Source organism: Cricetulus griseus, chromosome 6 (assembly GCF_003668045.3).
Source record: "Cricetulus griseus strain 17A/GY chromosome 6, alternate assembly CriGri-PICRH-1.0, whole genome shotgun sequence".
NCBI classification, from domain to species: Eukaryota; Metazoa; Chordata; class Mammalia; order Rodentia; family Cricetidae; genus Cricetulus; species Cricetulus griseus.
In genome coordinates, this window is record NC_048599.1 from 5,275,708 (window position 1) to 5,511,144 (window position 235,437).

The 235,437-nt window shown below is 46.6% G+C and overlaps 4 protein-coding genes and 1 pseudogene across 12 annotated transcripts; 3 read left to right on the forward strand and 2 right to left on the reverse strand.

The window, feature by feature from the left end:
* Window positions 1-34,483: 34,483 nt before the first annotated feature.
* LOC118239036 lies at window positions 34,484-41,064 on the reverse strand. The gene is made up of 2 exons (XM_035446012.1): window positions 40,929-41,064; window positions 34,484-38,157 (listed from the first exon to the last, which is right to left on the reverse strand). The coding sequence occupies exon 2, from the start codon at window positions 36,779-36,781 to the stop codon at window positions 35,825-35,827; it is 957 nt and encodes a 318-aa protein (XP_035301903.1). The 5' UTR covers window positions 36,782-38,157; window positions 40,929-41,064; the 3' UTR covers window positions 34,484-35,824.
* A 964-nt stretch (window positions 41,065-42,028) lies between these two features.
* On the reverse strand, window positions 42,029-97,879 carry Rab22a (RAB22A, member RAS oncogene family). 4 transcript variants are annotated; one of them, XM_035446015.1, is made up of 8 exons: window positions 97,791-97,878; window positions 96,166-96,245; window positions 95,321-95,487; window positions 57,319-57,400; window positions 49,556-49,651; window positions 49,372-49,478; window positions 48,700-48,809; window positions 42,029-44,222 (listed from the first exon to the last, which is right to left on the reverse strand). In XM_035446015.1, the coding sequence occupies exons 4-8, from the start codon at window positions 57,388-57,390 to the stop codon at window positions 44,125-44,127; spliced, it is 483 nt and encodes a 160-aa protein (XP_035301906.1). In that variant the 5' UTR covers window positions 57,391-57,400; window positions 95,321-95,487; window positions 96,166-96,245; window positions 97,791-97,878; the 3' UTR covers window positions 42,029-44,124. The 4 variants fall into 4 exon arrangements, with proteins under 4 accessions (XP_035301906.1, XP_035301907.1, XP_027275635.1 ...); XM_035446016.1 differs by lacking the exon at window positions 95,321-95,487 and having other exon boundaries at window positions 57,319-57,414; window positions 97,791-97,879; XM_027419834.2 differs by lacking the exons at window positions 95,321-95,487; window positions 97,791-97,878 and adding an exon at window positions 97,575-97,681 and having other exon boundaries at window positions 49,556-49,627; window positions 96,166-96,246.
* Window positions 64,034-64,714, forward strand: LOC100768483 (annotated as a pseudogene).
* A 133-nt stretch (window positions 97,880-98,012) lies between the features above and the next one.
* On the forward strand, window positions 98,013-183,166 carry LOC100773668 (serine/threonine-protein phosphatase 4 regulatory subunit 1). 6 transcript variants are annotated; one of them, XM_027419826.2, is made up of 21 exons: window positions 98,025-98,099; window positions 98,244-98,288; window positions 129,673-129,805; window positions 145,479-145,585; window positions 146,859-147,001; window positions 155,984-156,130; window positions 156,745-156,852; window positions 164,240-164,347; window positions 165,001-165,066; window positions 166,826-166,984; window positions 167,480-167,658; window positions 168,629-169,074; window positions 170,153-170,346; window positions 172,755-172,913; window positions 173,615-173,800; window positions 173,997-174,158; window positions 174,950-175,050; window positions 178,333-178,453; window positions 179,229-179,363; window positions 181,033-181,174; window positions 181,751-183,166. In XM_027419826.2, the coding sequence occupies exons 1-21, from the start codon at window positions 98,093-98,095 to the stop codon at window positions 181,900-181,902; spliced, it is 3,000 nt and encodes a 999-aa protein (XP_027275627.1). In that variant the 5' UTR covers window positions 98,025-98,092; the 3' UTR covers window positions 181,903-183,166. The 6 variants fall into 6 exon arrangements, with proteins under 6 accessions (XP_027275630.1, XP_027275627.1, XP_027275628.1 ...); XM_027419829.2 differs by lacking the exon at window positions 129,673-129,805 and having other exon boundaries at window positions 98,013-98,099; XM_027419827.2 differs by lacking the exon at window positions 156,745-156,852.
* A 1,696-nt stretch (window positions 183,167-184,862) lies between these two features.
* Window positions 184,863-190,197, forward strand: Ankrd60 (ankyrin repeat domain 60). Its single transcript, XM_027419821.2, has 2 exons — window positions 184,863-185,005; window positions 190,040-190,197. The coding sequence occupies exons 1-2, from the start codon at window positions 184,921-184,923 to the stop codon at window positions 190,195-190,197; spliced, it is 243 nt and encodes an 80-aa protein (XP_027275622.2). The 5' UTR covers window positions 184,863-184,920.
* The last annotated feature ends 45,240 nt before the right edge of the window (window positions 190,198-235,437 follow it).

Here is a 235,437-nt window from a genome sequence, read left to right on the forward strand (position 1 = left end):
CAGCCATCCCTTGTCCAGCTCTGTGTCGGAACTAACATTGCATGGCAAAGAGATAAAAAGCTTTTGGAACCTAGGAAGTTAGCAGACTGCTAGCTTCCACCAATCCAAAAGCTAAGAATGTCGTCAGATGGCATCCTGGGCCTTCCCCCATTTCACTGGACTGGCCTCTCTAATGGACCCGCCAATGTATTTTAAACTTACTGTGATATATGACTTTCTTTGTTTGGTAAAACTTTAAAAACTTCATGAAACTGCTTTGACACTGAGAGATGGAATTTGTGGGGAACCTAAATCTGTTCCTGGGATGCAGCTGGTCAAAATGGCTCCAAAATAAATACCTTCTTATTTTCTTCTAGATGGGAGCTGCGTTTTTTTATATTGATACTTGTTTTCTCCTTCTTATTTAGTCCAGGGCCCCAGCCCATGCAACAGGACCCACACAAGAGTGGGTCCTACCCCCAGTTACCCAGTCTAGAAGTTCACTCAGAGATGTGTCTCCTAGGTGACCCTAGAGCCTGTCAAGTTGACAATATTAACCACCATAGACTCCAACTGCAAGTTTGGTGGTTGTTTTGTTATTGTTGCTAATTTTTAAATTGATTCTTATTTTTAGGTAGGTGTGTGTGTGTGTGTGTGTGTGTGTGTGTGTGTGTGTGTGTGTATCAGACCCTCTGGAGTTCAGGTGACATGGGTGCTGGGAATTGAACTTGGGTCCTCTGCAAGAAAAGTACGTGTTTTAACTGCTGAGCTGTCTTCCCAGCCCCTGGTGTTTTCCTAAAGATACCGATAGGCTTAAGAATTCTTTAGACTGAGTGAATGGAATGTTTTGTTTTGTTTTTTTTTTTAATCATAGTTACCATTTAGAATATGGAAAAATGTTTGACATTAGCCACTGGGCCAGGAAACTCGAGTAGGGCTCTGAAATGGGAAAAAGAGATACTTTGCAGGGAATTGAGAGGGTAGCGTGCTTCTGACATGGCAATAGAAGAGGGAGCTGGGTGTGATGGCACACGCCTTTAATCCCAGCACTCAGGAGGCAGAGGTAAGCAGACCTCTGTGTGTTTAAGGCCAGCCTGGCTTACATGGAGATTTTTAAGCTCAGACAGACTACATAGTGAGATTCTGTCTTAAATACATACACACACACAGTTGCATACATACATACATACATACATACACAAATGGGGAAAAAAGCAGGAGAAAAAACTGGAGGTTGAAAAGTTTAATTGGAAATGGGGGAGAGGAAGATCTCAGAGAGGACAATATTCTTGTGACATTTTGACAAAGAGTGTGGCTGCTTTCTGTCATTGTCCTTAAAATTTGCCTGAGGTTAAATTGAAAAGTAATGGAATAATTTCCTTGACAGAGGAGATTTCAAGACAGCCTAATATTGACTCTGTCTTGTCATTGTCGGTGATCAGTCTTAGGGCGGTCGGTCTACAGTGGAAAAGAGCAAGTGGGGGCAAAAGGAAATACAAAATGTGCAGATTGGGGGGCACCAGGAAATTTAAAGGCTTGTGCTGACTGAGATAAGAGGAGGGGAGCCTGAGGGTAGGACCCTGCCCACCCCACCCACACACACAGCTGAGCTCAGAAGACCTGGACTCTTAACTGTGTGAGTCTGTGGAAGACTGTGAGAACTTTTGAAGTGGCCTCATTACCAAAAGGCCAGGAGCCCGGGGGGGCCGGGGATTGGAATGTGGGGGTTTGGATGAGAACAATCTCCATAGACTCATATGGTTGAATATTTGGTCCACAGTTGGTAGAACTGTTTGGGAAGGATTAGGAGGTGTGGTCTTGTTGAACGAGATGTGTCACTGGGGTAGGCTTTGAGGTTTCAAAATACTTTAGCCTCTCTCTCTCTCTCTCTCTCTCTCTCTCTCTCTCTCTCTCTCTCTCTCTCTGTGTGTGTGTGTGTGTGTATACCTCATAGTTGTTGAACAAGATATGAACTCTCAACTATTCGTCATGCCACCATCATGGACTCTAGACCTCCGAAACTAAAAGACAAATTGAACACTTTCTCTAAGCCAGATTAAACACTCCATTTATAAATTTCCCTGGCCACGTTGTTTTATTGCAGCAACAGAAAGGTAACTAAGGCAGTGTTCATGGTAAAAAAAATCTTTTCTTGCTCTTAAGCTTCTGTTCTATGTTCCTTACACCTTTCCATCACAAAGACAGCTGAGGCTCTTGAGGAAAAGTGAGTGACTCATGGTCCAGGGGGAGGAATACAGAAGTCAAACCTGAGGTAGCATACAGAACCAGGGAGCTAGGAGGCTCTTGAAAGCTAAAACAATGGGAGTGCAGCCTAGTTGTTGAGAACCCCAATGGCCAAAGCTTAGAGGACCTGAGTAACAAAATCACATGACGTAGCAATGCCACTTACCAGAAACAACCTTTCGTGAGCATGAGGCCAGCCTGGACTACAAGGCAGACCCTGTCTCAGAAAAAAACAATACATGACTCAGAGATGGTGACACATAAATGCAGTCTGTACCAGGACTGATGAGCTGAGTTGGACCCTGTGTGATGGAGGGAGACAGGAGGCTCTGGTAAGCTGTCCTCTAACCCCTGCCCAACACTAAATAAACAAATGTTTCAAAAGCAAGGCAAAAAGTTAAAAAGGAAATAAATATATTTGCACCTCCTACTACACAAATAAAAGGTTGGACAATGCCTGGCTTCTTATATTCTAGGTTGTGACCTCATATAGGGCCATGTAGTTGAAGGTGGGGGTTATGAAAATTTTGGAATCAAATGCAAAATGAATCCGAGGTGTTTCTGGCATGCTGGCTTGTGTCCTGTCTTGTCCCGAGGACTCGCTAGATCTTTGGGTCTGAGGCATTCACAGCTTGCTTTGCTCTTTGTATATTGTTTCACCACTCGGGACTGCTCACGGAACCTGAAACACAGTGCCTCACATTCACAACTGTGAAAGGTTATGAGTTTCAGCGTTTCTCCTGCATGCACGAAATTATCTGTTCTTGAAGAAACAGAATGGTTTTAATTAGGAAGAAACAATATTTAATATTATCTAATGTCACTCCTCAGCCTGTGAGTGCCAAATTAGCATACGTTTGGATTGTATCAAACTAGAATGTTTGATTTTAAAAATTGCTATCATGCTGGATGGTGGTAGTGCACACCTTTAATCCTAGCACTTGGGAGATAGAGACAGGGGGATCTCTGTGAGTTTGAGGTCAGCTTGGTCTACAGAGTGAGTTCCAGGTCATCTAGAGCTACATAGTAAGACTTTGTATTAGAAAAAAAATATTAAATGTTCTGTGAGTTCGAGACCAGCCTGGTCTACAAGAGCTAGTTCCAGTACAGTCTCCAAAGCCACAGAGAAACCCTGTCTTGAAAAAACAAAAGAAAAAAATATTAGATGAAGCCAGGTAAAACTGCTCATGTCCATAGTACCAGCATGAGGGAAGTGAAGCAGGGGTTTTGCTATGAGTTTAAGTGAGACTGGCATGCTAGTCAGGGCTCCAGAATGAGATCTTGTCTCCAAGCAGAGCCACAAACATTGCTAACTGAATTCTTACCTGAGATCAGGACAGATTCCAACTGCTTCTGAAATGGGCTTAGACACACTTCCACCATTGATACTCTGTATCTGTGGACCAAGAATTCTCAGCCTTGACAATTATAAAATCAAAATATCAATCTACACTGGAAAAAAAACATCCTACCGGAACAAGTACTCATCCCTCATTCTTAAAAAAACAATCAGTGTGTGTGTGTGTGTGTGTGTGTGTGTGTGTGTGTGTGTGTGTGTGAGTGTGTGCGTGAGTGTGTGTGTGTGAGAGTGTGTATGTGTGTGAGTGTGTGTGTGTGAGTGTGTGTGTGAGTGTGAGAGTGTGTGTGAGTGTGTGTGTGTGAGAGTGTGTGAGTGTGTGTGAGAGTGTGTGTGTGTGAGTGTGTGTGTGAGTGTGTGTGTGTGTGTGAGAGTGTGTGTGTGCGTGTGAGTGTGTGTGTGAGTGTGTGAGTGTGTGTGTGAGAGTGTGTGAGTGTGTGTGTGAGAGTGTGTGTGAGTGTGTGTGTGAGTGTGTGTGTGTGTGAGAGTGTGTGTGTGTGTGTTAGTGTGTGTGTGTGTGTGTGAGTGTGTGAGTGTGTGTGTGTGTGCGCGCACACATGAGTGCCGTGCATGGCTCATGTATGGAGGTTACAGGACAATGCCTAGGAGTGTTCTCTTCCCTCACTTGGGTTCTGGGTCACCAGGCTTGGAGGCAAACACCTACATAAGCTGAGCCAGCTCTCCAGCTCCACAATTTAATTCTTTTTGGAGGGGAGGCATCATATTTTTTTCATTTTTCCTCTTTTTATTAATTTATTTTTTACATTCCAATCCCAGTTCCCCCTCCCTGCTTTCCTCCCATTCCTCCACTCCCCCCTCCTCCCATCTGCTCCACGGAGAGGGTGAGGCCTCCCCTAGGAAGTCTACTCAGTCTGTCCATCATCTAGCTGAGGCAGGACCAAGGCCCCTCTCCACCCCCACACCCCTGTGTCTAGGCTGGGCAAGGCATCTCTCCACATAGAATGGGCTCCACTAAGTCAGTTTGTGCATTAGAGTGAGATCTTGGACCCACTGCCAGTGGCCTCATATATTGTCCCAGTCACACCATTGTCACCTATATTAAGGGTGTCTAGTTAGGTCCCCATTTGTCAGACCTGAGTCAGTGATCTCTCAGTAGCTCGGGTCAGCTGATTCTGTGGTTTCCCCATCACGATCTTGACTCCTTTGTTCATATTTTTGCTCCTCCCTCACTTCAATTGAACTCCAGGAGCTTGGCCCTTTGGTTAGTTGTGGATTTCTGCATCTGCTTCCATCTGTTTCTGGAACAGGGTTCTAGCTTCTCTGGGATTGTGGATTGAAGGCTGAGTATCTTTTGCTTTGTGTCTGGTATACACTTATGAGTGAGTACACACTACATTTGTATTTCTGGTTTTGGGTTACCTCACTTAAGATGGTTTTTTCTAGTTCTGCCCATTTGCCTGCAAATTTTAGGATGTCATTGTTTCTTACCACTGAGTAGTACTCCATTGTGTAAATGTACCACATTTTCTTTATCCGTTCTTCAGTTGAGGGGCATCTAGGTTGTTTCCAAGATCTGGCTATTACAAATAATGTTGCTATGAACATAGCTGAGCAAATGTGCTTGTAGTGTGAATGTGCCTCCTTTGTGTATATGCCCAACAGTGGTATTTCAGGGTCTTGGGTTAAATTGATCCCTAGTTTTCTGAGAAATCCACATACTGATTTCCACAGTGACTGTACACTTTGCACTCCCACCAGCAATGGAGGAGTGTTCCCCTTTCTCCACATCCTCTCCAGCATAAGCTGTCATTGGTGTTTTTGATCTCAGCCATTCTGATCAGTGTAATATGGCATCTCAGAGTGGTTTTGATTTACATTTCCCTGATGACTAAGGATGTTAAGGATTTCCTTAAGTGTCTTTCTGCCATTTGAGATTATTCTCTGGAGAATTCTTTATTTATATCTGTACCCCATTTTTAAGTGGATTATTTGGTAGTTTGATTTCTAGTTTCCTGAGTTCTTTGTATATTTTGGAGACAAGCCTTATGTCAGATGTAGGGTTGGTGAAGATCTTTTCCCATTCTGTAGGAAGCCGTTTTGCCTTGTTGACTGTGTACTTTGCTTTACAGAAGCTTCTCAGTTTCAGAAGGTCCCATTTATTAATTTTTGCTCTCAGAATCTGCGCTACTGGTGTTAAATTTAGGAAGTGGTCTCCTGTGCCTGTGTGTTCACATGTATCTCCCACTTTCTCTTCTATGAGCTTCCGTGTGGATGGATTTATATTGAGGTCTTTGATCCATTTGGACTTGAGTTTTACTCATGACAATAGATATGGATCTATTTGCATTCTTCTACATGTTGACACCCAGTTATACCATAACCATTGGTTGAATATATTTTTTTCCATTTTATATTTTTAGTTTCTTTGTCAAAAACTAGGTGTTCATAGGTGTGTGGATTGATATCGGGGTCCTCAATTTGATTCCATTGGTCCACTTGTCTGTTTTTATGTCAATATCAAGCTGTTTTCATTACTATAGCTCTATAATAGAGTTTGAAGTCAGGGATGGTGATGCCCTCAGATGATCCTTTATTGTATGGGGTTATTTTGGCTATCCTGGGTTTTTTGTTTTTCCATATGAAGTTGAGTATTGCTCTTTCAACGTCTGTGAAGAATTGTACTGGGATTTTGATGGGAATTGAATTTAATCTGTAGATTACTTTTGGTAGGATTGCCATTTTTACTGTGTTCATCCTACCTATTCAAGAGCATGGGGGATTTTTCCATTTTCTGATATCTTCCTTAATTTCTTTCTTTAAAGACTTGAAGTTCTTGTCATACAGGTGTTTCATTTGTGTGACTAAAGTTACCCCCAGATATTTTATGTTATTTGTGGCTGTTGTAAAGGGTGATGTTGTTCTGATTTCATTCTCAGCTTGTTTGTCAAATGCACATAAGAGGGCTACTGATTTTTTTAGTTAATCTTGTATCCTGCTATATTACTAAAGGTGTTTATCAGTTGTAGGTGTTCTCTAGAAGAATTTTTGGGGATCACTTATATAAACTATCATATCATCAGCAATAGTGACAATTTGACTTCTTTTTCAATTTGTGTCCCTTTGATTTCTTTTTGTTGTCTTATTGTTCTGGCTACAACTTCAAGTACCATGTTGAATAGATATGGAGAGAGTGGACAGCCTTGTCTTGTTCCTGATTTTAGTGGGATCGCTTTGAGTTTCTCTCCATTTAGTTTGATGTTAGCTGTTGGGTTACTATATATTGCTTTTATTCCTGTTATCCCTGATCTCTCTAAGACCTTTATCATGAAGGGGAACTGAATTTTATCAAAATCTTTTTCAGCATCTGGTGAGATGATCATGTGGGTTTTTTTTTTCTTTCAGTTTGTTTTTATAGTGGATTACCACAATTTAATTATTAATGTAAAAATAAAAGAACACAGTTACCTCAGAATCTATGTTCATTTTCATCTTTAATAAATGGTAAAAAAAAGTTGATGTTTAACAAAGAGGCTTTTATCCTTTTTATTTTATTTAACTTGTATGTGCTGGTGTGTAGGTGTGAGATCCCCTGGAACTGGAGTTACAGTCAGTTGTGAGCTGCCATGTGGGTGTTGGGAATTGAATCTGGGTCCTCTGGAAGAGTTTAACCACTGAGCCATCTCTCCAGGCCCCTAGAGAGGTTTATAAGTTCGTCTCCTTGCAGCTTACTTTCAGTCAAAGCTTGGTTTGTTTGCCAGTCTCACATACCTGTCCACCTAGGATCACATAGGTCCCAGGTCTCAAGGGACTGTGAGAGAACACTTCAGGGGCGCCTACACAGAAGAATTCCAAATGTGTTAAACCAGGGGCTTCTCCTTGGAGGAGGTGAGCAGAATCTTCCTGTGGCTTCAGCAAGGGTTGAATGAAACTAGCTACAGAGTAGCTTTACAGGAGAGAAGCCTGGGTCAAGGTGAAGATCAAACTCCACTAGTCCTGTTGGTGGGTTATGCCCTCCATGACAGGGTGTGGCCAAAAGCGTTTGCCCCTGAAATCACTGCTCTGACATTATCACAAGAGTGGAGCCAGGAATCTGCATCCCCAGCTACTTGGAAGGCTGAGGCAAGAGCATCCTTTCTGTCTAGGAGTTCAAGGCTAGCTTGGCAATGAGACCTCTGTCTCAAGAGAAAATACCAAAATAAATGGTAAGAAAAACCTCTGAGAATTCGAGGACAGTCTGGTCCACATAAGGAAGTTCTGGGACAGCCAGAACTACATGAGACCCTGTCTTTGGAGAAAAAAAAGGGGGGGCTTAAACTGAAGAACATCCTAATAGCACCTGGGCAGACCTCCTGAGACTGCCAAGGTCACCAAAGAGAAGCCTGAGAGGCTGGCAGCCCAGGGAGTGGAAGGAGATAACTGATGTCTGTGTGAGGAAAGGACATCCGGGGACAGTGGAGGAAATGGGTGTAAAATCTGGAGCTCAGAGAACAATAACATATTACTCGTGTTAATAATGGCTCATTAATTGTGATAAATGAGCTGCACTAACGTAAGCTCTAACAATAGGGGAAATGGAGTGTTGGGTAACAGACTCTCTGTTATCTGTAACTTTGCTGTAGCTCCAAACTCTCAAATTGTAAAGGTCTCATTTATTTTCTCACTTTGGGGACCAGCTCATGCCAAGGCAGGACTGTACTGCTGAGCCATATTCCCTCCCCAACCCCGAGGGAGGAATAAAGGCTTTTGAGACAAAGCCTTATTATGAAGCCAGACTGGCCTTAAGCCTGCAATCTTCCTACCACAGCCCCTGAGGTGATGGGATTGCAAACCAGCACCACCATATACAGCCCCCCGAGTTTCTTACTGATTTATCTATATGCACACCTGGAGGCCAGAGGACAATTTCAGGTGCTATTCCTCAAGAGCTGTCTACCTTCTCATGGGTCATTGGCTCAAAACTCACCAGGTCGGCTAGGCTCTAGTCAGTGATCCACCTCTCTCTGCCTACCCAGTGCTGGGGTTATAAGCACGCCCCAATGCACTTCACTTAAAAAAAAAAGAAGACTATTTTAATTTTTTGCACAATATCATAAATACACACACACACACACACACACACACACACACACACACACACTATATATATATATATATATATATATATATATACTGATCGTATTTCCCCTATGAGATTCTTATTCCCTTCTCCCTAAATCTCCTTCTTTCTTTCAAGTCTCTCGTTGCTGCTGCTGTTGCTGCTGCTGCTGTGACCCTCTGCATTTAACTATGGCTGCTTCCATGAGCATAGTGCGGAGTCATTTACTTAAGCAAGGGAAATCAACCAGTGGTGGTAACACTAAGAACTATGACAACAGCTCCTTGGGGAGAAGTGGCGCTCTGTGAGCCCCTCCCTGCCCACGATGGAAGGGCCTAGTCTTATGGAAGTGGCCTTTGCACAGGTGAGTTCATGGCTACAACAGTCTTGTCAGCTATGTCCAGAAACTAGCATTTCCCAGCCACACCCCCCACCCCCAGCTCTTACATTCTTTCTGTCTCCTTTTCTCCTGTTCCCTGAACCCTCATCGGGTGATGTCAATGTCCCATTTATGGTTGAACTCTCTCTCAGTCATCGCTTACTCTCAGCATTTGGCCAGCTGTGACTCTTTGCGTTGCCACTCACTACAAACAGAGGCTTCTCTGGCTAACCATGAACAGGAGTCATCTATGGGGATGGACATAAATATTTAGAAGGCCGTTGGACATCATGCCCACTTAGCAGAGCAGCCACAGTAGGAACCCTGCTAGGGTTTATGACCCTTCCAGCCCTGGGTTGTTTGATGGGGTTTTACATTACCAGGCACAGATTCCCTCTTTCTCAAATTGAATCAGAAAGTGATCCCTCTTTCTCAAATCAGAATCAGACTATCAAACACCACTATTGCAATCAGGGTACATCCTACCTAGCAGGTTGGTGTTGTTTCTCTCAGAGCTCACAGGTGTAAGACCATTGGCTTCCCTTCTGGCCCTCACCAATAGCAACTCCCTAGCTTCCTGGCCTCTGCAGGCACTCCAAGTTAAACATGGATCTAAAAATTCAAAGCTAGGCTCCTCACACAAAAGAGAACGTGGAGTGTCTGTCTTTCCAGGCCTCACTTAGCACAGTTTTCCCAGTTCCATCCATTTTCCTGTGGATCTCTTTTTCCCTTACATTGGAGTAAAATTCATTGTATGTACTGAGGTTTCGTTTTCATGTATGGGCTGATAAGACACGTAGGCTATCGTGAACGGAGCAGCAATGAACATGGGTGTTCAAGAGTCTCTGTGATGGGATATGAGTCCTTCAGATCATATGCCCAGGAGTGGTGAGGCTCGGCTCTTCGGCAGTTCTGTTTATTTCCTGAGAAAGTTCCACATCGGTTTCCATAGTGACCGCACCAGTCTGTACGCCTACCAACAGCAAATAAGAGTTGCCTTTTCCTGCGTCTTCACCAACATTTCTGTCAGTGTTTTCTTGACAATAGCCAATCTGGCTGAGGGGAGACAGAACCTCAAAGTAGTTTTAATTTTTATTTCCTTGACTACCTGGGCCCTTTGACCTGCTTCCTGGGGACCAGGCTTATGTAACAAACACTTCACTGACTTAGCCATCTCCCCAGCCCCCTCAAAACGTTTTTAATTGCATTTCCATTCTCCTACAAGGTATTCTCTGCAGGTCAATTTGTGACCATTGCCCTGTGTCAACTGGACTTCCCATGCCCTTGAGCAACTGGGCTGAATCCTGTCAAGGAGTCAGGTTATAGTTGAGCTGGTATCGTTGTTTTCAACCCATTTCCTCATTTGAATAAGCCACTCCCACCATTCACAGCCTCAGTCGGTTAGGACTCTTTCCATCATTCACCTACCCATTTACTTGTCCAAGATTTTTATTTGTTTGATGTCTTGAGACAGGGTCTCACTCTGTAGCCTAAGCTGGCCTGGTCAATGCCATGTAGACCAGGCTGGCCTCACAGTCAGGGTAACCCTCCTACCCTCTGCCTTTTGAGTGCTGGAATTGCAGGTGCATGCCACTGTGTTTGCTTGCCTTCATCTAAGTTTTAAGTCAGATCTTAAACAGAATTACATGTGCGGTGTGTAATTGGTGTGTGTGTGTGTGTGTGTGTGTGTGTGTGTGTGTGTGTGTGTCAGGGGCCCGTCAGAGGATAACCTTGGGTGTTATTCTTTACCTTCCACCTTGTTCACTGCTCCTTATGACAGACTATCTGGCTCACGTTGCTCCCAGCAATTCTCCTGTCTCTGCCTGTGATCCTGAGGTGGAGGCCCATTGTATACTGTTGCACCTGCCTTTGCTTAGGTTTTGGGGGACTTGCACTGAAATCATCAGGCATGCACAGTGAGCATCTTACCAGCAGAGCCCTTAAATAGAATGTTTCCACCGCTGCTCCTGTGGCATGTTTATTTATCTGGCTTGTTATTTATTGTTTGCATTGCTCCAGAATCCACTGTTTGAAGATCCTGCAGTGCACACATTTATTGTGTTTATTTTATTCTATTTTTTTTTTTTTTTGCAGAGCTGGGAATTGAATCTAAGGTCTTGTGCCTGTAGACAAATGCTCTTCTACTGAGCTACACCCCCAGCAACAGTAGATGTGTTTAGGCTTTGCTACCAGTGAGAGTTTCCGTGAAGGAAAAACACCAACATGATTACAATCTGTGATGAATGACAAAACAGATGAAAAGAAAACTAAAAAGAATAAATACACTTCACCTTGGAGTCTGGGAAAACTACATGCTCAGAGGACATTGTTTAAAAAGGCTTAAAAATTGCAAGAAAGGGCTAGAATGATGGCTTAGCAGGTAGGATTCTAGCTGTGCACGAACCACACGCACACACGCACACACACACACACACACACACACACACACGCATGCATATACATATACATGCACACACACACGCAGATATATGTTCTGTATGGTGCAAAAAATGATTGATGCTACCTGTGTTGTTGGTTTTGAGTGAGTTTATTAAGTATATAGCAAGGAGCAGACAGAGATGCAGCAGAGGGACAGAAACACTATCGAGTCAGGAGTTACGGCATTCACGTGGACAACTGGAGTAGCCTGATTGAGAGAGCAAACAAAAGGTACCATCATCCACTGGGACTCACAGCACCCAGCAGAAACTACTGGGGAAGCCTGCTGAGGCAGGAGCTGAGTTTGGATTGAGTCTGGGAAGAGCAGAGTTCTCTCTCCATGGGAGAGCTCCCCATGGTTTCTACTGCAGTATTTTTATATTGTGGGGTAGATAAATACAATTTCAAAAATATTACAAGAGAAACCATTCATGATGGCACAGGCCTTTATACCCAGAGGGTGGAAGCAGAGCTAGGAGGATCTCTGTGAGTTCTAGGCCAGCCTGGTCTACACAGAGAGTTCTAGGCCAGCCAGGTCTATACAGTTAGAGCCTGTCTCAGAAAGGTCTTGGTAGACAGAAAAGACAGGGAAGGGCCCTCCAAGCAGAGGCATGATCCATGCAAAAGGCTCTGGTTCAGGAGCTTCCAGGGACCTGTTTGAAGACAGACAATAGGCAACGATAACTGTCACATTGATTTAGTCCTGATATGTATCAAGTATTATATTAGCTTAGCCGGGTGTTGGTGGCGAACGCCTTTAATCCCAGTACTTGGGAGGCAGAGGCAGGCAGATCTCTGTGAGTTCAAAGCCAGCCTGGTCTACAGAGTTCCAGGACAGGCACCAAAGCTACAGAGAAACCCTGCCTTGAAAAACAAAACCAAAGTATTATATTAGCATGTGTACTGACTTAGGATGGCTTCTTGAATGCAACAAACCATCCACATGGCTTGAGATCACTGCTTATCTTAATACTGTGGAGTCCTGAAGTCCAAGACTGTGTTTGATGAGGCTGAAACCAAGGTGCTGGCAGGCTGGAGCCTGTTTGAGTCTCTAGGACACATCTGTCACCACCTTCTTGGTTCACAACCACTTCTTCCATGTGAAAGACCAGGCACATGCTACTCTGACTTTTCTATTGCCTGCATCAGACGACTCTACCCCCTACTCATACCCCTTGTCTTGACCTTCCTTTGCCCCTCCCCACTGTGTGTGTGTGGCTGTGTACTGGAGGTCAGAGGTTGATACTGAGTGCCTTTCTCTGTGACTTTCCACATTGTGTTTTGAGGCAGGGTCTCTCACTGAACCTAGAGCTCACCAATTCAAGTAGAAATAGTCTGGCCAGTGAGCTCTAAGCATCCTGTCTTTGTCTCCATAGTGCTGGATGACAGGTGTGTGCTGCGGGACTGTGAAGTTCAGGATGGGAATGACATACTGCAGAGCCAGCCCCTGGTCTATGCACATGGCCTTGCTTTGGCTGCTATGTGTCCCATAATTGCTTCAGTGTCTGTTCTGCAGCCTAGAACATGAGGAGCCTGCCCAGTATTGATGTTAGCTTCTGCTTTGATATATTGGTACCTGCTCCTCAGATGAGAGAGTGTGTGTGTGTGTGTGTGTGTGTGTGTGTGTGTGTGTGTGTGTGACATACATGCATGTTCGTGTGTGCTCACAGTACACATATATACAGGATACATGTTTGGCTATGTGTGTGTAGGCTTAAGGACAACCTTGAGTTTTATTCTGTAGGCATCACAGCCCATTTTTGGAGACAGGCTTTCTCAGTCGCCTGGCACTTACAGAAGTAGACAGGGCTGGCTGGTCTGGGAGCCCCAGGGAAACAAGGCCAGTGTTTTTATTCTCCTAGTGCTGAAACCTCAAGTTTATACCAGAGCCTGGGGAATTACTGTGATAACCCTGCCCATGCTTTTGTTTGAAGAAATATGAATCTTGGGAAGGGGGATTAGAGAAGCAATTGAATGCTCTAAGTGCTGCTTAATGGGCCAAACTAGTAGGGACGTGGGAGACAGTGGCACTGAGGGACTTTGAACTGTGGGGGCCCGGCTCAAGAGGTTTCAGAGAAGAAGGCCAATATGTTACCTAGAGATAGTTCTTGTGATATTTTGGTGAGGTGCTTTTTGCCCTTGTCCAAAAAGTCTACCAGAGGCCAAAGTGAAGAGTTTTGGGTTAATTCCATTGGCAGAAGAAATCTCAAAACAGTCTAATATAGACTCTGTTGTGTAGTTATTAGTGTTAACACTAATAAAGATGTATAATGAAAGGGAGCAAACTGAGCAAGGAAAAATATAAAATGTGCAGATTGAGGAGAAAAGGGGCACCAGGAAGTGGAATGGAGCTAAGTCCTGTGTTCAAGGAGATAAACAGATTAAGAAACAGAATAAAGGGAGGGGTGACTTCTGAGCAAGATCCCACCCAGCTAAGTTTCCAATTTGTGAAAAGGGATTAAAGAAAAGCTTAGAACTGAGTGCGGTGGCTCACGCCTTTAATCCCAGCACTTGGGAGGAAAAGGCTGGCAGATCCCTGAGCCTGAGGACAGCCTGGTCTACAGAGCAAGTTCCAGAACAGCCACGTTTAAGTGATGAAGGCACACAAAGGGATTTGTGTTCTCATTATATTCTTGCAGCATAGCGGATGAGAAGTCTGGGATGCTGAGAAAGGCCCCCCGCTAGGGCTGGGAGTGAAGGCTCATTCTACACTATAAGGTGCAGTGCATTTTAATCGCCAAGATTCGAACATTGTCTCCCTCCTGCTCACTTTGCCCTTCCTGTGCTTTCTCTTCCCCTCTCTCTTTTGGCATGTGATGGTGAAGATGATCAAACTCGGGGCCTCTGGCATGCTAAGCATACACTCCACCATGGAGCTGCTTCCTGGTCTTGTCCAGTGTTTTTGTGCAGATGAGCAACACATAGGTAGACAGACAGACAGACAGACAGACAGACAGACAGACAGATACAGCTGGGGAGGAAGCAGCTCAGTCAATAAAGTGCTTTCCGTGCAAACAAGGGGACCTGGGTTTGTTCCTCAGAACCTATGTGAAGAAGCCTGGCATGATGATGTGTGCTTGTAACCTCAGAGCTGGGGGGATAGAAACAGTTGACAGTCTAGCCTAAAAGATGAGCCCCGCCAGGCTGTGGTGGCACACGCCTTTAATCCCAGCACTCAGGAGGCAGAGGCAGGCGGATCTCTGTGAGTTCGAGGCCAGCCTGGTCTAAAGAGCGAGTGCCAGGATAGGCTCCAAAGCTACACAGAGAAACCCTGTCTCGAAAAACAAAAACAAAAACAAAAACAAAAATAAAACAAAACAAAAAAAGTGAGCCCCAGGTGCCAGTGAAAATGCCATGTCTAAAATCAAGGTAGATGGCCCATGAAGAATGACACCCACGGTTGTTCTTGGGTCTCCACATCCACACACCCCGACACATCTGCAAACAGATGCCTTTTTCAAGTAATAACTTGTCCCAACCCTGCTTAGCTTTCAAGGTCAGTTGAGAATGGGCACCTGTGAGGTGTCAGAACCACAGAGTCATCCCAGGGTTTTCTCTTATGTCACGCACCTTGGCCTGAACGAACAGCACAGGCTCCTTCCTCCTGCTTCTCAGTTTGCTTCTCTGGGCAGAAGGCTGGAGCTTCATGTGACCCCAGGCACCCTTCTTTCTCTTTGACTCCCTTCTCTTTCAGATCAGTTTATGTAATGAGTCTAGAAGGCCCTATGTGTTCCCGGCATGTTCCGTGTGTTAACAGGCATGCGGGTTTTCTCGGCAAGAATCTAGTTGTTAACTCGCTACTTTACAGTCGTGTGAACTCTAGAGGCTGGGCAATGCTGCAGAAGCTTCCAGTTCTGAGCCTGTGTGATGGTTAAAATGTCAGCTTGACAGGACCTAGAGCTACCTAGGGGACAACCTGTGGACAAGCCCATGGGGGATATCTGGTTGCATTAGCCAAGAATGGGAGACCCGTCCTGAATATGGACAGAAAGAAGAAAGTGAGCTGAGCATCAGAAACCCATCTCTCTCTGTTTCCTGCCTATGGATGCCACATGACCAGGATTGCTCTGCCTTGATGGATTGGCACCTCCAAACTGTGAGCCCAAATTAGCCCTCCCTGCTGTGAGACACGTGTGTGAGACATCTGGTCACAGCAACAAGACGAGTTATTAGCATACCCTTGGGGACATGTGTGGAGGAACCCTTCTCGACATCGACAGTCACCTCAGTGCTGAGAGGCCCGGAACCATGTGGTTGTCCCTCCCTCTTTCCCCCCATGCCCATCATTTGAAATAAGCTTCTATTCTGTGGTATTTTTACATCTACAAAAAATTTGAGAAGACAGCGATGTGGCTGGGCCTCCCCCCTCCCCCCACCCCCCGTGCCTCCGCCCTGCAGTGTCTACTCAGGCACTGAATTCACACCAGCCTCTTGCAGGTGTGCACAAGAAGCTTCCACTGCCCTGGTATTGTCGGCTGCCCACCAGACTTTGGATGCCAGAGGTTTGCCCACCGACTTTGCTGTTCTGTTACAGCATTCAGGCACAGGGGCTTTACCAGTGTCTCTCTTGGGAAGATGCCCTGGGAGCTGACTGCTGGGTAAGGCCATCATAGCAACCACAGGTGCCCACCACACCCGATGGGCTGTGGCTGCCCTGAGAGCCTCCGTCCAGCATACACACATCTCAGCAGAGCAGCATGGTGTTCCTCTGGGCTGCACAGATAGGAAAAAGGCACAAGAGGTGCCATACCCCAGCCTAGGGGAATGAGAACCTAAACACAGAGGCTGAGGACTGGCTATGATGGGCTGAGGGGCGAGAGGGTACATTTCTCAGCGCTTGTACTGGTGTGTTATCTATGTCTTCCAGGAAATGGGCTCCTGGGGAGGGCATTATTTGCTTTTAGCTTTATGGGGCAGAATCTCATGACTACAGGCCAAGCTGGTCTTGAACTCACTATGTAGACAAGGTTAGACTTCAATACCTGAGCTTCCTGATTCACCCGAGCACTAGGATTACAGGGGATTACAGGGTCTGTCTCCATGTCTGGCTTTTCTGTCCTTTATTTCACCCTCCACCTGCAGCACAGAGTGAGGCTTGTACCTCACGGGACATGCTGGATGGAGGAGTAGGGAAGGAATGAAGGAACGGGGCTGGGGGGAATGGCCAAGCCAGTAAGAGCACTTGAAACACAATCAGGAGGACTTGAGTTCAGGTCTTGGTGCCCACATGAAAGGCTGAGTGTGGCCTACAGAGCCCAAATGTAACTCATTGGGGCTTGCGGCTGCTGAACTCGCTGGCTCCAGGTTCAGTGACAGACTCTGTCTCAAGGGAATGAGGAAAAGGACACCCGACATCACCCCCTGACATGTGTGAGCACATGTGTGAGCATGTAACACACACACACACATACACACACACACACACACACACACACACACACACACACACACACACCCCAATAATCAAAAATCTTAAGAAGAAAGGTTCCGGGGCCCGGGGTTGAAGTGTCATGACAAACTTCGTGTACAGTATTTGCTAGAATCTTAAAGACCTAACAATGCAGAACAAACCTAGATGGGCTTTGGGGTGACCACAGCCAGATGCTTCATAGATTCTCAAAAGCAAGGTGCAGGCACATGAACCACTCTTGCTATAGGGGAGGAGGCCCCTCCAGACCTCCTCAGAAGAGGGTCTTGGTGGCCTAGGCAGCTGCCCAGAAGTTCAGCTCTCGGTCTCTGGAAGGACGCTCTTCCCTAGGTCCATCTTTCTTGGATCCTTACTCCTGACCGAACGAAAGCAGAGACGGGTTTCTGGGCCCCACCTTCCTGCCATGCAAGTAAAAGGTGTTCAATAAATGTTTGATGAATGAACGAAATAATGTAATTAAGAATCAGAGAGGGCGGGGCGTGAGGAGGGAATCTTTCAATCTTTAGAATTTGTCCCAAGTACCCAGAAGGCCACATTTGCATACAAACAACTGATATTCTAATTACAAATCATTCCTATTGATTTATTAAGCAGATCCCCAAAGAATCTCCAGATGATAATTAGATTCTCTCTCCTTAGGGGTGAAGGTGGTATGTTTAGCTCTGTCGTCCCCCTCCCCCTTCAGCTGAGCTGCTCTCAGCATCAGGGAGTGAGCGTGGGCATCCTTGTGGAGAGAGGTCTCAGGGCTCCACAGATTGCTATTGTGTTGGGGAGCAGCGGATGTGCCCACGCGTGCTCTCATGTCTCTGAGAGCAAGCCCTGGTGACCTTTTGCATAGAACTGGTGCTTGAGGGGGCATGTGTTCTCACAGTATAGGAGACACCTGAGTGGCCCCTCCCAATGGCCGGGAGCGGGACCAAGACCTGTCCCCATTGTCTGTGTGTCCCTCCCTGTGCCACACTAAAGACATGACAAGAATGCATAAAGACTTGAAATAAAGATTACATCATCAGAGAGAGAATGAGCTGTAGGAAAGCCTCCTTGGCATGCAGATGAGGGAACTGAGGTACAAGGAGACCTGGGAACTCGCCTGAGGAGAGTCACTGATCCTATTGAAAACTGTTACTCATGTCTCTACTGACAGGTGTTTTTGCACTCCTCACCTCCTCTATTCTGACTGGATGGCCAACACCCCCATGACCTCTAATACCAGCTGTGGTGGCCTCTGACCCTCAGTCTTTGTAGGGTAGCTGAACCTACCCTGGAACCCCAGACAAATACACAGACATAGAGACAGGAAGGAGAGACCGTGACAGACACAGGTTATGTGATTTGGTGAGTCATGCCAGTCTTGATGCCCCTAGGTAAGCTTAGATGGCTGCCCAGTGGCTACTACCACTCTACCTTCTCTCCAGGGGAAATCCAGGAGTCCAAAGAAGACATAATTAATACCAATGCCAGACTGAGGTAGCAGGAGGCCCTGTCACATATGCCCTGGAAGAGCAAGAGTAAATGCTAGCTGCCTTAGGTCACATGTGTCCTCATGACTAATACTAGCTACCCCTAGACAGGCTGCTTAGGCCACTGCAATGCTTTGCAGACAGGGAGCCCACTGACACACGTGTAGGTGTGTGAGCTGGTGTGTGACTCTGGATACCCATTGGGAAGATAGCCGTGAGAGAAAACTAGAAACGGACTGCAAAAAGACTGGGAATGCAGAACTTTATTCAGGTGTAGACCCTGTGGGGTGTGGACCAGCACTCTGCTTGGGCCACAGAGGGCAGGTAAGAGGGAGGTGGTGCAAATTTGAATCCCAGCACTTGGAGGTAGAGAAAGGTGGATCTCTGTGAGTTTGAGGCCAACCTGGTCCACATGCTGAATTCAAGGCAAGCCCAGGATACACAGAGAGACCTTGCCTGAAAAACCAAATAGAGTGAGCTGATGGCAAGAACTAAGATGGTGGCACCCTCCTGATGGGTAGCACTAAGATGGAGACACTCATCTGACGGCCAGCATTATGACGGTGGCATCTATCTGAAGGCTCACACTAAGATGCTGTCAGTCATCTATCTGAAGGCTCACACTAAGATGCTGTCAGTCATCTATCTGAAGGCTAGCACTAAGACAGTGGCACCCTGCTGTTGAGCTGTGTGGTTGTGTTAGTAAGACCATGCTTCTTCTGGGCTTAGGGTGATCACTGAGGGGGTCTTGTGTTTATTTTGAGCATCGATCTGTTAAGCAGAGTGTCTTTCTGTGATGCCCTTCTGTGTATGTCCTGTAGGTCGCCTGGGGTCACTAGGGGATTTTTGTCTCTTGGTTTCACCACTTGTGTGGATGGGAACAAAGGAATTCCTGTGTGTGAGAGGCAGGGCCACTCAAGGAACAGAGGCCACGGTGTTGGCTGACATCACAAGGACAGTCCACACTGGAGTTTCACCTTGGGCATGTCACATGTCCTGTCAGCATGGGGTAGCAGGTAGAGTGGGGTGGGGAGGCGGAGCTTCAAAGTGTAAGCCTTGGGCCTGTTGTCCTCCTCGGGACTGGAGGTGTTGCATGGCCAGTGTGTCCATCATCGTCATTTATTAACACGTGAAGGACATGGCTTCACCAATTCTGGTGGGTACCTCCCTGGATCCCAATTACACCGTCAGTATCCAGGTACCAGGGCATCAAAGGGTGGGGTCACCGTTACTCTGACCTTCTTCCTCCTCAACCTTTAAATGCTGTTAAGCAGAAGCAGATGCTCCTTAACTCGTAGCAGCAGGAACCATAGAGTAGTAAATATCTTGTTGTATTTTTCTAGGGGGAAAAGGCCCACAAAAGAGCTGTCTCCCTTTTCTTTATTTCTCAGAAGTCTAATTCCCTAGGGGGGTGCTGATTTGTTTGTGCTCTGATAATGCATGGTGTCTGTCTGGACTCATGAGGCTCTGTCCTGATTTCTCATTTATTTATTCCTCTGAGCCCGAGATGTTGGACTTTGCAGTGACAGGGACGTTCTAACGCTTGACAAACCAAATAATAAACGATGATGGATCAGCGCAGGAGAGATGGTACCAGGGAGGGGAGGGAAGCGACCTTCGGCTCCCAGCGGCAGTCAGCTGCTGTGCCAGCTGCACTGTTCACAGGGCTCCCCGCCTCTTCAGCTGTTGTGTCCCCGCTCTGAGCCCCAGGTCTCCTGATGACACCCTTCCCCTGATCCTGTTACTCTCTTAACAAAAAAAAAAAAAAAAAAAAAAAAAAAACTTTTGTCTTTTTTGTCATTTTTCTCTGCAATTTAAACATTTATCTTTTTTTCATTTTGTGTTTGTGTGTACACACAGGTCTATGTGGGTGTATCTTAAAAAAGAAGACAGTATTATGAAAAATGAGGACAAGCTTTTATATTGTCTAAGCTCATATAGAACCAATAAAAATAGTCCCCCATGGACCCACAGTGGAAGAGGCAGGTGCCCACTGTACATGGTTCAGTTACAAGCAATTGTATATTAGGGCTGAGAACAGAATTTCTATGTGTGTGTATGTGTGTGTGTGTATGTCTGTGTGTCTATGTGTGTATGTGTGTATATATGTCTGTGTATGTGTGTATGTGTATGTATGTGTGTGTATGTGTGCATGTATGTCTGTGTGTATGTGTGTATGTGTATGTATGTGTGTGTGTGTGTATGTATGTCTGTGTGTCTGTGTGTCTGTATTTCTATGTGTATGTGTGTATGTGTATGTATGTATGTGTGTATGTGTGTATGTGTGTGTGTGTATGTGTGTGTATGTGTGTATGTATGTCTGTATGTCTATGTGTGTATGTGTGTATGTATGTCTGTGTGTATGTGTGTATGTGTATGTATATGTGTATGTGTGTATGTATGTCTGTGTGTATGTGTATGTATGTGTGCGTGTGTGTATGTATGTCTGTGTGTCTGTGTGTATGTGTATGTATGTGTGTGTATGTGTGTGTGTATGTGTGTATGTATGTCTGTGTGTCTATGTGTGTATGTGTGTATGTATGTCTGTGTGTATGTGTATGTATGTGTGCGTGTGTGTATGTATGTCTGTGTGTCTGTGTGTATGTGTATGTATGTGTGTGTATGTGTGTGTGTATGTGTGTATGTATGTCTGTGTGTCTATGTGTGTATGTGTGTATGTATGTCTGTGTATGTGTGTATGTGTATGTATGTGTGTGTATGTGTGTGTGTATGTGTGTATGTATGTCTGTGTGTCTATGTGTGTATGTGTGTATGTGTGTGTGTATGTCTGTGTGTCTATGTGTCTATGTGTGTATGTAAGTCTGTGTATGTGTGTATGTGTGTGTGTGTATGTGTGTATGTATGTCTGTATGTGTATGTGTGTATGTGTGTATGTGTGTATGTATGTCTGTGTATGTGTGTGTGTATGTGTGTATGTATGTCTGTATGTGTATGTGTGTATGTGTGTATGTGTGTATGTATGTCTGTGTATGTGTGTATGTGTATGTATGTGTATGTGTGTATGTGTGTATGTGTGTATGTATGTCTGTATGTGTATGTGTGTATGTGTGTATGTATGTCTGTGTATGTGTGTATGTGTGTATGTGTGTATGTATGTCTGTATGTGTATGTGTGTATGTGTGTATGTATGTCTGTGTATGTGTGTATGTGTATGTATGTGTATGTGTGTGTGTATGTGTGTATGTATGTCTGTGTGTCTATGTGTGTATGTGTGTGTGTATGTGTATATGTATGTCTGTGTGTCTATGTGTCTATGTGTGTATGTGTGTATGTATGTCTGTGTATGTGTGTATGTGTGTGTGTGTATGTGTGTGTATGTGTGTATGTATCTCTGTGTATGTGTATGTGTGTGTATGTATGTCTGTGTATGTGTGTATGTGTGTATGTATGTGTGTATGTCTATGTGTCTATGTGTGTATGTGTGTATGTATGTGTGTGTATGTGTGTATGTGTGTGTGTATGTCTATGTGTCTATGTGTGTATGTGTGTATGTATGTGTGTGTATGTGTGTATGTGTGTGTATGTGTGTGTGTATGTGTGTGTGTATGTCTATGTGTCTATGTGTGTATGTATCTCTGTGTATGTGTGTATGTGTGTGTATGTGTGTGTGTATGTGTGTATGTGTGTGTATGTGTGTGTAGGTGCACAGGCGATGACACTGATTGACAGAAGCTTGATTCTTTTCATAAAGTTTTCATCCTTCTTATTTAGCAAATAAAACCATCCACCAAAATTAGATGTGGTGGCTTATACCTGTAACCCTTAGCACTTGGAAGGCTAAGGCAGGAGGATTGCCATAAGTTTAAAGCCAGTCTGAGTGACACAGAGAGTTCCAGAAGAGCTTGAGCTACTGTGTGAAGTCCTGTCCCAAAAAATCCAAAAGGAAAGAAAACAAAAGCAAAAACAAAAACAACCCACAAACTAAGTCACAGAAGATGAAGACAAAAGGCTGGGTGTGGTGGTACAGCCCTAATTCCAACACTCAGGAAGCCAGAGCAGAAGGAACAGGACTTCAGGGTCATCATAAACCCTACCTCAAAAAAAAAAAAAAAATGGGACCTGTATGTATTTACTGCTCCAAAATGGTGTGCATGCTTTGGTGATTCCCAGCCTGGCTGCCAATGGGAAAGGCCATTTGTGCTTGGGGTAGTCTCTGAGATGAGTGAAGGGATTTCCCATGGAGACTTTGCAGCTGGCTTGCTGAAGAGAGGGCAGGGCTTGTGTTGAGTTGGGTCTCTGATGTACTTGGTTTTTAAGACAGGGTTTCATTATGGTGTGCAGGTTGGCCTGGAATTCACTCTGAAGCTTAGATTGCTGGCCTTGAACTCTTGGTAATCCTCCTGCCTTAGCCTCCCAATGCTGGGCTTACAGGCATGTACCCCATACCTACCTAACCCTTAGGAGGACACTCTGTTGGCTCTGGTAGGTTCTTCCTTGCTTCCAGGTGGTTGTCTTTTGGGGGAGAAGCAAACGGACTTCATGCCATCCTCATAGAGACATCCAGCCACCAGGTCACTGCCGGGTCATTTATAAACACTGGCTCTCAGCCGCTCACATCCTCCATTGCCTGTTACTTTCAGGAGGAATTCAAAACGAGGAAAGAGAGCCCATTTGGATCCCGATTCCCCTACTTGTGGTTTACTAGAGTGGCAATAACATGTATGAAAATCAACTCAGGTGAAACACTCTGGGTGTGCTATTTTACCACTGGGCAGTCTGGCTATCAAGGGCTGCTTCCAAGAGCCACCCAGCCTTTTGATAGCATTCTGGCTGTCCCTACCACTGGGCTACTATACAGGCTCAAGGCAAATAAAAACAAAACCAAACAAAAAAAACCTCTGAAGTTAAGATGTGTTCTCATTTGTATGCAAACAAACCGCGGCCTGACCCCCTCATCTGGGCGGGCTGGGGTCTCCAATGTGGATGATGGTATACCGCGAGGCCACGCTGTCCCACCAAGGTGAACTAACCTCAAATTAACATTCTCAACTCCTCAATTTTCTCCTTAAAAAACAAATGCCCCTGGTAATGGAGTGGAGCCCTGTTAGCTTTTCCATTTCCTTTTTCATATACTTGATTTCACAGAGGCCTGAAGCTCTGTTCTACACTAAATATTAATAAAGAGAAAATGACCCCCTGCCCTGCTTCCTACCCCATTAGCAGTGGTATTAGGGATTGCTGCACCTCCGAGCACACTTCGCAAAAGGTGGTCTCCGAGTTCCTACCTTGTTTCCTAGGAGACGCTGAAAATAAATCTGAAGTGACTGGAGGTCTGATTAAAATCATAATTAACCAAGTGATTCATCTTGACAAGGTGGTGGCTGTAAAGCCTCCGCACCCCCATTCACCCCCCTTCTTCCAGGCTCAGCCAGCACCATAAAGAAAAGTGGTAACTTAATACTCCCTGAGAGTCCATTCTAGAAGCCTGAAGATGCCTGGCTTCCCAGACGACTATAGTTATTTTCAGTGGGGAATTATGACGTCGCTGACCGTTATTATTAAAAGGGCATCTCCCCACACTTAAAAAGATGCCTGTTTTGTAATTTATCAGCTCACAGGAAATGCACTTAGGGTTCCAATGTAAGAAAAGATCTATCTGGAAGCTACTCTGTGGTTGCCAAGAGACCTGGCAGGGCAACCCAGCTGCTGTGTGTGTGTGTGCTTTGAGGCCAGCTGCTTGTGAAGACACAGGAGCCATTGTTCTGTGCATTTAAAACATCCGGCTTGTTTGGGGTGGTGCTAATGTGTTCCTTCCTTTTTGGCCTGGGCTCCTCCTATTTCTCTTGGCATCTTGCATAGTGCAACTCTGATGGGCCAGAGACTAATTTGCCCTCTTAGTATATTTACAATTCCCTACCCCCTTTATTCCATGAGGGTTTAAGGTAGCTTGGAAAGATCTATGGCAAATATAGAAATGGAAACAAGGTGCCCTGTAAAGTTTTACACACTGGTTCCAAAGCCAGCTCTAAGCTTGAGAAACAAAACACTTTCGGTGTGTTCTAGCAGCTGTGTGTGTGTGTGTGTGTGTGTGTGTGTGTGTGTGTGTGTGTGTGTGTGCATTTGTGGGTACATGCGTGGAGGTCCAAGGATGACCTTGGTGTCTGGTTTTGTTTTTTTTTTTGGACAGGTTTTCTCACTGGCCTAGACTGTAGGCTAAGCTGGCAGGGATTTGTCTGCCTTGGCCTCCCTAAAGCTGAGTTACACATAAAACACCACACCTGACTTTGTAAAATGGGTTCTAGGGATTAAACTCAGGGGCTTGTATTTAACTGAGCTGTCTTTCTGGCTCCAATGGTTTTGTCTGTTTGTATTTTGAGATAGGGCCTTTTTGTGTAGCCCTGGCTGGCCTGCAATTCTCTATGTAGACTGGGCTGGCCCCAAGTTCAGAGATCTGCCTGCTTCTGCCTTCCAGCTTCTGGGATGAAAGGTGTGCGCCAGCAGCCAAGTAGCTGTGGATGGTCCCAAACTTCACATCTTTCTCATTCCAACTCCTGAGTGATGAGGTTCAAGGTGTGGGGCCCATGTCTAGTTTACTCCACGCTGTGTGTGTAGCCCAGGGCTTCGACTATACTTTCTGTGTAGCTGTGGATTTTCATCAGAGTTCTGAAGGAAGGAGAGAAGTGCAGGAGTTTCTTTATTTTTATTGCTCTTTGAAGCTTGCAAAGTGCCGTGAGGATTTGGTCAGCAGATGAGAGCATTGGGCCTTTAGATGAGAGGAGAAAGAAAGCAAGTTTGTTCAGACACTGCACAGAGGGCAGTGGGCATGGCCTTGACTCAAAGGGCAGCCCTGGTTTCTTAAAAACTCATTGTTATGTGTAAAAGGTAAATGTGGGCATATCTGCAGGGGTCAGAGGTCAACTTCTAGGAATGGGTTCTCTCCTTCCATTGGCTCTGTTTGGAAATACGGAAGATGAATGCACACAGTAGGAGCTTGGACAAGGATAGAATTATCTACAAAGTAGCAGATGCCTATCACCGACTTCTCTCCTCAGAAATGACTGCTGCTCCAGCAGGGCATGGACTTGCAAACTGTAACCAGAGAGACTGAGTAGTGGGAACATCTCATGTGCCGCTCCCTAGTGGGCTCTACGGAGGGGCCACCTCAGAAAAGTGCATCTAATAAAATGAAGAGCAGAAACTGTACAAATACCGCGTGCCTTCTAGGGGACAGGAATGGTACTCCCAGGGCGTGCCCAAGAGAAATGTTATGTGCACACACAATGCTCATCACAGCTGGGTCGGGGCTCTCATTCCTCATACCAGCATGCAGGGGTAGAAGGCTCTCTGTGAGCTCCAGGCCAGTCAGAACTAGAGTGACTGTAAGGATTCAGGCACATGCTGGCCTGCCCCTGTCACCTGGCAGAATGCACTCAGGCAGTATCCTGGTCAGCCCATGGCTCCGTAGTTGGGAAGTCTCCACGCAAGGGCAAAGGACCCCTTTAAAAGACAGACAGACCCCGTCCACTTACACTCTCCTTACACTCTCTACTCTTTCCTGCTCCTCTCCTTCCTTCTCTCTTCCCGCTGTTCCCCTGGGGCAGACAGGACTTTTCCTGTCTCTCTCTCCTCTTCTGTCCTCTCTCTGTCTCTGTCTCTGTCTCTGTGTCTGTCTCTGTCCCTGTCTCTGTGTCTGTCTCTGTCTCTGTGTCTGTCTGTGTCTGTGTCTGTCTCTCTGTCTCTGTCTCTGTGTCTGTCTCTGTGTCTGTCTCTGTCTCTGTCTATCTGTCTCTGTCTCTGTCCTCTCTCTGTCTCTGTCTCTGTCTCTGTCTCTGTGTCTGTCTCTGTGTCTGTCTTTGTGTCTGTCTCTGTGTCTGTGTCTGTCTCTCTGTCTCTGTCCTTTCTCTGTCTCTGTGTCTGTGTCTGTCTCTGTGTCTGTCTCTGTCTCTGTCTCTGTCTCTGTCTTTCCTGCCCCTCCCTCTCTTTTCTAAGAAAACTTCTCACTAAGCTCTGTCTATCTGGCAAGTTTATCCCTTTGCCTCAGTCACCCTTGCCTGCCATGGAATCCACCAAGGTTCCTTATGCTTTATCATAACAGTGAGTTCCAGGACACTCATGGTTAGATGGACAGTCTGTCTTGAATCAAAAACAAAACAAGTACCAAACAAACCAACCAAACCACCAAGAATGTTTGTCAAGGTATATTCATAATAGCAAAAATCTGGGAGCAACCCACACCTACGGATACAGAATAAACACATGACAGGAATCAGTTTGCAGGTCAAGTACTCTACAGGGATGGAGGCAGGATGGAGGCAGGATGGAGGCAGGATGGAGGCAGGTGTAAACCAAGGCGTTTCACGCTATTCTGACTTAAGGCCAGATCCGACAGTACACCCATACGGCTTCACGGAGTCCACACCAAACACGTGAAAACAGGCAAAACAGTTCCTTTCCAGAAACCAAGGGCTGGGGAGGTGCTCAGTCAGTGAGGGGTTTGTTCTGCAGGCTTGGGGATGTAAGTTTGATCCCTGGCATCCATGTAAAGGACAGGGGTGACAGAATGTGTCTGCAATCTCAGTGCTGGAGAGGTAGAAGCTACAGCACTGTGGGTGTGATTTGCTGACCAGCTACTCTCACCAATTGATGAGCTGCAGTTTTACCAAGAAACCCAGTCTCAGAAAAGGAATCATAGAGCAATGTAGGAAAACATTCAATGCAAACCTCTGGCCTCCATGTGTATGTACCTGTGCAAGCAAACGCAGACAAGCAGACACACATGGAGAAACAGACAAAAACACACAAAAAACACACAATTGTCTTCTGAGGGTTGTAACACAATAAATAAAAGACTCAGAGACAGATACTGGGGTTCAAGCTGAAGATCAGAGAAGCAAAGCAGCCAGCCACTAGTTTTTACTTCTACCTCAGGCTGAAAGGGCTGATCCTGTCTCCACAAGCTCTCACCAAGCCTCAGACTGATGCCTCTCCTCAACATGGCTGGAGACTAATCTCAGAATGCAACCTGAGACACTGGGCTCCTGTCTTTTACATACCTCTCTAGGGCTGGGATTAAAGGTGTGAGCTCTGTTAATCTTTTAGTCTGATTCACTCTCATGCAGCCCTGTGTGGTCTTGAACTCACAGAACCATCCTGAGTCCTGGGATTAAAGGGGTGTGCCACCATTGCCTTGTTTCTGTAGCTAACTAGTATGGCTGGCTTTGCACTCTGATACTTCAGGCAATCTATATTAAATCATAAATAATTTCATATCACCACAGAAGGTGTTTATATTTTACAAATGAAAACAAAGCCAGTCACCCAACCTGAATTAAAGTCATTTCGCTTGAGTCATACGGGACTCTCAACACAATGGCTTATGAGGATAGATATATTTCTGTGTGTTTACTTCTGGTTAATACATCAACCTAACACCTGGGAACACAGAAACCCCAACCTTCCATCAGACACCACACAGCTATGCCAACATACCACCAGACATCAAAGATACAACAAGGATCCACAAGACAACAGAGACAGCCAACCATTTACGAGACACCAACAGATATATCAACCTACTATCAGACAAAACAGATACACCAACTGTACACCACAAGCCACACAGACCAAATGTCCACCAGATACCACAGAGACATACCAACCTTCCACCAGACACCACAGATACACCAACACACTACCAGGCAGCACAAATACACCAATCTTCTAAAACAAACCCCAGATACACCAACTTTCCATCAGCTACCACACGGTTATATCTATCCACCTTCTACCAGAGATCCACCAACATTCTAGCATACAAAACAGACATACCGACCTTCCACCAGAAAACAGATAAACACACCTTCCATTAAACATCAAAGATATACCAACATTCTACCAGAAATACACCATTCTATAGAGATATACCATCATACTACCAGAGACCACACAGACACACTGGCCTTCAATCAGAGACTATATATACAACCTTTTCAGCAGAAAACACAGATGTATCAGCTTTTTACCAGATACCACCAAAGACACACCAGTACACTACCATACACCACAGATACACCAATGTACTTACAGAAATGACACAGATATATTACCATTTCGCCAGACACCACCACAGATACACCAATCTTCCAGTAGACATCCATCTACCTTGTACAAGACATCATACGACAGCCCAATATACTGCCAGACACCACACAGATGATATATCAACCTTCCACCAGAAACCAGATTAAGCCCACCTTTCATTAGATACCAAAGATACACCAACTTTGCACCAGGCACCACACAGGTACACCAATATACTATCAGACAGCACAGATACACCAACCTTCCCCCAGAAAGCAGACAGACCAATGTTTTACCTTCCACCAGACACTACAAATACACCAAATTTCCACCAGAAAACAGATACAACAACACACTACCATAAGCCACAGATGAATCAACCAACACACTACCAGATACCACAGATAGGACAACCATATGCCAGACACCAGACAGATATACCAAAAACTACCATGTGCCACAGATAAACTAACCTACACCAGAAAGCACAGATAAACTACTTTCGCAAGATACCATCCTTTTACCACAAACCACAGATACACCAACCTTTCACCAGATACCACAACAGACACCAACACACTACCAGACACCACAGGTACACAAACCTTCCACAAGATACCACAGATATACCAAAGATCCAGCAGATACCACACAGATACACCAACACACTACCAGACACCACAGATACAATCTTTCACAACACACCAAAATACACCAACCTTCCACCAACACCACACAGGTATACCAACCAACTGCCATGCACCACACAGAGACACGAAACTTCCACCACACACTACCACAAGAACACCAACCTTCAACCAGATACCTAATAAATAGTCTTCCACAAGACACCACAGATATACCAACCCCAGCCATCCACCAGACACCACACAGATACACCAACATAGTGCCAGACACCAAAGATATACCAACCTTCCACTCAACACAACAGATACACCAACCTTTCACCACAAACTACACAGATACAACAATACATTACCACATACCATACATACACAGCATTCTACCAGACACCACCAAAGACACACCAACCTTCCATAAAACACCAAAGATACACAGTATTACACCCAACACCACACAGATACACCAACATACAACCAGACACCTCACAGATAAACCAGTCTTCTACCAGAAACCACAGATACACTAACCTTCCATTAGATACCATAGATACACCAACCTTGCACCGGACACCACACCAACATACTACCAGACCACACAGATATAACACACTTGCCCCAGAAATCACAGATACACCAACTTTCTACCCCATACCACAGATACACTAACCTCCCACCATACATCACAAATACACCAAACTTCCACGTGAAAGCACAGACACACCAACATACTACCATAAACTACAGATGTATCAACATGGTACAAGACACCACAAATACACCAACCTTATACCAGACACGGGACAGATACAGTAACTCACTACCAGACACCACAGATAAGTTAAACTTCCACCAGTCACCACACAGATACACCAACGTATTACCTGACACCAAAGGTACATCAACCATCCACCACATAACACAAATACACCAAAGTTTCAACAGATACCACACAGATACACCAAGACAGTACCAGACACTACACAGATTCAACAAGCTTCTACAAGACACCGTTATACATATACCAACATACTACCAGACACCCAGACAAACCAGCCTTCTACCAGAAGACAGATATGCTCAAAATCCATTAATACCACAGATACACCAGCCATTCACAAGCCCTTACAGAGATATACCAAACACCACCACAGAGACACCAGTCTTCCATCACACACCACACAGATGTACCAACCTTTTACTAGAAGCCACTGATAGACCAGCCTTCAGCCAACACCACACAGATACATCAACCATCTACCAGACACCATGGTAGATACACAAAGCTTCCATCAGTCATCACATACATACCAACCTTCTACCAGAAACCACAGAGGTCCCTTATCATACTATCAGACACCGAAGATGTTCAAACCTTCAACCAGGCACCACACAGATACACCAATATACTACCAGATACAACATAGATACACCAACATACTACCAGATACCACAGATACACTACCCTTCTGCCAGACACTACCATAAACCACAGATAAACCAACACGGTGGGAGTTGAAAGAGAATGGCCCCCAAAGGGAGTGGCACTATTAGGAGGTGTGGCCTTGTTGGAGGAAGTGTGTCACTGTGGGGGCGGGCTTTGAGGTCTCTTTTGCTCAAGCTTCCCTCAGTGTGACTTTCAGTTGGCTTCCTGTTGCCTGTCTATTAAGATGTAAGGACTCCCAGCTCCAGCACCATGTCTGTCTAAACACCACCATTCTCCCTGCCATGATAATGGACTGAACCTCTGAAACTGTAAGCAAGCTCCCTTAATTAATTGCTTTCTTTATAATAGTTGCTGTTGTCACAGTTTCTCTTCACAGCAATAAGAAACCCTAACTAAGACAGAATTTGGTACTAGGGACTGGGATATTGCTGAGACAGGCCTCCCCATGTGCTTGTTGGGAGGAATTTGGTACTTTGGGTTTGAAAAGCAGTGGATGCCTTAAGCACTGCTTAATGGGGCATACTAGTAGGAGCATGGAGGGCAGTCGTGATAAAAATTATCTGAACTATAGGACCCTCACTCAAGAGGTTTCAGAGATGAATTTTAGCATGCTGCCTAGATATTTCTTATGATATTTTGATGATGAAAATGGCTGCACTTTGTCCTTGTTCAAAGAGTCTGCCTGAGGCTAAAGTGAAGAGTTTTGGATTAATTCCATTGGTAGGAATCTCAAAATAGTCTATTATTTTTGGGTAGTTATTAATGGTAACTCCAATGAAGATTTATAATGAAAAGGAGCAACCTGAGCAGGGTAAATTACAAAATGTAAATTCTGAGGAGAAAGGAGCACCAGGAAGTGGAAGGGAGCGGAAGGCCTGTGTTCAAGGAGATGAACAGATTAAGAAATAGAATAAAGGGAGTGGTGACCCCAGGACAAGATCCCACCCAGCTAAATTTCCAACCTTTGGAAAGAAGCTAAAGAAAAGCTTAGAGCCGGGTGTGGTGGCACACACCTTTAATCCCAGCACCCAGGAGGCAGAGGCTGTCAGATCTCTGAGTTTGAGGTCAGTCTGGTCTACAGAGCAAGTTTCAGGACAGGCAAGTTTAGGCAGTGAAAGGCAGAAAGCTGGTGAACAAGGGGCTATGTTTCAGCCCCACTAAGCAGCAGAAATTGGCAGCTTTGGCCACCTGGTTCTGGCTTTAGAGTTAAGGATAGAAGAAATGGTTTATGGAATTTGCCTCCATGCCAAGACAAGATAGAAGGAGTCCTTCAAACATTTCCTGTTTCACAAAAAAGTCTTGTCAGATATTCTAGGTCTGTAGGCCAAAGATAGATACCACAATGTTGCAGAGGAACCTTGGGTGACTCTGTAGGCAGCCAGCTATTTCTGTCATTTCTATAGTTTTGGAAGTTGTTTGCTCTACACTTCTTGTTTATTCAGGTAATATTTTTTCCTTCTTGGGTCTCTGCTGGGGTTGAAGATTAGATAGTTATAGTTTTCTGTAGTTAGGATAGAAAGTAAATTAGCTGCAAAACTTTTGACTCACCAAGATAGGATAGATAATGGAGTATTTTCTCTCAATTTGCCAAATACAGATAGAATGGACATTGTGAATGTAATTCTTACCTGATAATTGTCTTTTTTTGTTTGTTTGTTTTTGTTTTTTGTTTTTCAAGATAGGGGGTTTCTCTGTTTAGCTTTGTAGACCAAGCTGGCCTCGAATGCACAGAGATCCACCTGCCTCTGCCTTCCGAGTGCTGGGATGAAAGGTGTATGCCACCACTGCCATGCTCTGATAATTGTTTATTGTATATAATTTTACTGTACTAGAGTTAAAACTATTATTAGAGGTATAAGTGTGTGAAGTAAAATGACCCTGAGGCCGGGCGTTGGTGGCGTACGCCTTTAATCCCAGCACTTGGGAGGCAGAGGCAGGTGGATTTCTGTGAGTTCGAGACCAGCCTGGTCTACAAGAGCTAGTTCCAGGACAGCCTCCAAAGCCACAGAGAAACCCTGTCTCGAAAAACCAAAAAAAAAAAAAAAAAAAAAAAAAAAAGACCCCGAAAGGGCATGGCACTATTAGGAGGTGTGGCTTTGTTGGAGGAAGTGTGTCACTGTGGGGGTGGGCTCTGAGGTCTCTTTTGCTCAAGCTTTCCTCAGTGTGACTTTCAGTTGGCTTCCTGTTGTCTGCCTATCAAGATATAAGGACTCTCAGCCCAGTACCATGTCTCCCTGCATGCTACCATGCTCTCTGCCATGATGATAATGGAGTAAATCTCTTAAAATATAAGTGAGCCTTCTCCATTAGATGTTTTCCTTATAAGGGTTTGCATGCTCATGGTGTTCCATCACAGCAATAGAATCCCTACCTAAAACAAACTTATTACCAGATATCACACAAACACCAACCTTACACCAGATCTCATAATGCACAGAAACATACGCCAACCTTCAACCAACACCAGACAGATACACCAACATACTACCACAAACAACAGAAGAGCATCAACATAGGACCAGAAACCACAGACACAACAACCTTACACCAGACACCAGATATACCAACCTTCTATCAGACACCACACAGACACACCAACCTTCAACCAATACCACACAGATACATCAACCTTCCAGCAGACACCATGGTAGATATACAAAGCTTCTGCCAGATACCAGATACAGCAACCTTCTAACCAGAAACCACAGAGATTCATTATCTCAGTACCAGACACCACACAGATACATCAACTTTCAACAAAACACCACACAGATACAGCAACATACTACCAGACACCACAGACACACTAACTTTCCACCAGATACAAGAACTACACCATCTTTACATGAGACATCACAGATAGACCAACCTTTCACCAGACAGCAGATATACCAATATACTACCAGACACCACAGATCACCAATATAGAACCAAACACAACACAGATTCAACTTCTACAAGAGACCACTGCAGATACAACAACATACTACCAGACACTGCAGATACACCAACCATCCAACAGTTAGAAGAGATACATCAAAATTCCAATAGACACCACACAGAAACACCAATATAGTACCAAATGCAACACAGATTCAACAAACTTCTACTAGGCACCACAGACACACCAACCTTCCACCAGAAAACACAGACCCACAAAATTCCATTAAACCACAGATGCACAACCCTTCCAGTCCACACCACACAGATATAACAACTTCCAAGCACTACAACAGACACAACCTTCCACCAGAAACCACTGATACAACAACCTTCAACCAACACCACATAGATAACATCAAACTTCCACCAGACACCAGATACCACAATGTTCCACCAGGTACCATAGAAACACCAAGTGTCCATCAAAAACTACAGATATACACCATAGATTGACTATCCTTCAACCAGACACTACAGAAACACCGACCTTCCATTAGATACCATAGATAGGCCAATGTTCCAAAAGACACCACACAGACACACTAAACTTCTACCAAACACCACCACAGATACACAAACATACAACCAGACACAACTTGTACACCGACATACTACCAGACACTACAGATAGATACATCATCCTTCTACCAGACACAACAGTCACACCAACCTTCCAACAGACCAAACATACAAGAAACTTCCACCAGAAAGCACAGATAAACCAACCTTCCATTCCACACCACAGATACACCAGCATACTATCAGAAGTCACCAGAAACCACAGAGATACACAGTCCTACTACCCGACACCAGTATACCAACATACTACCAGACACAACAGACATACTAACTTTCCGCCAGACACTACAGAAGCACCAACCTTCCCCAAACCACCACCACACACACACAAGCCTTCTACCAGGTTATCACAGATACATCAAAGAAACACCACCTTCCCACTAGACACCACATTGATACAATAGACACCACACAGACCCACCAACTTGTTAGATATCAGACAGATCAGTCTTCCACCAGACATTACACAGGTACAACAAACGATCAGACACCATATAATCATCAACATACTACCAGACACCACAGATACACTTGTCTTCCATCAGACACCACACAGACGGTGGGGGAGAGATGCCCTCCTCCCAACATAAACACCCAAGGCAGGTGGGAGAGCAGGCCCTGCACCTTACCTGAGCAGCACGGTAGAGCTGATCCTTTTGGTGGAGGGGTGGGTACGCCAGCCCCAATGCTGTGAGCATGGGAGAGCTGTCCCCACAACTCATTTGTCTTGTAGTGGCATGGCAGGGGAGAAATCTCCCTTCCCTGCCCACCAACATCCAAGGCAAGTGGGAGAGCTGGCCCTGAGGTCATAAGAGCAGGAGAGCTGCCCTCCCCCACCAGCTGCAGCACTCGGGAGAGTGGTCCTACACCACGCCTGGGCAACGCAGTAGAGCTGGCTCTGAAGGAGTAGGTGTGAGAGAGCTGCCCCTGAAGATGAGAAAACCGGAGAAATGGACCCGTCCCCTGCTTATCCATGCAAGGGGTGAATTAGCCAGAGCAATGCTGGAGAGCCCACCCTGGTGGGGAAGACAGGGGAGAGCTGGCAGGCTGACAGACCCTGCAACAACTCAGGCCCAGAACCAGGATTATGTTTGCCCACCCCAACACGCACTCCATCTGTGATCTGCTGGAGCACAGGGAGTAGGGGGCTTCAGTCCTGTGGACACAGGACTGCAGGATCTCCACGATGCAGGACAGCAACAGGATGTCCACAAGAGTCCCAGTGAGGGCCCAGAATTTATGGTATGGCAGAGATCGGGGCCTTGAACCACCAACGATTTCTTTTCCACAAACACCTGCCTGTAGAGATGATGGATGAAGGGGTTTACTGTGTGACCCACTGCATCACACTGCAGCTTCCATGAGGAGATTTCCCCTTCTTCCTTTTTTCCTTCTTTCTCTTAAATTTTGTTTTAGTTTGAGGTGGGAAGGGAGATGCGTGGGACTGGGAGGCACAAAGAATAAATAAAGACACAAAGAATAAATCAAAATGTAAAAAAGGAAACCATGCAGATACAGCAATGTACTACCAGACAACACAGACCTACCTACTACCAGACACCGCAGATAGACACATCTATCTTCTACAACACACCAGACACACCAACCTTGCACAAGAAACCACACAGATATACCAATATACTAGCAGACAAAACAGATACACCAACTTTCTACCAGATGCCACAGATATACCAGCCTTCCACCAAACACCACCACAGACATACTAACCTTCTACCAGACAGACAAAGCAACCTTCTACATCAGACACACCAACCTTCTACCAGACATCACACACACACACCAACATCCTAGCAGTTAAACCAACCTTCCACTAGAAACCAGATACACCAGCCTTCAACAAACACTGATACATCAACTTGGTTACACCAAACGTCCATGAGACAACACCAATACACCAACGTTTCACCAGACACCACAGATACACCATCATACTAGCAGACACCACACAGGTACACAAGCCTTCAACCAGACACCACAGATACACCATCATACTAGCAGACACCACACAGGTGCACAAGCCTTCAACCAGACACCACAGATACACCATCATACTAGCAGACACCACACAGGTGCACAAGCCTTCAACCAGACACCACAGATACACCATCATACTAGCAGACACCACACAGGTACACAAGCCTTCAACCAGACACCACAGATTCACCATCATACTAGCAGACACCACACAGGTACACAAGCCTTCAACCAGACACCACAGATACACCATCATACTAGCAGACACCACACAGGTGCACAAGCCTTCAACCAGACACCACAGATACACCATCATACTAGCAGACACCACACAGGTGCACAAGCCTTCAACCAGACACCACAGATACACCATCATACTAGCAGACACCACACAGGTGCACAAGCCTTCAACCAGACACCACAGATACACCATCATACTAGCAGACACCACACAGGTGCACAAGCCTTCAACCAGACACCACAGATACACCATCATACTAGCAGACACCACACAGGTGCACAAGCCTTCAACCAGACACCACAGATACACCATCATACTAGCAGACACCACACAGGTGCACAAGCCTTCAACCAGACACCACAGATACACCATCATACTAGCAGACACCACACAGGTGCACAAGCCTTCAACCAGACACCACAGATACACCATCATACTAGCAGACACCACACAGGTGCACAAGCCTTCAACCAGACACCACAGATACACCATCATACTAGCAGACACCACACAGGTACACAAGCCTTCAACCAGACACCACAGATTCACCATCCTTTATAGCAGACATCAAACAGTTACACCCACCTTCTACCGGAGACACACCAACATACCACCGGACACACAGATACACCATCAACCTTCCACCAGTCACCACAGGGATAAAATAACCTTACACCAGACTTATACCCCAACTTTCCACCAGAAACCACACAGTTACACCAACATACTATCAGACACTACGAAGATACACAAACCTTCCACTTGATATTAAATAGATACACTATCACACTACCAGACACCATAGATACACAAATCTTCCACAACACACCGCATATACCCCAACCTCCCACCAGACCCCACAGATACACCAAACTTGTACCTGACAGCACATAAAGCAACCAGATACACCAATCTTCCACAACACACCACAGGTACACGAACACTGCACCTGACAACACATAGGTACACCAACTTTCTAACAGACACCATAGATAGATACACTAGCTTTCAACCAGACACTTCACAGATACCAACTTTCTACCAAATACCACCACAGATATACCTACAACAACAATCCAGGTACACCAACCTGTCACGTGACACTGCACAGACACACCAACACACAACCTCATATCACAGACACACCAATATAGTACAAGACATCACAGATATAGCAATCTTCACAAGTCACCACCGACAGACCAACACACTATGAGGCACGACAGATACCCCAACTTTCACCCAAACCTACACAGATACACCCACCCTCCACCACCACAGAAACACCAACCTTCAATCAACACCATAGAAAAACCTTCTACCTGATATCACAGATACACCATCCTTTCCACCAGACACCACACAGACACATCAACATACTACTAGACACCACAGACACACCAACCTTCCATTTGACAACACAGGTACTCCAAACTTCCAACAGATATCACATGATACACCAACATAATACCAGACACCACAGCTACACCAGCATACCACCAGACACTAGATCTACCAACCTTCAGCAGACACCACACAGGTACACCAACCTCTCATGAGACACGACCTAGTTACCCCGATGTTTTGGAATTCTCCACACCCACCCTGTTTGAAACATCTTTGGAATACATGGCTAGAATGATGTGAAGGGCCATCATGGGTGTGGTGTAACCGGAGATCACAGAACTTGGCAGAGCTGAATACATGATGTTTGGGCTAAACTTGAAGAGTACATCTTGACCAAAATAAAAGAATTGTGATGAATACTGCTGAGTCTGAATCATGCATCTGTAAACATAGCATTTTATTGACAAAATGTTTACACCTCTCTTGACACCAATAGTGATGGAGCATGCCATACTCTATAAAAGCATACAACAGAAGTTGAGCTGAAGAGACACCATCCCAAAGCGTGCCAGATTTACCACCTGCAAACAGAAGCACACCAAAGAAAAATCTTACAACAAAAAGCAAAACATGTTTTCTTTTTCCAGCATTTACAAACAAAATCAGACTCCATACAGTTTACATAGACTTAGGTCCAGCCCAAGGTCAGACTGCAAAAATGGTCATCAAACACCCATACAGGCCTGGCAAACCCTCATCCCAGTATTGTGTACCAGGTAACCAGGCAGTACAGCATGGTAAAGCCACGGCTTTCAGTTCAGGCTGTTGAGAGTGTTACCAGGCTTGGGAAAGCAGGAACAACTCGTTTTTTTCATACAGACGCTACTAAAACAAGGCACAGGGTGCTTACTCCTTGTGCTGGGTCTTGACAAGGGATGGCACTCTCAGAAACAAAAAGGATTGCTGGTACAAGGGCTTAGGTTTTCTTTTCTGTCTAGGGTTTGGACTTCTAAACTCTTCAACTAGTGCTCTCCTCCAAACTTCGTGGAGGTCTGATACTTCAGCCCACCATCCTATCGGCTGTGACAGGTCACATTATGTCACTCAGTTGTGTTAGCCTTGTGGGTTCATGCTCCCTGATGCCCTTCTGGAAGTCCTGGGGGCTCTTTACTCCACAGGGAAGGGCATGTCATGTATGCTGAGGTGGCTGGGGCAGGGTGACTGAGGGAGAGCCCACAGAAAATGAGAGTAAGGCAAGAATTTGTTGTCAATCATATAGAAGGCAGGCCGTAATTTCTGAAGGTCAGAGCTGTGATTGATGACGGTGTGAGTGACTCATGATGTAAAATGATGGAAAGACTGAGTGGGATATTAAAAAAAAAAAAAAAAGATCCTTCCCAGGGCAATAAAGCTCTGTCTACAGAACACAACAAATGGTTTAAAAATAGAGCCACGATAAGCTGCTCTGATACCCCACCAAGTTGACTGGTCCCTCTGACATCATGGGTGTGGTCCAAACAGAAAGTTTCAGGCTCCATGTAGTAACTTCACACAGGGATGGGAGGGGAAAAGTTCCAGCCTCACTTCATAGCTTCCTCAAGGGGTAAAATGGGCAATTCAAGTACAAATGCCAAGTGTTGATGATGGCCAAACAATGTAAAGTTTAGTTCTCAATACAAACAGGATTTTGGGTTGGGTCTGGCAGTGGTCTGGAGCCGGAGAGCATGGGGTAGACTCCAGCCTGGCTCAACAAGTGACTGAGCCCCTGCTCCATGGAATGGTTGGTGAAGCACACACCTGGGCTTTAGATGCCGTGGGGCCTCCAGGACAGTGTAAGCTCTGTTAAAGATGGTTCCTCCAATGGACTGCAGCAAACAACCTGTCTCTCAACTCTGAAAAGCTCCTGAATCAAGAAGTGGCACGAGGAGCCCAGCAGGCTGTTTGTACTGTGCAATTAAGGAGGACATTAAACCCCATGCTAGAAAACTGTCAATTAAAGAAGGCTCTTAAAAAAGCCATTGCTGTCTTAGGACTCCCTGTTAAGTGGCAGACAGAGCCTGGCACTCAAGTCCTACTCAGGGTTTACTTGTTGTAATTATGCAACATTCTGATGAGGCACTGGGCACCAGAAAACGAACTCACAGCAAATTAAAACATTTTTTTCTGCCAAGTTTTTTTAGACATTATGGTTTTAATCTCACCATCTACTATTTATATATTCCAATCTTGCCATCTAAAATGTTCAACATAATGAAAGATATCGATGGAAGGTCTGAGATTTTTTTTTTTTATTAAACTTCTGAATCCTTTTGTTTTGAAGCCAAAAATATTCTAGCACATCTCTAATTGATTACCCTCTGAGAGGAAAGAACACAGATATTAGTTATTTCTGATGGTACAGACCATCAAATTAAACTTGATCTATGCTGGTGGAAGTCCTAGCTCCAGAGAGTAAATCACTCCTTCGTGCTCTGAGCTCCCTGAAGGACGAGCTGAGAAATACGGCGATTCCAAGCTCTGTTCATTTGCCCTTCTCAGCATGCCTAATGAACTTCATCTGTGTGGGTCCCTCACTCATCACCTTCTGAGATGTCGAAGGAAGGCTCCTGAGAAGGGCAATACCCTTCTAATATTTTTTAGAGTTTCATTTGCACATAAAACAGGACAAATGCCCTGGAATTCCATTAACATTTCTCGCAAATCAGATAATCGAATTGCCTGGTTTTCTATTCCTGGAAGTCGAGACAAGCCTCTCTGCCGTCACAGGAAATTCACTGAGGTCATTCTTCTGAGTCTCAGGCTAAATCCTACCTGACTCTCCTTTTCTGAAACTTCAGTGTTCTGCTTATCTCCTAGATAATTGGCTGCTCAGGGTATTTTAAATGATGACATTTATTGGTGTGTGTGTGTGTGTGTGTGTGTGTGTGTGTGTGTGTGTGTATGTGGTGTGTGTGATCTCTGTGTGTATGTGTGTGTGTTTGTGAGTGTGTGTATGTGTGTGAGTTTGTGTGTGTGTGAGTGTGTGTATGTGTGTTTGTGAGTTGTGTGTGTGAGTGTGTGTATGTGGTGTGCGTGGTCTGTGTGTCTGTGTGTGTGTGTGAGTGTGTCTGTGGTGTGTGTATATGTGTGTGTGTGAGTGTGAGTGTGTGTGTCTGTGAGTGTGTGTCTGTGTGTGTGTGTGTGGTGGGACGACAAGTGGAGATCAGAGGACAACTTGTGGAATTCTCTTCCCACTATGTGAGTCCCATTGATTGAACTTGTGTCGGCAGCCTTGGCAGCGAGTGTCTCTACAAAGAGATCTCACCAACCCAATTAAAAAAAAAATCATTCATGGGCTATCTTAAACCATCACCTTTTATCATTGAAGCTCCGCCCTCTCCCAACGGAAGGCACAGTTAACAGGTTGAATCTTGTAGATCCCATTTCTTCCTTAAAAATGGATGAAATCAAATAATTAACCAGAGTTGTGCTGCTTGTCCCTTCAAAACAAATTTAAATAAGGACTTGCAAGGGATTCCATGAGCTAACTCCCCACTGTCATTCTGCACTCATCAGAACCAGCCTGAAGAGCTGAGGCTGAAGAGCCAGGTACAAACCGTCTGTCTGGCTGCCATGTTCTGAGGCAGGATTGGAGGTGAGGGCAGAGCTCAGGGCTCCCAGCTACCTCTCCTCGGGAAGACTGTCTCCTGACCCCTGTAGGGTCTTGCAGACACATGGGTGTCCAAGGGCCAGTTACAGAGATCACAGTGTGAGGGCTTACGTGGCACAAAGTCTCTGTGGGTCCCGAAACAGTGAGTGAGGAATACAGAGCTGGACCCCATCAGCCTTCTTTGCAATAGAAAAGGCAGTGAGCCATTGCCTTTTGGGATGTGGAGGCTGCTGTGCTGGTATGCAGGGTACTCCAAATGACTGCCCCCCATTCAAATATGATACCTTTCAATTACAGCACCAGGCCCTTTGGTTTGGTAGGCTCTTGGGTGCCAGGTGCCAGGACACCCTCAGCTGTGTCTCTTAAAACATTTAGAAAGCCCCCAAACCCACTCTCTGACAAGGAACTTACAGACATGTTCTAAAATTAAATGTGGGTCACTGCCACCCCCCGCCTCTCATATGTCATGCAATTAAAAATCCAGAGAGACTCAACAAGGACACTGGCCTCTTGAAGTAGCCTTGTCCCTCAGAAGAAGATCTTGATCCTCTGACCTGGGTAGGCGTCCAAGAACAGGAGCACAGTGACAAGAGGCGGGCACTTCAAATATCACCATGAATGGGGAACAAGGGCCCAGGTTATTTTTAAAGGAATAAATCTCCCCGCTGCCATGTACAGCGTGTGTCTTGGCTGCAGCTGACAAGCAGGCAATGGCATTTCACTGGGAACCAGAAGGGCTTGCGGTAGGTATTTCTCTCCAATCACTTCTCACAGAGTTTACAGTGAAGGACACTTAATCAGACTCTCACTTTATGTTCTTTTAATCACCAAATGATAGTTAATTAGTTACCACAGAATCAGAAAAACACTTATGCAAAAGAAGAGATCGAGAGACCAGTGGTTCCTAGGATTGGACACCTGCAAGGAGCTTATTTCAATTTCTCTGAAAGAAATCAATACACACTGGCAGTTAATTAAAGATCTTTTCCTTCTCTTCAGTCTTCAAAGGTTTTTAAAATGGCCCTGCATCATAGGGAACCACAGATTTTTATGGAGGGGCTGGGTCTTAATGCCTTTGGAGTCTGGCTATTTCTCTTAAGAAACAACCAGGAGAGGAGGAAATGTGTGTTAGACTTCTATTTAATCTAAAATGTGGTCAAAATAAAGCGCTACGTCTGAGTATATTTTAATATGCATTTTATGAGAAGAGATGCTCACTGAGCATCAAGTGTGGGCCCACCTGAGTCTGTCGTCATGAAGTAGTACATGACACCCCAACCTGGGGAGCCCCGGGATTCCATGGACAGACTGGTGACAGGGAGGGCATGAAAGACAGGAACACAGGGCTCACGCTGTTCATCCTATTGGTAACACTGATGTCAGAGAGAGTGAGCCTCGCTTTAGGCTGTGCCATCTCGGCTGCCCCTCCCTCAAAACTCTCCATTCTAAGTATGCAGAGGAGGGGCACAAAGTGGTAACAATTGTTTTTGAAAAGTTTTGACTGTTCAGTTAAGGACAGCTCTGAAAACACAATTTGGTTTGAAATTCAAGCTGTTTCATTTCCTATTTAATCTTGTAAATTTCCTTCCGTTACAATACTCGGGCTGGAAGGGTGCCAAATTAGGCCAGAAACAAATCTCCAGCAGTTTCACTTGGGGGCTTTATTTTTAGATTATATTAAGAACCTCATTAGGTTCCTTAGGGAAAAGAGTGCAAAGCACTAGCGGAGGCAGGAGGAAACAAAGGAGGGCGAGGTGAGCCGGCTGTCAGCAAGCAAAGCACCCAACACAGTTGCTCTGAGCTCGCCACTGCAAGGCCAGGTAGTGACTGATGGGCGGTGTAGGGCTCTCTCTCTCTCACTCACTCACTGGCCCCAGGCTAGGAAGGACTGACCAGGCTTGTTAGGGAGGCACAAGTCTTTGTTACCATCTCCAGGTGGGAGGCAGAGGGGCAAGGGAGGAAGACGGAAGCTGTGAGCTAAGTGCTCCATGCCTTTGCACAAGGTGAATGCACTTCCACACCTCCTGTGACCAACTGGAAAGTCGGCGGGCACACATGAAGACGGGGCACAGGGCTAAATGGAGTACTAAACAGAACTCAGAAGTTATTAATGTATTTACATAATTTATAATTTTTAAGCAATGGTCTCATAAATATAGACTACAAATTTACATATGCTAGGCAGAGCACATTTTTCCCCCCACCAAAATACCTGGGCCAAAAAACCAAAATAACATTTTCTTTGTTCTTTCCCTCTTCTTTTTAAACCACTGCTCCTCATCAGTTTAGACACACCATCACCTGGACCTCGAGAGCTTATTTAGAAAGGTAATGATAAAACTAAGGTGTGGGTGACACATACAGGGTCATCAGAAGTATGCGAACAAGGGGAACCAGGTGGCTGCCACCTCGGTGTTCATTTACTGTGCATCAAAGTGCTTTAGAGATGGTGGGGACTGTCCCGGGGACACCCATTCCTCCGCTAGTGATCACTTTCCACATCTTAAAGGATTCGACGCTGACACCAGGGACAAGGGTCAAGGAGATGACCATCTCCACAGCCTTTTCCCTTCCGATCCACAAAAGTGCTCATTTCCCTTTACAGATGATACATGGCATCCTGATTACAAAAGTACCAGCAACTCCATCCTACCATCCACACATCAGATGCTAGGTCAACAGCCAGTGATGTGGTCCCTCTCCACGCCAGAGTCTGCACCAGAGGTCTGCAGAGGAGACGCCTGCTGCAGTCTTCTCAGAGAGCCCAGCAGCCAGCTCCTCTGAGTCCTTTTTGCATGAAGAAGACTCCAGGGCATGATGCAGCTGCCAGAGGCAAGGACTGGCCCTCCTGCAACACCCAGGACCACCTGCTTCTTCATCAGTGTGGGGCCCTGGGTCGTCAGCAGCAGCTTCGCTTTGGCTCCGATGGCTGTCTTCGGAGTTTGAAGCCCTTGCCGCCAGACGGCGGGTTGGCATCCGTGGATGGAATTCTTCGGCCTGCACCAAAGGGAGAGGAGAGGAAGCATAGCTTTGATTTCCTAATCTGTTCCTTCTCAGACACAATTTTGGCAATGCCACATAACAGTTTCATTGAGGTAAGACAAGGGAGATGACTAAGATGACAGGGACAAGGTGTGTCTGTTCACTCTGACCCAGCATCACCTAATGCTGACCCCAAAGCACACCTGCCACAGTGAAGACCACAACACTGCCATGGTACCACAAGTCACCAGTCTTTCAGACGTCACCAGTTCTTGAACTAACACACTCCTATTCTAGGACCCAAAGGATGCCAAACAACATTTAGTAAACCTTTAAATACAAAAATTAGACTAAAAATGTTTTCTCTTGAGCCAGTAAACACATGCACATTTAGGGGAAAAAAAAACCCCCAAAAAACAAAACAACCAACATGCTTGGTTCCATGTCCCATGGCAGGGGCCATCACAGGCATGGGGATACTCCCAGATTGTTCCTAGCTCTTTTGCCCTTCAGGGTGGTTCCTCACAGTACACAGTGGGCTGCTGCTGCTCTCAATAGCTGAACATGTGCACTGTCTCCTCGACTAACCATTCCTCTACGGGTGGGCATCAATCCTCAGTACTTGAGTGTTGTGAGCAACTGTGTGTGGGGGAGTAAAGCACTGGAGGAGAGGAGCCAGGGCCCTGTTCTACTCCTGGGCATTCATCTGATACAAGCACCAAATTCCCAGTGACTACTTATTGCAATTTAACTTTTGACAGATGCTGCCAAGTTGCTCTCTGAAGAGGCTGTGGCATTTTATCTCCAATGACAACGTAGGGGAGGGACAGGCTTCACTTTACTGCTCTTCAGTCACCGTCCACCCACCCGGCTGATATGGCTTAAGGCAGTATGCTGCTTGTACAAAGGCTTTCCTGCCTTCTCCTTCTGTGCTATCGCAACCCTCACATGCCACAAAGCACCGGGACACCAGCAACATGCTGGCCTTCTTTTCTGTGTGACTGGCACCCTCGTATACTGGACTGAGCCCTCCAGTCTTGCCTGTTTCCCTCTGTGGCACTCCCAGATCTCTGTGGCACAGCACCTGGCTTTAGAGAAAGGCTTTCAGTCTGTCTGTTTAAAGAGGGAAGGAATTACTGCACAGGGAAATGTGACATTAGCAAGACTGAGAGAAAATCCCACAACCCTTTGGGTGTGGCTGCAAAGTCTTGAGGGATCCCCACTGTGGGTGGTAACCTGTGTAGACAGTGCACAGTATGACTTCTACAGGGACAGAAAGTGCTCTACAACTTTCCAAATGTGTTGCGACACTGCTGTGAATAAATCACAAATGTAGTTAAGCCTCTCGAAGGTTCTTGTCATTATGGTTTTCTCAACAGAGGGAAACTGAAATACAGCTGGTACCACAGAGGCAACTGTGAAATGTGACAAAAGACTTTCAAATGTGACAAAAGTGTTTTAGAAGAAAGCAGGAGACAGTTTGATGGTCTGGGCATGGTCAATGGTGTCTTAAGCAGGAACTCTGCTGACCATAAAGGAGAGTAAGGACAAAGTGAATTCAGATAAGGCTAGGAAGCTCAGTCCATTGAGGGACTGATTCAGAAATCAAAGTCAAAGCAAAAGGGAAGGTATTTCTAACACACATCAAGCTGGGACTGAAGTCCAGAGTAAAGTACAAGTCGTTAGAAGGGGGAGGGTGACTCCGCAGAAGGTAGGCAAGGAAGGGATTAAGGACTGAAGAAGAGGACGCCAGCTACTGTCCAGGTGGAAACCTATATGCGGCAGGCGCTCAGCTTCAAGGCAGACATGGAGATGCAGGTCCTGCCTCTCCCACAGGCTGACAGGGAAGACATCTTGCACAGCGCTGCTTCGGGCAGCAGCTGGCACAACTGCCACTTTGCAAACTGGCAGTGAAGTCACAGTGAACACATGCAAACCTAATGATCCAGCAATTTTTCTCTTGGGCACAAAGATACTGAGCAAAAATGCATCCAGATGTTCCCCAGAGGACATAGGATGTTCAACAGAGCAGCCTGCAATTGCCCTAAGTTAGAAACAACTGCCCAATGTCTGTCAACAACAGAAGGTACAATTACACTGTAAACAGTCCCTATTTCTTCCTTTCCCAACTCTGAGTTCTGACACTAGCACACACTAGCCACAGGAATGCATCTTTTGCAGGTGTCTGTCATGTGCAGACAATTTAAACATGCAGTTAGTATAGAACAGAAGCTAGAAAACGAAGGGTAAACAGGGATGGCAATGTGGCCGGAAGAGTGACTGCCTAGCATATGTGAAGCACTGGGTCAATGCTGAGCACTCAACAGCAGGCATGGTGGTGCGGGTGTACTCTAGGAGTCAGGAGGGAGAGTCAGGAGGCCGTCAAAGTCACCCTCATCCTCAATCACAGTGAGGCCAGGTTGGGCTATAGAAGATGGGGACGGTGGGCAGCAATGGAGGAAATGTGCTGGCATAGCCTTTAATCCTAGCATGTGGGACACAGAAGCAGGCCATCTCTTTGAGTTCAAGGCCAGCCTGGTCTACAAATGGAGTTCCAGGACAGCCTGGGCTACGTGGTGAGATCCTGACTCAAAAACATAAACCAAAAACTAAAATAAAACATGGGAAACAAAACCAACTGGATTGGGTCTTAGGCTGGGTCACCCTTAGGGTGGGAGCAGCTGTGCTTCTCTGGGTGTCAAGCCAAGGGTTTGCTCTTTCTGAGACAACACTCACTGAGAAAAAGCTAAAGATGATCTCTCTGTCTGGTTTCCATCTCTGTGGCCATGTTCAATTCTTCTCAGTTGCGAGTGTGTACTATGTCTTTGCCTCTTTCTCTTTGCAGTTCTGGCAACTCAACTGAGCATGTCAGGGAAGACAGCACCACAGGGTTACACCCTGCTTGTGTAAGCTTTGGTGTAAGGATTTGTGGGTCACAAAGCCTACTACTTTTCATTTTTAAAATTGCTATAGGACATAAAAAGAACCCACAACAAAAACAAGAATCATTCCAGCATGTGACACACTATGAACCTGGCTACCTGTTAGTTATGAGTACCATGTCTCTACTCTTGAAATGAAGAAAGATGCCTGAATGTGCCACTGGCTGTGATGTTGCCAACAGCTCTGAAAAGGTTTAAATTAGTGTTCAAATTAGAACAATGGAACACGTACATAAAAATCCAGATCTCTGAGCCATCTAAGCTATGGCAGACTAGATGTGTGGACTCATACGTGTAAAGTGTAGCACTTTGGAGGCTGAGGCAGGGGACTGCTGTGAGTTCAAGCCTGAGCTATGGAATGAGACTCTGAGACCCTGACTCGAAAAGGAAACACAAAGAACAAAGCATGCCGATTCTCTAGAACCCAGAGTGACCCCAACTGCTGCTATGGGCCACCCTCAGGGGACTGCACGTGTGCTCCCTTGGGGCAGTCCCTGTCTGGCTCTGGAGGGTCCTGCCATGCAAGATTCTCACCTTCACTAAGGCCAAGAGCTCTTCTAGCTTGCAGCTACTGTGGATTTCAATCTGAGGGCAGTTAGTGGGCAAATGCACTGTGCTTGGGTAGCTGCTCCCTCCATTTGGGAGCCGGCTGTGCTCTGTAAAAGAAAGTCGGCCCACTGCCTCAGAGAGACCTTTACCAGGTCTCAGCTTCCAACTGTCTTCCCCAAAGGGGCTTTCTTGGACGCTCTGCACACATGCTTACATCCATCTCATTGCTTTCTTCCTATCTCTTATTATTGTGTGAAATGATCCTATTTATCTGGAGTTCACTACCTGACTAACTCAACGGAACATAATACTCCAGGGGAGCAAGGGCTGTGTCTATCTTCTTTAGGCTGGTTCCCTTGAGTCTGGAACAGTTCCCAATAAATATTTTGATGAAACTGAATGAAATGAATAAACACAGAAGCAATCTGCAAAGAATCCCAAAGGCATGAAGCAGCTCCTCTCACCTACCATCAACATTCTAACCCTCCGAAGGAAGAGAAGGGGGAGAGGTCTGATCTTCCTTGCCAAGGACGATGTTCTGGGTTTTCTTACAGACAGAGCACACCCACATTTCATTTCCCTTGAGTTGTTGTGTTCTTTTTTCTTCTAGAAATCTTGAGTATTTTTAACCCTGTATATGCTGTCTGTGTAAAGGTGTGCGCACCCGAGTGCAGTTGCATTCAGAGGCCAGAAGCATTGGGTCTCCCTGGAGCTGGAGTCTCTCCATCTTTCTAGGCTCATGTGCTCATCACTCACTGATGGCCTTGGAGGAATGACTGAGTCACAATCAGCAGAGCAGATGGTAGCTTCGACACTGAGAGGCATTTTTTCTGGAAAGGTGGCTCACTACTAAGCAACACCTCTCTAGAAACCCCACTCTGACAGAGACACTGGCTGTCCTCAACAGCTCAAATCTCCTTTTGTGGGTGGACACAGTCTCAGAAAGAAAACTGTTTGTGTTTGCCCTTAATGGAGGAAACCCCAGAGATGCAGATACTTACTAATTTCTATAAACAGTTCATTTATGTTTATCGCATTTTTTGCGCTGGTCTCTACAAAGATGGCATGAATGGAATCGGCGTAGTCCTTAGCATCTCTCTCCATGACTTCTCTGGAAGGCAACAATTGCTAATCAGAGGTTCTGCCCCTTGAAACCTTCCCCTCACCCCACCCTACACAGCAGAACAGTATCTGGATCAGCTGTGGCATGAGTCCAGACAGTCTTTCTCATTACACGACCTTCACAACAAGATTTTCTCCAATCCCTATATTAAACAAACAACCCCCTTCCAAAACAAAACAAAACAAAACAAAACAAAACAAAACAAGGTCTTTGCTCTGAGAATCAGATGTGGTACACTGAAACTGTCAATAAGATGCACTTTTTGTATTCAGTTACTCTGTGTCATAGCAGCCTGAGAGGCACTGATCTCAGATAATGTCATATGTGACACCACCAACGTTTGAGTAAATTACACGCCTGTCTACAAGTAATATAATTAACTCCAAATGCTTTTAGTCTTCATTTTAGCTTGAAACTTTAGGGCCAACCACATAACACAAGGAATTTTTCAATGTCAGAGATAAAATAAAAGCTAGACTCTTACCATGGGTATGGTTCATTAGAAAAAGAACCTGTAATCGGCATGGGAATCTCTTGTCTAATAACTCACCTGACATCAGTGAGATCGCATTTGTTCCCTGCAATGGCAACAACAATGCTAGGGGGGCCATGCTGTCGGAGTTCTCTCACCCAGTTCTTCAATGTTGAAAATGTCTCCTGCAACACAGAAGGAGAGCAGCTGCAGGCCTGAGCAACAGACAATGGTGTCAAAGAAGAAATGAATAAAGTCTTACTTCTTTTGTGATGTCATAAACGATGATGGCCGCTGCTGACCCTCGATAGTACATCGGTGCCAATGCACGGAACTGCAGAGGGAAGAAGCAATGAAGCTGGGACAGCCAGTTAAGGATGTCCTCTTAGCAGACTTGGAAGTCCATTATCCCTGCACAAAAGGTAATCTTTCTCTGAAGCCACAGAAGATGACATAATGGTCTACAGCAAATGAACCTGTGACTACTAACGGCAGAGGTAGTACTGGAATGTCCTGGAAGACAGTCTAGAAAACAGCTTTACAGGAATGGAATATGGGGCTACAAACAATTGTTTCAGCTAAGAACTCAAGATTCTGATTCCCAAATTCATTAGTTCAATTGTCCTTTAAACTTTGGCTTCCCAAACTAAGGAGACAAAAACACTGCTAACTGTAGCCAGAGGGGTCAAGGACACTATGGGAAGGCTCACCCAATCAACTAATCTAGGATCACAGGGGCTCACAGAGACTGACTGGACAACCAGGGAGCCCGCATGGGACTGACTCAGGCCCTCTGCATATACGTTATAGCTGTGTAGCTTGGTCCTCTTGTGGGGCTCCTAACAGTGGGAACAGGGGCTGATTCTGACTCTTTTGCTGGCTTTTGGAACCCTACTCCTCAAACTGGGTCACTTGCCCAGCCTTAAAACATGGGAGGTGTTTAGTCTTACTGCAACTTGATATTGATACTCATGGGACACCTGCCCTTTCCTGGATGGAGACGGAAGAGGAGTGGATTGGGGGTGGGTAGGAGTGGGGTAGGAGGTAAGGGCTGGGAGGGGATTGTGAGGATTGGGGGGGGGAGTCTGCAGCTGGGATGTAAAATAGGTGAATTAAAACAAACAAAAGCCACTGCTGTAAACAGTTCTCGACATGAATGCACACTTCACTACCCAAATGAGTCTGCAACTTGCTTTTCTGACATCTGCATGATAGTCTCACTGTAAGCACAGTTTCTGCCTCCTCCCACCACATACAAGACAGGGACTTATGGAGAGGACTATCCGATCAACATTTCTTTGGAGGAGTGTGGGATAGAAAATGTGGCGCTCTTTCCTCACTCAAATCTGGGTCTTGGGCAAATGTTCCAGTGTGGCTTTCCCCTATCAAGTATCATGCCTTCATCTTATACCTGGACTCTGAAGCCTGGTCCCCAAGAGTGATGCAACATTCCTGTACTGTATCCTGCTCACTTTGTGGTGGTTGGTTGGCAGGCATTATTCTCAGAGGGCACTGGGTATACTTGCAGAACACATACAATATGCCTGTGTCTCCTGAATGTCTCTGAGTTCATGGTCATCGTTCTGGTAAGGTAGTGACGTTAGAACTGTGACCCCCACGAGGGAAGATATCATGACTGCTAGAGCCTGGCATGGACCTCATGCACTAGAGGGTAACCCAGAGCTACAAGCTGGCAGGCTTCAGTCCTTTCTGCACCACACCCCACCATTTAAAATGTAGGACTGACTTGAACAGTATAAGAGATTGAGACAGTGGGATGCAGGTGGAACGAAGACCATGACCCCAGCTGCCTCCATTACTATGGATGTGTTTGTGATGGCAACACCTTTTAGAGGGTCATTTCTTTCTCTACAGTTTTGTAATGGGAAAGTCCCACCAAGAAAAGCAGATTGCAAGTCTACAATGTGAAAGCCAACAAATGTAAATCCTCATGTAAATGCTCAGCACAAAGACAAAGCATTTCTGTCAACACAGATAATCCCTGAGGCCTCTAACCTTGGTAACACTTGCCCTCAAGTCCATCTGCAGATGGACTATAACCACAGTGTTGTTTTACCTTTTGCTTATAATCTGCACAGAATATACTTTTCCAGCCTCTCATTTCCTCTCCTCTGGGCATAGGTGTGCATACTTTTTTAAGCACCACAGCTGAGGTCTGTCACCTGGCAGTTCTGCCTACCACCTCTGCCTGCTCAGTGGGGTGCTTGGTCCTTTTACATCTAAGAACATGCTGTGTTTGGACACAGGTCTAGGGCTTTGTTGCAAATTCGTTCAAATTTTTAAAAATACCCACTCCTCCTTCCTTACTCTCTCCACAGTGACTAAGTTTTAGTATCCTTTAGTGGTCTCGAATTCATGATGTAGCCAAGGACGACCTTAACTGCTGATACTTCCCTCAGGGATTATAGGGGGTGAGCCATCGCTCCTGGCTTATGTAGTGCTGGGGACCAAACTCTAGGCTTAGTGTGCCCAGCCCCCGCCCCCACCTCTTAGTCTTTTAGGTGTACCTTTCCGCATTACTTATTAGATGGTTGTTCTTGCAACTATAAGTTTTTTTTCTAATCACTTCTAATGTAAATGTATGCTTCCTATAAAACATCTAACCTTCCTATTAGAACCTTGTATGAATCTAACCCCGTTTCTTTCACCATTCTTTGGCTGCTGCTGCTCAATGCTTTTAGCGCACACACTAATTGTTGAATACAGTAACTAGTTGCCTGCAAGTTGAGAAGAAGAAAAATGATGCTCTTCGCCCTCTATCACCTGCAGTGCTCATTATTTCTTTCTGTTGGCTCTGAGGGGCTACTCTGTGGCTGCTACTGCTGAACTCTCTGCTCTCACTTTCTCTAAGACTACTTTGATTTTGCGTCTGGAAGATGCTCTTGGCAGACTGACTTGTTTGTATGCCCACAGCATGCTAAAGGTTTTGTCTTATCAGCTTGCCTGCACTGCTTCTGTGAGAAGTAGACCCCCACCCATATTGTTCTCTGGTATACAACATATCTCTGGCCATTTGAGTGTTTTCTCTTTATCGTCACTTTTGGCAGTTTGACTAGGGTCCTTGTTGTACTTAAAGGTTTGCTGAAGCCCTTAGATTTGAGAGTTGGTACCTCACTAAACACTGTAAGAGTTCAGCCATCAATTTCAGAAACACTGTCTTTAACCTGCACCCCATCCCCTCCCCGTTCTCCTGGGTACCAGGCTCTACCTGGCTCAGCTGACCACGTCTCTATGCTGTTGAGACTCTCAGACTTTGCTGGCCTCGCATCCCTTGGTCCCCAAGGGATGTGTTCTACCGTCCAGCCACCCTTTCTTCTCAGCACTGTGGCATTCCCATCACATTCCTCATCAGCTTCCTCTCCCACCTGCAGTCAGTCTGCCACTTTCTGAGCTTTTAGACACACTTAAGGGCACACCTCAAACTCTGGCTGTAGATTCCTGTCACAGGGCAGGCCCCCTCCTCGTTTCTCCACACGTGACAATTAGGATGGTACACTGGCCATGTCTTCTGCACTGCACTGCCGTTCTGAAATCATCTTCACACTGATTTTGTGAACTGTTAGGTTGGCTCTATGTGGGCTGGATCTGAAACCCTGGACACTGTCTCTCTTCTGAGTGAGTTTCTCTCTGATGAGCCTTTCCCTCCTGTTGACTGCTATTGGGTTTTGCGACGGCCCCTCTGCACATTCACTTAAGCTCGAGGGGGGCTTCTAAACAGACTTTCGGGTCCTCCTTTCTGGGGCATCCCAGGGCTCTTTCCAGGGCTCACTGCTCTTGCCCAGTGTTCTAGAACTCTCAGACACTTTTTGCTATCATAATCTTAAAACGGCATTTTCTGCGTGACTCCTGGCTACTCTGCGCCACACTCTTAGGAGTTAACTGGGCATGGCTGTGAGGCCTGGACCACGCCCGTGCCATGCTGCTTCAACTGCGGTCACTGGTTTAGCCGCACTTTCAAAAAGCTACTTTGAAAAGTCTTATCCACCATTTAGGAGCCAGGCTGGCCACTCTGAAGTTCCCCATACTGCTTTGGTGAAGAAAGAAGATGGACACAGATAAGGAAGGAGAGTCCAAAGGTGTCATCACACCTTTACCCCACATCTGGCTCTGGGTCAGGGGACAGCAAAGGTCCCCTGCTGAGGACCAGACAAGAAACAGCTTTAGCTCTGTGACCCTCTGATTTGTCTCACAATTTTCCACCAGGGTTACTCTATTTTTCCACCAGGGTTACTGTAGAGTAAACGCACAGACAAAATGAACAGATAAGCACGCCTGTGTTCCAATAAAACTGAATTTACAGGAGTAGGTGGCTGGTTCAACATGGCCCATGGTTTCCAATTCCCAGTTCTGGATGCTCCTAAGCTATCCTTGTCCCAAATGAAGCGCTGACAACAACGGCTTCTGTGAATACTGTGAGAACTGTGCTGCATGCTGTCTGACCACCGAGGAACAGGAGGCCAGAACAAGCTCAGGAAACAAGGGTTGCAAACATGGCTGTTAAGAGATGTGGCCGGGAAGCTGTCTAGACTGTCACATATTTGGACAGCACTGGGGACGCTGCCCTGCACTTACAGTGTACTTAGAATATACACTCATGGGAGCCATCTGTGTACACGCTGGGCCATCTTGGCTCATCCCAGAAGTCTTTGTGAAGGGTTAAGTGGGACAAATGGTGACAAAATGAGCTCACTCAAATTGTAAACAGTGGACAAAGGACTCACAAATGCTCAGTCTTAAAACAAATATAATCATGAAAACAATTTTCATTTAATCTGGCATTTGAGAAACCTCAGACTTATGATTATAGCCAAGCACTGATTTTTAGAGAAGTCTGAGTCAGTGAGGAGACAGCCTGGCGAACTGCTTCTGCTAGCAATGTACGAGAGCACAACATGGGACCTTTCATTTCACAGTGGACTCTCATGGGCTCACAGAAACACTCGCTTTGAAGAAACATCTGAGGGCTGCAGTTGGCTTCCCTAGGTGCTTCTTAACCCTTTGATGCACACACAAACCACTGTCTTCTCAGCACTTCTTTCTTTTCAGGGTTAACAAGCTCCCCCAGTCAAGGGCTCACACACCATTCAATTTTTAGGTGCTTTCATCAACTTAGTGAAATCACTCTGCCATTGTTGGAAACTTGTCAGAACTACATGAGGCAACAGATGTGAGGGTCAAACAGAGAGGACGTTTGTTCAGTTCATCAAAAAGCCTCTTCATTCTGCAAAGGTCTTGGGTCTCCACCAGGAATCTCAATCCTACAGGAAGCTAAGCAACACACACGCTAACATCAGAAACCTCTCCGTGGAGTCATGCACTGCCCACAGCAGGCACAGAGATCTGTCCTCATCTGTCAGAAGGTGGCTACCAACCAGCTGATGTATGTACTAACACAATGCCAGATGCCAAGGGCTGGAGCACACACCAAGGCAGTCCCTGCTTCTCAAAGAGGTCACAGTCTAAATGGAAGACAGAAAAGTAAGAAAATAGGTGACAATTCCATGGCTGAGGGCAAGCAAAGACTGTTCGGGATAGAGTTCATTTGCTGCCACCCAAATAACCCCTGGGCATTAGTTTGCCTTTGGGTATTGTGCCAGCACTGGGACTACAGCAGTAAGCAAGACACTGCAGGCCGAGCTCCCGACATTTACATCTTGGTGGAAGAGGCTGTCAATAAAGGCAGACAGACGAGCAGACATTACAACTTGCAACGAGTGTCTTGAAGATGAATACTGACAATGACGGAGAATGAACCACAGACCCTGCTCAGGTACAGAGAGAAAGGGGAACTCTGAGGAATGGCATGTAGCCTGAGGCCAAAAGCTGGTAATATGCCTCTGAGTGACTGAGCAGACATGTACTAGTGAGAAGTGCCAGTATCTGTGAAAGCCTAATGGAGGTATGTGTGAGGACCTGCTTGGAGGCCTGCACACAGGGAGAGGAGGGGAACAGGACACAGGACAGAGGCAGAGGTGAGTGAGGGTCGGCATGAAGACAGCAGTGTCTGATCAATGTTCCCCACAGCGTCTGAGTTCCCTGAGTGGTGATGGCTCAGGACTGAAGGGAGGGAAACACAGAGAGCAGTCAAAAGGCTGCACAATGCTTGAATGACAGTGAAGGCAGCTGAAGCCAGCAGAGTGGAGGGCTGAAGAACTGAATGGCCAACAGCTGTCAGAAGAGTACAAGAAGAATCCCCATCTGAATATAAGAAGCACTGCTCGCTGTAAGGCAACAGGGGTGGTTAGGTCAGCTCCTTTCAGGCAGCAGAGGTAGGCTCCAAAGGCTGGGCAGTTGTTGGGCCAAAGATGGGAAGACAGAAAAGAGAATCTAGAGTAATTTCCTGCTCCAGAGCAGACTGGTAGGAAGAGGTGGAGCACAGTGCAGCTATGGCGACCAACAGGACTGCGAAGATCTAGCCTGGGATGAATGGGCATATCCTTGAATGAACCCTGAAATCTGGAGCCTGGGTATGTCCTTCTGCACAATGACTGGCCACACCCAGAATTCCCTTCCTGATTCTGTTCCTGCTGCAGGATCTCCTGTTCAAGTGCTCTGTCCCTGGCCCATCCTTTCAGCATATCCTGCCCAGCTCTGGGCTGCAAGATGGTGCTTGAGACAATGAAGGTCAGACTGAACCACAGAGCAGCACTATCTGCCAAAGAACCAATGGGAAGTGAGCAAGTAAAAGGCAGGCAAAGCAGAGAGTCACAGTCCTCAGGCTCCCGTGGCCACCTGAGTAGAGGGGAGGTTCATGCCTAGGCATTCATTGCACTTTGATGGCGTAAAAGTCACCATGACAATGGAGCCTGCATAGCAGCATGTGAACATCACACAAGTCTGAGTGGGTAATGAGACATGGGATCCAAGAGAAGGGCACATCTTCCTCTACTAGGGAAAGTCCATGTGCTCGGCTAACATAACAGCACAGCCCCAGGGCAGTGTCTAGATACATCTAGTAGGACTCAGGGAAGCAGCGCTACTGCAGGTGGGAAGGTTACAAAGGGTACCACTGTCCTAACTCCCCATTCTAGATGCACACAGCCCACCAACACAGAAGGGTGGTAGCTCTTGTAAGTGATGCACAGCATTAAAAACTGAAGGCAGCAAAGGGCCAGGCTGAGGCATGACCTCTGCTAAAATGTACGGTGCCTCCAACTGGGACCCTAGTTAGTGTTCTTTCATCTGCCTGGCACAATTCCTGTCAGGTTCTATGCCACACACAGTACCTATGTGGTTTTAGATAAGAGTGTGATGACAAGCCCTTTTTCCTGATTACTTCTGCAATACCTTGAAGAGCTTAGGACAGTGTCACGCATCTGTCAGGTGCTCTGTTTGGATAGACTCATTTGAAGACAAAATTAAACTGCAGCTGAATAATGGTGTGACTGTTGCAGGCACCTCACCAGGGAAATTGGACTTAGTGCCCAGAATGGAATGAGACCGAGGGTGCGCTTCTGTTTCTGCTCCCCGTCCCTTGTCTATTCCTGCCCTGCCCCCACCCTCAGTCCCCACCTTACTGTGCTGTGGACAGGCTCCCTGAAAGGCATTTAAGAGCCTGTCGCCAGGCACTGCATTAGCTAATCTGTCCACTTAAACCTAAAGTTTATATGCTGTAAAGTTCCTTCTGTAGCTTTTAAAAGGCAGCTATAAATGAGCTGTGCTTAATTCTCCCTTTCTACCACTAATTCTTTCACAGCTTTACTAGAGGACAGAGCCCCAAATCACAGCCTCTGCTCAAAGAACTTTACCAGGCCTGTTAGTCAGCATTTACTTTAAGACACTCAAAAGTCTAAAAACGCCCTCTGTGCCCATTAGCGCTTTCCCCATCAGTGGGCTTTGTGGCTCTAATTGAAAAGAAAAAGGCTGGCCCACGCAAATGCAAGGGAATGTGTCTCTGGTGCAAGGAAGTGAGGAACGGCAGGCAGCAGGGACACTGACAGTTTAGTTGGGGCTGTAATTTGGTTTGGGCCTCAGAAAAACATAGTAAATTAAAGAGTGACTTACTCGTTCTTGTCCAGCTGTATCCCAGATTAGGAATTTATGGAGCTCATTTTGGTACTGGACAGTCTTGGTCATAAAAGATGCCCTATAAAGAGAGACCTAAATGATCAGAACACAGTTATTTAACACCCGTGTCCAGCCCCAGTTGGAATCATCACTTAGATTTGCACGCAGGCTCCCAGCTCCCCACTACATCCTCACCATGTCCCTCTGGAGTATTCAGGGATGGCCAGACGCTGGCTGCAGTCTCTGTCAAATAAAGCATTAGGCACACGTGCCTGGCAGAGGAGGAAGTCTGAGTTCCACACCAAAGAACCCAGAAATGCTAAGCCTCCCTTGTAAAACTCAAGGTGCCATCACTCAAACAGGTGGGTGTGACAAGGAAACTTCCTTTAAAATAGGCTTATCTTATTATCGTGAGGCTGTTTGGTGTGTGCTCACTCTTGTGTGTATGTGCACTCTTGTGTGTATGTGCACTTGTGTGTGCACTTTTGTGAGTGTGTGCACTTTTGTGTGTGCATTTTGTGTGTGTGTGTGTGTGTGTGTGTGTGTGTGTGTGTGTGTGTGTGTACCAGTGCACTCACAGGAGAAGCACTTTTACCTGCTGAACCATTCGCTGGCCCCACAAGACAGCTGTCTAAGGAATAATGTGCTCAGGGGCCTGGGCACAAGTCAAAACACCTCAGACCATTTTGAGTTTTTCTCCCAGTTCTCAAACCATGTGCCACATAAACAGCCAAGTAAGAGCCAGGGCAACATTGGAGCTCATAGAATTATGATGTCAAACAAAAGAGGGCAAGGATGGCTTCTGGGACAGTCGAATCAAGACAGTGACCTCTGTCCTGGATGAGCACTGCTTCAGGAACACAACAAGCTTCTCAGAGAGGCTCAACATCAGCCATGGAACACTTCCAGCCCATGGTCACACTAGGTTTCTGTTATTTGGGGGCCCTAGACAACTGTGAAAACTACCAAGTGCCTGTGCGTTTCTTAGGAGCCCGGAGGCCATAGCACAAGCCTGCCACAAAGTCGTGCCTGGGGTGCAGGTCTAGCTCCAATGATGTTTTCTGTTCTCTGTGGAGCTTTTTTTTTGGGGGGGGGTGTCTTCCCACTCTGGTTCAAATATGGTAGAAATGGCCAAGTTGCATATTTTTTTAAAGACAAGGTTCCCTTTGTAGCCCAGGCTAGCCCTGAATTCACAATCCTGCCTTAAGTGTCTGAGTGCTGAGATTTAGGTGTGAGTCAGCACACCAGGCCTGAGCTGCACTCTTAGAACTCTACCCAATCACTGAAATCTAGACAATGCTTAGACATTCTCACACATGGGAGAGCCTTTAATTACAGGTAATCTTCCCGAGACTGCATTAGAAGGACTTCTGGAAGAATAGAATTCTTAGAAACCCTTATGCAAATTCATGGCCCAGCAGGCAGCCTCCCAAACTGGCTGCTAAGGATGGAAAGTGAGCAGAGAAGTGACCTGGCTACTGGAATTGCTGCCTGCCCAGGGGGCCCCAAGGAGAGCTTGGTGGTTAAGGTTCTCCATGAAGTTCAAGCATTCCTCACTTCAGAAAGGTCTGGCAGTCAGAGGCCTCAGCACTGGAGAAGGCCAAGAGGGAAGACTTGTCTACACAGGTGTTACTGTTCAAAGGCAGCTCAGGAATGCTCAGCTGAAACTCTCCAACAAGTACTCAAAGACAGCCACTCAGCTCTAAGCAAGTGTACCGTGTGCTAATGAACACAATGGCAAGTGGGACACATGGACACACACACACACACACACACCACACACACACACACACACACACACACACACACACACACACACACACGAGGACTGTAGGACACACAGGCCAGGCTGCTGCATCCCTGGTGGACAGGGAGCTGAGGAAGGAAGACGCAGGATCAAGGGTTGTTTCCTTAAGCTCAGAACTCAACACCAAGTCCAATGTGCCTTCAACCAGTTCCTTTAATGAAAACAGATGTCTGTCCCTGAGTCAGAGGACACAGACACAGCACTGAGGTCTGCAGTGTCTGATGAGAACAAGCCCCAGCACCCATTCAGCTCTCACTGCACATCTCCCCGGCTACCCACAGCTCTTCCTCTGTAGCAGGGCACTGTCTGCAGCTTCTCTTTACTATCCTGGAACTTAAGTCAACAATTACTGTGGATGCCCACAGGCTACTTGGCAGTTCATCACATATCCACTCACCACAGCATAAAGAACCAAGTGTCATTCAAATGTAGAGGTCACAGAAGGCCCTGATCCAGCTTGGCCTACCTGCCTTCTGCTCAGGCACCAGCTTCAACTCCTGTACTAGTAGCCACAGGGGTCAAGCAAAAGCTGGGATTGGGGCAGATTCACTGTGCTCCCCACTACAGGGGCCTTTGCAGTTCGCTACGGAAGAAGTCACAGTAGTAGGGGGTCTCTGTTGCTCACTCATGGGTTGAACCATGAGCTTCTTCCAACCCCCAGTCTGGTTCCAGTCTCTCTTTCACCTCTCCTCCTTTCAGCCCTATTATGTCTCTTGATAGCACCAAACACCCCTGTTCATTGTAAGAGAGTGAAATTCTGATCTTCCTCAAATCACTTTATCCTTGACACACAGACTTGGTTTCTTTCTGTAGTAGTAATACTCCGGGGCTACCCTGCTGCTCTTTTCAGGGGTCCCTGATGGGCTCTAGGCTAGCACCAGGACAGAGGCTGCTTACCAGACTCAACCATGATTTCTTGCTAAAGCTATAGTGCTGTCTGTTGAGGACAGCACTTTCCAAAATTGAACTAACTAGACAACGGAGACACGTTATCACATAACACACTGTCTAACCTCACATTGTTCCCAACTTCTGAGTTGTCAGTCACAGACACCAAGCCTACCTTTAACACCATGTGATTACACCTGTCTTTTATTAACTTGCATCCAATTTTGTAGTAGAGTTGTTTGGCTCTTCATTTTATATCTAATCTACACCCAAACCTCGGCCCCTGAAATAAATCCATAAATTGGACCCTAATCTTCAGGTGGCTTTACTCCAATTTCCTGCCATCATCCCTTCAACTCTAGGATCACTCCTCTAACATTCAAGTTAAATGACGCAGAGGGTACGATAACTTCACTGTCTTGCGTTTTGAAAAACAGGCATTGGCTCCCTGCCATTCAAAGGATACATTTCTATTTCCCAGCCTGCCATTTACTTGTCTGAGAAGCTTATTTTTCACTACTAAACTGTCTCTCTGCAGTCTGCCTAGGCAGATCTTATTACCTCTTTAATCTAAAATCCCTACTAGCATTATTTCCTAAAGCTAGAACGCCTTTCATATGCCTCTCCATTTTTCATGACATTCTAAAAATATGACTTTCACGCACATCAAGTAGTCACGATCTTTGGGCAGAGTACGTGTTCCCAATGAAAATACTTGCTACAAGGTGTTTTAAAAATTTCTTTTCTTTAACTTCAGCAACTTATTTAGCTCTCCTGGAATGCTGATGTGCAATGGCGTCACTGCAGACTCCCTGCCTGGAGCCCTTCCTGGGCTGATGAGGTGTAGTCACCCCACAACTCAGCCGGTCTTCAAATAAACAAAAGGCCATAAAACACCCCTGCTCTCAAGGTTACATGTGCCGATGACACACCAAAATGGACATGAAGAGACTGAATGAATGCAGATGACCTTCACAGTTCCTCTAACAGGGACACCAAAGGTCTTGGGAAGGTGTAGGACAGTGCAAAGAGCGTTTGGGGCTCAGAGGGAACATCTACCTAGGGCAGAGGCTTTCAGGTCTACATGCTGTTGCTTGTGCATGGTGATGCATGCTTGTAATCTCAGCATTTGGGAGACTAAGGTAGGAAGATGTTCAGTTGTAACAGAAGTCGTAAGAGTACCCACAAATTCCGTGATGTTGTATATACTCTACAGTGATAGATCGCTCACAATTTTCCGACCTCATCATCTGAGTCTAGCCATGCATAAAGACTAACCAGTCACATTGTAGCTGCCACCCACTCACAGCAGTAGGTGCACAAAAGGTTGTTCTCTAGGGTCATGTTTGTTTGGCCCATACAAATTCTTCATTTTCTTCACTTTGGTCATATATTCTTGCCCATAATTTGTAAGGACTTATAACCCTTTCACAACATAAGCAATAAAATCAACAGCAATAACAAAACTAGCTGTTTTGGCTAAGTGTTGCCTGCTCTCGTGTCCTCTCCATTTGCTCATGTGTGAACCTTTTAGCTGCACTGTGAGCTTCTGCAACCATCTCTGCTCAGGGGACAAGGCCATGAATAGGACTGCTGGGATCCAAGGCCAGCCAATAGGATCCCAGCTGTCTTGTCTTCTACTAACACTGGTAGGCAAAAGGAGTAAGACTGCATCACTGCCTCTGAGAAACTCAACGGGAGAGCTGGTAGCCGCTCTGGGGATAATTACAAGGCTCTTCACAAAAGCAACTATGAGCAGCCAGGGCCAGAGAAGGTGATTTGAAGATGGAAGGAGAGAGGACAGTGACAGGGCCTTCAAGATGGCAGCCAAGGCAGTCACCAGAAGCTGCAATAGGCAAGGAAACAGGTTTCCTCTCTAGGAGGAAGCAGCTTGGGCAACACCTGAGTTTAGAGTTAGGGAAAGCTGATTTGGGACCTCTGATCTCTAGGACTAGAGGAGAAAACACCTGTGTTCTTCAAGGTGCTGCAGTGATTGGTCACGGCAGCTGGAGGAAATGAACACGTGATAAAGGGAGTTGTTCCTGCAAGTTAGGAGGTGACTGGTTGAGGATGGCATACAGAGCAAGCTCATACAGAGCAAGCAAGCTGGAGCCAAGGCAGAGAACTAGGAACACAGTAGCAGCAGCCCTGCCTGAGGTGCGTTAGCCAGGGTTGGTAGGTATAGTGTTAGGAGGCCACAGAGAAGGCTTTGGGCAGGGAGGAGACCCCTGGGTAAGAGAGCACTCCACGGAGATGTCTTTCAGTCCTCTGTACTACCGTTGAATGGCACAAACCACTCCCGCTTTTTAAACTGAGCCATGTCAAGCATGATGCTGATAAAATCAAATACTTACGGGTTTCATGAACTAACTTCACTTACTGCTTATCTGTGTACCATCTGAACTCAACCATACGTGCTGCTTTAGAAAATGAGAGGTAGGATTGGCCACACTGACCAAAGGAAGAAGCAAAGCTAGCTAGTGTCCTTAGTGGACTGTGGTGTGGGCGATGGACCCCAGAGGGTGGAGACACAAGTGGGCAGGCAGTGGGGAGTACTAAGCACTTCAGACAAAGCTAGGGCTGGGGAGATGTACTGACTACTCTTCCAGAGGACCTGGGTTTAGCTCCCAGCCACTCTGTGGCAGCTCCCAACCATCTCTAAGTGTAGTTTCTGGGGATTTTCTCAACTCCACTAGGTTTGCACACATGATACACATAAACTCAGGTAAGCACAAACATGTGCACATATTTATTTTCTAAGGAACAGATATAGGACAGGGGGAATAGGACAGAAGAGGAACAAGGGAAGGAAGGTTAAGAGGCCCCTGCAATGACCCTGAACAAAGATGGGCAGGCTTGATGGGAAGAGGTAGACAGAAGGGGCAGTTGGAGTTGACATCCAAAAGCCACAGGGCTTTGACTGGGATGAGGAAGGGAGCAGTCTCAGCAAGTCTGAGGCAGGTTTTCAGGTGCTTAGGTACATGTGAGATGAACTATTTCAGCTTTTTCCAAGTTGTAATTGTGGTCCTCAGGTAATAAAATACTGGTATGATTCAGCACCTCATATGTACAAATACGGATGTACCGAGGTCCTTCTCCTGCTCCTTCTCCAGCCAGCTGCATCCTCTCCTGGAAACTCAATTTCATCTGTTTTGTCAGAAGACTACAGGGTTCTATGAGCACAAGTACACTCTCCTGAACCCTCATTTTTTGAGACACTGATGCTAACACTCCTTGCGGGTTGTTTCCCTTCTACACTGAACCTATCTCACCCAACAGATTATGAATACGAATTTTCAAGTTGCTTTACTGTACTTCATATAATCAAAACAGACCTAATTAACAGTGTCACAGGTGTTAACTGTAGTTTGGAATTTACAGGTGCTCTCTGCAGAATGGAGTCCTAGAAGTGGAGCTGCGGGGCAAGGCTGAAGAGACAACCAATACACACTGGGTGAGAAGCAGACCTTCAAGGGAGTCCTCCAGCATGGTTGATTAGTTTTGATATGTGCCACGAGATGAGTCAACTTTCTTTACCTCAACTATCTCAGATGAAAACAAGGAATAACTTCACAGGGGTTTCCCTAACGTACATGTATTTAAGGCTTTGATACCCAGTGTGGCCTAACAGAGATGTTCAATGAACCTCTGACAGGTGGGGCCTAATAAGGTCCTTAGGTCTTGGGGGTTATGCTCTCAGAAGAGACTGAGAACTCCAGACTCCTCTTGCTTTGCTTCTCAGCCATGAGGTCATAGAGCCTACTCTGCTATACTTTCCCACCCTACTGTGCTACCTCAACATAGCATTGAGCCAACACACATTGGGTCAACTGACCAGCCAGTGCAGCCTCCAAAACTGTAAGCCAAAACAAGTGCTCTTTCTTTTTATAATTACCTCAGCTACTTTGTTATACTGACAGAAAGATGACTAATACAATGGAGCTTTACAAAAATTGCAATTTGCGAGAAACCGGACAGTGAAGTTTTGCGTTTTCTCTTTGCAGCCAGTGCCGAGCGATGGGCATCTCTCGGGACAACTGGCATAAGCACCGCAAGACGGGGGGGGGGGGGGGATGGGTGGTAAGAGAAAGCCCTACCACAAGAAGTGGAAGTATGAGCTGGGACAGCCTGCTGCCAACACTAAGATTGGCCCTCATCATATACATACAGTCCAAGTTCGAGAAGGCAACAAGAAGTACTGTGCCCTAAGGTTGGGCGTGGGAAACTTTTCCTGGGGCTCTGAGTGCTGTACTCGAAAAACAAGGATCACTGACATTGTCTACAGCACATCCAATAACGAGCTGGTCGGCACCAAGACCCTGGTGAAGAACTGCACTGTGCTCATCGACAGCACACCGTATCGACAGTGGTACGAGTCCCACTACGCACTGCCCCTGGGCCAAAGAAGGGGGCCCAGCTGACTCCCGAGGAGGAAGAAATATTAAACAAAAAGCAATCAAAGAAAATTCAAAAGAAATACGATGAGAGGAAAAGAACGCCAAAATCAGCAGCCTTCTGGAGGAGCAGTTCCAGCAGGGCAAGCTTCTTGCCTGTATTGCCTCAAGACCAGGCCAGTGCGGCAGAGCAGATGGCTATGTGCTACAAGGCAAGGAGCTGGAGTTCTACCTGAGGAAGATCAAAGCCCGGAAAGGCAAATAAACTGTCCTTCATAGCTCATGTAATAAAGGTGTTTATTGTTCTGTTAAAAAAATTTGCAATTTATTGAGGTATTGTTCAGGTTAGCCTAAATAATAAACTTGACACAGCCCAGAGTAATTCAAAGAGGGTGAGTCTGTGAGAGGCTGTCTTGACTGACGACTGATGTGGGAGGGCCCATGCCACTGTGGGTAGCTTCATTCCTAGGCAGGCAGAGTGGGCTGCTACAGAAACGAGCAGGGTGGATGGAGAAATGCTCAGCTGCTAAAACATTTCTTGCCCGTTCAGTTCCCAACACCCCCAACAAGTGGCTCACAGTCACCTGAACCTTTACTTTCAGGGGGTCAGACACCTTTTCCCAGCCTCTACAGACACTCCCACATATGTGGCATATACTTACTCAGAGAGCTGGAAAGACAAGAAGAGAGTCCTAGATAGTGACTGAATCCCAACTGTAGGCATTTCATGGCATAAACCAGTGCTGCTGGCAATGGAGGGAAGGCTCAGTTGGAAAGTGTTTGCCAAATGAGCCCGAGAACCTAAATTTGAATGCACAGCACCCATGGAAAGAGCTGTGTGTGGTATGTGTATCTATAACTCAGTACTCAGGGGAGGCAGTCAGGGTATCCCCAAGGCTCACGGGCCAGCCTGGCTAACCAAACTGGTGAGTGTCGGTTGAAGAGAGACTTTGTGTCAAAAGATAAGGGAAGAAGAAATTGAAGAGCTTTTCTGTGTTCACCTCTAGGCTCCACCTGCAGAAGCACACAGGCCATGTTTCTGGTGCTCTTCTTCTGCTCGGATGCTGGGGGATAATCTTCTTGTACACTGTAAAGATTCTAACTGGTTTAATAAAATGATGACTGGTCAGTACCAGGCAGGAAGTAAAGGCGGGGCAACCAAACTAAAGAATTCTGGGAAGAGGAAGGGCGGAGTTAGAGAGTGGTCAGCACACACAGAGAAGCAAGATGAGAATGCTGTACTGAGAAAAGGCACCAGGCCACCTGGCTACATATAGAGTTCTGGGTTGATTTCAGTGCAAGCATTAGCTAGTAACAAGCCTGAGATACTGGCTGAACATTTATAAGCAAGATAAGCCTCTGTGTTACTGATAATTTGGGAGGTAGGGGCTCTGGGACAGGAAATGTCCATTCACAAGCAGGCTTAGTGGTGCTTATGTATGTGGTTGATATCCCAATAGTAACTCTCCTTCTGATGCCAGTCGAATGATGACCCCCCAGGCTCCAAGCTTGGACACTTCATCCCCATTAGATCAGACAGGTTGAATTTCCACACCTGGAGAACAGGTCTCCAACGGGAAGAAGCTTCAGAAAATGCAACTTTGGCCAACATCAACCTTTAAGAATAAGGGAGTGGAAAGTGGGTGTGGTGGCTCACAACTATAATCACAGTTCCTGGGAAACTGAGGCAAGATGATCCCTGGAAGTTTGAGGCCATCCTGAGATACATAGTGAGTTGCAAGCCAACCTAGGCTACAAAGTCAGACTGTCTCAAAAACTAAGAACAATAACAAACCTTCAAAGAGATGATCTAAGTCTCAAAAGGAGCAATGGAGGCTAAGGAGAAAGATAGGGAGAAGTTAAGGGGACATGGGGAGGACAGGGAGCCCCCCACTCTGTGGCTGAGAAGGTCTTTTCAGCAGGATTAACAAAGCTTCCTTTGACCCATGTTTTTGTCTCGTGGCTGTGAACCTGTACCATGTACTCTGTAAACCACTTTAAAGTGTTACAGCCAACAGTAGGAATAAGTAAATATTTCTACCCAATCCATAGAAAGAGTGGCTAAGACATGGACACATGGCTCTGCAGAGGAGCTGCTGGCTGCTCTGGAGTGCGCACTGCTGCTCTTCGGCATGAGTAACATCCACTGTTAATGCTCTGTGCTCCCATCTGTATCAAAGCCTTTCCCTAATAAACTCCAAATCTGCTTCGAAGGAAAACCAGGTAAGGGCTGGGGAGATGGCTCAGTGGGTAAAGGTGCCTGTTGCAAAGCCTACAAACCTTGGTCCCACCGCAGGCCAACACAGGGACTGTGCCTCTATCTCCACATAGGTGCAGTGTCACAGGCACTCCCGACACACAAGTCAGTGTGGTGGTTTGCATAGGAAGGAATGGCCCCTATAGACTCATGTGTTTGGATGCTTGGTCAATAGGGAGTGACTATTAGGAGGTGTGGCCCTGTTGGAGTAGGTATGACTTTGCTGGAGGAAGTGTGTCACTAGGGAGTGGGCTGTGAGCTCCCAGAAGCTCAAGCCAGTTCACTTCCTGCTGACTGTGCATCCAGATGTCTAACTCTCAGCTCCTCTCCAGCATCATGTCTTGTGCATGCTGCCATGACGATAATGGACTAAGCCTCTGAACTGTAAGCCAGCCCCAATTAAATGTTTTTCTTTATAAGAGTTGCTATGGTCATGGTGTCTCTCTTCACAGCAACAGAAACCCTAACTAAGACAATAAGTAAAAACATTACAACATTTTAAAAGGTATGAGATACGGCACACACAGAACTTCCATACCATACAAGAAAATGGGGCAGAAAAAAACAAAACAAAACCCCCAAAACTTAAATCACTTTTACAAATGTCCCAAATTTTGTAAAAGTCAAATTTTATGTCCAAGACTTGGTGAACCCAGGGGATATTATATACTTTGCATATCACAATAAGCTGGCTAGATAAGAGATACATTGTGGGCCCCCAAAGCAGCTAGGGACTAAAGACACGAATTACATACAAAAAAATCATAGGCAGGGGTGGGCTGTTCAACAGAAACACAGGTATGAGGGTCCAACTGAACATACAAAGTGTTAGAAGAAGCAGACAAGGCACTCCCTAAGCCAGAGTACACATGTGGGACAGATGCCCCTCCACAGTGAGGACGGGATAGCTGCAGAACATGAGGACGGAGTCCACAGGAGCTTAAACACTATTTACAAGGGGGATGCTATGACTGTTACAGCATAAAGGAAACTCTGAAGGGAATGCAGAGCGTGAAACTGGAAGGTGCACTTAGCGAAGTACCTCTCGAGATTTGTAAGGGAACAATCAGCACACTAACCAACCCTCCACAGGATGGAGGGAAATACTCCAGGGCCGTGGGAGCTCATCAGTGCTGGCTAAAGTCACATCGGATTCAACACTGTGCTTGAGGAGCTAATGGGCCCAAATAAAACAAGGCACTTTAAAGACAAACCTACAATTGATTTTAGTAGATCTTAAAGTTGTCTTAAATCAACACCCTCCTACTCATATTAATGTCTTGATTAAATAACAAAATGCCATTAAATGAAACAACTGTAGCTGGCAACATGACCTGGCCATGAACATATTTAATATCTGCTTAATGTCCCTTACATAGCACAGCTTTCTCTTGCTAAGGCACTTGCCATTTAAACACAAGCCCAGAAGCACGATGGCACAGGCCTGTGACCACAGCACTCAAGGCTGAGGCAAAGTTTTAAAGACAGCCTGATGTAATGTAAACAGTTTCAGAACAGTGGGTGCCACATGGCAGGACTCATTGCCAAAAACAACAACATAAAAGCACCCCCCCCCCCCCCAATTAAAACATCATACATCAGAAGTACCTAGACGAGAATTTAGGCTGAGAAGATGAGAGACAGCCAGAGGTATCCCAGTGTGGAGGAAATGGGTGCTCTGCAAAGCCAAGCCACTCAGCAGGGGAAACAGAAACGGCATGTCTTTCCTGACCTGCCCAGTGAAGAAGCCGAAGACGGAGTATCTTCACAATCATTGTTAACTTTGAAAGGAGTGTGGCTTTGGATTGTAAGCACCAAGAATTCTCAGGCCTGGGGCCAGCAGGACAGTTCAGTGAGTAAAGGTGACTGCCCTGTGAGCTTGCCATCTGAGTTCAACCCCCAGGACACAGGTGAAGGTGGAAAGCTTGGAAGGAGAGAACCAGTTCCACCAAGCTGTCCTCTGACGTTCAGCATGGGTCAGGACTGGGACTGCTATTCAGTATGTCAGGGTTAGACACAGGTACAAACCCTGCCCTGCCCAAACCACACCCTATAAGAAGGCCAGTGTGGTGGTGTGAGCTCAGCATTTACCCCTGTATCTGACTCTGGGCTTTTATTACTAAGACCCATTAGAACTTGCGCTACATGGCGCCCAGCTTTAAGGAGAGAAACAGCCGCTTGTCTGTGGCTTTGCAGTCACTGGCACAGGCTGGGTCTGAACAGGGGATCATGCCAGAGTCACTACTCAACCGGCTAAATTCTCTCTTTTTTCCCTAAGCCTAGATCTAGCGCCAGTGTTGCAGCCTCTCTGCAATGAACTCCATAGGCCCTGAACTCCAGCGGCACCTGGGCTCCAAACCCACCAGCGGGACTTACCAGCCCTAGACTAGCTGACTCTGCCTTCAGGCAGCTCCTGACATACAAGCTTCTTCCACACAATTCCACGTGCGTCTTTCAGACAGCCGGCTCCCTCTCCCCATAGGTTGCTGGCTTTCCCTGGACAGGCTGCAACTCTCAGTTCACGGCTATACTAGCAGCTGCAGCTGTATTCAGTCAGGCTGTTCACTACCTACGTGTCATGATCAGACATGCTAGGCAGCCTTAAGCTCTACCATCTTCATCGGCAGATTTGGTGAAACAATTGGGAATTCTAAAAGGGGGAGGGGAGGGGGAGGGAGAGAGAGAGAGAGAGAGAGAGAGAGAGAGAGAGAGAGAGAGAGAGAGAGAGAGAGAGAGAAAGAGAGAGTTTTTGAGTTTTTTCCCATACTAAAATATGGGAAACACTACTATAATTTAGCTCTTTGTATGATAATATGCTAGATGGTTTGAAAATGGAAGTTAAATAAGAGGATAACTAATTTAGATGGAAATTATGTAATGTCAATTATAAGCATCATTTTTGTTTCATCACTAAGAAAGTTGGTTAATAGGAGTGCTAACACACAAATTTTAGGAAAATTTGATAAAACATACCATAGAGACATTTATACCCAGACAGAGGGATTTAATGAGGGTCAATGCCAGTGCTGCATTATAAGGTCAGGGAGCAACAGGCTAAGGTTTTCAGACAAGCAACATTTATTTACCCAGTCACCTTACAACCGCCAAATGCCAGACATCCCCAGGCTGTGCCAGAGCTAAATGAACCCCGGTGGAAATGCTAGGTTTAAGGAGATCTAGGAAGCGAGGGTCTCATAGCATTCACCTTTTGTGCAGCAGATGTTAAACTCGTGGACAACTTGAAATAGAATTATCCCTAAGGACTGGAAAGACTTGGTTACGACAGTCTTGGACCTGGTGGATACAACAGGCTAAGACTGAGCAATGAAGCAGGGCTAGAGGTATGGAAATTTCCCAAGACCAACTTCTTGGAGAGGGAGATTATGCTACTATAGACAAACTCTGTATGATGACCACACCCTGGCTCTATGCTGTGCAGCAGCTTTGCATGCTTGGGACAGAACCGGAGAAAGGAAAGAAAATGGAGTCATGTACTAAAGTTATACAGGGTTCAAAGGAATGCTTCACAGATATTTTTTTCTTTTTTACAAATTTATTAAATTTATTTTTTACATGCCAGTCCCAGGTCCCCCTCCCTCTTCTCCTCCTGTTACCCCTCCCCCCAACACACACAGCATAATGCTCCTTGGAGAATGTAAGGCCTCCCCTAGGAAGTCTACTAAGTCTGTCCCATCATCTCTTGGAGGCAGGACCAAGGCACCTCTCCACCCCCACACCCGTGTCTAGGCTGAGCAAGGCATCTCTCCACATAGAATGGGCTCCACTAAGTCAGTTTGTACATCAGAGTTATTAGATCTTGGGCCCACTGCCAGTGGCCTTATATATTGTCCCAGTCACACCATTGTCACCTATATTAAGGGAGTCTACTACATCTTATGCAGGTTCCCCATTTGTCAGACCCCAGTCAGTGATCTCTCAGTAGCTCGGGTCAGCTGATTCTGTGGTTTCCCCATCACGGTCTTGACTCCTTTGTTCATATTTTTGCTCCTCCCTCACTTCAATTGTACTCCAGGAGCTTGGCCCTTTGGTTAGTTGTGGATTTCTGCATCTGCTTCCATCTGTTTCTGGAAGAGGGCTCTAGCTTCTCTGGGGTCATGGATTGTAGGCTAGGTATCTTTTGTTTTATATATGGTTTCACTTAAGAGTGAGTACATACTATATTTGTCTTTCTGGGTCTGGGTTATCTCACTCAGGATGTTTTTTTCTAATAATGTCCATTTGCCTGCAAATTTTAGGATGTCATTGTTTCTTACCGCTATGTAGTACTCTATTGTGCAAATATACCACATTTTCTTTATCCATTCTTTGGTTGAGGGGCATTTAGGTTGTTTGCAAGATCTGGCTATTACAAATAATGTTGTTATGAACATAGTTGAGCAAATGTCCTTGTCCTGTGAGTGTACTTCCTTTGGGTATATGCCCAAAAGTGGTACTGCAGGTCCTGAGGTAGGTTGATTCCAAATTTTCTGAGAGATCACCAAACTGATTTCCACAGAGACTGTACAAGTTTGCATTCCTACCGGCAGTAGAGGAGTGTTCCCCTTTCTCCACATCCTCTCCAGCATAAGCTGTCTTCAGTTTTTGATCTCAGCCATTCTGATATGGTGTCTCAGAGTGCTTTGATTATTTCCCTGATGACTAAGGATGTTGAGCATTTCCTTAAGTAGCTTTCTGCCATGTGAAGTTGTTCTGTGATCTGTACCCCATTTTTAATTGGATTATTTGGTAGTTTGGTGTCTAGTTTCTTGAGTTCTTTGTATATTTTGGAGATCAGCCCTCTGTCAGATGTGGGATTGGTGAAGATCTTTTCCCATTTGGTTTTGCTTACCATGTTCTTTGCTTTACAGAAGCTTCTCAGTTTCAGGAGGTCCCATTTATTAGTTGTTGCTCTCAGTGTTTATGCTATGGCTGTTCTATTTAGGAAGTGGTCTCCTGTGCCTATGCATTCAAGTGTATTTCCCACTTTCTCTTCTATGAGGTTCAGTGTGGGTGGATTTATATTGACGTCTTTGGTCTATTTGGACTTGAGTTTTGTACATGAGGAGAGACATGGATCTATTTGCATTGTTCTACATGTCGACAGCCAGTTATACCAGCACTATTTGTTGAATATGTTTTCTTTTTTCCATTTTGATGGGGAATGTCCTTCTGTACATGTGTTTCTCTTATTGGTTAGTGAATTAAAATACTGTTTAGCAGATAGAGGTAGGAAGATAGGTGGGACTAGGAGATGAGGGGAATTCTGGGAAAGGCAGGCAGGAGAGCCCGCCAGAGACAGATGAGTAAAAGGTCCGGACATTCTCTGGTAAGTCAAGACCACATGGAAATACATAATTTATAAAATGGGTTAATAATTAAGACAGAGCTAGTCAATAAGAAGCCTTAGACATCAGCCAACAGCTTTATAATTAATATAGCATCCATGTGTTAATTTGGGGCTGAAAAGAGGATGGCGGGACCTGGTGGGACAAGAAAATACAGCAACACCATTTTATATTTTTAACTTCTTTGTAAAAAAAATTGAGTGTTCATGGGTGTGTGGGTTGACATCAGGGTTTCTGATTCAATTCCCTTGGTCCACCAGTCTGTTTTTATGCTAATGCCAAGCTGTTTTCATTACTATAGCTTTATAACAGAGCTTGAAGTCAGGGATGGTAATGCTCCCAGATGATCTTTATTGTTTTGGTTATCCTGGGTTTTTTGTTTTTTCCATATGAAGTTGAGTATTGTTCTTTCAAGGTCTGTGAAGAATCATGCTGGGATTTTAATGGGGATTGCACTGAATCTGCAGTTTATTTTTGATAGGATTGCCATTTTTACTATGTTGATCCTACCTATCCAAGAGCATAAGGGATCTTTCCATTTTCTGATATCTTCTTTAATTTCTTTCTTTAAAGACTTAAAAGTTCTTGTCACACAGGTCTTTAACTTGTATGGTTACAGTTACTCTAAGATATTTTAAGTTATTTGTAGCTATTGTAAAGGGTGATGTTTCTGATTTCTTTCTCAGCCCGTTTATCATCTGTATATATGAGAGCTACTGAGTGTGTGTGTGTGTGTGTGTGTGTGTGTGTGTGTGTGTGTGTGTGTGTGTTAATATTGTATCCTGCTACATTACTGAAGGTATTTATCAGTTGTAGGAGTTCCCTGGTAGACTTTTGGGGGTCACTTATGTAAACTATCATATCCTCTGCAAATAGTGAGAGTTTGACTTCTTTTCCAATTTGTATCCACTTGATCTCCGTTTGTTGTCTTATTGCTCTAGCTAGAACTTCAATATTGAATAGATATGGAGAGAGTGGACAACCTTGTCTTATTCCTGATTTCAGTGGGATTGCTTTGAGTTTCTCTCCATTAGTTTGATGTTGGCTATTGGGTTACTGTGTACTCCCTTTATTATGTTTAGGTGTGTTCCTTGTATCCCTATTTTCTTCAAGGTCATTATCATGAAGTGATGTTATATTTTGTCAAAGGCTTTTTCAGCATCTAATGAGATGATCATGTGGTTTTATTTTTTTTTTCTTTCAGTTTGTTTATATGGTGGATTGCATTGACAGATTTCCCTATGTTGAACCATCCTTGCATCTCTGGGATGAATCCTACTTGGTCATGTGTTCTTGGATTCATTTTGCCAGTATTTTACTGAATATTTTTGCATCTATGTTCATGAGAGAACTTTGGTTTGTAATCCTCTTTCTTAGTTGTGTCTTTTTGTGATTTGGTTATCAGGGTAACTGTAGCCTTGTAAAAAGAGCTTGGCAATGTTCCTTCTGTTTCTATTGTGTGGAATAATTTGAGGAGTATTCATGTTAGTTCTTCTTTGAACATCTGATAGAATTCTGTACTGAAACCAATTGGGCCTGGGTTTTCTTTTCTTTTCTTTTTTGGTTGGGAAACTATTGATAACTGTTTCTATTTCCTTAGGGGTTATAGGTGTATTTAAGCTACTTATCTATTCTTGATTTAATTTTGGTATGTGGTACTTATCTAGAAAATCATCCATCTCCTTAGAGTTTTCCAACTTTGTGGAGTACAGGTTTTTGAAGTATAACCTAAGGATTCTCTGGATTTCCTCGAAGTCTGTTGTTTTGTCCCCCCTTTCATTTCTGATTTTGTTAATTTGGACATTCTCTCCTTGTCTTTTGGTTAGTTTGCATAAAGGTTTGTCTATTTTGCTGAATTTCCCAAAGAACCAACTCTTTGTCTCAGTGATTCTTTGCATTGTTTTCTGTGTTTCTATTTTATTGATTTCATCCCTCAATTTGATTGTTTTTTGCCATCTACTCCTTCTGGGTGAGTTTGTTTCTTTTTGTTCTAGCACTTTCAGTTGTTCTATTAACTCATTCGTGTGGGATTTTTTCCCTGCTTCTTTTACTGCTGTGAACTTTCCTCTTAGCACTGCTTTCATTGTGTTCCATAAGTTTAGGTATGCTGTGTGGTCATTTTCATTAAATTTTAGGAAGTCTTTTATTTCTTTATTTCTTCCTTCACCCAGTGGTGGTTCAGTTTATCACTGTTTAGTTTCCATGTGGCAAAGACAGGCATTGAACTAATGAATGAAGACGAACAAGGGATAGTCAGGGTAATCCTTTGCTGTTGGGAAATGCCTTGAGGGACCTCTTTTAGTCCCCCATGCCAAATTTGGTTTGGTCATCTTCTGTAATCGTGCAGAAAACTCCTTCACAGAGCAATTAAAGACCCTAATGCCTAGTATAAGAAGCCATACTGTTCTGGATGATAGAAAAGCTATAGAAGAGAGAACAAAAAATTCATGAGAAACTGTAAAAGCTTTTTATAAATAAACAAAGACCAAAATTAAAAATACAAATACATGACATCGTCATTGAAGGTCTTCTACAAACAGGTGTAGATGTCACAACTGCATCAGAATCTTGGCATACAAACTGGCCCTTTCAGGAGGTAAATGTTCCGCTTTTAGGAATTAGAACTTTATCTCAGACAAAACAGAGTGCAAGATGAGCCAAATGTGTAGAGTCAGAAGGACAGAGAGGAAAATTAAAGCCATATGTGGCTAACACAGCAATGAATTTATGGGGATACTCAGATTAACATTCCTCCAATCTCAGAAACAAACCATAAATTAACTAATGTTTCTGAGAAAAATACTAGAAGGTGTAACATGAATAAATAAATGACCTAGAGTCTGATATTGTGGTTCAAGCTTCAGACTGAATATCATCTGCCCATTGGCTTCTTAACTCTTCTTCAGGCTGAATGGGCTGATCCTGTCTCCAAGAGCTCTCACCAAGCCTCAGATTGTAACCTCTCCTCAGCGTGACTGGAGAATGAATCTCTCTACTTCAGTGTGGCTGGAGAGTAAATGCCTTTCTGAGACCTATGTCTGTCTTACATACTTTCTAATGTTGGGATTAAAGGTGTGAGCTATAATTCTCTTTTAGACTGATTCACTCTTGTGTAGATCTGGGTGGCCTTGGACTCACAGAGATCTATCTGTCTCTTAATCCTGAGTCCTAGGATTAAAGGTGTGCACCACCACCTCCTTGCTTCTGGCTGCTGGAATTAAAGGTCTGTACCTGGCTTCTAAGGCTTGTGGCTGACTTTGCTTTTTTGAATCTTCAGTCAAGGTTTAATAAATCATAATTATCACTACAAGAAGGTATTATAAAGAACAGTCACCGACCATTCAGGTTGTACATGAACAGGGCACAGCAGCTGCTGAACTTTCAAAGGCACCAACAGCCCTAGTTTAAAATGGCTGACGGACAAACCTGTATGGGTTAAGCAATGGCCTTGAACAACAGAGAAACTGCAGGACTTACAGTTGGTACAGGAGCAGCTAAATGCTCAGCATATTGAAAAATCAATGAGCCTCTGCAATTCTCCTGTATTTGTTATTAAAAAAAATCTGGAAAATGGAGAATGGTAACAGATCTAAGAACTGTTAATAAGGTGATTCAACCAATGGGCTCTCTACATTCTGGAATTCCTTTGCCTTCTCTATTGCCTAGAAGGATGGCCTCTCATAGTTATTGATTTAAAAGATTGTTTCTTCACTATATCTTTACAAGAAAAAGACACAGAAAAGTTTGTCTTCATGGCGCCTAATTGTTAGGAGATAATCAATAGAAGGTTTTCTTGCAGGGAATGTCAAATAGACCACCCTGCACCAATATTTTGTACGACAGCTGCTGGAAATGACACTTAAGCAATTTCTTTAATCTATGGTTTACTATTACATGGATGACATCTTATTAGCTGATTCAAATGTAGATAATTTAGAAAGACTATTTGAAGAAGTAAATAAAATTTTGGTTTGTTGGGGATTACAAATTGTTCCTGAAAAAAAATACAATGAGGACATTTTATTAATTACTTAAGATATAAAATAGGTCTATAGATAATTAGACCCCCAAAAGGTGAAAATCAGGAGAGTCAGTAAAGACTGCTAAGAGACATTCCTATCTATGGCCCATTATTGGGTTACACAGAAATGAACAGAGTAATTTGTTCAAAACCTTAGACAGTGACAAGGACGTAAACAGTCCAAGAGAATTATCTGCTGAAGCTGAGAGAGAATTGGTTTTGGTGGAAAAGAAATTACAGGAGGCACATGTGGATTGTTTAGATCCAAAGCTTAATTGAATTTTGCTTATTTTACCCTCTAAGCATTTTCCTACAGGAACGTTAATGCAGAGGGAAGATACTAACTTAGAATGGGTCTTTTTACCACATAAACAGTAAAAGAATGAAAAACTTATGTAGAAAAGGTGTCTGAGTTGATTCTAAAAGGAAAATTGAGACTTTGTCAATTAGCAGGAATAGACTCAGCAGAAATTGCAGTACCTTTTACAGATGATGAAACTGACAAATTATGGGAAGAAAGTGAAACTTGGCAAAGAACTTGCAACAATTTTTTTGGGAGAAATAAATAACAAATACCTCAAAAGCAAGAGAATTCAATTCATAAAGAGAACTAACTGGATCCTTCCTCACATTGTATGGAGAACACAAATATCTGGAGGTCCTACAATGTATACTGATGCAAATAAATCAGAAAAGGCAGGTTACAAATTAGGAAATTTAAGTGACTCAAAGTCCTTATGATTTCGTCCAAAAGTCAGAATTATATGCTATTCTCATGGCATTAATGGATTTTCCGGAACCTTTCAACATAAGTTACTGATTCACAACGTGCAGGAAGAGTTGTTCTGTATATTAAAACTGCTGAATTTATAACAGATGATTACAGAACGGACTTTATTATTAATTCAGTTACAAGAAATAGTCAGGAATAGGAATCATATGTGTGTGTATATGAGACTCGTAAGTATGTATGTATGTAAGTATGGGTATGACTGAGACTCACATCCAATCCCATACCAGACTGCCAGGCCCTCTAACACAAGGTAAAGATGAAATTGATCAACTATTGATAGGAAATGTGCTGGAGGCCTCAGAATTTCATTGAAAACATCATGTCAACAGCAAAGTTTGGAAAAAAAGACCTTTCTATCACTTAGCAACAAGCAAATAAATTGTAAGGAAATGTCCTACTAGTTCTTTATACAATCCATCTCCACTACCAGCAGGAAGTAACCCAAAGGGTACTCAAAGGAATGAAATCTGGCAGATTGATAATATTTCATTTTATAGAATTTGGAAAATTAAAATATGTATACCATACCATAGATACATATCCAGAATTTCAATGGGCAACTGCTTTGAGCTTGGAAAAGTCTGCTTCTATAACCACACATTAGTTAGAAGTTACGGCCATCATGGGTATACCTGTACGATTAAGACTGAGAATGTTCCTGAGTATGTCTCTGGTAAAATGAAACAGTTTTTTGCTTATTACAATATAAAGCATTTTGCAGGTATACTACACAATCCTATAGGGCAGGCAGTTATAGAAAGATGAAATCAAACTCTAAAGGATATGCTAAACAACAGAAAGGGGTACTAAAGACCCCCAGAAATAGATTGCATAATGCTTTATTAACTTTTAATTTTCTGAACGTTAACGAGAAAGGAACATCTCCAGAGAGACGCTGGATAATAGGAAAAACTATGGAATTCAATCAGCCTGTATATTTCAAAGACGTGTTGACCTCAGAATGGAAACCAGGATATGGGTGACATTTGGAAGGGGTTTTGCTTTTGTTTCCACAGGAGAAGAAAAGCTATCGTTACCATCAAAATTGATAAATGTTAGATTTGAACAAGAGACACCTCTTGATTAAAAGAGGTGATAGCTAATCAAACAGCATGGCCGTTCAATCTAAACTAACTTATAAGATTAACAACTGCTTTTCATTTGATCAGATATAACCTGTCATAGGAAACCTCCCCAAAATTAGGGTTTGGGAAGGGTTTTGCTTTTGTGGTTTTAGGAGAATAAAGGCATCCAGCTAAGGAATCTGAAGACCACTGAACAAATGAGACATAAGAAGAAAAAGGACAAATAAACCAGAAAAAAAATGTGTCCCCCCAAAAGAGTGAATTGGCATATTGTTATATCTCATCTTTGACAGGATAAAATTTCATACATTTTCCCAAATAATGGTTTCTGCTTTCCTCTATAGACACATAATGAAAATGGTCTTTTTGTAGTCTCAGGACAATTAAAAATTAAAGCAGCCTTTTGAGTTGGAGTGTGGCTCTCTCCTTCTCTAAACCCAAGCATGCTTATTAAAGTAAAATCTAAAAATCTCTGTCTCATGTCAGAAAAGCCACCTGATATGGGATAGAAAAGAAATAAAAAATAAGGGACTTCTGTACTGCCACCAATCTCGGAATCCATTGGTTTGACTATTTAGCAGCTTTTGTTAAGGTATAACTATTATCAGCTTGTAAGACTAGTATGTATATATTACAGTTTTTGTCATATTAGTGGTTAGTCATGTAGAGTACTAATTCTAGAAAAAGGTTTCATCTGGCTTCCTGTACATGACTTTGGGTTTCAGCCTCTACCAGGTAACTAGGAATTAAGTTTTTGTACTCTGGATGTACATAACAAACACTGATCCTTTAACCTCTTTGAGGTCTGCTGCATATGCCATTTAAAATGTTTAAGTTTTCTGCAGTGAACCATGACCACACCTAACAGTGACCTCTGAAGTCTCCAAAAGGAAGATGGGTCCCCACAGTGACAATTCCACCAGGACTATGATAACACCACTTAGCTGAAAAACACCACCTAAAGATCAGCTTTGGACTACAAACTGCTTAGAACAATTTCAAGGTGGCTACTTGAGATGATCCAGCCTCACAGACTACTCTAGCCAGGACCTGAGATTAGCCTTGCACTTTCCCATTATGCAGAGACTGAACAACAAATGATACAGCTACCTTTCCCAGACTTGCAATTAACCCAAAATTTCCTTTTCATGATCCTCTAAAGACGCCATCACTCCCAGACAGCAGGAAGTAAATTTAAGAATATGACGCCCACAGTCCAAGAGATGGGGTGGGGCGGTTTGTGGTTGTTTAATGGGTTAGGGATATTTGTGGTTGTTTAGGGGTTAGTTACAAGTTGTTATTGGTAATGGTCAGGAAAAAAGTTGAACAAAGGAGAGTAGATTCACCGTTATTGTTTTGAACAAAGGGGGATATAGATATGACAGTATATAAGAGTAGATTATTGAATCAACTTTGGAAAGAAAAAGGGGATATAGAAATTGGATAAAAAGGTAGATTACTGAGTTTACTTTTAAGTCCCCCCCCCAAAAAAAAGCAACTACTAGTTTTGTTTGTCTTTGTTTTTTCAAGACAGGGTTTCTCTGTGTAGTTTTGGAGCCTCTCCTGGCACTTGCTCTGTAGATCAGGCTGTCCTCATACTCATGGAGATCTGCCTGTCCCCACCTCCCAAGTGCTGAGATTAAAGGCATACAACACCACTGCCTGGCTGCAACTACTAGTTTCAAATATTTTACACTGGCTTGGAATTTTTGTATATTGATCCAAAGTTGAGATTGTTTTTGCTAGAACATGCTGTACATACATTTCTAGTCTTGTTCCTATGCAACTCTTTTAACAATGTAATGTAAATGTTTAGCTCCTGAAAGTTATTATTATCTAAGATAACAAGGAAATGCAGGTTAGCAAGTAGTCACCTATTACAATTGAACTTCTAGTCATATTAGGTATGTTTTTAAGGTCAAACAGAGATATATTTTTAGACAGATCATCTTCAAACACTTCCAAGATCTGCAGAATATGGAATTTAAGATGTTTTAATAACATAAGTTCTCTCTCTCTCTCTCTTTTTTAATCACAATGCTCCTGGCAGCACCAATCTACTTCAGAGAAGAAAATGGGAATCAAAAAACTCCACATGGAGTTTACTTTGTGGCAAAAGTGAGCCACTGAGCAAGAACGTGTTCTTGTCTTGACCACTGACAGTATGCTATCCAAACTGGACAAGCAGGACACAAAAGAGAGGACTGCTGCACTTCACCAAGACAAGTTAGAAAAGCCCTTCAGAATTTCTTGCTTCACAGAAAAGTGTCAGATATGCTAGGCCTGTAGTCTGAAGACAGATGCTCCAACATTGCAGAGGAAACCTGAGTAACTGTCAGGCAGCCAGATGGAAGTCGCTTGTTTGCACTTACTGCTTACTCAGTTAACATTGTTTCCTTCTCGGGTCTCTGATGGAGTTGAAGACTTTATAGTTATGGTTTTCCTTGTTACCAGATTCAGAAAAGAAATCCATTAGAGAGGTGTAAAATGTGTATGATTGAGACATAAAAAGATAATTTTTGGGTTGGTAATGAATGTAAGGATAGAAAGTTAGGTACAGCCTTTTTGATTCACCAAGATAGCACAGATATGGAGTATTTTCTCTGAATTTGTCAACTGATAATAGATTAGACATTGCTGATGTATTTATTGCCTGCATATGTTGTATACAGTTACTGTACCTATTGTATATAGTTTTTCTTATATTAGTTTTAACACCCTTTTAAAATTTTAGACAAAAAAGGGAAATGTGGTGATATTTTTGTTTGTGCTCTAACAAATAAAAGTGTGCCTGAAGGTCAGAGGGCAGAGCTAACCACTAGCTAACCATAGAGGTCTAGAGGTCTGTACAGATAGACAGGAAGTGATAGGGATGAGCAGAGAGAGGAATATAAGACAGGAGGAGACAGGAGCTTGGTCTCCTTTTGGGTGGGAAGTTGGTGAGGCAAGGTGTGGATAGGATTTTCTCCTTTGTCTCTCTGACCTTTCAGCATTTACCCTATATCCGACTCTGAGCTTTAATTATTAAGACCTTTCAGAATCCGTGCTACAGTGCTGGGGAGGATCTCTGGTGTACACAGGAGCCTGCTTTGTCTATTATTACTGAGCCCCAAATGCCAATGAGAGATACTGTCTCAAAAGCAAAAACAAAGATGTTTGTGATTGTTTGACAGCTGTATTTACAATAAAACATTGGGGCAGGGTGATGAATTTTGGTTAAAGAGTATTCCTGTATGTTTCACAGGATGTGTTATGTATTTATTTAGTCTTTGGTTAATAAACCACACATTTAAGTTTAATTGAAGTCAACAAAAAAGGGAACAGATGTTTGGATATGTGATTCATAGACGCATGCGCTCATGCGTGCGTGTGCGTGCCCATGCAAGTGTACAGACACAAGCCTTAGATATTCTAGAAAAGTATTTTATTACTGAGCTATAACCCTAACCCTAAAAGTAGTCTTATATGTAAATAAAGGTGGGAGTAGCAGCTCATGCCTGCAGTCAATGGTAGTTGATGATGAAGCTAGACCAAGGCTCGTCATGAATTTGACACTAGGATGGACTACATATACAGTTCTAGGCTGGCCTTGGCTGCAATATGAGAAACTGCCTTTCAAAAAACAAAACAAAACAAAAAAACCTAGGTCTGTGTAATAGTTTGAATGAGTCTGGCCCCATAGGCTCACATGTTTGAATGCTTGGTCCACAGTTGGCAAAGCTATTTGGGAAGGGTTAGGAGGTGTGGCCTTGTTGAAGAAGATGTGGTCCTGGGGAGTGGGCTAGGAGGGCTCAAAAGCCGGCACCAGGCTCCACTAGTGCCCGAGCACTGTGCCTGTCTGCGTCTCACCATGACCATCATGGATTAACCCTATGAAACTCTAAGGAAGGACCTATTAAATGCTTTCTTTTTTTATAGAGTAGCCTTGGTTACGGTGTCTCGTCACAATAATGGGGCAGTGAGGAAGACAGCCCGGCAGCAAAGGATTTCATATACTCTTGGGAGTTACTTGGGAGAATCACATGTTAAAAGCCAGCCCGAGCTTCAGAGTCAGTTTAAGGACAGTCTGGGCAACCTGTGAAACCCTGTCTCAAAATAAAAAATATAGGACTCTGGGGATAAGGGATGTAGCTTAGTGTGCAATACTTAGAATAGGTGAGGTCCTGGGTTTAATACCCAGTCTCAGGCTAAAAGGTAAATGAAGCATGTCCTGGGGGGGGGGAAGGGGGGCTAAGGGGAGTGAGAATGAGATGCCATCTACAGCAGATAATCACCGAGGAGTCCGTGCACAACAGACCTGCACCAAATGCTCGCTGCGCTACAGCATAAAGGGCAATGATAAAGGAAAACTCCATTTTACAAGAAGGTATGTGAAAGTCACTTCTTTTCTCCCTGACCTGAATAAGGCTCCTATGAGGTATTTAAGTAGTAGCTACTCACAGAGCAGGTGAGTAAAGCCACGGTGGCCAGAGCAAGTGTCAATGAGCAGGTTGATGAACTCCTCAGATGGAGTCAGGGGCTGGTCTGTGCTGAACATGTGAGAACAGGGTAACAAGCCAACTGGCTTTTCTTACAGTAAAGGATCACCACTGTATGCAGCAAAGCCCTCACCACTGCCCCCACCACTGTACTCCACCGTGGTCTCCTCAACTTCCTCCCCACTGTTCTTCACACTGCACTACACCCACTGCGCTCATTTTGTAGATCAAGCAGTTAGATGTCTTTTAATGACACTGGTACTGTGTTCTCAACAGAAGCCACTGCAGGTGACTCTCAGGAGGCCATGTGACTCTCAGGATGACAGCCATGTCATCCTTTAGCCTTGGCTAATGTGCTACTGAACGAGAACAGACTCTGAGCCTAGCCACAAGAGCTAGGCTACTTGATTCCTAATCCATAGAAAACATGATGTACCAAAAGCTTGTTGTTTGATGCTGCCAAGTATTGGGATAACTGTTAAATACAATATATAATACAGTAGTGCACCACAGAAAGGAGAAAAAAACACACTGTCATCTAAGAACATAAAGTATCAAGACAAAACTCAAGAGCTGTTCTTGACAAATGCTTGCTCCATGAGAAATACAGAGACTTCCGCCTCTTCATAACTGGCAACTTCAGTGTCCAAAATCACCCTGCACCCTACAGAGAGCATTCAACAGTGCAGTACCAAGACTGAGGGAGGCAAAGATGCCAGCTCTCACCACTGCTTCAAGCTAAAAGTCCTGGGGAACAAGGCACAGAGGAACAACACTTAAAAACACCAAACCAAATCATCAAACTGAACCACCACCAAAACCAACCAGAGAGCAAAACGGCACCCACTCTGCCAGGTCATGACCATGTGCTCCAGGGATCCCAAAAGCCCACAGCATACCTTTGAGAATAAATGGAGCTACAGACCTAAACAACAACAAGGCCAATCCATAACAATCAACATTCTACACAAAGGAAAAAATATTCACTCACAACAGCTAAAAGACCTTTCAAGTATTCAGAAAATAATTAAAATGATTTTCAACATTTCTCACATTAATAACTATAAAACAGGGCTGGAGATATGGCTCAGTGGTGAAGTGCCCATACTGTTCTTGCAGAAGAGCCAACTTGAGTTCTCAGCACTCTATATCAGGCAGCTTACAACTACCTGTAACTCCAGCTCCATGGCCGCTAGTCTCATTTGCATGTGTTGGGTGTGTTTATTTATTAAAAATAAACTAAAAAAAAAAAAACTCTATAAGACAGTGCAGAGAAAATGCTTAAGGTATGGGGAGAGGTGCCTGCTCAGGGACAAAAGACTCATTATGAACAACATGGACTCAAGTGCTATTAAATGGGAAATGATAAAAACTCACAGAATGTGAAAAAAATCGATAAATTCACAGTAACAAGGTTTTCTTTTTAACCCATTTCTCTCAGTCAAAATGCCTAGAAGGATAACAGAGAAGATGAAAGAGAAAGAAAAAGCAAACTAACTAATTCTAACCATAGGCCACACCCCAGTGACTAAGAGCACAGCAGCTTTGCAAACAAATCCAGGATGCTTGCTGAGATGGGCTACAAGCCGGAAGACAGCAATCACATCGGATCCAAAGGATCCAAATTATGTTCAACATTTTGTTAGTAATCCAATAAAAATTAGTTATTCTGATGTCTGAGATTCAGAACCATATATTTAAATGACACTTGATCAAAAACAAAGCCAATGATAAACCAGAAAATACTTAGAACTGAATGATAATAAGATAACAAAACACAAAACTTTGCTGAGCTGGAGAGATGGTGTGCTCTTGAAAAAGACCAGAGTTCAATTCTCAGTACCCACATCAGGCAGCTCCAGGGATCGGACAACTCTGGCCTCTGCAGAACCTGCAATCATATGTACATACCCGCACAGACATAGTAATAAAAAGCAATTAAAAAAAAACCCTCACTAGTTAAGGTTTAACTTATAATGTGTGTGTCTTAGGGTTGCCATTGTGAGGAAACACCTGACCAAAAACAAATTGGAGGAAAGGGTTTATTTGGCTTATACTTCCACATCTTAGTTCATCACAAAAGACAGACAAGACAGAAATCTTAAACAGAGCAGGAACTGGAAGGCAGGAACTGATGCAGAGCCCACGGAAGAGTGGCATGCTCAACCTACAGAACCCAGGACCACCAGCCCAGGGATGACCCCACCCACAATGGGCTGGGCTCTTCCCCATCAATCACTAATTAAGAAAGTGCCCCCACAGACTTGCCTACAGCCCAGCCTCATGGAAACATTTTCTCAACTGGGGTTCTCTCTCAGATGACTCTAGCCTGTGTCAAGTCGACATAAAATTAGGCAGCATAGTGTGCAACAAAAGGTTGAATGTCAGGGACAAAAACACTGGTCTCAACAGTAGGAGCTTCTACATATTGATCAAAACAGACAAAGATAACAGATAACACTACAGTAGACCAAAGGCAAGACCTGTCCAAAGTAAAGCAGGAGTCAGTAGGAAGCCTGGCAAACTTGGGCTGATAAACTAACAAGGTGGAAAAGGTCCATGAAAGAGTTAAAGCCATTAAAGAACGCAATGTATCAAAATCAAAGCCAGAAGTAACAGATAATTTGCATATGAACAATCTTACAACTATGAATGGAATTCACTCCTTAATTAACTCTACTTCACAAGGAGTGCTTGAAGACCAGATGGAAACACTGACAAATTTTACTAATAAATTAAGGAATAAAAAGGAGTGTTTCATACAAGCAGGGTTACTGAATAATCACAATTTTGATACAAATCTGACATGTGTTCAAAAAGATGACATTATAGTCTCACTTGTATACACACAAATGCTAGCAAGTGAAAGGCAACTAAACCCAACTGTGATGCTTAATAGCATCAGCTTGATGGGATCTGGAACCTCTGGGCAAGTCTGGGAAGAGTTTCCAGACAGGGCTGACTGAAGTAGGTGGCCCCACCTATGGGACAAACACAAAGGAGAAGTGCCCCAGCAGCAGCACTTCCCCACCGTGGACTACAACTCAAATTACAGCTGAGGTAAACTCTTTCTCACTTACCTGGTTTCTTGTCAGGAATGGTGTAACATGAACAAAGAGAGTAATAAAAACAGTGTTTCTGAGAAATGGGTGTGTTGTGACAAATTTGACCATGTGATCTGTAGGCTATGGAGGGGTCTGCAGCTGTATGATACCAAAGCTACAAACAGAGCCCCCTGGGTGTCTAGAACACCAGGGTACTGGGAGACCTGCAAACTCACAAGTTTCAGAGGGCTAGAGGCCACTGAAATTAAATTCTGCTTAGGTCCTGAGAACCTGACTGAGACTGAATTTGAAAATAATGGACTAATTTCAAGACATGAGAACATTCAGGATGTGTCATGACTACTTTTTGGTGCTCTTGTTCAGACACCCAGGGTAGGGTGAGGGGGTGGGGAGGTGGGGGAGGGGTGGAGATTTCGAACAAAGACATGGAAAATGCAAAGTTCAGCAAGGGCAAGCTTGTGGGTAACTTTAAAGTTGCTGACAAGGAGGTACTGAGCCAGCTAAGGATGAGACTAGCTTTGGCCACAGACAGACAGACAGACAGACAGACAGACAGACACACACACACACACACACACACACACAGAGAGAGAGAGAGAGAGAGAGAGAGAGAGAGAGAGACAAGCCCAAAGTAAGGATGTCTGAAGGGCCTTCCTGCTAGAAAACAAGACTGCATCCCTCAGGGTCAGTACACAAGAGATGGAAGCAACTGTAGCTCAAAGAAGCAAGAATATTATTTGGTGTCCATGCTTTATAGTGGGATCATTGAGTCCCGTATCAAGGTGCCAAAAAAGTAAAGTAATAAGACAACTTGAGTATCAAGTTGTCAAGGGTGGGCTTGTGATGGTTAGTAGTGTCAATTTGACAGGGTCTAGAATCACCCAGGAAACAAGCCTATGATAGGCGTGGCTATGAGGAGAGTCTATATTGGATTAACTGAGGATGGCAGACCATCAAGGGATCCCAGACTCAAGAAAAGGGGAAAAAGACAAAGTGAGGTCATCAGCTCTCTCCTTCCTGATGACATGTGCCCGGCCACCTATTCTCTCCACTGCTGCCATGACTTCTCCATCATCATGGACTACACATGCCTTAAACTGCTGGCTGAAATGAACTCTCCCTCCTTTAAGATGTTTCTTGCCAGGTATTCAGTTAGAGTGGTGGTTCTTAGCCTCCTAACAGAGGATCTCTCTCACACAGTTCCTCATGCTGTGGGGAACTCAACCATGAAATTAATTTTGTTGCTAATACTGTTATGAATCCTAATATAAGTATTTTTTGAGACAGATGTTTGTCAAAGGGGCCGTGACCCACAGGTTGACAACCACTGTGCTAGAGCAAGGACCTCAGTGACATATAAAAATTGTGTGGACGGATCCCATAAAAATCCAACAAAGAGCCAGGCAGTAATGGCACATGCCTTTAATCCTGGCATTCTGGAGGTAGAAGTGGGAGGATCTTTGTGAGTTCGAGGCCAGCCTGGTCTACAAAACGAATTCAAAGACAGCCTGTTACACAGAGAAACCCTGTCTCAAAAAACAAATAAACACCCCCAAAATCCAACAAAGACATCAACATAGCATGTGGTCAGCCTAGTACAGACAAAAAAAAATGTTCACATTTTTAGTAAACAAAAGAACATCATCTTTGAACAATATGGCAAGGTATGTGCACAGAAAAATTCTGTAGTGAAGGTGTTTCGTGGCACTGCAGTGATCACAGCACTTACCACCCATTCTCATCATCATTGTTAGGAAATCCTCTGGAACCACAAAAATAGAAATAAAAAGCCAAAAGCTTAGGAGTGACTATAACAAAGCCCCATTCCCAGATGACAAAAAAGTGTGTCTAGAAAAAGACAAAAAGTTGCCCACCTGGGAAGAGTTTGTAAGCGAATTCAGGAAGGTCATTGGAACTAAGCTTCAAACCCAAGATGCAGCTATGTGTGGTGGCACATGTTTTTCTCACAGCACTTTGAAGGCTAAGGTAAGATGTTCCCAAGTTCAAGGTCACACACCACACCAAACAGGACAACAACAACAAAACCCCATAAACTTTGAGTCAGTTACCATTTTCACAGCAAAATAGTGCATTAAAAACATCAACCCCATTGGAATAACTCTAATGACAGATGTGCAAATCCACTACAGAGAACACAGAAGCCTAGGAAATGGAAAGAACAATCCATATTCATAAACCAGAGCATTTAGTATTACCCTGTCATTTCTCTCTAAATGGATCTGTAAATTCAATGGAAGGCCAGTCAAAACCACAGTTAAGGGTCAGCATGTTGGTGTGTGCAAAAACAGACAATATGATTGCTAACATTTATATGGAAATGTAACAGACCTAAAGCAGCCAAGACATTCCTGAATAACAGAATATTCAACCAGCACTGGACATTGCAACTTATTTCAAAGATTAAAGAAAAAATGAGAGATTGTACTATTGGCACAAGAATGGAGACTAGAAAAGACTAATGGCATCCATCTATAAAAGACCACTGCCGCACATCAAGCTCACCGCAGCTCCCTTGAAAACAATCACAAAAGCTACAGAAGGGGCTTATAGGCGTCTACAAAGCACACGAAGCCACGCTATTGTCTGAACACAAACTGCAGAGACCGTAACCCTAGGCAACAACCATTTTTATCTTCATCATCATAAAGGAGGTAGTCAGACAAGATGGCAGTGGAAATAAAATGGAACCGTAGACATAGGAAAAGGCAGCAAGATGGCAGATTGAAACCAAACCACACTGACAGCTATTACAGTGCCACAGCGTTCGTTCCTGACAGGACGGAAACGCAGGCAGTATGACTAAAGGCCCTAATTTTACATATGGCTAATAGCAACTCCATTAGGTAGCATAGGTCTACACACTCCAAGGAAAAGGGGGCACTCTATGAAGCCATAAAGGCAAAGTTCAAGTTGGCAGAGTGTATATAAAAGCAAAACTACTTGAATGAAATTTGTAAGAAGCTCGCTTGAAATACATACCTATCAACAAGTTAATTTTAAGATACGCAAACAGAATGCAGGAAGCCTAAATTATACCAAAGCACACCCAGAACTAGCACTCTTACTGGGGGTGGGGGTGAGGCTGGGAGGGGACATCAAGAAAACACGGCACATATACTCAAGAACAAAGACTTCACAGCATTCTAAGCAAAAATAAAGATTAACATCATTCAGAGTTCAAATACGCCTTTTAGTGCAGCAACAGAAGAAAGGGCCACACAAACACCCTATTAATAAGCACGTCTTGGCTACCATTCACCCATCCAACACCTCGAACAGTAGTAAACACACAACCTTCTCAAGGACGGAGCATGTTCTAGACCAAGGAGAGGATATACATATGTATAGCCTAATAAAATCAAAACCAATTTCTTATTAATTCTGGGCAGAGAGGGCATCCTTAGCCTGCAGCAGGAGCAGCCATTGCGTTTACCTATAAAAAGGCCAGATAGGTCCCTTTTGCCACAAGGTCAGGATGACAAAGGTGCTGGCTGTCTACACTTCCACAGTGGGCCCTAACCTTATTACACCTATCTCCTGGGTCTAATAAGGAAGCAGAAGACATCAAATGTGTGTAAACCAGAAAGGCAGAAGTGCCTGACCACAGTGACTGTGCAGCCAAGAGAAGCCCAAGGAATTCTCAGAAAAATGGCCTTAGCTAACTCAATGTAGTGAAGCCATAGCAATTTGGGTCTATACATTATTAGCATGCAATTAAAATGAAGAAAGACTATCTACAGCACCAGACTGAGGCTGGAGGATTATGACTTTTAAGATAGCTTAGGCTACACATCAAGAACCTATTCCCAAACAGCCTTCTCCAAAAGGAAAGCCCCAAACCAAACCAAAACCATGAAGTATTTTGAGACAAACTTAATAAAACATATACAAGGCATGTACAGTAACAAAGATGCTGGTAGGAAGAAAAGAATCTAGTGAGACAGAGACAAGGTGTGTGAGAGTGTGTGTGTGTGTGTGAGAGAGAGAGAGAGTGTGTGTGTGTGTGTGTGTGTGTGTGTGTGTGTGTGTGTGTGCGCGCGCGCCTGTGTGCCTGTATGCCTAAAGAACAGAGGAGTCCATCCCGTTCATGCTCAGAGCCAGGCAAACACCATTAGGTTATCAGTTTCCCCCAAACTAACCTGAGGGTTCCCAGTTAAGATTTTTCAGGTGATGCTCAAAGAACTAGGTATTGCGTCCCTAAAAATCTACACAGATCCAAAGAGCCTACAAGAACAAAACAAATTTCAAAAGTACTACAATTCGGTGGCTGCCAGATTTCCAAGGTCAGAACCAAACGTCTCCCACTCAGCAGCCCATTCCTGACAAAGGTGCAAAGGCAAGAACAGGTGCTGAGCTCCTCCATACTAGCCAATGCCCAGAGTGACCACCGGAAAAGTGTCACCTCACACAGCTAGCACACTAGGATAAATAGACCACAAGCCAATCTTAGGACAAAGTTACTGAAATTCTAAATCAAGGGCTGGGCCTGGTGGCACATATTTTAATCCTAGTACTTGGGTGGCGGAGGCAGGGGATCTCTGTAAGTTCTAGACCAGCCAGGGATACCCAGTGAGACAGTCTTAAAACACAGAAGTAAAACAAAAAAACAAAATGTAGAGCATAGAAGAAAACCCTTCATGGACATATGGAACACAACAAGCCAATGCCATGAATAGAATACAAATTGTCCCTTAAAAGACACTGGTAAAAACATAAAAAGCTACTGACTGGTAGAAATGAAACAACACACTCGGAACTAGACAAATGTAAATGCAGGAAAAGATGAGCACACCTTTGAGCAGTGGGGAGATGCAAGTCAGAACCAGTGTGGCACATCACACACCCAATAGGGTGGCTGGCATTTCGAAGAGGACTCACAGATTTAGAAAGATGTAGAATTACCCTAACTTACACACTGTCCTGGATGGGACATAAAATGAATAGTTTTGTTTGTTTTCAGACAGGGTCTCACTATGTAGCCCTGGCTGGCCTTGAACTTGCTATATAGAACAGGCTGGCCTCCAATTCACCCTGCTCCTCCTGCCTCGCCCCGAGTACTAGGATTAAAGGTGTATTCATGTTTAGCTGATATGAATATTTTGGAAAAATCTGAAAGTTTCTTAATGAAAATTAAATAAATATTTAGTACATGACCCAGAAATGGTACTTCTAGATAATATAATTCCAGATTTATCTGAAAGAAAATTTATGTTCACATAGATATGTTTTATTAATAATAGCAAAAAACTGTAAACTCATAATGTTTTTACCAATCTGCCAATGAATACATCTTGGTATATCCCATGCAATGGAAAACTACTTAGTAATATAAAGGTACATACCAGTAGTACATCTCAAACAACAACAACAACAACAACAAAACCCACAAAAAACCTTCAAGATAAAACATTATCAGAAGTATATAACCAGGAGTTGACTTTGTCTGAAAATCTATTAAAAAGGCTGGTAGAAGCTTCTTAGTAGCAGCCTCAGGTAGTGGCAAGGGTGGAACTCATGAGGTCAAGCAATGGGGGGTAGGCAGGATCAACGTGAATCAAAGTGAAAAAGAACTCTGTTCACTAGAAGACTGTTGAGAGACAGCAAAGGCTTGTCACACAATGGGACACATAACTACAAGACACAGGTCCAAAGAGTGTCTAGTACACGGACGACAAGGTGACACGCACAAGGCAGTGAAAACAACCAGCACACAGCCCATGGTTTGAACACAACACTTTCAATGCAGAGAAACTGGAGCAGGTCTAGTCTCTTCAGTCATCGGAAACAAACTAGAACAAGACATCCCTTGGGCCTGAGAAGAGCAACAAGGCGACTAGTAAGAATGGCATCACACCTGACGTGGAGGGTCAGGGCATCCAAACCCCCAAGAGCTGCTATGGACGAGGATACAGACTGCTATCCCAGCCCTGTGACAGTGATGTCATGGCAAGGGCTATACATGCTTGAGCATGTGCCCCTGGAAATTCACAAGGACACACAAGGTACATTAAAGGATGTTCACAGCAGAGTTCTAAGTGAGAGCCCTCAGTGAGAACTCAGCATCTGGCACAGACACAGGAACTCCAGTGCACGTACTGTTACACTATTCTCACAACACTCAAAAGCAGTGGGCAGAGGGGTTCTAGCCTGCTCCCCCTCACCTGAGTCTGACTGAGCCTTATACGGTTACTGTGAAATCACTACTAAGATGTTTACTGCTCACCACGTGCCATTCTATACCATGGCTATGTGCTTTGGCCCAATTTTCACAACCACTTCCATAAAACATCACAGAGTACTCCCCAAATGCAAATACAGACACAAAGCGCTTAAATAATTTAACCAAGCCCACAACAACTAAGTACGATGAGAGCTGGGAAACACACAGCCATCCTAGTGTGAGGGTGTCTATTTAAACATTCGCCATGCTGTGACTCAATGGCAGAACTGTAATAGCAAAATGGAGGGAAGACGAATGTACAGGAGGTGGGAGGGCAGCTAGGTCCCCATTCTAAAGAGAAATCAGCAGATAATGCCTCAAACTGGTGGTGGCAGTGGGAGGAGGGGGCACAGTGTGTGAGCCTGTGAGGAGAATTGGAAGAAAAAAATCAGAAAATAGCTACACGCCATGGCAACAGTGGTTGTCTCTAAGAAATGGGTCAGAGTAGACAGGGCTATTAGATTAACTTAAAAGCCCCATGACACCATTCTTTTCTGTAAAGCTACTGTTCTTCTCCACAAACCCCCATCCAAGAAGATCTTGTTCTGTAGTCCAGGCTGTCCCCCTGCCCTTACTTTCCTAGAGACCAAGCATACTGAGGAAGGACACAACTCACAGAATTCCCGCCTAACAGTGATCCCTCAGTTCAACCCTCAGTCCCACACAGACCAACATGGTGAATTAAAATTCCAAGCTATAATAATAGTAGCTATCATTTACTAAACCCCAGCACCTTCAGCCCTTCGCTCAACACTTTCACCCGCGTCACCTTGAATCCTCCAAATGAGGAGGCGGTCCCATCAGCCCTTACTTTGTTGATGAAAAAGATTATGAATTTAACTGCCATGGGCTAACTGGCAGGGAGGAGGGGGCTTGACTTTGGTATCTGAGGACATGCTAGTCCTGCTCCCTCCCAGGGAGAGAAGAACAGAGGCCCAAGCCTCTCAAGGTTGTTTATAAGTATAGTCACAAACATGTATAGCTTCCAGGTGTCTGTGGGTCACCTATGGGCACAGGCTACCTGGTGAGTAGAATAGTCCAGGTTGGCTCTTAGGAGAGAATTTGGTGTTAATGGTGTGGGACCCGCCCACATGCCCACAGTGACTGCAATCTCTTTATTCTGGTGCACCCAAGGGACACAATGAGCCCCCAAGGATCACTAGCATGCATCACAGTGGGGATCCTAACAGGGCCTTTCCTCCTCCACATGTGCTCCCTGAGGATGGGATCCCAGCATGAGGTTCATGACTCACCAGCCACGCCAACATTTACCCAATATTTCTATGCTAAACCCAAGAATCTTCAATGGATTCTCATCAACCCCCCACCCTCCCCACAGTAGCTATAAACTAGACAAATCCAACAGAAGCCTGGCCAGTGACAATGGAAATTCTCCCAGCCAGTGCTCAATGAGGCCCCTCACTGAGGTCCCAAGTCAGGTCCACAAACAAGAAGGCTCCTCTCTACTCCATGAGCCACCTGGGCCATCAAGGAGGAGGACACTGGGGAACAGAGAAGGGACAAACACCTACTTGTTTAGGGAGCCAAGTCTAAACCATAGATGTTGGCCAGTGGCCAAGGAAAAGGTTGGAGAAGCTGACTCTGGGTGACCCAGGTGAAAGGGTATTTTGGGAACAAACAAAAATTTGAAGAAGCCCACCACCTACTTCAGTAGTAGGAGAGGACACACAGTACCAGTAACAGAAACAGTCACGGGTGGAGGAAAGGAACCAGAGAAGACAACAGTGCCTCACTCCACCATATTTGGGTCACACCTGCCAGGGTAGCTCCCTCCCCATCTTTAAGGCTCCCTGCCTGACCCTTGTTGTTTCAACAGCCTCCCTGGCCACTCTTCCCTGTCTTCCTCTCTGTCCTTGCTCCATTCAGATCCCTCCTCTACTTGGCTGGTCCTTCAGTCTCCCAGGGATGTTCAGATTACTTCTTACCATCTCTCACTACCACCAGCTGACACACTCTTCAAATACATACTTTCCTAACTTCCTACGAAGCATAATGCACTCATCTTTCAGTGTTTGAATGTCAGTGTTTCTAAGTGCTTCCCATTTTCCATGGGACCTGTAGGAATCAGGCACTCCCAGGAGGTCAGTGCCTGCTGTGCTCTGACATCACAGAGACAGGCTGAAGAGTCATTTTCTGCACAATATAGAACATGCCTCTCTCTTAACCCACAGGGAAGCTACATAATGATATGAACAGTGTGTGTCCAAACCAGGGTTCAGTAAATGTATTCTGGAAAGTGCCAGGTAGACATATGATGGCTCATCCCAGTGCTCGGGGGACCGAGTTAGCCTAGGATGCACAGTTAGTTAGTCCTGTCTGAGAGTAAATATTTTTGCCTGCCGCAAAAAATAAATAAATAAAAGTACCAAGAGTGCCAGGTAGCAAATCCTGGCTTTGCAAGCCACAGGAGTCCCGCCTTTGGGCAGGACAGCCTGGACAGAGCAAAGATAGGATGGCTGCTTCAGCTATGCTTCATTTACAAACAAAGAAGGCAGACCACAAGGCCACAGTTTGCTGATGCCAGATTGAAATTACAAGCACCCAGAACACCTGACACGTGGTGAGTACCCAATAAATGAATAAGACTTTGTGGAAAATACCCACTGGGTTTGCAGTGGCTCCCACTGTGACTAATAGCCAGAGGTGGATTTAGTGACACAGGGTGGGGTGGAACTGTGTTGACAGTGGACTACACAGAGTAACAGCTAACAAAGTGGTCGGTTCTCTTCTAGCTTAAAGCAGCGAGACTGGGAGTGGGGGTGGGGGTGATGCTGCCGGAAGACAGCAGAATAGATGGGAGGCAGAGCTGCAGGACAGGGAAGAAAGTGATGAAAAGCTGGGGCCCCTCCAGAACTTCAGAGAGGGACATGAACCCCTGGGGTGTCAGCCATGAGGAAGAGGAAGTCAGAGGCAGACACAAGGGAGCAAGGATAAAGGAGGAGAGGGCTTTGCAGTCTTTCCTGTAAAATAGGAGCCAAGGCCATAGACTGTGACACAGTGGGGGCCTGACTGAGCCAAGGCAGGGAATGCATTTACCTCTCTCTACTCATCTGAGAGTATTTGAGGTGGTGTCTAGTGTTTGTGGGTTTTGGGTTTTCAGCTGTGACTCAGTGTGAATGAAGTATGTCACTCACTGACTCATCAGCACTTCTTGTCACTTTGCAACACGGGTACCAACAGGCCCCGAGGAGCGGGAAGGGGGTATACCTCACACCTGTGGACACACCCAATTCTTCTGGAAGGTTACAGTCTCATCTGCATGCCCTCAAAAGTGTAAGAAACCCAGAGATTTAACAAATTCTCAAGGGGCAATCAATCTCATGGCCAGTTCCCTCCCTCACAGCAGTAAAGTATTTCCCCATGAGGGAGAGAATGGTCTTTATGGGAGCACAAAGCCCTATCATATCCCGATGATAGACCACACGCAACTTTAAGGACAAGAAGCCAGTTGACTGGCAGGAGTTTCAGAATAAGCAGTGTATAATCATCATTTAGTTGTACAAGCTTATTGTAGTAGTAGAGTCTACCCAGTTCAAGTTCTCACATGGAAAAATCAGTGTTAATCCCACAGATCGCCCCACGGCATTTAATAGTCAGAAAAGACCTGTGTTAAATCAGGAGATGGCTCATCAGTAAAAAGCAGTGCTCTCCCTCTCAGAGGGCCTGAGTTTGGTTCCCAGTACCCATAGCAGGCAGTTCACCACCGCCTCCAGGGGGATCAGATGCCTCTGGCCTTCAAGGTGGGTACTGCATTCACGTTCACACACATACCTAACGAAAAAAACGAAACCTTCAAAATCTCTTTAGACAATCCATTTCAATGATCAAAAAATACCAGAGACCTGAAAACAACCAACCAACCGAACAAACAAAAACCCTAACATTTCAAAGTTAACATAATTATTACATTACTGTCACCACTGTTACAATGTTGAAGAGGGTCGGGTGGTGGTAGCTTACGCCTTTAATCTCAGGACTAGGGAGGCAGAGGCAGGGGGATCTCTGTGAGTTGGAGGCCAGCCTGGTCTACAAGAGCTAGTTCCGGGACAGCCAGGGCTACACAGAGAAACCCTGTCTCTGAAAAACCAAACAATGTTCGAGAAGGTTTGGACCCACTCTATTTCTTTTCAATGACTGGCACTATCTAGGTTTTAATTGAGACACTCCAAAAAACTCTTTCAGGTGTAACTGGGTCTGTGAACACCTGTGTACACTACGATTCCTTTTTCTATTTTGAAGTTCTTATCCCCAAAGTCTGAAGATAATTCTCTTGGGAGACAGCAAACCCCTCAATGACTTCTCTCAAGTCATTATGGACAAGTAGAGCACCAGCAACTCAAAATCTCACTAAGCTCGGGACGAGAGAAGTTACACCAGTAACACCTTGTTTTGCTTGAAATGATTTTGCACGCACTCAGAAATATATACTAAATAAACTTGTTCTCTTACCCTATGGTTGGATTGATATTCGGATCAAAACTGTCTTCCACAAACCGCCATACGATGCTTGATTTGCCCACACCCGTATCCTGAAAGAGAGTAAGACGGGCGACTGAGGAAAAAAAAAAGCTATCTGCAGACACTCAAAACCACTTTGTGGCATAAAGTGGGTAATTTTAGAAAAAGCACCCCCATCTGTAGATTTTATAAATTGAGGGACACACGGCAGGCTTTTGGAATAAGTCAGTAAAGAAATTTTATTTCAAAATGTATTAATTGGGAGTAGGCCTCTTAATGCATGCTTCTAATTCCAGCACTGGGGGGGGGGGCAGAGGCAGGTGGATCTTTGTGAGAAGAAGGCTGATCTCTTAGTCTACAGAGCCAATTCCATGGCAGTCATGGCCACACAGTCAGAAACTGTCTTAAAACTATTTAAAAAGCACTGGGGAAGGATTCTGCAGTTTCTAAGACTAAGAGACATTAGAACCTCTTGAAAGACCCAAGCTGGCTTGCTATCCCAGTTCAAGGCCTGCTGAGGGTACGAAGAGACTTCAAGGCTAGCCTCGTCAACTTGAGATCCTGCTATAAAACAGAAGCAAGCAAGCTGGGGACACACAGGGCTCAGTGGTACAGTGCTCACCTACCATGTACAAAGTTTTAGGTTCAATCTCTAGGACGGCCCTCCTCCCTTCAAGACACACAGACACACACGCACGACCCCAAGTTTCTGCTTTGTGTGGAAACTCACTGTCCTTTTAACACACACCAGAAAACTATGCGCTTCCAAGTTAGGCCTGAGTAATCCTGGATGAACCTAGCCCCACCCTAGTAGAGGGGCACAGGACGTCTAGTGATTGGGATTTTCAGTCATTAAAACAGAAACTCAGGAAGGAGACCATCAGAAGGCTCTGAAAGGGCCAAACTACCCAGAGGGGACCGGAAGCCGAAGCCTGGCAAGTCCTGCGGCTTCCTGGTATGAGCTCCTCCCTTCTTCCCTAGAAGAGTAAACTTTGGAAAAGTAACTCTTGCAGAAGTGTCAGAGACGTCCCCAAAAGTTCAAAAACTGTGCCACCCCGCTGGAAGGAGGCCAAGGGCGCTCCCAGAAACCTCAGCCCCGGCTCGGGGTTTAACTTTGAGGGACCTGGACAACTTCAAAGTCGTCCCTCGCAAAGTTGGCAGCCAACTCCCCGCGGGCCGCTTCACCGCGGGGTGGAACCAGCACAGCTCTCGGGGGCGCCGGGGCCTCCCCGACCCTCGGGGGCCTTGGGCGGGGCCCGGCCCGCACGCCCGGACGCCCCGAGGGTCTGCGGGGGGCGGCGCCCCGCCCGGGGGGAAGGGGCGCCCCGGGCCCCGGGATGCCGGGACCCGCCCACCCCGGCCTCCGCCGCCCGCCCTGGGGCCCGCCCGCCGCCACTCACCCCAGCAGGCACACTTTGAGCTCCCTCAGCGCCATGGCCCGGGACCCGGGGGTGCGGGCCCGCCGCGCCCTAAGTTGAGGAGGGAGAGGCCCGGCCGCCCCGGCATGCCCCGCGCCGCGCCGCGCGCCCAGCCGCCGCGCACGCCAGGCGGCCGTGCGTGCGCCGCGCGCCGCCGCCCTTCGGTCCGGCCGGCCGGTCGCTTGCCCGCGGAGTCACCTCACCAGCCCGGACGGTGCCTCGGCCTCCCGGGCGCCGCCGCCGCCGCCGCCATCTTGGGCCCGCCGGCAGGGTCACCTGACCTCCCCGCCCACTCCGGCAGCCACCTTCTCCGCGAGGGCGGGGCGGCCGGCTCGCGGCTCGGAGGCGGGTGGGCGGAGCGCCGGGAGGGGGCGGAGCCACCGCCTCGCCCCACCCTCCAGCTCAGCCGGGTCTCCGCTGAGGAGTGGGCGGAGCGGGGTGGGGCGTAATCTTGGCATCGCCACGCCCCCCGCGCCGCCTCCCTCCCTGCCCATCCCAAGATGGCGGGTGAGTGGGTCCAGGCTCCGGGGTCTCGGAGCGGCTCCCTCCCCTCCCTCCCCTCCGGGGCCTCCCCACCCCTCCCCGCGAGCCCGGCGCTCGCCGCCCGCGCAGCCCCGCGTTAACTCCTCGTGTGTCTCTTGGTTTTTTCAGAGATCCCCCTGTACTTTGTGGACTTGCAGGATGACTTAGACGACTGTAAGTAACAGTTGGGGCGCCCCGCCCCTCCCGGGGTCTCTCTCGGAGGACTGTCGGTGCACTTAGACGGGGCGGGAGCTCAGGCCGAGCCTCCCACCTGGAGCCCGTTTCCTCAGGTGGCCCTCCTTCCCGGGAAGGCCAGGACCTGAGTGCGTTGGAAACTTTGACTTCCTGTCAGTTTCTCCCTGAGCTGCTCTGGGAGCTGTGAGGAGTGAGCAAGTCCCAGTCTGGGACGGGACTTGAGTAGTCAGGGAGTGCGAGCCCGGCTCCATTTGCTTTGGGAGCCCACTGCTTCCCTCGTTTTGAGTGGGTCTCTTCCCCTTGACCCTTCCAGACTGCTCTTTTTATATGGAATTATTTCAAGGCACAGTAGCTGAGAGAGACACCAAGTTCGAATTTGTGGTGAATGAATGAATGAATGAATGAATGAATGAAGCTCTGGCTTTTCTAGCCAACACTTTTTTTTTTTTTTCCCAGCCCCTACCTCTTCCTGCCCAGACCATTTGATGGGTTTCTAAAAATTAAAAAAGATGGTGTAGAAACAGCCACTAGTCACCGGATCTCCCTCACAGGGCAGAGGGAAGCAGGGATATAGCAGAAAAATAGCAAACCCAGAGAGACTTGCTGGTGTTAACACAAATCCCCAAAGTAGCCAGAGTCAACTGGGGCTTCCTGGTGACAGAGCCCTCTTCTTTTCCTTCCCTGCCTTGCCTTTGTGTCCCTAGTGGTAAGAGTTGATTTTGAATGAAAATTTGGGGTAGAACATTCAGTGTGGAGCACACTTTCTCTCTTCCTCAAGGAGGAGTCAGCCTTGCTAATGTAGCATGATAATTGAAGAGAAAATAAAAGTCTTTGGTGAGGAGGCCTAGCTCTTGCTGCAGATAGCCCTCAGGTGAAGTCCTGGGTTACTTTAGTTGCTGTGTGACCTGAGGTAGGTCACCATGCCACTTAGAGCCTCATTGGTCATTTCATCTGCAAAATGAGAATAATAGCAGCCCACCTCATAAAGCTTTTTATGGATTACAGGCCAGTCTGCTCTACATAGTGAGTTGCAGGCTGGTCAGGGCTGCATAATGAGGGATTTTGTGAAGATTAACCTACCAAAGAAGGTGACATGAGTCCCTGTGTACAATAAACACTCAGTAAATATTGGCTGCTACTCTGGGAAGGAAGTAGGATTAGCCTGTCTTACAAATAAGACTGGGAAACAGAGCTTTCAAATATCTAGTGTGGCATCCCTGGTAAAGAAGACAAGTTTTGTACCTTCTGCCTCCTGTTCTTTTTGTTGCACTGTGCTGATTGACCTCACACACACTCTTCACCCAGGAGTGGGGACATGGCTGTCAGTTTGGGTGTGCCTTTGTTTGTTGTCTCCTTGGGCAGTTTATCTAAACCAATGATTCTCAGCCTTCCTAATGACACAACCCTTTAATACAGTTTCTCATGCTGTGGTAGTCCCCAGCCATAAAATTAATTCGGTTGCTACTTGATAACTAATTTTGCTACTGTTACAAATCAGAATGTAAATATCTGACGTGCAGGGCCTCTGATAGGTGACACCCCGCCCCCTCAGATCAACACAGAGGTTGAGAACCACTGGAAGGGATTTGCTGCGTCTTGGTTTAGGTTAGGTTCCAGTGGGCAGGGACTCTGGTCATCCTTTTTTATAGCCTTATGCCTTGCATGGTCTAGGTGCAAACTCATATTGTCACTGATAGCAGTAATGGATTCAGAGGCATGTCTGATTTACTTTGTGATCCTTGATTAAGTCTGGCTAATCTCAAAAAGAAGGTGTGATGAATGGGTGCCTTGCTTTTAAACCATGCAGAGTTTGCAGGCCAGAGCAGTGCAGAAAGATTCGATTTTCTAGGATTGGCTTGTTGAAGCAATCTGAATTCTCTTGAGAGCATGAGCAAGGGAGACAGTCTTCATTCTGGTTTTCAGGTGGGGTTGCAGGTGGCAGGTAGGGCACATAAGAGTGTGCCCAAGGGACGCAAAGGCCTGTGAATGTCAGGGTCTGCTTACAGTGTGCAGAGGCTGAAGAGGGGTCACTGTTGGTAAGATCCGTTCATGCAGTTAGCATTTAAATATATACCGGGATGGATGAAGGAGGAATGAAAGGACTTTATGGCATACATAAAGAGACCTAAGAGACTAATCAAGAACACACAGTATGTGGTCACATTTGGATCCTTGCTTGAACAGAACCCTTTATTAAAAAAAAAGACATTGAAGTGAGATTGGGTATTAGATAACATTAAGAGTTGTTATTTATTACTTTGGCGGTGATAATGGTATCGTCTTTTTCTTCAAAGGAAGAGCCCTAACAGAAATAAGCATTCATGAGTGAAATGACTTGGTGTGTGAAATCAGCTTTCAAACGCTCTAACAAATAGCAAATAAAAATGTTGGGAGGAGGGATCCACTGGAAAAACAGCAGAGTGCTGATACTTGTAGAAGCTAGTGGCTGGGGACTATCCTTTCATTTTTACATATTTGAAAATTTCCATAGTAAAAGGTTTTAAAAAATGAGATGAAAGTGTCACATAGGATCAGACATTTGCAGGAGGAGTTGGAAGGCTGGATTTCAATTCTGAGTGTGCTGTAAGTTATTGTAAGATGCATTTAGCTTCAAAAGACCCTTGTGTAAAATACATCAGTGTTCAAGGGACCACATTTCTTTTCAGATGTTTCGTTTTCAAGAGGTATCAGTGAAGGAACTTGGGAGAGGGCATGCTTCTATTTATGAGAAAAGCAAGGTGCCAATAAATGATGTCTGGATCTTTGGTGAAAATAGGATTAGCTCAGCTGGTGGAATATAGATAGACTCTTCAAATCCGAATGCTTGAGGGAGTGGTGCCTGTCCAACCTTGAACGAAAGACTTCTTCCAGAGCAAAGCACTTTGCATTTCACCTGCACACTTTGATCTGTGTTTGTGACAATGCTCTTTCCAAGGATTGAAGCTACCCTATACCCACATTGCACCCATTGCAGACAGTGTGCTAACTTGAACCATAAATACAGCCAGTGAGTCTTTTCTTTGTGCAATGTGAATATGAATCAAACATTGGCAACCATTTTTACCAAAATCCCCCTGTCAAGTAAACTAATTCAAAAAGAATCAGGAGCTAGTTGAAGATTCAAATACCTGAAGAATAGATCAAAACTCAGGCCATAGATGACTCTTTAAATTAGAGGTTGACCAATGTATATTAATTTCCGAGAAGGATCAAATAGTAATAATTTGGGGCTTTTCAGGCCAGAAGGTATGTGTGTAACATACCTGTAAGCTCTGCAGTGGCACACTAGACCAACCAGGAACTACAAAATACCCCCCCCACACACACACACACCTTGAAAGCAACCATAAACCACACAAACACATACACAGACACACGGACACACACATACCTTGGAAGCAACCATAAATCACACAGACACACCACCCATATATATCCCCATACTTTATTAATTACACAGATACAAACAAACATATATACATCCTGAAAGCAATCATACTTCCTTTCCAACATGCATCCAAGAAGGGAACTGTAAGCCACAAAAACACACAACACACATACACTCCAAACCATATACTGTAAACCACGTGAACATACACATATACGAATAAACCACACAAACATATCCATAAACCTCACATAGGTACATACATACATACATACATACATACATACATACATACCATAAACTGCACAATCACCAATCATACAAAACATACCCATAACCTTCACATAGCCATATATATACACATCCATACATGTACATCATAAATCATATAAACATACCCGAAAACCACACAGACGACCAACCACACACAAAGCATAAGCCCCAAATGTGTATATGTGCATGTACGTGGACCTGGATGTGTGCTATTGAAGTTTTATTGATACAAGAGGGGGCTGAATTGGCTCAGGGCAAGTGGTTTGCTGATCACCCCCATGAAATGAAACTGTCACATTGGAGCAGTGAATTCTGTGGTCTGTGGATGAGCTGGGCCCACCTGTTGGGGTGTCTTTCCTGCTGGGTTTAGTGAGCAGAGTATTGTTTGAGGACCACTGCTTGGTTGAATAACCTGAGACAGGTTACTTACGCTTTATGTCTGGATTCCTGTGGTTGCTGGGGATGAAGACATCCACTCTTTCCTCTAGGTAGATGAGCAGGTTAGGGAGTTCAGAGCGGCTCCCCTCACAGCCTGGTACATTGTCTTTCCACCCAGGCTCCTATGAGGCAAACAGGTGGATGCCAACATGTCCTGGAGAGTGTCTGGGTTTGGGTCTGTGACACCTTTCAGCAGAAAATAGAAGTTAAGTCACGTCACGGAGAAACTTGAATAAAGTTTTTAAGTAGAATCTTGCAACAAAATCTAATTAAAAAGAAAGCCTTTAGTGGCTGGAGGGTTGGTTCATCAGTTAAGAGTACTTGTTCTTGCAGAGGACCCAGGTTCAATTCTCAGCACCCGCACAGTGTCCCACCGCAGTCTAATTGCAGCTCCTGGAGACCTGACCCTCTTTGGAACTCGAGAGGCAGCAGGCATGGGCATGATGCATGAGTGTCCACGGAGGCAGTGCGCTCACATGCACATAAAATAGTAAGACCAATCCAAAAAAGCGTTACTGCTCATAACAAAGCCGGTTTCTTCCCTTGTGATGCTGAGAGTGGAGCCTGGGGCCTCTGCACGCCAGGCTGGTGCTCTGCCCGAGCCACACCCCACTTGCTATCTTCTTTCCTTTGAAGTTTCTCAACGGGGTCTCCCTGAGCTACCCAAGAAAGTCTCAGATGTGCTCTGTAGCATAGATGAGCCTTGAACTTGTGGTCTCCCTGCCTCAGGCTTTGGAATACTGTGGTTACAGTCCTGTACCACAAGGCTTGGCTTACAAAAGTAAGTGGTTTTGCCCTTCAAAATTCCGGTTGGTCCCATCCCTGATGGAGAAGACATAAAAGGCAGCAGTATACAGTTGACTTCCTCATCTGGATGGTCATTCTTCCGTGTCATGGTTGTCTCACTAGCTCTTCCAGCATGCCCAGTCTGGGCCTCTGGAGGTACTGGGGAGGGAAGCCCAAGAGACTTCCACTTCCAAGATGCTCGCAGCCTAGTGGGTAGCAGGCAGTGAAGACTGAGTGATTCAGTCTGCCACGGAGAAAGGGGAGATGGCAGTGGAGTTGCTAAGGCTGAGGGAGGCAGTAGGCATTCTGGAAAGTGTGTCTAAAGGTTGAGTTTCCAGATGGCCTGCTTTGTCTTGGATGGGATGGTCATGTGTTACTTGGGAAGTGTGTGGAGGGAAGCGTGGAGTGACTCAAGGAAACAGGGCTGGAGGCCGCCAGGGAACAGTCTACCTCCCAACCAGTTGCATTTAGGTCCAAGGAGAAGGCAGTAGAAGGCTCTGAATGCTTTGCCTCGGCTTCTTTTATGAGAGGCTGAGATAGGAGAATCACTTACCCAGGCAGTGGTAGAAAACCACCATTTATTTTTTATTTATTTATTTTTAAATACATATCTGCATTTGTATATTGGCATATGTGTGTGTGTGTGTGTGTGTGTGTGTGTGTGTGTGTGTGTGTGTGTGTGTGTGTGAGTACAGTGTCCATAGAGACCAGAGCTATCAGCTTCCCTCAAGCTGGACTTACAAACAGCTGGGAGCTGCCCAGAGTAAGTGCTGGGAGTGAACTCTGTTCCTCCGCAGGAGCAGTATGAGCTTTTACTGCTGAGTCTTCTCTCTAGCCCCAAGCTACCATTTCTTTAGGACTAATGATCTGAAGCTCTGTTCTAGTATGTCTAGCATTTTAATTAATTACAGGGCTGGTACGATGGCTTGGATAAAAGGTGCTTGCTGCCAAGGCTGCTGACCTCAGTTTGGTTCCCAGGACTTCCACATAGTGGGAGGAGAGAACATCTCCTGCAAGTCATCCTCTGACCTCCACATGCATACCATGGTACATATGCATGCCCTCATAAACTCACAATAAATAAAATTAATTAAGATATAACTCCTCCAGGGCTGGCAGAAATTTTATTATATGAAACCACGTACCAGCGCTGTAAGAAGTAAGCATTTTTAATTGCTGAGCAAGGCTGACAAGAGGTGAGGAAAGGTTAAATAAGTTGTCCAAAATAATGGGCACAGTCTAGTGAGTGATATCAGGAAGCTGGCTGCAGAATTTGTTCCAGCCACTACACTTTGGAGATGTTGTCCATTCACCATTTGTCAGACCTTTACTAAAGGCCCATTAAGTCTCAGGTACTAATGTAGGTACTGTAGACCCAAAAGTGAGTGGGTCTGCTGACAGAGCCCAGTGTTCAGAAGGTGAATATAAACCAGTGCCATAGGTTCACGTTGTGGATGCCTTGAGGACAGACAGTCATGAATGTTGTCCCAAGTGCCAGCGCAGCCAGGCCAGGTGGGGTGCTTTGTGTATGTAGTCCCAGCACATAAGAGGCTGAATCATGCAAATCCCACGTTCCAGTCCAGCTGGGACTTCAGAGCCAGACTTTTAGGGGTGGTGCAGCCAGAAAGAGCATGTCAGCACAGTGGCTGGAGGGCTGCAGGGCCTGATTGCACCAAGTGGCCAGAGAATCCTCTGCGGCTATGTGAGGGGCTCTTGAGTTTAGATTGGAGTGAAGGTGGGGATTTTCATGTGAGGAGCCCAAGAAGTAGTTCTCAAATGGCTCCTCAAAGGCAAGGAGCAGCAAAGTGTCTGTGCGTCTGGCACACAGTGACTGGTTAGAGAAGAGGGTACAGAAAAAAGGGTACAACCACACCCCTTATGGCCCTTTCAGCCCCTCTGCAAGGTCAAGTGTTTGCTTTTTATTCGGGAAGTCCTGGGGAGCCACTGGGGAGCTTGAGCCAGGGCCTGATGGAGCTAAGCCAGGAAAGGAAGATTCAGGAGTAGAGCTGCAGACTGGAGAAGGGTAGGTACCTTGTGCTCCCAGGCTCCCAGGAGAGGACTTGGGTGTGACACAGGGGGTGAGATTATAGTGATTCCAGTGGTCAGGGAAGAGTGACCTCAGAGACAGATCTTGCAGGATGCTTGTTTACTCTACACAGATAGGGCTAGATACCCGTTCTCCTTGTTCTGAGACATGGGTGTAGCCAGGTGGCCCCCTTGCTCATCAGAATGAGTTGTGTGGATCTTGGGTTGCCATGGTGTAGTGCAGCAGATGGCACCAGGCAGCTTGGAGAATGCTTTGGGCACTGGAGTAAAATGAGGGGACTCCTCTTGCTTCTGGGGGGTTAGCTAAGATGAGAACTGGAAGCACTTTGGGGTATTTGGCAGTGGAGAGACTCAGTGATCCCAGTGAGTGAGTGGTCAACACAGCTCAGAAGGAAATGGGAGTGAGTTGGGAAAGTATGAGAAGTTAAACAGGGCAGCCATGGCCAGTTGCTCAGTGGCACCCATCAAGCACTTACCTACCAGGCAGTGTGACTGGGTGTTGGGCTTGTTGAGACTGGTTACTGCTCTCAGGAGTCATAGCTTAGCAGGAGGAGCTGGGTGGGAGGGTTTTACTTTGTGAATGGAACATGTTGGTACTCTCTGTATTTACTCTAAAAATTTCATGAAAAGACAAAACCATAAACAACTCTCTCCCCCAAAGATTTGAAGGACATGCAGTCCCACTTTTGCTTGTATGCCAGGTGGAGAGCGCTTATCATTGTTGGGGGGCGGGTGTCTCTTCATAGCAGCTCCTTGGCAGAATTAGACTTGAGCCTACACAAATATTCCACCAAGAGCTACAGACTGGGGTATAGTCACAGTGGGAAACTTGGGCTTTACAAGCAGTCTAGGGAGCCCTCCCCTCCAATATGGATGAGTGTCTGGAATGTAAAAGAAGCCAGGCTGTGAGGGCTCATAGAGTGGGATTCTGCTTGCATAGCACCTAGCTGGCACAGCTGTCCAGGGGTTGGGAGGGAGGCAGGTAAGATTTGAGCTCCTGGAGGTCTCTTTCTTCCTGGAGTGCTCAATGGATAGGTATGCTCTCTGTGGGAAGCCCTTTGGGTATACCTGTATTTGAGTACTCTTCTGTCTGTATGTTACTTTAAGTTTTTTAGAAAGGAATTATTTAAAAATCAGTGCAGCTGGGCATGGTGACACATACCTTTAAACCTAGCACACAGGAGGCAGAGGAGCTGGGCTAGGATTGGGCTTTGCCTCTATTACTTCTCTACTGCTGTGACAGAATGTCATGATCAAGGCAACTTGCAGACTGAAGAGTTTTTCAAAGGCTTACAGTTTCCAAGATGTAGGATCCATGACCACCACAGAGGGGAGCATGACTGCAGGCAGGCATGGCACTCGAGCGTTAGCTGACAGTTCACATCATTGTCCATAAGCTCAAAACAGAGCGAACTGGGAGTGGCTTTGGCTGTTGAAATCTCCAAGCCCACCCCCAATGACACACCTTCTCCAACAAGGCTACATCTCCCAATCCTTCCCAAACAGTTCCACCAGCTGTGGACTAAGCATTCAAATATATGAGCCTACAGGGTCATACTTATTCAAACCCATACAGGCTTCATGAGCCATGAAGGCTCCAGTCTGTCTATGGAAGAGTTTGTTACTGTCTGGAAGAAGTATGACCCACTAGCAGATTGGCCAAAGAGAAGCAATTCTGTTGAGTCAAAGTTGCTTGGTGCTTTGAAATAGTTTTAATAGGAGGAAGATAGGAAACCCACCACCACCACCACCACCACCACAGAGGCAGGTAGCTTCCTTTTTGGTCCTTTCCATCTTTTGAATGTGTCTGAAGGCTGACTAGTAAAGTCATTGCCTCTTTAAATAACTGTGGTCAATTTTATCAGTGCTATGCCAATGAGGAATCGCCACCAGATTCTGCCCCCAGCCAATGGAATAGGTCTGCAGACAAATTTAAATGTGTCGCACCAAGGGGAGACTTAGGAATTGCTTAGATGTAGCAGTCCCGCCAATCAGGTAACCTGAGTAAATGTTTCCCATTGACCGTCAGTGTAAAAGTCACAGCCATAAATCATGGCAGGTTTTGGAAGATGTGATTAAAGCCACAAATCAAAGAAGAATCTCCATGTATGCATGGTGTAGGAAGGATGGTGCTCGTGGATTAAGCTGAGCTTTCTGGCCAGCTCAGGGCACGGTGCTCAATATAACCATCAGTGGCCCTCAGAGATTTGCCATATGAAGAAGCACTGTGTCTACGGATCTGCCCTCTGAGAGCTCATCAATCCGTGGGGTCTTGTTAGAGGATGACCTTGATTCAGGCACATGCCTCCCCTCCCCACACAACTTGCCTTTGAAATTCAGTTAAGTCAACAGGGACCTGCTAGGGAGGGTTAGTTCCCCAAACAAGTGTCCAATCAGAAATGTTCTTTGAGATTTAGTGGGTCTACTCTAGCTAGTAGAAGTAGTCACCACTTAAGTTAAGGTCTTGTCTTCATCCTTGGAACCTGTTAGGGAGAAAGAGACCCTCTGAATAGCAGGATGGGGAATGGCTACTCAAGTCTGCCGAAACCACACAGGAAGTACTCTTAGAGACTTAGTTATTGTTCAGAGAGAGACTCATGAAACCTTCTTGAATGTAATGATTGTTTCCCTGAGTTCTAAATGGGACCCTTCTTTTCTCTTTTTTAAGTACAAGTTTTGTGACTAAGGTTAACCACCTTGGCCTCAGTCAACTAATCTTCTAATATTTTGAGCCAGACCTAGACATAGTGGACCATGTCCATCATGTTCTCCATCCAGTGTCCCCTAGTGCTATGTCAGAGACAGAATATTGGATCGTGTGGATAATTGGTCTGGCCCTGGGTGTCATATCTCACACAGAGTTATAGTGACAGGATGACATGTTGAATGGAGAGTCGTAAATATCGGGACTGCCCGGAGAACGGTTTCTTAATGAAAATGCTTGCTGGGATGGACGTGCTGGAACATTCTGCCTGCAGCTTCAGCTCTGCCCATGTCTGAACCAATAAAGGTATCTCATTGGCTGTGTTTTACTGTGTTTATCTTTTCTCACCTTTCCACTTAAAACCAATTATACTGTGGCTACTTAGTCAGGGCCCTGTGGCTTCCTGTGAGATCTCCTGAGTCCCTGGTCCAGAGAAGATGACAGACTGTCCTGTCTCTGCCGTGCTCTTGCTGTATTTGGAGGGTTCCTTTCTCTGCCTCTGACTTACTCTCTTCTCAATGACAAATTCTCACTTGTTCTCCGGGGTCCAGCTCATGGATCATTTTGTTTCAGGAAAGCCATCTCAGCTTCTCCTCTCCTAATAGTCTTGCTTATCTCTTGTTTGTGTGCCATTTCCCATGGTCCTTCCCCTCCTGGACTGAATGCTGGCTCCTAGATGATGGTCTTGGTCCCCAGGAGCCTGTGCATCTGGGGATTCCGGGTTCTGAATCTAGCAATCTGGGATTGCTAGTTCTGAGTGACTGGAGGGAGAGGGTATTTTCACAATGGGTTTGCTGTTTATAATCCTGCTTTCATACTGATCTTTTGATTCTTGCTGTAAAATAATCGGATGGGTTTCTTTTCTCCCTGTTAGATTACATCTACTGTTCTTTGGCCCCGTGAAACACATTTGTCTAACAACAAGCTGAAATATTTGCTCCTATACAGCCTGCTCTAAGAAGTTGATGTCTTGTGAGAGACTTTCACACAGGCACTCAGGGACATGTGGGGTCACTGAAGCCTCTGGTCCCATTTGTCCTTCATTACCCTGTTGGGTAGTAAAGATGGTGAAGACAGTAGTCATTTGGGTTTTTTTAGACGACTGTTGAGTAACTAACTAGTTTAGCATCGTGAAGGATAATTCCCCTTTTCTGAGTTGTAGGTTCTTGATTTTTAAAACTTTTTAATCATCATTTTTGCTTTGTTTTGGTTTGTAATTGTTTGGATTTAGGATCAAGGGGGAAAAAATCTTGTTGTTTCTTGCAAAATATGTACAGCCTCACTGAAAACATCTTGGTTTTCAGTATGAGCTCAGAACCATGTTGGCTTGGCTGGATGGTAGAAATGAGCTATCTGTCTGAGCTACTGAACTGGAGGTCTGAACTTGGAATTCCTCCCTGTAAGGCAAGTAACAGCCACAGCTGCTGACAGCGGGGACCTCGGGCACATTTCAGGAGAAACAGGCATGTGTGTGCGCGTGTGCACACATGCACCTAACACCAGGCAGTGGACAGAGACTGGATGCTGAGCATGTGGGATTCTGGGAAGAAAAACATACTTGTAGGCCACACTAGTACTTCTAAGCCCTTCCCCAACTGCTCTTTGATGGTTCTAATTATTTATCCTTTGTTGCAGTGTTAGCAGCATCCTGTGTGAACCTGGCATTGACAGTTCATCATAACTTTGATGGCAAATGAACTAAAACATGATCAGTATTGGTTTATTTGCTATCTTAATTGGACCAGTTGATGTGAAGTTACTAGTAGAGATTATTTTCTCCAGGAAACCTTACTTTTCTACATTATATTAAGCTTTCATGAATGGAGCTGGTAACTTTTATTCCCTAAATGCAAAACATACAGTGAAAACAATTGAACAAGGAATTATTCATATACTACTTCATATTTCATGCCTGACTTGAGTACTTAAGATTCTTGGTGTTTATGTTCAGCCTGGGCTTGTTGGTTCCCAGAATAGTTGACTGCCCCTGATACCATCACGTAGACCTTACCCGTTGTCCCTGTCAACAGTTGCCAGACAGCATGCCATCTTAGCAGTGGCCGGAAATGTAAATCCTAGAAAATCCTTTTAAGAGCCGACATCGCTTTGCTTGCTGCTTCCATCGCCAGGGGACACAGGCAACCAGCTCAAAGGCAGGTTTTTACCATTCGCTCATTCATTCTGCACCTTTTATTGAGTGTCTGTGTGTGCCAGGCATATCAATGAGCTCATCAGAGCTGCTTACTCTGGGGGTGAGGGAGGGGGAGGGGACATGGCTGATGAACAGCAAACATGCTTTTTCCTTCTGAAGGTGAGGAATTTGCTGGAAAAATAGAAAAAGGAGATGGGGCAGTGAAATGCGGTTGGTTTTTTATTGTTCTTGTTTTTAAAGAAACTTATCTGAGAGGACATCTAGGGAAGACTGGTAGGCAGTGGTAACATCCATAGCCAAAGCCACCATGATGGGAACATGTGGGGGACAGCTTGAGTGGTGACAGGAGGCCTGAGTAGAGGTGAAGGCTTTCCCACTGACCAGAAGCCTCTCAGGTAGTCATGCTGAGACCTCTAGTTCCTTAGGTGTGGCTCAGCCACAGAAGATCTTGTCATGCTGTCCTTCAACCCTAAAAGGGAAGGGATGCTCCTGGCATGTGAGGTCTGAGGCAAAGAGTGCTATTGAAGCAGTAGGGCCCACAGCAGAGAGAATGCTCAGCGTCAGAAGTGTCTAGGTGGAGACAGCCTGTTCTGTTATTACTGAGCTCATCAGTTGTTGATTGATTTGGTTTGTCTTTGAAGACATAATGAGAAGAAGCAGTAAAGTGTCACGGGTAAGGTTATTTATCTGAGCACCTGGTCAGCACACCTTGGCCATCCACACTGAAGCCAGTGCTGCTTTCTCACCATGAGGAAGGGCAGTTTCAATCTCATTTGCTCCCAATTTTAAAGAATGTGATGCACCATTGGCAAGGCAACAGTGGCAGCTGCTCTGAGGGTGGAGTTGATGCAGCCCTGGGAGGGAACTGGTCCACACACGGCAAAGCACCTTTGTGAAAGAAAATGGACTTTCAGTACTTGAAGTAAGAGGTGCTATTCTTTTAGGTATGAATGTGACATTATTAGTAAAATTATTTCCCTGGGATTGCATCAGTTCAGAAATCAGTGGCTTTTGTGCCATTCTTTTGTTATTTCTACTTTATCAGTGTCTAATGTGTAGTTTTCTTTATATCAAATACATTTAAAACCATTTTGAGGAACTTGTATTGGTGGCTATAATTGAAATTTAACAGAAGTATACAATATGATGGAAATAAAATAATATCATTAAATCCTGGGTAGACACTGTTGCCTGCAAGATTTTTTTTTTTTTTTTTTTTTTTTTTGAGACAGGGTCTCACTCTCTAGATCACTCCTCTGGCTATCCTGGACACTATGTAGACCAGGCTGGCCTTTAACCCACAGATACCTGCTTGCCTCTGCCTCTCAAGTGCTGGGATAAAAGCCACTACACCCACCTTGCCTGCAAGAACTACTTAACAGCAGCTTACTTTGTATTAATGGGAAGATTTACCATTCCAGAAGTGGTGACACTCACCTCTATTCCCAGAACTCAGGAGGATCAGGAGCTCAAGGCCAACCTCAGCTATATAGTGAGTCCAAGGCCTGCCTCAGCTACATGAGACCCTGTCTCAAAACCAAATAGAATAAATGACAGATAACTAGTCTTAGGGGAATGTTTGAGACACATTAGCATCAAAAGAGTACTTTCTTTAATTTCGTTAGGGAATTAAGAGGGAAATAACTTCCCCCTCATGTGATTTAATAACGTTTAATGTGTTTTCCACATGTTGAGAATGGGGAGATTCTGTCCCAAGCTGTGTGTGCTCTGAGGCTGTGTTGGCAACGGGGCTTATGATCTGCACTGCAGGGTGAGTGCTGAGCCCACTTGTGGCATACCAGATGCTGCTTCTCTGGCTCTATTTGACCACCAGCCGTGAACCAGTGCAGGGCTGTCCCAGGGATGTGGCCGTGAGCCTGACTCTGCTGTGTGTAGGACTAAGATTTTAAGTCCTGTTCTGAACATAGGAAAAAATCCCTATAATTCAGGTTTGCTGCTATGTCAAGTAAATTTTCTTAACTTTTAAATTTTCTGCCTTCTCTTCTTTACATATCTAACGTGAATTACCAAAATTTCATTCTACCATGCCCATTGTTAGAGTTACTGACACTTGACAAATTAATCCACATTATTTTGAATGTGAGCATTCATTTCACTTAGCAGCAGTGTGGTAGTTTTGACCTGCTTTCTGTCTCTGTTTGGCAAACAGAAACACGTTAATTAGAGTCTGTGCTTGCTGTGTGCCTGCTTTGCACAGGATAGCTCCAGGTGGTGCGGGCTGCATGCTGCACCTCTGTTGGTTTTCTAAGGCGAGATTCTCGCCTTCTTGGAGGCTGCCTGGCCGGCCTGTCTGAACGCTGCTAATCAAAGCCTCAGGGGACTGATTTCTGTAGGAGCGGAGTTGAAGTGTTGCAGGCACTATATGACAGACCCAGTGTTTAAAGGTCTAGCTGTGGAGGCGGAGCAGCCATGGCAGGGCTGCTGTTGTGTGGGGTGAGGTGCTAAGTCCAGAGTGGAGTCTCCTTGGAACCCCTGGGTGGTTTTGAATCAGCACTGCCCACATAGGTGGGGTGCAGATTCCACAGCACAGGTGCTCATTTTCACTTCAAACCATCACGTGCGTTTTAAAGTAATGAAGGCATAAAGAGGAAAGTGGTTTGTCGTTACCATTTCTAATGGGCTTTGTTCCTTTTGAAGACAAAGGTTTCTAAATGGTGTTACTCCATCCAGCCTGCTGTTTCTGCCAGCATTTATTGTTGTTTGTGTATTAAAAAATGATGTGTTAGGAACACATTTTTACCTTTTTTGTTGTTGTTGTTAAATCTGACAGTGTCTTTATTTCATCTCCTTCCTGGAGCCGGTCCCACTGACCACCAAGCTCTGGATTGACAACTCTCTCTTAATTCTTGGCTGATACAGCCTTTCTTCCTCCACCTCCACCATCCTGTGCGGACAGTACAGCTAGTCCTCACTCCCTGCTTATTCCTAAATGACTGTTTTGGTTTTGGTGACCAGTGGCAACCCTGATTTTTGTGTTTGCCACCTTTGGGGTTCACTGTGAGCTCAAGGCTGTCTTGGCTCTTAGGACATTCAGAGAATATTGTCATCTCCAGTGGATTTTAGGATTTCAAATGTTGTTTTCAATTCTAGAATTACTATTTGGTGCCTTTTAAATTGAAAAAAATTCTTGTGTATGTATGTGTGTACAGTGTGTGTGTGTGTGTGTGTGTACAGTGTGTGTGTGTGTACAGTTTGTGTGTGTGTACAATGTGTGTGTGTGTGTGTGTACAGTGTGTGTGTGAGTGTGAGGGTGTGTATATGCTGTGACGCCAGTAAGGATCAGAGGGGACCCTCACCTTCCACTCTGTTCAAGGCAGGGTCTCCCTTGTTTGCCACTGCACTTCGTACTCTAGGCTAACTGGTCTGCACACTTCTGTTTGTTTGTTTCCCATCTTGCCACAGGAGTGAACAGGTCACAGACAAGCCACCATGTCCAGCTATGCGGTTTTGTGGTAACATGGGCTATCAGGCTTGCGGTGCTACAGATTTTACTGCTGAAGCATCTTTTTTCCAAAGAACACTTCTTTGTTGAGATTCATTTCCTTTTCACAAATTATTAACATCTTCATGTTGTAAGTTTAAGAGCTTCCTTAAAATCTTTCGTAATTCCAACTTTTGGGTCCTCTTAGTTCAGAGTCTCGCTCATGTTTTGCCATTTTCTCTGTACATTGAGGGTGCTTATGTATCATAAACCTCTGGACTCTGAGGGTTGTTTCTGTTTGTCTTACAGAGCAGACAAGTAACCCAGCAGGGCCGAGATGTGAGACTGACCCTCCCTTGTCTTCTCACCCAGTCTCTAGCTTTCCTGTGCTGTGTGGGGTTTCCACATGTATTCATGACTCAGTCATCAAGCCCAGGCATTGGAAGAGTTTAATGCCAAGGCTTCTCTCGGAATTTTTCCTTCTGGAAATCCTCTCCTCCCCTCTCTTTCTGTCCCCTTCCCTCCCCTTCCCTCCCCATGCTTCTAATGTTGTGATTAGCCTTGAACTCTAGCCAGAGAAGCATGAACAGCACTAGCAATATATTGTCATCAGTGATTTAATAATAATAACAGCAGCTAATATGTTTCAAGGAAATTGTTGTGCTAGGAATGACAGACTGAAGGCCCAGGAGTGACAATATTTACAGACCAGACAGAGAAGGGTTTGGTAAATAAAATAGCTGCCATCTCTAGTGGGCAGATTCTGAGAGAGACTCCTCAAGAAGGAAGGGGCTCTTTTCCTGCAGTCAGGAAGCTTCTTGGGCTTATTTGGGTAGTGGTTTTCTCACATCTTGTTAGGTAATCAGCTACCATTTGTCTTTTCCTGAGACTGGCCATTTGGGATAAGGGTGTTCAGGTCATCAAGAGTGAGGCCAAGCCAAAGGAGGAGGAGGAAGAGGAGGAGGAGGAGGAGGAGGAGGGAGGAGGAGGAGGAGGAGGGGTGTGTGTGTGTGTGTGTGTGTGTGTGTGTGTATAGAAACCACATAATTGCTGGCCTGATACTATGGCACTCTGAAATAAGATGCCATCAAAAACCCACTGAACTAATGTTTGCAAGCTCCACTCCCAGCATCTGGTGGGAGAAGCAGCTCAGTACTTGGAAATAGATCTGCACTTCCAGGGAATAGTTTCCGGTGCTCTGCAGGAGTCAAGTGAGGCAGACATGGTTGCCTTTTTGAAGATTCCAGCCTGTAAAGCATTGGTACTGTCAACTCTGTCACAGTCCTAAAGAGACCTATGAGATGTTTCTGGATGTTTGTAAAAGAAGCGGCTTTCCTCCAGACAGTGGTGGAGTGGGTGCTGCTGTCTTTGTCTTGCAGCAGGTCTTGCTGCCACTGTACTTGGCGAACTGAGTTGTCCTGCATGTAAGCATATGACTTTACTGTTACCTCTCTTGTGTGCTGTAAATATGTTACAGTATATGTATAGAAAAGGTGGGTCCTAATTGATGCTGCAGGCCAGGCTCCCAGTTGGTGGGACCCTACGACAGTAAAAGAATTTCTGCATCCACTCATTATTTTCATCTCCACATTCGTGTGTGCCCGTCATCTGTCTTTGTCATTTAGTCCTCACTGCAATAGTCATGGGAGTGGACTCTGCTCCGCTGGTTTCATGCAAGGAAAGGGAAGCTCAAAGCCAAGGTCACCCCTAATGAGGCTGTCAGAGTCCATATCCCTCTTGTTGATTGGCTATTATTCTTCTAATCAGTCCTTTCGGGGAGCGAGCTGTGCCTGTTGTCACTGTTCCTTCTTTCCTTTGCTTGTGGGTCTCCATAATACCGATTATGGCCTTGTTATTAATTATGCAGTTGTACTTCCTCAGACTGACTATTCATCTTTTTTCCAGCCAGCATCTCTTTCCTTTTTCTCTAATCTTTTCTAGAATCCTATTGGACTAACCTTAGGCCCCAGCTTTCTGTTTTTTTGGTGCTCTAATTGTCTTCTGTTGCCATCTTCATTTTTCTGTGCAGTGTTGTGGGTAATTTGTCAGATCAATCTTCCAGCTCACTAACTCTCTCTCGAGCTGTGTCTAAGCTGCCACTTAAGCTGCTTAGTGAACTTTTAGTTAGAGTCCCCATTTTTCATGTCTAAGGCCCTTTCCCGACACCCGCCCCCTTGTCTGTTTTTGCTCTCTCCTTTCATGGCGGTGTCTGTTTTGAAGACGTTGCTGGTCCTAAGCAGGCTCCTCAGCCATTTTCTCAGGTCTGAGATGTTTGGTGCTTAGCTGAGCCACCCCAGCTCCTCCTGGCAGTGGTTGCAGCCATGAGTACCTCAAGAGATGGGTTACCTGGTTCTCTTTGGGGTAGTTCTGCATTTTTCTACATCTTGAGTTAAAACTGTTTCTTTTGGAGGAGTCTTCCTTTGCTTCTGCTGGAGGGCCTGGGAATTTGAGGACTCAGACAGCCATCCTCCTAGTAGCTCAGCTCAGCCTGTGGCAGCTGTGCTCACAGACTGTCTGTATATATGCTGTTGACTGCCTGCCTGTCCCACAACTGTTTCCTATTGGTGTTGTGGTTTCCTAGTTCCTGACCACATGCTTTGTCTGTGTATGTCATACAGATGTTTCTTTACTCTATGTCTCATTCCATCTCTGATGAGGTCTCACTCTACAGCTGGCCTGGAACTCACTATGTAACCCAGGTTGGCAGTCCTGTGTCAGCCTTTCATGTCCTGGGGTTACAGGTGTGACCCACTGTGCCTCTGGGTATCTGGTCTTACATGGTGGTCTGGGTATCAGTTTTGCTTGCTGTGCTCACTTGATGTCTAGCTTCCTTCCTGTCCTTGGCAGAGTTCTCTCTGCCTCCCATCCTCCTGATTCTCTGTGTCTTACAATATTCTATTGAAATTGCTATGGTGTGGGCAGAAGGGTGGGGATTCCATTTTCTCATCTCTGTTGTTGGAAATCTTAGTAACCAGGTCAAACCTGTGGTCCAAAGCCCTGGGGGATGGAAGAACATGACTGGTATAGACTAGAAAGATTAGTCCCTGAGGTATTCAGTTTGGTGGCTTCCTAGTTTCCCATTTGATAGACTGTGTGGTAAGAACTCACTGGCTTTACCATACCACCCGGGCAGATAGGACTTACTGGCCAACAACATGAATGGCTTGGCAGCCTATATCTATATTCTTACACATCTTTACAGTGGAATGAAGGGTTCCCTGGAGGCAACCCACCTCCTTCTGGTTTCCTAACTACTGTGCTTTCTTTGGATCCAGCTGGGTTTTGAAGGAGATGGTTGGGGTCACAAAGTCACATCCTAAACACAGAATCAGAGCACAGGGGTCTCACGTGCTGAGTTGTTTGAACAGGACGTACGGAGTAGCACACATCTTGATAATTCTAGCCCTTGGGAGGAGACAGGGGGGTTTCAGGTTCAAGGCTGGCCTAGGCACGATATGGTGTTCAGGTTTTTTATAGGAAGACCCGTCCCAAAAAACCAAAGTTGTTTCCTTCACAGTAACTCAGCAATGCAACCTGGTGGGCCTTATAGCCCTGTAAAGCTTGGCTTGGCAGCAGCAACAAAACAGAAGGTGTGATGTCTTCTCTCTGGTGTTTGCTTTGTTTTGAAGCAAGGTCTCTCTACGCTGTGCTCATCTCTGTTACTTGCCTGGGACCCATGGAGATCCACCTGCCTCTGCCTCCTAAGTGCTGGCATTAATGGATCATATTAATTTTTAAAGTGACTTTTATTGATGACATACAATTTACATTCAGTGAAATTTACCAGTGTTTAATTTGTTAAGGTGAGTCTTAATTCATAACCATTGGCAGGATAGGTCATTTTCAGTGCTTGAAAAGCCCCTTGTGCCTGTCGCTCAGTGTGCTAGAGCTGCCTGCTTCTTCTGCCCCAAGGACCATTGACAGCTTGGACTCATTCACTCCTTGTTTTAGATCAGTCACTGCTTCCTTTTAAAGCCAATCACAACCTTACCCCTCAACACCCATCACTGTCATGGAGGCTTGTGTTTTGAACCAATCACAGCCTTGCCTCTGTACCAGCCATCACAGTCCCTGTGCTAGACGAGAAGGTGGAAATGGCTACAGGTTCGTCTGGACTTCGTTGCACTTTGCACTAGCAAACCGTCAGCTGTCCTGGCTGAGGCTACCTTCAGGACCAGGGCACCAGCTTCGACCTTTATGTGCTTGTCTCAGCAACTGTGGGGTGTTCATGGTGGCTGGCATTGGTATAAGGGTGGCCTGGCTTTGATTGCAACAGCCTGGCAGAGTCTAACAGCTGCTAGTTAGGGAGACTGTCTCATCCCAACAGCTTTGCTTATTTACAGGGAAGGGAGTATCAGGAGTGCTCACAACAGACACTTACAGAGCTTATCATGAGTGCTGGTAGTGACTGTGACAGATTTATCAACGCTCTAGCAGTGCCAGTGGCCCAGGGAGAGGTGGTTCTCCTTTCTTTGTGACTGAACATACAGGTCTTTGTGTAAACAAACGTGTTTTCGTTTCTCTTGGGTAAATACCTAGAGCAGGGCTTAGAGGGCCACGTGGTAAATGCCTGTTAACTTTGTAAGGAAACTGCCAGGCTGTCTTAGGAGCAGGACCAGTTTGCCTTTCTGTCACTGATGAATGAGAGGTCACATTGCTGTAGACCTTTGCTGGTGTGTTGATAAAGTCAGTTAAAAACGGTGTCTTTCTAGTGGGTGTGTAGCATGTTTTAATTACCAAGGATATTATCCAACATTTCCTATCCTGAGCTGTCATTTTTTTAAATGTATAACCTTTATGCTAATCTTTCATTAAATACCCGTTTTGAAAATTTTTTATTTTTTTGAGTTCTGTGCCATGGTGTTCTTCTTTCATTTTAATTGTTTCTGGGTTGGGTGGTGGTGAGAGGAAAATAAGGGGCCCATTGTTTAGCCCAGGCTATGGGACTTGTATCCCAGGTTGTCCTCAGACTCATGGCAATACCCCTGCCACGAGCTCCTGAGTGCTGGGGTGCAGTTCTGGGGCACCCCATCTGGCTGCATCTTTCTTCTGAGAGCATGCTGTTTGTGGTGATGGGGCTGAATTGGTCATTTTGTTATGGCACATGCTTTTTCTCCTGCACTCTAGAATTTTTAATGTTTCTTGCTTTGAATTTGTCTAAGATTGTACCTTAACAGTACATCTTCTCTACATTTATTACTATTATTATTATTATTATTATTATTATTATTATTATTATTATTATTATTTAGTTTTTCGAGACAGGGTTTCTCTGTGTAGCTTTGGAGCCTATCCTGGCACTCGCTCTGTAGACCAGGCTGGCCTCGAGCTCACAGAGATCTGCCTGCCTCTGCCTCCCAAGTGCTGGTATTAAAGGTGTGTGCCACCAGCTCCAAGCTTTCTCCATATTTATTTACTTATTTTGTTTTGGTTGCTGAAAAGTTTGTCCTGGGCCACTGAGTTACCTTGGAACCTTTGTAAAAACTGAACTGGCTTTGAGGTTTGCATTCAACTGTGTTTCTTCTTACCGCCTGGTAAGAGGCATGTTTATTCTTAAGCCTGTCTTATAACACCTGGATAGTAAGGCTTTTCTCTTTAAAATTGCTGTAGCTGTTCTAGAGCTTTTGAATTTTCCTGTAAACTTAGAAGCAATGTGCTGATTTCAGTACAGTTAATTTCTGGATTTTGGGTGTGGCAGCACTAGGTTTATTATTAAATTTGGAGAAGATGATGCTGTAATGATGTTGGGGTTGCTGGAGACATGGCTCAGTGGTCAGGAGCACTCCCTGCTCAGTGGTCAGGAGCACTCCCTGCTCAGTGGTCAGGAGCACTCCCTGCTCAGTGGTCAGGAGCACTCCCTGCTCAGTGGTCAGGAGCACTCCCTGCTCAGTGGTCAGGAGCACTCCCTGCTCAGTGGTCAGGAGCACTCCCTGCTCAGTGGTCAGGAGCACTCCCTGCTCAGTGGACAGGAGCACTCCCTGCTCAGTGGTCAGGAGCACTCCCTGCTCAGTGGACAGGAGCACTCCCTGCTCAGTGGTCAGGAGCACTCCCTGCTCAGTGGTCAGGAGCACTCCCTGCTCAGTGGTCAGGAGCACTCCCTGCTCAGTGGTCAGGAGCACTCCCTGCTCAGTGGACAGGAGCACTCCCTGCCCTTCCAGAGGGCTCGGTGCTTCCTAGCACCACCTGGTGCTACCAACAAACACTTATCACTCAGGCTCCCACTCCTGGGTCTTTAAAAATGTCTAAAACGCTTCAGATGTTTATAGTACTTTACATTTCAAAATCATGTCTCTGGGCACAGACTTTGTCTCAGTTCTGTAATGGTATCTTTCCATTTTCTTTCTTTTATTTAATAATTTTTGGTGAGAAGTCCATTCTTCTCTTGGTTTTTGCATTTTAGTGTCACCCTTCCCCTGGAGCACATTCAAGATTTTCCCTATGAATGCTCTTACTATTTGTCAATTAAAAAAAAAAAAAAGGAACTTTTATGAAGGGTATTTTTGGTCCCTGATTTTTAGCAGTTGACTGTGGCATGCCCTGCTATCCCATGCCTGGGTGCTGTTCTGCACTGAGTGGAAGGTTTGAATTTCTAGAGTCTGAAGGCTTACAACCCTGCTCAGATTAGCCATTATTGCTCCAGTCTCCTCTCTGCAGGCCTTACCTCATCTCCACTCTCACACACACTGCATTACCACATAGCTTTTGATTTCTTGTCGTTTGGCTTTTTTCTTTGTTTGGGACGGCTTGCTGTGTTAATTTTTAATGTTTATTATTTTATGTGTATGGATGTTTTGCCTGTGTGTGTGTCTGTGCACCACGTGTCTGGTGTTCATGGAGGTAAAAGAAGATGCTGGATCCCTTGGAACTTGAGTTACAGGCATTTGTGAGCTGTCATGAGGGTGCTGGGAATAGAACTCTGGTCTTTGGAAGAGCAGCTAGTCCAACCCCTCTTGCCATATCTTTTGAGTCATCCAATTTCCCAGTTGTTTGACCTCTTAGCTTATTTCCATTTATCTTTTGGTTTGTTTTGTGTGTTTTTCTCACTCAGATATGCACTTGGATCTTACTTGTATTTCTGCCTCTTTTTTTCCTGGAATATATATATTTTAAACATTCTTTTAACTGATGCTTAAAGAGAATTTTCTATTAATTAATTAATTTTCTATTAATCCCATTGGCTCTGGGCGTATTCATTTTTCCTGGTTATTACCAGCTTGGCTTCTTTTCAAGCATGGTAATATTCTTTCGCATTCTGAACCTTAAGAATTTTGTGTGGTCTAAAGGCCTTTGAAAAAGCCATGTAGAAACCTACTACTACAGAAGGTTCCTAAAATAAATACATAAAAGAAAAGTATTTAAATAGTGTTACTCTATGATGGGTGTGGCAGCTTGAATGAGATTGTTCCCATAAACTCATGGGGAGTGGCACTATTAGGAGGTGTGGCTTTGTTGGAGTAGGTATTGTGGAGGAAGTGTGTCACTGTGGGGGTGGGCTCAGAGGTCTCATATATGCTCATGCCCAGTGAGTCAGTCTACTTCCTCTTGCCTGTGGGTCTCAGTTCCTTCTTTAGTACCATGTCTCCCTGCACACCACCACGTCCCACCATGATGACAATGGGCTAAACCTCTGAAAATGTAAGTCACCCCAATTAAATGTTTTCCTTTATAAGAGTTGCTGTGGTCATGGTGTGTCTTCATAACAATAGAAACCCTAACTAAGGCAGAAGTTGGTACCAGAGACTGGGGTATTGCTGTGCCTGGCCATGTTTTTGTTTGAAGGAATATGGAGCTTGGGACTGTGGATTAGAAAAGCAGTTGAGTGATGTAAGTGCTGTTTAATGGGCCATCCTAGCAGGAGCATGGAAGACAGTGATGCTGAGTGTGAGTTGATGAACTGTGGGGGCTGACTCAAGAGTTTTCAGAGGAGAATTTTAGTATGTGGCCTAGAGATCATTCTTGTGCTGTTTTGGTGAAGAATGTGACTGCTTTTTGCCCTTGTCCAAAGAGTCTGCTTGAGGCTAAAGTGAAGAGATTTAGATTAATTCCATTGGCAGAGGAAATCTCAAAACAGCCTAGTATAGACTCTGCAATGTGCGTATTAGGGTTAACTCTAACGAAGATTTATAAGGGAAAGGAGAAAACTGAGAAAGGAAAAATACAAAATGTACAGTTTGAGAAGAAATGGAGCACCAGGAAGTGAAATCTCTGTGTTCAAGGAGATAAACAGATTAAGAAATGGAATAAAGGGAGTGGTTACATCAGGGCAAGATCCCACCCAGCTAAGTTTCCAATTTGTGAAAGGAATTAAAGAAAAGTTTAGAGCCAGGTGTGGTGGTGCACACTTTTAATCCCAGCACTCCAAAGGCAGAGGCTGGCAGATCTCTTGAGTTTGAGGCCAGCCTGGTCTACAAAGCAAGTTCCATAATAGCCAAGCATAGGCAGTGGGTAAAACCATGGAAAACAGAAAGCTGGTGAAGATGTAATTGAACAAGGAGGCCATGTTCCAGCCCTAGTAGAACTTGACAGCTTTAGCCATGTTGTTCTGGCTCTAGAATCAAGGGGTAACTAAGGAAAGCCACTGAGGCCAGGTATGTGTCAGGGATGTCCCTGCATGGAGGCCTAGAGAGGCCATTGTGTGAAGTTGTCGAGGTGAACCCTGGATTGCTTTGGAGACCCCAAAATGTTGGAGTTGCCAGAGTTGTGGGACACCTGCTGAGGAGAGCTGCTAATGGGGAGTGGAGCCAGCCCAAGAGAAAGAAGCGTGTTGTAGCCAGCAGAGCTGAAAGGAGCTGGAAATTGAAGAGTGCTTTGACTTCAGACATGGGAATGCAGTTTGCACAGCTGGTTTTTGGTCTTGCTTTGGTCCAGTGTTTCCTCACTGTGCTCCCTTCCCTGTGTTTGGAATGGTAATGTATGTCCTGTGTCATTATATGCTGGAGGTATGTGATCTGCTTTTTGATTTTGATTTTATAGGGTATTACAATTAAGAGTTTGCATGAATCTCAGAAGAGACTTTGAACTTTAAAACATTATTGAGACTGTGATAGACTATGGGGACTTTGGAAGTGGGCTAAATGCATTTTGCATTATGATATTGTTATAAGTTTATGGGGGCCAGTGAATGGAATGTGGCAGTTTGAATGTAATTGGCCCTCATAAACATTGGGAGAGGAGCTATTAGGAGGTGTGGCTTTGTTGGAGTAGGTGGAGGAAGTGTGTTGCTGTGGGGGTGGGCTTTGAGGTCTCAGATATTCTCAGCCCATTCCCAGTATCTCAGTTCACTTCCTGTTGCCTTCAAGATGTAGAACTCTCAGCTCCTTCTCCAGCTCCATGTCTGCCTACACACCACCGTGTCCCACCATGATGATAATGAACTAAACCTCTGAAAATGTAAGCCACCCCAATTAAATGTGTTTCCTTTATTAGAGTTGCCGAGGTCATAGTTCCTCTTCACAGCAATAGAAACCCTAACCGGGACAATGGGGGAGCAGGGAAAAGTACCCCAACTAGATACCATGGACCACTAAATAAAACCTTCAGTACCAGGAATGGTTTACCTGGTTCCATAAGCCCTTCTCCAAATGTTGTAGGCTGTTGCCAGTGTGTTGGTTACTTGCTCCTGACCTGAGGTAAGACCCTGTTGTTGTGGGCTATTGCCTGTGCTTCGGTTACTTACTCCTGACTTGACAGTAAGACCCTCTTGTTGTGGGCTATTGCCTGTGGTTTGGTTACTTGCCCTGTTGCTGAAGACAGCACATGCTTGAGACTAAGGATGTAGAGAAATTTAGCCAGTGCTCATCTAGAGGCGTCATACCTGCTGGCTAATGTTCACTGTACTGAAAGTCCTGTGCATAGTGCTGGAGGAGGAGAGGACTCATCTTTCTCAGCCAGCTGTGAATCCTGTGAGATATATGCAAGATATGCTTGCGGGTGCCAACTGTTTAGGAGTAACCAACCATGTTTTGACTGGATTTAAGGCCTGCTCCAGACATGGAACCTATACTTGACACTGCCACTGGGGCCAAGAACCTGAGACTGCATATGTCATGGGCCCCAGGAAAACCTACTACAATCATTCTGCTGAAGGAACATAGCAATGAAATGACGGCTGATGACATATTGCTGTACCTGTAGATCAGTGCCTCACTCTGCCTTTGTCAGAGAAGCTGCTTCTTTTCATAATTAACACAGAGGCCCACAAATGTTCAAGGTGCAGGGAGTGAGAGGCTCTGGAATGCCTAGCCTGGAATGGACATCGCCATTGCCCCCGTCCCCGCAGGGCTCTGGGATCCATGTGGAATTGGGAGAAGAGATAGAGGATGCTGTGAAGTCACCAAGACCAGCACATGCTCAAATCAGACAAACACCAGCATGGGGGAAGGGAGCGGACGGAGCATGATGTCACACCTCTAGCTGAGGAGCTGGGTTTTTGCACTGGTGTATATATAACCAATCCCATTCTCAGGAGTGATCAGCCAATACAAGCTGGACTCTGAGTTAAAAGACAGACAGACAGACAAAACATGAAGCGGATAAGCAGTGGGGAGGAGTTGGAGAATGGGGACAAATATGATCAAAGGACACTGTATGAAATTTTCAAGAAATTAGTATGAACCTCAGAACATTTCAAGCTATACAGCAGAGTTTTGTGTGGTTAGCTGCTGGATTGTTGAAAGTAGCCAGTAAGGGTTAATTACTCAATACCGTAAGACCTATAGCTTTTACTCCCTTGTTTTATGTGTCTCTCTACCAGGGTCATTAGTATTCTGCAGTAACAGCTCTTCTTCTGTGGACTAATTGCCAAGGTCTTTAGTTCTCCGATGAAAGTGTTTCTTGCAGAGCATTAAAACAGCAAGTTCTCTGCCCGTGAAGCATAGGGTGGGTCCCCAGGGCCCACAGAAGCCCTCAGTCTTGCTTGTGAGGTTCTCCTTGTGGACTCCAAAGCCGAAAGTAAGCCCCAGAGCTCAGGAGCAAGCTCTTTGTACTCGCCCAGGGTCCACAGAAGGTCATGTGGGCTGAGGGCTGCAAGTTTCTGGGCCCTGGGAGGGTCCTTAGGCCAGCACGTCAAGTACTGTGATCATGGTCAGATTGTGACCCCTGTGGAGCGGTGTCAGCTGTCAGTGATCGTCCTATGGGGAAATGGCACTTTAGTCCCCCCCACACACACACATACACACGCACGTGGAGCTATGTCAGCTCATCAGTGATCATCCTACAGAGAAATGGCACTTAAATCCCACACACACAGACGCACGCACTTATACTTAAGCTAATGTACAGTACTTGGGCCTAGGGAGATGGACCAAGCTTGTCTAGCAAGCGTGAGGACTTGAATCCGATCCCCCTTGCCCACACAAAATCTGGGTATAGCCACACGTCCATCACCCCAGAGCCCTGTAGGCAGAGACAGGAGGACTCCTGGGCCTTGCTGCCTGGCTGTCCCAGCTGAGTCAGCGAACTCCAGGTTAAGCAAGAGACCTGCCTCAAAAGTAAGGTGGAGAGCAATTGAGGATGACAGTCGGCATGTACACACACATGCACACAATGTGCTTTATTAAGATTCTGTTAGTAGTTTGAATTTTTAATAAGGTCTCATTTATAACTAAAAGAGTTGAGAGAATTGTGGCCAGAATTTCAGAGAATAGTGAGCACCTAGGCAACACAGCTTGCCATCTCTATTTTAAACTCTTATCAATTACTCCTAAATTGGCCATGGCTTCCTGTCTGCCAGGTGGGACTCTTCTGCCTCTTCACACCTGTAGTGTAACTGGCACAGACATCTAATTTTCAGTGCAAAGTACAGCAGGGGGCATCAGCACCTCTAGAGCTGGTACCATTGATCTTCCCAGAACTAGCCAGGGAGGCAGGTCTCTTGCCAGAAGTAGCCTGAAGGGGAGACTTTGGCTGCTTCTTTCTTTGTTTTATTCTTTTTGGTCAAAATAGAAAGGTTCAGCAGGGGGTTGGGGGCCAGAAGGGCTTTTCTGTGTCTTTTTCTCTTTGTTGTTCAAAAACCTACCAGGCTTTTTTTTGAGAGAGTGAGAGTCCTCATGATAATTGGGTTTCAACTCAGACTCAGGCTCCTCCCTTTCTGCCTCACCCTTTCAGTAGTTCCCTCTTCTCCAGCAGGGTGAAGCAGGAAAAGTCAGCTATAGCAGGGACTTCAGGGGAAAAGTTAAATTATATTTTTATTTTCAAAAGTGTGTGTGTGTGTGTGTGTGTGTGTGTGTGTGTGTGTGTGTGTGTGTGTGTGTGTGTTGGAGGCAGGGGTATATATATGCCTGCAGAGGCCAGAGGCATTTGATCACTTTGGAGCTAGGGTTACAGGTGGCTATAAGCCACCCTATAGATAAAGATGCTTGGAGTCCAACCCTTGCCCTCAGCAAGAGTAGTACTTGCTTTTAGTTGCTAAGCTGCCTCTGCAGCCTAGTAGCTGGATTTTAACAACCAGTACTTGTTAGACATAAAACTAGTCTTTAGGCTGGTGTCATAGTCTGAGCCAATGCCTGATCTAGGCACAGGGTCTTCTGAGACCACACCCACCCAGGAGGCCTCTCCTGCTTTTCCAGTCAGTTCTCCTGAGCCTAAAAAAGTGTGGCTGCAGAGGTGCAGCCACGGCGCTGTAGTGAAAGCACTTGCTGTACAAAGTTTAAGGACTTGCTAGGTCCCCATGCTCCAGTGGTCGGCCCTACACCGATTCACACATTGATTGTTACCAACTAAACTTTGTGGGTTATCAATTTTTTTTAAAGATAAGAAGTTAGGAGGAGGGAATGTAATGTTGGAGGGATATGAGAGAAGTTGAAGGAAGAAAAATTGATAGATGTCATATTTTTGTGTAGTGATATGAAATTCTCAGAAATAAAGAAAAAAATTAGGGGCTCAGAAGTTAAGAGCACTGACTGCTCTACCAGAGGTCTGTAACACGAAAAATAAAGACCCAGAGACTGATACTGGTGTGGACCCCCGCCCCCAGCTCCTGGCTGCTGGGATTAAAGGTGTGTGCCTGGTTTCCATGGCTGTGGCTGACTTTGCTTTCTGAATCCTCAGGCAAGCTTTAATAAATCACAAATAATATATCACTATAGAGGTGCCTGGCTCAATTCCCAGCCCCCACATGGCAGCTCACACCTGTCTGTAACTTTAGTTCTAGGGGATCCAACACCCTCACACAGACACCTATACAAGCGAAACATCAATGCCCATAAAATAAAAGTAAATTATATTAAATAAGAAAAATAAAAGAAACAAGAAAAAATAAATTAAAGACCAAGAAAGGCTGGGAAGGCAGCTCTCTCAGTGTAATGCCTGCCACACAAGCGTGAGGCCCTGAGTTTGTGTCCCCAGCACCCTAAAGGGCCAGGCATTCTCATACGTGTCTGTAGCCCTTGTGGGGTGGGAAAGGATGCAGGCAGCACCCCAGAGCTCACTGGCCACTGGATCCAGTGACATGCCCTGTCTCAAAAGACAGAGTAAAGAACTGAGTCATGCCTGCTAGGTACATCTGCACCTCTGATTCATCTCAGGTGCTTAAAAGATATAACGTGTGTGTGCGCGCACGCGTGCACACTCGTGGATACGTGTATTTGTCCATGCCTGTGGAGCCCAGAGGTCTGCCTTGGGTGTCATTCCTCAGTAGCTGTCCACCTTGTTTTTTGAGACATGGTCCCTTAATGGCCTAGTATTTAACAAGTAGCATTGACTGGTTTGAGGCAGGCTTTCATTTGAGCCACCAACCAGCTCCCAGATCATGACAGGAGACTTACTAATTATGAATGCTTGACCTTATGTCATCCTTGTCCCTAGGTTCTATCTACATTTTGGCTCTGGACTTTTTACCTTTCTTTCATTCTGTACGCCCTACTTTTCCTGCTTCCTCTGTGTCTGGTTGGATGGCAGCTGCCTGGCTGCTTGCTGGCTTTCTCCCTCATTCTCCCCTCTGCTCCCTGGTTCTATCCTCTCTTCCCTTGAGCCTCCATTCCTCCTTATGCTTATTCGCTCTGCCTGCCAACCCTGCCTATCCTTTTGCTGCCTAGCTATTGACTGTTCATCTTTTTATTAAATCAATCAGGTGCCTTAGGCAGCCAAAGCAACACATCTTTAACAAATTCAACATAAACAAATGTAAGGCATCTTTACATAGTTAAAGAAGTATTTTTTCCTTTTTTTATTTAAATTAGAAACAAGCTTTATTTACATGTCAATCTCAGTTCCCTAGGGAGGGTGAGGTCTTCCATGGGGGGAATCTCTAAAGTCTGTCATATCATTTGGAGCAGGGCCTAGACCCTCCTCCGTGTGTCTAGGTTGAGAGAGTATCCCTCTATGTGGAATGGGCTCCCAAAGTCCACTCATGTACTCGGGATAAATACTGATCCAGTACCAGAGGCCCCATAGATTAACCATACCTCCAAACTGACATCCTCGTTCAGGGGGTCTGGATCAGTCCTATGCTGGTTTCCCAGCTATCAGTCTGGGGGCCATGAGCAACTCCTTGTTCAGATCAGCTGTTTCTGTGGTTTTCACCAGCCTGGTAGGGACCCCTTTGCTCATCACTCCTCCCTCTCTGCAACTGGGTTCCAGGGTTCAGCTCAGTGTTTAGCTGTGGGTATCTGCTTTTGCTTCCATCAGCTGCTGGATGAAGGCTCTAGGATGGCATATAAGGTAGTCATCAATCTCATTATCAGAGAAGGGCTTTTAAGGTAGCCTCTCGACTGGTGCTTAGATTGTTAGTTGGGGTCAACCTTGTAGATCTTTGGACATTTCCCTAGTGCCAGATTAAAGAAGTATTTCATAACACTGGTTAGCCATTGAGTCCCAGGGATTTGCCTTCCTCTATCTCCTTACCATTGAGATTACAGTGTACTGCATCACACCTGGCTTTTTATGGGTCCTGGGGATTGAACTCAGGTCCTCATGCTTGGGCAGCAATCACTTTGCTGACTGCCTCCTCTCCAACCCCTAAATTAAATTACTTTAATTTTTATGACCACCTAAAAGCTTTTCTTACTATTGCCATTTTAGAGTCATCTCTTAGTCATAAGTCTTTAGTGTGTGTTTTGTAGAAAGATTTTATGGAAACATTGTGTTAACTTGGTGGTTAAAAGTTTCCTTAGAGAGATACATGGCTAGAGAGTGAATTTGCTCATCACCAGGTTAAGGACCATCTACTGCGCCCCAGGCATTGCATTGGGCATGGAGAACTCAGTAGTGAGGGTGTGGAGGCCTGCCCAAGACCAAGAAGTGCCTGCTGCTGAAGGCCTCCCTGCATTGTGCAGAGAACTACATTGTAGCAGTCAGCCAGGTTGGCACCATAGAAGCCTTTGACATGGGAAGTGGTGGGCAGGGGAGGCCTTTAAATATGCTGCCTGCTAGCCACAACTTAAAGTCCAAAACAGAGGAGATCAGGAACGGTATCTGTAGAAGGTCTTGGAGGTGGGAGAACCAGCAATGGTCATCACAGATTAAAGGCTGAGGACCTGAGGTCGGGGTTGGTCAGGTCACAGGGCTAGAGGACAAGCCTCACAGGGCTTTATGTGCAGCAACTCATATGTGCCACCATCCCGATTGTACAAGGTAGGTTTACTGCAGGATGAGAAATGCAGAGAGGCTCAGTGATTCCCTCTGGTCACACCGCCAATCAGAGAGAGTCATGGGATTCCTTCTGTTCCAGGTACATTGGCTCCAGGGCCCCTAACTCAGCTACCTCAGTGTACTTCGTAGCCCAGATGGACTAAGGAACCTGTAGGGAGAGCCTTCTTGAGTTTTTCTAGACCAGGCTTTGGATGGGTGGGACTAACTACTTACCACTAAGTAGTCCTTAGGCAGAAGGTATGAGGTAAACCTGCAGCTGGATGCTTGTCTGTGGGGTGAGTGTGTTTCTTAGCTGACCATTTTCAGCACATTGGAGGAGAGATGAGTGGTTACCATAGTTGTTGATGGGAACCAGTTTCCTTTGTGACACTGGTCTATGCCACCCTTCTTTTGTAGTTCCATAGCTGTTGGCACCTTTGTGGATGGCTTCTAGTAGCTTTTAGTGGACAACCCAGTCACAGGGCATGTCTGCCTCAGTGTGACTGACCCAGCACTGTTGATGGTGCCTACAGATACAGTTTTAGAGTATTTCCTCTTTCTGTCTAGATGGATTTGAAGATTGTGGTCCAGACTGTGACAACGGGAAGGTCACGGCTTTCTTGGACATCCCTGGCCACGATAAGCTGCCCCTGCTCACTCGCTTGGAAAAGCGTGCGTTCAGCGAGGATGTCTTCAGCCGGTAAGCAGCATCCTTACACTGCCAGCTCCTGCGGCTGTGATAGGCTCCAGGGGGCGCACGTTAAGGTGCTCTGCAGCTGTCTCCACGACACCTCCATTCTGTCTCTGCAGAATCCTGTCTTACTAGGCTTTCCCAGTTGGTTTTTTGTTGGTTTTGTTTTGGTGGAGCTGGGGATCGAACCTAGAGCCTGTGTGTGCTGCCTAAGCTCCTTCTCACTGAGCTGCAGCTCCAGCCTTGCTTGTTGCTTCTGCCAGCTAGGCGAGGTAGGAAATGGTTCGGAGGGTATTCTGCCCATGCATACAGTAGGGTATGGCACAGCACTGCCTGGACTGTGCACTCCCAAGTTCCTTGTCACCCTGACCCGCCTGCCTTTCTGCACTGTCACTCCATAGCAACACGGACCTATCTGTGTTGCTTTCAGCTGTGGCCTTGGTTTAGTTTCTTGAAGAAAGCAGGAACTCATGCTGTGCAAACTGCCCCAGCCTGCACATCCTCATTCCTGTCCTTCCTGTCTGTCCGTTGGCTCTGCCCTTGGCCTCATCACTTCCTATCCTCTGTTCCCACCTATTCAGGATGCCGTTGTCCCTGACTCTTCATCTGGCACACAGGTCCTTTCCTTCCCTCATTTTCTATCCTTTGCATCTTCCCTGGTCATACCACTCTCGAGAGAGCCAAGGGCCCCTCAGTTTGTCCCTACCATCTATTTAGTTGTTCTTAGAGGTGATGTTCTAGGTCAAGCTTGGGCCCACCCCTTACATGGTAGGTCATAGAACTGGGAGAGCATCCCCCATTTTAGAAACAGGGAAATGTGCTCCTCATTCTTCATCTACAAGTGATTCACAGCTCGCTTGCCTCATCTCTCCTGGTTAGTGCTTCCATGTCATGTAAGCACAGGGTTTGATGGGATGCGGTTCAGCACTTGAGGCTGAGGCAGAACAATATCAAGTTTAAGGATAGTTTGGGCTGCTTATAAGAACCTGTCTCGAGAAACAACAAAAAGAAATGTTTGCCTGTCGGGGCCATAGCTATTCTCTGCTGGTGTTTTCCATAGTTTTATATTTTACATTTAGGGTTTCAGTGCACCTAGAATCATGGCTGTTGTCTGGACAGTGTGTGAGGTGGCCACTGTCTTCTCAGTGTCTTGTGATGCCCTCAAGGACTCTGGCTTACCCGTCACTGCACTGCAGTAATGTGAAGACATGATGTCACACCCTGCTCTTAGGATTGCCTTGGCTTTTCTCGCAGTCTCATTCTCATTGCCACACATGCTTTGCAGAGGCTTAGCAGTCCCTGGGAACAAGAAAACCAGCCAGCCTATGGGCTCCTGTTGGCAGCTCCCATCCACCAGTCAGTCCCTGCAGAAGGAGCTTCTTCAAGACCTCCTGTTTATGTTTTAAGTTTGTCTATATATATATATATATATATATATATATATATATATATATATATACAAATATATATATGTGCTCACATGTGTGTATACATGCACACACGCACACACACCAACACACATGGATGTGGGCACACACACTAATGCAACTATGAGGCTACAGGGCATATTTTCCTGTTGCAGAGTCCTGACTCTTGTCAGACATATATATATATAATTTTTATTTTATGTACATTGATGTTTTGCCTGCATGTATGTCTGGGTGAGGGTGTCTAGTCTCCAGGAAGTAGAGTTATGGACAGTAGTAGCTGCCATGTGGGTGCTGGGAATTAAACCCAGGACCTCTGGAAGAACAGCCAGTGCTCTTAACCACTGAGCCATCTCCAGCCCCTCTGGTCGGGTTAATTCTAGGTGTTTGGGTTTTGTTCTTGTTGTTGTCCTTTATTAGCCCTTTTGAGACAGACTTGCTGTGTAACCTAGAAGGCCTTGAACTCAGGGCTCTGCTGCCTCTGTTCTAGGGATTGTATCACAGGTGTGCACCTCAGGGCAATTCATTTCTTAACCTTTCTAGCTGCTGATAGCAGAAGAGAATGGAAAAAAAAAAAACTTTTAAGCTTTGTTTCCTTTTCGATGATACACTGATTCTGACTTCACTGCATTTCTGTGGAGTCTCTTGGTTTTCTGTGTATTGCATTGGTGTCTGTGAAAATGAGGTTTTGGTTTTTCTTTACATTTTAAGTAGAAAATTTGGGTTTATTGTTCACTAAAATTTTTTTTTTAATTAAACACACACGAGGCACAAGAAAGCGAAGGGAGAGAGAGAGAGAGAGAGAGAGAGAGAGAGAGAGAGAGAGAGAGAGAGAGAATGTTTCAAAAGTAGCAGAATTCTCATGTGCTCTCTACTTCAATCCCTTTGTCAGTGTTTTGCCCTGTCCTGTGCAGGATCCCTATCTCCTCCTCAAGTTTCATGCTGCTCTCTGACCCCACAAGTTTCTTGAAGACTTCATGCTACTTTGCCCTTAGTTCCTTCAGTTGCAATTTCCTAGGAACAAAGACCCTCCTCTTTGTCACTCCTGTAATCACAGTGTGCTTGTGACATGTGGGAAATGAAGCTGGTACAATATTGCTTGTTATCTATTTATTTAGGTGTTTTTGTTTTGTTTTTTGAGATAGTGCTTTCACTGTATAGCCCTGGTAAGCCTGGAAGTCACTATGTAGAATAAGTAGGCTGGCCTCTAATGCTTAGAGATCCATCTGATTCTGCTTCCCAAGTGCTGAGATTAGAAGGTGCCACCTTGCCCAGCTAACACTGTCATCTAATATACAGACTTTAATAAAATGGCACTAGCTGTCCCGATAATGCCGTGATATTGCTTTTCCTGTCCAGGCTCTAGCTCAGCACTGTGTGTCCCATAAACTCTGCACTCCTGTAGTGTCCACTGGTTTCCAAGTGTCTCACCCTCTCTCTACTGCTCATGACCCTAACTTTCTCCTTTCTGCTTTTGAGACCCTCCCACTCATGGCGATCGTCCTGCCTTGGCTTCACAGACCGGAAGCTGCTGTGCCTGCTGGTTTTAACATTCGTTTTGTATGTTGAACCAACCCTGCATAAACCAACTGAAGAAGAAAAACCACATGATCATCTCACTAGATACTGAAAAGATCTTTGACAAAATCCAACACCCCTTCACGATAAAGGTCCTTGAGAGATCAGGGATAACAGGAACATACCTGAACATAATAAAAACAGTATGCAGTAAACCATCAGCCAACATCAAACTAAATGGAGAGAAACTCAAAGCTATTCCTCTAAAATCAGGAACAAGGCAAGGTTGTCCACTCCATATCTCTTCAATATTGTCCTTGAAGTTCTAGCTAGAGTAATAAGACAACAAAAGGAGATCAAGGGGATACAAATTGGAAAAGAAGAAGTCATGCTTTCACTGTTTGCAGATGATAAGATAGTCTACATAAGTGACCCGAAAAACTACCAGGGAACTCCTACAGCTGATAAACACCTTCAGCAAAGTGGCAGGATACAAGATTAACTCAAAAAAAAATCAGTAACCCTACTATATATGGATGATAAATGGACTGAGAAAGAAATCAGAGAAACATCATCCTTTACAATTGCCACAAACAACATAAAATACCTTGGGTTAATGCTAACCAAAAAAGTGAAAGACCTGTATCATAAGAATTTTGAGTCTTTAAAGAAAGAAATTAAAGAAGATACCAGAAAATGGAAGGATCTCCCATGTTCTTGGATAGGTAGGATCAACATAATAAAAATGGCAATCTTGATAAAAGCAGTCTACATCCCCATCAAAATCCCAGCACAATTCTTCACAGACCTTGAAAAAATAATTCTCAACTTTATATGAAAAAACAAAAGACCCAGGATAGCCAAAACAACCCTGTACAATAAAAGAACTTCCAGAGGCATCACCATCCCTGATTTCAAGCTCTGTTATAGAGCTATAATTCTGAAAGCAGCTTGGCATTGGCACAAAAATAGACAGGTAGATCAATGGAATCAAGTTGAAAACCCTGATATTAACCCGCACACCTACGGACACCTGATTTTTGACAAAGAAGCTAAAGCTATACAATGGAATAAAGAAAGCATCTTCAACAAATGGTGCTGGCATAACTGGCTACTGGCATGTAGAAGACTGCAGTTAGATCCATGTCTATCACCATGCACAAAACTTACGTCCAAGTGGATCAAAGACCTCAAAATAAATCCAGCCACACTGAAGAAGAGAAAGTGGGAAATGCCCTTGAACGAATTGGTTCAGGAGACTGCTTCCTGAACATAACACCAGTAGCTCAGACACTGAGATCAACAATTAATAAATGGGACCTCCTGAAACTGAGAAGCTTCTGTAAGGCAAAGGACACAGTCAACAAGACAAAGCGACAACCCACGGATTGGGAAAAGATATTCACCAACCCCACATCTGACAGAGGGCTGATCTCCAAAATTTACAAAGAACTCAAGAAGCTAGTCTCCAAAGCACCAGATAATCCAATTAAAAAGTGGGGTACAGAACCAAATAGACAATTCTCAATAGAGGAATCTAAAATGGCTGAAAGAAACATAAGAAAGTGTTCAACATCCTTAGCCATCAGGGAACTGCAAATCAAAACAACTCTGAGATACCATCTTACTCCCATCAGAATGGCTAAAATCAATAACACCAATGACAGTTCATGCTGGAGAGGATGTGGAGAAAGGGAAACACTCCTTCACTGGTGGTGGGAGTGCCAACTTGTACAGCCACTGTGGAAATCAGTATGGTGACTCCTCAAGAAAATGGGAATCAGTCTACCACAAGATCCAGCAATTCCACTCTTAGGCATATACCCAAAAGAAGCACATTCATACAACAAAGACATCTGTTCAACCATGTTCATAGCAGCATTATTTGTAATAGCCAGAAACTGGAAGCAACTTAGATACCCCTCAATTGAAGAATGGATAGAGAAAATGTGGTACATTTACACAATGGAGTACTACTCAGTGGGGGGGGGGGAACCCCAAAACAATGGAATCTTGAAATTCTCAGGCAAATGGATGGAACTACAAGAAACCATTCTGAGCAAGTTAACCCAGTCACAAAAAGATAAACATGGTATATACTCACTCATATGTGGATTTTAGACATAGAGTAAAGCATTACCAGCCTACAATCCACACTGCCAGAGAAGCTAGGAAACAAGGAGGACCCTAAGAGAGACATACATGGTCCCCTGGAGAAGAAGAAATGGACAAGATCTCCTGAGCAAATTTAGAGCATGGGGGGAGGGGAGAGGGATCTAGGAGAATGAGAGGGGGAGAAGAGGAGGGGTGAGGAGGACATAATGGGGCAGGGAGGTTGAGTTGGGGGAAGAACAGAAGAGAGCAAGATAAGAGATAATATAATAGAGGGAGACATTATAGGTTTAAAGAGAAATCAGGTACTAGGGAAATGTCTAGAGATCTACAAAGATGACACCAACTAACAGTCTAAGCAACAGAGGAGAGGCTACCTTAAATGCCCTCCCTTATAATGAGATTGATGACTACCTTATATATCATCCTAGAGCCTTCATCCAGCTTCATCCAGTTGGTGGAAGTAGAAGCAGACACCCACAGCTAAACCTTGAACTGAACTGAAATCCAGTTGCAGAGAAGGAGGACTGATGAGCAAAGGGGTCCATACCAGGCTGGTGAAACCCACAGAAACGGCTGACCTGAACAAGGGAGAGCTCTTGGTTCCCAGACTGATAGCTGAGAAACCAGCATGGAACTGATCCAGACCCCCTGAATGTGGGTGTCAGTGAGGAAACCTCAGAAATCTATGAATCCCCCTGTGATGGATCAGTACTTATCCCTAGCACAGGAATGGACTTCGGGAGCCCATTTCACATGGAATGATACTCCCAGAGCCTAAACAAAGGTGGTGGGCCTAGACCCTATCCCAAAGGATACGACAGACTCTGAAGACCCTCTATGGAAGGCCTCACCCTCCCTGGGGAGCAGAAAGGGTATGGGATAAGTAGGGTGTTAGTTGAGGGGGCAGGGGAGGAGGAGAGGAGGGGAGGGAGAGGGACCTGGGATTGGCATGTAAAATAATCTTCTTTCTAATTAAAATAAAAAAATTTAAAAAATTTGTTTTATAAAATGATCTTGATTGACTGTCTGATCATAGTGCGGTCTGAATTCTATAGTGTGCTGCTTTGATTTTTCTTCCCTGAGATTTCCAGTGGGTTTTTGTTTATTTGTTTTGTTTTTGTTTTTGTTTTCCTACTAAAAAAATCTCTTTTAAAACCATCTTTATCGTGTGACTCCACATACGGTTCAGCAGCTAAGGAGCACTTTGTGCTCTAGGCATCTGATTCCTCTCTGACCTCCGCAGGCGCCAGGCACACACCTGGTGCACATGTATTCATGCAGGCACAACATGTATACACATAGAATAAGAAGGAATCTTTAAAACTGTCCTGCTTTGTGAAGTACAATCCACAGAAAGTGGGACAGCACATACATACAGATTCTAAAGCATTTCTGTGAGGGCAGTACCTGTGCAGTCATGGCTTCAGGTCAGGCAGTTACCTGTGCCTAGCATCCCAGAGCCCCTCCTATCCCTCAGTTGCTTCCACCTCACCAAGCACTTACCACTAATCTTGATTTTCATGTGAAACATGGTCTTAATTTTCTTCCAAGTTTTAGCCCCAGGTGTCTACCTTAAAATTTTAAATTTTTTCTAAATTTAATTACGTGAAGTCCCATAGGAGATAGTGGCTTTGGGGCTTGTTGTTCAGCATGGGCATTGCCCCTTCTCGAAGCTCTCCTTGAGGTACACTGGCCTTTGCCTGTTGACAAGTTAGGGAAGTTTCGAGTGTTGGGCTCCTGGGCAATGGTTTTCCCATGGCTGCTGTGTGTGGAGGGGCTAAGGAGAGGTGTGTACCCTCTCTCCCCCTTGAGTGGCCATTGCTGTCTCTGCAGACTGCTTACCTGGCCTCATAGACTGCTTGTGCCTCACACTTCACCTGCAGTTGGTGGTGTCAGTTTTCCGCTGGAGGCAGCCTGCTGGTGTGTCCGTGTGACACAAACCCCATTCCTTAAAACACACAGCTCTTCACCTGACCTTCTCTCCTATCATTGACCATTTCTGGCCTGTAGACTCGTTTATGGATTTGAAATCCAGTACATAGGTTCCTAACAAAATAAAGCCAAACATAGCACCAGTTGGTCAATTTGGAGGGCCTTGCCCTCTCTGTAATATTGAGAATCCAATCTATAAACGTGGCCTGCCTTTCTATTTATGTAGGTTTTCTTTTATGTCCCAATAAAAACCTATTTGAGAAAGAAAATCTATACTGGGCTTTTTTTTTCTTCCTTTGATAAAGTCTGCATTTTTATATTGTACAGTTTGTTTTTTAGTCAGTCAGCTTTTTTCATTGTGACAGAATTCTTGAGAAGAATCAATGCAAAGAAGATGCATTTGTGGCTTTAGTTGGCTCCACTGCTTTTGGGTCTGATGTAAGACAGAAAATGATGGAGCACACGTTGGGATGAGGCTGCCTATGTCATGGGAATGGGGCTGGAAAGGAAGGAAACTGGCATCCCATGGTCCTGTTCCAGGCTGTGTCCCCAAAGACTTAACTTCCTGCTACTAGGCCTTGCCTTCTAAGGGTTCCATTCCTAAGAGCGCCCCAGGCTGATGGTCACATACCAGTCACTCGGACTCTTGGCCATAGTTGACACACAAACCTTAACCCTCCTAACTAGTGTGTAGGTACCTCTTTAAGTTGTGTTTGTTTGATTGTTTTAATAGAGCCTTTGTGTGGTTTACTCACAAGTGAACATAAGGCATATTTGTACTCTCTTTTTTTATTTCATTTTTATTTTGAGATGTGGAGTCATGCGTCCCAGGCCAGCCTTGAATTCACCGTGCAGTTTGCTGAGTGAAACTGCTGGCTTAGCTGTACCTGACCCATTCTCACCAGGTTTTCCTAATACCCCTGATGAGTTTTCTGTTGAGCAGTGAGTTACTCAGGAACACACTCTGCCATTTTCAGATGCTTAAAACAATTTCCAAATAAATATCTTTCTGTTATCCCTGCTTTCATTTATTTTGTGGTCAGAGAATATCTTTTTTTAAAGGTTTTCTGGCTTATTTATGTTTCAAATTGTGTTTTGTCTTGAAAGAATGTTGTATGCCAGCATTTTGAGGGAGACTATATTAAACATTTATATCAATTGGGTTAAGTTGGTTGGAGGCATTTTCCAGGTTTCTGTGTTATTTATTTACTTCCTGCAATAAATTGATTTGTTGGTATGTGTACGTGCGTGGGTGCTTGAATGCCACAGTGCCCTTATTGAGATCAGAGGACAGCTTGTGGGAGTGGGCTCTCTCTTTCTAGTAGGACTCCAGTGACAAGGCTTGGTGACAAGTACCTTTACCCCTGAGCTGTCCACTACCCTAACCTTCATCTCTGAGTCATTGCTGCCCTTACACCTTTGAGCCATCCGCAGCCCTCTCCGCCTCTGAGCCATCTGATGCCCTCTTCACCTCAGAGCTGTTCACAGCCTTTACCTTCACCTCTGAGCTGTCTGCTGCCCTTGCTTTCTATGTGCCTGTGTGGGTAGTTCCTGAGAGAACAGTGTTCACATTGTCAGCTATGGTTGTTACCCATTTTCCCATCCTTTTGGAAGTCTTGATGCTGGGAGTGTACCCTGCTAGCATTCTTCTCTCTTCCTCTTCCTCTTCCCCTCCTCCTCCTCCTTCCTCCTCTTCTTTTCCTGTTAAGTTGGCTGTTTTATTTGTTGCATAGTGTCTTCACCCCTTTTTCTGAAGCTCACATTGTCTGATAGGAATGCATGCAGTCCAGCTTTCTTTTGATTTTGTGCAGTATTTATTTGTATATACTTGAACCTATAACTTTCAAAATTCCAACTGTATTTACTGTGAAAGATGTATGAACATATCTTGCTTTTGGTACAGTCCACCCATCTCTGCTTCATGACTTGTTCATACGAATCCACCCAGTGGTCTTCTGGCCCCGTGTCCTTTGAATGCAGCCTGCCATGTTCATAGACAGCACCCTCTCCCAGCATCCAAAGGCCGGCCCCTCATCAGATCACTGACATTGATTCTGCTGTCCGTGTGGCTGGTTAAATCGACTCATATTGCTGTTTGCTTTCTGCTTATCCTAACCGTTCCTATTCCTCTTGGGTGCTTAGCACCTGCTGCTCCATCTCACTGAGTTCTTGGCTTGGTGGGCTGGCAGGTCCAGTCTTTGCAGAGGCCATGTCCTTCCCCATCTTGTTAGCCTTGCTAACTGAGAAGGTCCTGAGGCCTGTGCTCTGGCTCGGTGAATCCCATGTTCTCCCAGGGCATACTCATGGAAAGCAGCAGGTTTTCCAAAGCTCTAACACAGGCGGCTATCTATCTGCCTGTGGCCCTTTCCATCTGTATTCACACCAGTAGGCTGTCCTTCTCTGGGGTCTCACTAATCCCTTTCTTCTCTGTCCTTGGGAGGGGTGGTCCCTTGTGCCCAATTGAGGCTGGATGCAGATTTGTCTATCCATTCTGTGGCCAGAGCAGCAGATTGGGGATCTAAGTTCTTTAATTTCCCTGGGGAGGCTGGTGTGAATGAGGTAATAAGTTTCTTTCTCCATAGTGTCTGTTTCGACTTCCCCAAGCTTCCTGGCTGCCAAATCTCAACCTTTTATCCCAAGGGTATTATCTGTCTCTGTGGACAGGCTTGTGTTGACATATTCTGTGTTGTGCTGGGCCAGAGGACTTCACTTTGCATCCTCAATTTGTAGTCTTCTTTTTATGAAAATCAGAGTAGGTGAGTCCACTTTGGCTCTCCTGTGCACAGTGAGGCCTTTGGCATAGGGCATCTGTTGGTTCTGACATTGATGTCTGGTTGCCTTTGTCTACAACAGCTCCCTATGTCCATTTGTGCACACCATGCTCACCTAGAGCATTCAGGGTGTCCTGTTATGCAACCATCACCACAGGAGCTTGAATGTCTGTCACCCAACAAGTTCCTGTGTGTGCCCCTCATGGTCAGACCTTCCCTCCCCTGATCCCTGGGTCCCTACAGCCACTGGCCTGGTTCCCAGTGTTTTCTCATTTTATTTCACTACAACTAAGAGAACCAAGTAGGAATCACTTTGTTTTTGTCAGTACTTTGACACCTTCTCTGGACATTCTATGTTTTGCACATGTGTTCACAGCAAATGGACCAGATATTTTTTCCAGGAGTGATGCTTGCATACATGTTTTGCAGCCTCTGTGTGTAGCTGTGTCTTCATTTCATTTGGCTAGACCCCTAGAAGACAAGTTGAATGTTGAGTGTTCATTTGGCTTTTAGAGACACCAACAGTGTCTGTGGCTCCTCATGCTTGAACCCTCATTGGTACTTGGATTGTCGTCATAGTTTAAGTGCTAGCTGTCGTAGTGTTACCTTACTAGATAGCTCTTTTGTCTTTGTGTGTGTGTTACTGTGTTTTGTCTTTTAGCTTTTGATTTTGAGATAAGTAGGTTTGTAGAAGAGTTGCAGGTGTATTATAGCATAAGGGCTAATTTTGATGGTCACCTTGGCGATGCTGGAGTCATCTAGGAGATAAATGTCTGGGCACATCTGTGAAGGACTTCATAGACTGAGTTGGTTAGCTGAGGTGGGAAGACCCATCCTAAATATATGCACCACCTGTCCGTGGGCCGAGGTCCCCGACTGCATAAAAAGGAGATGGTGAGCTGAGCACCAGTGCTCATCTCTCTGTGCTTCCTGACTGTGGATGTCATGTGACCAGCTGCTTCCTGACTGTGGATGTCATGTGACCAGCTGCTTCCTGACTGTGGATGTCATGTGACCAGCTGCTTCACACTCCTGCCGCCAAGACTTTCTGGCCTCTTTCTTCAAACTGTGGGCCAAAATAAACTTTGCCTTCTTCAGTTGCTTCTGTCATATGTTTGATGACAGCAATGGGAAAAGTAACTAATGTACATAAAGAGTTTCGACTTCTGTCCAGCTCCTTCAAACAGAGGGCATCTGCCCCCAGGGGGACCTTCAGAGATATCTCAGAGACATTTCTGGGGTGTCCCATCTTGGGGGTCAGGGAATACTAGTGACACCTAATGGATAAAATCCAGGCTGCTGCTGACTCCCCTGTAATGCATAGGACAGTCCCGCAGCGAAGAACTGTCAGCTCCCAAATACAGTTGTGCTGAAGGCAAGAAGCCCTGCTCTGATGTTCATGTCAGACATGGACCTGTGTGCTTGTGTGGAGCAAAGAAAGAAAGCCTAGTCACTAACTGCAGCAGTGGTCTAGGGTGACTTATTGACCACAGATACCATGGCTTTCCATGGTAATCTCTTTCCTGTGTCAGACTTCTATCCACACCATGTAGTTAGTTGTTGTATCTCTTTAGTCTCTTCAAATATTTGACCTTGATGATTTTTGAAGAATAGTGATGAGGTATTCATAGAATATCTCCCCAAGTGGGTTTGTCTGATACTTTCTCATCATTAGTTGGGGTCTTGAAATTTGGGGGAGTATGATCCCTTCATTGTACTGTAGGGAGACTTCCTGATGTTAGTACACATCCTTGCCATGCTGCTGAGGTGGAATCTGTACCTTCACAGTCTATGTTCCTGGAGACCAATAAAAGTCTAAATCTTACTCAGATATACTTCACATATCTGTGTGGCCAGGAGAATGATGTGCAGTAGCTGATTTCTGTTTCCGTGGGTGAGTTTATTAAGTCTGTGGCAGACAGAAGCACAAGAACAGCTAGCAAGAGACAGACAGACAGACAGAGAGAGAGAGAGAGAGAGAGAGAGAGAGAGAGAGAGAGAGAGAAACACTGTCGAGTCAGGAGTTACAGCATCCACGTCGACAACTGGAGTAGCCTGATTGAGAGAGCAAACAAAAGGTCCCATCATCCACTGGAGCTCCAGCATTGGGCAGAAAGCAGCGGGGGAAGCTGAGGCTGACAGCTAGATTTACCAACTGAGAGGACTTGAAGGAGGGTTTTCTTCTCTCACTCCGGGCGCGGCTCAACTTGCAGCCTCTCTTTACCTTTCCAGTCCCTTTCACATCGTGAGATGACCACTCGTAGCCTCAACTGGCAGTCCTTGGGGTGCTGCGCTTTACTCTTGGGCTGTTCCGGTGTTCTGTCCTCTCTGTCACCCCATTCCTGGACATGAGGTGTGGGAGGACACATTCAAACAAACAAGATTGGTCTGCAGCAATCCTCCTTCCAGAGATAGCTTTCCAGTGAGCTCAGATAGCATGACAATTTCCCAGTGTGTGTCCATTACATATCTGTAGTGCTTTCAGTGAGGAAGGCCCTCATGGGCTCAGATACTTGATGCTTGGTCACCAGGGAGTGTGACTGTTTGAAAAGATAAGGAGGATCAAGAGGTGTGGCCTTGCTGGAGTAGGTGTGTCCCCGGGGGTGGGCTTTGAGGGATCAAAGGCCGGGGCAGGCCCAGTCTCTCTTTTGACCTGTGGACCAAGTTGTGCCTCTCAGCTCCCACTCTAGTGCCCTGCCTGCTGCCACGCTTCCCACCATGAGGGTAAGATGATACGGGACTAAACCTCTGAAACTGTAACCAAGTCCCCAGTTAAGTGCCTTCTTTTATAAGAGTTGTCCTGGTCGTGGTGTCTCTCCACGGCAATAGAATGCTGGCTACGACAGCGTCCCGCACAGTTTAGTGTAACATCCACCTCACATAGCACACGGTTCATGAGTGTATTATCGTAGCCCATGCAGTAGAGTCTACCAGTCCAAAGTCATTAGACTTAAAGTACAGTTTACAACCTTCCAATTTCACACTCATAGATTTTAATGTATTTACAGAGTTGTGTAACATCCTGCAAAGAATTTTGAAATTTTCTTACCACCTTCAAGAGAAACTCTGTTGCCATGAACAGTTTCTGCTCAAGTGACCTTAGTGGGCTTCCCTACACAGCCATTACTCTATTTTCTCTCTCCACATAGCTGTGTGGCAGCTATGATCATATGGTTTTTCATCCATGTTTTTTATCCAAAGAGCTCACATCAGCTCTTTGTTCTATTGGCCTGCTTGGCAACTGATCATTATTTGGGATGCTTTCAGCCTTTTTTTTTTTTTTTTTTTTCCTGTTTGAATAACACTGCTGTACTTGTTTGTGAACACAGTTTCAAAGCAAGGTCTGCATGTCTCTTTTGTCAGGTATTTTCCTCAGTCTGTGGTTTGGTTCTCCCACCCTCCTTACTAGTGTGATTTTGGGAAAGAGTTTTTCATTTCAATGACATTTTAAAATTATTTGTTTTCTTTTATGGTTTGTACATTTTGAGGCTTCAGAAATATTTCCAACCAAAGCTCACATAGGCTTTTTTCCTAGATTCATTTTCTTTTTAGGACTTTTTTTTTTATGATAGAGAGTTCAACATTAGCCTTCTCATGCATTTTGTATATTTTGTATTAATCTCTGTGCATGGTATGAGGTAGGTGAGAGGTAGGTTTATTTGTCTCCCAGTGTCTGTTCATTCCAGCATCACTTTTTGAAAAGACTGTTTTTCCCACGTTGACCTTTGTAAAAATTCATTGGTGATATATGTGTGGTCCTGTTTCTAGACTCCTGCTGTGACTTTTATCTGTTACTCTGTAGCCTGAAGCTGTGTTATTTAGTACACAGACATTTAGGATTATTATATCTTCTTTGTAAGTTCACTCCTTTATCACTGTGAAGTGACTTTATCCCTGGTGTTGTTCTCTGTCTAAAATATATTTTGTCTGATATTGAGGTGGCTACCCTAGCCCTCTTCAACTATTGTTAGTTTTTCACTTTGAATGTATTTACATATGTATATTAGAGTGTGTTTCTTGTTAGCAGTATATAGTTGGATCCTTGTTTACTATAGAAGTCTTGGTGCTTTAGCTGTAATGTTTGGAGCATTTATGTTATTTGTACTCACTGGTACTAAAGCTGACACCTTCCTGCTAGAGTTCATTTGTTATCACTCTTTTCTCCTTTGGGTCTTTGTCTGCCTTTTCTTGGTTTAGTGGAATTTTTTATGAATTTAGTTTGTCTTAATAGTTTATTAGTTATAATTTGTTATTTTAGTGGCTATCTCAGGTTTTAACTTATTAGTGATATTTTCTACTTCACAGTGTAATAAAATTACATTAGTATGCTCTCATTTTTTGTTTCTTTGTGCTATTTTGCATTCCATTTTACATACATGCATATATACACATACATAAATGTGCTATAAATCCATGATCAGATATAAATTCATTATCAGTTTTTCTTAACAATTTTTTATTTATTTATTTATTTTTGGTTTTTCGAAACAAGGTTTCTCTGTGTAGCTTTGGAGGCTGTCCTGGAACTTGCTCTGGAGACCAGGCTGGCCTCGAACTCACAGAGATTCGCCTGCCTGTGCCTACAGAGTGCTGGGTTAAAAGCATGAACCACCACTGCCCTGCTAACAATTATTTCTTTAAAAAAAATACTTTATTTAACTTTTTTATTTTATGTGCGTTGATGTAAGGATACTAGATCCCCTGGAACTGGAATTACAGATAGGTGTGAGCTGCCATGTGGGTGCTGGGAATAGAACACTGATTCTCTGGAAGAGCAGCCACTGCTCTTAACCACTGTGCCATCTCTCCAGCCCTAACAATTGTTTCTTAAAGAGATTTAAACAATGAGATAAATCTTTATATGTGGTCATCATTTCTGGTGCTTTTTTATTCATTTATATAAATTTGGATTTCTATCTAGTGTCATTTCTTCTTGCCTGGAGGATTTCTTTGATCGGTTCTTATAATTCAAATTTTTTTAATATTTAATAAAGCATTTATTTATGACTCCTTGTCTTGAGTAGTTCACATTGCCTTCCTGCGTTTGTAGGCCTGCTCCTTGGAAAGCCTAGTCCTGCTCTTGGGTTAACTTTACTGGCCATCTTGTTTCTTCCTGGTGACTGAGATGCCTACAGAATGTATCTTTTGGGCTGCAGTAGCCGAATCTCTACAGCCCCCTGGTGAGAAAGAGCTTTTTGTGACTGGCATGTGGCTTAGGGCTGCCTGCTGCTTCCTGTGGAATGCTTGCCTAGTCATTGTGTTGCTGACTCCTTGCTCCTGCTGTCCTAGGGCACAGTGACAAAGGCTTTCCTTTCCTTAGATAGTTGCTCCCACTGGCCCTTCACCTTTTGTTGTCTTGGCCACGCCTACTTAGAGAGTCCGTGCTCCCTCAAAACAGGTGTTATGGGTCCACCCTGCTTAAGAGTAATCACCTGGGAAGACGGGGTGGGGGAGGTGTGGGGGGTTGTCAGGGAGGGTGGGGGGTAGGGGTGTGTGGGGAGATGATAAACTAGCAGATTCTGGAAAGTGCCTGAGTTAGTGAAAACAATTCCTCTAGACTTCTGTCTGTATGTAGTTCCCCATGCTCCAGACTGTGAAGGACCAGCAGGGGTCCTGGGTCTGGGTCTCTTACTTGTGTTTATTGGTGACTTGCTCCCCCTCCCTCCCCTCCCCCCATCCAGGGGTTTTCTTCCAAGTCTGTGTGAGCCTAAAGAACCCGTAAGTGAAGGAGGATAAGGGCTTTGCTGTGTCAAGTTTATTCCGACTGCCAGACTATGAGAGAAAGTCCCAATTCTTGGAGGGCTGTGGTTGGTTGGCATCTCTGATGACCTTCCTTCTCTGAGCTCAGTACCTACAGTGTGGTTACCTTGAGTCAGCACCTGCCAGGTAACAACTGTGAGGATCCTTCTGTCTCTACAGTCAGATTGTTGCCAGAGGATTGCTGGATGTCTTCCGGGACGTCAATGGCAGTGACAAGGACACCCTGGCAGTGATGGAGGTGGCAGTCCGACTGTCAGAAGATGCAGGTTTGTTCAGTTCTGTACCTTTTTTTACTTGTACATTTCTTAAAGATTATATGCTACAAGTACTAGCTACAATTTAAGGCCTTCGTATTAATCAGTGAGCTTTGGGCAGTGTCTGACCATGGATGGATTTTTGTCATGAAGAATAGACGTCTTACTTGAGAATGACTCAAATTGTCCTTATTTTTGGAACATCATAGTGACTAATGTGACGAAGGCCATTTGCCCTGGCAGTTAGGCCTTTTGTATTTCTTGAGTTTTGCCAGAGTGCTGGTTGCTAAGAAATACCCAATCAGAAACACTCCTCTGGATTAGAACAATCCAGTCATTAGTTTTTCTCACCTGTGATCTCTGTGGACTGATGTTGATTTTCCTGTTCTTTTTGCCTCCCTGTGATTGCTATTCTGGAAGAAAGCACTCAGCAGCACAGCAGACGCTCTGGCATTGCCCGTCTCCCCCCACCCCTGCCCTCCACACAGTAAAGATGAGGAAGATGAATGAGTGGTGGGCTTGCCAGTCCTGACAGCTGCCCTGCAGCCCCTGTTCCCTGCACTCATAATGAATGGCAAGATGCTTCAGAAAGTTCCAGAAATCTGAGGCCTTAGAATTTGATCATTTTAGCTGAAAATGGAAAAGAAGCCTTCTACATAGCTCTCACATTAGTTTAAAATATTCACATGGATGTGACACGACGCTTTTTAAAAGGCCCAACTGGGTGTTTTGAGACTTTGAGTGGATTCTCTTCATAAATGAGTCACCATTTACAGTGCAGCGGCAATTATATATTTGTGTTAAATTTAATGTGATGCACTGGAGCTCGGGTGCTCCTTTGTTTAATGCTTTGCCTTAGAAATAATTGGGATGCGTGGATTGTGGGGGAGTGCATTTGTGAGAGAATTATTTATAATGTATACATCCCGGCTGGAATGTAAATAAGTACAACCCATAGGTCTGAGAGCGAAGCCATTAGCTGTAATGGCTTTTGGTCGCTGGCCCAGCATGCAGACTTCTTGGTCCTTTCTCCATTTGTATATGGCTTGTTATAATAGAGTTGTCATCCTCTCTTCCTTTTATGTTTTTATATTGCTGTGTGGCTTACCAGCTTTTTAAGCCTGTCTGTAGCATAAATACTCTAAATGGGAAATGATTTTTAAACTGCATTTGTCTAATTTTCTTGATGAAGTATTTTAGTAAGAAAAGCTGGAAACCATTAGTGTATACCATGTCAGATGCTTGGCTGCTTCTTATATAATAACTCCCTGTCCCATTGCTGCAGAGCCCACGGTGCGGACTGAGCTGATGGAGCAAATCCCTCCCATCGTCACTTTCTTACGGGAAAGCAGGTTGGATTTTCCTGTGGTGGTCTCCCAGCACCTCGTGCCTGTGATAGCACGGTACCTGGCGGACGTGGACAAGCAGGTGTGAGCACGCCCACCTTACGGTCTCATCAGCAGGCTGGCTCTCCATTCATCCACAGCTCTCAGGGGAAGCCTGTGTAGAGTTAACTGCATGGAACAGATCCCTCTCATCTCATGGGAGACACAGGCTGTATTCCTTCTTACTGAAGAGGGTTCTTCTCTCTAACTTTTCATTATGGATTGTTCAAACATACCAGTGGACAGAATGCAAAAGTGGGGTTCATGAGCCTCCACTGCTTCAACCGTCATCAACACTGGACCAGTTGTTTCCCGTTTATCTTACCCAGACAGACTCTGTCACAAAGGAAAGTGGTTCCTGACACCATCCATACTTCAGCATGGCTCTCTAAGAGATAAAGAGCCGAGGGTGTAGCTCTCAGTGGTAGACACTTGCCGCGTGTACACAATGTCCTACATTTAGTTCTTAGCATGGCAAAAATATAGATAGAGAAAGACATACCAGCATTTTAAAACTTATTGTTGCTTATTTGACCCCATCTGCCCTGCCAGTTAGATTATCCCAGTTTCCATCAGGGTGTGTTCTGGTTGGGTCTCTGTTTTTGAGGCAAACTGGACTTCCACTTGCTGTGTAGTTGATACTGACTTTGAGCTCTGTTTGGGTCTTCCTGCCTCAGCATCTTGAATGCTGAATTATGGACCAGCTCCACCATGCCTAGCAAGAGATGTGATTTTTCCAGATGACCCATTTGGGTGTGAGCACAAACAAGGCTGCCACATGGACTTGCTTCAGTCTCTGGAGCTTGTGAGAGCTGTGCCTCTCTCCCCTTCTCTCCTCGCTGTGTATTCAGTAAAGGAGCCAGCACATCTGCCTTGTTGACTCCCATCCTGGGTGGACAGTTGCATCTCTAGAATTAAGATTCCCTCCTCTTCTAGAACCTGGGCATTGAGTCTGGAGGTTGGTTTTCTGTTTCCACAAGGGCACTTCTGAGCTGGGAGCTCCCTTCTGTGTCAAGTCAGGGAGGGTAGAAGCTCTGGGTGCATCTCTGTCTGATGCTGAACCTGGCTTCTGGGTGGGTACCATCAGAACTGTATGTGAAGTGCCCATCACTTGGAGCAGCCGTGGGCTGTGTGATTTGACACTTGAATTCTGCTGTCCACTGCTCGAGGGTGTAACGCCTGGAAGTCTCCAGAGAAGAGCTCCCCTACTTAGCTGTTTGAGAATGCCCACTGCATAGGAAGGTGGCATCACTTCTTCATTTTCCTCCCTTATTTACTGGTTTCTGGAAGAGTTAGTTGGCATCCTTTCTCATCTACAGATGGCCATTGAGACCCTTTCATTGGTTGGCTGTCAGAATTACTGAGACCAGCTAGGCTTTAATGTGATGCCCATGTTCCAGTCATCGTGGTAATTGCTTTTTTTTTTTTTTTTTTCGATAATTGAATTGTTTTCTGTTCTGGCTTGTGGGAGCTATTATTCTAGAATCTTCCTGACAGGTCTAGTGGACTTTGACAGTTTAGCTGGAACTGATGGCCTCTTCACGGGGTCCATACTCCTTTACTGGGGAGATGGTGAGCAAGCAGCTCATGGGTGCCAGGTGCTCCTGGCTGTGAGCTCAGTCACTGCTTCTAGTGATAATAGTTTTCAAAAATAAAACCCCTCAGTTCATACCAAGGATGTCAGGGCTTTGGCTTTGGCTCTCTTCTCCTACTTTAGCTTCTTTTCTTGCCTCGTGCAGTGTAAGTCTGTTTGTGTTTACCGAGTCACTGCATGTAGTGTGTGTGTGTGAGTGTGTGTGTGTGTGTGTGTGTGTGTGTGTGGTGCTGGGGTGGGACCCGGGGCTTCCTGCTTGCTTGGTGCGCACTCACCAGTGGGTGAGCTACATCTTCACCCTTGTTTTACTTTGGGTCTAAGTTGCCCACCTAGCCTTGACCATTGGATCTTCTTGCCTCTGCCTCAGGTAGCTGAGACAATAGTCATACCATACTAGCCTGACTGGCTTTTGTCTGGTGTATTGTTTGTTTATTTCTGAAATTGTGTTTTAATGATATCATCTCTCCCTTCCCTTTCTGTCTTTCAAACCTTCCCTTTACTTTCCCCTACTCTGCTTCAAACTCATGACCTCTTTTCCCAGTCGTTACTTATTGCATGTGTACTTTGTAGATACATATATGCATTCCCAGATGCAATCGGTTGAGTCCATATAATTCTGCTTTTTTGAGGCAAGGTCTCACCGTGTTGCTCAGGCTTGAACTCCTGGGCTCCAGAGACCCTTCTGCCTCTGTCTTCTCAGCAGCAGCTCTCCCGTGGCTGAGCACATATTTATCCTCAAGAGTAGCAGAAACTAATACGTTTTGACTGATGCATTGAAAATGTTCACCCAATTCCCAAACTACAATGTCGTGTATTTAGAGAGGTCTGATTTTGCTTGCTTGCTTGCTTGCTTCCTCCCTCCTTCCTTCCTCCCTCCCTCCCTTCTGGCTCCCTATCTCCTGGGGCTGCTTCCTCCAGTGGCAGGCATCCTTCTTACTGCTCTGCAGACAGTGAGTGAGCGCCCTAGCCTTTCTCAGGTGGCTGTGCCTCCTTCTGCTTTTCTCATGTCATATGCCCTGTGCTTGGGGCAGTGACTCAATGAGAGTCTTGCTCCAATTTCCTACAGTGCCAGCCTCTGAGGTTAGGGACAGTACATACACTGCTGGATACTGGGGAGACTTCAGGTCTTTTGAGTCTATGACTTTGTTGAAGGGGTCAAGGAGACTGTTCAGGGCTGTCATGCAGTGTGCTTATCATGCAAACCTGATGACCCAAGCTCAGTCTCTGGAACCCATGTAAAGAGGTTTGGTGCAGTGGAGCACATCTTTAATTCCAGCATGGCGGGAGAGACACAAGAGTTACCCAGAAGCTCAAGGGCTGGCTAGCCTGGGGTGTGCAGCCCAGTGGCAGAAACAGGAGGGGTTGCCTCTAAAACAGGGTTGGAAGAGAGAACCAACTGAAAATGGTCTGTCACACACATGCCATGGAATGCATGCGCCCATGTACACACACACACACACACACACACACACACACACACACACACAGAGAGAGAGAGAGAGAGAGAGAGAGAGAGAGTAAAGGAAGCCTCTGTCCTTTGTATTTGTATCTGTATACATTTCTGTAAAGGGTGAAAGTGTTTTAATTTTTAATGACATACCATGTTTAGATTACTACTATTTTCAAGAAATTCTAAATGTTTAGTTTGTGTTTTTTCTTGATCTGGTGTTCCTAAAAGAGACAGACAGTCATTTTTAACTGTTACACAGTGTGACAGGACGCAATGGAGTCTTCAGATAAGGAAAAAGCCATCCTATTTCCACTTTCCTGCCGTGGGTATTTTGATTATCTTTGCATTTTCTCCCACACGAGTCTGATCATAACGCGGGGCGGCTTCCTCCATTCGTTCATTTGTTCTGACAGTTTCTGAGTGCCCATTATAAGCCGAGCCTGGTGTGTTGTGCCTGGGGATGAAGAGATGAACAGGACAGATTTCTGCCCTCAGCAAGCTCGTCTGAGGGCCACAGACATTCTCCTGTTTCTTGATCATCTCCAGTCGTTTTAATTTTGTCGTGTGTCCCATCTTCAGTTTGGCATGTGTCTGAGTTTACTGTGAGCTGTGCAAGCATCACAGTGTGAGCACCCACAGTGTGAGTATCCACAGTGTGAGCTGTGCAAGCATCCACAGTGTGAGCACCCACAGTGTGAGCACCCACAGTGTGAGCATCCACAGTGTGAGCACCCACAGTGTGAGCATCCACAGTGTGAGCACCCACAGTGTGAACATCCACAGTGTGAGTACCCACAGTGTGAGCTGTGCAAGCATCCACAGTGTGAGCACCCACAGTGTGAGTATCCACAGTGTGAGCTGTGCAAGCATCCACAGTGTGAGCACCCACAGTGTGAACATCCACAGTGTGAGCATCCACAGTGTGAGCATCCACAGTGTGAGCATCCACAGTGTGAGTACCCACAGTGTGAGCTGTGCAAGCATCCACAGTGTGAGCACCCACAGTGTGAGTATCCACAGTGTGAGCTGTGCAAGCATCCACAGTGTGAGCACCCACAGTGTGAGCACCCACAGTGTGAGCACCCACAGTGTGAGCATCCATGGTGTGTGCATCCACGGTGTGAGCATCCACAGTGTGAGCATCCACAGTGTGTGTATCCACGGTGTGAGCATCCACAGTGTGAGCATCCACAGTGTGTGCACCCACAGTGTGAGCATCCACGGTGTGTGCATCCACGGTGTGTGCATCCATGGTGTGAGCAGTGCAAGCATCCACAGTGTGAGCACCCACAGTGTGTGCACCCACAGTGTGAGCACACACAGTGTGAACATGCAGTGTCAGCACCCACAGTGTCAGCACCCACGGTGTGATCATTCCTTTTGTTCTTCTGTTGACTTTTCTTTCTCTTTTGATGAATTCTTGAAAATGAGAGACTGTCCAGGGGTTTGACTTTTTCCTGACTTCTGTCACCTGTCTTTACCTTATATTTTGTTCCAGGCCTTTGGAGCCACAGCCCCATGGTGTCTGACTGCACAGATCTCTGTTCTGAAGCTGTGTTCTCTCACTCCACCCTCTGAGATCCATGTCCATGTTCCTGGCCTTTGGTAGGGCTTCTGCCACCTTGGCTCTGCCTAGCCAGGACCACCCTGGCTTCTTCCACTCTTGCCTGCTATGCTCTGCCTGCGGGAGGGTGTCCTGTCATGCATTGATTGGTGCCATGGGAAATTTATGGGCTCCAATTGCAGCTGGATGTGCAGTACTGCCTGGCAATCCTTTCCCCTGTCTCTCATCAGCTGTTTCTCCCATTATCCTTGGCAGTTCCCTTAGACCTTTGCCACCCTCATCAGGCCCCTCACCTTGCCCTGCCTTTCGCCAAGCAAGTGACCTTGCCTTTTACATCACGGAGAAAATAAAGGCCTTCAATCTTCATCCCCTACTGCAGTGAACAGAACCACCATCTGAGATACTCAGTTCCCCTGAGCCATGGCCTGGGAACTCTGGAAACCCTTCCCCCTCACCTCCACATCCAGTCAGACCCATGCCACGTCTCCATTGTTCCCATCATAAATGCATGACCCCAAAGACACTCCCTTCCTCCTGCCCTTCTGTCTTCTCCCACCCCCTACCCCCATCATTAACCTCATGAGGGCCTGCTCACTGGAGCCAGCCTGCTCCTCCCAATGCCCCTCCCCTCTCCTCCCCTCTCCTCTCCTCTCCTCTCCTCTCTCCTCTCCTCTCCTCTCTCTCCTCTTCTCTCCTCTCCTCTCCTCTCCTCTCCTCTCCTCTCCTCTCTTCTCCTCTCCTCTCTGCATCTACCTCTCAGCATCAGGGGCTGACTCTTTGGAAATGTGCAGTGGTTGCTAGCAGGGCCCAGAGGTCCTAGTATGTCAGGGTCTAGTAGAGGCACAGTGGTTTTACCTCAGCCTGGGATGGGTGCCTTACTCTGCCAGATTGATGAGACTGCTCATTGGCAGGAACTTCTCACCCAGTCAGAGAGGTGAGGAGTGCGGCCTGCAGCCCTGGGGCAATACCTAAATCCTACAGCTGTGCTCACACACCTGCGGCTGCCCTAGACGATAGATATTGTGCGCCAGGTGTGCTATGGGTGTTTCCTGTACTATCCCACTAGCCTGGGGATCATAGCACATGGCATTCATTCCTTCATTCAGATGGGAGGAGGCTGAGGTGTGGGAAATGAGGCTATGGCTTGATATCAAACTTGGTTCCCGAGCCTCACATGTCTGTCTGGGGATTGTCCATGTTCTTCTGTGAGCTTCTTGCCTGTCATCAAATCCGAGTCTTTCACAGTAGGGCCCTCTGTGACATAGCCCAGGGTCTGGCACCTGGTCGAAGTCCTCTGAAGTTCTGTGGAGCTGTCATCGGCAGGCCTCACCTGTGCTTTCTGGCCTAGCTGACCGTCTTTGAAAGTCGTGTTTTTGCTCTGCCTACCCTCAGCTTGTGTTGCTCCTGTGCCTCGGTTTCCCTCCTCTTTGCTTCTTGACTTTTGCCCCGTTTCCTGCAGCTGCTCTCCTTGAAGGAGAATCTGCTGCAACCCCCATCTGCTCCCACTCAGTCTGGGCGACCGCCTGGGCCTCTGCGCCTGGTAGCTGGTAGACATGGAGCTGTTTGGTCTTGAACTCAGCTAATCAGCTCATTTGGAAGATTCAGGGCTCTTGTTTTAAAAACACTTTCCATTTTAAAATTATCTTGACAGATTTAATCACTTGAGAGAAGGACCATAAAATAAACACGCATCTCATCCCGCCTGCTTTGTGTAACAAGTGTTTGTGGTTTAGCTTGGCAGCTCTTTGCTTTTGATTTTGAGGTCATAATAGTGGTTCTAAGTGCTGTGTACCCCTCTCCTGCTGCAGAGTGCCACCATCCTTAGCATGCAGGCTGTCACAATCACCCCACTTGTGAGAGTGGCTTTGAGTGGTATGTTAGCACATCACATAAACAGTGTGGTGCTTTCTGGGACGCGGTCGCTTGTTCCTCCGTGTTGTTGGCCGTTAAACTAGACTGTTTAGTGCTTAGCTGTTCACTGTAAGTGGCTAACCATTGCATTTATACCCCTGACCCTGAGCCAACTCACCTGTTGGCAGCCTCTCTTGGTATACAATTGATCCAGGCTTCATTTGTTACCGTTGCTACTTTGGGTTTTTGAGATTGAAACTGGATGCCTGTCAGTCACTTACTGCTGCTCCACCCAGATGGCTTGAAGGAAAAAGGACCAACAGTATCCCTTGATCTTCTCAGGCCCTAGGTTGGGATTGTGCACACATAGCTTCTGTGCTTGGCCATGGTGACCTTGGGAATAGCCACAGCCAGCATCCACTTGGACACCATGTGTCCTGGCTGCTTTTGTCAGCTCCTTGCATGTTGGGAGGCTCGTGTCAGCTCTCCATGATGGTTTAAAGGTCTGACTCTCTATGTTGGCACCAAAGTGTATGCAGACGACTACTATGGCTTTTACCCTCATTATTGCATTCAGCCAATTACTTGAGTTATGCAGCACTGTACTATTAGATTGGGTTATTGTAGGCAATCTTGTCCAGCTGTTATTAATGTAATCACTCGGCACATTTGACATTGGCCAGGCTGTTAGTAGGTTAAAAGTAGTAAATGCATTGTTGTTTGTTTGCTTAAGTTAAGATAGGGTCTCAGCTGTAGCCCGAGCTGGCCTGGAACTCACAGTAATCCTGTTGCTTCACCATCCAAGGTGCTGGAATAATGGATATGAACTACTTCCTATCTTTTGGTTTGGAGGTTTTGTTTGTTTGTTTTTGATGTGTATATGTATGTGGCTTTTTTGTTTTGTCTTGTTTTGTTTGAGACAGGGTTTCTCTGTGTAACAGCCCTGGCTGTCCTGGAACTTGCTTTGTAGTCCAGAGAGAGAGACTAGACTCCTGTACCTGGTCTTCCTCTCTCTACTCTGCCTGCTCTTCTCCCTCCTCCCTCTTCTCTCTCTCTTGTTTGCTTTGGCTGTCAGTAGCCAGGGTGGTGTCAGCAGGCACCCTTGCTTCTGTGACCTCCCTAGGAAATTGCTTTCCTCAGGCATTGCCCCACCTCCTCTCTCCTGTCTCTCTGTAGGGCTAGGAGCTCCTTCCCCATTCTTGGGTATCCTTTGGACCTGCCCCAGGACACTACTCTGTTACCGTTACTCATACCAAAGCATAATCTTGTCACTTCTATGCTCTTAAGCCCTTGGCGGCACTCAGTGGTAGTTGCATTGGTCCCCCAGAGGTCTTAGCGGCACAGTGACAACCTTTCAGGGGCTAACCTCACCTCACCCTCAGTTCCTGTTCCATGTAGGTTTCCCTTGCTTCTGTCACCTGGAGCTTGTCACACGCCCCCTGATGTCATCTCCCCATTCTTCAGAGCATGGTGCTCTATGATCCTGAAGTCCCTTTCCCCTGGCTGCTCATGTGTTGGTTTCCTGGTGCGACTATACAAAGTGCCAGGAACTTGGCAGCTCAAAGCCCTGGGCCTTTACTCTCATATCGTTAGTTCCTGGCACATGCCTGCTCCTCAGTCAGTTTGGCACCTGAGTCATCATAGCAGGACTCAGTCTTGTCACCATGCCAGGTAATATTGCTAAGGCATCACCTTTCTTGATCCAGCCAGGTAGTGGGTACTCATCCCTCCCCGCTGAGCTCTGCCCGAGATGCCTTGCTGGCCTTCTGTGTGTGCCTTTTATCGCCTGCCTGCAGTTCACTTGGAGCACTGCTGTCAGAGCCGTCATTTTGAAGCACTGTTGTCCTGCACTCGGGTCAGAAGCCCTAGTGTCATGTAGCCTTTGTGGGCCCAGACTTGGGGGCTTGCCCTCTTGTAACCTGCTATGGAGTGGTCGTTGGTGACAAAGTCTGTTCACTTCTGGGACCCATTATGATTTTGTTGCCTTCCTCTCCTGACAATGAACTGCATATTTCATTGATCTCTCTATAAATGGGAATTTCAGGTGCTTTCATTTCCCCAAAATATGCCTCTTTAGCTTCTTTTGGTCCCTTTACACCCTGCTGTTGGCTCACTCCACAGTGACCAAGGGTGAGAGGCATCTTATTTCTGTAGCATTCCCTGCCATGGTGCTCAGGTCTTGTGTGTTTGCATAGGTGCAGGATAGGCCGTGGCTTTCATTCTAACACCACTGGGGCGGCTGCTCATCCATTCAACAAGCCCTAACAGACTGAGATGCTCTGTGCCATCTGCCATTTGTGCTAAGGATGCACTAAGAACAACAGGCAACTCAGACGTGCTACCGCCCTCCAGGTCCATCCTCTGGAAGACACATGACAATTACGAATCATACACGAAAAACGTACATATGGGAAGAATGGTCACAACAGGAGACTGGGACTCCCTTAGGAAGCAGAGCGAAGGGTAGACCCAGAGGAAGATGAAGGGCCACCTGGGAGGGGACTGTCTCCATGCTGGAGATAGCATGTACCTGTCCTCTATTCACCTCCTGCCATTTTCCCTCCAGGTCAGAAAATCCAGCCAGGAAGTGCTGCTGGCTCTTCTGGAGCAAGATCTAATTGCCCAGTGTGACATTGAAGGCAAAGTGTGTCCTGTTCTGCTGGAGCGCTCTGGCCCTGACTGTGATGATGAGTGCAGAGCAGAGGCCATGAGTGTAAGTCTTCCTGGGAGTGGGTGGCTTGCACACCTGGTGGCTAACGTAGGACTTAAGTTCTCATAAGAGTTGGACTTTGGCCAGCACCATCCCCTGGGTAAGGTGGACAGGGGTCATTCAGGAACACTCCATGGGTAGCTTTTAGCCTGTTTTTAGACATGCTCATTCTTGGAGCACCAGGGCCAGAGAAGCCCCAAGCAGATGGACCCACTAACTCAAACCAGTGCTGGGCAGGTTACCACTTCTCACAGTGAGGCTCCTCAGCCTGGTGGATGAGGGCCCTGTTTCTCAAAGTCAGGAGCCAGGAATAATGTATGAGGTAATGTTAGGCAGTCAAAACCCCTCCAGTACACCTAATGCCTTTTATAAGTGACCAGAAGGTGTATAAGCAGTAAGGGAGCCGTGCTCGCAGAAGCAGAGGGGGTGAACTCAGCAAACAGGCCTGCCATGTTGGTTTTCCATGTGGCTTCCTAGGCTGTATGGCTGTGTATACTATTAAAGGAGTGTGTAGTAGCCATGATTTCCTCCTTGCTCCTTATTTGATGGTGAGCAGCGCTGGGTTCTGCTGGCTTGCTGGGTGCCGCAGCCTGGCCTTGCTCCTTTTCTGTGTTCAGGGACCATCATGGACCATCTCATTTCCTTCAGCTGCCGCCCCTCTGTTGACCTGTGCAGGTGACGCTGTGTGCTTGACCCTCTCTGTGAACTACAGTTCAGAGCTGCAGGTTTGGTCCAGCCTTTAGGAAATATTTTTGCATTAAAGGGTTTTAAAATCCTAAGCTTGGGTGATGAATGCTGGGTGAGCAGATAGTTGTTTTCTTGTTCAGAAAGGAATGACGTTAGAGGAAGGAATTTTTTTCCCCAAAGTGCAAAAGCATTATACGCCATGTAGCTAAAAAATTATATTGCAGCATCAGAACCTTTGGCAATTACTCTTCATTTATGTAGAAGTTTTTTTCAACTATGCGTTAAAGGTCTAGATTTTTAAACTAATTTAATTTTTTGCATATTCCATATGTTTATAAGATGAATCAGTCTGAGGAATAATTGATTATTAAAATTCAAATTCTCCAGGGTTCTTTTATAAATTTCAAGTTTCTCTACAAGAAATTTAATTTACTTTGCAAAATGAACCTGGATAATAGCATTTAGCTGGGGTGTTTGGCAGTTGAGCAGTGAACTTTGCCAAGTAGATCTTCTTTTTCATTTGGAAGTTGGTCCAGCGAGTTTCCAAGGTTACAACTGGCAGCTGAGTGTCTTATCCCTAAAGACTGATAATGCCATGGAGAATAATGCCAGAGGCATTTCTACAGGGTTTTCATCTTGTTTGTTTCCAAATACTTCATTCTTGTCAGTGGTGTCCACCCACTCTCACCTCTTCTTTTTTTCTTTTTGGTAGAACTATTTGGAAAATATAACAAGCCTTCCAGAAACAATCCCCACAGGCCATTTTCAGAAAAAATGGTTTCCGGTTTATGACTTGAAGCCCTACTGTGTACACCCAGACCAGTCACCCAGCTCTGTCCTCTCATGTGGGTTTGGAGGGCTTGCTTGCCTTCCCATGGACCATCTTCCTCAGGAAGATGCTGTTCTTTAGACCCACTCTTTCCCCGGGGCCTGGAAGTTAGGGGGCCCTGGAACCCCAGAGCTGTGGGGTTGGCTTCTTTTCGGCTGGGAAATGACAATGTATGTGGCATGTAGGTATTTTTGTCTGAGGAAGAAAAGGCCACATGTGTTGTAGAGCTCCCCAAGGAAAATGTCTGGTTCAGTGGGCAACACCCCAAAATTTGTGGTACTAGCCTGTGTTTGTTGAGAAAACATTTAGGAAGCCATTGGTTGCAGGGTGATGGTGATGGTGGAAGGCAACTGGGCTGGACAGTGCCCTCTGCATTCTGGCCTCCCTTTTCAGCCTTGTGTGTGAATGTTGTGGCATCTGTGTATTCTCAAACGCAGGCTGCTCTGCAGGAAGTGGCCTATCACACAGACAACACACACGTCTGCCCCTTCGGCAGCTTCCATGGGCACTAGGAGTCCCCATCAGTCAACTCTCATTTTCAGAGATTAGGGACCTGCGTTAGGTAGCCTGCTGTGCCAGTTAGACAGTGTAGCCTTCCTGTGGGGACAAGACTCAGTTCTTGGTTCATCACATGTATACACACATTCCTTGTTGACATGTTTCTAGACACCTTGATCACTGCTAGTGACACCTTCCTCCCTGTGATCACAGACTGCTGTGTGTCCATCTCCTTTCACTTAGCAGTTGAGTTATGAAGTCCCATTTACCTGTCCCTTGAAATAGTGAGCTCTGACCTGGAGTCACTGTGGCCTCAAACCATCAGCACCCAACAGAAGGCCAAGCTCAGAGTCAGTACTGAATAAATGTTAGTTGTCGGATGAATGGATTGGTAAAAACTGTGAGTGCTGTATCTTGTAATTATATCTCGACAGGATAAACAGGCCACTGGAGACCAATTATAATTCCTCTGGCTTGCAGGGAGGCCATTAGCATCTAGGATGATAACTAATTGTCAGAAGCCTGTTTTTCTCTCAACGCATTCTCACAGTAAGGCTTCCTCATTTTTGTCGTCATCCTGATTTTGAGCTCATTTTTATTTGTGCATTTATTTAAGAAGAATGCTGCGGTGGGCTATAAAGAATAGTTGGTTCCAAGCAACTCTGTGAAGATCGTCATTCCACACAAGTGCTGCCCAGGGCTGCTGGAATGTCATTTCTTGTCACTGTGTGCTGCCTTTTAATGATTCTGGATTTGTCTTCTGTGGTGTGGTAATAAGGTCATGTGGGTGTGGTGGACAGGAGGGGTGGAAGAGAAACAGGGAGCTCTCTAGTTGCCCGTTGCCCTGGATACAGAGGTCTCACATCCTCATTTATTGTGGCTGTCACTGTACACTCAGCTAAACATTGCATCAGAAGCAGGTGTCTTCAGATTTGAAGACACAGGCCTTTTCCTGATTTGTGTTCTGGGCTTGGATTACCCTTCCCTCACCCCAATTAGGTTTCTTTGTGTTTCTTTCTCCCCCTTCCCCCCTTCTCTGTCTGTGTACAAATTCTCAACAGAATGATGGCTATATTACCCACCTGGAATTTACTGTACTCTGGCAGTGCTGTGTCCCTGAGAGACGGAGCTTAGAGATAGAATGTCCTCCCTCCCTCCCTCCCTCCCTCCCTCCCTCCCTCCCTCCCTCTCCCTCCCTCCCTCTCTTTCCTCTGCTTTTTTTTTCCTGTTACTTATTTTGGGATATTCTTTCTAAAGGGGGTAGCTTTTTATTCTGTTTTAATTTCAAGCTTGGCAGAAGAGTTATAAAAACATAAACACGAGCTCCTCTGGACCCTTGTTCCCACTTCTCCAGTAGCCTGTCGCTTTTGTTTGTGCCATCCTGTCTTTTCCTTTTGTATACACATAGGCACATGTGTATACATAGATTACGTAGAACATCTCTGTGTGTATGTACACACACACATACACACACAGCCATTTAAGAAGGAGTTGGAGACATGGTCATTACACGGAAAGACTTTAATGTACGTTTCTAACACTAGGAAAGTTCTGGAAAACCACGGCACACGGGTGGAAGTCAGCATTTAAACAAGTGCCGATGTCACTCGCCTTCACATTGCATGTCTTTGTCAGTCTCTCTTGGCCCCGGATTGTCCTGTCTCTGGTCTCCTGGATTTTGGAACTTGGGAACTTGGGAGGTCTTGACACAGCCTAGGCCAGTTTTTTGATTTTTTGTTTCTGTTTTTGTTTTTTTTTTAAACAAGAAATCAACAAATCTCTCTTTAGGCCAGTTTTTTGTTTTGTTTTGAGAATGTCTTCTGTCTTGGTATTGCCTAGTGTTTCCTCCATTTTGGTGTTAGCCTCTGTTTCTCTGACAAGAATGTCATAGTCATAACATGTTTTCGGTATATCATGGCAGGAAGCTCAGGGCCCAAACACTGTGATGCCAATTTTGGTGTAGTCAGAGATGGTGTCTGCCAAGTCTCGGCTGCTGTGTCCTCTCAGAAGTAAGGAGAGTGTGCAGTAGCCTCCTTCTTGGTCTTACCCACTGGCCTTTGTGCCTAGCTAGCGCCCTGCTGCAAAGTGCCGTCTGAGGAATTTTGTTTAAGACCAGGGTCCTTCTCGCTCTTAAATTCTTGTTAAAATGCACTGGTTAAGCCTATGACTCTCAAGTTTTCTTTGTGACATGACATGGTTTCTATAAGAAGTTCAACTGAGATGAGGACTTCAGTTTGGTTAGTTCTGCTGTGTTTCAGAGAACTTATTTTCTCCATCCAAACTATGAGAATTGTTAGGATAGTTGGTGGCCCTGCTTGCTTATCCTTCACCATGTACAGATCTCTTCCATTTCCTCTCATTCACGATTATCAATTCTTTTAGCATTTCAGCACAGTTTCCTTTTTGATTTATTTTATGTACGTTGGTGTGAAGGTGTCAGATCCCCTGGAACTGGAGTTACAGTTGTGAACTTCCATGTGGGTGCTGGGAATTGAACCCAGGTCCTCTGGAAGAGCAGCCATCTCTCCAGCCCCTCGCACAGTTTTTAACTTTACTTTCTCCATTGCTTATTTCCTATGGCTTTCTCCTTTTTTTCCCCCTCCCTTCTGCTTCCTAGAGTTCAGCTTACTTGGTTTGTAAAAAGGAAGTGGTGGTGGTTTTCAGCCTGGCTCTTCTGCTGTATTTAAAGAAGCAGGGTTAATATTTATGCCCTTCTGATTTTCTAACTTTTATCATCAAGCAGAATTATTTATGTTTGAAAGTTTCTCCTTTCATGGGTCTCTGTAACACGAATAATAAAATACCCAGAGACAGATATTGGGGTTCAAGCTGAAGATCAGAGAAGCAGAGCAGCTGGCCACTAGCTCTTACCTCTACCTCAGGCTGAAAGGGGTGATCCTCACTCCACAGATCCTCAGGGTGCAATGCCTCAGAGGCAATATTCTCTTCATGAATCCTCAGAGGCATTATGCGGACTGCACTGCTCTCCACCAGCCGTCACACTGCAATCCTCTGAGTTCTGTCTCCTCCTGCTTCTCTCCTCCCAGCCATATCACTCCTGTCTCCACCTCCCCAGCACTGGGATTAAAGGCATGGGATCCCCAGTGCTGAGATCACCCTTGTGTGAGCTGTTTCTCTTTTAGACTGTATCAATTGTGTGTAGCTCAGGGTGGCCGTGAACTAACAGATCTTTCTGCCTCTGTTTCCCCCGAGTCCTGGCATTAAAGGTTTGTGTCACCACTGCCTGGCTGTATGGCTGTGGCTAGCTTTGCATTCTGATCTCCAGTGGCTTTTTTAAATCATAAATAATACATCACCACAGGTCTCTGTGTACAGTGTCATAGTTTATACCTTTTAATTGGCACATTTAATCCATTTTGTTTGATATTGTTGACATATGTGGGTTTATTTCTACCCCTTTGTTATCTGTTTTCCACTTTTCTCAGCAGTTTAGTTCCTTTGTGAATTCTCTCTCTGGGTGTTGGAGTAACTGAATATTTTCTAGGGTTGCATTCTGTGTGTTGGAGTAACTGAATATTTTCTAGGGTTACATTCTGTGTGTTGGAATAACTGAACATTTTCTAGGGTTACATTCTGTGTGTTGGAGTAACTGAATATTTTCTAGGGTTACATTCTGTGTGTTGGAATAACTGAACATTTTCTAGGGTTACATTTTGATTTCTTTTTCAGCTTAGTGTCTCTCAACCTCTGTGCTACATTGTTTCATGTTACATTATGAACCAGAAAGTGTAGTTTTATAATTTTTTTGGGCGTTGGTGGTGCACGCCTTTAATCCCAGCACTTGGGAGGCAGAGGCAGGCGGATCTCTGCAAGTTCGAGACCAGCCTGGTCTACAAGAGCAAGTGCCAGGATAAGCTCCAAAGCTACAGAGAAACCCTGTCTCGAAAAAAAAAAATTGTCTTTTGAAGAAATTACTAAGAGAAGATAATGCCATTTTATATGTTCAATTTCGCCATTTTTGGTGACCGCTCTTCCTGTCATTTCCCTTCCATGTGAAGAACTTCCTTCAAGGCTCCACACAGTTCTGGTGTTAAAGAGTCTACTTTCCTCCATTTTTATGCTAGTTTTGCTGGGTATAGAATTGTGTCTACAGATTTGTTCCTTCTGTGTAGAGTGTTAAAGCCATTGTGTTGGGGTCGTTGGTCAGGTCTCCTGTTCCTCTCTGAAGTCAGCTTTCATTCCTAAGCATTTGTAGAAACAGTATCTTCCCCAAGCTTCTTTATTTTTCCTTCTCTTTGGGTCCTAACAATGTTTGACTTGCTCTGTATTTGTTGAACAACCTAGATTTTACAGGGTTTGGGAAGTTTGGGGTTTTGTCCCTTCCTTTGCAGTGCAGCCCCTTTCTGTTCTTTTGAGGTAATCTCACTGTGTGGGCTGGCATTGAACTCCCCATATCTCATATTCCTCCTGTTTCAGACTCTTGAGTGCAAAATCAAAGACCCGTGCCAGTGGTCCTGGCTAGCCTTCAACTTTTAAGGGCAGTTAGACATGCAGCCTCTGCCGTTTGGTTGCCCCTCACTGCTTTCAGGCGCCTGTCTTTCGGTTTGTTAAACATCTGTAGCCATTTAGGGCAGTTCATCCAGCAAAGCTCATGGGAGGCCGCAGACTAACCGCTGTGACAGTGCCCAATAGAAGCAACTCACACGCAGGAAATATTTACTTGCTTTATTATTTTTGCAACTTGAGAGGTTGTCATCTGTCACACTGGGGAACATGAGGCAGAATGGCTGGCATCAGGGAGGGCAGGGAGCAGAGCGAAGGAGCAGGAACAGGAGAGACCAGGCCAGATACATCCCCTAGATGCCCGCATGGCCTTCTTCATCCGACAGGCCACACCACCCCTGCTAGTGGGTTAAAGCACTCAGGCCAGGAGCTGCTTCTGGGAGATGTCCTCACAGGCACATCCAGAGTTGACGCCTTTCCTAACTTGCTGCTTCTCAGTCCTGTTCCATCCAAGGTCACCTGTTGCAAAGCTCCTCTGGTACTATGTGGTTCTGTTCTGTGGTTTCTATGCCTTTGATGAGGTCCTGATCTGCTGGTTCATGGTAACTATCTTTTCTTTGTAGTTCTCTAGCTTATCCATAATGGCTGCTTTAAATTCCTTTTAAAGCCTATAAATTCTAATTTCTGGGTACTACCTGATCCCCCCCCCCCAGCTATGGGTTACACTTCTAGTCTCATGCTTATTTAATTTATTTTTTTAATGGTGCTAATTTCATGCCTGTGTATATGTTGTTTTTGTTTTCTGTTGGGTCTTGTTAATAAAATAGAAACTAGAGTCTCTTACTTTCCTCTGAAGATTTTTGCCTTGGCAGTGGGAAATGTTTCAGATCCTGATCTCCAGGTGGCAGTCATGTGACCCTCAGCAACACACGCATGCGCACGCGCGCACACACACACACACACACACACACACACACACACACACACACGCCTAGTTTAGAGGTTGTCCCGTGAGGCAACTGGGCTCTCCTTTCTTTGCCTTTCTCCTCGCCTCACCCTAAGTACCCTACTCTTCCCAGCTTTCCTAGAAGGCTCAAGCCTGAATTCTCAAACCAGTAACCCTGTAATGTCTGCTTGGGTTCCCACTTTTCTGTTCAGGGATGGATGGAGAGTGTGAAGTGTTAACCCCTCACCCCCACCCCCACCCCCACCCCTACCCCCACCCTCACCTCCACTCCCAGCTTTGTGGAGCAGTGTTGCCTATGTGTCCTGTGACTGTGCCTCACCTCAAGGCAGGTCATTGGTATTGACACCACTTGACAGGTCTCTGTGCTGGTTTCCTTATCTGAAAATGTGGGACAGTGACCCTCCTGGAGGTAAACAACTCAGTGAAGGTCAGCCTGGGTGCATGGGAGGGCGTGGTAGGCGCTACTGGGGCTACAGGAGAGCTCTCATGTCAGGGTAAAGTCAGGGACTTAGCTGGTCTCTGTTGATCATCTGACTTGACAGAGCTCAGAAGGGGTCCTGTGTTTTCCTTTGTGGGTATTGAGAACTATTTGAAGGCATGTCTTTGAGTCCCACATGCTGGAGATGTTTTGGTCAGTCAGGCTACCCTGCTTTCCTTGTTTACACAGACAATCTGCAGAATGGCGTCCATGGTGCCCAGGAACACATTCACGAGCCTGCTGCTGCCTCGATTCTGTGAGCTGTGTGCCGACAACAAACTCTTCCAAGTTCGGAAGGTGGGAACATAAGAGACCAGTATCTCTGTTTAAGTTGAAAACTCCCAGTCTGTCCCTCTAGTGTTTCTGTGTACTTATTTAGTAAACACTCTGGGAGGGTTCCACTGCTGGCTGGGGAGCAATATACAGACACTCAGGGTCTTTGGTTTCTTGAAATGATTTGATTTGTTCCAGAATCCTCTTGTCTTCGCTGTACCTTCCACCCCATCCCTGGTTTCCCTTTGGGTTGCTCAAGGTTTGGCTGTCCCAGCCCTGCTTAGAGGTGTTGATGCCCCGGCCTCCACCCTGTAATATGAGTGGTCACAGCTCTGGTCTCATCCACTGTATAGGAAGCAAACAGGCTCTGCCTTATCAGTGCCAAATGCATTATGTATTAAGACCAATTAGGAGCCGGGAAGCCAAAGAAGTAGGCACCCTCCTGTAAACCCCTGTTTTCAGTGAAGCCAAAGAAGTGGGCACCCTCCTGTACACTCCTGTTTTCAATGCAGCAGGCACCTAGCGTGGTGCTGTGTGGGCGATGGGCCCTGTACAGTCTTGTTAGCTGTCTGACTGGAGGGATAATTGCTCTCAGGGTTCCTGCTTGTTAGGATTTACAATCTGTTAAGACAAAAAGAAAGACAAAGAAATGATGCAAATGCCTTTGGCTTTCACAGGTATGCGCCACGCATTTTGGCGATATTTGTCATGCTGTTAGACAAGAAGCCACTGAGAAATTTCTGGTATGTGAAAATTTGCCAATCATAATTGCTACCACACTTCTTGGTGTACTTTGCAAGTCTGGTTGGCAAGTGCGTGGGTGCGAAAGCCTGGACCCCGCGCTGTGCCCTGTGTCGTTCCTGCTGTTCCCACTCCTGCCACACTCTCCTGTGTCCTTTCTGTCTGCACTCTCTCTGCTGCCTCCCCACTAGCCCCTCTGGAGCTGTCCTTGCCCTGGAGCCTGTTGAAATCCAGAGCCATGTCACCATTCGGGTCCCTTCACAAGTATCTCTTCTTCCATACCTGCAGTCACCCCACATCTGCCCCCCTGGGCTGGTCCAGCTGGGTTCAGCTCTGGCCAAACACCTGTCTTTGCAAAGTTCCTGTGACTGATGTGGCCAATGGAACACCACATCCACAGCCCCCTGCCCCCCTCCCCCAGCATGATTTTCACTCCTTTGAGGCAGTGCATCCTCAAACCCATCCCGCCTGCGCCTGCATTGAGAGCCTCACTTGCTGCTAGCTCGGCTGGAGCTCTCTCTGGCCTTCTTGCATGGCAGACTCAGCTGCCCACACCTTGTAGAAGGTTTCTTTTTTCAACCCCCTGTAGCCTTTTGTTTATAAGACCTTGCTAGGATTTCACAGGTACCTTGAGGTTCACCTGTGCCTGGACAGCTGCTGGACACTCCTGCGCCTTTCTCTCCATTTAATGCTCTAGCTGTGTGGTTGGAACGTAATCTCAGAGAGAGGATCATTTCTAAATTGATTTTTAAACTTCAGTTCAGAAGCATGTTTTGTTTTATTTAAAGTGTAAGCCACATCAACACCATTGTAACCCAAGACAATTTACCCTGGGCTGCTTCTCTGAAGACACCAGAACATTAGCATCTCATTGATGTCTCTGGTGAAGGTGGCAGTGGCCACAGAGCCATCTTCCTGTAGGTGGCTGGTCCCTCTGTCAATCGTGCTCCCATCTGTGTAACGTTTTAAGCTAAGTGTTTTACATTAGGATATTAAAATCAAAGCCCTGTAAAAGATAAAATTTTAAAGGTATAATGGCCACCTTCATGTAGACATAAATATGTAAAAAATTATATTTAACTCATTTGCTAATAAAGCAAACCAGAAAAATATAACAGCCAAGCTCAGTGGAGAGCCCCACAGTACACATTCACAGTCTAAGCACGAACCCAAGTGACTTACAGAGGAATACACACAGGTCATCTGCCTTCCTCTGGACATAGTTTGCATGTCCGCAGACAGAAGTATTACTTGTATTCTAACATTCTGTGTCGTCCAGAGTAGCCTCAAATTTGCAATCCTTCCATCTCAGCCTTCTGAGTGCTGGGATTACAGGTGTGAGTCCCATGTCCGCTCTCAGTCACCAGCCCACTCTCAACCACCACGAACTGACAATTCCTTGTCAAAGACAGTGCTTGTGGCTGGCCGAGCCTGCCATTCACTGAGTTTCTGACTTTTGAGCTATATCCAGTTTTGCTGAGGAGGGAGAATTGGCCCTTCTCTTTGTTGTTTTTTTCATTATCTTCTTAAATTTAACCAAATCACTTGTTAAAGTTCGGTGGTAAAAGAGCTATGCTTTCTTTCCCTACTCAGTGTCTCTTTTATGCGATGCCTTTGGAGACTGTATCTTGCAGATCATTTTTTATTGCTGTTTTGTGTGTCCCTGTGGCTCTGCCACTATAGGCTATTGGGGCAGGTGCTGACTGCCCACAGGACACTCCAGTTTGAGTAGCTACACTTGTCATGTGTCTGTTTTGGTAGATACCAACGTTTTTTGAGCTCTGCTCGGATAACATGTGGGGGATGCGGAAAGCATGTGCAGAGTGCTTCATGGCCGTGTCCTACAATACCTCCCCTGAGGTCCGCAGGGCCCAGCTCTCGCCTCTCTTCATCAAACTCATCAGTGATCCCTGCCGATGGGTGAGTGCTCACACAGCTGGCAGCCTTGGTGCTGTCAGTCTCTCCAGCTGTCTCCAACTTCCACCTTGGTTTCTGGCTTATATGTATTTTTTTCCCTTTCAGTCACTGGTGGGTGTAGGTAGAGCTAGAGATCAGGATTAGGGCAACTAAGATCTCAAAGCTTTGGGGGTAAACACTGCGAAAGAGGCACACTGTTCACCACTTGGGGAAAGTGCACAGAGCAGAAGACCCTTCTTCCTACTGTGTGTGCCACAGGCAGTCAGACAGACAGACTTCCTACAGAATTCATGAAGTCTATTGCCATGGGGAGTTCACAGTCTAGAAACATGAAGACGACATTGTGGAGCCAGATGTACCTATTTTCTGTTGAGAATGGCTTACTTGGCTTTTAGGGGATGGTTGGGAAGCAGCAAACCTGAGATCAGCCATCTCTGTCCCTGCCTGGTGTCAGGTCTGGTCCCCGCTGCAGGTCGACACTGTGTGCTCTGGTTCCAGGTGCGCCAGGCTGCCTTTCAGTCCCTCGGCCCCTTTATCTCCACATTTGCAAACCCATCCCGGGCTGGTCTGTACATTCGAGAGGATGGCACCCTGAGCATCAGGCCTCCGAGCCAAGAGGTGGAATCTGACTTTGCCTCTGGACCACCCAGCACTCACAGTGCCTCCTCCTTAGCCGGGTAAGCTCCAGCCAGGATGCTTGGCACAGCCCACCCCCCCTTTCACCTCAAGCATCCACCTAGAATTCTAGCAATTATCTCATCTCCAGGTTTAGTAATAGTGACCTTCTGGGCAAGATGGAATATTAGAGCTTTAATTATGTAAAGAAGCAAAAAGTAATTGCAATAACGATTTCGAAACATGACTGCCGGGTTATAAATAATGAAGCTACCATGTCTCCTCAGTTTAGATAAAATATTCATTGAGGGTGGTGATTAAATAACCTGTAAAGAAAATTGTCTCTTTCTCCTTGATTAATGAAGTTCTTTGGAGAATTTACACAGGGAAAAAAGGTGAAGTCTCCCAGATGTACATTTGTGACACGGGACATTCTGTGTATACAAAGGCCCCATCCCTGCGTGCTGTGTTGACCCTCAGTGTCTTTCTAGTGTGGTGGCCAATCTTGGGCTTATCATATTTGTCCTCTGAGGATGGTGGGTATGTACTGACCAATCTAAGCATCCCTTTGCCAGGAGTGCTATGTAGGAGTGTGAGGTAGGACTGTGTGGGCAGTTGACACCTTTTCATACAGCTCCTCCTCATCCCTCCATCCCGCCTCCATCAGTGCTCACTGGCTTCTGCAGTGCCATTCCCCAGGACCAGGTCTTCCTCATCAAGGCTTTCCATGAGGCTAGCACATAGTCAGTGCTTTCTGGTTCCTGAGCCTTTGTTCCAAAGCCTGCCCCCTGCTGGGGCACTGATAAATATGCGGTGGAGGCTGGCTGAACTTCCTAGGGGTATTTTCAGTGCACACCATTCTCCCAGGGGGCAGAGTGGTCCTGAGTGCAGGGATGAGGTTGCAGGCTTCTGATACAACGTGGCAGGGGTGTAGTCAGAAAAGAGTCTTAGGGGGATGTAGGCTTCTACCTCTGATTTCTTCCCATCTGCTCCATGGTGATGAGAGCCTGCTTCTCTCTCCCGTTACTCTAGTTCTAAAACACCTGTGCACATGGAGCCAGATCTGCTTCCAGAATGTGCCTCAGTCGAGACCAGTCATCTGCATGACAGCAGCTCTTCCTCACACACAACAGAAAACCGGTCCGGGAGCCCTTCATCAGCCAGAGCTGAAATGACTGTGATATCTGCAGGCAACAGCTCCTGCCCAGAGCTCCCAGGTGTCAGTGGCTGCCCCAGCGACAGTCACCCTGAAGCAGGCCCAGGGACTCCCGAGGCCATGTTCAGCACTTACCTGTATTGGCGAGCTCCTCTGCCTGACATAAGTGAGGATGTGGAGGTCCTTCTGAGTGAGGCTAGACCCCTGGAAGAAAACCACAGCGGACCTGAGGCCTCTTGTGACAGCTGTGTGGCCAGGAGCGAGATCCAGAAAGTCCTGCAGAGTCTACAGGGACATCTGCTGCAGGACCCAGACATTCAAGGTGAAGGCACAGGACTGCCTCCTTCTCCTCAGGCCCCTCTGTTGCAATGTGTGTCTGTTTAGTCACACTGTCCCCACCTGGGGGTTGTGTCTAGTCCAGTCTGGTATCTCCACGCGGGACCTGTGTGAGGAGGGTTTCCAGACAGTGTGTGCACAGCCTGGAGTGAGCCCTTACAAAACAGGGGACAGTGCTTGGGCACATCTGTGGTGACAGAAGGTTTATTAGCCCCAGGGACAGTGACAGTATTTCCCACATTATGTGCCCTCTCTGGCTACAAACAGCTCAGAGTGGACCTCCTTTTAGAACCCATTAACTTCGGCCTTCACTAAGCCCTAAGGTTCTGTCTTACACAGCCTGGGAAAGTAGGAGTCTTTTGAGGGGTTTTTTATGTCATGACTAATGTTCCCACCAGGCGTGGGGTCTGGGAGCCAGTCTCCTAATCCATACCCATTGTCGTGCACACAGCAGCCAGTCCTCAGCCAATCAACAGGGCTCCACTTGTGTTTATCCTGAGTCAGAGAAACTGCAAAAGCTGCTGTTGCTGGGCAAAGATTTGTGATGCTTTGGAGGAAAAGAAATGTGAAGGTTCAGTTTGCCCCATGGTTAGTCTTTGTTCCTGAGTCTGTGAGTAAAGGGACCCAGTGATTGCTCAAGGGACAAACAAGCATTGCCCTCCTGACTGCTGCACACAGGCTGGCATGGAAAAGCACATCCCTGATCCCCAGTAAGAAGAGCCTGTGTGGTGGGAGCAGTGACCCCTGAAGTCTGCTGGAGAGCATGAGCATAGGATCCACACTAAAATATTAAAATCTTTTCACAAAAATATTTTGAGGCAGGGTCTCACATAGCCCAAGCTAGTCTGGTCCTTGCTTTGTAACAAGGATGACTTCGAACTTCTGGTCATTTTGCTGCCATCTCCCATGTGTTGGGATTACAGGTATGCACTGTCACAGCCAGCCTTGTGGGGTACAGGGCATGGAAAACAGGGTTTTGTGAATGCTAGGTAAACACTCTACCAACTGAACCACATTCCCAGAGCATAACGTTATTAAAATTCTCTGTATCTCTCTTCCTGTAGCTCAGGTTCAGGTATTATCTGCTGCACTGAGAGCAACACAGCTCGGCTCCACTAGTGAACCCGAGAGCAAGCAGACAGAAGGTCTAAATGCAGAGTCCGTTTCAGATCCCAGCCCTGCCTCTGACAATCACATCCTCCTGTCGGCTTCATCATCTCAGAATGAGCTCTCCGTAGCCAGGATATTACAGAGCACAGTAAGTACTTGCCCTGTCCCTCAGCCACCGAGGGTGTGACAGAAATCACAAAGCCACGCTTGCTTTTATTAATACACCCCTGCAGAGAAGATAAATGGCAAATTTCATTTCATTCTTAAGGTCATGTTTTGGATAACTAGACAACCAATCAATCAGGTGATTGATCACTCTGAATCCTTCCTTGGGAACAGGGTGGGCACCAGAAACAACCCCCCCCCCCGGGGGTGTGTGTGTGACAGGCAGTGCTCTTGGGGGATTAACGGTGTAAATGTCCTGGGTCATTGCTGGCAGTCACTTACATCTTTAATAGCAGAAGAGGGTGAATTCTAACTTGGCAAAGGCTGCAGAGAGTGATGAGTGTGGCTGACCCCTTGGTTCACAGACACCCTTTAACACCCACCTCCTTGGTGATGGTCCTTTCCTGAGGGTGACTTGGAAAGCATTCTTCAGTCTGGAATCTGCTTTTTGTGGACCAGGGTCCCAAGTAAAACCAGGATCTGGACTTGTGCTTGCCCGGCTCTGTGGGAGCTTCCTAACCCTCTTGATATTGGGCATTCCTGTGCCTTCCTAGCTCCTCCCCAACTTGCACTTGGACCAGTTTAAACTGGGGTCTCTCCTCACCCAGGTCTTGAGTAAGTTGCCGCCTTTTCAGTTCTGTGAACCAGCATGAGCAGACTCTGCAAGTTCATGGTGTTCAGGACCCAAGTCACGCTCCTCTGTTGTCATAGCTGAAACTTTAGCTGTAGTTATTAATTTATCACCCCATTCTAAGCCCATTCAGATGAAGCTCCTGGCACAATCTAAATCTAAGTGTTTCAGACTTGCTAAAGGTACCGTTGGGTTAGTAAGAAATGATGTCTTGTTTCTAGAAAATGCTGAGAAAAGTGGCCTTTTACCTTTGGGTTACCTGCCTGTAGAAACCAACACTGAACATAGAAGAGAGAGGTCTAGTGGGTTTTCCCTGGTGGGGTATGGTAGTACTGGGGCTTCTTTATCAGAGGCAGAAGTGGAAAAAGAATAGCAAGCCCCTCCAGCCTGGTCTTCGTGCGAAAGGCTGGTGGATCTCAGCTTGACCCTGGAGTCAGATGAGATCATCCGGAGGCCTCAGTTGCAAATCAGACAAAAAGAAAGACACTGAAAACACAGTGGGGGTGGGGGGGTGAGTACCCCTGTCCCACAGTGTTCAGGAGAGGCAGAGTAGCCCCTATCTCTATGCTGCCTGCTCTGTGTCAGCTTAGGGTGCTCATCAGAAGGAGGCCTGTGCAAGGAAACCCTATCCCAGAAGTCCCCCTGACTAGGCTCTCACTGTGTCTCTTCTTGACCACAGCTGTGGAGGGCAGGGGGTACAGATGGCCAAGCAGTTGGAAACATGACCCCTGAAGAGCTGGGGTTCTCTAGACAGGCTCTCATCAGTGACTTCACTCGAGACTCGGACAGGATTCCTTCCTAAAAGTGCTGAATTTGATTCCAGCCGTGTTGTGTTAGTGCGTGTTGATGCACTGGAGAATGGGAGACAGCATGCCCAAATGAGACCTTGAGTGTCCTACCAAAATGTTACTGTCATGTTTCCTGTTCAGATAGACAGCATGTTTCCCTGTAAACATTGGGCCCTAAGGTCCTGGTAGCATGCTCAGAGCAAACACGGCATCTATTGGGGTATTAATTGACTCCTGAATCATATATTGAGCTGATTTGTCAGAATCCATTAACACAGTAGACAGTATGACATTTCAAGTGCAAGTTGGAAAACCGTGTTATGGTTGAGGGAGAAGGTCAGGTCCATCTTGGTTCATGTTAATCAATGATCAGAGACTGATATGTCACCATTGAATGTTCTTGCTCATTTTAATTGTTAACCTAATGTAAAGGTTCATCAGCAAACATGAGGAGTGTTTGCACACGTGGGAACTCAGAGCAGTTTACTTAGTAAATAGTCCCCTGCTGGCCCCCTCTCCTCTCTCTAGGTCATTGCTCCCCCACTGCCATGTCTGCCACCTGCACTGAAGCCTGCTTCCCAGCAAAGAAAACCCAGCCCCAGCCCCACCCCTGCTTCTGTAGCTGTATTGAAGGCTGTTGGTTGTCCTCACAAAGGAGACCCAGGCCTTAAAGGAGTAGTGGGTGCCAGCCCATGCTGTTGGGCCTCACCAGCTTTGACAGTAAGCGTGACCTTCTATAAGGCAGTCTTGAAGCTGGTGTGTGAGGTCCCTTCTACAGAGCCCTGGTGGCAACTGGACCGCAGCAGACCCTGCAGCAATGCAATAGTGGGATCCGATGTCAGGAGAGATGCCGTGCACCTCAGGAGATGCACTTGTCATTTCCAACATGAAGGAAGGGTCCTTGCATGGGGGTGAATGAAGACACTGTTCTCCTTTGGTGTCAGTTGGTAACATGTCCCATCAACTCTACAGGATCAAACTGAGCCTCAAAATAGAGCCAGTGGGCATCTGGGGACGGAGCAGGGGCAGGAACCTACCACGCTTGAGGAGAATGAATCCAAAGCCAGTGGGCACCTGGAGTCGGAGCAGAGGCAAGAAGGGACCGCGCTTGAGAATAGGGCCAAAGTACAGGTTGGTTTGTTCCTTGAAACAAAAGGAAAGAAAAAAATCAAAACAAGCCTCTCATCGTCCTTAAAGTTCAGTGTTGGAGCAGCTGCCAAAGCCAAGTGTTTTCCTTCTGTCAGTATTAATGTTGTAGTAGTTCATTACATTGCTAATATTTTCTCTCTAAAAATAATTATGAAGTATCGTTCAAAGTCTATTAATAAAGCTCAACAAAAGGGAAATGACTTCACACTAGCATTTTAGGACAATGACTTTGTTTTGGTAAAAACAATCCTGTAAGCTTCTTCTTTGGTTGGGCTGTGCTTGCACACATGTGTCTTTTGGATTGGCCCCTTGTGCCATTCAAAGTCCCTTGAATATTTGAAGTCATCGGCACACATTTTTCTTCCAGAGGCAGGCATAAACAGGTAATGTGTTTGTAGCGAGGGAGGCCTCCCTTCAGTTGGAAAGAGTAAGCAATAATCCCAAGGGGAGCCTTGGACCCAGCTCCCTGGGCTGCTGTAGAGCACAGTCTCCACACTAGGCAGCTGTGCCATGCCCCCTGCTCTCCATCCTCTTCTCTGTAGCCTAGGGACCCACGTTGAGGCAGCTGACTGTAGACACTGATTTCCCTCTTGCTGTTCTTGCCTGCTGCACTGTTGTCAGCCCAGGCTGTGAAAGCCTGCCCTCCTTGCCAGTGCGATGACTCCCTTTCTCTCGTTCCCCAGGACGTAATCCCTCAGCCTCTGCTTGACCAGTTCGTGTCCATGACTGACCCAGCTAGAGCCCAGACTGTGGACATGGACATCGCCAAACACTGTGCCTACAGCCTCCCCGGGGTGGCCCTGACGCTGGGCCGGCAGAACTGGCACTGCTTGAAGGACACATTCGAGACCCTGGCTTCTGACGGTCAGGTAAAGGGTCATGTTCAAAGGCGCAGACAGGAAGAGAGCAGCATCCGGGCAGGAGGCCCTGGGGGCTGCGGCACAGCTTGTCGACCTGACTTTCATGTGGCTGTGAGAGCGGCTTGCTTACTGCTCTCTGGGGAAATGCTAGAAACATTGAATTACACTTGCTTATGGTGATTCGTGTGTCTGCTGTCACCCCTAGTGGAAGGTCCGACGGACCCTCGCCTTTTCCATTCATGAGCTGGCAGTGATTCTCGGGGATCAGTTGACGGCAGCTGACCTGGTACCCATCTTCAACGGGTTTTTAAAGGATCTGGATGAAGTGCGTGTAGGGGTCCTTAAACACCTCTATGACTTCCTAAAGGTAGGAGAGCTGAAATCACGAAAGCCTTCCCACCGGCTAGGGCAGCGCCTGGACTGGCTTGGTGCAGTGAAAGACAGCCACACGCTTCCAAGCTGCAGTTGATATGCATCCAGAATCTAAAAACGGACATCCGTGTGTCTGCTGCTGCTTGGACCCCAAAGGGCTATGCTTCTTGTGAAGGGTGGTGGACAGCAAAGTCTAAGGTCCCCAGGAGTGACCTGGCTTACCCAAAAGTCACCTGCAGAAAGACTGGGCCCAGATGAGAGCCCAGCTCTGCACACAGGAGCACCTTGTCTGCAAGATGCTGGAGTCACTTCTGCTGCTGCCTTTCCCTTCCTCTTAAAGGAGTGATGAGCATAAAAATAAGAGCTTAGAAATAACTTAGAGAAATTTAATTTGTCACTGACCCCATTCACGCCCTGCCTTTCATTGCTGATACGGGGTTTCAGCCCCAAGGCAGCAGAGCCATTATCCACTGAACACAGAGACACCCTCTGGGGTGGGAAAGCACAAGGGATTCAGGGACATGGGGTGGGTGGGGAAGGGTGGGTGGTGTACCCACCACCAGAGGAAAATCAGGAGCTGTCCAGAGTGCACTTCCCTTGGGGTCAGCCAGCAGTCATGTTAACATATAGCCTCGTAGAGTCCTGGGTGGCTGAGTATGAGGGAGACACATAGGCTTATGGCCGGTGACAAACTTATGGCCTTATAACAGAGAGATAAAGGGATAAAGGGGGTGCTGGGTTCACCTTGAGGCTGACATGTCATTTATAGAGCTGTATTTTTAACAGTTGCTCCACAAGGACAAGAGGAGAGCGCACCTCCGCCAGCTGCAGGAGTTTGTAGTGACTGACAACAGCAGGAACTGGAGGTTTCGATATGAACTAGCAGAGTGAGTACACCTCTGCCTGGGGCCCTTCTGGGCCAGCCAGCTGTGAAGGGGGTGCCCTTCCCTCCTCGTCACCATCACCGACACCAGAAGCACCAGAAGCAGGAACACAGAGCTCTTTGGGGGAGAGAGAGTAGGTTTCTGTTAAGGTATAAGTGGAATTCCATAGCTCTGAGTTATATACGTCCCCTGTCTCTGGGGAGACATCCATTTTCTCATGAAGACAGGGCTAGGGTCACGCTGGAATTGGAGTGTTCTGCTGTTCTATACGGCAATTTGTTCAAACCAAATAGAAGATGAATCACCCACTCTTCAATGTTTTCCTGTGAATTAGAGTGGTTTTGCAAAGCCTTCCTGAACATTCTGCGTACTGTAGGACACATGGTGCCTCGTGTACTTGAACTGCCAAAGCACCCTGGGCAGCAGCACTGAGGTCTGAAAAGATCTCCTCCTCCGGGTGAGATAGCTATTCAGTAAAAACACCCGTGAGGGCAACCTGCATGCACCATGCCTGTGTGAAGCACTCTTCAGTCCCTATCTGCTGTCTGCACAGGGAATGTTCTAGGCTTTACCCCTAATGAACAAGAGTGTAGTTCAGTGCCCCCTTCTCCAGGTGGAGAATGTCCTTTAGTGATGTGAGGGATTTGCCTGTGAGGTGCTTGTTTGAGCTTTTGTTGAGGTCCATTTCTGTATCTTTAGTTTTCATTTTTATTATCTGATACAACTAGTCATCTCCCAAATCATTGTCTTCCTGAAGAAATCCATCAGACTTTTGCAGCTATTCAGGATATGATTTGGCTGGTGCCAGGGGCAAACTGGAAGATTTTTCTCTTTGCGGTGAGCTTTAATCATTATGCTTAATTTGAGAGATTGAGGTCTAAGTCATTATGTCATGTTCTCAGCACACTGGGGCAAAGAGAATTGAGAAAAACAGACCCCGGCCCAGCAGGGCAGCCGTACTCCCCCTGGCGGCTGGAGCACAGTGAGCCCCCCGCGGCCCGGCCCGGCCCGGCCCTATCTCCCATCGCTCCGCTTATTGCAGTGGCGGCGGGCCGCGATAAGGGCTGAGCGGGGAGCGATATTGGCCTCATTTTCCCCGCAGACGGCGGGAGCGATATGAAGCCGCTCGCCGCGGCCGGCTTCCTCCCCACCCTTTTTCATTTCCTCTGCCCGCGTGCAAATCACACCCCTCTGCCGCCCGAGCCCAGCCGGCGAGCGAGACAGAAAGAGCGAGGAAAAATGACCTATCAAAACAAACAAACAAACAAACAAAAAAACCCGAGGAGGGGAAACAAAAAACCTAGTGATAAAGAATGAGGGAGAAAGACCTATGGAAAAGGAGCGAGTGAAAAAAAACCTGGCGGGGAAAAAAACCTAGCGATAAAAGAGCGAGGGAGAAAGACCTAGCCAGAAGTAACGCGGAAAAGAGACCCAGGGAGAAAAGAGCGAAGGAGAGAGAGAAAAAAAAAAAAACCTATTGAGAAAGAACATGGGAAAAATACCTAGCGAGAAAGCGCGGGCAAAAGACCTAGAGAGAAAGAGCAAGGGAAAGAAATTCCTAGCGAGAAAGAACGCGGGGGGAAAAAATACCTAGCGAGAAAGAGCTAGGGAAAAAAAAATACCTACTGAGAAAGAACGTGGGAAAAATACCTAGCGAGAAAGCGCGGGCAAAAGACCTAGAGAGAAAAAGCAAGGAAAAGAAATTCCTAGCGAGAAAGAGCATGGGAAAAAATACCTAGCAAGGAAGCGCGGGCAAAAGACCCAGAAAGAGCGCGGGGGAAAAAAAAATACCTAGCGAGAAAGAGCTCGGGAAAAAAATACCTAGCGAGAAAGAGCTCGGAAAAAAAAATACCTAGCAAGAAAGAGCGCGGAAAAAAATACCTAGCGAGAAAGAGCGCGGAAAAAAATACCTAGCAAGAAAGAGCTCGGAAAAAAAAATACCTAGCAAGAAAGAGCTCGGAAAAAAAAAATACCTAGCGAGAAAGAGCTCGGGGGAAAAAAAATGCCTAGCGAGAAAGAGCTCGGAAAAAAATATCTAGCAAGAAAGAGCGCGGAAAAAAATACCTAGCGAGAAAGAGCTCAGAAAAAAAAATACCTAGCGAGAAAGAGCTCGGAAAAAAAAAAATACCTAGCGAGAAAGAGCTCGGGGGAAAAAAAATGCCTAGCGAGAAAGAGCTCGGAAAAAAATATCTAGCAAGAAAGAGCGCGGAAAAAAATACCTAGCGAGAAAGAGCTCGGAAAAAAATACCTAGCGAGAAAGAGCTCGGAAAAAAATACCTAGCGAGAAAGAGCTCGGGAAAAAAAAATACCTAGCGAGAAAGAGCTCGGGAAAAAAAAATACCTAGCGAGAAAGAGCTCGGGAAAAAAAAAAATACCTAGCGAGAAAGAGCTCGGGCGAAAGACCTAGCGAGAAAGAGCTCGGAGGAAAAAAAAAATACCTAGCGGGAAAGCGCGGGCGAAAGACCTAGCGAGAAAGAGCTCGGAGAAAAAAAAAATACCTAGCGGGAAAGCGCGGGCGAAAGACCTAGCGAGAAAGAGCTCGGAAAAAACTACCTAACGAGAAAGAGCGCGGGGGAAAAATACCTAGCGAGAAAGAGCGAGGGGAAGATGTAGCGAGAAGGAGCGAGGGTGAGCCAGACGACTAGGCGGGGACGGGCGAGCGAGGAAGCCAGAGGAAGAAAGCAAACCGATTGAAAAGAGCGGGCAAAAACGAGCTAGGTTCCGGAAAGCGGATGAGAAAGAAGAACGACGGGGAAAGAGCGATTTTGAAAGCAAAGAAAGAGCGAGCAAAAAAGAACACAGGGAAAAGAGCGCGGGCGCCGCCATCCGCCGCTCGGCTCCTCGCTCCTCGCTCCCGCTCGCGCTCGCCCTCAGCCGGGCCTGGGAAGTGCAGGCCCGCGGCTGCTTTGATATTGTGTGATGTAGGGCAGAGTTTTGTGTGTTTTTAAACCACAACCGGACGCTGGAACCTCAAAACCCGTGCCCTGAACGTCCAAACCCCTATTTTACAAAGCGCTCGGCGGCGGCTTCGGCATCGGCGGCGGCTTCGGCGGCGCTTCGGCGGCGGCTTCGCGGCGGCTTCGGCGGCGGCTTCGGCGGCGGCTTCGGCGGCGGCTTCGGCGGCGGCTTCGGCGCCCCAGCTGCTCTCGCTGCAGCCGCCGCCGAAGCCGCCGAAGCCGCCGAAGCCGCCGCCGATGTCGCTGCGCCCGCGCGTGGCCGCCAAAGGAAAGGAAAGGGGAATCGCTTAGTAACTGATGGTAGGGGTCCCTCTGCTTGTGATTGTAGGCAGCTGATTCTGATCGTGGATCTCTATGGCCCCAGCGATGTTCACGGTTACCTGAGGCACGTTGCCCTGAAGTTGTGTGCAGACAAAGTTGCTCAAGTGCGCTGGATTTCCTTCAAACTAGTAAGGAGCCGGCCTTCCTGGGGCCCATTCCTGTACACAGCACACTTTTTCTGCTTCCCATTTTAACACCATTTTTTTTTTTTTCTGGGCCCTGTTTGCCATTTTCTCTATAAGCCCAGCCTTTAACTTTTGCAGTTAGAAGCTGTATTGTTTGATCATTTTCAGGATACCCTTCTGTTGTTAATTTAATGCTTCCATGCTGGTAACTGTGCAAAAATGATTTTTTATTTGAAACTTTTTACGTAATAGCTCAGGGTTTTGGTGTGTGTGGGGGGTTGCTGTGGTTGTTGTCTAGCACCCCACAGCTTTCTAGAACAATCAATAATGCTTAGAGCCTCCCAAAGGAAAAAGATGACTGTGTTCTGTAACTGGCACTCTTACCGAGGAAGACCACCTTTCTTAAATATGGTTGTTTTAAAATTTCTTGATGGTATTAAAGTTTTATGGAAATACCACATCCTCAAAGGTAACAGTTTACACATTTCACAAGATGACATGTTTTTACAACTGAATTCTTCTTGATGTATTTGTCAGTCCCCTTCTTTTTTACATTCTCCTTGAAGACTTTTGTGGGCATGTATATATTATACCCATTTAAACATCTTTTCCCCTGTGTGTACTAGTGAGAACTGAAAGTTGCTTTCTTTTGCTTGTAAATTGATTGGGAAAGGTGGTCAAGAACATAAAATGTCCCTGTGCCATGCAGGTCACTGCTTGTAACTGACACGGGGGGGGGGGGGGCATCTCATGGCTGACTCTTTTACATTGCTCACAGGTGGTGGTGATACTTCGTAAGTTCTACTCCCATGGTGCGAGTGCCCTGGGGCTCAGTTTCATCCAGGAGCTCATCTCCAGGTTCCGGCACTGCCCTAAGTGGGTTGGAAGGCAGGCTTTCGCTTGCATCTGTCAGGTTAGTACAGCCACAGAGAATCTGCCTGTGGGTTCCTTTCTCCTGGGAGAGGCTGGGATCACTTTACTGAGCCTGCTTACCTTGTGAGAGGCTAACCAGCTGTGAGGTACAGTGTCCTGCAGTCACCCAGGGCACTTGTTCCCACCCCAGACATGGTTGGTACCTACTGTGCACTGGGTATCCTGGAGATGAAATCAGTGAAGAGCCAGCCAGCTCTCCCACCAGACACAGCCCGCCCACTCCTGTCACACTGCATCCAGGGTTAGGGTGCAGAAACCCTTTTCATTCCCCAGGCTTAAAATTTACATCACCCTGTCTCCTCAACAGCCCTCTCTAAGTAGCACCTTTGAAATGGGGGTGTATGTGCTGGTAGTGACTGGAGTTCATCTGGAATGTCAGCCACCTTGATACTTCTGGGTCTCCAGTAAGACCTCCTGCGTGGGGAGCATGGTGGAACCGCTGGCACACTTGTTCACCTCTAAGGATAATTATCTTAGGTGAAGCGGTAACCCAGAGATCAAGTGATCAGGGTCTCACTACAAGTGCAAAGTCATGGCTTTGACTGTTGAGGATTTTGTCCCCCACATGTTATTTTTATCGTTTTGATGTTTCATCATGCTGTCTGCCGGCACCACAAAGGCAAAGGGGACAGTGCGCCACCTCCAGGAGCGGCTTGCCCAGCTGTATCCAGCCGGTTTTGATGGAGTTCTGTGTGACCCGCCCCCTCTGCCTAATGAACAACTACAGTTAGAGGGCTCACCAGCTCCCCCTGTCGGTATAGAGGGACATAGCCGGTATTTTTCCACAGCACAGACATCTGTGAAGAAAAACATCACTATTCGTATCATTGTGTAGCAAAAGCAGAAATGAAATCTTTTTTCTTTTATGTTTTTAATTATTTATCTGGAATGTAGAAAAATGTGAGAAACAAGAAATGATACCAATCCATTTTGTTCAAGAAAAACCAACAAGATCTTTTTTAAGAAAAAAAAATCTAATTATTACAGATGTAGAAAACCAGCAAACACAAAGCAAGGGAAGGCTGCTCAGGAGATAGTGTACCTCTGAGACTTGTTAATTTTGATCTGACCACAGCTCTGGGAAGAAGGTACTAGGTGACAAGGCAGATCTGGAATGAGACCTGGCTGGCCCAGAGCCTGTTCCTGAGCTCCCTGCCAGTGGCCTGTGCAAGCAAATCTCTGCACAGTGAAGTGTACCCCTCTTGGCTTGATGCAGCCCCACTGCCTAGAACAAGCTTGGCACCCAGAACTACTTGATGGCCCCAAACATTGATGGTAACTACCATGAAGCCAGGCACCACTCAGTTGTTGGTCCTGAGATTTTCAGTGCCACTACCACACTGGAACAGAATTTTCTCACCATAAACAAAGCTAGTGACCAGATTAAGTTCTGAACCTACAGCTGCCTGGCTCCAAAGCCCATGTTTCCCCTCAAGCTCTTGAGCTCCTTATCAGTCGTTCCTTGGAAGTGAGTTATAAAAATTAGCCACTGGTTATAACTAAATTCAGTTATTGAAATACGAAAGGTTACATGGGCACACACGTGCCTCTCAAACCTACAGATCCTGAAGCAATGTCTTTAGAATATGCAAGACTGTGTGCTTTGGAGTCTTGAAGTCAATGCTGGGCTGTGGCTCTCATTTCTACAGGCTGTGGTGAGTGAAGACTCTGTCCCTGTGGACCAGTTTGTGGAACACTTGCTTCCCAGCCTCCTGAGCCTGGCATCGGATCCTGTGCCAAACGTGAGGGTGCTGCTGGCCAAGGCCCTGTGGCAGACACTGCTGGAGAAGGGTGTGTGGCCCTTGCCCGTGGCAGGTGGTGGCTAGGTCCCCAAGGAGTTACAGCAGGCTGAACAACAACACTGGAGACACAAGATAGCTAGAGAGATGAATGCAGTTCCATCAGATACAAACTATCACACAGCTTTGTGGGGGGCGGGGGGGGGGCGGACACATGCACATTTATCAGTTCCAGTTAAAATATGGAATGGAGCCGAAGTCTGTCTCAGTGCTGCTGCAGTGTGACGCCACTGGGCGGTTTAAGCTTGAGGGATAGTGAGCGTGAGCTGTGTGTCGGTGCTGGCTTACTTCTCCACCGTAGATGGGGCTGTTCCTTTGTTGGTTTCTAGCCTTCTCCATGTCCTGCTGACCCCATGCACCAGTTCTTATGTACTGCAGAACACGATGCCTGTAAAGGCTTCATTACTCTGACTTTTAAAGCAGGTGTCACCATTAAAATCTCAGAAACACTTTCAGAATGAGGAGTTTTATCACTTGAAAGGACTTGGGCGTGTGGGTGGGCATGGAAAAGTATCCAGTGTCTTGACACACTTGGTGGCACATGTAACTCCAACTTTTCTCTCCTTAGCATATTTTAGAAATGCCGGGGACCATCATCTTGAAGTTGTTGAAGAGACCCTCTTGGCTCTGCAGTCTGACCCGGACCAAGACGTCTCATTTTTTGCTTCCCTAGAGCCAAAGATGCAGAATGCTGCAGACACCACTGTACTGGAAAACTAGAACTAGCACACTGTGGCGGGTGCACAGGGGTGGCTTCAGTGCACACATGCCTGTAACTTGAAGGGGATCTAATTGTATTGGCACTTGTGGAGGAGATTTACTTGAGGTGATGGGGCAGCCCTATGCTTCCCACCCCTCCAGACCTGACCCTAGGCAGGTTACAAAGGCTGTGTGGATCCAGGCACCAATGACTCTCTGGCTTCCACACCATCAGCTGTGGCCATCAGTTTGCTTTTTAGGAGAGACTATGTTACTTAAAATCTCCCTGAGAGTCTGGTATGATTCTTCACACCTGTAGGCCTAGCACCTGGGAGGCTGGGGCAGGGAGAGCGAGAGTTCAAGGTCAATCTAGAGAATTCCAGGCCTGCCTGAGCTACATAACAAAACCCTGTCCAAGGAAACCAAACATAAGTACATCCCCTCGCTAATAAAGTAATTTAGTAGAAGCTTGTACATCTTCTCTGGGCTTGCTGCCCTAATCCTTTCTGAGAAAATGGGGTTTATGGCATTGTATTTTATCTCCAACTGAAATACTGTACATATGTAAATAACTTGACAGAAGGATGATATATGAATGTAACACTAGCCTCCCTGGTGAAAAATATGTCCTGTGAAGTCTCCTCCTGCTTGTCCCGGAGCTGCTGCACAGCTGTCTTGATGACCTTTGAACTGTGTCCTAGTAAAGAATGGTTAGCTCTCTGAGGGCTCCGCTTGGGTATTGAACTTTTGTTAGCCATGCTACACTCAGAACGTCTCCCCCAGCTTCACCCTTTCCCTCTTCAGAGACTGAAAACATGTGTTGGTCTTTGACAGCAGCCAAGTCAGAGGTTGTTTTTAATTAGGACTCCAGAGGAGGTAGGGTGGGGGCTGATTGCTGTAATGCATGGACAGTGACTTAACACTTTAGACTTCAAAAAAGAAAAGAGCAGAAAAAAAGCCATACTTTTGACCAGAGCTTTCTAGGCACCATTGTTTGGGAATTCAGTTATGTACTCTTTACATTGGCTTAAAGTACAAAGATCTTAGATTTCCTACTTTTGGATTTCAGATGAACAGAAAGATGCTGTATAGTTTAAACAGATTTTCATTCACTAATAATTCTGTATTCTGTAGACATTTTCATTATGGTTCTGTACCTGTGTCTATCCCAGCTTTGTGTTTCTGATTTTAACATGGCAAAGGTGGCAGAGCAGCCCATGGGGCCCAGGAGCTTCTTTAAAAACAAAAAAATAAAATAAAATAAAAATAAATAAAACCCTGTAAAGTCATATGTTGAATTTCCTGGTATACAGGATACCCCTGCAGGTCCCAGATACCAATGGTCTTGTTAATTAAAAAGAAAGAAGGCCTAAGAAGGCTCTACCCTGTGCCAAAGAGAATGGGAAATGTGTAAAGAACTCAAACAGCAAGCACAGGCAATGTTTGGGCTGCTTTGGCACAGAGTTAATTTATTAAAGTAAACACTGCTTTGTGTTTACTCTATGCCCACAGTAAATAGATGGACCACACTGCATGCAGGGCAAGGCTTCTGCAACAGACATGTTTGTATTGCCTGTGAAGTGGAGAGTGTTGTATTAAAATCTGTTGTTCTAAAAGTAAGGAAAATTATTTAGCTGGAATCTTGGATTCTCTGCAGAGCATAATGTTCTATAAAGAAAAATAAAAGCCTGGGCACACGCCTTTAATCCCAGCACTCTGGCAAAGAAAAGTAGATCTCCAAGTCTGAGCTCAGCCTGATCTACAGAGCTAGTTCCAGGACAGCCAGGGCTACCCAGAAAGCCTGCCTCAATAAATAAATAAGGATTCGGTGTCCTGAGGTAGAATCTGGGCACTAGGGTCCAATTTGAACACTTGAGATGACAAAGCCAGCCTCCTATGAAGACTATGGCTCAGTGTTAGGGAGAGAACTTTCCTCTCATGGGTGGAGCCTTGAGATCAATACCCAGTTCCACAAAAAAAAAAAAAAAAAAAAAAAAAAAAACAGTTGTAAATCTGGTAAAAGGTCCAACCTGTGCACTGTACTAATTACAGTTACCTACGGTTTAGAATGGGCCTCTCCTCGACATAAAAGGATTAAGCTCTCCTCTGTTTGCGTTGCTGGCTCACTGTATGTTCAAGGATATCACCTTGAACATCTTGCCTCTGTCCCCCAGGTCCGCGGATGGCCTGGACCTCCATGCCTCAGCCCCAATTTCTGTTAACTGCTATACCAAATGTGTTTTTTCAAGCTGTATTTCATTCTTGGTAACCACAGAGTTTTCGAAGGCTGTTCTGGGCTCCCTGCCCCTTCCCTGGTGCTTCTTCCTTCAACCCCTGAAGACCTTGCTTGGGGTCTGGCATTTAAGGCCCCCATCCCCAACCCCACTCCCGGTGTGAGCTCTCCCTGAAAAGGTTTATAGCCTAGCCTGTGCCCTCAAATGTGTTCCAGGCTTTTCTCCCTCCGAGGACGCCGCAGTGCCAGGGCTCCGGGGTTCGATGCCACTTCCACCGTGGCCCAGGTCTGCTTGGGTTGCTGTGTTCTGGAAGCACACGGGGGCGAGCCTGGAGGCCACCTTGGAAACAAACGGTCGGCCTGGCGGTTCCAGAGGCTTCTCCCCGACCAAGCATGCCTGCTGGCGCGAGCAGGCTGGGGCTGGCGGGGGCGGCGGAGGGAGGCGAGGAGGGAGGCGAGGGGGGAGCGCCTCCGGAAGCGCGGGCGCCCCTCTCCCGTCCCGGGGGCCCAGGCGGGGGCGGCGATGACGCGCGGGATGACGCGGGCCGCGGGCCATGCCGAGGTCGGCGGACGTGGCGGGGGCGGGCGCGCGGCCGCGGAGGCCTCAGGGGGGCGCCGCTCGTCACGACCCAAGGGGCGCGCGCGCCGCCCAGCCCTCGAGCCGGGCCCGCGCGCGGGCTAAGGGGCCGCCCGCGGACCCGCGCGCCTCCGTCCCTTCGCCAGACTTGGCCTCTGACGTCTTCTCACTGCGGGTGAAACTGGAGGAGACCGGGGAGCTGTTCCGCGTGGCCAACTGCCGCAACGACATGACAGTGCGGGAGCTCAAGGAGGAGCTGGACCTGATGGTCGGCATCCCCTTCAACCTACAGCGGCTGCACTTCCTGGACCAAGGTGGCTCCTGCCCGACCCCTTCCCGCACCCCACTCCTCCCCTGGGTCCCCAAGAAACACCTCACCACCCAAGGTGACCGAGTCAACCCCAGCCACCTTGAACCCCATCTAGAAGGGCCCCCTGGAGCTCCCAACTCCAAACACAGTGGTATCTCATTCGACCCCAAATGTAAAGGTGGACCTGAAACATTCCAAGACTGCACTTGAAACAAAATTGGGCCTCAATAGACCCCACCACCACCACCAATCATGGACAGGCCTTTGCCCTGTGAGAACCTGGGTCCAAAACCAACCCAAAATGGTGGACCCCAAGTTCTGCAGCCAGCCTGTCTGTGTAAGCATTCCAGAAGCTGAGACAAACCTTGCTGGTCTTAGAACCCCAAACCCAGAGCACCTCTGCCCAAGATTGAACCCCAGATCTCCAAACCAACAATAAATAGATCAAAACCCTGAAACTCCATCTACTGTGTCCACACAGAGCTGCACAAACTCAAAAGAAGCCAGTCAGTCCCAGGATCCTCAGTACCCCAAGCAAAGTCGGCATGACTGAACTCCAGGTCTCAGGGTTAATTATGGCCTCAGAAACCCAAGTCCTTCACCTCCCATGGCCATCCAAGGAAACCAAACATTAAATCCTTCCCACTCTAGGGACCCCAAATACACAACAAACATGGCTGAATCTTCAGACTAGCCATGACTTTGTTAGATGCCCCCAGACTTCCATCTACTGTGTCTACATAGAGATGCTAAAACTCAGAACAAACCTTCCCATCCTGGAACCCCCAACTCAGAACAAAGCTGAATGTCCAAATCTCCTTCCCACACTAACACCCCCCCAACTCATACCAACTATATATTCATTTCAAGGATGCTAAAATTCAAAATAAAACCTGCCCATCCTACAACCCCAAGCCCAGAACGCACCCACCCAAGGCTGAACCCCCAACTCTCCCAGGCTAACCACTACTGTAGCCCACCCCTAACATACAGAGATGCTTGAACTCAAAACAAACCTTGCCTATCCTAGGACCCCAAACCCAGAATAAACATGAACCCCAAGTTTGAAACTAGGCTAACCATCAGTCTCTTAGAACCCAAGTTATTCATATAAGGATGTCAAAATTAAACCAAAAATTTCCTTCCCACTCCAGTACCCCAAATCCAGAATATACTTACCCAAGACTGAACCCCACATCTCCAAACTAGCTATCACTAATTCAGAACCCCAAACTCACAGCATCCCCTTTATATGAGGACACTGGAAATCAAGACCAACCCTACCCACCTTAGGATCCCCAGACTGAAACAATTCTGGCCAAATATGAACCCCTAGTCCCCAGGCTAACCATATGACCATCAGGACCTGGAATCCATGGCTGTGTCCTCACAAGGATGCCGAAGGCTGAGACAAACCCTGCCCACCTCAGGGTCCCAAAGTCTGTCCACACATTGCTGTGTTTGAACCTCAAATCCTCTAGCTGCCCCTGGCCACTCCAGACCTAAGTCCCAGAGCAGACTCCGCCCACATCACGAGTATCAACACTGAGCCTGTGTACCCAATTCTGAGACACACACCCCCCCCACTCCCGGAAGCTCTCACCATCCATCTGTGCAGCCAAACCCCAGTCTACATTAGGATGCTAGATCCTCAAATGGACCTCGCCCACATCTGGACCCCCAAATCCAAAGCCAACTCTGTCTACCTCTGAAAGGCAGCCCTCAGGCTCCCCATGTCCCTCAAGGACCCCAGTCCAAGCCAAGTGTCTCATAAGGATTCCAAGGCTTTAATGAGTCCTGCCTACAGAAGGACCCCCAAAGGTGAAGCCAAGCCTGCTTCTCTTTGATTTCCCACCCTCACAGACACCATGTGTTTATGAGCATTTCAAAGCTGATGTTAGCTGTGCCCCTGTGAAGAAAACAAGGTTCAGAGAAACCCTGGTTGGTGAGGACCCCAGAACTCAATATAGATCTTTTAACCAAACCTCCTTATATCAGAACCCCAAGTTTAGAGTCAACTCTGTCACTAGCAAGATCCTAAATCTCAGGGGAGAGCTGTTTGATTCCTAACTCAGTTGCTTACCAGCCCGAGTTGCCTAAACCATCCACGCAAGGACCCCAAATCCTGCCACAGATTCCTCTTAAACCAGGACTCTTAACCAGACAGCAAACCTTGCTGTCATTGGAACCCCAAATCCAGAGTAAATCTTGCCCTCATTACCTTGCCCATGACTAGACCCTCCCCCCAAATCCTGACACTAACTTAAGTCTGTATCTAAACCCCAAGGTCCAAGCTATATCCTTTCCCACATTGGGGGCTCAAGGAGAGCCCAGCAGAATTAGAACCCAGTACCTGCAGCTCTCTTGAATCAGGACCCCCAGGAACCCTGATCTAGACAAATTCCATGGGGAGGCACCCAGTGGAGGCCAGAGGCTCAGCAGCCTTTCTGTCCTTCCATCTATATCCTTCCCTCAAGCTGAGGACGTGGTTGTCCCTGTCCCTGTCCCTGTCCCTGTCCCTGTCCCTTGTTCCCTACAATGTTTAGGATATGAGTACAGGATCAAAGCCCCTTGGGCTCCATCATCTCCCCACCCGATGGAAATCAACGCAAAACAGTTCAAGAAAATGAAGTTTAAAAAAAAAAAAAAAATGTCTGGTCTGCCGGGGGGAATGTGAGCAGCCGGAATCCCGGAGACACTGCAGGGTACTGCAGGGCCTGGGAACGATGGAGACAGCTCTGAAAGCAGCCTATCTCCACGCTCAGCGTTCTCACGCTGCCTTTCCTGGGCTCAGTTTCCTAATCCGGAAAGCAGAACCCCATTAGCTCCAGAGATCTCTGTGCTGTTCCCCGGTGGACAGGAATGACTCTGCAAACTGCCAGTGTGTGTAGGCAAGGCCAAAACATTTCTCCTTGCTACTTTTAAAAATAGGTTAGCTGTTCTCCATGGCACATGTATCTCCTTACAGGACTTGAAATATGCTTTCTGATATTCTCGAGGCTTTATGTAGCATGGAGCTGTGCTTTGAGACTTAGTCTATAGCTAACAAGTAATTCAGGAGGTAAGGCAAAGGGGTGGGGAGTAACTAGTTGTCCCCCAACAAGAAATTTGAAAAATTATGTATCCTCCTGAGTTCCTTTGTTTTCACTGATGAGCAATAAATTCCAGCAAGCTGAAGAAGGAGTGAGAGGCGGGGTGACTTCACACTGATGTCACAGTGCTAAGACTCCACAGTCACTTAGCAACTGCTGAAGGCCTGACCCCTGTGCTGTGTTGTGCTGTGCTGTGCTGTGCTGACTGGCTGGCACCATAGAGATGATGCTGATCTGTCGCTAAGAGAAATTTGGGCCCCTGCCTATAAATAATTGGCTGACACATCTGCCCACCTCTAAGGTTGCAGAGGAAAGGGCGAGTGAGATCATGGCGGGAAAGCGTCTGGGTGGCCATGTCTACACGAGCCAAGCAGATTCATGGGCAAGTGGTGCCCCTGCCAGTCATTTCTCTGTTGATAATTAGTAGTATTTGTTGGAGCCTAATGTAATGGCTGCCTGTCTACACAGGGGATAGGCCAGGGGTTGCCTCGGAACCGCTATGAGGGAAGAGACCCTTCCCTCCTAGGCATTTATTAAGTGGTTTCAAAGTCAGGTTGTCTTAGACTAGTGAGTGATAGGCTGGCTCCCACATTCAAGCCACAAATAGGACCCTAATTTACAGATTTGCCGGCCAGCATTCTCTGTCTTCATCCTTCTCAGAGTCTGGTCATCAAATGGTGCCCGCAAGCCTATCAGGAGTCTGCTTTGTCATGCGCCTGTAGAGGAAGAGCCATGGAGGCTGGAGTGTCATCCTGGGTATTCACAGATGCACCCCCTCAATGCAGGCACAGAGAGACTCAGCTTAATTGCCAAGAAGCCAGAATATTGGTTGGTTCTGCTCACCTGGAAGGAGTGCTCAGGTAGTCTGGGCAGATCACTACAGTTTGTGAACAATCCAAGTTCCCCATTTCAAAAGACACGCCCTACCTCAGGCCCCTTTAAGGATCATTTCCAAAGTCTGGGCTAATTACTTTGCTTATTTATTTTTTTTACTTATTTATTTAGACAGGTTCTCATATCTTAAGGTAGTCTCGAACTCCCGATCCTCCTGCCCCCAGCTCCCAAGTTCTGGGATGACAGGTGCGTGGCCACCAGGCCTGGCTGGTTTATGAGTGTGGAGCTAGACCCTCTGCTGTTCTTCACACACTCATCTTATTCAAGATGCCAAGCTGGGTCAGGCAAGAGCTCTGACACTTGGGTCCAAACACAGTGGGCCTCAATATATGCTTCTGTTGTTACCGTTACCGTGGGCTTGTATGGGGACAGTGTGTCCCCAACAGGGGCCATGCCTGGGTGGCATCTTGGGCTGTAAGAGCTAGCCGTAGGTGCCGCTGATGTGCCATGGCAGAGCCACAGAGTCTGTGGTGTGTGGGGTAGAGAGGGTTAGTTACCTAGTTGAGAATGCCACTTAAACACCTCCGTGGAAAAACCCTGACGTGGGCTGTCTGTCATTTGCAAGATGGCTCATGTCACTGTCATCTCTTTAGCCAGCTAATGGCAACATTTCTCTGGAGTCGGTGTTCAGTTGAAGGTATATAACTTGCTAAGTACACTGTCAGGCCTGTGATATATAGCTTAGATTTAAGTAGTTCTATTTGTAGAGTTTGCCTCATAAAACGATTTCACTGACTCATGTATTTTTCCCCAACAGGACAAGCTGTAATTACAAAATTTTATAAATCATTGCCATTGTGTGTGTTTTTTTTCCTTTCTTTTTCTTTTTGGGTCCAGCTTCGATCTGAGCTGAGCCAAATTAATTTTCTAAAGAGCATTAGCAGCAGCAAATGGGCTCCTGTGCAACCATCAAGTGGGAAATTTCCCCCCCCTCTTTGCTCAAGATTTTAAAAGTATCTTTGTGTGATTCAAGGTCAGACACTGTCTCAACTGATACAGTGACTTGTCTTCAAGTCCTAATTTTGCTAAAAGGGAAAAATTGTTCCCCATAGGGATTTTGATGGATGACGCCATCCTCAAGTTCTACGACGTCATTCCCGGAGCAGTCATCTCACTATGTATCTGGCATTATGATGGTTGGACAGAACTGGTTTTGGCAGCCGTGGAAGGGGATCCCAGTAAGGTGGTTACATGCTTCTTTCAATATTAGGGGTTGAGGGGCCCCTCCCTGGCGTTAGCATGAGCATTGCAATAAAAGCCTCAGCATAGGGAAGAAAGATGAGACTCCCCAATGGAGTGTTTGCAGCCAATTTGGCCTTGTGAGTCCCCTGGGTTCACTTATTTACAGTTTATAAACCTGCTCATTCCACCCACAGGGGAGCTCAGGTGGTACTTTTCTATCCCAGCAGTGGGCAAGTTGAAAATCAAATTTAATCCCAAGAACGGGTCTGTAACCCTGTGCTCACAGACTTGTGAGAAGAGGAAGAGGTAATTTCCTGGTGGGACGGGCTCAAGGGGAGGTTGAGCTGAGGGACAGGCGCTGGGATACATCTGGGAAAGAGAATGTGGCGATGAGCTCTGTGTCCCAGATCTCAGGCCCGAGGGACAGGAGCAAGGTCTCTATAGCTCCAGCTGTAGCACGTCTTCTAGTCACTTCTCTGCTTTCTCGGTTCCCCTCTCTCCTGGCAATTTAGTCAGTGCCTCAGCTTGTCTCCTTCTGCCCAAGGGGGTAACTGGTGCCCTCTGTTCCCGTGCAATTGCCCCATTGCCCCTCCTCATGCCACCCACTACCTGACCCCCGATATCAGGAGCACAGTCCTCGCTGTGGTGTCCCACAGCCCTCCCATCCCTGAAGACTTGTGTCTTCCCCAAGATGGCTCTGTGACGGGCTATCTACCTGCTAGAAGAGTTCAGAAAGTTCCAGAAATTGACAAAGACAAAGGGCACAAAAAATGGATTGGAAATGCAGAATCCATCACAGTGCCTAGTGGACCCCCCTCTTCTTGAGCTCCTGGGGGAGTTGTGTTGTTTTTCCAAAGGGCCACAAACATCTTCCTCTGGGCACTAGCAAAGTTGTCTTCTCCTTTAAAAACACTGACAGGAAGGCCTTCCTGTGTCCCCCGCCTGACGGGGGGGGGGGGGCTCAGGTGGCTGCCCTCCCTGAGTGTGTGCAGATCACGGAACAATGTCCCCTGTCAACACCCCCTCTGCTCCCACTGTGTATGTTGGTTCAGATGAAGCAAACGTCATGCGTGCTGGGGCGTAGGGCCACGTTCTGGATGCGACCCTGACTTATTTCTTTCACCTAGCTATCATGTCTTGGCGTCAGCGAGGACACCTTCTACCGAACGGCGAACTCACAGCACTTTAAGGGTGAGCAATGGAGGCAGTGGACCTCACAGAGGGCATTCGTGGCCTTGTACATCTCTGCTCACAGAGGTCACGTGGATGCCGTGCAGTATCTTCTAGAACTTGGTAATTCTGCAGAAAGCATGTCCTGGTCTGGTTGGGAGGACAGAAGGATCTGTCTCGTTTCTTCAGCGGTGGCTCCCTGAACCGCCTGTCTTCTTGTGAACCAAACCAAATGTCTCCCACTGGGTTCCTTAGGACATGACCACCAGAGGCTTTCACATCTCAGGGCAAAGGTCTCTAGAGCATTCTGTTGTGGTAGGTCCAAAATTGCAGGACAGTGAGAGACAGGGGATGTCCAGGAATTCCTAGCTCACCCTTTCCAAGCAGCCCGTGTTCTGTCTTCACCCTTGTCTCACCTGAAATAGATTTCACAATGGTCCCAAAAGGCCTCACCCTGGGTATCACAGTGGATGGCCAGCTGGCTGGCTGGAGGTCCTTGAAAATAGATCCTCAGAAAGATACTTCCTCTACCCACCCCCCACGCCCCTCCCATCATGTCTCCACTTAAGGGTGACCGTCTATCTATCCATCTGTCTATCTGTCCAAAGCTGTAAATCAGCACTGTGTCTGGACAGATGTCAGGGGATCTTTCATTCTCCCTGGTTGGGGGAATGGTACTTCTAATTGAGAGACAAACCACTAAAAAAAGTACCCACGGATTCAGATAGCCCAAAGCCATGACATGGCTTCCTTGGGACAAGGAAGTGTCTTGGGCTTTAAAAGCTGCTGCCTCCGTCTGCAATCTTGCTCAGTCCTGGCAATCCCAAGCCCCCCTTCTACCAGGCAGAGTGGGAGACCCCTCAACTTTCCAGGGAAGAATGCTGGCATGTCACATGTCTAGTACAGAGCTCGGGGATGGCTGGGTGATAACACCATGTTCTCTGCCATCCCAGACTGCCGTTCTGCACTTCTCTTATACAATGAAAGATGGGCTTTCACAGCCAGCAGTCCTTTAAGCTCATAAAAAGTCATCTTCGCTCTGATGGAGCTGTGATGTATTTGAAGGCACCCATTAAAAAATGACGGCGGGCTTTGCAAAGTTTTCCATCGTCTGCAGCCACCACAGGGGGAGGTGCAGGGTCTTGCCTGCACTCTGGAAGCCTACTTAAGCTTCGCCTCGCCAGCCAGCCAGTCATAGCTCAATCGGACTGTGGCAGCAGCCGCAGTGCCAGCTGGGATGAATTGAATTGCCTTGTTTCTTTTGTGTCATGATTTCTGTTACCCAGAATTTGATTCAACTCCTAGAGTCCATGCTGGACCCTTGTCATTAGCCCATCTGTCTGCAGGAGGCAGTGAGAATCCAGATCTGTCCATGTTTAGGCTGCTATCCCCCGTTACCTCCCCAGTACCTCTGTGTGGGGAGGATAAAAAAAAAAAAAAAAAAAAGCAGTGCCCAAACCATGTGTTTTCCCTCCTGGATCTTAGGCAGGAAAGTCAGCCATTGATTACAAATTATTAATTCCATAGTCAGTCACATATGGGATGCATTAAACCCTGTGCCTGCTGAACTTGTAGGGGTGGGGTTGTAAGGAAGAAGAGTTAAGGAGGTTACTGAAACCCTAAGAAGTTAAAAAAAAAAAAAAAAGGAAAGAAAGGGAAGGAAAAAGTATAGTCTGTAACAGGAATAGTATGTGCAAAGGGCCTGGGGCAGGGTGCAGAATGCTGTATTTAAGGGTAAAGACAGGAAGTACAAGGAGCTGGAGCTTTGGAAGCAAAGGAACTCAGCAGGAAGCACGGGAGGGGTGAGGATAGCATTGGAATATCTAAGCAGTGAAGTGAGTCAGGCAAAGATTTCAAAGAGTGTCCCACAGGCAGCAAGAGCTGGGTGACAGGCTTGGAACAGGAAACTGGAATGGGTGCCCCATGGGATCAGGCTGGATGGGAAGAGTGATGAACTAAGGGAAGCCAGCCACCATGTCCCTGGGAGCAGTGTCAACTCTCCCTTGATTCCCGTCCTAGCCCCGCCCCCTTCTTGTCCTCCAGGGTCAGATGGTGGGACCCCTGCCCGGAAGAGCAGCCCACTCCAACAGGTCCTTTTATCTCACAGGAGCGAACTGCTTGGGCAAGTCACCCCTGGGCAGGACGCCCCTGCACGTGGTTGCAGCCATGGGCAGGATGGACTGCATCAGGCCTTTACTGGAACACAGCGCCAACATCCACGACAGAGACGCAAAGGGGGAAACGCCCGTCACCATCGCACGGCGCCTGAATCGCAGCAATTTCGAGCGCAAGATGTTCCTCCTCTACTGGATGATCAAGTGTGGGCCCAGAGACCCCAATAACTTGGTAGTGAGGGAGGCTCCAAAGAAACCCAGCCCTAAGGCTCTGTCAAAGGGCCCAGTGTTACCTCCCTGAGCACGTCTGCCCATCACCCTGCTCCGGGGCAACCTTGCAGCTCCCACAGTGGCCCCCATGGCACTCATTAGGCTACAAAAGAAGGGACAGATCTGAATCAGTCACCAAATTGGTTGTCCTTTTACCAGTGCCTCTGGGAGGGTGTAATGGAGCGGGTGAGCTCTCCTCTTTTGTAATCTGTTCCGTCCCCACCAGGCCGACAATGCCAGCCTTTAATTTTAAGCTCTTTGTGCATGGCACCCAATCACACCGGTTGGGGTGATGGTAGCCAATTATCTATCCCTTTTGAGGCCATCTAATGCACCAGGATAATAGTAGTAATAGCAGGAATGATAATAGCACCCCTGTTATCGAGCAGAGAGAGCACCGGCCGACGTCAGGAGGTCGTGTACAGCGTAGGCTGTGAATTTGTTTGTCAGACTTAGGCGGCTAACCATTTCTGTGGCCAGGAATGACACAGCTTTGGCTGAGCCAGCTCTGAAGGGGTCTGCTGCTTGAGCATGGGGCACAGGAGAAGCTCGGAGTGGGCCCGTGAGCCTCCAAACATGGCCTGCCAAGGAAGGGGCTGTGTTCTTACCCTTGTGGCAAGGACACGTATGGCCTTAGGGGTAGAGGAAACAACACAGGAGACAAGGACAGAGCCAGGCTGGCAACGTCTTCCTGTGGCCCCAAACCCGGTAGTCCCTACAGGCCTCCATGCTCCTTCCCACTTTCGCAAGCACCCCTTTTCCCTGGGAGCTAACTAGCTCAGAGTGCTCATTGTTGGATCCAGGCAACACTCTGCCTTAGACTATCTATCTATACCTTAGACCCTGCAGCTGGGGTGAGTGAACCAAGTGCAGACTACCGGCAAAGAATCTGACCGTGAGGCCAAATGCCCAAGAAAGGGCATGGGGACCCAGCTTCAACAGAAAGGAAGGCAAGGTGGAAGTTGCTGGATTGTTCTAGAGTGTTCCAGAGCTAAAACCCAACTCTCATGATAGCTCAGCTTCTGGTTTTAAAACATGGCCTTGAGATTCTGAAGAAGCAGCAAAGAGTGAAAGCATGCCCAAGTGCTAGAATGGACCTGGGTCCCCATTAGGGTGACCCCCACCCCGGGAAAGTGCTAGAATGGACCTGGGTCCCCATTAGGATGACCCCCACCCCGGGAAAGTGCTAGAATGGACCTGGGTCCCCATTAGGATGACCCCCACCCCGGGAAAGTGCTAGAATGGACCTGGGTCCCCATTAGGATGACCCCCAGTTCTACAGCTGCAGTCTGGGGACAGCCACAGGCCTTGTAGTGACGCACAATGTCCACCTTGTTACTCCCGGTGGGCCATATGTTTTCCTGAATCCCTGAACCACAGCACAAGTTCTGGAATCCATGTATATGTCAAAGGTCTCTTGGCCACTCATCAAGTTGCTTGAGGTGGAAGCGGATGAGACTGACATTGCACCCTGGCTGCCCTTCTTTGCAATGTCCCAACAACTAGGCCTTACTTTAAAATTAATGGCCTGTGTTTCCTGGTGTCACAGCAAGTAAGACCTTTGTTGACAATGGTCTTACACCAGCCAACGTGGCTGTGCCTGGGTTCAGCCATCTATTTGACAAATAAAGAGTCAGAAAAGCACATCTCAGCATTAAGAATGTCAAACTGAGATCTTAATTTTGGCAGGCATGCTCCAAAGTCAATAGGCAGACATTAAACAACCCCCACCCATTGGGTCGGGTCACTTAGCTAATGAGGTGCAAGGAGGGGAGTGACTTATGGGTACCCTTTTAACTTAACAAGTGGAGTCCCTCCAAGTATTGTGTTTGCCAGGAGCTTGCTAAGCAGTCTTTGTTATTGGAAGAGCCAATGGCCTGGCATGAGGACCCACACTTTTGGAGACAAGCACTCCATTTACCCCAATTCAATTAGATACTTGGCTAGACATCCGTTGGCATCAGGCTTTCTGTGGTGACATTTTCTTGAGTCTGGGGTAGGGTCACTTGGACACTCTCCTGGGTTCTGAGGACACTTCATTAGAGACAGCCTCAATACCTTGCATTGGGTCTTGGGGTACAACTTAGGTGTGGAGGGCTTGCTTAGCATGCACAAAACCCTGGATTCCCTTCTCAGCACTGTGAAGACACACACACACTCACCCCCCCCACACACACACCCCACACACATACATACACACCTGCAAGTCACATAGAAACAGCAGCCCATTACAGGCCATGTGAGGTATATCAACAGCTCTGCCAACTGATCTGCTATTGCTCAGTAGAATGTTACATTTGGAGTTAATGCTTTCCACACTTATTTTGAAGAGTGTTTTGTTGTTCATAATCAGGAACTAACAAAGGGAAATCAAGGGAAGGTTCATCTTCACTGTTCCCGTAGGAGCTAAAAAAAGCCTTGCTGGCCCATGCCCTGGAGCAGCTCTAGAATGTTAAGAGAACCATGGTCTGTACGGGGGACACTTTCTGTATGGAGAGGACCTTGGTTCCCCTACATCTGTGACCTCATGGGACTGGCCTTCCAGTCACCAGGGACCTTACATGTGTGGGGTTGGGGGCACAGAGCAGGGGATAGTGGGGCCCTTCATGCTCAAGGTTCTGAGTGGGTCTTCACTTCTCGGAGCCAAAGGTGTCCTGTAGAGGATGGATGAGAACCATTCCTGCTCCTGTCCCCAAGGCTGCTAGAACCATTGAGAAGCACCCAACAAGTCATTTGAGACCTTGCCTGGGAGCCTTGCTGAAGCACTGGAAACCATGGTGGGGCTGCTGAGAGAAGGACAAACGGAAGAATGTCCACTTGGTGTCTTTCCTGGGCTCTCTTCAGTTCTGGCCACCGAACTCTGATGACCAACTAGCCCTGGAACCTAAGTGCCCTGGGGAAGTGCTCTAGTGTGTCCTTGAGGACATGCAAGGCAACAGTCAAACAACCTTCCTCATCCCTTCATCTTGCAGCCCAGGAAATAGCTCTGGAAAGTCAGTCCTGCAGGATGACACAGCAAAATTGATGGTTACACTGGGCACTGTGTTTCCATTTGACTTGGCTACGAGGGTTCTCAAAGTCAGTGTCCAGAGACTAATGCTCTCTTCTCCTCACTGAGTGAGTCTCCAGACCCACCTTCCGGTCGGCCCTGCAGTGGTCATTGCAGCTGGCCTATGTCACTGAAGCCAGCACAGTGGAAAGTTTAAAGACAAACTACAGGTTAAAGAGAGTAGGCTGTATGACTTACTCAGGACTGAGATGGTGAGCCTAGTCTTCCCAAGTGTCATGAGCAGACAGTAGAGCTTCCCAGTATCATACATCTGGAGCTTCCTCTATGCTTACTAGCCCAGGGTTTCGAGAGAGTAGGGTAAGGGTCCCTCTTGACCCTGCCTGGGCTTATACTGAGCACTGGGTGAGCAGGTTGACCCCATTCCATTCTCTCTACAGTGTAGACCTTAGGAAGCCTTACTTTGTGTTAGTCTACACGGAGCCTCTCTGGCCTCTACTTGAGACCCAAGTAGAACAGACTTCCACAGGCAATGGTGTTCCTCCAACTATAACTTTTTTTTTTTTTTTTTTTTTTTGAGTAAGGTGTCTAGCTGGCCTGGAACTCACCAAATAGGACCAGGCTAGCTGCCAGTCCTAAGGATCTGCTTGGCTCTGCCTCCTTAGCAATGGATCACAAGTGTTTTGCCCTACCATCATGATGGATATTTTTTTCAAAATAAATTTTTTATGTATAGTGTTTTGCCTTCATGTAATGTCTGTGTGCCGCACGTGTGCCTGGAGCCTGCAGAGGCCAGAGAAGTGTGTTGAATCCCCTGGAACAGGAGTTACAGATGGTTGTGAGCCACCATGTGGATGATGGAAACTGAACTTGGGTCCTCTACAAGAACAGCCAGTGCACCTAACCACTCTAACCACTGAGCTATGTCTCCAGGCCTGATGCTGGGGTCCTTCATGGGGTGTCTGGGGCTCAAACCCAGGTCCTCATGCTTGCACAGTAAACATTACTGATGGAGCCATTTTCTCAGCCCTTCTCCTTCTCATCAGCTGTGTGGCTGCAGGCCCGATGGCCACCTCCTGACACCCTCAGCTCCCTCCATCCGTGGTATACACAGGTCTTGTCCTCCTGTGTTAAGCAAGCACTACTCACGTTGTCGGAAGAAACAGCCGTGAGAATTGCCTGCTATACCGACCCCTTGATGAGCAGGAGGGTTGGCTTTGTGGTCTGGTAAAGGTGATTGACAAGACTCCTCTGCCCCCCAATGTGTGGCATTAGGGCTACCAGAGACAGTTCTGGGGGGTCTCAGCGGCCTCATGTGGAGGGTTTGGGGGTAATAAAATCTGCCCCTTCACTGCAAGAGAGATGGAACTCCTGGCTCAAAGCAGACACTTGAAAAACGGCAGGCATTATTTGTATTATTATACCACCAACACTTAATTTGCTTAAAATGTTTGCTCGCTGAGAATCGATCCCCTCCCGGATTCCAGAGGGACTCATAAATCCTCAGCAAACCTTATACAATAAGAGTCTCCATCCAGAACTAATAATTCCCAAAGTGGGAGATTAATAATTTCCTGTAAAGTTGCTGGTCTGGACATTAAAGTGCAAAGATTTCTCAGCTGCACTTAGAGCGCCCCCAGGCCAGAGCCACTGCAGGGGAACAGCAGGCTCTCAGGCAGAGGAAAATTCCACTCTCTGCGGCAACTGTCTGCAAAATAAGCCTGGTAGGCATGTGTATAGCCCTTGTGACATCCTGAAAGGGGTCTCCATCGCTCCAGGAGCCCACATCTGGCCGTGGAACAAGAAGGCCCAGCTGCCCTAGGGAAACATGACACTGCACCCCAATAGTGTCATCCTTGACCTGTTTGGTTGCTATACATCCTAAATTTAAAATGGGGGAAAATTACCAATAACATCTGGGGCAGTGTGTGTGTGTAATATCACAGGGGCCTTTTGAGAATCCCATATCCTTGTAAAATTGCTCATTTCCTGTCCAAATGCCCAATCTGGTCCCAACCACCCCACTTCTGTAGAAGTACCAGGGTACAAGGCATGTTTACAAATGTTGAAACAGCTGGCTAGGACGACAAGGCCTTGGAAATATTTCCAATGCCACAAGCAGGGATGTTGTGGCCATATTTTGCAGCTTTTGAAAGAATGTGGGTTGGAGGAATGCAGTTAAAAGGGCTGCTGCCGTTACAGAGAGCCAGACTTCATTTCCTAGCTCAAAACCACCTGTGACTCAAGCTCTGCAGGATCTGCTGCCCTCTGCTGGACGCTCGGGTCACTGCATATATTTATGCAATATATATTGCATAGACTTATACAGATAGAGCACACAGACCCCACACACACCCCACACACCATACACACCCCACACACACCCCACACACGCCCTTCACACATCCCACACACCCCACACACCCCACACATCCCACACACTCACACCCCCCACACCCCACACACTCACACCCCCACACACCCCATACACACCCCATACACACCCCATACACACCCCATACACACACCCCCACACCAAACACACCCCATACATCCCACACACCCCCACAACCCCCCCACCCCACACATCCCATATACACCCTTCACTCATCCTACACACCCCATAACACTCTACACCCACACATCCCACACATACCCCTACGCATACCCCCCTACACCCACACCCCACATTCCCCTCATCCCCCCAACTCTCCCACACCGCCACACCCCCACACTTTTCATTTAAAAAACCATTGAGGGACCTGAGATGTAGTTCATTCAAAGCCATTGAGGGACCTGAGATGTGGTTCATTCAGTGATTGAGCTATTGCCGAGCATGCTTGATGCCCTAGTCATGATCCGGAGCTCTCTAAAAATGGGTGTGGATGTTCACACAAGTAATTTCAGCATTTAGGACGTGGATGCAGGAGGATTTGAAGCTCAAAGACACCCTCAGTTACATGGTGAGCTCCAGGTCATCTTGGCCTACATGAGATCCTGGTTTTTTGTTTGTTTGTATTTTGTTGTGTTCTGCTTTTTTTTTTTTTTTAAGATGATCTTGTGTTGTATGCAGTAAGTATAGACCAAGATGTAGTCACACTAGATTGCCCAGGATGTGGCTCTCAGGGCTGGAAATATGCACACAATCCCTGAATTACAGTTGTAAACAAACACCCTGCACATGCCTGTCCATGTGAAGTTTAGCACCAAAAAACTGATGCCAAAGAGGCTGAGGGTTGCAGAGCTGGGCCCATCAGTACTTCATGGAGGGTCAGGTTGGATTCCCAGAAACCAAGTAATAAGGCAGATATCACAGGGCGTGTGAGCCCAGTACTGGGGCAGTGGAGACTGGATCTGCAGAGTCTGTTGGCCAGTCAATCTGGACTACTTATGTGAGTTCCAGGTCAGTGAGAGAGCCTGTTTCAGAAAGCAGTGTGGATGGCACCTGAGGAGAAACACTGCTGTGGACATTTACCCTCCACAGGTGCATGTGTGACACACGCACACAAATGCAGACACAATACAACAGGTACATACACATGAACACACAAATGAGCATACACACACACAGTCACACACACACACATATACACACACACACACCACACAGTCACACACACACACACACACACACACACACACACACACCACACACACACACACACACACACACACACACACACACACACACACACACACACACACACACACACACACACACACACACACACACACACACACACACACAATGCAACAGGTACATACACATGAACACACAAATGAGCATACACACACACACACAAACCACACATTCACAGTCACACACACACACACACACACAATGCAACAGGTACATACACATGAACACACAAACGAGCACACACACACACACACACACACACACACACACACACAGTCCCACACACACACAATCATGTTCATGGGTACACACAAAAAGGGAAGAAAGGAACAACGGTAGTGGTTCACTGAGCCCTTCCAAGGTATTGCAAGTGCACTATTGTGTGAGCCTTCTCCAAGCATTGAGGTAGGAGCATAGGCTCTGAAAGCATTAAGCGGGCACCGGTCAACTGGGGTACCCTGAACGTGTCTGTACCCTGAACGTGTCTGTACCCTGAACGTGTCTGTGGAACAGCGCACCGTCCGTCATGCGATGCAGACTGAAGGATGGTGCATAGACTCCCCAGACTCCTTTTGGGTACCTAAGACAGTCACAGTGGCAGGAACCACCCCTCAGAGGTCCCACAACTCTTTAAAGCCCCCAATTCCTGGATTCTGAAAGGAAGCTCTCCCAGGCCAGCTTGGAGTTGGAGTCTGCCAGGTGGCGCAGCTGGGAACTGCAACTGCAATCCCGAAATGGAGCTACCACCAGGTGTCGCCTGGAGACCACAAATGGACTCCCAGCTAGTTGAAAAGTACGTTTACTTTTTGGTGTTTTCTAATTACTTTTTGGAGATAGTGTTTCATGTAGTCCAGGCTACCTGACTTCTACTCAATGGTCTTCCAGGGGCTTAGGAATCATGGTCTCAGGGTCAAGAGTAAGAGACAGCTAGCTTTAAAGGTCTCTCTATTATGTAGCTCAGGATATCCTGGAATTCAATATGTAGACAAGGCTGGCGTCAAACTCACAGAATCCACCTGCCTCTGCTTCTTGAGTCCTGGGATTAAAGGAGTGCACCACCATGGTGGGCTCATAAATCCAAACTTTGATGTCCAGACAGGAATGTCTAAGACTTTAGCTATAATGAACATTTTATTGCAACAAGAAGGACATCTCAAAGGCCAAGCATTGCTGTCAGCAGAATGTAAAGCACACGTGCAGGAAAGGGCTGGGATTTAAGACACACACATGCACCCACCCACCCCCCCACCCACCCCCCCCATACACACACTTGGCAGAGCCACAGCTTTGACCAGTGTGTAAAGATTTAGGAGTAGCACTCAGCTGGAGTTCTGAAATGGGCCCATAGAGTGTGTTCCAGCCCGCAGATAGAAATGCGGCCCACCTGGAGACAAACGGGGTCGCTGCCAGACGGATGGGCACGTACCCTGGACTCTGGGCAAGGAGACATCTGACACACTCTTGCTATTCAACAGACATGAGATATGTACCAACCTCACTGCCGGCATGCCAGAGCCTGTCTGGGGCTCTGTCACCTTCCTTAGGTCACAGCCATTTCCTCCATGGGTAAAACTGACCACACGGCTCCTTTGAACATCTCTGGTCCTCTTAGAGCCTTCTCTGCACTGCCCAGGTTGGACATCAGTTCTTTTTCTCACCCTTCAGCCGGTGAGATGGCTCAGCAGGTAAAGGCACTTGCTGCCAAGCCTGATGACCTGAGTTTGATCCCTGGGACCCATCTGATACATGGAGAGAATTGACTTCCTCAAGTCCTCTGGTCATCTCCATACATATGGTCTCCCTCTCTGTCTGTCTCTCTCTATGTCTTTGTCTTTCTCTCTCTGTCTCTATGTCTCTGTCTCTGTCTGTCTGTCTGTCTCTGTCTGTCTCTGTCTCTCTGTCTCTGTCTGTCTCTGTCTCTGTCTCTCTGTCTGTCTCTCTCTATGTCTTTGTCTTTCTCTTCCTGTCTCTGTCTCTGTCTGTCTCTCTCTGACTCTCTGTCTGTCTCTCTCTATGTCTTTGTCTTTCTCTCTCTGTCTCTGTCTGTTTCTCTTTGACTCTCTGTCTGTCTGTCTGTCTCTCTCTCTCTCTCACACACACACATACACACACTTTAACACAAAAATTTAAAAAGAACAATCTCTCATCGACCCCTAAGCTCACTGGCTCAGCTCCACTGGCTGAGCAGCAGGCCTCTTCCTGTCTCCATCTCCCCAGAGCTGGGTTTCCAGGCATGTGCTGTCACATGCTGCTCACATGGGTACTAAGGATCCAACCAAACTCAGAGCCTCATGTTCACACAGCAGAGACAGGAACCCTCCACTGTACAACCCATCCCAGTAGGCTCAGCGGGGGATGGATGTGAGCTGGAGGAGAGACAAGCCAAGGCAAGGCATGAAAGCATGATGTAGAGGAGGGGTCGGGTCATAGGGCAGAGGGCAGTAAGCACTGATGGGAAAGATGGGAAGTCTGGCTCTGCTGGAACCAGCAGTGAGAGATGCTGGGAAAGAGCCTGGAAGATCTCCGGATGTTACACACACAGTTACTGCCAGGCCCTACAAGTCCACTCTATGGCACATACCAAAGAGAAACTTGAGCTTTAACCCCACACAGAAAGAAAGCAGGTACAGACATGCACAGGGCTGTTTACATAACCAGAATAATCTAGCTACCCAATTTGAGGTGCTCAGGCAGAGAAATATTACACACACACACACACACACACACACACACACACACACACACGCAGAAACTTTCAACCAAACCCAAGCGAATGGATCAAATCCAGTTATCAGCTACAGATAAACCCACAGCAACAGAGGAGACAGGACGGAAAGTGAGTTCAAGCAGCCTGTGGACAGGGTGCAGGTGTTAGGGCTGTTGATGGCAGTGATTGCTTTAGAATGCACACTTTAAATGAGCAACTGTTTGGCACATGAATTTTGTCAATGAAGACTAAGTTCTGTTTAGTTTATGTGTATGCCTGTGTGCCCATGTATAAGTCTCTCTCTCTCTCTTTCTCTCTCTCTCTCTCTCTCTCTCTCTCTCTCTCTCTCTCTCTCTCTCTCTCTCTCTCCCTCTCTGTCTTTCTCTCTCGGTCCCAAGACTACTTCAGTGTCTGAGTTATCCCTCAGAGCCCAAGTTAGCTCTTGAACACACTTGCTGGTGCCTCTGGTGTCCTGCCAGGCCATGCCCCTTCGCTGGACTCACTCTGAAGGCACAAAGTACTGAAGAGGTGTTAAGTGCAAAGGCTTCCAGCCTTCTCTTCCAGATGTTTCCAACTCCACAAGGGGAGGAAGTGAGGAGCACAGAGACACTGGATAATTTAATATCTTCCCACCCCTGCCGTCAGAGTGGGGGTGATTTATTTTGGGAAAGGCTCTGGATGCTGTACTGTGGGGGGGCTCCATCCCCCCTCCAGGAAGTATAGAATTAGAACTGGAGATAACTGTTGAGCAGCTGACAGAGTCATCTCCAGAGGGAAGTCCTTGACCTCCTGGGGTCCCTTCAGACCCTGTGACCATCCCTTTGAGGAGAAAAACATCTTGTCTGGCACTGTTTGCTGTATATATTATGGATCTATGTATATATTTAGTCAAGAATTGCAAATTCCCTGGGAACAAGATTACCAGCGTCCTGTTTTCACAGGTCCAGAACACAGATAAAGATCTAATTTAGCCAATGTCCCTGATGCTGTGAGACACTCTCACAGAGCCAGGGCCAGCATGTCTTCCCCTTCCCAGAGCTGCCGGCCAGATGGATATGCAAGCTTTGGGGCTTGCATAGATTCCCTTCCTCCTGGGTTCTCAGAGGTCAACGCTAGTCTGCAGCAGATGGGAGTGGAGTTAGGGGCTCTGGGCTGTCTAGAGAGTGGCTCTGTGGCCTAGCTCTGCAGAGAGGTGGATCCATGAATTTGGGGACCTTACAAGGCAACATTGAGTCCTCAAGTCACATAGGTGCCTCTGCTGCCTAAGTCAGCCAATCCCCCGCTGTGTCTCAGCCAGGGCCTGGTAGTCAGTCAACCTGGCAGATAAACCAGTTGGGAATTAAAGCAAGCCCAGGGCATGCAGGCTCTGGAAACATTGAAGTGTTAAGCATTGGTCGGGATGAAAGTTTTAGTCTGGTAGAGTATGTGGCAGGAGGGGCATGTCTAGCAGGGAGCTCTGTTCTCAGTCACAGTCACCATGGGAGGCTGGTGGCTAGGGACTGTCTGGTTTAGGAAGCCTGAAGCTAGTTGCTCTGGGAGTAATGGTCTGCTCTGGCTCCGGATCACCTGGCTCGGTGACCTGCCAGAGTCCAGCCCTTGTACCCCAGGCTGCCCAGCTTCCTACCTGCCCCTTCTTGCTGCCCCTTCCCAAGCCTTCCCTGCCACCTCTGTCTAAGTTGCTTCTGAGGACTGGGGTAAGCCCCGCATGTCTCAGACAGCCCTTGGGGACCTGATGTCAACATCTTTCAACAACAGAATGATAGTTCTGTAAACATGTATTCCAGTGACCTCTGTGGGTGTACCGCATGCTGGGTCACCCTGCTCTCCTATGCGTCTCGGGGACATTGTCTCTTCAGCTTGCTTTCCTATTACAGTCAGCTCAGATGTGAGGGTTACAGAGGGTTACAGAGAACAAAGCTGCTATCTTGTCATCTTTAAGACAAAGAAATCTGCAGATAGCTCTTTTTTAAAATTTTTATTTATTTAGTTAGTATGTGTCTCTTCATGCCAGAAGAGGGCACCAGATCTCATTACAGATGGTTCTGAGTCACTATGTGGTTGCTGGGAATTGAACTCAGGACCTCTGGAACAATAGCCAGTGCTTTTAACCTCTGAGCCATCTCTCCAGCCCCTCTTTTTCTTCTTCTTTTTCTTTTTTAAAGGAACCTCACCTAGCCTTTCCTAAAGTCACTTTAGTAGGTTCTTCTGTCATTTTCATCGAGATCCTAATGGACCTACTCATTCTTTGTAGCTATTCCTTCTACACAAATATCTACATGTCTACATTCAAGAGTTCAACTGCACTCTGCAGAACAGTTCTGCACTCCCTAATTTCTGGTGGACATCGCTCTGTCTCATTAAGGTTCTTGAGAGAGAGGTCTGAGCTAGGGACAGAAGTCAAGAAATGGAGGAGATGGCTGGTGTCAACTCCTTCTGTACCCCAAATTCAGAGGTTTACCCTTGGCTTTGTAGGCTCCCAAACACGGTGCCTATTTTCCAGCCTCTGGACTTAGGGGATGACCACGCATTGTGCTGTGGCTCCAGCTCAAATTGGCACATGTCCTAATCCTGGGCTCCAGAGCCCTCACCTCCTCTCCTGCTTCTCCTGGTGTTGTTGCCATTGCTGTGAGAAGGCAGGACACACTGCTACCCCTGAGGGAAGGGAAAGAGACACAGGAGCAGGTCCCCTCAGGCCTAGCTACAGCTAGTAGAATCCTCAGTTACCTATCCATGTGTGGGGATCCCTGCAGTTAACAACGGACTTGTCTCCAGGCATCTTATCTGACCTCAAGGCACGAGGGAGAATCAACTGGGAAGGCAACAAGAGTCTGCAGATGGGGAGGGCACGCTGGGACTAATTAGACAAGAAGAGGCAAGAGGAGGCTGGTAGCAGGGGCTGTGTTAGGTGGCAGCAGCTGGCATGGTGGGGGTTGGGGAGGGGAGAGAGACTGCCTGGCCTATACCCAGGTGTGCTTACTGTTAGAGTCTATGGGCAGAGAGCACTGAGAGTAGCTGGGAGTGAGGTGTTTTGAATTCAGCTCAGGAAGCATCCTGGAGGAAACAGCAGGGTTGACCAGAGCCTTGCCAGGGGTGGAGTGATGGTGGTGGTCCAGGTAAATGTCTGGTATGTGACCAGTACAGTGCTCAGCTCTCCTTCCTCCCATCTCCATGTGTGTGGCCAGAGGGGTGGGGTCTTCACAGGCTCCTGAAGCTGCTCTTTCCCAGCTTCTCACACCTGTCAAGGTGTCTCATGGTGGTGGGGGTGTGGATTATGTAGTTCGAGAGCCTGGCTGGGACCCTGGCCACTCCTCTCTAGGGCAGGTGTGGTGTGGGGCAGTGGTCAGGCACAGACAGGGCGTTCTTCTCCCCTTCCAGCCTCCCACACTGAGGACACCCGGGGTAGGTCCCCAAATCTCTAGCATCACAGAGATGATGCCACATATAGTTAGTTTGCTGTGTCTACACCAGAGCTTCCAGGAGACCCTGGCCTGGGCATTCGTGGGCCTTCATCTCTGCTATGCTAAACTCTGGCGTTGAGGCTGGTGGGGAGGACAGGAATGCCAGGGTCTGTCACCAGGCTAGTAGTGTCTAGAGTTCTTCTGAGTGGAGACAGATCTTCCCTGGGGCCTTTGCACTATCACTGCAGAGGGCATACTTGGGGGTGGAGCCTCCACTCCCATGGCAAAGCCTCTGTAGGTCCTACCTCTTCTGTCCCATGGAATGGGTGGTGTTGCCAATAACACCTGTGCCACTCGCTGCTCACCATCCAGTGGGCACAAATGGGGCCACAGTCACAGCCCACATGAATCCTGCTCTGTTTCTGGTCCTCCCGGGCCCCGAGAAAAGCCTCAGACATTTCTAGGGCCTCCTGTCTGCCACACACATGCTTCTGAGAGGGTGGATATGTTGGCCGCCACTGCCCTCTGCTGGTGTCCCTAGGCTCTTCCATGGGCCAAGGTCATTGGGCTGTAGCATAGGGTCTGCATAGCTCAGATAGAGATTGCAGCTCCCCCTCCTCTTTCTCTCCCCCCCCCGCCTCCCTTCTTTCTCCTCCTCCTGAATGAGTGAGGAATGAGGGACTGTTAGGGCAGGTCGGGACTGGGAGGGTGTCTGGCAAGAGCCTGGTGTTAAGTGTCAGGGCTCTGTTCAGATGTCCCCACAAATGCTCAAGGTAGTTGCTGTCGCACGCGGACCCAGGCACTTCTCCAGCCTGCCCTAGCTGTTGGCTCCTGCTGGCTGATTCCCCTCTGTGGGCTTTTCGTACTCGACTACAGCTAGTGTGGGCACTTGTGAGGCCAGGTAGAATGAGAACTCTCTACAGCCTGGACTTCACTGTAGGTGCTGGGGGAGGGAGTGAGCCAAGTGAACCAGAGGCTGAGGGGACTTTTGTGGGTGGAGGCTAGACAGCCTGTGTCCTCTGGTCTGCTCTCTGGAGAGAGTGACAGGTCAGTTACCCACCTAGGAATGTGAGGGACAAAGCAAACCCCCAGGACCCCAGCTAGTGGGAGCATCTCTGACCAGTTGCTGTGCACTGTCCGGGGACACTCAGTGTGTTCCCCATCATGTCCCCATGGGGGACACCTCACCTCTAACTGTTTCTTAGTGAGCTTACTAATGGCTATTGTCTCTACTCAGTTCAGCTTTCTACAGGCCCAGGATCAGCTTTCTCATCTGAGTGAGCGAATGGACGCTGGCACGGAAGGGGAAAGGCAGATCTCCCCTGTGCCACTGGGACATTTTTGGGTGTGATTGGCAGAAAAAATCATTGTGAACTTGTTGAAGTCCAAAGAGGGTACTGCTGGCTCTGGGAACTTTGAGAGTCTCAGGGGTACCCTGGGCTTTCAGGGCTCCGAGTGACTGATACTACCCCGTGTCACCGTCTCTTCCTTCTGGGCCCAGGAAGCTCCTGTGCTTACCAGTGCTCTTTCCCTGCAGGTGAGCTCTCGCTCGCCCGTGTCTACGAACCTCTGATGCAGGGAGCTCCAGCGTGGGGTCTTCGGAGCTCAAGAACCAGAGTGGGTTACTTTCTTTCTCTATCAGATCTCAGAGATGTCCCCATCAAGCAGCCTGGGTCACATGCTCACCCTACACTCAATCCTAGCCAGCACTAGGGAGGCTGAGGCAAGAGGATTGTGACTTCCAGTTGAGCTTAGGCTACCTAAGGAGACCTGGACTCAAAACAAAAAAACAAAGCTTGTGCCCCAGCAGGATGGAAATACTCTGTTGGCCATTGGCTAAAGGTCCACCACTGAATATGGGTTGGGGGTGGAGCATCCTGATTGAGAGCTGAGAGCTGAGAATGCATATCTCCACCCATTATATTATATTATAATTACAAACCACATTATAGTGTTACTTTGCTTAACCTACTTTAGAAATCACACTTGTAGCTCTCGTCTGACTTTGAGAATCTGCACAGTTCTTGTGGTGTTAGGGTCTTAAAGCAAAATAAATTAGAAGAAGAAGAAGAAGAAGAAGAAGAAGAAGAAGAAGAAGAAGAAGAAGAAGAAGAAGAAGGTAGGAAAGGAGAGAGAGAGAGAAAGAAAGAAAGAAAGGAAAAAAGGAAGGAAGGAAAGAAGGAAGGAAGGAAGGAAGGGGTAGAACCAGACAGTAATTTTCTAGTGTGTCATTTTATCTTTTAGCTGCCCACACACAGAATGTATAGTGTTAACTCCGACCATCACCCCAATAGTCCTTTCAGCCATCAGGGAAAGGGTCTTAGGGACACAACTCCACGTAGCACCAGGATAGTACAAGACAAAATTCCTCCTGAAGCCTGGGATGAGCCATTAGTAGTTTCAATGGCTTCCACTTCTCCCCATTACCACGGTGGAAAACACAGAGTCAATTTACTCTACAAGGGTAGGCGCCTTGGGGAAAAGGGTAACCTCATCTGACTCTCGAGTCTGTGCAGCATGAGTGGCCCTGGCTGCAGGTGGGTGTCTTTTCAGTGAACACATCTTTTTTGACCCACTGTTCAGCCTCCATGATGCCCCAGGATTTCCTTGATGTCCCTGTCATCCACTGGCTCGTGGGATCCTGGAAATACTCAGCCATGTTTGCAGTTAATTTAACAGGTGAGTCTTGAGGTGACTGAATCCAGGTAACAGATCTACTCCAACTCACCAGCAGCTAATAGCATACGTGGGATCCTAGACAGAAGAAGGCTCTATTGCTGGCCTCATAAGATCCAAAAACAAAGAGATGTAGATGAAACCAAAGGCCGCTTACAACATTCACCTAACCATGCAATACGTACACACACCTAAAAAAATTCTTGGTACCCAGCATGAAGGGTGAGTCTGGAAGCCCATGTTAGCTCTCCCATCCCCTCCCCCTGCCCCCTTCCCAGCAGGAGCAGGGCAATCTCTAGTTCCTGGGGAGTGTGGGGGGGACTCTGAGCTGTGGCAGCTTGGATACCTTCACTCCCAGAATAATGTGGCATAGCCTTGGCCATTTCCCCCACGAGGCTGTTTGCTCTTGTGAGGTTTGTTCCACATTTGTCCTTAGGTATGAGCCAGTGATTGTCACGGGAATCGCATTCCTTATGGCGTTTTAAGGAGATTTTAATCGGCTCATTATATCAGTTAGTGGGTTAAAACCACACCCATCTGTCACCTGCAACTTCTTAGACAGGCATGTGTGAGGACCCAGATCATTGAGGCTGGTTTTGCTCCTGGGACTCAGAAGCTGGGTCAGTGTCAGAGGACAGCATCCTCATGGGAAGGACAGGTGGGGTTTGTCCTGCCCTTGCAGGTGGTGACATAATTCATTGTCCTGACAGCTTGCTTCCCCTAGCAGGGGACATTGGGATAGAGGAAGGGAGGGAAAAGAGAAGAGAAAGAAAAACAGGGAGGGGAGGGGGAGGGAAAGAGAGGGAGGGAGGGAAAAGGGGAAGGAGAAGAGAGAGGGGAGAGCGAAGACAAAGGGGGAGGACAAAGAATTTAAGCAAGAGGCAGGGCCTTGGGAGAGATCCTTTGTCACTGGGGAAGTGCCCTTGAAGGGGTACTCCGCTTGGTCAAGGGTTCCTACTACGTTATGCCACCATCTGTCCCCAGTTTCCAGAGGACAGGCTAATGGGGCATTTCAACAGTACTTCAAACCTGCCGAAGTATCAGCCCAATAAGCCTTTCCTGTGGGCACTCCAGCTGCCCCAGGTATTTCACTATAGGACTGAAAATGAGGAAGTTACAGTGTTTTCAATACTAACACTCTGCAAATTCATCGTGGCATGAGATAGGCACAGAGTCTGCTTTATTAACCAACTGTGTTTCCCCCAGGGTTCATAGCTACCATTTTCTTGTTTGTTTAAATACTTAAAATTTAATATATTTCTCACTAATTCAGTGTCAACTTTGAATAATTCACTCAAAGCAATATTCTTAAAAAATGTCAAGCCAATAGATTTTCGTCTTCATGAAGAACTTCTGGAACATTCTGAGTAGGTACTGTCTTATGTCTGCCTAACATCTCTGTCTGAGGACACTGACTCACCCAGGATTCAAGTGTCTGGGTACCCTTGTGAGATCCCTGAGACACCTGCAGTGTCATCTTACCCCATAGGCCTGCCAACTTGAACCCAACTATCTGACTACTGCATCATGGGAATTTTACACACACACACACACACACACACACACAATCCCCAGTGCTTTCAGAGGCAGCTGTGCTCCTCCCCAGCTCTCTCTTTAAGGGCAGGGCTCCTTGGAGCCATTGCCAGAACTTTGAAAGGGTGGGGGTCATGGTAGGCCTAGTAGTACCTACCATTCTTGTAGCACCCTGTCTGTGCCTCAGTTTCCCTACCAAGAGAGAAAACCAAAGGGCCCAGCAGGCTTTTCCTCAAGCTTTGGCCTTTGGGGTCCATGTGTGACGGTTTTGCACCAAGAAAGGCATTTTGGCTCCAAGGACACAGCAGGTCACTAAACATATTTGCACCAGCTCTGTCCTCATTAGCGCCCTGCCTGATTTGCTGAGAGATGATGACACTTCAGGATCCTTGTCTCTCAGTCAAGCTCAGCCAGATGAACAAGGCAGGAGGAAATCTGTCTCAAGGGATGTAGCTGGACAGGTCTGCAGCACACAGAGCAGACTCTGAACACAGCTGGACTCTCTGCAGAGCTGCAGCTCTGGTTTTTCTGGGAGCTCCAGGCATGTGTGGGGGGGTCTCACCTGGCCCACCCAGAGTATCCAGACCAATCTCCATAAAGTCAGCTGATGGTGGACTCAAATCACAACTCAACACTGCCCCTTCTAAATTATCGTTTGGTTGACTAACGGGATCCGTAGCTGTGCCTTTCACAGTCTTCCTTTGAAAATGTACCCCAAGATCCAGAGAGAGCTGACGCACATATATGTGCATATGTCTATGTAGACACTGGTACACAAGGGTCCAACTTATGGTCCCAGGTGTAATTAATAGGTGAGCTAGATGAATTTCTCTGTAATTCACACGACTGTAACCCCACCCTGGAGCCAGATGGGTCTGTTGACTCTTTCCTTTGGAAATCAGCTCTGCACAAATGATTTAAGCATAATTTATATGCTTCCCTGGTGACAAGGCTTGGCCCATATAATTAGCTGTAATGATAAATACAAATAAAATATGGAGTAATATGTGGCCAATTACCCGTGCCAAAGCTATAATTCCATCTGTGGGGACGATAAACCACCGAGAGTGGCGGCAGCCCTGTGGGGATGGCTCCCGACACCAGAAGTCGCCTGACAGATCACCACGTGAGACAGGGTGCGATGGTGTGGTGGCATCCGAAGCCGCAGGGGGCTGGGGGCAGGGGGCTGGGGGCTGGGGGAGATCAAGCTCCAGGAGAGAAAGGCTGGGGCTGAGTCTGCCTCTACTGATGAACCTCCAGGACAGGCCCGCATGCTAAGCTTTGAACGTCAATCTCATTGCTTTGACCTTTCAATGAGCATGACAGGGGCACAGGCCAGGCAGCTGAGCAGTGGAAGCCTGACCATGAGCAGCCAAGCTCCAGGCCTTGAGGAGTGATGTCACTGAGGATGGTATTAGGGCAGTCAGGACTCCTGCTGTGAGGACCTTGTAGGACATGACCAGTGTTCCCAGGATGAAAGAGGAAACAGGCTCAGAATTGCTGGCATCCCTACTGTAAGGGCTTGGCAGAGGTAGGAGTGGTTGTGAAACTGGGTTGCTTTCAGCCCTTCTTGCACTTCAACACTGGATTAAGTGGCTGTCCCTTGGCCATCCCACAGAGCAGCCGCTGTGTCAGTAGAGCCTATGGAAGGCAGGCCAATAGCCACAAATATCTCATGTCCCAATTCCATTACTCAGGAAAAGATTAGACATGGGTAAGTCAACAATCTAGAGATGGGGTGAGTATCCTGGGTGGGCCCCAATACCATTCAAAGAATCCTTGAAAGAGGGAGGAGAGAAAGACCTTACATAGTCAGGAGGATGGTGTGACGTGACTCTAGGAGACAGAGACAATGAAGCCAGGAGTCAAGCAAGGTTTGCCCTGGCACCACCAGGAGTTGCATGTGGCAGGATCTGTCCCAGAGCTGTAGAAAGGGCAGAGCCCTGCTGATGCCTGGGCACCATGCTTCTGCTCCCAGATTATGAGGGCCAAGTTCCCCTGTCCTAAGCCTCCAGTTTCCATGTTTATCACACAGCTGTGGGAAACCCACCCCTAGCAAGGGGTGAAGCAGCTGCTTGGAGCCACCCTGGGGGTTCCAGCATTCCTTGGGGACATTGTCAATATCTCTATTATTGATGCTGTAACAATGCCACCAACTCAGGGTCTTAGACAGGGTACATGGTCTCCTAGCTCTAGAGGGTGCCATAGATTGGGTCTTAGCAAGCCTGTGTTCTTTTCTAGAGGCTCCAGGGGACCGCCCCTCTTGTATGTTTCTGTCCTCAGAACACCCTGAGCCAAACAACTGCCATCTTGGGGAGTTCAGCTGTGTCTGCTTGCAAAAGACCATCCCAGCTGGCCTTGTTGGATGACTGCTTACATCATCCTTTCAGAGGGACAAGGAAGATTGTAAGACCACCAGGCTACCCAGCCACTTGCTCCACACCACCTATTGGATGCAACTCTGCCCTAACTGCACCTGGCCATGGCGAGGGCCAAGAAGAATAGGAGAGGGGGCTCACGTGTGCATCTGTGGGACAGCTGTCATTTTCCAGTGTAGCCTTTTTTGGGGGACCACCCACACTCGTGTTAGTAACACCTCATCCATGCTCTATAAGAAAGTCCAATAAACTCATTGGTCCCTGAACTGAAGTTTGGTGGAATGTGCTCTGGTCTGTCACTGGGACTTAGGAAGGGGACTCATTTATGTCTCCCCTAGGGAAGGAATTTTAGCAACTGCCCATTCCCTGTCTGTTCCATTTTCTAGAGGCTGCTGAGGGTGGGAAGAAGGATGCAGTTTCTGGTCAGGGGAATGAGGGGCTAAGATGTCTGGAGCCTATGGGAGTGCGTGGGGTAGCAGGGAGAAGGGGGGAAACGGAGGTTGATCATGGCAGAGCCAAGGCTAGCACAAAGACGGGAGCACCATGCCTTGAGCTCAAAATATAAGGAAATGCTGAAATGAAATAAAAGAACAACTAACAATGCCAACAGAAAATCACACCTGTAATCAAGACAAATGACATTTTAATGCAATTTTAAAAAATCAAAATTAATGCCAAAAATCCATGCAAACAAAATATCAGGGCTTTAATAAAGACAGACGAATCACAGTGTTGTGCTCAACTACACTGGAGCTAGAGGCAACATAAAAAAAAATCAGTGATAGGATCCTATCTTTGCTGAAAACTCCAATATTTTATATAACACAGAGATGTTTGCATTGATTCTGGGTTTTAAAACAATGTAATTTATCTGAGTGCTGATCTTTATTGCATCTACTTTAATTTTCCAGCCATTTTACCCTATGCTTGGTGGTAGACGGCAGACTGGGGGAGCAGTTACCCAGAGGTGAGGTGCTGGCATTCCAGGGCTGGTGCCCTCCTGCTGGTGTAACACAACTGCTAAACAGGCCGATCCACACCCTCACCTCAGGACTCTGCCTCGTGTGGTGCCACAAGTGTCCATCAGGGGGCAGCATGGCACCTCCAGTCTGGCCTGGGCCAGGGGCTTTCCCTTCCTGAAAAGGTCCTCAGACAAGAGAGGGAGGTAGAAAAACCCCTGTTCCCGAGGGTGGTGTGGAGGCAGAGCTCCAAGTTTTAGTCCTGCTGAACTGTGTGGGTTTTTTACTGCATTTAAATTGAAAACATAAAGAATGAACACTGGTGTAAGATTGACTGTTAAGGCCACAACAGGCTCTTCAGAGCCTCTCTGGACTGGACAGACTGTGAACAGAGGCTGGAGTGGGCTGGTTTCTGCCAGGCCCTGAGAGGTGGCACTGTGCCCTGCCTCTCAGAGCTGACTTGTTTATGGCAGAGGGGATCAAAAATGAGAGGCCCTGGAAGGCCAGGGGCATGAGCACCATATGCCCACCAAACCCTCAGCACCGCCCTTTAGCCCTGTCGCTTTGGCCAGTGACATCACTCTTGGATGCCTGCTGCCTCTTCTGGGTCATGACAGGGCACAGTGCCGAGGCCGTGGCCAGCCCAAGTCTCCTGGACCTTCCTTGGTAATGCACTTCCTCACTGAATGGCAGTTTCGCCTCACGAAGGACATGCACACAGGGCACCCAGCTGCCACAGTGTTCATGGGGTACCGACTGTGTGCTAGGAGCTGTGGAGCAGACCCCGCAAAAACCATGTCTGACTGCAAGCCAGAGGGGACACGGGATTGCTGGGCTGTGAGTCCAGGCTGCAGGGGACAGGGCTGGAGGGAAAGAATGACTGTCTGAGTGTTAGAGGGACAATGGGGTGAATTCTCAAAGAACTGAATTCCTCTCAGGGTGATTGCTTAAGATGGACCGGTTATGGTGTGACAGGGGTGTTTATGGAGCCACCAAGTTCTGAAAGTCTTGCCTAGGCATCCCAACTCTGGGAAAGGCCCTGGTCTTTTACTTGTTTTCTGCAGTGGGGCAAGAGCACATACTTTGATAATTTGGAAGGAAAATGGTGAAAAGGCAAGATGTTCACACAAAAACCCATTCAGACAAATGAACCAAAACACCAGTGGCTCCTCAGCAGGAGGCTGCAGGAAGTTTCTGTGACAATGACCTGCAGGTGAGTGAGCCTGTCCTTTCTCACCCAGGGGACACAGTGAGTCCTAAGGTTTCTGTTGCAGTGACCACAGCCAGAGCCCTGCTTACCTTAACACGTGTGTGGTCTTCATAGCCTGTGAGGGAAATCTCCGCTTTTGTGTTTTCTCTGACAGGAAAGTTGAGAGCCAGAGACAAACAGTCCAAGGGCACACAACACAAAAGACTCTAGACTCAGAATTCGTCCCAGAGCTGGCTCTGGAGTGAGTCCCTTTAGGAGGCTGGCCCCCAGGTTCCGGTGGTTCTCCCCACTTGTCTTCACTGCTGACAAGCCAGGACCTTTGAGGTTATGGAGCACAGTGTCCTTCAAGGAATGGGAGATGAGACCCGGACTTCTAGATTTGCCACACCCTCCTATGCCATCTCTGATGGGGAAACTGAGGCTCAGAGAGGCGAGGCTACCTGCCTCTCTCTCTTGCAGTTAGTGCGGTGTTGGCTCCTGGCCATGGTCCACAAGGATAGGTGTGCGTGACGCAGGCTCTGAAGTGCTGGCATGCTGTGGGACCCGTGGGGAGCAGTGAGCCCCTTGGCGACCACCCCACGCTAGCTCTTCTCTTCCTAGGGGATTCTCTACCCTCCAACTTTCCAAACTCCTCTCTGCTTGTCGTTGTCTCTGTCTCTTGATAGACTCTCAGCTCAACAGTGACATCAGCAGGGGGCCTCAGAGGTCCCTTCCCAGAGGCAAGGGCCTCTTCTCTCTCAGCTCCTGCCTTTGGGAGTGTGGAACAGCTTGTGGCCATCTTGACTGTTGATGTCCTATTTTCAAAGGGAGCATCAGCTCTATGGCCAGCCTTCATCTTGCCTGGGAGTGCCCAGAGGAGTGGACAGATGGTTGGACACAGGCCTGGCCTCCAGCCCCGCTGACTCAGGTGCCCCTCCTGCAGATGGGGCAGCCTGAGAGCTGTCAGCCAGTGGAGTGAGCTTTCTATGGGCTGAAGAACAATGCTTGAACTCCCAGACAGAGCCCTGCGTCTCACAGCACAGGAAGACAGGGCTGGGGGTCTTTGAGCTGTCTGGACCTTTCCTTTGCTGGTAGGTTGGGGGTCTAATCCTCCTCCTTTATAAGCAGGTGGAGATAGCCCTGCCTAGGCCTAGGCCCCAGAGTCGGCTCTACATCACAGTGGAGACTAGAGCTTTGAAGATTATCCAGGCTGAGAGGTCTCGTGAGCTTAGGAGCACAGTCCTGCGATCTCTGTTGAGCGCTGAGGGTGGGTGAGGGACATTTGAGTTGGAGCATGGGAGGGACTGGGCTTGCTGTGTTTTCTCTAAGGGCTTCCCTCTGCTGGGCATGAGCCACCATGTGGCTTTAGGGCTTCGGCTGCAGGTTCAGGGCAGACCTGGGTCTCAGCTTTGAGGCAAGCCTGTTTATGTGTGATGGGACTCCTTCTCACTTGGTGAGTAGCAGAGAGGTGCTGGAGTCAGGCTGGTGACAAGCCCTGGCAGGTGGGGTTCCTATCTGGCTGGCACTTGGAACCCTTTGTGCAGCTCTATAAGGAAGACACTGTGAGGAAGGACGAGATCTGGAGAGACCGTGGGGGACGCCCAGCAGGTGACAGTGATGGCTGGCTTTTCTGTGGGTGTCTGGCTGGTGACCTTTAGAAGGAGTGGATTCAGAAATGACTGCTGTTTGTCGAGGCACGGTTCAGAGACATCAGATGGGGTTGCCGCCTCTGTGCGAAATGTCAGGCCCCTGCTGTCCCAGGGTGTGGAGAGTGTGTCCAGCTGGATACAAGCTGAGATCTGACAGGCTCCTGAGGAAGTGTCCCCAGAAAATGCTGTGTGTCTGCTTGTTTATTGCGATGGTAACCAGCGACTTGTGTGTGTATGTGTGCGCATGTGAGTATGTATGCACTGGTGTGCCTGTAACTATGTATGCATGCATGTATGTATGCATACATGTATGCGTGTGCCAGTGTGCCTGTAACTATGTATGTATGTATGCATACATGTATGCGTGTGCCAGTGTGCCTGTAACTATGTATGTATGTATGCATACATGTATGCGTGTGCCAGTGTGCCTGTAACTATGTATGTATGTATGCATACATGTATGCGTGTGCCAGTGTGCCTGTAACTATGTATGTATGTATGTATGCATGTGCCAGCAGGCCTGTAACCATGTGTGTATGCATGCATGCATGCATGTGCCAGTGTGCCTGTAACTATGTATGTATGTATGCATGTGCCAGCAGGGCATGTATGTATGCATGTATGCGTGTGCCAGTGTGTCTGTGACTCTGTATGTATGCATGCATGTATGCATGTGCCAGCTGGCCTGTGCACATGCATGTGTGAATGTGTACACATGTGAGTACCTGTGCATGAGTATGTGTGTACCTGTGTTTAGTATAAAAAATAAAAGACCCAGATGTAGCAGCACAGATTAAGATACACGGGACTTGGTTAAATATGGGTGAATTTTATTCGGGGAGAAGTCACTTACATAAGAAACCGATGACCTGCAAGTTCCAGCACCAAGGATCCACACCCAGTTGCTCTCCATGACCGGACCGGAACCAAGACAGTGAGCTGGGGTCCAGGACTCCAGACCTAGCCTGCCCCCATCACATGGGCACCAGTGACCACTCCCGGTCAGTGCAACAGGTGAGGGCGGGGTGCTTACCTCACTACAATTCCCTTTCAGTCTAAAGGAAAGATTTAGACTTGATACAAATCAAGTGTGCTCTAGGAGAAGGAAAAGTAGGAACAACACCCTCAAGATTTATCGCCAGTGAAGCAACAAGAGCAAATGGCAAGAACTGCACCCAGAGATTGATATTTGGGTTCAAATTTCAAGCTGAATATCAGAAAAGCAAAGCAGCCAGCCACTAGCTCTTACCACTACCTCAGGCTGAGTGGGCTGATCCCGCTGCCTCTGCTCAGGAGAATCCTGAGACTGAATGTCTTCCTCCTCTCCTGATACTGAGCCTTCCTATCTTCAGTGTGGCTGGAGAAGCATGGCCTGATACTGAATGCTGAAGGCCCTGCTTCTATCTTTTATACCCCTCCAGCGCTGGAATTAAAGGCGTGTGAACTGTTACTCTTTTAGACTCAATCTTGTGTATCCCTGGGTAGCCTTGAACTCAGAGAGATCTGTCTGCCTCTTAATCCTGACACCTAGGACTGATGGTGTGAACCACCACTTCCTAGCTTCTGGCTGCTGGGATTAAAGGTGTGTGCCTGGCTTCTATGGCTTGTGGCTGACTTTGCTTTCTGAATCCTCAGGCAAGCTTTAATAAATCATAAACAATTTATCATCACACTTGTCCTGTGATTACATGTGGGCCTACGTGTTGTGCGTGATGCCTTTTCCCCTCCCTGGATTCCTTCTTTCTGTAGCATGAATAGAGTAGAAAACAGGGTTTTGACTAGTTTCTCCCAGGAAACATATTTTTGGGGGGAGCTGTGGCTGAAACAGTAAGAGAAAAAGGCACAGACTTGGGGTAGGGTCCACAGGGCTAGTGGCTCTGATGCATCCTGCCCCTTCCTCCTCTCTGCTCAGTGGTGGGACCACCTGAGGGGCTGGTTCCTGGGTTTCAAGGCCCCACGGCTCCTAAGACTCATCCCCATCACCTTTTAGCTTTTGTTCCTTTTGTCCCAAGGCCCTTTGAATCTGCTGATCAGAGCCTGGGGCCAAAGCTTCCCCACACCTGGGTCTGCCACAGGCTCAGCCTGCTGGTGCTTCAGAGTGATCCCTTCGGCCTCACCATGCCCTGTTCTCCTGATGTGTAAACACAGGCTGCAGAGACCCTACCTGCCATCTGAAGTGAGGGCTAAACTCAGAGTGCCTTGACCAGTAGCTGTCACACAGCGAGTATGCAATCAGCCCTGACCCTTGCCATCTGTATTCTATAGTGACTGACCAGGGTGGGGCACTATAGATTTGGCTTCCCTGGAAGCTGGGCTCTTGTGGAAACCCTGAGACTCTGGGGAGAAGCCAATTAGAGGCGTCCTGTCTCCCCAGGTGTGATGAGGGGCCACATCCCTGGGACCTTGGGAGAATGCACAGATGGCGCCAACGGGACCTCTGAGAGCTGTGCTGAGACCCAGGCTGTGTTCCATCTTGCAGCTTACTGGGCTGATACATTGGTCTCTAAGGATATAATGGGGACACTGTCACCTGATGAGAGCCCACCCCACCAGTCATCTCAGCAGTTAACCCTAGCATCTTCTGCAGTGAGTTATAGAAACTTTTTTTTTTTTTTTTTTTTTTTTTAAGGAAACTGAGGCCCAGGGCCACTAGCTGGGGCAGCAATCTTTATGGCTGACCAGGGACCTGGGCAGGGACTCTCCATGTGACACTCAGATGCCCTTCTAGGGAAACTGACTCTCCAGGAGCACTGGTCTGGGGTCTCTATGTGCAGAGCCTAGTGCCAGGTCCCAGGGCCCCAGCCCAGCCTGGCCCCTCCATACCAGCCTTGTTTGAGTAAATAGTGGTGGGGGTGCGTGAACCCAGGCCAACTCCTGGCTGGTGAACGCCACTCTCATTTATCCCATTGCTCAGGCATGGGATCCATTACCAAGTGTGGCACTTTTGCCTTGGATGGTGTAAGGAGCAGGGACTTGGTGCCATTGTCTTTGCTGGGTGTGGCCCACAGGAGGAGCAGAGGGGACCTACGCCGACCATGGCAGCTCATCCACCTGGAAGGGCTGAAGGGCTTAGCTCACAGGAACCCTCCAGAGTCTGGCTCTCCGCCCATTCCCCTGTACACAGGAGGGTTGCCACACTCTGACTCCCCATCCTCACTCTCCTCTGGACTGGAGGCCCAGTCAAGTCAGAATATCAGCTGGGTCCTCCCCTCCCCATCTCTTCTCCCCACTCTACCCAGCACTTGTGGTTTGTTTTTGTTTTTGTTTTTATTTTTTGCATCTTCATCCTGCCTGTTCCTCTTCCTCTTTGTCTCCCCCCTACCCTCTCTCCTCATCCTGCATCTTCCCTCCCATACCCTGAAAAGAGGGAGGTGGGGCTGACACCCTTACTCCAGAGCTGGTGTTGAAAGGGTGGACATGTAAGACTGGCTGTGCTCACGGAGAAGCAGGCCTCCAGGAGGCCACAGCAGAGGAAAGGAGTGTGGGCAGATGGGGACCGTGGCTTCTCCAAGGCCTCAGGAACACCTTGGGGGTGACTGGGAATTCTCTCTGGAGCACTGGGGAAAAGTCCGTCCTAGTCACGTGTGTTGCTGTTTAACCAGGCAAGCAATCTTGATCTGGGCTGCTTGTACCCACATCTCTGTAAGCGCCATGTCCGCAGTGTGGTTAGTTTTGTGGATGTGGCACCAGCAAGGGTCACTGAGATGAAGGAACCTCCGTTGAGAAAAAAACGTCTCTATAAGTTTGCCTGTAGGCATTTTCTGGATTGATTAATTAATAATTGATATGGAAGGGCCCAGATCCCTGTGGGAGGTATCTTACCTGGGTTGCTAATCCTAGGTTGTATAAGAAAGCAGGCTGAGCTAGGCCTGAGGAAAAAGCCAGTAAGCATGGATCCTCCATGGCTTCTGCTTTAGTGTCACCCCCCCCCCCAGTCGTTCCCTTCCCCTGTCTCTCACCAGGTTCCTGTCCCAAGTTCCTCCCTTGAGTTCCCAGAGGGACTGTAACCTGTAAGCCCAATGACCCCAAAATTGCTTTTGGTCGTGTTCTTTCATCACAGAAACAGAAATCAAACCAATACACCCAGGAAAGGGAAGTGCACTTCTGGGCCCTCTGTCCCCTGTCTGGAGGGACACCCGAATCACTTTCTTCCCCAGGTACTTAGTCCCCAGAAGGAGCTTGCAGCAGGTTCCCTCCAGGCCATGTGCTGGAGAAACATCCTGTACGATGGAGGTTGGATCCCAGACTCACCTCAGGGGAATCTTACATCCCAGGGCTGGATCTGCACTCCCAATTCAAAAGTCTGGCAGGAAATCAAACAGGGCCAACAGACACACACATTTAGCATTTCTCAGGACTCCTAAACCCGAGAAAACAGCACTGTCCCGAATGTGCAGCCTGCCAAATTGTCACACGCTCTACACAGCTGGGTCCCCAGGGGCTTGATTAAGAATAGAATGTGACCTGAAGTGCCCTCTCCCTGAACCCCTCCCGGCTGCCACCCCGCAGAGACCCCAGCCTGACTCTCAGATCGATGCTGTCTCTGCACTTGATATAAATGGAATCAGACAGAGCGTTCTTTTCGGTGTCTGGCATCTTTGGCCCCACGTTCTGTGGGTTTATTTTTATCTTCAGTCCCACCAAAGCAGGTTTCCTGAGGCTGGGAAGGTTCCCACAGGCAGAGAGAGCTTTTGGGTGCTGATGGCTGACAGAGGGAATGAATGACCAGCTTACCCACTGGCCTCTAGGGACATCAAGGGATTGGAGGCTGGTGTTGGGGAGGCAGTTGAGCCATGGGTAAAACGCTTGTCACGCAAATTCGAGGACCTGAGTTTGGGGCCCAGCACCCATGGGAAAGCTGGGTTTGGGGCTTGTAATCCCCCTGTTGGGGAGGAGACAGGTAAGTCCCTGAAGCTGGCTGCTTAACTTACTTGGTAAGTTCTAGGTCACTGATAGATCTTGTGTCCACAAAACTCGAATGACAGCACCCAAGGAACACCCAAGATTGTTCTCTGGTCTCCGTATTTATGCACACAGAGGCACACATGTACAGACACACACAAGAATAAGCAGATACAGGAACAAGTGTACACATATGAGCAAGCACACACGGGAACAAGTGCAAGAGTACACGCATACATAGACACAGCCTGGAGGATTGATTTAGGGCCCACCACAGCCTCCGCCATGCTTAACTGACTCATGATGTAAGCGGCACGAATCTCAGAAACTGCGAGATAGACGAGGGAAAATCTGCATGCACATTAACACAGAATTGGCAACTTATAAACTCCGGCTATTTTTAGGAGAAGTTTGGACTGCACAAAGTAGCCATTTGGCAGGGTGGGACTTGTCATTAGGTGTTTACAATACAGCCCTCACCACCTCAGTTTCAAACTGGTTGGTCACCCAGAAAGGAGAACCCATTTCCATGCCCACACGGCCCTGATGACTTGCCCCCTCCAGTTGTTTTCTGTCCCTATGAATTCACTTAGTCTGAGCATTTGCCACCACTGAGGCCATACGACAGGAAGCCTTCATGTTTGTCTCAGGCACTTGCCCACCTGGACGTGTGTGTCATGTTTGTTTTCTCTTTTGGCTTCTGCTCTTCAAGGCAGCTTTTGAAATAAAGACGTGAACGTTGCTGATGGTGGTCCTCTTGTCCACCGGAGCACCTCTGTTCTCTCCCAAACCACCCCACCCCCTTTCCAGGGGGAAACAGTTGAGACTTAGTCTTTAGTGGTGTTTTGCTTTTGCATTGGGAATTGTTTGACAATAGGTGACTCGCTCCACAGTTCACTTGAGAGCAGAGTGATGTATGCCACCCTCAGGGAAAAGCATCCTAGAGTTAGTGTCTGCCACCACTGCAGTCCTCACAGAACCTGAAGGTCAGGAGGTTTAGATGCCTGCTGTTGTCATCAGGAGGGGCAAACTCACTAGATGAGAAAACTCTTGTACATTCAGAGGGGAATGCCAGGGCATGCAAGACAAGAGGCATCCAGTGGCCAGGCTCACTCTTTGAGAAAAGCTGTTCCTGAAGGAACTATGAGGACTCCAGGACTGAGAACTGCATGAATCAATCATGTGCCAGGACTGTACCTTCAGTGTCCCCTCCCGTCCCATAGGTCCCAAATCTCAATGCTTCAGCATCTTTTGTCATCACTGCCTTGGGGACGAAGCTGCCAACACAAGAACCCTTAAGGATTTGCCAAAACTGTTTCCAAACCACAACACCCAGAGAAGACCGTGATGGCAGAAGGTGATGTGGTGGCCTGTGTGGGCAGCCTTGTTGAAGGACTATTGGAGTGAGGAAGCAGAAAAGCCAAGACTTCTGCCTTGGCTGTGGGGACACTGGGGAGGGACAAAGGGGCACTGTTAGTGAAGTGAGGTGTGTTACTGGATTTTCTCTCCAGTCTGGTTCCACAGCCAGCTTGCCCCCAAATAAACACACAGAGACTATATTAATTATAAAATTGTTGGCCGATGACTAGGACTTCTTATTGGCTAGCTCCATCTTAATTATTAACCCATTTCTATTCATCTTACCAGAGAATGCCCGGTGCATCCTGTCTTCCCAGTCTCACGTGGCGTCCTCTCCAGCAGGCTCCCTCTGCTTACCTTTCCCAGAATTCTCCTCATCTCCTCGTCTGGTAGCCCCGCCTATCCTTCCTGCCTGGTCACCAGCTAAACAGTGTTTTATTCACTAACCAATAAGAGAAACGTATTTACAGAAGGACATCCCCATCAGAAGTGGCTGCTAGAGTCTCTCTTCCATGTCTTGTATCCTGTTGGCTATGCTTGCATCTGTAGTTCTGCTCGTTTACCCAGATTTTGTTTCCAACATTCCCTCAGTCGCATTTTCTTTATTGCCTCTATTTCAGTTTTCAAGTCTTGAACTGTTTGAATTGTTTCTTTCACCTGTTTGATTCTTTTTTCTTGGCTTTCCTTGCTTTCTTTAAGGGATTTGCTGATTTTGTGCCCCCCACCCTTTTTTTTTTAATTTGTCTTTTCCTCCATTTCTTTAAGGGAGTTTCTCATTTCCTCTTAAGGGGCCTCTATCATCTTCATAAAGTTTTTTTTTTTTTTTTTTAGGTCATTTTCTCCTGTTTCATCTGTGCTGGGATGTTCAGGTCTTGCTGGTGTAGATCCCCAGTCTCTGGTGATGTCATATTACTCTTTATGTTGTTAAATGTGTTCTTACACTGTCCTCTACCCATCTCTCCTCCAGTGGGTGCAGGTGGGGCCTGTGATTCAGGGGTCTCTCTTCCTCCGATTGGTGTTCATGGAACCTGTGGCTTAGGTGGTTGCTCTTCCTCTCCTGGTGGGTGTGGTAGCCAAGGCTCCAGTGGCTGCAGATTCAGTGCTGGATGGTTTGGGGTGTGGGGAGGCTGCCCCCGAGTCTCTGGTGCTTCAGTAGGCAGGGGTGGGGAGCACAATGTGCCCAGGCAATTAGAGGTTGGGAGCCTCCAGCCAGGGACCTAGGCACTCACCTCTCCTAATGGGAGCTGGGATAAGGCTCCAGTCAAGGTGGCTGCTGGAATAAAGTGAAGTTTTGATGTTTTAGTTTGAGTGCCTTTTAGATACCCAAATGGAGACATCAGGAAAGCACTTGGAATGCGTTTATTTGGGAAAGTATAAGCTTCTATTTCTGGTGTATTTAATTTTTACCACACTTAATAATTGAAACATTTAAAAATGTAAAAACATTTAACAGTTGGGTGATTTTTTTAAAAAATTTTTTGAAAACCAAGTTGTTGCACTTCCTTTGTTGGTGGGGAGAGCACCTGGCCTTGAATTCACTCGAGAGCACGGGCAGGCACTGAATTTGCAATCTTCCTACCTCAGCCTCCTAAGGAGCTAGGATTCTAGGTGTACACCCTGGGGCCTAGCCCTGTTTTGTTGTCTGATGGCTTGAAACATCTTAGTCCATTTTCTGTTGCCGAGACACAATAGCCCAGGTGGTGTGTGTGGTAGACAAAGAGGTTTATGGAGTCTGCCACCCTGGGGCACATGGTGGAAGGTCTGTGTCTAAAGACTGCTTTCTTGATGACAGTGTCCCAGAGCCGTTCAGGGCACCACACTGCAGACAACGTGCACAGGACTGTGTGGTGTCTGTCTCGTATCTCTCCCTCCCCTGACAAAGCCCCCAAAGTCAGTCATGGGGTTGATGACTTTGCTTGGTCCTCCGTACTTCCAAATGCCATGGTTGAGATTATGTGTCCACTCTCTGATTGCCTCACAGTGAGGACTAAGTTCCAGCATGAGTGTCCCAGGGGATAGGCTGTAGTCACAGCATGGCAGAGGGTGATTCTTCTCTATCAGCCAGAGGCCATGTGAGGCCTCAGTACCATCTTGGCAGCTTGCTTAGATTTTTTGGTTCAAGTTTTGAGTATGTGTATATAATTTACATTTATTTTTTTTGTGTGTGTGTGTAGGTCAGAAGTCAAACTGGGGGAGTTGGCTCTCTTCTTCCATGTGGGTCCTGGGTACTGAACTGGGTTTGTCAGGCTTGAGGTAAGCGCCTTTATTTTGCTGAACCATCCTTCCGGGCCATGTGCTGTTGGTGGAAGTTTCTGTTCCGCCCGGTCCTGTAGCCATTTAGTTCCAAATAAACACGCAGAGGCTTATATTAATTATAAACTGTTTGGCAGATGGCTCAGACTTCTTATTGGCTAGCTCTCTTAATTATTAACCCATTTCTATTAATCTATGTATTTCCCCGTGGTCATGTCTGACCAGAGAATGCCCGGGCATCCTACCTTCCAGCTAGCTCCATGGCATTTCTTTGACTCCGCCTACCACCTTTCTCTATCCCTGTTTGGATTTCCCACCTGGCTAAATCTTGCCTGCCCATTGGCTGAAACAGCTTTATTCACCAACCAATAAGAGAAACATATTCACAACATACAGAGGGACATCCCCCATCAATATGCTCCTATATTTCATTCCAATTATCTTGTGAGGCGAGGAGGGGCCTCTTCCTGTCAGCCTTTGCTGCCAGGTTGATGCAGCCTAGAGTCTCCTGACAGGATAAACCTCAGCTGAGGGATTGCCGAAGTCAGACTGTCCTGCTTGTGGGAGATTATCACCAACACTAATTGATGCAGAAGGTCACAGCCCACCAAGGGCGGCATAGTTCCTGGGGCAGACGGTGCTGAGCTGTGCAAGTTTGTTAAGGCAAACCAGCAAGCAGCATTTCTCCCAACTCTCTGCTTCTGGTCCCGTCTGAAGTTCCTGCCTTGATTCCCACCCTGACTTCCCTCAGTGATGGAGTGTGACCTGAAAGTAACAGACAAATATAAGCCTCTCTCTGCCTTAAGTTGCTTTTGTCGGGGTGCTTTGTCATAGCAACAGAAAAGTAACTAGGAGACAGAACTTGGTACCAGGGAGTGGAGCAATGCTTGGGTGGAGATGAACACTATAGCTGCCTGTGCCTTTGGAACATTTTATTCAAGGATTTTGGAACGTTGGGATGGGAAAGTCATCGAGTATCCAGAGCTTAATGGGCCGTTATCATGGAAACTTGTAAGACAATAATGTTGAGAGAAATGTGAGGTTATGCAAGGATTTAATTAAGAATTGGGACAGGGCCATTCGTGTGATAATTTGACTAATAATCTCTGCCTGCTTGGTCACGCCTGGGCTGAAGAATCAGCTGTGATTAACAAGGAGCCAGCCCCACTGGGGGAAAATCTTCTGGAAGCATTTCTTTGGTGGTCGGTACACAAACTGCGGCCCAGGGCCAAAGCTCCATCTCAAGCAGGGATGGAATAGAACTAGACTGATCTGTGTGCGCTGTGGTTGGTAGAACTCGAGATGAGGATACCCACACCCTTGGTGACAGGTCACCAGTGAGTCCCAAATGCCACACACAGCCACAGGACCTAGGTGAATGCCTCGGGAGCTTGGTTTCGCTCTCACCCGATTGACCCTATGCCCTGCTTCTTCTGGTTTGGAATGAAATTTGGAACTTGTATTTTATTTTATAGGAGCATATAATAGGGATATTGGGCTTGTAAAGAGACATTGAGCTTTTAAAGTATTGGAATTTTTGTTTTTTAAAAATCTGTGGGGCTTTTAAAGTTGTGCTCTGTTCTATAGTATGATATTAACATGGATCTTGGTGATAGACAAGGCAAGGCTCTGGATTAATAGATGTGTCTGTGTGTCAAGCTGACAATGGGCAGAGGTCTGATTACCTCATCAACCTGACACTTCCTAGAGTCATCCGAGGGGATGTCTCAATTGAGGGACTGTCCAGGTCATGTTGGCATTTGGACTTGTTTCCAGGGGATTTGTTGTTAATAGACGCAGCAGGGCCAGCCCACTGTGTGCAGCCGTGTTCTATGGACAGTGGACCACCCCAGGCTGTGGAAGAAAACTAGCTACTTAGGAGCCTGTGAGCCAGCCAGGGAGCAAGCCAGCAAACAGCGTTTCTCCATGGTTTCTGATTCAAGTTCCTGCCTTGAGTTCCTAATCCTGTTTCCTCAGTGATGGGCTGTGAACCAGAAGTGCAAGCTGAACAAACCCTGTGTGGGTTAGCTGCTTTTTAAATCAAGTTGACACAAGCTGGGGTTATCTGAGAAGAGAAAAACTCATTTGAGAACTTGCCACCATGACACTGGCCTGGGGTCATGTCCTTGGGGCTGCTTTCTTGAACAATGGCTGGTATGGGAGGGCTCCCCTGCCCCCACCCCAGGGGATTCTGGATTGTGTAAGAGACCAGACTAGCCAGCAGCTTTGCTCTATGGTTCCTTCCATTGCTCTGAGTTTCGCCCTCGCTTCCCTCAGTGATGGAGTGTGATGTGGAAATTTAAGCCAAATGGTTTCCTCCCCAACTTAATAGAAGGTGGACTAAGACACAGACTTAGGAGATTGTTGTCATGGGGACAGAGGAGGACGGTCAGCTGGGGTCTGGCTTCTGCGGAGGGGTGGGTGTGAAGACAGCTCCTAGGTGCTGTCTGGATCAGAAATCCACCTGATGGGAGCCTCGACCAGTGTGTGGAGTAAACACTGTCTGGTTTAGGCAACAACATCCATCATATGGTCTCCCCAGAATGCAGAAGAGGGCAGTGAGAGGGGGACTCCAGCAGGTTGGGAGCTCATTATGCCATTTGTCCACGTTGATTTCTTTTCTCATGGGAGTCGGAAGTGTGCACTCAGGATTGTGTGTGTGGGTGTGCACTCAGGATTGTGTGTGTGGGTGTGCACCCAGGATTGTGTGTGTGGGTGTGTACCCAGGATTGTGTGTGTGGGTGTGCACCCAGGATTGTGTGTGTGTGTGTGTGTGTGTGTGTGCACTCAGGATTGTGTGTGTGGGTATGCACTCAGGATTGTGTTTGTGGGTGTGCACCTAGGATTGTGTGTATGGGTGTGCACCCAGGATTGTGTTTGTGGTTGTGCACTGGTACAGTGAGAGGGCTCTGTGGCCTGGCTCCTTCACCTGTCTGTCTGAAGCACTCAGTTCCCAGCAGGCAGCAGGACCAAGGCTGCAGTTTCTCTTTGGCTGTTAGGTAGTGATTTCCTTCTGTTCCTGTTCTGTGGAGATATCCCTGAGCGTGCACACATGATGTCAAATGGTTTCTTTGAGAGCATGAGTATGAGAGATGGGAGGGGGTGAAGGGATCTATTGTGTTAAGGGCAGAGACAAGTGAGACCTAACATTGATGACATTTTGAGGGCCACATTGACTGGTTCAGGAATGGACATGCTACCAAATCCGAGTGGATGGACAGTAGTTGGGGATCTTGGAAAGTAGTCTTTGAGCACTGAGAATAAGGAAAGCCAGGAGCAGTTGCAGCCCTCTTGTGACCACGAGGAACATGAGCATGTCTGAAAATGACACCATGGTGAGTATCATGCTGATCCCTGCCTTCTTTCTGCTCTCCTACTAGTGGACACAATGCATCACGGGAAGGGGGGGTAGTATAATGATTGAGTATGTAACAGGGGGCAAGAGCCACCCTGAGCCATTGAGACCCAGCCCCCCCCCCCAGCAGGCTTATCAGAGATGCACAAGAAGCAACTTCCTTCAGAGAGTGAATGGTCCTCTCTGCAGGAGACATCAACATTATACCTCAGGGCAGGCTGCCATCAGGACAGTTAAAAGAGAGAGAGAGAAGAAAATCCAGATTGTTGAAGGCAAGAGTAGCTTGTCACTGCAAGTGCCCCTGGACCTCCTCTTTGGGATCTAAGAAACTCCCTCATGGTTTGCTTAACCATGCAGAGGTGTGTCCCTTGTGGCTGGAGTCAAATGAAGCTGAAGTAAACTGGGCCTAGAGACAGCCTTTGAAAGCCTGATCCAACTACACCTGAAGCCTGGTTATGTAGATGGGGTTTCTTTCCAGCCTGGTCCTGCCACCCTTCAACCACAAATAAGCACACAGAAATTTATATTAATTATAAACTGTTTGGTCGATGACTTAGGGTTCTTACCGGCTAGCTCTCTCTTATTATTAACCCATAACTACTATTCTATGTATTTCCACATGGCCTTATTTTTCCGGAGAATACCCGGGCGGCCTAACTTCCCAGTAGCTACATGGCATCTCCCTGGCGAATCCCCTCTCTATCTTTTCTCCCCAGAATTCTCCTCATCTGGTCGCCCCAACTATACTTCCCATCTGGCTACTGGCCAATCAGTGTTTTATTCATCAACCAACAAGAGAAACATATATACACAAGGGCATCCCCCATCATCTCATCTTTTCTGTCTAAATAAAAAGAAAGGTGTTAACTTTAACATAGTAAAATTACACATAACAAAACAGCTGCCAAGCAAGAACTATGGTTAACAATACTTAGTCCACTAACATTTGGCAAAATTTATAGAAAATATACTGTCATCTGTCCTATCTTTGTGAGTCTAAAGTTTTATATATAACTTATCTTTTATTACAAATAAGGAAGACAGTAACCATAACTATTTATCTTCAATGCCATCAAAGAATTCGGAAGGATAATATATATAACTCTAGAATTGACAGAGACATCTCACTGCCTGGACAGTCACCCAAAGTTCCTCTGTAACACTGGAGCATCCATCTTCATAGGATCTCCATAGGCCATAGTGTCTTGCAGACTTTTCAGTGAAGCAGGAAATTTTAAACTGTCCACCTGTATTGGTAGTTTGCCAGTCATTGTTTTCTGTGTCCTGAAGAATGTCTGGCAGACTCATCCATGAAGCAGGAACCTTGCAGGACTGTCCCATCTTGTTTTGTAAGTTCAGCAGTCACTTTCCTGTGGGTCCTGCATGTCCAGTTTATACAGCATACAGTCAAACAGTCCAGGCAAGAGCAGTTTCTTGCCCAAATGGCTATTTCTACAGTGTCAAAGGCAGATTCCACAATGAGTTTCTTTGTTGCCCATCTTATTCTCTGATGTAATTGCTTTTGGCAGGAGCAATTGTGTCTCACTGTCATGAAAAACCCTAATAAAGCATTTAAATGCCATATTCTGTAGATCTTTGAAAGGTTTTGAAGCATGCCTGTCCATTTGAAATATATTTCTCTATATATAGAATACCTAATTAACATGACTACAAGTTTGGGGTATTACAAGGTGACTATCTATGATCTGTATTTAATTATACATTTTCAAAAGAGCTGTATAAACATAATATCTAAACAAGAGTAGAAATATACATGTAACGAAATTGACCTTAGATTTGTGTCAATAAACCAAATCCATACCAAATGCAAAGTATTCATTTCTATATCATGTTCTCTTTCTTTTTCTTTTTCTTTCTTTCTTTCTTTCTTTCTTTCTTTCTTTCTTTCTTTCTTTGTTTGTTTGGAAGGAGATTGACTGTGATCATCAACCCTGTTTAAATGAAAACAAACATTGGTAAATAATATTTGGGAATGTGGGCATAGTTCTCTCAAAACTGCTTCCTGGTGTTTGGGGGTGCTGTCAATCCCAAGGGGATTCCTAGAAAACCCAGAACCATGGCCAACTCCTGACTGTAGTGGTCTGTAAGGCTGCATTGTCCCAGTTGTCTTGGATGTTGGATCACCTGGGCTTCAGGGGGTCTTGCTTGAGCAAACCATATTAGTCTGGAAGGAATCCATAGCTTCTCATCTTCTGTGGAAACAAAAGCAGAACCTCTTTTCTAAAGTAACCCATCCTTAGACTTAAATTTTAAAGTCAAGGCATTTTCAAAATATCTATGTTGGATTAATCTAGCAGCATTTATGATCAAATGTCTTTCAGCAGCGGTTGCTCTTTCCTCAGCAATTAAACAATTTAAAGACAACACAATAGCATACAGTATCCATACTCTGTATTTGCCATCTTTACATGGCTTTTTTTATTACTCAATTTTTTCTATTTTTATTTTATTTTTTAGAAAGGGTTTCTCTGTGTACTTTTGGCTGTCTTAGAATTCACTCTGTAAACCAGGGTGTCCTTGAAATCACAGAGATCTGCCTGCCTCTGCCTCCTGGGTGCTGGGATTAAAGGTGTGCGCCACCACACCCAGCTACTCTATTTCTTTTTTAAGGACTTTATCCTTTTCTTTTCTCCCCCAAGCCTATGTATATTTTTAAACACACTGTAAAACATTTAGAGGTTTTTCTTCATCTGAATCTGTCTTTACTGTATATCTCTATCTTTTTCTGAACACATGAGTCTTAAATAGGTGGCTGGCCCTGCCCTATTCCTTGGCTTTCTGAGAGTCTAGGCTTCATGGTGGAGTTTCTAGGTTCATGTCACCACCAAGAGGCGTTCCACTGGTTGCTCATTAACACTACTTAATTGTTTGGGAGCAGGGCCTCTTAAAAGACCCATGTAGTTTTTGCCTCTAATGCTGAGTCAGGAAACCTCTCTTAAAGCAGCCAAGAGCCTCTGTTTGCCTCTAGCAAGCAGAGTCCATCTGAGTGTTTAGAATCTGTTTTTAAATGTTTGTCAGGTTTTACATGGAAATTCTTGCCCCTGCCCCATGTTGGGGGCTCCATTTGTATCCCTGGGGCTTCCTGGTTATTGGTTAATACGTTCCTCTGTCTCTAGGCTGGCTTGGGGTGGGTTACTTCCTGTTACAATCAACTGAATCCCCGCATGATTTCATAAAGGCAGGCAGATATGAAAGACTCAGTCTCACTCACAATGTCCTCTGTGACAATAACATTTTATTTCTAAATGTTTCATCGATTTCAAACTCTAAAATGCACCAAACCCCAGGAATGCTCATTTAGTTTGACACCAGCCATCATTTGGGGACAAAATGCTACCAAACTGACATTTGACCCTGAGAGTCTTTATTTGAGTGGTTGAGTTTATTTTTAAGTTTTGACAAAACAATGTAGGGAGGGGACCAGAGAGATGGCTCATCAGTGTGAGCACTTCTCTTCTTCCATGGGACCTGGGTTCAATTCCCAGCACTCCATGGCCCATTACAACCATCTGAAATTCCAGTTCCAGGGAATCTGATCTTCTCTGGCCTCTGGGGGCCCTGCATGCATGTGGCACACAGACTTACAGAGTCAAAACATACGCACACATTAAAAAAAAGTTAAAAAAATATTAATGATTTTGATTTTGTGGGGATGCCCAGACCTTGCCAGTGGGATTATGATGGTGTAACCTCGGTAGTATGATCACTATAATCTCTCAAGCAATCTATTCTGGGCTTTGGGAGGCTCAGATGCTGAGTCCCTGGGGACATCTGATCTTGTTACGATGCTTAGGAGTCAGTACCCCTGGCTTTCAGCTTGCGTTCAATTATGCTTTGTTTGTAACTCAACACAGGTGTTTCTAATTGTGCTAGACTGAAACACGCTTGCAATGGGTCTGTTCTGGGTCCCTGATGATCCAGTTCTGTTTGGAACATTTCTGAGTTCAGTCCATTTGGACTGAGTCCAGTTCATGATTGAGATGATGTCAGTATCATGCACGTGGGTTCACCAGCTTAGTCTTGACCTTGGAAATGCTATGGTTATTTTACAGGGTGTGGTGACATTTATGGGCCTTCTTGGACACCCACAAAGAGGTGGATTTCCATAGATTAAATGTCAAGTTTGCAACAGTCCTGGGTAATTGAATCCTGGAGCGCTGTCCACTTCAATTTTCAACTGGGCCATTGACTTGGGGCTTGGGTCTCATTAGATGCTAGCCAGCACAGGGCAGATTATTTTGTGTCAGAGGTCAGCCTGAAGCCCAGGAGAAGAGGGTGGGGGAAGATGACGGAGCAGTGAAACAAGACACCCAGAGGGATATCTCGAGTTTGTTCTTTCAACCCAAGCACATAAGTGACTAGTTGAATAAGTTATTGCAGACAGACAGTATGCTGGCTAGTTTTATGTCATTTGAGAGGAGAGAACCTCGATTGAGAAAATGCTCCATAAAATCCAGCTGTAGGTAGACCTTTAGCTCATTTTCTCATTGATGTCGGAGGGCCCATCCCACAGTGGGTGGTACCACCCCTGGGCTGGTGGTCCTAGGTGCTATGAAGAGGTTGAGCCAGCCATGGGAGGAAGCCAGTAAGCAGTACTCCTCCATGGTCTCTGCCTTAGCTTCTGCCCCCAGGTTCCTGCCCTGTTTGAGTTCCTGCCTTTGCTTTCCTCAGTGGACTGTGACCCAGGATATGTGAACCAAATAAACCCTTTCCTCCCCAAGCTGCCTTTGGTCATGGTGTTTAGCACAGCAACAGATACCCTAAGGCAGACAACTCCTACCACGGCAAGGGGTTCTCAGATGTTAGCTAAAGATATCTAAGCAGGTGCTGGGAAGATGCCAAGCAGACATGAGGACCTGAGTTCAAATCTACCACCATGTAAATTCCAGGCACTGTGGTACATCTTAAACCAAGAACTGGGAGGCAAAGGTGCTAACAGAGACAAGAGGATTCCTGAAGCCTTCTAGACACCTTGCCTAGTCAAATTTGTGAGTTCTAGTTTTGGTGAGACACCTTGTTTCAAAAAGTAAAATAAACAGCCATCGAGGGAAAGACGTGCTGTCCAGTTCTGGTCTCTGCATGCATACACACATATGCAGAGAGACAAATGCAACACACATACTCTACACAGCACAAACACATGAAGCCATCTAGATGTTGACAGGGACAAATGGGGCAGAAGAGAATGTACTAAGCTTGTTTCCTTCAGGGACTGGGGACAGAGCTAAGACCTCAAATATGCTAGGCAAGTGAATCACCATGGAGCTATCTCTTTTCACTTTTGATTTTGAGACAGAGTCTCCTCAATTGCCTAATCTGGCTTTGAACTTGTGACCTTCCTGCTTCAGCCTCCTGGGCAGCTGGGATGACTGAGCCTGACCATAAGACTCAGCTCAGTTGTGGCCTGAGTCTCTTGAAACTTTCTCCTCACAAGGACCTGGATGAGTGAGAGGAACCACACCCACATTCCTCCTCATGGGTGCAAACTGGATGTGAGCACTGGGGAAGCCCCATGAGGGTCACCGTGGAGCCCCCGAGTTTTCCTGAAGTCTCATTCATTCATATTTATCACCACAACCTGCTGACCCAGCCACTGTCCAGCGGGTGCCATGTTCAAGAGCCTGCAATGGATGCTCTGGTCTCCTGTTAGCTGGAAGTTGACACAGATCCAGGAACCCTTCCCCTTTAAGAGGGAGTTCATCTAACTCAGGCTGACCTCAAACTCACTACATAGCCTTGAAATCCTGTTCTCTTCCTCCTGCCTCCAGAGTGCTGGTATTGCAGGCTTGAGGTAGTACACCTGGTTTCTACACCTGCTAGGGACAGAATCTGGGACTTTGAGCATGATGGGCAAGTGCTCTGCCAATGGGGCCCCAGCCCCAGCCCAGCCCCAGTCCCGCCCACAGCCCCAGCCCCGCCCCAGCCCAGCCCGCCCAGCCCCGCCCCAGCCCCGCCCCAGTCCCAGCCCAGCCCCCACAGCCTCAGCCCCGCCCCAGCCCCAGCCCCAGCCCCAGCCCCGCCTACAGCCTCTGCCTGTCCCAGTCCTGAGCATGGGCCTGCACTCCTCCTCCCCAAAACGGCTCCCGTGGCTGATAGGCACCGACACCAGGGTACAGAATTCCCTCAGTACCCGGGCATCCCCTACAATCAGGGCTAGGAGCCCCAGCAGACAAGCTCCTGCCACGTGGGGACTCTCTTCTTTCTGAGAGCCTCCAGGTGGAGATCTGAGCCAGTAGCCATCTGACCACCATGGTGCTGACTCCCCAGAGCCAGCCTCTTGGAGCCTGAGCCAGGCCCAAGGTATGGCATTCCGTGAGGTTCCCAGCCTGGAAGGGAGGCTTCTCAAGAGCACAGCCCTTTGGGGTGGTAACCCCACCTCTGAGTATGGTGGCCATGGTCATCATGCACCATGTGTGCCGTCAGAGCCACAGCTGGGCATGTCATGGCTTTTTAGACCTGAGAAAAGACACTAGGGATTGAACTGTGATCCAACCCCCGCCCCCCCAAAAATTGTCAAAGCCCAACCTCCTGTTCCTTTAAACACACACTTAACTAGATAAAGTCACTGCAAATGTAGCTAGTTAAACTAAGATGAGCTCATCTTAGTTCTTTGAGCCTCCCAAAGAGAAGAGAACACACACACACACACACACACACACACACACACACACACACACACACACACACA

Bases quoted from the DNA above. Each gene is read 5' to 3' on its own strand.
- LOC118239036 (XM_035446012.1), bottom strand. From the start codon at position 36,781: ATGGTGAATCTGTGGTGTCTGGTTGAAGGCTTGTGTACCTGTGTGGTG.
- Rab22a (XM_035446014.1), bottom strand. From the start codon at position 97,609: ATGGCGCTGAGGGAGCTCAAAGTGTGCCTGCTGGG. The intron at 49,652-57,318 runs GTAAGTCACTCT...TGGCTGTCCCAG, and splicing joins ATACAGCTGGACAAGAACGA to CTTCATTGCTTCTTCCCTCT. The intron at 48,810-49,371 runs GTGAGTTATTAG...GTTGCCTTCCAG, and splicing joins TGCGATCTCACTGATGTCAG to AGAAGTCATGGAGAGAGATG.
- LOC100773668 (XM_027419826.2), top strand. The intron at 165,067-166,825 runs GTATGTGAAAAT...CTGTTTTGGTAG, and splicing joins AAGCCACTGAGAAATTTCTG to ATACCAACGTTTTTTGAGCT. The intron at 167,659-168,628 runs GTAAGCTCCAGC...CCGTTACTCTAG, and splicing joins AGTGCCTCCTCCTTAGCCGG to TTCTAAAACACCTGTGCACA.
- Ankrd60 (XM_027419821.2), top strand. From the start codon at position 184,921: ATGACAGTGCGGGAGCTCAAGGAGGAGCTGGACCTGATGGTCGGCATC. The intron at 185,006-190,039 runs GTGGCTCCTGCC...TGTTCCCCATAG, and splicing joins GCTGCACTTCCTGGACCAAG to GGATTTTGATGGATGACGCC.